The sequence below is a fragment of the Vigna angularis genome, chromosome 3, assembly GCF_016808095.1.
Source record: "Vigna angularis cultivar LongXiaoDou No.4 chromosome 3, ASM1680809v1, whole genome shotgun sequence".
NCBI lineage: Eukaryota > Viridiplantae > Streptophyta > Magnoliopsida > Fabales > Fabaceae > Vigna > Vigna angularis.
In genome coordinates this window covers 10,817,038-11,034,254 of record NC_068972.1, presented here as the reverse complement: position 1 = coordinate 11,034,254, position 217,217 = coordinate 10,817,038, and the positions used below count along the sequence as shown (strand labels likewise).

The following is a 217,217-nucleotide window of genomic DNA, read 5'->3' as shown; positions in this document are numbered from 1 at the left end:
TAGACTATATATAGAAGTATTTGTTTACGTGGCTAGGATTGAGACTGTAAGGCTGCTTGTGACATTTGTAAATTGTATAAGGTGGCCTATATTCTAATTAGATGTAAAGTTCGCATTTCTGAATGTTGCTTGAAGAGGAGGTCAATGTCACCCAACCCTCTAGATTTAAGATTAAAAGGTGTGAACAAGAGGTATAGGTTACGGAAGGCATTATATGGCATGAAGCACACACCAAAAGCCTGGAAGAAAGTGACAGACTCATTCATGCTAAGGTACAAGTTTCTGAAATGTCTAGTGAACTAAAACTAGATTTGCATCATCTTGGAGTTATATATATATATATATATATATATATATATATATAACTCCAAGATGATGCAAATCTAGTTTTAGTGTAAATTTACGTGGATGACTTATTGATAACAGGGAGCAATATCTCAATAATTGAGAAATTTAAAGACTTATTGATGCTTGAATTTGAAATGACTGATGGAAAGTTGAGATATTTTCTTGGACTTGAGTTCATTGAATCCAACAATGGAATTCTTCTCCACCAAAAGAAATATGCTACAAAGATCATAAAGAAGTTTAATATGAAAATCTACAATGCAACAAGAACTGTAGTAGAGACAAAAGTTACTGCTTCAGAATATAATGAAGACGTTGACATCATCCTATACAAACAAGGTTGGATCACTTAGGTACCTAAGTAACAACATGCTTGGCATTTGTTTTTCATGGAAGTACTTAGTAGATTTATGCATCAACCAAAGAAAATGCATCTACTAGAAACAAAAAGGATACTAAGATATGTTAAAGGAACATTAGATTGTGGGGTGTTGTTTCATACAGTCATCCAGATGTCGAACGAATTGGTTACTTGGTTAGATTTTGATGGTGTGGTAATGGTAGTGATAGAAGAAGCACTACTAGTTTCTAGTTCAAGTTAATGGGATCACTAATATGTTGGTGTAATAAAAAGTAACGTATCGTAGCATTATCTACACATGAAGCATAATATATAGTTGGTTCCTCTACTACGTGGCTCAATTCCATCTTGACAACAATGAAAGTTGAAATTAAAAGACTCATTCAACTACTTGTTAAATCAATAATAAGTTTGACTAATAACCTCGTGTCACATGGGAGGAGTAAACATATAGAAACCAAATTTCATTTTCTGAGGAAGCAAGTTAATAATAGAAAACTGAAACTAATTTAGTGCCTTACTCAACTACAATTGTTTGATGCTTTTACAAAGCCCTTAAAGCACAAATTTGGAAATTTAAGGGTTGAGTTAAGAATAATTATATTTAATAATTAAATTAAGGAAGAATGTTGTATTAATTCAAGTTTCTTGTTCTATTCTCAGTTATGTTGTTGACTCAATAGAGTTATTATCGATTTTGTCTTGTAAGTGTACATAATAATATTCAAAGACATTTTCACTTTGTGTGCTCTTATATTCTCTCTTCCTTACCCATAATTATTAATTAAATATTTTTTACAAAAGAGTAAAAGTCACAACAAAGAAAATATTATATTTGTTAGGCGATTTCGGCAGGCGTACCGAATCGTTCAAGTAATAAACCGTGGTAAGACCAGATATCGTTTTCCCAAGAGACTCGTAATACTAGAAAATTGTGCGATTAACAACTCATCTAGACTCAAGAACAACTCATCATTTAAGAATATGTGCAAAAAGATAAATTCACAAGTAATTACAAGGTTGGACTTTGGTATTGAAGGCACTTGAAAATGGAAAGGACTAGAAATGGTATGAAATGACATTGTTAAGGTTAGTTTTCACCAATGCACTCTTGTGTATAACCAATTTCATCTCCTATCTATCAATTTACTAAAGTCAATCCACTAAAACACTCTAGCCCTAATCCCTTAGGTGAAAGAGCCTAGGTTTTCCTTATCAAACTCCAATCCCTTGGACAATCTAACAAGCAAACCCGCATTAAAGAGCTAGGATCTTAAGACAACATGTGAATCATCTTCCATCCCTAGAATCAATGACCACAAGGACTCTTGTTTCAGTTCAAGGTTTCATCTTACGTCCCCATAACCCATGAAACCCCAAAATCAAGTCATAAACATCCCCATTACATGCAAGCTTTAAGATTGGAAACAAGAATACTAGCAATTGATAGAAAAGGCATATATATATATTCAAATCATTCAACAATTACACAAGATTCAAAGGCTACAACTAACCCCAACAAGATGGGTTTGGCTCTCCATTTCCATGGAGAGCCTTTAAGCTTACAAAATGGCCATGGAACAAGATGAAGAACCCAAGAGGAAGAATGGAGTGTTCCCACGAGCCCTAGCAGCCCTCCAAGCTCTCCTCTGAGTGAGATGCACCTCCAAAGAACCAAAGACCCCAAATGCTTCGAGACAACTTGAATAAGTAGGCAATTTTGACACATCAGCAGCGTCACCGCTCAGCTGCACCCTAGTTGCACCCCAGCGGCAGCATTCCAGAGAGTTGGCGCTCAGCTGCACAAAAACTGTGTCGCTCAGCTACAACAAGTTTGATCAGGTGGCGCTCAGCTGCACTCCAGCTGCACCCCAGCGACAACAAGTCGCGATCAGGTGGCGCTCAGCTGCACGCCAGCTGCATCCCAGCCACAACATTCCAAAATTCTCTCTTTTTGTTTTACTTGCTTTTGTGGCTGGTTAAGCTCTATACATTGGTGGAGGTTCTTCTAAGTATAATATTAGCTACAAAATAAGGGGATTAGTGATGATAATACATCAATGTAGCCTAAAACACATTTATTTAGAAAACAAGACAAAAGAAGAAGATTAAACGAGTTACAAGTTAGAAAGGAGTTGATTTTGCTACTAAAATGATGCTTAGATAATGGTAAGAATTAACATTATCAATATTATAAAGTATTCATTATCACGATGATATACATTTTTTTTTCAAATAAAAAGAAAGAAATTAAAATTATTTAAATATTAAATAAAAATATCAAATAATAATTAAATAAATGTAAATGTGTATCACATATATATAAACTAAAGATAAAAATATTAATATATATTACCTAAGAAATTTAAAAGTATTTTAATAATTTAAAACGGAAATAAATATAAAAATAAGTTTGAGTATTTGGACAGATATGAAACCAGACAAGATATATAAACTCATCTTTGTCGTGTACCTAATTTAAAAAATTGAATATTATTTGTATTTATATCTAATTAATGCAAAATTATCAATTAAAATCGAAACGGATTTGGATAATACATGAATTTTTTTTATCATTTTCAAATTAAAAAATATTTTATTTCACTGATTATTGTCTAAATTATTAAACTATAAAACATACTACACACACACACACACACACATATATATATATATATATATATATATATATATATATATATATATATATATATATATATATATATATATATAATATGTTATACCTGAGAACCCATCTCTCCCACCTCTGAATTTCTTTCACTTTCTTCCCCCTTCATTTTCACAAATCTCCCCTTCTCCAGGTACATGATCTTTCTCTCCCAATTCCCTTCTCATATGTTCTTCTTTTACTTTTCTCACTTTTGCTCAATTCACACACCTCTTGCACTCATGAGAGGCACGGGCATCAAGAATGTTATTTGAATTATAAGAAACATTACTTATTTTTCAAAAAAATATATTTTTTTAGGTAAACTCACAATCTATAGATTTAAAGGAATTATTTATGGAATGGAATACTAATATATAGGTAATGTGTCTAATATCGAAATTTAGGTATTTGAATTGTTTTTTATAGTTTACTTTAAACCCTAAGTCTTGCAAAATAGAGATATTTTGTCTAATTTCTTGTTTTTATTATTATTGATGTTTAGATTAACAAGAAAATAATGTGGGTTCTCCTTTGATGAAAGTTGAAAGGATTGATTTCATATATATTCGATTTCCAAAAATAATATTTTTGAATTGATTTCCTGAGGTTGTCTTAAATAGAGTTAAGCCAAACATGAAAGCATATAATTTTTTTTTCTATATATTTTATATATATCACTTTCGTGTATGGGTTGAGACAACTCCATATCTTTTTTAAATATATGCATTCTTGTTGATAAAAAAATGTTTTAGAAAATGTAATGAGTTTTATAAACAACTTGTTTTGGTACCATGAGAATGAAAAATACAAATAAATTTCTACATTTTTATTGAATTATTTTGTATTGGACTTGATTTTCATGGTTATTAATAATAACATGATTGATGTACATTTTGACCTTTAAACTTGAGCTCTATGATTTAAGAACAAAATTAGTTATAATATTGAAAAAATATAGCCTAAGGATATTTTCTTGTAATAACCTTTGGTAGCAATGAAGACATAATGCAAGTTGCTTTGTTTATTATATTCTTACTAATTCTATGTAACTTAACCATTTTTCTTCTTTCAGATTCAGGAGTGGTTTACTAGTAGCAGATTTTTTGAGATTGGCAGGTTTAACTAGGAGTTTGTTCAAACTTTTTGTAAGTTTTCATCATGAGAAACATTATTTTGCTTGACAGGCTCTATCATATTATAAATATCAGGTGTTTGATAGGGGCAATTGCCTGCTCCAACTTATTTGTTAGTTTAATATATTTAAGTTGTTTATTCTCACATGTAAAATGGTGTTGTTCCCCTACATTAATTTTGTACAAATGAGTGTAGAAAGTTATAAATGACAAAAACAAATCTTAAAAAAAAAATTAAATTATTTTTATCATTTTCTTCTTACCAGTAAAAAAAAATGAATAAGAAAGGTATAGGAAGTGCCTAAATTCATTTACATAATTTAGAATGAAACTTTGCACTAGTGCAGAAAGGGCATTTAACTCTGTTATTTTGGTCTTTTAACGTCAGTTTCAGAACCGACGTCTTTGTAGGTGACGTTAATCAAACGTCGAACTCAAACAGGTCCAACGTCTTTATAGACGTCAGTTACTCCATGACCCCGACGTCTAAGGAGTTCCATAGACGTCGGTTAATGCAATGTCTGATGTCTAAGGGGCTCCATAGACGTCAGACAATGCAATGTCTGACGTCTATGGATTGTCTGACGTCTATGGAGCCCCTTAGATGTCGGACATTGCATTAACCGACGTCTACTGCAGCCCGTGTCTTTGAGTAGCGTAGTAGCACCTTCTTTCTTTGTTAGTTTCGTCATAGAAAATGTTGCACCTTTTGGATCTCTTATGGCATTTCAACAAAAAACCGAATATGCGTCATTGCCTAGTTCCATTAAAACCGCCAATGAAAACGAACGGTGACAGTAGAACTACGCAAGGATCGAAGTTCGGTTTTGGGTTGAAATGCTATAAGACATCCAAAAGACGCAAGCTTTTCTTATGAGGAAACTAGCAAAGAGAGAATGTGGTACAACGCTACCCAAAGACACGAGAAAAACTGCACCAAAACACAACGAAAACTCATTTTAATCGGTTCAAGTGAAAGATAATCAAGCAAAAACTAATATAATCGGAATAAAAGTACGTTTAAACGGTTCAAAAGAGACAAAAACGCACCTCGAAAAGCAATGTCACAGAGAGAAAAGGCGAGAAGGAAGACGATGAAGTGGTGCTCGTAACAGTGGGTTTGATTTAACAGCAAACTAGACGTTGGCTCCCCAGGTGAACTGACGTCTATTCTAGCCTAGACGTTGAGACCCTCACTAATATGACGTCCAAAAATAACTTTTCATCTACCTGTCAAACATATACACGTCCGTTGGGAGGGGCACCGACGTCTATAATCGAATATAGACGTCGGGGTGGCGAGACTGGACGTCTCTAAGACTGAAAAAAATGACTTTTCACCTACCTGTCAGGCATATAGACGTTTGTTAAGGGGGGTCTAACGTCTATAATATTATAGACGTCAGGGCCCCGCCTAACAGACGTCTATATGTCCACTTATTTACGAAAATGTCACTGGTCAATAATTTACGTTGGTTATTTTGTGGTCCAACGTCTACGGGGTGACGTTAAAGCCCAATTTTACACTAGTGTTGAAAGGCAATACATGATATTGAAAATAAAACTGAAGCACAAAAATCTCTTATTCTTGCCTATAACCATAAAAGTTAAGTAAATAATTGTTGTATTAGTTTAATGTCTCTCATTTTTTATTTTATTTGATGTGAAATCTCCAACATTCATGTTGATAAATGAAGATATCAAATATGTGATTAAATATTTATGAGTGGTTTAATAAGAGTCTTGTAATGGAAATATAATAACCTTATAAAATTTGCTTAGGATAGACTTTAAATAATTTTGATATTATCTTAATATGTAAGTTTACACTTAATTTAATCTTACAAAACAAATTTGTAAGCTGAAGTTTGTATTTATTTACATATTATAAAAGGTTCTCTTAATATTTGTAGAAGAGATCTATGTCTATCTATGTAAATCAATTTCTAAATAATATTTGAGACATGAGAGAACATGTGAGGGATATTTCAACTTTGAGGGATCCAATGTAATATTTCTCCTCTTCAAGTTGTCTTTAGTTGATTGTTTGGTATGTATAAACCTAAAAAGAAAGAGAGAGATACATTTGAAATTTGAAGGTATCTTGATACTCTAGAATTTGCTAAAGAGGTTTTTGTCACTAGTTGTTGGTGTTGTTATGAATATGCATATCATATATTAATTAATATACTCTAGCTTTATCTCATGTTCAAGTCCAATTCTTTTTACTCATTCCTTTGATATTGTTTGTGATGTTTCTTGCATGAGTTGCTTAACTAATTGTTTCCTACCCATATATAGGGTTTGGTGTTGTTAGTGTAGTTCTGAATAAGCAAATGATACTAATTATACTCCAGATTAATCTCATTTTCAATTTGTTGCTTCCACTTTTGATAATATTGTTGATATCTCACACGAATTGTTTAACTAATTGTTTTTCTCATTTACATTAATCCCTTCTTTAGTGATTCTTTCACTCTCAGTCCTCATCCTATAGTTTCTTATATGTTACAGTGTCACTATTTGTTGCAATGCATTTGTTAGAATTCTTAGGAAAAATACTTCCAAACTTATTATTTCAGAGTTTTAGATTGAAAATAATATTTTGATCCCTTATACAGTTTATTATAACTTGTTAGTGTAGAATCGAAACATTCCTTCACATGAGTGTATATCCTATTTTATCTTAATATATTATTTTAGAGAAAATATGGAAAAAGAAAAAAAAGTGAGATTTTTTTAGTTTCTCTAGTACTTTTTTGTTTTTTTGTAATAAGATAAAATGTCTATTATTTCTCAATTCTATTTTATTTAAACTTGTATAATGTATTTTATAAAATTTTACAATTTTTTTTTATAAAATATCATAAATAATCTTTTGTCCATTTTGGAGATTAGATTTGCAAACTATATGATCCCGAGATGAATTATTTATAAATTTATTATCAAAGGTTTAAATATATGAGTCTAACACTAAGGTTGTCGAAGTTAATTTTTATGTAAAAATATATGTATTTACATGGATTTAGCGAGTAAATCAATATATGAATGGCCTTATTTAAAATATATAAGGAGATGATGAATAAAAAAAAAACTTGAATAAGTATTTTTACTAAATAAGATGAAGATCGTACGGTGATAATTTTTTTTTTCATTTCTTATATATGGATTTGAGTGATCTTATTACTTCTATTAAATATGTTTATTATTTTTTATAAAAATTAGATTTTGTTTTTCTTAAATTGTATTTATAGATTATATCATATTAGTTGAAAGTTTGAAGGTTAAAAATAAGTGTGACAGTAGGAATTTTTATCATTTTGGTATAATTTAACGACATTACAAAAATGGTGTAACTTTTAAAAAAATTTAATTTGAACAAATCATGTCTACTTGGTATAACTTCAAAAGGAAAAAAATCATGTAATGTTAAAGTGATTTTACTGAGAATGAACGTCGTATGATGACTTTTGTCACAAAAATTGAATTAAACTTGACAGGACTTGCTTAAACTCTGAATTTTTTTTTTAAAACTTACACTAATTTGTAATTTCATAATAAAATCAGACCATATTGGTAAAAAAGTCTTGATAGTAACGTTCCAATTAGGGGGACCTGCATCCTAGGTATTTTGACGTTTCACTTGGTTGGATTCTTCACCTTAGATAGGTTTTGATGATTTCTTGCACCATTTTCTGCGTAGGTTTGCTGCTTTCGATAATTTTCCATATTTCGAGTTTCGGATAAATGTTAGATCTTAATCAGACTCCTGCAGAAGAAATGCAAGGTGCAGCTTCTGAAAGGTAAGTTCCTGGAATTCCTGCAATTTTCCACCAACCTCAAAAGTGATGCAACATAAGAAATGCTGAAATCTGTTTACCCATGTAGATATTCAAGGAGCACAAATCAACCAGACGCTGAATATATCTGGACCAATTTATCAGAACAGCAGAAGCTTGTTGCATCAAACAGTTTCAATGTTTATTGCAGGCCTGTACAAATCTACAACAAAATCCAGTCTCGCGTACTCCTTCTACCATTGTTAATTATATTTATGTGATTATTTGGAACTTTTATTTCAGAAGTTTCTCATGCCTGATAGATTTTTTTATTTGAAGATAATATTATTGTGTGTTTTATTCTAATGATATACTTATCTGTTTATAGCCAAGATTCCTTCAGAGATGCTTGTACCACAACAGAAAGGCTAAGCACAAGAAGAGGTAAAATTATGTTTAATACATGCTATAAGATCATATGATATATGTGCTACAATAAAATAATGCAACAAACTCATATTGTTCATCTCATATCTTTTGATATTTCTCTTTTAAAATATTCAATCAATTACAAATGGTTTCTATTGAATATTGAGTCATCTCCATACAATGCAATTACAATAGTTCATAGTGTTTGACATACAAGGTACACTTATTCTTGTTTTTTATTAAGTCTATGTCAATCATCTTGTTTAACATAAATTTCTTCTTTCAATTCACTAATGAAAATAATTTGCATCTTTTTAATTTGTAAGGAAAATTAAAACTTTATGTTTGGATGAGATAATATAAAGAGGTAATTCATTTATCTTAAGAATTTATAATTTTTTATACTAAAATGACAGATAAAATAATTAGAAAAAAATTCATATTTAAGAAACTGTGAAAAGTATTTTAAATAAATAAATTAGAAAAAAATTTAAATATTAAAAAATTATAAAAAAATTATTTCCCTCCAACTTTATTCACGAAAGTTTAGTGGAATCAACCCAAGATAAAAGCTCTCTCAAAATTAATTCAAACTAAAGTTTATATTAAAGCCTCTACAAATTCACCAATAGAGTATTGTGAATACCCTTTACATCAAGTATTTCTTACTCTTTTAGATTCAATAATTTAAATTATCACTAGAGAATTCTTAAATAATGATCAAGATTTGAATTATTAAAAGAATTGATTTCTAAATTGGTAAGTATATTGACAACACTTTTCATTTTAAATGAAAAAGTTTGCTCTCCCATTTATCAAATCAAAGAAAATTTTGCTCCAAAAATTAACAAAGCTTAATTTTCATCTAGTTTTAACTATCCTAACTAACTATTATTTGAAAATATGTATATTATTTGATGCTAACAAAGTATGTGATTTGAAAATATAGGATTCTAATGACAGTTTTGCTGTCGTGGAAAGTAGAAGAAATTCAATCTCTTTTTCCTATGTGTATCTGTCTGGGAAGGCTGTTGGATCCAAAGGAGGAACCCACAGGGGTAGGAACAGTGCTTCTTATTAATCATTTTCTGTTTCTTACATTAAGAATTTCTTATAGTTCAATGACTTATTCTATTAACATTTATAATACTTTTTTGTTTTGATTTTCAAAGGAAGAAAGCTATCATGTTCGTCGGATATCCACATTTGAAGGTCCCACTGGAATAGATTGGGATGGAATTAATCATGTCCGAATAAGTTTTATGCTTCCTCATATCGAAAAGTTAGCTGTGGAAACTAATTGTGACAAATATTTTCTCTTCATTCTCACTTCTGGTATACATATCATTGCTTATATCATCAGTTTGCATATGATGGTAGCTCCATTTTTCACTAAACTCCCTTTTATAACTATTTTTTTTTTCAGCGGAAAACCCAATTTCATTGTCTACAGTCAATGCAAGAACGTTGACTTCGGAGGAGGTGGCTTCTAATGAATGTGAGATACATGCTTCAGTTGTTAACTTCTGCTTTTCCAAAATAAATCTCATCTTTTAAAACCCTAAACCCTCATTCACTACTTTTCTCATTCACCTTATGATGATTTTGTTATTGGAAATGTTCATATAATTTTCTTCTATGTTTAACAGCATCTGGTGGAGAGAAATGCGTTTATGGGAAAGTATCTCTGAAATTTCTTTATGAGATTTTGAATATATCTCCAGATTCTCCTTTGCAATATCGAACTGAGATTCAATTTAGCACCCAACTTCGTTCTTGTAATTTGAAGGTATTACATGTTGTATTTGCATCTGCTTGCTTGATGATGATGCTCGATATTGGTTTGATTCTTTCTTTTTTTTTGTTGTAGTTAAATATATGCTATTCATGAAAACTGTTTTTGTCCAATTTCAGGCTTTTCTTTTATCTCTTCTTCTTTAGTGTTCACAATTGTGATAGATGTAGTACTCAAACCTTTTTTCATGTTGTAGTATTGGTTGAAACATTATACTCGAACAACAAGCAGCACCATCTCCATTAGAGATTCCAATGATTCAGAGGTAGAGGTTTGTTGTAGTAAAATTTGGTGCAGATAAACTTCACAAAACTGAATTTCTTTAATGGAGAAGTTGAATTGATTGTTGTTGTTATGATTTGAAAAGGGTATATCAAAGAAACTTGAGATCTCAACTAGTTTTGAAGAATTTGGAGCAGCTTCTGGCAGGACACAGGAGAGGAAAGAAGAGCCATCTTCATCTTTATTGCCTCATTTCACTTGGTAAATTTCATTATACAAAATGTCTATAAAAGTATTAATTTTTTTTATAATATCAAATTCTTATTTATTTATTTTGGTGGTAGAGGTAGTGACTGAACTTTCTGTAATTTTCTAATAAATAAATATGGTATACATTTTAACATGAAATTGTTTACATGCTTCAGGTCACCAGGAATTGTCTCATTTTATTACAGGTACGAATTTTTGCTTCTTTGTCTCTGACAGGATATTCACTGAAATCTTATTAGACATTACTATCAATCACATTTCAAATTAAGAAGTCTTAAGAAGGTACACACCAAAGGAATTATATATAGAAAGCTTAATACATCAAAGAAAAATTACATTTTAATAATACTTTATATTTCTGGCAATCTATGTTAAGAATAATTGCATTTAAGTTAATATATAACACATTCTGAATTCCCAAAAACAAATTATGTATTTTTGTTTGTGAAGAAAGATCCCATTGTTGTGTGTTCCACAATTCCTCAGTTAACACCACCTACATTAACCTTAACTTATCCAAAGAAATTGAATAGCAAGAGTACTTTTTTTCCTAATATTAATATCAAATAATTAATCATGGTTATTACAATTGATTATGTTTGTATTTTTTTTCTTGAACATATTTGCACATTTTACAATTTATTATTACACGTATCTAATTTATTACAGAAGATACAGTCTATCTTTTTGTAATGATTATCATAGAATCAATCAAACATCAAAATATTTTTAAAAATTTAACATTAAACTAATAAAAATAACTTAGATCATTTTAAAATATTTAATTGAATTTTTTATAAAAGTTAAAAGACCAAAATAATATTTTAGTTTTTTTTTCACTAATAGGAGGAAGAGTAATTATTCTCCTATGTCTGTTTTAATAATTTTTTTTCTAAAAATCATTTCAGGTATTACCATAACATGTTGCACAGACTCGAAGGTAAGTTTAATATTATTCTTACTCTTTTCCTTGCTTATTTAGTAAGGATTTCTTCCAGATTAGTCGCAAAAAGAAGTTAAACTATGTTAGAATATTCTTAACGGATTAAAAAAAAAATAATGATTATATTCAAATATATATAAATTATGATATAACGATATGTTGATTTGATTAGAATAATTAATTACTAATTATTAAATTACATTACAGCAATTAGTTTTATATTAATTAACTTAAAAGTTTTGATTGCAGTTACTGAGAATTTCACCTGCGCAATCTGTTTGGTACAGTGTATAAACTATAAGGTTAAGACTTTTTGACTCAAAACCCTAAATTTATCAATTGATAATATTAATATGTTATTAATTTTTCTGCTGAATTATTATTTCAGAGTTTAAAATTCCACCTAAAGTGGTCGCACCAGATATTTAGGTTTGGATTTTCGGTAAGTAAGTCTGAAAACTCTGACTAGCTTTACGATGACGAAATTACAGTAAGCCTGAATAACTTTGCAGGAATCAGAAGAATTTCCATCTGTATCTGTATCTGTGAAGAACGAAAACTGGTTGCGAGAGGTTCGAACAGTTTCTCTTTAATTTTTATAATTCTGTATCATTATTGGCACACATCTATACTTTATATGAAGTTTTCTGAGAATTTAGGGTTTGGTCCTCAAATTGATTCTTTAATTTCCCTGCAAATTGATGCAGTTCATCGATCCAAAAGTTGATACTTTTATGTACTGGTAAGCTATTTTAATTTCACACTGGTCTGAAATTTCTGACCCCTCATATAGATCCGTGGTATGAAGTAAAATATTAACTAACAGTATGTTTATGAAGTGTCAAAAAACCAAAGAGCAGAAAGATGAAAACTTCTTCTCATGGAAGAAATGATACAGATCCGCTGTTAGACGTGGAACTACGTATTGGTATTGCGAATGCTCGGCTACAGGAAAACATGGGTACGTTGGATGCGGGACTTACAACTATTTGTATCAGTTACTTTACTTGGTGATGCAATTTATGTTCTACTAGTTGTAGAACACTCACATTAATATTGCATCACATACTCAAATGCAATTGTTTTATATGCTACTCCAGTGCAACAAGACCAGCCCGACGAGGTTACAACGTTAGAAGTTGAGCAGGAACAGGTTTCAAATGCAGTATCAGATCCGTCTCAGGGTTGTGTCTCATCAGTGTCTGATCATGATGAGACACGTGGAGTGCAGGAAGTTGATCATGAAGAGATTTCAAATGCAATTGTGGTGTATACTGGTGAAGATTGTGTCCCTGCAATTTCTGACATTGATAATGGGGCACTTACTGTGCTAGAAGAAGTTGTTTCAAATGCAACTATTTGGCATACTAATGAGGATAGTGTCTCTCCAGTTTCCGAGCATGATGCTGTGCCACAAGATGCTGTGCCACAAGATGCTGTGCAACAAGATGCTGTGCCACAAGATGCTGTGCCACAAGATGCTGAGCAACAAGATGCTGTGCAACAAGATGCTGTGCAACAAGATGCTGTGCAACAAGATGCTGTGCAACAAGATGCTGTGCAACAAGATGAGGTTTCCAATGCAATAATGTTACATCCTAGTCCGGATTTTGTTCCATTTGTACCCATGAATGAAGGTACAAGTTCAGTGACACAAGCTGAAGAGAAAGAGAAGTTACTAAGTGAACGCTGTGACCCAAATATGTAAGTGTGATTTTTTTTGAAATTTATATGGAAGTAATGATATATAGTGTAATTACTTGTTAAAATGTTATTAATTAAATCGAACATTACTATTATTATATTATAAAAGTCAGTTGTATATAAGAAAAATTGAACCATAGTTTTTACTTTAAGTAGTGCTTAAATAAAACATGTTCTACTATAATCTTGATATAAGGAACAAAGATCATAATGGATATAGGTTTTGACATCATTATTTTTCAAAACATTTCAGGCTTGCTCGGTGGAAGAAGCGAACCTTTTATCATTCTCACACATACCAGGTGATGAATAATGACATTTTTTTTATAGTTTGTGTTTTTTTTTATAGATTTATGCCTATTTTTACTGATTTATGGCTATATTTCGGGGGCACAAGGCTATGGATCTTGAAGAAGTGGTAAAGGATGAAGACAGTGAGGATGAAATTAATGAGGGTGCTAGAGTGATTGAAGATAGAAGAGTATAAGTCATTTTCTGTTTTCAATTTCTTTAACTCTAAACAACAAAATCAGTTATGTTTTGAGGAATCATTATTAACTGAGAAGATTGATATGCAGAAACTTGAGCTTCTTGGTCTTTCTGAGGATCAGAAGCGGCTCGTAACTATGTGGACCTCATTTGTTAAGAAACATCGGTAAGTTGTTCTTGTTTTGATTCAAGTCGTTTACTTCTTCTTGGATTTGAACTTGTTGCTTTTGGATTTGTATTTTCTTGTATCTGTAATTAATTTTGTTCTTGTGGCAGTGTGCTGGTAGATGGCCATATGAATTGGGCATACGAAGCTTTCACAAGATATCATTGTGCTGAGCTTGTCCATTCCACCCCATTAGCCTGGTAACTAACATCACTACTGTGTTTTCCATGTTCTAATTTTTTTGACCTAATTCTGCACTTTTCATCATTTTGTAAGCCTTTTTTATATATCTTGCTAAATAATCTCTATTTTTCTGGAAATAGAGATTCCTAAATAATTTTTGTCTGCATATTTTGATTTCCATATAATATATATTATTCCATTTTGGCAGTTTTTGTGGCTTTGCTTATAATTATGAAATGAATGATTTGGCAGGGCTTGGAGATTGTTTATGATAAAACTATATGATCTGGGTCTTCTAAAGCCAAAGACTGTGGCTGCATGCGCTGCTATTCTCCAACAATACAGGGAACAGAAATAAGATCCAAAAGCTAAGGCCTTTCCTAACCCTTTTTCAAAATAAAAGAAACAAATGACAGAGAAAAGAACTTCTCTTTGTTGTACTGTTACTACTTTCCAACTTTTAATTGCTATCTTTGTTGTACTATTACTACCTTCCAACTTTCAATTCCTCCTTTGTTGTGGAGCTGAAGAAATTTGCAAGCTACCACATATATTTTCTATTTATTTCTGTTACAGTGTGAAACATTAAAATTAGAGAGCAGAGGGATTCTCAGGCTCACATTTTCAATTCATGATTCAAATTTAGTAAATTTACAGTTTGTTTCGACTATATATGCTCACATTTTCAATTCATGATTCAAATTTAGTAAATTTACAGTATATATGCTCACATTTTCAATTCATGATTCAAATTCAGTAAATTTAAATTCAGTAAATTTACTGTTTGTTTGGGCTATATATGCTGTGAATACAACGTTTAATTTTGTGACTGAGATTCTGCAATTTTAGTTAGAAAAACAACTTGGAAAATTCAGTTCCTGCAAAATAATGTATCTTGATTTAGCCTATGATTATCCCGTCTCTTATCATTTCGTCACATATTGGATAACTATGTCATACGCCTCTTACATCATTTATGTGTATTTCTCGTTAAAAGCATTTCTATCTCCTTTTTATGACGTCTCTTACACCACAAACTATATTTCATTGAACCTATTCTCCCATTTTATGTACCAACAATCTCTTTAGTTATACATATTGTTTCACTTGGCTATTCCAACAATACAAGGATTTCCCAACAAACACTTAGAATTTGTATTTTTAAAAAAATAAAAATAAAGAAAAGGGGAGTTTTTTCTACACAACAGGTTTTCTTCCTGCATTATTTTGACATTAATCCCGACCCCGACCCCAATATAATATAAAGTATAATATAAAGATAGATAGTTTAATATAATATAAAGATATATACCCGCTCTAGATAATTTAATATAAGGATATATTTTCAAGCTATGCATTTTTATAATCTCATTAAAAAATTAGTCCCCATGATTCAAAATAGTTGTTTTAATTCTATCAAAATAAATCAAATTTGTTTTTCAAAATGGGTCATGAGAATGGTTAAAAACAATATTAAAGCTAAAGAAAGTGTATGTATATATATATATATATATATATATATATATATATATATATATATATAAGTTTAAGAAAAAATAAGAAAAGGAAAAGTAAATGTAAATTGCTCTTGATATATATAAAGAGTAGAGAAGAACAAGCAGCAAGCAGAATCATAAAAATGGATATTAACTTTAAAAAATGCAACAGACAAATAAATTTTCTTAATTCACTGAAAACACAATAACAAAAGTGATGATGAGAAAACTCAAATTAATCGATGAGTACATAGGAAAAAACTACATTTAACTTTGTTCATTCATTTATTAATAAGTCTGAGCTCCACCACTGATTTGTTCATTCATTCATTAATAAGTCTGAGCTCCACCACTGATTTGCTGGGTTAGTCCATAGTCCTTGATCTCTCGTGCTTTGTTCAAGAGCATGTGACGAGCACTGTCCAATTGATCAGCACCAGATGTGTGCTTCCCAGTCACATATCCATATATCCATGCCAACACAGTGATAGCCATCACACCAAACCCACCTGAGACCAAGAATCCAAGGTTCAGGAGGGCAACTGCGATGACTGCAGGAACCAAAACAGGACTGAAAATGACAAATAGTGGAGTAACAACTGTAAGAGAAATGACTGTGCCGGTCAAGATTAAGGCAGCAAGGACAAGGAGGGAGCCACCGGTGGTGACAGCTGTGGCTGCCTTAGCCACCTGGGTGCAAAGGGTTTGTTGGTGTGGATCATCACGGTAGCGAAAGCAAAAGGATGGTTGTGCAGATTGTGATTGTTGGTGGTAGGAAAAGCCAGCCATGGTGGTGAAAAGTGAGAGAAAAAAGGTTAGTGGCCAATGTGGTGGAGTTTGATGTGCAGGAAATGATTATATATGGAGGATAGAGTAAGTGGAGGGTTGGGTGGCAGGACCTAAAGGAATGGTGTGACACTTGAAGAGTTTTTCATGCATGGCTTGCATGTAAAACCTATGTGTTCCTTTTATGACACGTTAGGTCTTTGTATGTATTTTTGTTTCTGGCATAGTTTCGGATTTGATAAGAATCCAAGGTCTGTGCAACGGTGTTATACTATACTTAGGTGGCTTTTGTTTTTTTAACTCTAGTGAAAAGGAACGGTACTGAAATGACTTGTTATACCAAGATAAAAGGTTCTACTTTATGTAACAATTATATCTACACTGTTACTAAGTTATATAGTATATAGAGTAATTCCTCATATATAATTTTGAAGCTCATGTGCTTCATGCCCGCATCATGACCCCCTAATTCAGTAAAGATTCGATAGGGTATTTGAATCTAAACTCCATTGGCATATATTTGGGCGTTTTTTTCACGTATTTTCATAATTTTTTTTTTCTGCACCTCTGTATATTTAATTTTTTTCATTTTCAATATATAATTAAGAAATGTTTCTAAACTAGTATTTTATCTGCACAAGATTTTAAAAGTTGTCTATTTTATCATATTAGTTTGAGATTATAAAATATGGTTACAATTTAATATAAGAATTCTATTTTGTTTAAGATTGAGTTAATAAAAATTAAGAATCAGCACATAGATTATTAAATAGATAATATAAAACTAAAAAAATACACCACATAGAAAAATGTAAACAAAATATAAAAAGTTAGAGGATGAAAAAAATATATAAATAGTAAACGATCTAAAACTACAAAACATTGGACTTGTTTAATGAAATCATCATGTGTTAACACAATTTTATATTTCAAACTCTTATTTATAATGTTTTCCTTAAAATAAAATATTATAAATCGTATCAATAGTTTAATAATTGATTTTGTTTGAAAATACAATTAGGTTGAGTAAATTGAAAAATGATATATTTTTTAATATTTAATTTATGTTTAGTTTATTAATAATGTCTTCATTTATTTATTTAATTTTCTATATCATATTTTATTTATTACTATTATTATATTATTGAATATTATTACATATTATAATATAATTAAGAATGGTCAAATATTTTTAACTCTTCAACTTTCAATTCTTTTTCTCATTTTAAATACAAACTTTTTTAAATGTTAGAAATATGTAAAAATGGTTAAGAGGCATTAAAATAGTTTATTTAAAACGGATAATCAGTAGTTTTTTTTTTAAATTTTAAATTCAAATTTTGTTACTTATTTTTTATAAGTTTAAAGAATTTAAAACTTTATTACCATAAATCTTTAATTTTAAATTTGACACTATAAATCTTAATTTTTTTAAAAAAGAAGATTGAAAATGAAATGCTAATTATTTTTATATCTTTAAAATTTTGAAGAGTTGTCCAAGCTAGTCTCCAGCTAGTTGTGTCTCCGAACTAAACTAATTGGACAACCTCAAACTATATTAAGGTAGTCAGGCTCCATAAAGAGCTACTTGAACTTCCTAGTTAATGTTTTAGATTAGCTTGGTTTTCCAATTGGTTGATCGAGCTTCCTACCGAGCTCTTCAGTATTTATTGGTCGTTCAGGCCCTTCGTGAAATTTTACACCGAACTGTCAAAGTACTCTCGAAACTCTATTTACGATTTCTTTTCTTTCTCAAGACTATTCAGATGTCTGGTTGATCTATCAAACATGGTCACCTTGCTGAGTTTTAATCTCTACTCAACTGTTTATTCGAGTTGTATAATGTCGACCTTTCCTAAAAGTCCTGAAATCTCATTAGCACCTTCATCTATTTGCATTAATTATCGTAATTTGTCTTTTTAATAAGTTATAACAAAGTTTCATTTACTACTTTTTATTGGAAGTCCCGTATCGACTAAAGTTAAGGCAAAACTATAATATATAAATAAGATACAAACCTTATTTTACAAGCTCATTTTGTTGGGTTGAATTAGGTTTAAAGTCCGCTTCTAATATTTTTATCATCTCTTTGACTCTCTTTTCATTTGCTACTTTTTTTTCATTCGATATTCAGACCACAAAACTCTATACCACTTTATTAAAATAAAACACTACACACACTCCTCGACAGATACACTGTAATTTTGTGTACTACTTCATTGATCGTGAAAAGGCTATTAAATAGCCATTATAGACCTTGGCCGATTATATCAGTACAAAATAACAACCGAAACATAATAACACAGCCATTGACCATGCTATAACAATAACCACTGAACAAAAACAGAAAATACCAAACAGCCAATGGAACTGCTACAGTTAAAACCGAAAAATATAAAATGAAGCAAAAAATAAAAGCCATATGTAATACAACAAATCCGCAACACAGAAAATAAAAACATCACTCCAAATTACAATAGTACACTTTATAATTTAAGTTTATCTAACAAGTTATAAAAAGTGATGAAACAAAACCCTAGATCAATAAAAATCAAAATTTTAAGGTCTTAAACCTCAATGGTGAAAAACAACAATACAAAATCAATGACTTCCATGTGATGCAAAGAAAAAACCATAAAGACTTACCAAATTTTGGAAGATAAATGGAAGAAGAGAAGACGAAAATTATTTGTATTACGAAACCTAAAAACTTGTTTGAGTGAGTGAAGGAAGAAGAAAAAAATGACAGGATGAGGCGTCTGAAGGAGAAGATGAACAATGTGTGGGTTGAGAGAAACACGAAAGGGCCATGAAAGAGGAATGAAAGAGAAAAAGTAATGGAACATGCTTCTTTATCGGAACTGGCATGATTTCCGGAAACTGTAATCCGGAAGTGGAAAAGTGTGCATTCCGGATTAATGGAGCAATGATGTGTGTCTCTCTTTCTCCTTTTCACCATCAACATTTACAGAAGCAGCAAAACTCGAAAGGCTGCCAACTGCCAATGAGAAGGAACTTTTACTTTTCCGATTTTATCACGTGGAACAGCTTAATGAAGTGTATAATAAGAAAAACCAATACTTGTTATATATCTTATTAAGCCCGACATTCTAAGTAGCTATTTAATAGGAAAAAAAATACCATTGTTACCTCTCTTATTTAATATATTCAAAAATGGATGTACACCTCCAAGAAAAAAATTTACATGGTCCTTGTGTGTAAGTTAAATTTAGGCATATTAGTTATTAAGTAATAAATTTCAAATCATTAATTAAATTTATTATTTAAAAGGTTTTATTAGCAATTGATGAATATTTATTTAATGAATAATACTGTTGTTTGATTATGTTGATTATGTTATTGTACAATAACATGTCTTCGAACTTGAAAAAGTATACCAAGGAGATGTGTGATAATTACAAAATAATGAGATATTTATATAATTAAATATGTTGTAAAAGATTAATGATTTCTTTTTTTTTATTGTGTATGAATGTCTGATGGAAGGTAAATCCACTCCATCTTCAAACTTACAATTGATTTCTCTTAAAGTATTACTTTGCATTAAACTTATTTTGTAGTAAGATAATGAAATCCATATATCTATTATTCTTCCTAATAAAATTAACTTGATAAAATATGCATTTATTTTTATATTGATTTTACTTTTAATTAAATTCGAATTTTCTAAAAGAAAGTTTTTATTTTTAATTTTATATATCATAGTTTGAAACAGAAAAAAAAATGTTAGTTTTGTTATTTGTAATGTTCGTATTGTCAAGTGATTATAGTAAAGCTAATGAGCTCACCACACGTGTGGTCAACAATGGTGATAGGATAGCATGGAGCTCAGTTTTGAAAACTCGTGACCTCTTTTTCAGTCACTCATAAGTATAACAAAAGTGTAAAGTGCAACTCTCGTATAAAATAGAAAAGAGGAATGGTATAATAACTTACTTTTATTAAAAAAAAAGAATAAAAAGTAAATATAAAAAAAAGAAGAAAATAAAAAGTAAATATGATATCAAATGAATGTAAAAGTTTGGATGCGTTAAATAATCAATTTTTGTTGCAAAATACTTCTCTAAAAAATTAATACATTCACAACTAAAACAATTATTTAATAATTATATTATTATAATAATAATGAATTAAACTAATTTCTCATTTTTAAATAATTAAATTGTTAAGACAGTATTGTTATTCTTATTACAGCAATCCTCAAATATGTAGTTCTTGCATTCTTAATCTCAACTGGTAAGAAGAGAAAATGTTGAATTCCAGAGATAGAAAGGTCGGCAAGTGGAAAGGAAAGTGGTGGAATGGTGGTTGCGGATGAGGAATGATTGCAGAATTATTAGAATCAAATTAATGTTCAACTACCCACAGCGGTGGATCCTCCAACCCAACCATAGCAATGTCACCAGTCATGCATATATAAGTAACAACTACCACCTCATCAAACAACTCAGTATCAGTGAAAAACACACAATATATACAAACATGTCTACTCAATGTCACGACCACCTTCATGTTGTTATGTTCCCATTTCTTGCATTTGGTCACATTAACCCTTTTGTTCAGTTATCCAACAAGTTGTTCTCTCATGGTGTTCGTATCACCTTCTTGTCAGCTGAGTCCAACATTTCCAGAATCAGATCAACCCTTAATCTCAATCCAGCCATCAATATTATCTCACTGCAGTACCCAAATGGGGTAAGCAGTACTGCTGATTTGCCTCCTCACTTGGCTGCAAATCTTGTACATGCCATCGACCTTACTCAGCCTCGGGTTAAGTCTCTTCTGTTGGAACTCAAACCCCATTATGTTTTCTTCGACTTTGCACAACACTGGCTCCCAAAAATCGCTTCTGAACTCGGCATCAAATCCGTTCGTTTCTGTACCTTCTCTGCCATTTCTGATTCGTACATTACTGTGCCTTCCAGATTCTCCAATGTCGAGGGAAGAAACATAACTTTTGAGGATCTTAAAAGCCCGCCACCTGGGTATCCTCAAAACTCCGATGTTTCCCTCAAGGCCTTTGAGGCCATGGACTTCATGTTCCTCTTTAACAGGTTTGGTGAGAACCTCACTGGTTATGAGCGAGTCATGCAAGGCCTTGGTGAGTGTTCGTTCATAGTGTTTAAAACTTGCAAGGAGATAGAAGGACCTTATTTAGAGTATATAGAAAAGCAATTTAGAAAACCAGTTTTGCTATCTGGTCCACTTGTCCCTGAGCCATCAAGGGATGTGCTTGAGGAAAGGTGGTCCAAATGGTTAGACACTTTCCCCGCCAAATCTGTCATATTATGCTCATTTGGTAGTGAGGCTTTTCTGAATGATGATCAGATCAAAGAACTAGCCAGTGGATTGGAACTCAGCGGCTTACCTTTCATTTTGGTTCTAAATTTCCCATCTGATCTTTCTGCTGAATCTGAGTTGAAGAGAACACTGCCAAAAGGGTTCTTGGAAAGAGTGAAGAATAGGGGAGTGGTGCACACTGGTTGGTTTCAGCAGCAACTTGTTCTGAAACACTCTAGTGTTGGCTGCCATGTATGTCATGCAGGGTTTAGTTCTGTGATAGAAGCCATGGTGAATGAGTGTCAACTTGTGCTGTTGCCTTTCAAGGGTGATCAGTTTTTCAACTCCAAGCTTGTTGCGAAGGATTTGGAGGCAGGAGTAGAGGTAAATAGGAGGGAAGAAGATGGGTACTTTCACAAAGACGATGTACTAAAGGCATTGAAAACTATAATGTTGGAAGATGACAAAGAGCCGGGGAAACACATAAGAGAAAACCACATGAAATGGGGCAAGTTTTTATCTGATAAGGACGTTCAGTTCATCACAGATCTGGTTGCCCAATTGAAGTCTATGGCTTAATCAGGTCTCTTCCAAGGGAAAATAAAGACTACCAAGACTGAAAACGATCATTTGAAATCCTCAGATTTTCATGTATCCACTCAAATATCTCTATGTTATTGTTATGGTTTTGCTTTTCCTATGTAATACTAACGTACAAAAATCTTTTTACACTAGATAAAAAAGGAAAAAAAAAGTTAATTTGACAATGTTAAAAAAACATTCGTTTGACACTACTTTTAATAATATAATAATATATATTATGATTTTAAATTAAAAAATAATATAATTATAATTAAATTGGACAACCAACGAACAAACGTTATATGCTTTGAAAAATCTAGAAAATTGAGTGTGAAGGTGAAAAATTGAACCCTTTAGAAGTACAGATGTAGAAAACATATGTCTAAATTATTTAAAACATTGAATGATTCTACAAGTCGAAGTCATATGCTCTAGAAAAAATAAAAAACAAAGTGTAAGCCAAATTTTTCAATCACGCTTTCCCTTTCAAGTTAACTAATTGCTTCGTTCACGAGTATAAAGAAAAGTAAATGTGATTGGTTTTTATACATTGTAATGTGCTGATTGGTTAATAAAGAAGTGAATTTTAGTTCTGCTATTGTACATTGTGTCTTATATGTGTCAATGGTTAAGCTTGTCTTTCTTTATTATGAATTTTATGTTAGGCAAACTTTTTAGTGAGATTTTTGGACATTTTATTTTTATTCAATTTTTAAAATATTTCTAGTATGAAATGATAGTCGAGTAGTGAGTAAAACTTAGTTTTCATTTGAGATTTAATACATGATTAAAAACTTAATCATATGTGTTAAATCTCAAATTGTCTTATGAGACAGTTTGGAAAAATTATTTTTCATAATTTGTGTGTATTGAAATTTATGGATAAATTTGTTAAATTTTTGGTTAAGATCATTTTATGTTATTCTCCAAATGTATATTTGATTGTGATCATGAGTAATCACTTTCATTTTATGTATTTTGGACACCAATACAAAATGCTATTAAAAATTTATCATGTTAGACTTCTTTATATACATTAATTTAGCAAATTATGAATTTTTTTTAAATAGGTAGAGTCTAACATTGTGATGAGAGTTAACAATTTGATATTGATGAAGTTTCTTACGAATATAATATGGATTGAACCTGAATGAATGACTAACTGATATAGAAAAGCCTCTTCGATATCTTTAAAATATCCTTGCATCACTTTTCATATTCAGTTCTATGTCTAACCAATATAGAAAGTGTTATATTTTATTATCATTTTGTCACTGTCCAACTTTCTATAACGGTCTAGACTCTTTTTATATTGATCTAGTTTTAATTGATATAAAAAGTCTTATGATATTTATAGATATGCCACTGTGCTATTTTTTAGTATTGGATGAATTATAACTAGTATAAAAAAAGATAATAAAAAGTATTTTTTACACTATGGACAAAGAAATATTACTCTGTATCACCTTTTTTTAGGTGATAACAAGTACCTATAATAACGTAATAATTAAATATGTATTGAGTCTATGATTTTAGTATATTAATTTTTAAAGAAAAATTAAGAATGATAATGTATTAGACTGACTATGAATAATGTTTATGTGTTACTCATTCGTAATAGAAGATTTGACCTATTATAACCTTATCGTCATATATCAGTTTATAAAATATTTATAAGTATTTTAAAATTTGTAAGTATTTATAATCATTCATGTATATTTTTAGAAAATAATATATATTTTAAAAATAAAATCTAAAAATATTATAAAAATTTTAATTTTAATTTTTTATAAATAATAAATATCTACAAATATATATAATATGATACTTACATCTTACCTGTTTATAAAGGATATTCAATTCTTCAGTATCCATTACTCAAAAATGGTTGTTTAAAGTATGTAGTTATTATACCTAACGAATTTTATATGTAAATATCCATAATTGTGGATAGGTTTACTATCTAAAGAGAATGGTGTGTGGATAGAATGAAGGCCCCTCCATCTTAATAATTAAATAATAAATGACGTTCATGTGAGTAGGTTTCATCCTTTTGTTTTTGCAATCATTATTATAGAGTAGGTTGATGTACCTTGTGTTTTCCCCTTCTAATGTCTCTCACTCCTTATCACACCCAACCCAAAACCAAACTTTCAACAACCACCAACAAAACCAGTTCAAACTCTTAAAATATTGTTTGATGTTTTAACGTAGGGTGTTCTTCAATATCATGTTCTTCAATATCATGTTGTTAGGGCCCTTGGATTTTGACAAGAGAGTTGCTTCCTACGTACTGATTTCTTTATCTCCTTATTTTTCTTTTGTCTTTTAGTAATATTTAATTATTGAAGTTAATTTTCACCATCATTCATTCATTTTATTTATAAAATATTAATGATTTTATGTATGAATGCATCCCACACTTTACCACTTCCACATGAAACGTATTCCCACATCCGTGGAAGGATGTCTAGATTTTCCATATCTGTTCAGTTTTCTATGCTTTCTTTCCAACATTAACACAATATAAAAACACATCTGCATATACCAATTTTCTTTTTCCCACCTATGAGACCCCCTTTTACCTACTACTACAATTTATATACTAATAAGGCTTTTGCAGAGACATCATACATCCTAATAAAATAAAAAGGCAACCTTCTTAAACACACACACTCTTGCACCTCACTCACTCTCATCTTCTTTCTTCTCCCAATTAATGTTCACCTAACAATAATTCCCTCACCAACCACAACATAACATCATCCAATTATCGAACTTCCTTCTTTTCTTACTCTTCCCTTTGCATATGCTATACTGCATGACCAATAAACTCTCCCCCATCCTTCTTCTCTTCAACCATTCAAATTTATAAGCCTACTAAAATCTAACCTATGCATTTTATGAACCCTTCTTCCATTCTCTCGACGCACACTCATACATACCTACACAACCACACTTTCTTTTCTATAGTCGTGAACCCCAACTCCATCACCTGCAACTAATAAATGTACAAAAATTAACAAACTAAATATAATTAAATTAATAACTTAAAAAAAATAAGAAAAGGAATCGGATGTCGATTCCATTAATGAATATTTACATAAGTTGAGGCCTTCGCGTACCAAAAATCATAGAGCACATATCATACAATTCAAAACACAGGCAATACATATCATACAATCAATTACAAGAGAAGAGCAAAGAAGCATTAACCTCTTAGAGACCAAACGAGAATGAGAGAAAGGAAGAGTGGGGTGGGACTGCAGAGAAATAACGAAAGGGAGAGAAAGAAAGAAAATGAGAGGGGGGTTGCAGAGAAAGTGATAGAAACAAAGAAAGGGAAAAATGGGGGTAGGGGGTTGCAGAAAAAGAGAGAAAGAAAAGGAAAGTGGGGGTGGGGTTGCAGAGAAAAAGAGAAAGAAAGTGAGGGTATTAGTGTTGCAACGTGAAAGTGAAAATGAGAAATGGAGAAGGAATTAGAATCTTAACGTTAAAAGTTAAAAAGATAAATAGTAAATGTAAAAAAAAAGCGTAATTTTAGAATAAAAGAAAAATTGGGAAGGTGGAAAGAGTTATTTAGGGTGGTGAAGGAACAACTCTCTTTTGATAACTACAATTTTATCTACATTATCGTTACCTTTTATAGATATTAGTCATACTAAAAGCCCATATATTGTATTTTTGTATAAAACATTTACATATATCAATTATTTTTTCACATATTGAAGCTGTTTCTCAATATCCAAATCCATCTTTTTTTTTTACACCACATTGTTACTAACTACACTCTATATTAGCGGAAAAAGATTAAAATACTCATTGTACCACGTCAGTGTTGTAGCTGTGCCATCACTGTAGTACGTCCATTGTCCCTTGCTTCAATGTTAGAAATTTCTGACACCCTATCCAATGTTTTTTCATCCCAATCATTTCAGATTTTATTTTTTGGAATTAACTAAATTAATTTTGGAAACATATTTTCAGAAGACACTCATTCCTCCTATTTGGAAAAAGTGTTTCCTGAATTGATTTAATAATTTTTGTAAAATAAAATCCAAAACAATGAGATGCGAGACAAAATTTAATAGGATGTAAAAGAAAGTTCTTTTGAAAGGAAGAGCTCTTGCTAAAAAAGACCTCTTTTTTGTTCCAAAAAGGTCATTATCAAAAGTATTTAATGTGTTTTAGAATACTCATTTGATAAACCTTATAAATTTAAGCAATCTGAAAGTCACTGTACAAAAATTATAGGGGTGTATTTAGAAGTTATGGGGTGTGCAAGAACACAAAAGCTTATAATCCTTCTTCAAGTCTCTTGCAAAAGACAGAAAAAAGGCATTTCTTTCTCCATATCAATATTTTCTTCCGACACCGAAATTAGGAAAGACAACGAGTCAAAACATAAATAAATAGTGTTTATCCGTTATCTAATCTATAACAAAAACATTTATCAATTATATGTATAAATGCCTATTTAAAAAATATCTAAAAAATTCATCAATTATTTATTTAAATACCTATTTAAAAAATATCTACAGTTATTTTAAAATTCACAAATATCCAATGATACTCACAAGTATTTTAAAAAAATATATTTTAAAAAAATATATTTTATAAATTTTTAAAATAAAATTATTAAAAACATATATAATATAATATAAATTAAATTAAAATTATATTTAGTACAATAAAATATAAAATAATTTTAATTTTAATTAAATTTAATTTAATAAAATATAAATTAAATTTTAGTTTTAATTTTTTGTAAATAACAAATATCTATAAATACAAATAATATAATACTTATATCCGATTTATAATATAAACAAATATTAAAATATCTATTATCTCTTATCTATAATAAATATTTACAAATATCAATTATTTCATAAATTTTATCTATAAACATTTACATAAACATGTATATTTGTCGTGGTCAGAAGAAATATCAATTTGTCTTTATCTTATGTGCTTCGTAATTCTTCCTACACTAGTGCATCCCCTTTGCAAGTTCGTGAACCAGGTTCGATTTCTTGGGGTGATTTTCTCCTTTGCAAGTGTAATTCCTTTTATGAGAATTTTGTCAAAGTCAACAATTCAGAATACAACATTATATTTCATAATGTAAAATATATTGATATTTAACATTTCATAGTCTCCTAATTTGAAACATCTCCCAATTACAAAATTTGAAACTGAAACTGTAAATCCTAAATATCACACGGTAAAATTGGAATTTTGAGACTTACGGATGTGCATATTTAAATTATGGAAGTGCAGAATTAAAATATTTAACAGTCCAGGCCCAATTAAAATATGAACCAATAAATAAAGAGAGAAATTCAACAAATTAAATTTGCATTATTTTATTTTTCACATTTTTACCCTCTTTTACATTTTAAAAATCAATTTTTGAAATGAAAAAAAAATCAGAAATTAATTGTCAGAACAAAGAAGAACGTGAACGAAAAAAAGTGTAAAAAAACAATTCCTTTGAAATTTTCGGTAGTAGTAAATTTTCGCTTGGAGAATAATTTTATTTTAATTTTTTCTATTTTTGATTCATCTTTTAAGATAAATAGAAGTGAAAATAATATAAAAATAAATAAATATAAGATTTATTTTGAATAGTTTATCGTAAAATTAACTTGACATGAAATATATGTTTATAATTTTCAGAATAAAATCAAATTCAGAAATTTAGAAGAACTAAAAATGTTGTCCAATTGATCAACTTTCCAATGACGTATTCGTAAGTCCATGTCCAAACAAAGATATCCATCACACTAAATCTACCCGAGACCAAGAGTCCTAGGTTCAGAAAACCAACATGACTGTAAAGACTAAAACAGGATTGAAAATTGTTGACAACCAAACTAAGATGCAAGGAAAAGCTAAGATTTAAAGGAAAAGCTTACAAAATTTATTAACATAAGAAGACTTATATAAGTCTTTTACAAGTAAATCCAGAAACATAGATTACTTTAAACAAGCCTAGAAACATAAAAGATGTAAACAAGCCTTAAAACATAAAAGATGTAAACAATTTTTGCCTTAATTGGGCTTTACACTTATCTATTCAACTTTGTTTTAAACACTCATTTGACCTCAATCTTTCTCATTCCAACAAGTAGATTTGTTAGCTCTCATGTTTGATTTCTTTCTATTGCATCAGTCTTTGCCTCCATTTCACTCCTTCACTTGGAATGTCTTGTAACTTCATCAAAATCTACTAGAATTGCATTATTCATGAACATCGGCATATTTTGCATTTCATCTTGAGGTTCCGAAAGATCTTCAGAAAACCAAAAATTATGAAGTGATCAATTGTTGATTTAATGTCTCTCTACTTCTCCTTTAGTGTGACTCCTTTTGACAACAATAATAAGACTCATATTTAACACATAATTTGATTAGTAGGTTGTTTTTAGTTTTGTAAGGTTGATTTAGACTTAAAATTCATATCTTAACAGAATCCATCTTGAAGAAAGCTAATATTATTCCTAAATCGAGGAAAGATAGTCATCCAGACTCTAGTAATGACATAAGATGGAACGATGAAAAACATATGAGTTGTCTGAAAGAAACTTTTAACGTAATAATAGTTTTTTTCTTATAAATGGAAAATTAGGAAGAACGTGGTAAATTTTTTTCAATGGCATGATTTTAAAGATTTTTCAGATTGAGATCCTATTATGTAATTTGTAAACAAAATTGAATGAAAGTATCGTATTTTGTCTTTTTTTTCATGGCATATGTGCATATGGAATCTATTTTGTATTTCACATGTCATGTTTAAGTGTGATTTGAATGAGATTTTATCTTGCGAGTGAGATGAGTAATTAAAGTGGGTAGAAGGGTATGTCCTTTCGAAAGTAGTATTAAGATGTCCTTTTGAAAGTTTTCCCATTTGGATTCCCAAGTTGGCCAGCCAGTTAGTTTCAAGTAAAAGTCTTAGTTTTGTGATAGAAAGAAAAGTTTCATGTGTTATTCACCTCCTTTGTCAGGAGCAATTCAACTTCATGTGTTATTCATTTTAAATTGTATATTTAAAATTATACAATTTGAAATATATTTTTAAAAAGAAGAAAGTAAAGAATAGAGGGAGAAGAGTAAGATAAAGAAAAAGATGGTGAGTGGAGATGAGGGTAGTAAAGAAAGAAGAAACCGATAAGGAGAGGGAAGGATACAGTGAAAGAGAAAAAGAAAATATAAAAATAAATAAATTATTTTACAATGTAAAAATAAAAATATACGAAAATACAGAACGAATGTACCTTCTAAACAATTTCATTGCTTGAACTATGTGATATGAAGATCCACTTGAATAAAAAAAATTATCATTGAATATTATATATAAATAGAATAATTTTTTTTTATTATAAGTGTAGTAGTTGGTGAAAACATTTGATACATTTTAATGCAAGAAGATGGAGAAGAATAAGATGACGAGTAAAAACTGAAAAATTTTGACGGGTGTGCGTGAATTTGGTGGTTGCCATTATTAAATTGGGTATGAGACGCTTGGAACATAAGTTTATAACGTATAAACTTTAAACTTCTTTAAATACGGGAAAGATAAAGACGAATTTTATTTCGAAACTAATAGTAAGAAATTTGTATCTATTATTCTTTCTTACAAAATTAACATGATAAAATATGCATTCATTTTTATATTGATTTTATTTTAATTAATGTCAAATTTTCTTAAAGAAAGTTTATATTTTTAATTTTATCATATTTTGAAATAATAAAAAAAAGTGTTAGTTTTGTTATTTGTAATGTTGATGCTGTCAAATGATTATAGTAAGTCTAACGAGTTCAACACACAAACCACTGTTGTGGTCAACAGTGGTGATAGGATTGTTGAAAAAAAACAGAATGCTATGAAAATAAAAAAAACCACTGTACTTACTCTCTTTATGTATTACGTGAAAACTGATGAAGTAAATTTTGCCACGGTGATGACTTTAAATAGCCACACAAATGGGCCAAAGGATCACATGTTTATACAAAATAACACCTAACTATGAAATAATAACTCTCAGCAAATAATACTGACTCAAACAAATAAAAACAGTTACTAAATTATTATCAAAGACTAGAAAACGAAAAATAAAGAAAGCTGTGACAAACTTTAATGCACAGCAGTAATCAAATGCACCAGAAATCCCAATTAATCTCTTTAATTTTAAGTTTATCTAACAAGGATTGCATGGACCTCAGTTTTGGCATTAACAAATTGTAGATTTCATGTCCAATTATTTCTAATTTTTCTACCTTTTTATTTTAATTTGAAAGCATGATAATACATTGAATAGTATATTTTATATAAATTCTTATTCTCAACCGGTGAGAAGAGAAAAGGTAGAATTAGAAGTGAACTGACGGTTGCGGATGAGGATAGCCTAATAGTAAACGTTTGCAGAATTATTAGAACCACATGTTTCAACTACCCATGGGGTGGATCCTCAAACCAAACATAGCAGAGTCATCAATAAATATACCAAATCAAGCATGTAACAGCTATAACCTCATCAATTTACTCAGTACCAGTGAAAAACACAACACAAACATGTCTACTCAATTTGTGAACCACGACCACCTTCATGTTGTCATGTTCCCATTTCTTGCATTTGGTCACATAAGCCCTTTTGTTCAGTTATCCAACAAGTTATTCTCTCATGGTGTTCGTATCACTTTCTTGTCAGCTGAGTCCAACATTTCCAGAATCAGATCAACCCTTAATCTCGATCCAGCCATCAATATTATCTCACTGCAGTTTCCAAATGGGGTAAGCAGCACTGCTGATTTGCCTCCTCACTTGGCTGCAAATCTTGTACATGCCATCGACCTTACTCAGCCTCAGGTGAAGTCTCTTCTGTTGGAACTCAAACCCCACTACATTTTCTTCGACTTTGCACAACACTGGCTCCCAAAAATCGCTTCTGAACTCGGCATCAAATCCGTTCATTTCTCTGTCTACTCTGCCATTTCTGATTCTTACATTACTGTGCCTTCCAGATTCTCCAACATTGAGGGAAGAAACATCACTTTTGAGGATCTTAAAACCCCTCCACCTGGGTATCCTCAAAACTCCGATGTTTCCCTCGAGGCCTTTGAGGCCATGGACTTCATGTTCCTCTTTAACAGGTTTGGTGAGAACCTCACTGGTTATGAGCGAGTCTTGCAAAGCCTTGGTGAGTGTTCCTTCATAGTGTTTAAAACTTGCAAGGAATTTGAAGGTCCCTATTTAGAGTACATAGAAAAGCAATTTAGAAAACCAGTTTTGCTATGTGGTCCACTTGTCCCTGAGCCATCAAGGGATGTGCTTGAGGAAAGGTGGTCCAAATGGTTAGACACTTTCCCTGCCAAATCTGTCATATTATGCTCATTTGGTAGTGAGACTTTTCTGAATGATGATCAGATCAAAGAACTAGCCAGTGGATTGGAACTCAGCGGCTTACCTTTCATTTTGGTTCTAAATTTCCCATCTGATCTGTCTGCTGAATCTGAGTTGGAGAGAACACTGCCAAAAGGGTTCTTGGAAAGAGTGAAGGATAGGGGAGTGGTGCACACTGGTTGGTTTCAGCAGCAACTTGTGCTGAAACACTCTAGTGTTGGCTGCTATGTATGTCATGCAGGGTTCAGTTCTGTGATAGAAGCCATGGTGAATGAGTGTCAACTTGTGCTGTTGCCTTTCAAGGGTGATCAGTTTTTCAACTCCAAGCTTGTTGCGAAGGATTTGGAGGCAGGAGTAGAGGTAAATAGGAGGGAAGAAGATGGGTACTTTCACAAAGACGATGTACTAAAGGCATTGAAAACTATAATGTTGGAAGATGACAAAGAGCCGGGGAAACACATAAGAGAAAACCACATGAAATGGGGCAAGTTTTTATCTGATAAGGAAGTTCAGAACAAATTCATCACAGATCTGCTTGTTCAGTTGAAGTCTATGGCTTAATCTAAGACTGAAAACAATCATTTGAAATCCTCAGATTTTCATGTATCAGTATGTTATTCTTATGGTTTTTCTTTATGTAGGTTTGAATTTTTGTTTTCTTTGCCAACTTCAAATAAATATGATTTGAAAAATGGGTGACCAGTAACTGTTAGATACATTAAATTCTACTCTCTTTTTTAGGTGATAGTAATCATAGTTAATAAAGAAAAGTAATAACTTTATGATGTTACAAAGAAAAGTAATAAGTTTATGATGTTAGGATATTGATTTTTAAATGTAGAATGGTGTGAATAGAATGGAGCCCACTTCCATGTTAATAATTAAATAATAAATGAGATTCAGGTATCTCGTGTTTTCCTCTCTAATTTCTCCTCTGCTCCTCACCACACCGAACCCATACCCAAAGTTTCAACAACGACCAATAAAACCAGTTCAAACTCTGTTAGATGTTTTTCAATAGGGTGTTGTTAGAGCTCTTGGATTTTCGTAACTACAGTTTTATCTACAATATCATTACCTTTTATAGATCTTAGTTATGCTAAAAAACTAATTTATTGCATTTTCGTATTAAAACATTTACATATATCAATTATTATTTTCACATATTTACAGGCTATGTGTGGATATCCAAATCAATCTTTTCTTTCTACACCCCATTATTACCAACTACACTCCATATTAACGGAAAAAGATTAAAATAATCTTTCTCACTGTATCACATGAGTGTTGTAGCTGTGCCATCACTTTAGTATCTCCATTCTCCATACAATATTTGAAAGGAAGAAAGGGAGACCTCGTTCTAGAAAAAGAAGAAGCTCTCTTTGTTCCAAAACGATCATCTAAAAAGTATTTAATATGTTTTCGAAAATTCATTTCACAAATTTTGTTTTGAAAGATGTTCTGAATTGTATGGAAATATTCTAAATTACACCATTCATAATAATGCAAATTTATATTTTTATAGTACTATCCTTAATAAAAATTTGGAAGAAACTTCAAAATGAAAATTATATTTTGAATTTTACAATTTCTAATCTAAATTTACATTTTAAATTATACAGTTTGTAATGTAAATTTATATTTTGAATTGTATAATCTGTAATATAAAATTGAAAAACAATTATAAATGCAAATTAAATTTCAGATGATACAATTTTAATGTAAATTTATTCTAAATTATATAATCCGTGTAAATTTGGAAGACAAATAAATGCATATTACTTTACAAATTGAATAATCAATCATGTAAATTTACATTTTAGATTATACAATACATAATATAAATTTTAAAAAAAAATCTAAAATATAAATTATATTTTGAATTATACAATTAGTAAGATAAATTTACATTCTCAATTATAAAATTTATAATGTAAATTTATATTCAAATTCTACCATCTGTAATGTAAATTTAGAAATCAGCAGGATGCGGTGCAAGGTTTTCAACAAACATAACCAAGTCATTTCAATAAGACTACGAGGTTTAAGAAAAAAAAATGGGTGCAGGAAAACATTTCCCGTGAAAACTACTATTTAACAGTCCAAGCCCAATTGAATATGAACCAATAAAAAAACAGAAAAATTCAACAAATTAAATTTGTATAATGTTATTTTTCACATTTCTACCTTCTTCAAATTTTAAAAATCAGTTTGAAATGAAAAAGAAAATCACAAATTGATTTTCAGAACAAAGAAGAACGTGAACGAGAAAAGCCGTAAAATTAATTCGATACAAATTTTCCATAGTAGTCAATTTTCGTGTGTAGAATAATCTATTTTTCTTATTTTTTAAAGATTGTGAAGATAATATAAAGCAAAATAAATATAGAATTTATTTTGAGTTGTTTCTCATAAAACTAATTTCACATGAAGGATATGTTTATAATTTTCAGAAATACTAAAATCAAATTCAGAAATTTAGAAGAACTAAAAATATATTGTATCTTTAACATAATAGAACTATACCTCACCTTTTTAATACTGTCCTCAAAGTAAGGAACTAAATTATATCATTCACTTAATTTCTCAATTAAGACACCAAATTCATATAAAAAATCAAACTGTGAATATATATCACAAATATTTTGTAGTTGCTATCACATTTTAACTTTACAAATGTGTAAAAAAAATTATACTTTAATACAAATAAATTTCTTATATTCATTTATACTATTTTTTTATTTTTTATTTTTTTTTGAAAAAATACAAAAATTTATTTATTTTTATGATTATTTTATTTGTATATTATGTGTCAAATAAATATAAAAATGTATCGTTCATTACTCATGTGTAAAATTTAAGATTAAAAATATATTATAGGTTGACTTAGTTGGTAAGGGGGAAGGGAAGGTGGGAGAAAGTTGTACATTCAACTCTTTTCACTCACAGTTTAGAGAGATTTAAGATTGATTTAGTGGATTTGAAAGAGAATATGAGAATGTTGTTTTTAATTTCTTCACTCACAAATACTAACAACTAATATTGTCAATAAAAAATACAAGTTTATTTTATTTCTGGTTAGTAAAGCTTTCAATCGGTGGACTTTTTAAAGAATGATATATATGTTATTTCATTCATTAACTACTTTTATAGGAAATTATGGGTTTACTTCGTCAAAAAAAGGATTGACGTGTTGAAAATATTTGAAAAATAAAGTGATGATGGAACAAAATAGTGGCTATACAAAGTTATGAGAACTAATGACCAACGTTTCATAGAATTTCGAAACCTTTGAGAAAGATAAGGAACTGAGCATTAAGTTACTCTTCCACGTGTATATACCAACATAATGAAATTACACTAAGAACTTAATTATATGTGGAATGATAAAAGACAAGGAATGATCTTAGTATTTGTGGAATGAAGCTGTGTCAATCGCTAACTATATTCTGAATAAATGTGACACTACTTTCATTCTGTATAAATAACATGCAATAGGATGTATATAAATATATTTTTTGTATTTTTCATGTAAAAGTTACTCTGTTTAAGTCTTTATCATAACTTAGTAAAGAAAACACATTTTTTTTTCTTGATGCTTCATTTTGGCGAATGATTAGTCCTATTTTAATGTTGCTCTCGTTGCATTCCTTGCTATATATATATATATATGATATAGAAAGCCTAGATGAAACCAAAAATGAAATCGAAAGTGCATTTTGTTTGGATCAGATAAGGATGAATGCGCTTTGAACAGCAATCCATGCGTCCACAAGAAAAGCTGCAAAAACGCCCCTGGAGAAGGTTTGAAGTGCTCATGTCCAAAGGGCCACGAAGGAGATGGATTGAGAAATGGCCAAGGCTGCAGACCCAAAAGAGACAAAAACACAGGGAATCTTATTCTTATAATTGGATTGAGTAAGTAAAAAACATGTACATTCATTCACACACAATGTTTCTTACTTTCTAGTTTATATTGTTGGAAGTCAAATTACGTAGCTGAAAACAAAGGATGTAATGTAACTGTTGTTTACAGGTTTGAGCTTAAGTCTATTGGCAGTGGTTGTGGGATGCCTGAACATATACCCTCAATTCCGTGAAAGAAAGCTCATGAAAATCAGAGAGAATTATTTTAAGAAAAATGGTGGCATGTTATTGCAAAGGCAGATTGATCTGGTCAATGGCTCAACCGAGAGAGCCACAATTTTCACTGCTGAGGAGCTCAAGAAAGCCACCGACAACTACGATGATGATAGAATCATAGGCAAAGGAGGACATGGAACGGTGTACAAAGGTATATTATCAAATGGCAGTGTTGTTGCCATCAAGAAGGCCATGGTTTGCAACCAAACCGAGATTGGCCAATTCATCAACGAAGTGGTCGTGCTTTCCCAAATCAACCATAGGAATGTTGTCAAACTACTAGGTTGCTGTCTGGAGACTGAGTTTCCTTTGCTTGTTTATGAGTTCATCACCAACGGTACCCTCTGTGAGCATCTACATTTTGAAGGTGAGGCATGTGGTGATAAACACAAACTTTCATGGACAACACGTTTGAGAATTGCAGCAGAGACAGCAGAATCTCTTGCATACTTGCATTCTTCTGTTTCCACACCCATCACACATAGAGATGTTAAAACAGCAAATATTCTTCTAGATGACAACCTCACAGCCAAAGTTTCTGACTTTGGTGCTTCAAAGCTTGTTCCTCTTGATCAAACTCAGTTAACAACGTTGGTGCAAGGAACCATGGGTTACCTTGACCCTGAGTACTTCCAAACAAGCCAACTAACCGAGAAGAGTGATGTTTACAGCTTTGGTGTTGTTCTTGCAGAACTATTGACAAGTAAGAAGGCACTTTCGTTCTTTAGGCCTCAGAGTCATAGGAATTTGTCCATGTATTTTGTTTCTGCAATGAATGAGGGTCGGTTGGATCAAATATTGGACAAGGAAATCGTGAGTGATGCAAGTGTTGAGTATGTGATAGAAGTTGCTAATCTAGCCAAAAGGTGTCTTAGGTTGCATGGAGAAGAAAGACCAAGCATGAAAGAAGTTGCTATGGAGTTGGAGGGAATAAGGATCATTGAAAAACATTCACTGGGAGGAGCAAAAGATGTTGCATCTCAGGAAGAAACAGAGAGCTTTCTCAAACCACGTTCTCATTTTAGTATTGATCACGGTGATGGTACTGGTAGCAGTACAATTTCTAGGTTCTATGATTTGCATAACCAGATTTTGGAACCACTTGAAGATGGACGATGAACAACAAACGCAGATCGGGATAAGTTGTAAGATTTCAGATTCACTTAGTTGTAACCATACGCAGTTAAACATATATAATATATTAGAAATTTTAATATTTAGAACAACAAAATTTATTTAAGTTAGAGTTTGATTAAATATATGTTAGTTTTCCTTTATACAAAGTGGGTTTTGTTGGACATTTCACAAAGTATCTTTTAGGACTTACTCATCATCTCTTCGATAATTCATGAATTGAATTGGTGTGGTTGATTCCAACCTAATGGGCTTTAGAGAAACACGTTCAGCCCATTAGGAAGGATAACTCAGCCGCAGCTTATTTTAGCATCTTTTGTATTTTAGATTTGTATAATTTAAAATGTAATTTTTTGTATTTTAAAATATATAATTTAAAATAAAATTTTATGTTTTATTTTACATTATATAATCTAAAATATAATTATATTTTAAATTATTTAGTTCAAAACAATTTTTTTTTATATTTGAGAATGCATAACCTGAAATATAAAAATTTATATCATAGTACAATCTAAAATATAAAATTTTATAAGGATGTGGATCAACATCCTAACATTTTCTTCCTATATATTCTGGAATTTGGTTTTTGGAACACACAATAAACAATTCTGGAAAAAAAATTCATAAATCATTCGTCTCCTTCTTTTACGAATAAATATTTTTCGGAAGCTTTTGATGGGTGAGTGGTGAAATTTGAGTGGGTGCAGGAAGCTTTAACCGAAAAGTAATTTCCCAGTAGGTGGGCTCTAGTGGTTTACAGGCCCAAAAATAAAAGTGTAGCCATACAAGGCTGGATCTGATGAAAACACTGCCACACTTCCAAACCCTACATTTCTCAATCCTACAAAACATTCTCACACAACTTTTACTTCATGCAAGCTTACCAAAATTTCAATAGTGTACCTAGATGTTTATGTATCAATAATTCATATATATATATATATATATATATATATATATATATATTTAACTATCATCCTTTAAACTCTATTTTCTTTGTTATTGTTCGACATATCTGCTGGAATTTTCCATTGTTTGTTGCTTAAGCCTATGAACTTGCCTTTCTGTACAATCTATTTTTACAAAGAAACCACCCTTTCGGTGAAGTTAGAGAAAATATTTGCACGAGCATTCATCTTTCTCTAATAGTGTGAAAGAGTAGAGATATTCCTTGTCCCATTCTTAAAATTTTCACCTTTTAGTTGAACTTATGTGATCATGCTTTATGGATTATCGTTTAACATCACATCAGGTAATGTAGTTTTTTTCAAAATCTCTGTTGAGATTGTAAAATCTTATATTACTTTCATATAAATAAAGATTCTCTAAAATATATATTCTAATTGATTCTATGATTAGACAATTAGAAAAGACTAAATTATTGTGATTGGAAAGGAAAATATTTTGTTCAATTACAGTAATTGAAAAACTAACTATTAGAATCGGAAGTAAATCACTTTCAATATGGTCAGTGATTCTGAAATATATAAATCAAACTGAGGTGAGTGGTATAACACATTTTAGTTTTAGAGCCTTGTATGAACAAATATAACTAGGTTTCTTTGAGAAGTGTTGAATTCAACTTCACCCCATATGCTTCACTTAGCCATAACTGAAGGTTTTAGATAGAAACCTTTGCATTAACTTATTTAACTGACAAAAAAAACATGGTACTGAGTGCTACACTGAGTTATTTTTCATGACATACATGAGTTGAAGTTGTGACAGTTGCAGTGCAGTCTCTTCTTCTCTTCCTGCCAGAAGTGTTGGGTTCTGGATGAGACCTTCCAGCCTCCAAGGGGAAATTCAATACAGCCTTTTGACCTCTCATTCTGAAGGCAGCACAATCATAAGCCTTAGCAGCATCAATTTCACAGTCATACGTACCTAGCCACACCCTGCTTCCTTTCCTTTTGGGGTCACGGATTTCTGCAGCAAACTTCCCCCATGGTCTTCTCCTCACTCCTCTGTAACGTCTGGCCTCATAACAACACGTTACTTCCTTTTTCACTGGCACAATTGGATCTGCCAAATCAGAATTCTTGAGTGGACTTGTAGCAATGGAGTTTTGGATATTATGATGAGAAGTGAGATCTGTCGGTTTTTTGTCTGCTTCAAAATCAAAGTATTCTAGAAACCTGCAGAAGTTGCTTTGTTCTGAAGAGTTTGAATCCAAATCAAGTTCTGGTGAGGAGTCTTCAACTTTTACAGGGATGAGGTTGGTGAGAAACGGGTCTGAAATATCTCCCAAGAGATATTGGCGCATCAGTTTCAGAGTTGAAATTTCTTCTTCTGTGGCCATCTTTAAAGAAACAAGAACTGTTGAACAGGGTTGGTTTATTTGGGATGTATAAAAAGATAGAAAATATATATATATATATATATATATATCTATATATATAGATATATATATATATATATCTATATATATAGATATATATCTATATATATATATATATATCTATATCTATATATATATATATATCTATATCTATATATATATATATATATAGAGAGAGAGAGAGAGAGAGAAATCTGTCACTGAAAAAAGGGTCCCTATGGATACATCAGAATTGATTATCTAGTTAATGCGAGTGGAGACTTACACGGTTTTCACTCTGGAAGTACATAATCTTATCCAAATTAATGATCTTTCTATTTGGGTACCCCACATTGAAGCAACAAAATTATTATTGGTTAGATGATCAACTTGGTCTTTGGCAGTTAGCAATACAGCTGGTTTGTACAAAGAGCAAATAAATCAAGTAAACCAATAGGAAGAAGAAACTTGACAACTTGTATGCAAAGAGTCAACAACTTGTTTTTGGTTTGTTTCTTACTGATTTGTATACACTGGATTGCAAGCTAGAAAAAAGGCTGCTGTTTTAAATATATGATTCAACTTGTAACAAGACGATTAAGGACATTAATTTTGATATTTTAGACAAATCACATCAAAACGTTGAAGTATTGTCTTCGACGTATACTTTATACACTTGCGCTGTGGTTTAGCTAAAACCACCATAGCAGAAGATAGCTTATAGATATTATATTTAAATCTACAGATATAATTTAGTTTTGTGCAAGTGTCCTGCAACTGTACCACAGTACCATAGACAAAAGTCAACAGCGTTTCCCAAAATCATTTTTTTCTGATTAAAAGAAAAGAAGTAAAGCAGGAATTTCACTTTTTGAACACAAGACTGACACTCTTCAACCATATCATCAATCTGATGTATGTTAAAGTGTAAAAGTATACTTACCTTGATTAACACAAGCACGCTCGTAAATCACTTGCATTCACAAGGATAATTACTGAATGATGTTATTGTTTTTCTTACGAATAGTAAAATGTGCAGACACGTGACTGAATTTGATTATTTAGCATAACTGGACTCTTGTAAGATGAGTACGCCTACTGAAGGGAATGATGCATCTATCTCTGTCTCTTCTAAAATAATTGGAGTTATGAAGCACTTCCATTCAAATTAGCTTCCTATTTTATGTTAGCAACTTTGTAAGCTATTCTTATTTTTTATTTTGCAAAAATGATTCAATATTTACTTTCTATGTATCTGGATGGGAGTTTCCCATCTTTCTCACTCTCTTAGTTGCTTCTTTCTAGTTTTAGAGTTTATTTTAATCAATCATTGAAAATAAACATGACCTTTTAATTTTAACTTAATTTTAAATTATAAAACTAAAATAAAAACTACTGATTATTTAATATAAATTAATATTATTCCTCACTTATTGTGTGTTCGGATGAAAGGAATTTCTTGTTTACGCGAATTAGGGAAGATGGATTTACGAAAAAATCGTGTTTGCTTGTGCTGATATGCAAGCGATGATTTACACAAATTTCACTCTTCAGACCATCTTTCCATTTTGAAAGGATTTGCACTTATTTATGAGTAAATGACTTATATGTCCTGTATCATTATTAAAAATTCCAAGACAATGTACAGTCCTACATAATATAAAAAGACGATAATATACCCTTCGTAATCGGTTACCCTTCACCATAATCGATTATCTGGTGCAGAATTGATAGGATGCACTGGAATTTAATATAAAGTTACGGGGCACACACGACATTTTACATAAAATCACTGCAAATCTTCTCACTTCCGCGGGTGATGAATATTGGATGTATCCCGCAAATCGGTCCGCGCTTTTCTTCGCCAATCCTCTCAAATGAACACCACCTCACTTTCAATTCATCGCCCTGTAATTCGCATGAACAGTAAATTCTGTTCATGCGAACACAGCCTAAGGGATAAGGGTTTTGTGAAATCTTCTAATATGTTAATCGGTTCGTTATCTGATTTTAGAGATTAGGGTTTGCTGAAATTGGAAAATTTAATTAGGGATTCTCTGGTGTAATTGAAATTGCAAGAATTGGGATCTTGATTTCCGTTTTTGTTTTTGAGCTTCAAATTGATTTCTCAATTGCTGGTTGCACTTAATTTTTTTTTTTGCACTTAATTTCTTTTTTCTTTCCCACTTTGCCGTTTAAGTAAATCTAATTTCCCATGTCATGTGATTTTCCCTGTTTGTAATCTTTTTTAATACAAAATACAATTCAAACACGTTTATAATGTCACATCTAATTAAACAATATATTGTCTATGCCATGTAATTTAATATTAAACGGCCATTTTTTTAATTTAACGGTAAGTCTGTAATTGATTCAATTCTATAAAAATAAAGATCCAATTAAGACGTCAAAAAAGAAAAGGTCCTATTTGAGATTTTGAACAAAAATAGAGATTTATTAAGATATTAAACCTAATTTTTATTTTATTTTTCGTTACCTTTATTTTTTTTCTCTGTTTTTTCTTCTATTAGGTCCATTCAGAGACTTAAAATATTGCCATGGTTTAAAAAATCCCAGATCCATAGCATATCACTCCATAGTTATAGCATTTTAAAGATAAATAAAACAAAAGGCTAACATGAGACTTTCTTTTTTTTTTTTAATTTGTAAACACATTCTAGGCACGTAAAGTATTCGTGATTTGAGCAGAGGAGGTGTAGCGGAACTTGTGTGGTGGCCTGTATAAATTTTAAACATGTTGATTCTGATTTTCAACATGTTCACTTCCCAATTAACAAATGAATATGTAGTATCATCCCCCGTATGCTAAATGAATGTTAATGCATCATCTGACAAATCAATTCTCAGAAATGAATCAATATCGATAAACCTGGATAGAGGTAATAATTATATAGTATTAGTTCATGACCTCTTTGTCAAATTTTTCTTGATCAGAGGAAACGAAACCTGGTTGATTCGTTGATAAAAGAAGTCTAGCCCACATCCTATCACTCAGCCTGACCGTTTTCTGCCTCTCAGTCACACGCTGCAACAAGATGTTCGGTGATCAGCTGGTGGTATATTATACAATGCAAGGAAAAACAAGCAAAATCATAATATGAGAAACGATGTAGAACAAAATCTCCCACAAAGTTAGAGACCTAACAGAAAGGACTAGTTGTATGGAGAAATTGTCAAATAATCACTGTTTTTTCACTGAAGATATCCAATTATAAAAAGCAAACAAAAATGCAGCATGTTGTAAGGGCTTCAGTTTTCTTTTTGTGGTCAGATCGCGCAGGTAATTTCCGTGGAAAATTTATTTCCAGGGTTCAAATTTAAGAAATTTCATCAACGTCCTGGAACTTTCATAAAAAAAAAAAACTGGATATATTTGTGCCTGGCTGGCTGGAAGGCAAGCTTTCTTTTCTTCATCTCATCTTTTCTAATAGTTAGTCCTAGTTATACCAGTTCAATTTTTTTGCCCAAGAAAAAAGTCTCTATAAAGACTAATGTATGATCTTTTCCTTAATGCATGTAAGAATGAATCACTATTTTTATGTTTATTTTTTTGTAGAAGATTGCTAAAGGGAAAGAAACACGGCTTGTCGTTAGGGCAGAATCCAGGTGGACGTTAGGAAAGCTCATTCAATAATAAGAATAACTAATTGATTATTACGTGGGTACAAGGTTTCATCCATTAGGAATTGTTGGTCTTTTGGATGATGAGTATGAATGCCGAGTCTGGACGGCATGTTCAATGTCTCAATTTAATAGCTATTCCAATATATTACTCTACTCCACAACCCTTGACATTTTAGTTTAGAAAGGTTTTCTTTTGAATTGTAGTATGTAAAGACTGATAACCTAGTGAATAAAACCACACAAGATATTTGAGTAGAACATCTATTGGTAATTAATAGAATATATAATTGTAACAGAAAATAACAAAGCAAACAAAGATACTAAAAGATTAAGCGTAGCACAATGTTTTGCAATGAGAGTAATTTACTTGAATTGAATATACACGAGTTAAGGAAATGAACCACTCACAGCAATTGGGATATAAGCATGTCTACCGTTCACAGGCCCAACTGTGAAGCCAGTGAATCCAGCCATAGCTCCATGGACAGCACCATGAGCAAGGAGGGTGCAGTAAATGTTGTCTGAGGCATTACTTGGAATAGCTCGAATCATGTACGTTGGATCTATGAAAGTAACAAACGAGTTTTATAAGGAAAATAACAAATTTCAAGATTTCAAGTAGAGCAAGCTGCTCCAAGATTAAATGATTTTAAATAAATTAGCGAATAATTACTACATCTCTAGAAGAAAAAGGTTAAAAAATGAAATAATTTTTTTTATACACTTAAATTAACTTATTCACGAGTTAAAAACAAGAATTTAGAGAAACCATAAGTAGGACTTCTACAAATTAGCTTATAAGTTACTTAATTTCTTTTCTTCTTATTTTTCTGTTCTATAAATAATAACGGAATTTTGTGTAAACAAAGTCTATAATGCTCTTAAAATTATTCTTGAATCCCTCTTTATACATACATACACACACATCTCTCTCTCTCTCTCTCTCTCTCTCTCTCTCTATATATATATATATATATATATATATATATATATATATATATATATATAACATTAATCTTATAGCTTGCTGAATGAAATGAATAAATTAAAATTTTTGTCATGATCTGCTGCATATAAATGTAATGTATATCCGTTAGATGAGTCAAATTGCCCAACTGAAGCAGATTCCAGATCTTTTTCACTAATGAAAGTTTACAGGAGCCAGGCTGAAGGATACACTAAAACAGACCCTCAATCACTCTGGAGTAAAAACACAACTTTCGACACCCTTTCTTTGTTTAGTCTTTTAGAACCAACTAAGTTGTACGGTCACATTTCCTTTTCATATGATACAATACAGTAGCATATAAAATAGGAAAATGGTTAGATCTACTGGATAACGCATTTGAAGGACATTTCTTCCAAAGATTAACTCATCAAGCTATTTGTTAGAGGCAGGCAACCTTCATTAAAATAAATAAAAAATATTCTTGAGAAACTAAAGAAAATACCTATATATTTCATATTCACTGCCATCTTTCGAAACATTGTGAAATGATTCTGCAATAAAAAATGTCAATAAAGAGATGGTGAATAACTTAAAAGATGATAAATCCCAGTTTCTGCACTCTACAGCGCTCAGCTCAGCCTTTTTTGACAGTCGCTCCAAAGGTAGTCCTTTCCGGTCTAAAGATGAGCATAATAAGGTGGCTTTCAAACAAAGAATAAAGAATAATCAGAAAACTATAGTGCTGAACAAAATTATGAAGTTAGGATGGGATAGTTGTAAAGTCCACATCAACGAATTTCCAATCTCAGCAATCTCTCTGTGTTATGATTAAGAGGAGAGGAAACATAACGTCAAAACAAAACAAGAAAGTTACAGATGACTGTAATTGATATTTAACATCCGTCTTTTAGCAAGTTAACTGGTCCTATCGGCATAAATCAGATTCTGAAAAGAAATGCAGGACTTTCTATTGAGTGGATGTTTTTCTATGGTCATAAGTTCTAAACTCAACTCAACTATCGAAAAGATATCCAATTTTATGCAGTCTCAAATCCAGTCAATTTAAAGGTGTACATGATACAACTTATACACATCTTCGAATATTATACATCTACAACAGAGACATAAATACAAAGAAAGAAAAGATAATGCAACATACTTTGATCTTATCAGATAACCATGGACCAACATCAAGAAGTAGCTTGTTCCCCGATGCATCAGTTTTACCTGCATCATGCCCTTCTACAGCAACATATTCCTGACCTGCTCCTTCGGCTACCACAATAACTAAATGTCCATTTTCTTTTAGCCTCTCTTCAATAAACTCAAAAAGCCCACCTCTTCCTTCCAAATAAAAGGGAGACTCTGGAATCAAGCAGCAATCCTGTAATGACTCCAGCTATTATAGGCATTTCATTTCCCCTCTTAATAATGTTCAAATAAAAATCTATCAAGTCAAATAAGAGTTTCATGATGGGGTGAAGTGTCATCTACCAAGAAAATGAATTTTTAAAACATAAATATCTATTGAAATAAAAAGCACTTCACAGTCAACATGAAAAGTCTTGGAATCTAGGTTTGGACATAAGATAACTATACAAAATCAACTTATAACGTGAAAACAAGCTCAGTTTAAGTTAGATCTCTAGGGAATGTGAGATTAAATCACTCTTCTTGATGTTGAAATTCAAGCAACCCCCCAAAATGGCCGCCACTAAGGCAGACCAGGTGGTAACCACAATTAAGGCAGCATTCCAATGGAGAATAGGTGCTATCTAAACAGCTTATTGTCCAGTCCAGACCAATGGGCTGATGTTCTGACAAAACTTTTTTCTCTTATTCAGGTCCAAGGTCACAGTGGTTGATCTAACTCAAGAATACCAAGCACATAGAATACTAACGGAAGAATTTATACTAACTCACACTTTAAGACTTTGGAGGGTGATGATTGATAGCGTTCTATGTGTTTAAGTGGCCAGTTGGAAGAAACTGTGAGTCATTCTTCAGGGTTGCAAGTAGAGTATGGAGTATTTCTGATAAATGGATTGGAGTAAGTTTTGTAAATCATAATTTACCAGAACAATACAACTTAACCGCAACGTCCAATTAGATCAATTTAGATGGCTTTGAGGCATATAAAGATTTCTTGAGCAGATATGTCTTTCTTTTATATCCACCCGAAACAAAACCAAACGTTCATCAAGCCACATTAAAAAAATTTATTGCAACTTCACTTTATATGTTTCTTTGATCCTTCCTTTCTCTTTTAAGGCTCATGGAAACTCCAGCTTCAGGGTGGGGAAAAATCAAAAGACGTTTGATTTGTCTTAAGTACAAAGCAGAAGCTCCACTATGTACACAAAATAGAATAGTTATATCTAAAGATATTCTAATATTATAATTACAGCAAGACAATATATTATTAAACTATGTACTATATTCCAACATTCTTGTAGTCCTCCTCCTATCATTTTCCATGGATTTGGGTCTTCTTCAATTGACGTTTTGTTTAATAAATTTTAACCATTTATTATTTAATATGTATGGTTGAAATAAAAACTAACCCATTATACCAGTAAAATAGGTATACTTGTTAGTCATTCTAGTTGTAGTTGATTTTTATTTTAACGGTTAGATTTAGTAATAAATATAATAAATAGTTAAGATCTACTAAACAGAAGAGTCTAAATGCCTCGCCAATGCTTTTTTTTTGTCAGCAGTGTGCAGATAGTGTTTGTCCTCTGTAACTATCTTTCACAGCATTGTACTGCTATCCAAATTTACTGAATATAAATACAATGATCACACCCACATAGGGTACACTTAAAAAATATCCCTTTATTTAGTCTTAAAGTTTATGTATCACACTAATTTGTAGCATGACAAAAAGAAACAATAATGAAATAGAAATTTTACACTACCAAAATAATCAGTTCAAATGTGACCATCACTGATAAGTGCTGACATTAGATAAATGTCTTACCACATCTCGACTTGCTTGTGTTGCATACATTGCAATGAAACCTGCATATGGAACCTTGTAAAGTTCTAATAACAACATTTCACTCATAGATAAAAGCTCCCATTTTCTGTCATTTCATTGAATAAAATTATTTAGAAAATTTGAATTGCAATACAAAAAGGAGAGGCAAAATCAGAATATAACATTTCTGTAATACTACTATTTACCACTGTATCTTCCCATCAGCTTCACAATTCCAACTCCGTTCTCGACACTTTCAACCTCCACGTGAGCAGCATCAATGGCTCTCTGGGCTTCTTCCACAGCAGTTTCAAATCCAAAAGATTTGTCTATCACCTAGATCCAAAAACACAAACAAGAAGAATAACATAACAAATGCTTCCTCTAAGTATATTTATTTTAATAAATATTGTAATATGTGGACAAAAAGTTGACGAACAAATATAATATCTCCAAGTCAAGACACATGGTTGCACACACACACCGACAGAAACCTGAACAGACAGAACAGATGCCATTAAAAGTAGAGTTTCATATATAAACAACTAGATACAATCACTGGTTTCCTGAAAAAATTGTCTTTTTCTATGATCTTGGTAGATGGTTGGAAGACTTGCCCGGTTGGAAAGCCTTTCTATGATGTCTTTGCCAGGAGTTTTGGGTTGTAACATGTTCAAATTATTATTCTATAAATCAAACTACAAGAATATTTCACTAATGGCCTAAAAGTCTCCATGTATGTATAAATTCAGAATATATCATGGGCTAAGAACTTACAGCAATATCATTATCAATTGTTTTCGGAATCCCAGCCACAGCCACTTGAAGACCACGCCTTATAACTTCCTTCATAAAAAAGATGATTATATTACATTATTCCATAAAGATAACTACATGAATGAGGGAATGGATTCAGTGCAGTGACAGTACCACAGCAGAGGATCTTAGCCTTTTATTAATATAACAATTTTATTATAAAAAAATAAAATAGTAAGTAGGAAGATAAGACCTGACAGTCTCATTTTTTTTCACTGCACGAAATCCAATAATTGTTTTCGTGAAAGTAACGAATTACCTCATAGATAAGTGAAGCTCCTTTCTGCGTACCATCACCTCCAATAATGTATACCTAACATAGAAAGATCAAATCATCTTTGGTTCAGACATCATGTCCAAATTTGATAGAAAATTTAAAATATTTTTAACAAGTATACACCTGATTTATTCCCCTATCCTCAATGTTGTCTACTATCTTGTGGGTATCATGTCCTCCACGAGATGTTCGGAGAAAGGTGCCACCACGTTTATGGATATCGTTAACCACTTTAGGAGTCAACATCAATGTATTTTTTGAATAGAACCCTTTATATCCTCCCTAAATCAGTTTCAAAATTAAAGTGGTGACCAATAAGAACTCAATGAAAGATCATAAAAGAAAAATGCTAAGTTGCTAACAATGCCCAAAGGGCATGGGTTAATGAAACAAAAAATAGTAAGTATTTACTATTTATTACTCCCTTTCCTTCTTGTAAGAATCAAACTAGATTTTTTTCATGATATTTTTATAAGAATCAATCTAGAATGTTCCTACATTAACCTCTTAACAAAATATCCCTAATTATGAGTCAATTCTCATACATAGTAGTAGACAGAAAACATTAGTCTTAGGCTTTTCTGAGGCCAAGGAATCAAACTTCACTTCTTCATATGCACAACATTTTGGGAACTTTATTTGCCTCTTCACATGCATAGCCAATAAAACTTAAAGCAATAAACATATTACTAACCAGAGACATTGGAAGAATTACAGCCAGTATATTATAGGAAAAACAAATAAAAGTATGTCTCATTGATGTTAGGCAAAATTTTAGAAAAAAAAATGCCTTTGTGGTAAATTTGAATCTAGTAACTTGGTTAATTACTTTATTCTTATGAAGTAGTTAGTTTATTAGGAATTATAAAAATGAGTGGATGGAGCATATTGAAAATATAAATTCAATTCAAAATAGTTGACATTAAGTAATTAGAATCATTTAAGAAGGAGGAATCAATGCTTTAGGACATTGATTAGCTAGACCACCCTTAAAGAATTGCAAAGCTAAGCTAAGAGTGGTAATAATATTTTCAATCTCAAATAATAAGACTGTTGAAATTACAATTACAATACCAATCTTAAAAGTTGAAAAAATATAAATTATTTCCCATCTCATTCAATTTAAACATATTATTTTCTTGTAATACTAGAATTCAGGAAAGAAAAAAAAAACAGGCGGAGTAGAAATTCCCTAGGCTAGTTATCGAAAAGACACATTTCCACAATGCTAAGTAGAGAATTTATTGCTTAACCGTCTGGAACTAACTTTCATTATCCCAGCTAAGTACACATAAAATAACTTATTTCTCCGGCTTCCTTAACCTTTATCATGATGGTAAAATTACTTCCATATTGTCGTAACCAGTACTCTTCTTAAAGCTCAAACAGATTACTCCAAAGTTTCCAAGCTATACCTAACTTATGACATAAATGGTTTAAGGAAACCGTTAGGCAGATACTTCACTTAAATAATGGTGTATTTGATGAATTTTTATTGTGGTCATTCAGTTTAGAAAATTACCTCAGATCAAATTAAAGGCTTTTGGTGTATTTATTTGAAGCAGAATGCATGCATGCGTTCATCTTGAAGGACACCTCCTAGCCACTAGATTGCTAACGGGAACAATATTCAACTTCATTTATGTTATGGTTTTCTCTTTGGTTAACACCCTAATTAAATTTTTTAGGTAAGAATACTTTTTGTTGAACTTGGTTTTGGTTCCTATATTAAATTCATGAATTAGCTATCCAACTTTTGAAAATATGTTTCAATTTAGTCATTCTTGATACTTAAGAACTTAACATCTAGTGGCAGTTATTTTATCGCCGTAAAAATTAAAGGACTGACTAAATTTACATGTTTTAGAATTTGAGGACTAATCAGTAATTTTAAAAGTACACGGATTAAAAACATATTTTCTCAGCTCATATTATTTTTATATAACTGGTTTTTAAGTTTTTTGTTTTGGAGGATGTTTATTATAACCTGATTGTATTCTCAATCTTTTTCTAGATATTAGAGTTTACATAGAACAGAAAGAAGGAGAGAGGGAGTTTAATCAAGATATTTTTTTTTTATATTTCATTACATTTTGAATATGCTACAACAAAGATTATAAAGCTCCAAAAGTAGCGTGCTCTATAAGAAACAGAAACAGTAGCAGACTGTTACAGTCTGTTGTCACACATCAGCTGGAAGTACAATATTCACGCTATATATCATTATTAAATTTTAAAGAGAATATAATTAGTTTAACCAAATAGTCATTAAAGTCTTTAATTAACAAAAGCATGTTATATTTTTAAACTATACTCAGAATATTATAATTTCACAAAACTAACCTCAATCCCAAGTATATCATGAACACCATACATGATGTTCAAGCCGCAAACAATTTCCCTAATCACTGTATTAATTCCTGGGCATAATCCTCCACAAGTCACTATGCAAGCACGTACTTCTTCTGGCTCGAAATAAATCTAATATGAGAAGAGAAGGCATCATCAGTTTTTAAAGATTACGAATGGATAGACATTTCCAAGCTTTATACCTTTTCTCGAGGTCCCGCACGCCGAAAATGAACTCCTCTCGGACTTCCTTTTTGAATAGCAACCTGGACATTAAACGTTATAAGAAATTTAGACAAATGCTAAAAGACGGAGATCGATCAATCATTTATAAAGAATATAATTCCACGAACAAGCAGGGAGAGGATTGTGTCACTTACATTTTGAGCAACCACGTCTTCTGGGCTCACAAAATTTTTCCTTCAAGTACAAAACAATTTTTATAAAAGAATCATATTAAAATAATTAAAAGAAACAAAAAGTTTGGGAACTTGAAAATATAATCTTTGAAGTTACAATGAAAAATCACAAACATTATTTAAAGCAAATTGCTAAAAGCGGACTTACTTGACAATTGAGTAAGCTTGGCTCTTCCTCAATGGATTTGGATAGGACTACAAAAGAGGAAGAAATGCATTAAATATTAGAAATCACCGTAAAGCTAGAAAAGAAGAAAGAAATAAAAAGAAAATAGAAAAAAAACATATAGAAAAGAAAAAATTATCATTATTTTTTTGAAAAAGAAAATGATTTACTTAACAAAGAAAAAGAAGGAAAAAACCCACCACTCCTCAAATATACCGAATAGCTGATATCAAAGTTGGTGATATCAAACAATGTAAATTCACGGGACCATATAGAAAAGAAGAAAGAAATAAAAAGAAAATAGAAAGAAAACATATAGAAAAGAAAAAATTATCATTATTTTTTTGAAAAAGAAAATGATTTACTTAACAAGGAGAAAAAGAAAGAAAAAACCCACCACTCCTCAAATATACTGAATAGCTGATATAAAAGCTGCTGATATCAAATAATGTAAATTCACGGGACCATATGATTTCCCCTTCATGAGTAGATCTGTCAATTTGGCCCTCCTTACATGGTTTGGCCCTAACCCACGTGGGTTGGGGCTAGAAAAATTCATAGAGCCAAAAAGCTCCTCGTAGAAAAAGCCCACGGGGCCAAAATATCTTCAAAAGCCCTGTGGGCCAGGGCTAGCCCATGGGCCTTTTTTTTAGAAAAAATGTTCATTTTGAATATAAGAAAAAATATAATTAACTCCTAATTTGTTACAAAAATAGTTACTATAGAAAATAAATTAAAATTTTTATAAGAGGAGAGTTCTAAAATCAAGAAGCAAAAGCAAAATGACAATATTTATTGAGTTAGATTCTTTAAGTATATAATTAAAGGATCATTTTATAAATTTGAAATTTAAATATTTAATTTCACTTTTTTTTTAAGTTATAAGTAAGAAATTAACTTTTTATCTAAAATTATTCTAATTGAAATTTAAGAGAAGATTTTCTCTAATTGAAACTCTTAAATTAAAAAAAATGAGGCTTCTTTATTTTCTTAGAAAGTTATTGAAAAAGAAATTAAATATAAATGATTTTCTTTTTCATTTTATACTCAACAAATCATGTTCATAACAAAAATAATAAATAAAAAGAAAACACTCATAAACCTTGTGGAGACTAAAGTTGTATTCGCCCATAGAATTCAATCTCGTCGTACTACTCACTCAAAATGTTTACATTTTAAATGTCAAAAACATAAATATAAACATAAACATAAACATACATTTATGTTATGTGTTCTAATTGAAAGTTAAAAATAAATTATTTAATGTGTTAGTTAAAGAATTGAAACACTATAACATTTGTCACTCTTTAGTACTTTAGGTCTATTTAAAATTTTCATTTTTTATAAATTTTTAAGAAATTAACTTTCTTTTTATAATATATCTTATGATGATTTTGAGAGAAGATTATCAGAGAGAAAAAAATAAAATAAAACATAAGTTTAATTTACACATAAAATATTAATACTATTTTTGATCCAAAAATTTTAGATAATAAATTTTTGAATTATTTTTAATTTTAAATAATTAAAAACAGATTGAGTGATATTTTAGAAGTCGAGGAAACAAATCAATGATTCTTTTTAAGAATTATAAAAGCAGTGCAAATATTAAATCAAATTAATATATTATTATCTCTCTTTGTGGTTATTTTGATATTACTAATTATATATAATTTTCTAATAATTGGTGTCTGCAATATAAGACATAATTTTATTAAAATTGACAACAAAATAAAGCATTTTTATAATATTTCAGTAAAATAAATTTGTAATACTATTTAGTTGTATAAAATTAAGTGTGTGGTTTGCAATTGTTTTTAATTATTTAAAAAAGTGGTTATTTTGAGTATTAAATATTCTATTATACTATAATTAATTAGTTTTATTTAATAATTTGAAATAAGAAATCAATTACATGAATATAAAATTTAGTACTTTTAATAGTTACTATTAAGAATGTTGAAGTTTAGTTTCCAAAAACATTTTAGTGGGCTAAACCCACCTTAACCCTGACCCTAACCCCCTTGAGAGGGGGCTTTGGGGGTTGGGGCTTTTTTTTGACCCCCATTTGAGGGGCTTCTTAAGAGGGGGCTTTTTCAAGAGTGGGTTAGGACTAACCCCAGGGTCATGGATCAAATTGACATCTCTACTCATGAGAATCCCTTCTAACTTTTTTTAACCATGGTGGTAACACACACCTAACTTGTTTATTCTGTAATCAAATAACATCATCAAAATTCGATCCCTAAATTACTAAGTTAAGAGACAGAAATAGCTATTGTTTGCCCCAATGTTCTTTTCTATTTCTCTTCAATAAAGATTGATAGTTTATATTTTATTCCACTCCTATTTTAAATTATCTTTTAATGTCATTCACATTGTTTCTCCCGACTCTGCCAAACAAGGCCTAAAGCTAACTAAAATATGGAAAACTGTGATTGCATAATAGTATCTTTTCATCAACAAAAATAAAAGAATAGTATAAAAACATGTGGCGTTTGTGCACTAGAATCTCACAATCAAGGACATCATCGTAACAAACTGAAAACAAGAATTGCGAAAAGTTTTGGTGAAAAGCAAGGGAGAAACAAGTGGTACCGGCAAATCGGGAAGGAAGTTTGTGAAATGTGGAACGTCTTCAAGGACAAAACCGTCATTCTCAGATTGAGTAACCTGAATAGCAGTGACGACGGCGACCTTGTTTTGGCGGGAAATCGACGACGGCTTCCGGAGAAAGGATGCCGACTTTCTGCAGAATCGCAACCGTTTCGGAATGTTTGGACGGAGGGAGAACGAGAATGGAGGAAGAAGAGTTTTAGCGAGGGAAGACGAAGAAACTGAGAGATCCGTCATTGTTTCCTTCTGAGTTTAACTGAATAAGTCTTGTTTTGGATTTGGATGATTATTATATATATATATATATATTATTATATATATATATATATATATATATATATATATATATATATATATATATATATATATATATATATATATATATATATATATATATATATATATATATATATATATATATCGTTATATTATTATATTATGATTTCAGTTAGTTGACAGGACGAGTACAAAACGACCTTTCTGCTTTGCTTTTAATATAAAAAAAATGATACTTTTATCCATACAATTTTTTTATTTATTTGATATTATCTTTTTTTTTTATTTGTTTTCCTTCTTAAAATACAAAAATTTATTATTTTATAATTATTTTACTATTATAATATAAATTAAAAAAATATAAATACGCGTCATTTTACCGTTACTCATAAATAAATCTAACGTCATTATTTTCTAAATTTAATGCAAATCAGGATTTAATTTAAAATTATGAGGTAGTCCAGAAGATTAGGGACAAATATAGTCAATTATTTATGTATCTAAAAATAGTATTCTGATGCATGTCTATTTCATTTATATAACTAAATATACATTTATTTAATTCGATGATTTAATTTAAAATACTAAATTCGTTGAATCGGGGTTGAAGAAACGGGATATTTTTAGGATTGTGAAAAATAATTAAAATTAAGGTTAAACTTTTAATACATATTTTCAAGAGACAAGCCCTTGTTAAGTTCTAAAAAGAATCTAGCAATGGAAACATTTTTAAACATGGTATGTTGAGTTGCAAAGAGTTTAGTAAATGAACTTTGACACAAGGTTGTTGAAAGTAAAAGAGGATTTATCAATGGTTAAAAATTGTTTCTTGCCTATGCCATATAAAATAGGCATACAAGATGTGATCATTTCATGACTGGGATAGATACTAACTAGTTTAATTTCCTAAGAACGCTAGTTAAAGACTATTGGCTTTCAATGCTACTGAAAATGGTGACCAAGTTGTAGTTGAGGGTGACGAAGAAGCAACACCAGATGAAGTCACAACGGCCAAAGGACTTGAAAGCAAATTCTTCGAGTGATGGAAGGCGAAGGAGAAGCACATGGGGCCTGTGGCAAAGTTAGAGGATTGTATGATGTGTCCGGAGAAGGAGGTAGACAAGCAGAAAATCGATTACGGCAAAGAAAGATATAGGAGAATCGATTATGGGAAAAAATAGAAAGGAGCATTGATTCTTCAAAGAGGAGAATCAATTCTCAAAGAGAGGAGAATCGATTCTGGTCCAAAATAAGAGAAAGGGTGAAAGACAGAGTGAAAAATAGAGGGCCAAATGTGTAGTTTACTACAAAGTGAGTTGATTTTCTTCCTCTCTTCACTCCAAGGGAACTCCTTTTTTTCCCCGCAAATTCGAGCTCTCATTTCGGTTTAAATTAGTTGAACCAAACAAAACCAGCACTCGCTCTTCCATCATCATTCGAACCAAACACAAGCCTAGTGTCATAACAACAATAATGATTAGACAAAGATATTATGGAGTATCCTCATAAACTTTTGTTATACTATTTTAGATGGCATTTCAATCAACACATCAGCATTACACCCTAAAAATCAAACAGGAAACAGATTGCTGGTTAATATTTGAATTTATCTAAGCTCCTAAAACAAGGGCCGAGATGGCCATTGAATTTTCTCAAATGCTCCGACATAGATATGCTCCATTGCCTCCTCTCCTCAAACATGCTTCATCGGCATACCTCCTTCCTCAAACCAAGCCTTTATCTCTTACAGCTGCATGAATTTTTGTATGATCTTAAACCTTGGACTCTTATCTACCAGATGCAAAGAGATAATGGCCATTCACTTTTTTCACTCTTGCTTCACTTCCTTATCATTATTCATCTGAACTGTATTCACTAGATTCAGGTAATAAGGGAACAGCAGCACAGCAGAATGACTCCTTGTCCTTAAGAAGTAGACAACTACCATTCGAATTCCATTTCAGGTCAGTTATGGTAAATTGTGGTAGAGGAACATGAACACAATAGGCACCAGACGGAGTCCACATATACAAGTGAGTACTTCCAGTGCAAACAACGAGGCGTGTGCATGTTGGGTCCCAAGTTGCCGCCCTTATAGCATCTTTCTGGACTAAGATTGCAGCAAGCTCCAGGTGTCGAATATCCCATATCCAAAGTATTGTAGGCATACTATCATTTCGAGTGCATATGTACTGGCTATCGTTGCTCCATGACAAAATGCCTACAACAAAATTATTCAATCTCTTCAGTAAAGTAATACTGAAAGCATCATCAATGAGGAATATGAATAATGCAAAGATAGCAGTAATCATGAAAGGTTGCACATGTACAGTCACTTGATTAGTTTACAGCCTGATCTCAACTAGTTCCAAAAATATCAGAAAATCACATCCACATCATGAAGTTTCATTACTTCCTGTTTATTACAAAAAATGGAATGAAGAACCATAGCTTTGCTTCTATGAATTATTGAATTATTAAAAAGAATTATCATAATTTATGGCATCTGAAAATAAAAGATGAGTAGCTCACCAATTCCTTGTTTAGGGTTAGGTTTCTCAGCAGGAGGCTTTTGGAATGGTAAATTGATAGGAACTTCCATGACCTCATACCTGACTCTAAAGGGTTCTTCAGGAGAATCTGCTTCGAGAAAGAAAAATAAAAAAGTAACAAAACAAAAGAATGTCAGTGTCATGAACCAACACACTAAAAGCCCAAGCTGTTACGTAAATGTAGATAAATGGTTTCAACACTTTAATTCTTTGGTCTCTTGATTAACTTATTAGACACAACCCCTTTTATGTTCATGAAGATATGTTAAGCTTTACTGAAAGTTTTAAACTAAACTAATCTAAAGTTAATTGTCAGCCAATTCCGATAAGTTAACACAAGAAATGGCTAAAGAAATAACTGCTTCCAGGCAAATTACAAACCAATAGTGGCAAAAGTAGCTAACTGCCAAAATAAAAATAAAAAGAGACATAATGCAAAGTGATTGTGCTTACCGTCATTTCCTTGGGAAAAATCATCACTCAAACAAAGTTCAGACATATCAAGTTGTAGGGGCTCATCTACTTCCTGCAATTTGATGAACAAGGTAAATAATTTTCTCAAACTGTGATACCATTAACGAGGGGAAGTGTCTTAAAGGAGTACTTTGAAAACAGCAGCATAACAAGGTCCACGGACTGAATACGGGTGCATTAGCTCTGCAAATGTCTTCCAAGTTAGGTGATTCAGGACTCGCAACATCTGATCATAACTGCCCACTGCCAGAAACTGACCACAAGGAGACCAGGACACACTTTTAACTCCCAATCCACTTTCATATGCCTGATACTTGAAGAGGCACCTTCCGTCTGGAGAATATATTAGAACCTATATCAAAGGAAAGTGTCTAAGTTTTAGAAAATTGTAAATTGCAGCATAAATTTCTAACAATAATTTATAGCATAACCAGTGGGTTATACAAAAGCAACAGAGTATAATTAACACTAAATTGTGATAGATTGTATATTGCGGTATATGACATGCATGAAACTTTGATAATCAAATGCATGTACTTTAATGATGATAATAGTGGAAATCTTTAATCGCACTAATTACTCTAGCATCACCCTCTCAAACTTAAGTGCAGTGGGACTAATAACCAGCTTGAGTTTGGAAACTAGAGTTTGAAACTGACTGACTGCATCAATATTACTCTAGGCAATGTACCACAGACACTCATGAGTGTTACCTGGGATGACCAGTTGACCTTTAGGGACAAAAGCAAAATTTCAACTTTTTGAGGAAGAAAACCAAAGAAATTTTTTTGAAGGGTCTAAAATTAAAAATCACTAATTTTACCTGGATTAAAAATATATTTAAGCCTATGTTAAATCATAATATTTCACATGTTAAGAGGGATAGGAAAGAAAAATAGAACAAATAATGGTTACCTTGTACTCAAGTGACGAATCCCATATCACTATAGCACTGTCATCAGGAGACCATTCAATATCAGCCAAATCTAGAGTGTCAACAGCAAAATTGCCCATTATTTCCCATGTGTGACAAGATAACAGATTTATATAGTCCTTGCAATCACGCCTTGTACATATTGCTGCAAATTTTCCATCTCGTGTGAAAGAAACTCCTTTGGAAGCATGCTTTGGCCACTGTAAATGCACACAAGCTGTATTTAACAATGACCAAACAGTCAAACGCAACTGGAAATCAGAAGTGGTGAGTATGTGGCGGCTATCTGGACTCCACCTCGCATATGCAATACCAGCAGGTCCTTCATCTATCTTGCATGTCCATTCTGGTTGGGTTAGTGACCAAGCCTGAATCATTGGCTTTTTGTAAAGACCACAAAGAATATATTCTGAATCAAGGGCCCATTCAATATAGCTAATTTTGTCCAAGCATGAAAACAACTGCACAACCTGCATGCACCGAAAAGAATGATTGTAAACCATGAACTGGAGGCTGATAGCTAGAATAAAACATCATAATCAGTGAGTTACGAGGAAATGCACTTAACACCAAAGTGCATAACTAGAATAGATCACATCAAAACCAAGAGAATAGTCCCAAAGAAACTCTTTGAGTGTCTCTGTACCCATGCTTTTTAGTATACATCATTGATAAACAATCCGCATATATTTCTTTTTTCAAGAATAAGCTTGTACTTTAATGCATTAAGTAGTTCTTAGAATGTAGGTTTAAATCTAGTTTAATTTTACAAGCCTATTGCACCTACTTATATATTGTATTTTAGTTATATATGTACATAATGTGGAATCTCTTACACAACCCCATCTGAACAAGATATCTGTGAGTGGTCGATAATGAGTGACACAATATGTTTAACAAACTTATTTTGGATAAACTCCAAACCATCTTAAAAAATGAGTTTAAGTTTAATTCAACATTACAAAAACAACTCATATATGGTGATCTTGTACTCGGTTTAATACTCAATTTTAACTATATCTCTAGACAGTATGAAAGGCGTATCATTAATCAAGTCGGGAAACAACAACATATGCACTCACATCACAATTACAATTTAGAATAGAAAGAGCATATGGTAAGCCCGGGTGAAGTACAGTTAGACATAACAACAATCAAGGTGAATAATTTGATTACGAGCTGACTGATTTATGGTTTTGGAAGACTGAAAATTTTATTCCTCATAAACTACTAGGAAATATGGCATACTACTATATGTGTTCCCAAGTTACATTTAAACTTATACTATGCCTTAATTCAGACGCACGGTTCATTCAGTCCATCTTGGAATTTGGATCCAAAGAGCAGGAACCATCGCAATGAAGTGTTAAAAAGCTCTGGAATTTAAAGTCCACCTACCTCCATACAATCATTTTACGGTCAAATTTAGTGCTTCTCTTCCTAAGCCTGAATTTTTCAAAGACACTATTAAACTGCCTCATGTGTCTGTAAAAATTCTGATACCGGTATGAAAATCTAAAACATCAATTTTCACGATAGCTAGTGTGTAGTTGAGTTCAAGTAAAAACAACAACTTCTTTATACAGAAATCACCTCGCTCCACTGGACATCACCCCCTTTTATTTTCCTACAAATCTAAGTACCGAAGAAAGAACCGTCACGTTTTGCCTCTAAAAGAAACCCATTACCAAAACTCCACTCATCAGAAATATGCACATGCAAAACTATAAAAAAAATGTTTTTTTTTTCATACTCGTGCATGAAACAGAATAACCAACAAACCATAAAAACAAAAGAAAACCCCCAGATCCCGTTCCTTGCCACGAGTCCCAAGTTCCCAAAAGTTGAAATTCATAAACTGGGTCTCCGATAAGTGTCCCAAAAACCTAAGTTCCAGAAATTCAAAACTCCAAAGACTGCAGCCACAGAATAAAGATTGAAAATTGAAGCAGTGTTGTTAAAGGGGTAACAAAAAACAAAACCTTGAAGGAAATGGTCTCCCGAATGACGAGGCGGTAATCAACGGCGACGGCGATAAAGCGAGCATTGGGAGAGAAACAACAGGGACCCGTTTGCTTGTAAGATTCAGTGAACTCCATTGATCGATTATCACCAAATGGGAAATGGGGGGTTGGTTTCGCTTAAAGTTTCAACTTGGCACAGTGAAGTAGAAGAAGAAGAGAGAGGAGGAAGGTGCATAATAAGTTATGTTGCGGTGAGGGGTGAGTAGAGTTAAACCATCAAATGGTGAGTGACAGAACAGAATAACATGGTAAGTAGATCTGGGAAAGGGAGAGAAACTGTCTTGTTGTCTTGTACCATCCGTTTGAAAGTGAGACAGACAAGATTTTAAATCCTTTTATGCAACCAACGTACCGTTAAATCATGAATCCATCTGGTGTGATGCTTTTTGTTCTTTTCCCTTGCCCTCGTGTTTGAACGGATAATTATATTCAGTCAAGTAAGCTTATTTAAAAGGGTGAAGAAGTATCTGCATTTATTTACTTTACATTTATTTAACACTAACCAAGATTATATTTTTAAATAAAAATTAATTTAAGAACAATTAAAAAAATTAAAAAACATTAGCTTTTAATAGATGTTGGATAGGTATAGAAAAAGTAAAAGGTGTACATATACAATTTTCTTTTCTAAAAATAGCCTAAATTATAGCTTTAGCCTTTTTTATTTTTAATATGTGATTTCATTTTTCAGCTATTTCAATATATATATACATATATATATATATATATATATATATATATATATATATATATATATCTTTAACCAATTAAACTTTAGAAATATATTTACCTGAATAATTATTAAAAATAGTTAGTCAATCAAAATATAAATATAAAAAAATAAATTAATACAAAATTCGGTATTAAACTCTTTTTTTTCAAAATACAAATTGAAAAAGTACAAATAGGTTTAAATTACACAGTATTAAGAAAAAAGAAACAAAATTATAATTTAACTTTAACATATATCAAAAGTACATTAACTCACAAAAAGAAAAATATTTATTAATAAGAGTTGATGAAAATTTTTATGACGGAAATTAGTTTGAAATATAACTTTTCTGGTTTATTATAGGTGAGCTAATATTGTAAAGTAGGAAGCTAGGGTAAAGTCATGATATTAGAAACCAAAATCTATTAATCCTTATAACAAGTGTAAAATCTTTAAAGTTTGAATTAATATACGAAAAGTCATCCAAAGATAATAGCTATAGTTTGTAAATATAATTGTATATCTTTAAATGAAATAGTTATATATAGTTGCTTGTACTAATCATTTGATTCATTTATATGTCTCTTTATGTGTTTGGTCGTGGTTTATCTAATGTTATACATAAAGATTGTACAGGTAGGAGGGTCGTGAAATAGAGATATTGTTTGATAGTTAGAGCAAGACAAGTTGATACATATGTATATAATTTTATATTGTATTGATTGTTGGAAAACTTTATATATTTTTGAAAAATGTATCATTAAGATGCATGAAGTGTTTATGTAATGGTCTATTGCTTAATACCTAGAGTGTAATAGTTAGTTAGTAGTGTAAATTTATTAAATTAGGATATTAATATGAAATTGTTTTATTTAAGGATGAAAATAACTTCGACTAAATAGAAGATAAAGTTGTTTGATTGAAGAAAGTGAATCGAAAAATAATTTTTAAAAATAACGAATCATATTGTATTATATTTTATTTTTCTTCTATCAAATACTTTTCATTTTTTATATATTTGTTTTAAACATGTTGTAAAATAATTGATTCATATACATATTTGTTTTTTTTGTAGGAAAGGGCATAGTTGAAAAAAGATTATTCCTATTAGTAAATTTTAAAACACGAGGCATTGGACGTATAAATATTACCAAGGAGATATCTTGAGTTCAAGAAAGTTGAAACATGTTTACATACATTAATTATAGATTGTGTAGTCTGATTTGATATGCTGATATGCATTTTTTTTTATTTAAGAAAAATGACAGTATATATATATATATATATATATATATATATATATATATATATATATAATTTATAATAAGAAAAAGACATTTTCAACCGTTCTTCTAAAATGCCATTGCCATTATTGTAATTGAACATGTTTTGTTTGTATTGTTTAATTCGTTGCACAAAAATAGCTTCTCATGTGAAAGTTACAAAGAATTTGGAAATAGATTTTAAACGTAAAATAAATAAACTTGTTTCTTAAAAGGTTATTATAGTGTATGTTGAATAGAATTCTGATAGAAAACATGGAAAACTTACCTGTCATAAATTATGTTAAAACTACTCTTTTATCTTAAAAAAATTGCATTAAGAGTTAATACTTTATCTTTTCTTAGAAAGGTTTTGGGTGAAAATAAATTAAACTATTCATCAAGGGGTGTAAGTTAGTTTGTTGAAAAATGTTGCAGGTGAGTTTAAACATATCAGTTTAAAGTGTAGTTGTATACAGTAACAAGCCTGTAATGTAATAGAAGGCCCAGAAATTAAGTATAGCTATAATTCAAAGACAAAAATCCAACCCAAAATCTTATTATTTATTATTTACAAAGGAATTAAAACCAAAGAGACGAGGAGTTATTGAGTTTTAACTACCAGGAAAGACAGATCAAGCTATACACCTATCCCCCTAAGTAATGATGAAGCTACAAATTGACAAAGATTGAATCTACACTTCTGTCATCACTTCATAAAACTGTAAGTGTCACTGCCATAAGGTGTTATATACTGACTGATTCATAGATTGATTAGTTGTAGATTTTTACAGGCTTCTCAATTGCGTGACGGTTCTGGATATTTGAGAAATGATCGTTGTAGACAGCTGGAACCTGCACATAAAATTATTTTCAGTGACTTGTATGCAGCCGGTGTTGCATTTGGATATCCAGTGCAAATGCGATAATTTCTTTTCTTTCCAATTGTATTATCAAAAGTTGTAGATATAAATGTAAAATAAAATTCATCTATGAATGTTTTAGTGAGAGAAAAGATATATCATGGAGCTATAGGAACTAAAGACTCGTCTCTGTATTAAAGATTAACATTATCTTATATTGTTTATTTTAGAAGATGTGTAATTCTGTCTTTCAGTATTGAGTACTATCATGACACACGTAACAACGATAAAATGATTATAAAATAGTGAATTTTTATAATTCTTCAAAAATAAAGAAAATAAAAAATAAAAAAAGTAATATCAAATAAATATAAAAAATTTATGTGTATCAAACTATCATTTCTTTTAAGTATTCTTCACAGAACACCTAAAGATACCGCCATAATAACAAGTTTGCAATGGCAACTAAAAGTTTCAATCATTGGCATATGTGTCAAGTCACAATATTTGTTTAACTTCTCCTCATGTTCATAATGAACTATTTATTACACAATTTCATTCACTCACCTTGCATCTTGTTTAACATTCTTATTAATATCCCCGTCACTTTGCAAACGGATCCAAGATAACTAAACCATGGAACATGTGATTTAATGTGATCCTTAGTTTCACCTTGCTCGATCTTACATTGCATATACCTTGGGTACATCTATATTGGTGAAACCGTATGATTCTAAACTTCCTATCTACTTAATTTGAGAATTAGCTCCTCTAACCTGATCAACTAGCACTAATTCAGAGACAAAAGATGAGCTTGAGGTATGTCTCTCCAATTTGCCCAGCAAGTATGTCCAATACTAAAGTGTAAAAGTTATATAGTCATGTTAGAGTTTAAGGGTGAGACTGAAAAAATAATTTTAGAACATATAGCTTGCCTTCTTCCGTGCGCTTTTCTCTATTATATTTTCTAGATTGCTCTCACAGTTTAACTAACTGAACTATTCTCAAATAAGTCTATTTCTATGTTGTATATTTTCTTGAGGATAGAGGTAACAGAATATACTCAAGTAACCATGCATAGAAGTAATAACTTTTTCTTTTTATATATAAATTGTATATATTTTATTGTTTTAACTACCCTAAATTTTGAATGACTGCATGCTAGATCCACATTTTGGTTTCTTTTTAAGACTTAGTGCATATACCATCCACACAGCTACATTGGGGAATCTCCCAAAAGACAGAAAGAAGCCACTCCCCAACATTTACCTGGTTAACTGCGTAAGACCTTTTTGGAGCATTGACAGTGTGTTCCAGTCCAAGATATTGCTCCCAAGAACCAAAAATATCCCTTCTCTAAACAAACAAACAATTCAAATTTGTATTAACTTAATCATGTAGAAATCAAACAATATGCCTGAACAAATTCCATTGACAGCCTCAAACTCGTACATTCACAACCAAAATGAAAAATCACATAAGAGAATATTGACAGACCTGAAACCGAGCACAGACAATATCAGAATCTTGTAGGTATTCAGGACGACCATGTAACACAAATGCAAACTTCCACTGGAAAGACAAACAACATGGGAACAAATACATCAATCATGAAATAAAACCTTGTTAACTCTACATGCAGAGAAGTAATGGAAGCAGGACGGTAGTTTAACTACAAGCAGAAAAACAAATCGAACTTTGTACATATTCGTTAATGTCCCAAAAAAGTTGACCAAGCTTTAAAATGCCAAAAGTAAAATAACACATTCATACATACGCTTGAAAACTCCGCATCTGGAACTTGAAGCTTTTTCTGTATCCGCAATTTGACATCAGCTAATGTCTCACCCCCACGGATAACAAATAGAAAAGGATCCCCAAAATTCTGAATTTTCTGCAAATTCTACATGTTTCAATCCACCCACACAGAATCGAGAAAAAAGTGTTTGTAAAAAAAATGTATCAAAGCAGAAATATGATTCAATTACAGGAAAAAATTATATTTGGACGGAAAAAGCAGTGAGAAATTATAATAATACCAGATATTTGATCTTACCAAATACTTATGAGAAGTGTCTTCAAAGAAATGATAAACATGAATCAACAGATCAAGAGGACCAAGAATTCTCTCTTCTTCAGGAATCTTCAATATTACAAAAGAATATTATATTCGTAACAAGAAACCAAAATGAAGAGGAATCATGCACTAAAAAATTCACAGCATGCTACAATAACAAAAGGACATAATTACAACTTTACAGTCAATCCTGCATAGTTGTGCAGTGTGGCTGATAACAAACTAACAAGGCAGGATTGTGACAGTGGCACGACTACTATACTTTGTGGACTATTACAAAATGAAAACTGAACTCTGTGGAGTTTTGAAAATAGAATTAATGGAACTGCAAAAGCTTAAACATCAATGAAATCTAAAGTAAGGATAAAATTTTTTAATTTCTTAAAACGCTCGTAAGGTAAATCTATCTTGACACAAGTCACAGCTAATTTTTTTTATAATGTAAAATAAGAAATTCAAAATGATGAAGAAAAGATAACTCTTAAAATTTCTGAGATAAATATTAGAAAGGCTGTTGCATTTCTGTTTCAAAACCACCACCGGTGTTATTATCTGGGCAAAGAGACGCCAGTCTTGGTCCAAGAACTTAGTCCAAAATGGACTCTGATAGTTAGAACAATGAAATCCTTTTAGACTGATTTTTTGTTATCTTATGATGAAATACCTATTATGAAACATAAAAGGTCTGGCTCAACCTAGAGCAAAGAGGATAGTTAATAATCTGTCTTCTTCATAAACCAGATTTTCATCTTGTGGCTGAACCTCTTATAAAGATTCATATCACTCTTCAGTTTTGGGAATCCTTACATCTTAAGTTCTTTGTACAAAACAAAAAGATCTTCCATCTCATGGGTGTTACAGTGGTAAAGATATTAATTCAGCCGTCCTTAGTTCTTCTACACAACGAGTTTCTCTTTCTTTTAAGCATGTCTTATAGGATATTTGTGTGTCAGCTATTTAGCTAGAAGAGATTTGTGGCAAGTTCTCTCTAATCTCTCAGATTTCAGCTCCATGGTCCTTTATAGGTGATTTTACTGTTGTGCTTGGCTGTCATCAATATAGAGGTAAATTTTATCCATCTCCCTTGGGTTGTAGGGAATTCCAGGATCGCTCTGATCAGAATTCTTTCAATTACTTGCCTTCACCTGGCAGTCAGTTTAATTGGACCGACAAATGATCACACTGAGGATTTTTGGACTAAATAAGAAGGATACGTGCCCATGCTTCTATTTTTCTATTTTCTTTAATTTATTTCGAGCTTTAACAACTGCCGTATATTGTATTTCATGATTAAATTAGAAAACTAAATTACAGTGGTTAAAAACCACCACAAATTGCAAATTCAAAAACTACCATATATCATGTCTCTAACAATGTCTCCAAAGAGGGGCTAAAAGACAAATTCTGAACTGCAGGGACTAAAGAGACAATTTTTAATTTGAGGGACAAAATGACCCAAATTTGAGAGACTAAAATCGTTTTTAAACTTTATTATTTCAATATTAAAGAGATATGGCCAGGAGGGTTTTTCATGGGAAAATCCAAAAGGCCGTAGATATTCAAGGAAAAGGACCATGACTTACTCAAACATGACAATCATGCGACATCCCAATCTTTTTGTTTACATCCCAATCTTTTTGTTTACAAATACATGTCACATGTCTATTGTCTACACATTTTTCAATATCAACACATTCTCTTCAAACAAGTGAAGGATGACAAGAACTAAAACAATGTCTATCGCATCCAAAATAGTATCTCCCCAATCGAGATGTTGTATTTGAATACTAATTATAAAAATAAATATAACAAAGGTAACAAATCTTTACCTCCTCTGTTCTTAACTTCCAATATTCATCACTAATATTCTCAATTGTCTCACTCGGCGAGAAAATCTGCAAAAGGTTTATTAGTTTTACAGCTATCCAGTTTGAAACTTCTTCATAAATAAAGCAGCACTTAACAAATGTCAAACAAAATTATTAGTTTTTACACCCAAAAAACAAAACAAATTATATGCCAATAAATTTTCCTTATCCTGCATATAAATTGCTTCGAAATGGATATTTCAGTCAAACTTCATTCACATAAATATTGAGAAATATCAGTAATGTGAAATCTAATTTCAAAACAAAATGAGTGACAAGCCAGTAATTAATAGGATAATAGTATTATAAAAATTTTGATAACAACTGTCAACAATAAGGCTATATTGCATTAGTGCAAACGAGTGATACAGATCAATTGATTTTTCCCCTCATCGCATTGAACGCCAATAAAATTAGTCAACTTAAGGAAATCATGCTTGTAAGACTAGCATCTGAACAAAGAAAACAAAAGTGTATGATTCAGCACCTTGTATATCTTGTGATAGAAAACTTCAAGCAATCTTAGTTGTGCATCAGGATGAGATAAATCCACCTATTTGTCAACATAATATTAATTCCATTACATTTCATGTAGCATAAAATACAAGAGGTCGACAAATACTTCAAAGGAATGCTTCAAATAGACAAGAGGATAGTTAAATCCAGTCAATAACAACAATATGAACTAATCTAAAGGACAATGACAGCATTTTATTAGATAAAGGAAACACCCTTCTCGCACTATCAAACAGTCTCTCATCACAAGGACAATAAGGCTATCTTAGTTCAGTAAACAAGGTGTATCAAGTATACAAGGTGTATCAAAGATATTGTCTAACTTAGGAATTCAGTAAATTATTTTCAAATTAGATTCTGAGAATTTGAATGTTCTTATTTTCCATCAGAACCATACCTATTATACATAGACCAGAATTGTCCTCAATCTCAAGAGTCAAATTCTTTCTCAAACGATAAGTTCATTCCTCCCCAACAAGAATTATATTTGATAAACTGATTATTGCGGTTGTGGGTTGACAATCTTGCATGAAACCCAAACCTCCATGGTTGCTGGGTGTTCCTTCCATCTTGATTCCACCACTTCACCATACACAGGGATGACTTCCTCTTAGTCTTCAAGCCAATTTTCTAAGGTTGAGTTAGATTAATCCCACTTTGAAAGATGGTATTAGAGTCTATCATAGATCCCTTAAAAGGGTCACTTACCATGTTATCCATGTATCAAGCCAACTGGATGTGAGAGGTGTATTGGAAAGTCAAACATCACTAGAGATAATACCAAAATACAACATATAGGTGGGAACAATCATACATACCAGTTTTTTAGGGTTGATTAGGCTAAACCTACTGTGCATGATTACCCAAACGAAAATGTGTTTGCTCCTCTTCCCTGCAACCGAAAAGATTGTCTCCACCTCGAAATAAAGATCTTCTTCAAAAATTGGACAATCCATTGCATCAGTACATCTCCGTCTCAACCTTTTCTCCTAATCACTAGACCATCCCACTTTTGATTCTTGACCCCAAATGTCAACTTGTTGTTCCCTTAAGTATCCAACTTGTTACCAAGATTTTTGTCGCCTACATTGGAGATGTTCAGAAGTATGAACACCAAGAATTCAAATCGACCCAACCAATTTAAATACTTACAGTTGGGTAATTTGAGCATTTAGATCAAACTCAACATAAGTTAATCAAACTCAATGCTCATTAGGTTGAATACTGTTGTATTAAGAATAGTATGCTACACATATGTCAGTAATAGAATTTTTAATATTTTTTAAATTAAGTAAACTCTTATGAGTTTACAACTTGAATCTACAAATTGAGTTTTAGTTAACTATTAAGTTTGACAACCTTCACACTCATTATGAAATCAAAATAGTTGAACGGGGCATAATATATCTTTAAGTCACAGTAAAAAAAAGCAGCTTACACGATAATATATCAACTTTAATTATATTGTTTACCTTTGACTTAATATCATTCAGTACATCTTCCACTGTACTCTGTTTTGGTAATCTAACAGTAGAAAGGACCACCTGAGAAATTATAACTCTCATTAGATGTATAAATCTTAATATAACACAGTATATTGAAAAAGGAGAATAAAACCCCTAAAAATACTCACTTCATCTTTCTTAGCAACATGGAAAGCAATTTTAAGAGTTTTTATGCATTGCAATTCTGGCAGAGGGATATCCAATATTTCATAGTACAGTATATCAGAAATCTACAAAAAAAACAAAAACAAGAAAATAATTCATGATACCAGGAGCACAAGTAAAATAGACAGCCATTTGGAAGTCTTGCAAATTGCAAGGATTTTAAATTATTTTTATCTAGAATGATTGGGACTTGCAATAATACCTGATTGAGGTGAATCAGCATGTCAGACAAATTTTCAACTCCTTGATACTTTATAGGCTGTGCTTTAGGTTGTTGGGAGTAGCAGTTGTGAGACGTAAGTCTGATTTTAGAAGAATCACTCAAGCCAAGATGTTGAGCAACCTTCATAACAACATCATCGTATGTGTGAAGCTTTGACCTAGATGATCACAGAATGTATACGTATCATCAAATATAATTTAATTGCAAGAAAGGTCCACCAACAAAACTTGATCAGGGAAAAAGGGCACAATCAAATCAAGGCTGCATGGTAATTCGTGCAAACAAATTTTTTTAACTAGGACATGAAACTCAACATATTAATTAATATACAAAATTACGTGTATGTACAAATGAAACTTACAGCTCAAGACTGAATTCATCCACTTTGGGTTTCTCCAAAAATCGGAAGCGGACAACCTGAAAAATCAATGAATATTGTGTATTGAAAAGGAATTGAAACAATACACCACAGAAAACTAGTATCCAAAACCCAATATTATTTTTGCAATATTATTCCTCCATTTTTTCAATATCTTTTTTAAGAAATCATATACACAAGTAACTTTCAAATTCACTTAAATATGCAGCAGAAATAATCTAACCATCTGCAACAAAAGATCACCCGGTCAATATCAAGATTACATAGGACAACAAAGTCAACCAATCTGTTCTGAACAATTATCAAAGATCCCCAAAATACGCCAATATATGATAGTGTATAATTCAAATACCACCATGTGGCAAAATTCTATAAAGAACTCAGTAACCAGAGTCTGTCAAAGAAAGTATTGAATTATGAGGAACGCAAGCTTTCAAAATTATACTTTCTAACATCAGTGGTGGATTTATCACCAGCCGCCATAACATGGTGCTAGCAATGCAGAATTTCCATGGCTTTCCATTGTGGCTGCTTTGGAGATTGCAGAAAGATGCTGTTGAGAAGTCCTGGGGAAAATCATGCCCCAGTCCCACATTGCAGGCCCGCGCCTCTTTAGAAAGGAAGAAGTATTGGTTGGAGCAATCTAACCTAGACCTGAGGCAAAATCCTCTTTTTGAAACTATTGTGGGACCTGTGACATGACCAACACAATAGATTTAAAAACGAAAACAAGTTGGGGGTATTTCTTCTGAGATCTCCATAGTTTTTTCTCCCACCCTCATACTACAAAAAAGGATTACTATACACTTGTAATAATATATCTGGACTATACTTCAGACTATGTCACTCTGGAACATTCAGATTACGTTCTGGATTAAGAATATGGTTTCAAATTTGGTAAACCGGAACCATATTCCAGGTTGTGTCAACCAAAATAGGATTATGTAATTCCAGATTACATGAATATATTTTGGATAATTATAGATTGCATAACCCAAAACTCAGATTACATATTCCAGAATATAGTTTTGAATTAATTATGAAGTGTTATGATAGGAACACATTGGCCTTTTGTTATATTATGAGGGTGAGACAAGTTATGACAATGTTAGGAAAAAAAACCCAAACCCAACCCAAAATTAAGAGAAAAAGGAACTAAGCTAACCTTCGTGAACCACCATAGACCAAAAGCAAACCAGTTCAGCTACAGTAGCCAGTGCAGTCAACCACCAGTGACACTGCTACTGAATGCAACCTATTCCTCTACCGTATGCAACTTATTCTGCTCCAGCCTACGGCCTTTTCCATCACCATCACCCACTGCCGGACCACCACCTATCCCCCTTCTCACAGCACAACCCCTGGCCCAAACTACAAGGTTCTTGCTGTTTTTTTCTTCTTTCTCGTTTCTTATCCTTTTCTTCTCAATACTCCTTCTCTATAAAACTGAAACCCCTCAACATCTATAAGAAAGGCTGTTCAACTACGTTGGATTTTTCTCTGAACTTATTGTTATTTAAATTTCTAAACTTGCTATTATTATTAATTGTTATCATTATTTTCCTTATTTTTGTATTGTAATTATAGTTCTGCATTTTCTATTCATCTGTTAGTATATATTGTATTTTTTTTGTTTGCTATGTTTTCCCCATAACCTGTAATGACTTAAATATATCTCGGAGAAGGATTAAATACAAGTCAAACTCAAAAAAAAACAAAAAACAGAGAAGTAAAGGGAAATTTTATTTCTTATGTATATATGTATCACAATACATCATGCCTATTTATAGTACTACTACAAAAGTTAACATCTCACTAACTATCTAACTAATATGCCACACTATTAAAATATCTACAATAGAATCAAGCTTCAATCATGAGTTAAATTTAACTTATGCATCATAAGCTAAAATCAACATTTTTAAAGAAGTTAAATGCGACAAATTTTTCAAGGTTTTATTTATGGGAAAAGTTCAATCATTTTACCTTCTAATTTCTTTTCCTACATGTGTTTGTTGAAAAGTTTATCCAAACAGTGCAAATGCATTCAGCCACATTCTAGTTTTCAAGGAAAAAAAAGTTTCCTATTTTTTGTTTCAAATTACTGGCAAATTTTCCCTTTTAAACAAAGTTACTAAAATAGTAATGGTACATACGCTTTGGCTAATACTAAATAATAATAATAATAATAGGGGGAGCTTGATTCCTGCATAGCATTTCACTAATTTAAGGGCTACAAACCTAAGAGGCTGCACATAACAAGCCCAAGAGAAAAAACCCCATTATTTCTGGTAACAGGTTTTGCGCCCAAATGGAACTAATAACTACAACAACACAGAGCTTTGAACCAGATATGCAAGGATGGAAGAGGAAGGGAAAAGTGGAAGATGGCAGACATGTATACCATAGATTTTTCCTTGCTTCCTCTATATCTTTTACCTCCTTGAATGTTGCTTAGTTTTACAAAATTGGCTTAAAATTTTTTATATGAAATAAACTTATGTCATCAAGGCAAGGATGCAGCCAGACTACAATACTTTTATTCTCAGAATCAAGTATGTTGAGTATTGGAGTAAATGCTGTCAGATGGCATTGTTTAGCCTAATCCTAACAGGTAGCTATGGTTAACTGACTGCCAGACTGGCAGTGCTGAGTTATATACTATTGTACCCTAACTAAGATGGAAATCTAATAAAAACTCAGTCCCAGCAAGTCTTCACCCACTTTCCATTCAATTTTAAGATTTTCTATTCAATTCTAAAATCAGAAGAAATATATGCGCTTAGTTTTATCAATACCCGGCCTTCAAATACCCGGCCAATGTTTCAATGTTGTGTTTATTACTTTTTAGATCAGCAGATTCAATACAAAAAACTTGACAAGAGGTGAATTTTCAAGCTATCTGTGCAAACTTGAAAAAGGGATGAAGGTCGCAGCATTATACTTATCAAGCATAATTTTTGCAGTTAGAAGACAATATTTAAATTGAGGATTCAAAATTTCAGAATTTATAAAAAAGTTATAATTTTTATTTAAAATTTCAAACCTGTCGGTTATGCACATATTCCAAGAATGAATAAACGTTGTTGGGACAGCAAAGCTGCTCACCACTTCCAGCTTTGGGGAATTTCTGGTAGCAAATAATATCACCATCCTCAAGCTGCCAAAAACAGATGGAAGCAGAAGTTGCAATAAAGTAGGTGCCCCAATACAATACAATTTAGGATGGAGATGATTGTTTGTAATAAACCACCAAGGCATATACTTAAAATTCACTCGAGTAAAAAATCTACAGTTAATCACATAATTTATACCTGATTGTCACGATAAGTCTTATTCCTATCAACATGTTCACACATGACACGAGGTTCAAATTTAATTTCCTGGATGAGGGCAAAAGAAAGAAAACATACTTACTCTTCCTTTAGATTGCAATCACGAGAAATAATGATACATGAGATGCAGATCAGCTAACCTCAAATAGTTCAATTTCTTCATCAACAGCAAATCCTGCCATTCCTTTTAGTGTAGACAATATATCCAATGGCTTCCCACTACCTTTGACATAAAGACTCCCAACATACCTGAGAAAACAAGAAAAGGCATTAGAGTAACTAAATGTAGCCTCACTCTAAAATGTAATAGCAAGAGCAAGTACCGCAGCTTTTCCTGAGAGGGATCATAAACTTTAAAGAATAGCAACAAATCTTCTTTTGTCTTCACGGGAGGAGGACAAAACCCAAAACCCTAATTCATTATGCAGAAAATAAATAACAAATCCATGTCAATTAAAAGTCACTACCAGACAATCGAGAACTAAGGTAAAATCTAAAAGAAACAACAGTACCGGATTTATTCCAAATTCCAAAAATAATGTCAGCTCTGCATTATTTCCATTAATGGAAACTTCTGTCAACTCTCCAACCTATAAATGATCAGAAAAGAAATCATATTCTCGAGTTAGCAGTTCAAACAATGAAACTTCACTCCTATTCTCCATCCCACCTATTTTAGTTTTATTTTAGGTTTGCGTGTAACAAAAAAGTAAGCAATCAATATTTGCCTAAAGCAGCAGTAGTATACATTTCTTAATTCAAATATTTTTTTTTTTGCAAATTGATATTGTCAAAATTCAAAGGGAGGACTACTAATCTGCCAGGCAGAGCAAATATGACACTGTAATTCAAAATCTGCCTCCATAAATATATACTTGGGAACATATGAAAATAAGGGAACATCCAGAATATTTTTCTCTTCGTTTTTGTGTTTATGAACAGTGGACTTGTAATGAGTGCCGGCAGGAAAACAGTATTATGATCAGACAGGGCAGCCTGTGATGTTCCGTGAATATTTAGTAGGATCAAGAAATAAAAAATTTAAAAATAAAAACACATGGTTAAGGTTAAGGTATAATGTAATATAACATAATATAGACAGACATAAGTATACATTTTAGGGACACGGCATTGGAATTTGGGTGAAGAACTCACCAACCCAGTTTCCTCACTAGACGTCAATGGTCTATTTAGCCGGTATGTATAATTTTGCCGCCTTGCCCATAGCCAAAATCGTTGAAATGGGACAGGTATATGAAACTCTCTAGCAACTTCTTCCTGATAAAGACTTCATTGTCAGAAATATAAGAAGAAATTCAAGAATTAAGTTCTGTTTCAGCAGATATCAAATGAATTACAGATCAGTAAATATAAGTACACAGCCTGTAAAACAAAAATGACTATTTAAGCAGTAATGAATTATTGAAAAACACCTAAGATAAGCTTTTCACTCATTCAGCTTCAAATGGAAATCCTATTGGACCTCATTTTCCCACCTAACTCCAACCTTAATTCAATCATCTTTGCCAGGGTGACATGGAGTAGTGGGTGGTTCGACTGAGTCCTTACTCATACTTAACTTCAACTGATGGTGGCTGGGTGACAGGATTCAATTGGAGCTGATTAGGTTTTGATCTGGGCGAGTGCTTTTTGGTTGTTTTCACTGCAGCTGTGTTTCAGTGCTTTTGTTGTATTTGGAAGGTTAAAGATGATTCAGAAATTTAATAAAGACACGACAAGGAAAGTAAACGGACAAGGATTAGGTATTTTATTAGAGTACAAAAACTCCAAAAAAAAAGCAGATGATGAAGGCAATAGGAAAGAATGCAAAGGGCCGCCAAATACCTATACAAGACAATACATAACAGAGAATGGCAATCACTTCATGGGAAAAACCCAAATGATAAACCAAAAACTAAATCTTATGTGCAAGCAAACATTGGGGGCACAAAAAACCCCATTTGTATACGGTCAACCAACTGCCACAATAGGTCTCTGGTAAGGTAGCCATCACCGAGACTAAAAGACACCAATGATCTAAAAGAAACACATCCTCAAAAAATAAATATACAACAGGCAAAAGAGAAACCCTACCGAAAAGCTCAGCAAGAAAAATGAAGAAAACGACATAAAAGGAAGAAGAAATTTCATACTTCCATAGCCAAACACTGAGAAACTTGAATGAAGAAATGATTTTCCACTTCAGTAGTTTATATCTTATAAATTTATTCATATAACTCATAATGGAAAGATGAAACATTTTCCAATTGAAAATAATTTGAAAGGAAAAAAATCTTGCAAAAATGAAATAGATGGAGCATTGAAGGCCAAACATGAATAATTTTTATGTGCAAATAAAATGACAAAATAATAGTTCATACCTTAACCAACATAAATGGCATTTGTTTTTTAATGCGAAAACTCCATACTTTATCATGATCAACTAGATCAAAGAATATGTCCTTTCCAATCTGTGCACACATATCTTCCTCACGTGCAATCTGGATCCAATAAATAGTATCATTGAACCAGTTCTTAGAACCCATGCATATCAGAGAAAGCATATAAAGATAAAACTAAACTTAGATGGGAGGGAAAGCTAGATTTGTAACCTTTATGACGGTGTACAAATGAGCCTCTGCCTTTTCCTTCCTCTTCTTCTCTTTTTCTTCTTGTTCTTTCTTTAATCTAGCCTAAAATATAATTTAAAAGTGAAAAAATTTTGCATCAGAGAAATATAACATAAGTAATATGACATCAATGAGTCAAACATCTTACTCTTAGGTGTTGGGCAATGTCCTTCTCATCCACGTTACAAATTATCTTATCCTTGTCACTGTCACGAATATAAACAAGCATATATGCATTTGAGTACTTTGTAAATTTGATGGGAGAGTTGTTGAACCCAGGGTTGATATGAGGTAACTATAGAAAAGAAGAAAAATAACAAAAAAAAAAATGTGACGACAATGTTAAAAGAAAAATGACAATCAGGATCCAAGAATAGATGATAAAGTGATCAAGGCAATAGTATTAAGTTTTACCTCTTCTTCACCACCATACTGTTCTTCTATTGCCCTCTTTGAATCTTCTTTTGTTACCCGTTCATCATCAAATTTAAACCTGAAACAAGCAAGTTATGTACGCTTTTAAATAAGAAATCAGTAAGAAATAATGAACAAAGAAGAAAGGGAATGACTACCATGCCTACAGGTATCACAACACAAACATATATATACCAACCATTTAGCTCAATGAAAACCAGCACAAAATGTTAAGCATGACAATATAAGGGCTTAAACTCTCATGCTAGTTATACCTAGTGTGATAGGAACTTTTCATTAAACATGGTACAAAGCAATACTAATATACAATGGACAAAGGAAAACTAAAAAAAGTTAGCAATTCTTAAGGACCCAACAAATCATCTTAAGGATCATCCATTAATAGCTCTAAAACACAAAAAGAAACTAGGAAAAAAGCCTCCTTTTGTTCGCACACAAATCCTGAAATACTGAATCGGTGAAGCTAGTGAAAAGGTAACACTTTTGTGCTTATTAGTTAAAACATAAAATATAAAAGTATATTGTCTCAAACCAAAAAGAACTCAATTACTCACCACTGATCTGATAGAGTTGGCCTAATATAAGCATAATAGTGTCCTCCATGAACCCCACCACTGTGAACCAAAACACTGAAAACAAAAATGATGATGCAGACAAGACCCATAAGTATATGATTAAATAAATGAAAAATCACAGTTAGTAAAGATATAGGGCAGTGCCATCAATCCAATTCTAAATCCATAATTAATTGTCCTATCGATTTTCATCATAAAAAAAATAACTCATTAAGATGAACAGAAAAAGTTGGAAAGAGCTGAGGACAAATAGTCATGCATAACAAAAAAGATGTATACATACAAAATGAAGAGAACAAAAAAAATTAAAAGAAGCTATAATCCGTGAGATAAATCTCCTTGTAAAGACCATGTATTTAGCACAAAGCAAATCACCATTGTACCACATGTTGACAAATATAATCCAATTTTTATCTTCAAAAGATAGACAAATGAATTTCAATTAGTCCATGACCATCTTACCGTGTATAGAGGTACACTCTGCTCTCACAATGAATTCCATTTTCTTACCATATTAATGAGTGAGTGCATCCATCACATATATAGCCAGCAGTTAACCTCAAAATACTATAAATAGATTCCAGAGGAAAATAACTAAATATTCTAAAATTTAAGGTGCATAAGATTGTAATAATACAATCTGTTAGTCTACAAGTAACTTGACTTAACATGGCCAGCCAAATGTATAACCATTAACAAGTCAAAATTGTAAACCTTATACAGCTTCTTACCTCAAAATTAAGACAGTTTCAGTTGGATCAAGCAGCATCAAAATATACTTAACCTTTTAACTCATTATGTTGTGGACCCAACAATCACCAACCAATTTATTTAATACAATTACAGGATCAAAGAAATACAGAAAAGCCATGCCAATTACAAATATATAACGATAACTGTACAGCTACAGTATATAATATTTTACTATATTAAAGACTTCTTGTGAACAGTGATAGGCTTACAATGGATTCTGAAAAAAACAGTAATTGAGAAAACCTCAGTCTACAGATGTAGCACAGTGTCCTTTAATTCAAATTTCCCATCTTCTCTAAGACTCTTAAAGTGGAATTGTTGCTAAATGCAGACTGTTAAGTATTTTCAACCATAAGTCACCACTGTGCTACATGGCTAATTCCTAATCACTTGATTTATTATGACCATATGGCAAATAAGGTCAGTGCAAAGATATGGGATTTAGGGTGTGTTTGAGTAAATGTCTTAATTAAGTGCTTACTGAATAAATTATTATCATAAAGCACTTGTAAAACTTGTTTTCATAATTGAGGAGAAAATGAAGTTAAAATGTTATTGTATAAAGTTTTTTGAACATCATCTACTATTTTCATAAGTTGCCCTGGACTTGCACAATTGTTATGTCATGAGAAAAGCCCTGTCAATAAGTTCTTTCAAATTCACCCATAGTGATTCTATTTTTCACTTTCACGGTATAGGAGTGACTAAAATTCAAACAGCGTTCAGTGTAAAAAAGTTGCACTTCACTTTGAAGCTTCCCACATTTTTACCATACCAATTAAATTGAAGTGATTTTTATTCCAAATTCTGCACCTTGCAGTTTTCCACCATTCAGACAAGTGTAGCCTTACTGCCTTAGTTTCCCAAAGGACCAAAACAGACATTAACCATAAAAAGAAATTTTTTTAAAAAAAAAAGCCAACACTGAAGTACATGGAATATGTCATTGAACAGAACTTCAGCCAATTAAAATTTGAAGATGTGGAAATACCAATACCTGTGAAGAGTATAAAGGTTGCGAATGCTTCTATTTGCTTTCAGAGATAGATACTTGCCATTGTCCCTATCAAGATCTAGTTGCAGGGGGAACTCATAGTAGTCATTGATCTGTTGGAGATCAAGTTGATGGTCACTCTTAAAGGTGCATTTGAATAAAAAGAAAACTTAGAAGTACAATAAAATCTTGGGGGTACGGGATCACCATACATGGTATACAAGGGAAAAAAATTTAACAATTTACAAATGAACATCAACATCCAAGACAACATCAATTACATATTTTCCTTCAAGTAGATGATACTTAATTGGTAATTACATCATCATAGTATGTACACAACAGAGGTAACCCAAAAGATTATTATTGACTAAGTGGGTAAGAAAAAACATTCTATCCTACTCTCACCTAACCCAGCTCTCCCACCAAACAGATCATTTATAAACTAATGGGAAGGATGGGATAAGGTGACTAACTTTTTAGCTCACCAAGCAATACTACATTGAAATAGGAAAGATAGTTTATTCACTTCTATCCCCTTCTCCTCACCACCAAAATCGTCATGATGCCAAAGAAAGGAGAATTTAATTTTAACCTTTTCCATAAAATGGGAAGAGGGGAATTAAAAAAAATATGATCAAGGAGAGGGAAAAAAACGATGGAGGAGAGGCTTCCTCCTTGGAGAGACGCTTTGAAGAAGAAATGGAGACTCATTGAACCGTGAAAACATAAAAGTCTCTAATGCCATAGGATTTACATATAGTTTTTCTACCTAAGCTAGGACATCATTGATGCTTGTTTTTGGATTAAAACTGAAATAGAGAAATAGTTGTTTGGATGGATAGAAATAAGGAAAAAAATGGAGAAAAAAATTAATTTCTTTATTTGGATGAGTCAAGAGAGAGTAAAATAATAAATAATGAAATATGTTCTTACTAATTAAAAAATTAAACGTAATCCCAAAACTTAAACGTTTTATTCCATTAATTTCTTTAAATGCAACCAATTAGTATTTTTATTTTTAAATTTCATAAATTTTGTTTTTTTTAAGAAAATAAAATGTACAATTGAAAAGGGAAAATTTCTAGTGGGGCGCTAAAAATAAATTTTACTCCTTCCTAATTATCCTCTGAAGCAAATGGTGGAAATTTAATATTTCCATCTCATCAAATAAACAAGGTGATAGATCCTTTAAGTGTTTTATGAATTCCAAAATTATAAAATTTGGGTTGACATTAACTCTACATTTATCTCTTGGATACCTATAAAATATGAGCCTGTTAGAAATAAAAAAAAAAAATCAGAGTCATCAATTTTATCACTTATTGGCATATAAAAAAATTATATTGGTCTTGTAAGGTGATAGGGACATTATTTTTAAGATATGGACTTTTTTCTATGCATGTGGATTGAACTTTTATGTTAATTTGGGAGATTGATGATATTATGTACAGAGACAATACATATCTGATACCGTAAAATGTTTATTCATTCAAAAAATAAATAGGATTCTTTAGATGTAAGATACATGAATATATATGTATAAAAATTATAACAACTACAACGAGAAAACTTTATCCTACTTAAGTGTGAACAAATATTAAACATAATAAAAATCCCAGCTAAGAACATACTCCTTAGGCATGATAGAAATAAAAAATATAAACCATTATCAACATAAATTAGTTCCTATTGTCTGGGAATTAAGTCTATCAAGACTTAATCAAGTTTTAACTATTTTGGAAATTTGGATATTTTTAATTGAGTCCCTGTTAAAAATTTATTTTCTATTGAGTGCTCAAAATATTTTTTATTTTCATCCAACAACCCTGCAGTTTGATTTTGCTGTCAACGAACGAGGATCACCTGGTAATTACTTCCATCTTCCTCTCCAACTCGCTCAACTTGCACCTTTTCTCTCCAATCTCCTCCAACTAGTCAATCAACTTGTTTATGAACAAAATTTTTTAATAGGGACTCAAATTAAAATACTCAAATTTATTTGGTACTTAAAACTTAATTAAGCTTAGTATCAAAATAATTTCTTTTATTGAGATCATGCATAAAGAGAACAATGTATTAAGGGGCAATGTCTCTATGTTTCTATATAACACATGATTTTAAATCTCCTTCGAAGCTATGACAGGTTAAAATTACATTGAAACATACAAATACATCAAAAAAATGAAAAGAATTCGTTCTAATTCTATTCAATGCAGACAAGTAAAAAATTACATTGAAACATACAAATATATAAAAAAAAACCGAAAGAATTCAATATGATTCTATTTATTGCTGACCTTTACCATGGAATCTCGCATAAAATCATATTCAAACCGTTTTAGTTGCAGCTGAAGAACAGGAGGAAAATCAACGAACAAAACACCCTTCCTAGCCTCCTGGATGATTGAACGTAACAATAATGAAGAAAAATACCAAACTTAACAATATAAAAGAAATAGCTTTACAACAAAGCACAGGAAAGAAAAAATAATTCCGCAGGTTCCTTCCATTATGCCATCATGAAAAGCTTAGATGTACAGAGTATCACCTCCGTAAAAGTCAAGCCAAACCGTACAAGTAAAAGTTGGAAAAGATTTCTATTGCTCTCCATATCTTCGCTAAGTGTATCTTTCACTCACAACACAAGTAGAATTTAAATGTATCCTTACGTGATGTTATCCACGGCCTTTTTTATTTATTTAATATATTAAAGAACCCCAGAAGTTTCTTTCAAAATAAATACTTTTCATTTGCATTTCCTTGTTAACAAAACAAATATATTTTATATTTCTGCAAAGCAAAACTTCAAGAAAATAAAGGAAAAAGTTAAACAAAAAAGTTGAGGCTCATACAAAAAATAAGAATCAACCAACGAGATCTAAACAAAAAACAAGGTAAGAAATTCAGTTTGACAACCAAAATAAAAAAGCACTTGTATTTAGATTTTACCTGTAAACCATGCCACTCAGCATGATACTTGTTATCACCTTCAAGCTGTTCTACTTCAACATATTTGTCAAAAGAATCATATACGTTCTGACATCCTTTGACATCAAGCTGAAGATCTGGGATAAAAAAAAAAGTTATAATTCCATAAGATATAAGAACATGGATTTATGCAATAAACAGCAAGCTCATAAATTGTATACCATAGAATGATTCTTCTCTCATTGATTTGTAGTCAACATTGATGCAATCAATATAGTTCATGTGGTGGCCTTCAAACAGCTTCTGTATGGTGCCTTCAACAACAGTTCCCTGAACCAGAAACAAATCTGAATACAATTCTCTCCTTAACAAGAGAAATACAAATTCAAATATTGCTGCAAGTAGTTGCCAAGAAAAAATAGATTACCTTCATTTTGTTTTCTAACTTTTCACAAAGAACTCTATTAAGTTCTTGGACATCATGCTGCAAGAATGAATCATGTGTATCCCATCCGAATGACTTGGTTAACTCTTTTGTAGATACACTAGTGTAATTATGCTGCAACTTGTAGAATAAGCTCTGCAATGCTAGAGGAATGCTCCTTGATGGCATGTCATGCTCAGTTGTAGGCATGTGGTACAAAGCCTGTTAATAATAATAATAATAGTTCATGTAAGATGCTTAGTTTTGTATGAATAAACATGATCAACTTTCGTATACAAGAGCTTCCACAGTTTACTGACTAACCTTTCTAAAGTAAGGAATGTGATACAGTGTCTGAAGAAGTGAATTCATGTAACAAGTAGCTCCTTGGTTTTTAAGTCCGACATAACCAGTTTCCTTTTTTGAGTCATGTGACCAGTAATCAAGAACCTTACGAATAGCAACATCAGCTTCAACTATGCATGTATCATTAACACAATAACCTCGACTAGGATCACATAATTCAGCAAGAGGCATGAAATTAGTGAAACCCCAGTCACTCTCACGGGCATTAAATAGATGCTGTGATTCTGCCATATGAAAAAAAAAAATCAATCCTTTCCTTCAATAAAAGAGAAATACATCACGGAGGAGATAAGGTATCACTCAAAATCAAAGATAAGAAAATAGCTTAAAAACAACCATTCAAACAGCCATCAGACAAGAAAACTACATTAAAGAAACAAGCAGAACATCAATGACTAAACATAAGCATGAGGAGAGACTATTGGGGAAAGACATTATAACTGCAAACAGATTGGAACCAATTCAACTTGGAAAACCTGCACAACAGAAGAAGAAAGCTGTAGTCTTTAAAGGGACCATTGAGGCAACATGTTAAGCCACTGTGAGATCTTAACACAGAATCCTCATAACTAGGACTAGACATCTCAGGGGTGAAGTTTGCAAGATTGCACATTTGTGCATGACCTGACATCAGTACTCTAGTTTTAAAATATATAATATAACAATTTGAAAAATATCAATTATTAATTGATATTATGACTAATAAACTTCAAAATGATTAATAACATGAGAACGGAACACTTGCAACACACGGGTATAAAATCTAGCTTGTAATAAACCATGGAATATCATTCAAATTCTCAACAGAAACAACCCCAATTTATATCCTATCAGAATTGAGGTCTCAACTATAACTTGATCTTGGAATATTTACATATACAGAAAAACAATAACAAAGAACTATTTTAAGTTTTAGCAGCATCTAGGAACCACCTTTGTTTCCTAAAGTATTGTTGTACAGACAAGAAACATAACTTGTATTCAGGAATTCTGTCTCCATTAAATTGAATAGATTGTGCACAAAAGAATATGCCAAAACTTCAGATTTGGGCATATGAAACACCAAATCTACACTCAAATGAGGCAAATTCAATTCCTCCATTTTTGAATCCACTTAATAAAGAGAATACATTTTTGTGAGACACCTGTCAGAGAAATTACCTTTTCTGAAAGAGTATTGAGTATTGAATTGATTAACAACAGTCAAGCAAAACTGGGCAAATCTGCTCCATCCAGGAGCCAACATCATTGAATCAGCAACATCTAGATACAGTGATAAATGATCAACACTATTCCCCTTTGGAAATAAGAGTATCTTCCTGCTCATTGCAAATAATGTCAGTCACTACCACCATTCACAACGTGCAAAGTTAACTACCATTAGTAACAAAAGAACACAGGCAAAAATTCCACTCACCATTTATGACCTCCAACATAGAAAACTTCAGAATATATTTTCTTAGTGAGCGTTGAAAAATTCTTAATAGTCCATGTGAACCTCCCTGATGACAGACTATCCATAGTTTGTGATTCAGCAGAACTCCAGCTTTCTGTTGGAACAATTAAAGAAAAACAACAAAATAAATCAAATCATTGATCAACTATGCCACCATTAAAATAATTAAATCCTTACTGATTTCTTTACATAAAATTCCCTGAATATCTGAAGGTCAGCAAGCAACAAAAATGAAAGAATATTGACGCTAATTGCTCACTTCACTAATCAAACATGTCAATACAATGCAGAGAACAAACATTTAGAATTAATTACCCACTCCCACAATCAAGCAGATCCACATATAAACAAAATGGTAGAAAGAATCAGGAAAGTTTAAAAAATTACTCACCTCCCAATCAATCAAGACAACAACCCCAATGACAAAAAATCTAGAGCTCCAATTGCACACTACCCCAATCAAACACTCCATGCAATGCAATGCAGAGGAGAGATTCTTAAAAGTAGGAACAAACTTCCAAAGTTATAGAGAACAAGTAGCACTAGAACTGGGTGGAGCTTCATTCCAAGCCCGATATAACAAAAACAATTCTTAAACTTCCTACCAACATGCAAGCCTCAACAAGAACGGAATCATTGTTTACACACAAGAAAACTCAGAATTATATACCAAATTGAAACATTGATTACAAATTCTTTTGCAATTAACATAAATATCTAAATATCATTTAAACACGACCCCTCTTCTTCTGGTACTACTAACTTTTCAACCCCCAAACTACAATTCACATTTGCAGAATTAAAAAAAATAAAATAGCAATAACAAGTTCCCCTGCATTCCACACTCCGCACACACCCGTGGTGGACACAACATCATCATCATCGTTATCAACAACAACATGATCATTAAAAACATCGTCATTTTTTATACCTTCCATCTCGGGAGCATCTGAAACTACACCTTCCACCTCAGGAACATCTGAAACTATACCTTCCATCTCGGGAGCATCTGAAATAGGATCGGTCATCACCTCGTCCTGCTGCAGCACCACGTCACCAAAGAACAACAGTGTCAGAAACATCAACCAAGAATAAAAAAAGAATCCAGCAACTAAGCAAAAGAACAATCCAAACAAAAAACAAATAGAGTTCAATTGAGAAGAAAAAACAATTCCTATCCGTGATTGTCATTCAATTCATATAGGCGATATAAAGAAAAGCAAGCAGAGTTTTGATTATCACGTCTAGTGGCAGAGGCGGCATTGGTGTGGGCTGGCGGTTACACTTGAATAAACAGAGAAAACAGAGTGCGACACTGAGAAATCAAAACCTCACTGAATAATAGGGAAGAGTGAGGCTAAACAGTTATAAATATAGAGAGAAAGGGTACGAAGAAGCAAATGACGTATATTGATTGATACAAGGGAGACTTGTTACTTGCGTTAGTCAAGTCTTTATCAGTACTATGATTATCATATCAGGGATAATTTGGGAATACCAATATATCAAACAGCCTATGTGTCTTCTTGTCATTTAAAATTTAATTTTTTTATGTTTTTAATTAAATATATGTTATTTAGTTCTTTATTGATGTTATTTTATTGGTCATTTTATTTATTTGATTTAATTAAGTTTTAAGGTTTTTTATAGACGTGAAAGCTTTTATTATTGAATTTTATAATATATTGAGCATATTATTGAATTTTATAATATATTGAGCATTTAAAAATTTATATTATTAAGTAATATTTAATTTCTCTGTTGATTGGTTTCTAAAGATGTTGTAGTTATTTTGTTCTAGTATCGTAATTTCATGATTTTATAATTTTATTGTTATACAATTTTATATTTTCTAATTTTGTAATTTTATTATTATTATTATATAAAATTATAATTATATTATTTTGTAATTTTATAAAGTTATAGAATTATAAAATTATCATTATTTTTTTTTTGTTAGTTTTTTTTTTACGTGGTGAGCATATGAGATTCCATCATAACAACTAATTTTGTGTATGTATAAATATATTATATAGTGCATGAAAAGTAATTTTTGTGTATGTATATTATATAGTGTGTAATCATAGTTTTTTTTTTAATTTTAATTATCTAACTTCTTATAAGAAACTTTACTTAAAAGAATGTAAGATATATAAGTTATAAGAGACTTTACTTAAAGGAATGTAATTACATCTTGGATATATAAATGTAAATCTCATCGAAGATAAAAGGGTTAAATATGTTTTTCGTGCCTTAAGTATCACACGATTTTGGGTTTAGTCCCTACTCGAAACTTTGATGGTTTTTAGTCCTCATAGTTTTGAAACTCTTACTATCAGTCCTTAAAATTGGACGGCGTTAACTTTTAGTAGATGTGGCAAACGGTGAGGCCACGTCTTATGCCATCTTGCCTCTTCACTCTCTGCCACGTTGCTTTTCTTTTTATCTGGCCAATAAGAATCTGACACGTGTCAGCCCCCTTCCACCCAAATTAGGGTTTGCCAGATTTGGGAAACTTGCCCCTGCACCTCCGCCACGATTTTGCTCTTCTATCTTACGTCGTCATGAGCCAAGAACGCGAGAAGGGAAGGGTTGCTCTCTTGCAGGTGGCGAATGGAGTTTCTGCTGTGTTTTCGGATTTGCAGGTCTGTTGCAGGTGATGGCGCCTCTGGATGACGGTGATGACGCGAGGGAGGATGTCGCAGCTTGCAAGGATTTTGCGCGTTGAAGGTGGTGTTGATGGAGGATGGCGTCGCTGTAGGGGAGCTTGCAAGATGAAGGCGCGATGGCGGAGAGGCTTAGGCGATTTAGGCTTCGTCGCATCACTCGCGATTTGGGATTTCGCTTGGTCGTGGTTCTCGATTGGTCGGAGCGAACTCGATGTGCGTCTTTCGGCACGATGCGATTTGCGATTGGGGTTGCTCGCGTTTTCTGGTTTTTTCTGAGTTTCAAGTGATTCTGGGAATGCCATGGATGCTCGCGTTTTCTGGAATGCCATGGAGCATGTGTTGACGGCGCGAAACAGTGGACGTTGGCGGCTGTCTGCTTCGCCGAAATGGGATGATAACCCCTGCTTTTGGGTCGCGCCGAATCAGAGGAAGGGGAGACCAGTCCTCACGACTCTGACCGGTTGTCGATGACGGCATCGGCGATGACCATCCTGGTTTGTGGCTCCCGGAGGCTGGGCTCTCTCAGGCGGCGATTGGCGGAGGAACGAGAGAGCTTCTCTCTCGCGCACGAAGAAAAGGCAAAGAGGGAGAAATCGACGTCGCGGCCGACAATGGCCCCGGTGGCGAATGGTGTCGCCGGCGACACCTTGGACTGAGCGGAAGGTCCGGCACGACGGCTGGTCCGATGGAGGCTAGGCTCTACCGGAGAAGATGAACAAAGTTCTCAAGCACAAGTAACGTGGCAAAGAGTAAAGAGGCAAGCTAGCATAAGACGTGGCATCGCCGTTTACCACATCTAAAGTTAACACCGTCCAATTTTAAGGACTAATAGTAAGAGTTTCAAAACTATGAGAACTAAAAACCATCAAAGTTTCGAGTAAGGACTAAACCCAAAATCGTGTGATACTTAAAGGACGAAAAACATGTTTAACCCAAAATAATAATAAGCACATGTCTCATTATTATATTATTATATCATAAGGTCTATTATTAATTTAAAATTCAATAACAATTTGTTATTTAAAGTTAGACAATATTAGGACTTTAAAAAAATCATTAATAATAAAAATTATATTATATATCGATATTTTTTTAATTTATAAAATAGCTATAAATTAGTCAATATAATGGTTGCTTTTTTTATGTATAAATTAGTTATTATTTAATTATTTTGTTCTTGTGCTTAAATTATAAAATGTTAAATATTGAAAAACAAAAGTGAAAAAGAGGTAAAATGTTTATTAACTTATTACCTCTGATCAAAAGTAAGTTGAACAAGTAAAAAATAAATTTCAAAACAATTAAAATTACAAAAAACAACATAAATCATAAGATTTTATTTAAAAATATAAAATCAATACAAATTATAATTATTAATTGACGGTATTTGTTTTTTGTTAGTTTTTTTTTTAATATCTATTTTGGTTCCTCAACTCGTAATGTATAATCAAATTCGTCTTACTTTTTTTAAAAATTTTAAAATTGTTTAATATTGTATAAAAGTGGTTTAAGTTGGTCTTTTTTGCTTATGATGTTAAAAATTGTCCCTGACCAAAATTGAATGAGTTGTCCACTTCTTCATTGCGCGTGGCACGATGTCAAATGAGGTGTCAATTTTAAAAATAAAACTTAATGACGTGAGGTCAAATGAGTTGACACTTCTTCATTGTGTTTCAGATCTTGCAAATTTTAGGAATTTCATATTAAGGTTTTGAATCAGAATTGATTTCGCGTTTTGGAGTTCTTTTCTTTGTTTGTGAATTGAGTTTCCTTTTCTTCGGTTAATCTCGCGTTTTGGGTTATGGTGTTCATTATTTTGCAATTTGGGATTTTCTGTTCTTAGCTTTCTCAATTTTCGAATTTGGGATTTGTAGTTTGTAGGTTGTTGAATTGGATTTTTGGGGTTCCTACTTTTGCGTTCTTGATTTTTCTGTGTTGGTTTGGTATTACAATTTGAGGCTAGGGAAGACGTTGATGGTGGTTGCCTAAGTTGCAGTAGGGAAGGCGCTGGTTGGGCGACCATGGGGTGTTGTGGTGACATTGAAAACTCTTTTTTTGATTGATATTTGCTGTATTGAGATTTTAGATGGAGATCTTCAACAAATTCTTTCTGCATTGGGGAAGGAAGAAATGATTGAAAAGGGAGAAGGAGGAGATAGGAGGAAGACCAATTTCTAACAGATTTTTCAATGTCAAATTTTCAAGTCATTAATTTTTATTTGTAAATTTTACACCTCAATTGACCTTAGTGTCACCCAATCGAAAGATGTACAGCTCATTCAGTTTTGGCCATAGGAACACTACACCATTTTGAGTTTTTAACACCGTCAACAAACAAAAAAGACTAATTTGAATCGTGCTTACACAATATGGAATAGTTTTAAATTTTTATAAAAGATAGGATTATTTTAAATCAATGTTACAATGAGAAATAAAAATAGGTATTAAGTTTCTTTTCTAAATCTAACTCAAAAATAGCCCTGTGGTATTGCCTTGTTTATGCCATTGAAGAATAAGTTGAAAGATACGGTACTTATTAACTAGTCATTTTCAATATAAAATTCTTATATTAATCCAATAAATAAACTTATGGAACAACAAAATAATATTTTTCAAAATGATTACTTTTTTACAAATTGTTAATATATAATCCGTATTGATATTTATTATACTTATTTGTTCAAAATGTATTGTTTATTTTTTATGCTATCATTTTCTTAAAAAAAAACATTTATGAATAGGGTGAGGGACCATCGACTGCCCCCACAGATCACCATCAGGCTTTCCAGTGTGCTTTGTCCCAGAATTACTCCAAGCTAAGCACGCTTAACCATGGAGTCCTTATGAGTCAGGCTACCGAAAAGCAAATGCATTTTAGTGATATGAGTAGTCAAATCAATTCCTTTAAGCTATCCTTCAACTGTATAGTCCCATACCTATACAGTCTCCAGATCCCTCTCATTCCGGTGTATGTTCGATTCATCCATGTACCCCTTCCACCCGAAGCTTCCAAGCTAAGCACGCTTAACCATGGAGTTCTTATGAGTCAAGCTACCGAAAAGCAAATGCATTTTGGTGATATGAGTAGTCAAATCAATTCCTTTAAGCTATCCTTCAACTGTATAGTCCCATACCTATACAGTCTCCAGATCCCTCTCATTCCGGTGTATGTTCGATTCATCCATGTACCCCTTCCACCCGAAGCTGCCAGGAGCCGCTCCTTGTCTGTGCCCCCTGCACCATGCTTCTTGCACCGGCGTCACTCCCCGCCCTCGTCTCCGTGCCCGGGTGTCACAAATATAAAAACGCCGAGAGTTCTTAAACATGTATCACAACCAGAATAATTAAATTTATCGAGTCTTGACAATATTTATTTTAAGACATAAAACTTAGGGTCAGTAATAAAAACATTTCACAAACACCAACTTTATGCATTTTAAAAAGTTTTTAACTACAAATCTTAGTCTTTTTTAAGTCTAATATGTTTATATAGATATTATAGATATAGGTTGTGAAAACCTAAGAAATGGTATAAGAATGGTGGTTATTTTTAAAATATGAAACTAGAGTATTGTAATAATAAAAAATTGAAACTATAAATAAATTTTCTGTAAATTAAAACCACTATCTTTTTATATTTTTTTACTAAACTTTTTTTTTATATTTTTGTTAGATTTCTAATCTCAATAATGTAATATTTTATTTAATAATGCAAAATTATTAAATAAAACATTATAAATGTGATAATCAACAAGTAAAATAGACTATCATATGACTACCATGTTACAGTCATTCATAAAAGATGTAATGAATATAGATAGTCACATATTTACAGTAAAAAAAAAAGTTTGTAAAAAAAATTATACAAAATCGAATTTTATCCTAAACTATGTTGTTGCATTATCTACACCCTACGCTGGGTTAACTAAGACGTCTTCATCTGGTTAGACCATTTAAGTGATCATGACAAACAAAAGAATAAACAAACAAATCCAAAAGAAAAGGTAAATTAATGTATCGAAAAAATCAATCATACAACATGTATAGAGATATTAACATATATAAACATTCCTATCAACAAATCTTAGCACATGCATTTATTCATACTAGACTCAACCATGCAGATACATGTATTGATATCAGACTCTAGTGAGTTATGCACTTGTGGTAGTCTCTCTCTAAATTTATTGTCAATAAGTTTCATCCTACCAAAGACAAGGTTCATCCCTTAACATCTTTAACCAAGGTAAAGCTATTAGACTAGGACATCTTACTCCTCTCCTCCACATACCTCATTATTCTCTACTTGAGATTAAATGGCTATTAAAGCTACAAGATAACTCTCAATACGAAATTCATATATCAATATATATACTACTAAAATCACCACAAGAAACTTTTCATTGAAATTTCTTTCACAACATTTATCATACATACTCACAATCATGTTATCAATCCATGAAACATCATAATACATACTAAACATACATAAAAACCATGGTAAATCCATCTCAAACAAATCAAAGCATAAAAAATTCTAACATACACCTTAACACTCAAAAGTGACGTCTAACGTTAAACCTTTCACAAAAGATGACGCTCAACAACAATCTTAATGCTCATCGATAAAACTTTTGCAAAAGGTAGTGCTCAACAACAATCCTAACACTCAACAACATTCTTCCGCATATTATCGTGCTCAACGACACTTGTCTTTTGCTTAGGGACGTGGAATTAAAATTGTTCCAACCATGCAATTAAAATGACACTCAGTGGTTCCCTCCACCGCTCAATACCAAAACATCCGCATTTTCTCATGCTCAACGTTTTGAAACTGAAATCTCCTAAACCTGCACAATGAACTTGTGCTCAACACTATGCCAAATATCAACAAAAGGAAATTCAATGATTTGTGAAAATGAAACATATTCAACTAATCAAATTGGTATTCCCTTAGTACTTGGATAAAAAACAATTTTTAATGTCAGAACACATACAAATTGGTTCAATTGATCAGATCTTCATTTTTCAAATTCAATTCAATTCAACTAACTCAACAAAATAACATTGAAAACAACCAACATCAACAAATCAACCAATTTCAAACATATAAAACATGCAAACTGAAATTCTAAAAACATATATAATTTTAAAATAAGGTAATTAGTTTTCCTTAACTAAAAGATAACCAACTACACAAGAATCCTCAACACATACAAGCTCTATTTGTCTCTTATGAATAACACAAACATGATCAAGACACTTATGACCACTTGATCACCAAAGACTCTTAAAGAAAGTTCAAACTCCACATGCGAACTAGGACAATACAAATGCATAGACTAAGATAAAAGGGCAAAAAATTAATTTACTCTAATGCAGAAACCAATCACATAGAAATGGATACCTCACTTCGAGGATCTCCCTAGCGATTTAATATTCAAATAAACAAACAAATGGTTAGAAACTTTAGTGAGGTGAGAGAAAACTATAGAGAAAAAGAGTTTAGAAAGATGATAGTGATTTAAAATAATGAATGTCGTTTATAAAAAATTTACTTACACTTTAAAACTTTTAATATTAAAATAATCAAATCTCATTATTTAAAACACACTATTAATTCTAAAACATCTCTTACAATTTTGTCATAAGATAATAATTTTTTTTTTTGGCAACATTGAGTTTAAAATAAGTGTAACATTGAATTTCTAATTTTAGTTTGAATTTGATATTACTTGTACTTACTTCCTCTGATAAAAAAACATTCAATCTTCAAAGCTAACCCATTTACACCCAACAAACAAAGGTTTAATTGCTTTGTTCCTGGTTTGGGTGTAGTGTGTCAAGTTCGTCTACCCTTTTAAAAAAGTTTCAATTTCGTTTAAAAGTTGTTTAAAAGTTTCAATTTCGTCCAAACGTGGTAAAGTTTGCCTCAATCAAGTCCCTTCCGTTAAATACAAACTAACGGAGTTAACTTTTTTTTTTCTCTCTCCTCTACTTTTCTGTGCAAAGCAGCTATTTATCAGTACTCTCTTCTGCATCTCTGGATAAAGTGATACGAAATGAGTAAAAAATTGTTAAAACTTGTGAAATCATAATTTTTAGTCATATGATTTATTTAAATCATATTTTTGATTTATTTAAACTTGCACTGCAGTAATCTTACTAATTATTTTATTATAGAGTAATTTAAAATTGAATTGAATTTATTAGATTATATTATAAATACGAAGGAAAATACACAATCTAACATATACGTGATTGTAAGACGAAAAAATAAAATAAACTGTAGTCACATATTTCTACAGATAAAACTCTTAACAAATAATCTTCATCAATGAATTTTATTTAAGTTTTTTTTTAAAGTTAAATAATCAAAATAAGATTATTAGTTAAAATAATATTAACGTATTTTATATATTTATATACCTTTATTTAGAATTAAAATTCCTTTTTAAGAAAAATATATTTTGTTATATTTTGTGATACAAATTTTTTAAACTGTTTTTTAAAAGATAAAATTCATTTCAACTTATGTTTTATCATACAATTTTTTTAATTATATTTGAAAAATAATTGATAAATAAAAACTTATATATTTTTATTTTATATTTTATATGATTTCATTTGTTATATAAAATAGTATCATCCTAAAGTTAAATTAGAATAAAAAATGTTTAATTATATAAAATCAATCATTTTAAATTAAAGTTTAATTATAATAGAATATCCATGATTACTTTTAATTTTAATTTTTTTAACAGGATGAATGATGATGAGAAAACCAAAGGGTTTGTTGGTTCACCCAGTGCTTCGAGCTTGAAGACGATGAATGAAGATTGGATTTGAAATGAAATAAAAAAATAATACAAAGTATTGTTCTTGATCGAAATCAGAAAAAAAAAGTGATGAAAATGAGTGTGAGATTTGTTAGAGTGAGAGAGAGAGACAAGTTTTGTAAGAGTGTGAGATTTAAGTCTTTTCATTTATTATATACTTAATTTTAAAATATCATTAAAAGTACAGGAAACATCTTTTACTTATTTTGTATCACTTTATCCAGAGGTACACAGGATAAAGTATTGATAAAGAACTGCTTTGCACAGAAAAGTAGAGGAAAGAAAAAAAAAGTCAATACCATTAGTCTGTATTTAACGGAAATGACTTGATTGATTGAAGCAAATTTTACCACGTTTTGACGAAATTGAAACTTTTAAACCACGTTTGAACGAAATTGAAATTTTTTTAAAAAGACGGATGAACTTGAGACACTACACCCAAACTAGGGAAAAAAAAACAATTAAACTCAAACAAATTTGGCAACCACTAGTGATGAAAAGCATTGCAGAAATGGATTTCACAGAAGAGGAATTCAATTGAATCTATTGAATTGAAATCATGTATTACTTTTAGAATAAACTTTCTTGAATGCATCAATACTTCTTAAGAAACAGTCATTGACTTTTATAAGAGTCTTATAATTGTTTGTTAGTGTATATGTTTTACGAAATTTACTTTTATCTATATAAATTATTTTGTTATTTTATGCTTTAAATTTTATAATTAATTTTTTAAAATTTAATTAACTACCTATAATAAAATTATGAAAAATATTTATTTTTTAAAATAATTATGATAAAAATTATTTTTTTTACCATTAATAAAAATTAATAAAAAGAAATAGTGGATACATATTCTCAATAGTCATCCATAAATCTAATAGCACCTGCAAAATTTTCCGGAAAACTCTCATCAAACATTTTAGAATAATTTTTAAACTCTTTTAAAATGCTTAATTCTATAATAATAAATCTTATTATGGATGGTTCACATTAAACAATCTATAGTATTTAAAAATTAATTTCAAACTATGAAAAACGGTTCCAAAATTCTTATTTTGGAATAAATTTTCTGAAATATTGGAGTGTTCAGAATTCAAAAGCTTTTAGATGCATCAGGGATCATATTTTCTGGAAAAAAAAAATAAAACCATAAGTATTCTTTTAAGGTACTTTTCTTCATCCTTGTAACAGAAAGGTGTGTAAAGCAAGTACAAGAATGCAAAAGGTAATTTTTTTTTTCAGATTATTAACAAATTATGGGCTAAATCCCACAAATATCTTTATCTTTATATAATAATAATAAAGCTTAAAAAGTGTTGCATCGAAATAAATTAATAATTTGCTGTGATCGAAAATTCCTCTAACAAAAAGTGTTCAAATCCAAATCAATCTAATGAAAAAATAGAGTTAAAATTCATAAAAGAAAGTAAAAAATCGAAACAAACAACTTTGATAGTTTTTAAAACAAATGTAATCTATTTTTATTAGAAAAGACTAGCAAGTACAAAATTTTCAATAGCCAAATTTTAGTTTTTAATTTTCTATTATTTTTATTCAAGTAATATATATATATATAATTTTTTTCATTGTACTTGCGTTCTTGCAAATAGAGAAATCCCACTAAAGAAAATATTAAAATTGGTAAATGAAAATAGCAGTAAGAATGAATTGTTAAAAATTGCAAAATGAGCCATTTCTTCCTATCACATCAGGCCATTTCTTCTTGCACCCCATATTTTCAATCAGCACCTTCATAAATTTTGGAATTAAATTCGGTATTTGTAGTTTTGGTGTTGGAGAGTTGGTATATATTTGTAAACGTTGTGTCGTGCTAGGTGGTCGTCGCTTGTGCATAGAAGATTTTTGCAAATCGTGTTCTTTAAATTAATTTTTTCATTTTTAGTTTTAGATCGTATAATATAGACACTCTATAAATTATACAATTCAAAATGTTAAATATAAATCAATTTAATATCCCTTTAACCTAAAACTAACCCAAATCATTATGCATCTCATTCTAGGATGTGTATGTACTTTTTATGTTCTAAAATATCCATTTCATCTGACACATTCTCAAATGATAATTCAAATGGAAACTATAAGAAATCCGCTAGATAAGAAAAAAGTTATCATTTTTTTAGCATAATAATTGAAACTCATGAAATCATAGTAATTTAGAAATAGCCAAGAAATGCACAAGAAAGGGAGAGTTAGAAATAGGTGGTATTTAGTTTGTATTAACATGTGACAGTGACTCCTCGAAAATGGCTTCTTCACTAACTAAAAGAAGAAAAGAGTGAAAAGTGGAAGAGTAATTTTGGCCATTTATGCGATGTTGCTGGTTTGATCCATTCTAAAGCTAAGAGAATTGTTTGTTTCACTACTTCAACCATGTCAAGTTAAAACCGAAAGGCCAAGGTGTGTCACAGTAATACGTGACTAATCACATTGTTAATAATTTAAGGATATAATATACCACATTATTATACACGAACCTTAACCTTTGAACAATATAATAATATTATGTTCCTTGGTCCAAATGCCGGCAGGCACAGCTACTTCAAACTTTGTACAACTTGTATATCGATCATGTACACACGCAAATAGTCTTCTCTGCTCGTTGGAACCTTTCTTCCTCTACATGGCTTGAACATGGCACATTCCTCGTGTCCATCTCACAGACGCTTCTTCTTTCATCAAAACTCAAGTCAAAGCCTATTGTCAAATACTTTCTGTTTCATCAGAATTTGAGTTGTTGTGCCACCACGAACGAACACGTGCTAGCTTCTCTCTGTGACCTACCATCACCTGCTAGAGCCTTGCCATAACCCCATATCTCACTTCCCAGCTGGAAAATTTTCAGTGTGGTTGAAGAAAAGAAGGGAAAGAGGAACTAAAGTCAAAGGTGTGATATATTTGGAAATTTTTTATCTGGGTTATCATGATCAGGGTTATTCATGCTTAGATTCTTGTTCCATTTTAGATGTTGACTTGATATGTTATTGTTTATTGAGTCTTATTCAAAGTGGTGGGTTAAGTCTGTTGGGCATATGTACTTTTCTGCAGTTTGCTTAGTTGGTCAACTTACATGCACAAATGTATATTTCTTGATGGGATATTCAGTAGTGTATGACAGAAGTACTTGATTCAAAAGAATTGTAGAAATGCTAAACGTTTTTTCTTCATCATTTTCCGTGAGGGATTCCTCATTCATGTCATGTACTCGTTACTTTTTGATTTAGAAATACCGGTTGAGGTTAAACTTTTAGATTTATTTTGCAAATCTAGTCAGTGGTTAACTAAATCCTAGTGTATCCAATGGATTGCTTATTCTGAATATTGACTTCTCCTTTATAGGCTCTTTGCTTTATATTCGTTGTTTTTCCTGAAATTGTTTTGTTGTAACATGAAATCTTATTTGACTATTCTTGTACTTTCTAACTGTCATCAAATTATGGATTTGGTTCCTTATGTTAATTTGTATTGCTTCTGATAAAATTCCATTTAAGCTTTCTCTGTTGTGACCGCACCTGACAGATGGCAGGGAACTTCAGATTCACAATGGATCAAAAGGACATTGTTAGATTATTGACTACAACTATAGATAGTTTCATTCAAGATAGGTTAATCAACAAAGAGCAAAGAGCCCAGCACAAAGAACAGTGTGCAGAGAGGTTAGCAGCTGAAGAAGGAAGTTGTGATAAGGACAGTGAGGTGGAATACTCTGATCAAGCAGTATTAGCAAATCTGGATTGGGGTATTGAAGCCCTTGAAGAAGCTATCAATACATATAACATGGAAACTAAGCTTGCTAGGCTAGATTATGCAGAGAAGATGTTGCAAGTGTGTGCAATGTTGAATCCTAAGCAAAAGACTGCTGGAGTGCCAAACTACTACCTCTCAGCTTGGGCACATCTAAATCTATCTTATTTATGGAAGTTGAGGAACAGCATTCAAAATTGTATTCTCCATGCTCTTGAGATGTTCATTGTTGACCCCTTTTTTTCACGGATTGATTTTGCTCCTGAACTCTGGACGAACCTGTTTCTTCCACACATGAGCTCAATTGTGGGTTGGTATTCTGAGGAGAGGCATAGGCTTATGATGGAAGTGATACCAGACTCAAGTGATTTGTCCTTTACAGCTGATTTTGATCGGTTTTTCAACGAGTCTTTGGTATTTTCTATGAGGCCACATCAGTTAGACAAATTGCAAAAGCTGGAGCAGCTTTATGCAGAATCATTGGATGAAAACACACGGCTATACGCAAAATATTATAAAGATTGCATGAATTCTGATTCCACTTCAGGCAAGAAGGCAGCTCCTATGTTGCCTATTGCTGAGCCACCAAGGACTCCTTTGCATGAGTTGAGTCGGTCTGTTCCTGATTTTGTAAAATTTGGCCCTATCTTGCCCAAGAGTGCGGGCTTCTCTTTGACAACAAGATCAAAAGATGGTGTAAATGAAACAATCAGGTTCGGTTTTAATTTCTTTGAATCTGTGTTCACGTGTCTGTTTGTTTTGCAAATTCAGTACCAAAAAGTTTGTTATCTTGGTCAACTATTTAGCTAAAGAGAATTTTTACAGTTTAGCCTCATAATATCTTTTCTTTCTGGATGCTAAATTTCAGCACAGAGAATTCAACTTCCAGCCAATCAAAGGTTGAGAAATCATCCATATGGGCTGCTAAGGTGATGCAAAGATATATATGTATATGCTAGCTGCTAATAATATAGTTCTTGTCTGTAGATTTAGATTTTAGAGTAAGATTGTGTATAGGCCTCATGATAAATTATCACATACAGGAAAGTATCATTGAGGAGAATGAGAATGAAGATGATTCAGATTCTGAGCTTGATGATGGTTCAGTGGATTCAGATAGAAGAAACAATATTTTATCACCAGGACTGAAGATGGCCAAGGATGAGGATATTGAACTAAAGGCGCCTCTATCAAACCATAAGAATAAGATTCATTCTCCTGATATCTTCTCTCCCTTGGATTCCCCAAAAGCAGGTTCAAATAATTCGTCAACAATTCCTGATACAAACAATAAGAGAGAACCCAAGTATCTTCGGTTACTGTCTACTCGTTTGAGGGACTCAACTATTTCTGACTCTTTATCATCATCATCTCTAGAAATGAGCACGGATCATATGTTGAACTCTGACACAGAAATAAGGGTATACACTAGAATAGTAAATTCCCCTTGTTATTTAGTACAATGTTTGTTCACATGTGTAACGGTTCTTTGGAATATAGGGCTTGAAGAATATGAAGAGGAAAAACAATAACCAAACACCAAGTATGAATCATGACAGTGGGAATAGCCTAGGACTAAATGACAGGTAATCACCATTTTTTGCATTTATGATAGATTTTATGATGTTCTTGTGCTAATGTTTGGGTTTGTGTCGAGTAAAAACATGATTTCACTCCCATTGTTGAAATGTCTTTGAGTTTGCAGTTCCCTTTGTGAAAGTGACGAGGAAAATCAAAGCTTAACTATGTTGCCTAAGTTAGAGAAGCTGACAATTGGACCAAAACCACCAAAAGATTTTGTTTGCCCAATCACAGGTCAGATATTTTGTGATCCTGTGACCCTTGAAACAGGCCAGACTTATGAAAGAAAAGCAATTCAAGAATGGCTCAGAACAGGTAACACGACATGCCCCATCACGCGACAGCCTCTGTCTGCAAATATATTGCCCAAAACAAACTATGTTTTGAAGAGATTGATAACGTCATGGAAAGAACAGAATCCAGAGCTGGCGCATGAACTCTCGAATTCTAACACTCCAAGGGGTTCTTCCTGTTCTCCATCTGCAAAAGACTTTCAAATGCTCTCCATTACACATAGAGCAACTGATTCACCAGGTCTGAAGAGCAAAGAAAATTATACTAGACAAAGAAGCAACAGATTTATGCGAGTTTCTGTTGCAACATCTCCAACTAGTGTGCTATCTCAAGCTGTAGTTGAAACAATTTTGAATTCCTTGAAACCTTACGTTTCAAGTCTTTCTACGTCAGAAAACTTGGAAGAATGTGAAGAAGCAGTGATGGAAATAGCAAGATTATGGAAAGATTCAAAGACAGATCCTCAGATTCATGGTTATTTATCAAAGCCAGAAATCATAAGTGGTTTGGTTGAAATTCTTTCAGCTTCTATGAGTAGAGTAGTTTTGAGAACATCAATTTGTATACTCTCTGAGTTGATATTTTTAGATGAAAGTGTTGGAGAAACACTTAACAGTGTTGATTCTGATTTTGATTGCTTGGCTGCTCTGCTTAAGAACGGTTTAGCTGAGGCTGTTCTTCTTATTTACCAACTAAGGCCAGTTTTTGCTCAGCTTTTGGCACATGAGCTTGTACCATCTCTTGTGCAAGTTATTCAGAACGAAAATGAGGCTTCAGATGATTTTCAGTTAGTAATAGACCCCAAAGATGCTGCCATAGCAATTCTTGAGCAGATTTTAATAGGAGGGGATGAATATAGCAGGTCCCTTAATGCTTTGAGTGTTATTTCTGAAAATGGAATTCCATCCTTAGCAAAGTATCTAGAGAGGATGGAGGGAAGGAGGTCTGTTGTTTCCATACTTTTGTGTTGTATGCAAGCTGAAAAGGGTTGCAAGAGTTTGATAGCCAACAGAATTGAATTGTCTCCTGTGCTTGAATTATTTCACGCTGGAAATGATAGTGTGCGAGGCATATGCGTGGAGTTTCTCTCCGAACTGGTTCAATTGAATAGGTAAGTGTTTATCACAAGCCAAGTCTTATTTTCTTTTCTGCTATTTACTCTCAAACGAAAATGCCATTGTTTTAATCATCTTCAATACTTTTTATGTACATAACTATTAACTATAGTTCAGTCCCTAAATCTATCCCTTAGAAAATAATAGAAACATGTTCTCGTGCTTTTAGAAGCATCACAACTATGTTTACACTAAACTGGGAAATTAAAGGAACATAATTGCATTTTTAACACAAGATGGTAAATCATCATAATAGTACGATGAAAATGACTATTTAACCAAATTATTTTTTACGGCATTACAGAAGGACAGTCTGCAACCAGATATTACAAGCAATCAAGGATGAAGGAGCATTTAGTACGATGCATACGTTTCTTGTATATCTTCAGATGGCTCCAATGGAGCATCAACTTGCTGTTGCTAGTCTTCTTCTTCAGATTGATCTTCTGGTTAGCCTTTCGAGATTAATTCTTGTTACTAAGATGTGATTCCCCTGTTTCCTTACTATATTTATTTTTCTGTCAAATCTTCAGGTTGAGCCACGGAAAATGAGCATTTACAGGGAAGAAGCGATAGAGATACTTATAGAAGCACTTTGGCAAAAGGATTTCTCAAATACTCAAATGAAGGCTCTAGATGCTTTACTGTTTCTTATTGGACAAGTAACCACCACTGGAAAGTCATACACTGAAGCTTGGTTGCTCAAGATTGCAGGATTTGATCAACCTTACAATGCTTTACTTAAGGCTGGGCAGTTGGGACAGTATGACAATGATTCAATGGAAACAATGGTTTGGGGCTACGTGGCATTGATTTATGTTTGGGTTTTATTGATAATTGGTTTCTCTCCATCCTAACAGATTTTTATTATGTAGGAGGATGAAAAAAATGCTATGAACTCTTGGCAGAAAAGGGTAGCTTTTGTGCTTTGCAACCATGAAAATGGTTCAATATTTCAAGCTTTGGAAGAATGCCTAAGGAGTAATTCTTTAAAGATGGCAAAATCTTGCCTTGTTCTTGTGGCATGGCTCACACACATGCTCTCTACTCTTCCTGATACCGGCATAAAGGATGTTGCTCGCAAATCTTTGCTTGATGAACTTATAAATATCCTGCAATCATCTAAGAACCTAGAGGAGATGATATTGGCTAGCCTAGCCCTGAAAACTTTCCTTAGTGATCCAAGTACGTTTATCTAGTATCAGTCGTAGACTTTATATATTAGTTCTATACAAAGGATTACTAAATGGAAATGGTCAATGTTTCAGTTACTCAAGAAGCACTTAGAGCTTATGCTAAGAGAATCTATAGAACCATGAGGAAGCTGAAGAAATATTCAACAGTAGCAGTTGATATTATGAAGGCCTTACTAAACTTAAACTCTGTTGATGTGGTGAGTAGAATGTAATCTGGAATATAGTTCAGTTCAGTTCGTTTAATATATCTGTTTAGAGAAATAACTATTTTTATTATCTATTTTATAGACAGAGTTGTGGAGTTGTAAGGAAGTTGTTGAGTTAGATTTGAGTTCAAATGGAGAGGTCCTTTCTTTGCATTACATGAATGGTCAGGTCTTGAGTGGACACTCTGATGGAACTATCAAGGTAGATTATCCTAACAACTAGAAACAGTGTGGTTGTGCTCCTATGTCTCGCTATTTGTCTTAACAGTGCCACTTGGTATCGTCTTACTAGGTATGGGATGCAAGAAAGAGAATACCAAGAGTGATTCAAGAAACCCGTGAGCACACAAAAGCTGTAACATCGCTATGTTCTTCAGATGATAGACTATTCAGCGGTTCCTTAGACAAAACCATTCGGGTAATCTATCTTATCATCGCAAGAAACATTGCTCTGATACTTGGTTAGCCAATATTTTATTTTGTTGCACCCACGAATTACTATTGTAGTTAAGATTTGAGGTGATGAGTTGCTCTTTGTTTGGCATGTTCACATCTTTCATCATTACTCGATTTCAAACTTGTTGATAAGCAGCTAAGATTAAATAAAGATACAGTTACAAACTGCACTATCATATGAGAATTGAAAAAAATAAAGCACCATTTCTCCTGGCAAGGGATAAACTGTCTATCCGAAACTAGATTGTGAGTGAAGTTTACTAGAATAAGTGAACATAAATGAATAAAAGCTCTGAATTTGCTAGTGTTGAAAACTGTAAAACAGAGATATCATTAACATCTTGCTTGAACAGATTTGGATGATTAACTACATAATGCATCTTTTTGTTGACCCTAGCTTAGTTATAGTATCGAATATGCACCACTGAATGATGCTGCTGATGTACAGGTTTGGACAATCAAACCAGATGAGATTAAATGTATAGATGTTCATGATGTAAAGGAGCCGGTGTATGAGCTGACAGCCAATGCCAAATTGGCATGCTATGTATCTCAAGGAAGTGGAGTTAAGGCAAGCCTAATAATATGTTTCTTGAACAGCTCAAATTGAAATGTAGTTCCCTCACAAGATAAAATTTTAAAAATTTGAGATGTTACAGGTTTTCAAGTGGTCAGAGGCTCCAAAGCTCATGAATTTCAACAAATATGTGAAATGCCTAGCTGTTGCTGGGGACAAACTGTATTGTGGCTGCTCTGGTTACAGCATCCAGGTAAGAACTTCTTACAGTACTTCATATTCTAGTGGTGTCTTTACCTGAAACAAACCAACCAACCAACAAAGAAAGCTTAAGCATTGACATCAATGTGCTGTTTTCTTCTACAAAGCAAACCACTTTTGCTACACATAAAAAAAACTTCTCTAGAATCTATTTCCCATCTTAAATATTGTGGGGCTGAATAATGGCAGGAGGTTGACTTATCCAAGAATACATCAAACTCATTCTTCTCTGGAACAAGAAAGTTGTTGGGAAAACAAACCATATACTCCCTTCGAGTTCATGATGATCTCCTCTTTGCTTGTGGTTCTTCAGTTGATGCAACTGCAGGAAAGGTAAATGCCAATTCTATAGTTTTGTGTCACCAAAGTTGTGTTGTGGCCATTCATTATAGACATGCACCCTTTCTTGCTGCACTTACTTTTCCATCAATTGATGTCAGATATTTTCACTTTCCTCCAAAATGGTGGTGGGGTCACTCTCAACTGGACTTGACATCCATCGCATAGCCATTAACAGTGACTTCATATTTGCTGGTACAAAATTTGGCACCATTGAGGTTTGGCTGAAAGATAAGCTCACCCGGGTTGCTTCAATCAAAATGGCTGGTGGTCACACAAAGATCACATCTTTAGTATCAGATGCAGATGGTATGATGCTTTTTGTTGGTTCTTCTGATGGCAAGATCCAGGTTAGGCCATGATCATTAGAACAATCATGAGATATAAAAATAAAGTTGCTTCTTTCCTGCTAACCCTTTCCCTTCATGGATTCTTGCTGCAGGTTTGGGCTTTGGATTAAGCACAGTTAATGAACAAGTATAATATTATCCCTTCTTCCTCATGTAAATCAATTGTTGATGAGTTTTTCCTATTTGGGATCCTAACTGATTCTATAGGTTGGCTAGTTAAAAAAGAGTTTTTGTTAGATTATACCATCCCAATAAGATATTTTACATTCATGTCCATGTATAAAAATTGAATTGAATTACAGTAAGTAAAACATCACCTTGCACAACACAAGCTTCTCTTTGTTAATACAACCATGAAACCAAAATGAGACATTTTTGAAGTAAGAGTATAATGGGATTGTAAATATAGGTTTAGGTTACTGCTTCGTTTTTTTGAGTGGTTTGTCATTATTTTGTTTTAGTTCTTTTATTTAATCTTTCATATTGTATTTGTTTGGATATTTATTTTTCTGATTTTCGTTTTTCTATTTTCTGACTTTTTAACTTATATAATTCGATAATATTTTAAACTGCACTCTTGACAACTCAAGATTTTTAAAGGAAAAGGAATAGTGACTTCAACTCTACCAAATTACATTTCATTCGAATAGATTTTTTTAGTAAGCAATAAAATTTTAGAAAGGTAAAATTATCCCATGACAACTTTATAAAAAAAAACTTTAACCATTGAGGTATCGATCGTTTTTATATTAAATATTACTAGTGAACACACTTTTTAGATAATACAAATTAATAAAATTATTATTATTGTTATATTATGATTTTAAAATTAAATATAAATAATTTTTAAACTAAGAAAATTTTAAAAAAGGTCAACTAGAAAATAGATAAATTTTAAAAAATAATCATTTAGACAAAATGTAATATGAATTTATATATAATTGTTTGTCACTAACCATATGTCGAAATTCTTTCTTTACTTCATTTTAACTTTCGTTAGATTGGAGGGTGTGACATCCCAAAATATCATATACACATATAATATAATAGGATTCAACTATTATAATATGTAAAAGCAGTTGAGAGATAGAGATAATAGTATTTAAATATGTATACAGTCATCCAAAAGATAGAGGGAATTAAAACAAAATCAAACTTGAGTACAAGTTTCCAAAGTTCTCCAAAATACAAGGCTATTGAAATTTTAAAGAGACCTAAAAAGTTTTCCAAAAGTGTCGAACTATATAAAATAAAAGCTATGAGTTTTTCAAAATAACAAGCTAATCAACTAAGAGCTAATAGAAGGCCTAAGTACTAGGGGCTGGGTTTTCTTCAACCTCCAAAGCTTGCTCCAATGGTACATCATCACCTACTGCTCACATCCAAAGGATTGGATGATCATCGCAAGGGGGAAGACAAACACATACAACACATACAATGCAAGGGTGAGCTAGGTCTCAAACAAACATACAGATAATTTCAATTCAACCTAGCATTTCCAAGAACGTCCATACACACATAAACATGTAAGTCATCATAAACATAAATATTTATTTCACAAAACTCATTAAAGCAAACATCCTATCATGTTAAGACTCCTAGACACGTCCGGACATAGAATGTATGTAGAGCTGGGGCGAGTTGTGCACTTGTGATGGCCCCTACTGCTTTGCAAAGCCCTTGCCGAGGGGTTCCACCCGACCATACACAAGGCTAGTCCGTTACCGCGGAATAAACCTTCAGTGATAGCGCCTACCCTAGGACCTCCCACTACTCCCACCACACGCGTCAATCCTCTCTAAGTGAGAAGGAAAGATCGTTGGAGTGTTAGGGATAACCCCCCATATGGAAGCCTCTCACATTCATTCAATACACTAACTAATCCCACCGAGAGATCTTAATTTCATATTCAATCCGACCACTTTAAATCACATGATATTCCTCTTGGATCAATAATGTACCTCATAAACCACTTTGATTCATCAAACATAAAATTTCATAGTCATTCAAGTGCATTCTTACTATATTGTCTCATACCAAACCCATACACCATCATACAACATCAACCATGTCATAAAAACAACTCATACATTACATACTTTCACAAAACCATCACTTATTAACACAAATTTCTTTAGGACTTTTAATTATCAATACTTAAGTAATTCAAACAGCTTGGAGACCCTCACCAATGGCTCCAGAAGGGTCAAAACCCCCCAGAACGACCTAAAGAACGTCCAAAAATGATATCCGAAACCCCGAAAACCACCCAAAACTGTCCTGGATGATTTTCCGACGATAATAATCGATTATCATATGTGATAATCGATTATTTGCGAGAGCTTTGAAGAGGATACAACTCTCTGACTAAAATAATCGATTATCAAGTGAGATAATCGATTATTCTTATCAGTTTTTGACAGCAACGTGATTTTTCTAGTTTTGGTGCATCTTAGACATATCCAAATGAATAAACTAAAATCTGTAACATTAATATTGATATGAAACATGTTTATAGATGAAAGTAAAGTATTGCATTGGTCATTTGGATAGGAATTAGATGTACTAAACCAACTCAATTTCTACTCCAAAACATCTAACTCAATAACTAGAGGACCCCAAACCCAATTCTAACACTTTGTACCTATTCTGACCAATTTGGTGACTCAAACAAGTCACAATCCACTTGCTAAGACTGCCCCAATAGCCCAATAACGCTGCAGACCTCATTTGCTCAAAATCACTACCTCACTTCCTCTAAAATGGCCTAAAATTGACACTAAAGACACTCGATTTCCTTTCTAACAGCACTACCACAAAATTTTCATGCCAAAACAGTTCCAACATACACAATTCCATCATTCTAAGTCATTCCAAACAGTTTATAGCCATCAATCACCAAATTCACATAACACACACTTCCATACATGCATTTCAAGTTTAACTAGAACCAAGTTCATGCTTCCACAACATACCACTACATATTTTATCATGCATTCACTCCACACAGTAACATCAAGAGTAGAACTAGCTCCCCTTACCTTGGTGGTTATAAGCACAACACTTTAGAAGAAGCCCCAAAACAGTAACCCTCGCACAGAAACAAGTTCAACAGGACCTACAAACCACCAAATTGGATAGAGTACAACTCTTAGAGCTAGAATGAACAAGGAACTAAAGGGAAAAGCTACCAGCTGCATGCAACCAGTAAAGTGACATGCCCTAGATTCAAAGACAATGGAATAGAAGGGGGAAAATGACGTACCAGTAGGAATGAAGAAAACGTTCGATTCAAAACGGAGCTCTCGACTCTGGGAACGCGGGGACGCCACCTAAATGACAATGCAATGGATGGTGCAGTGTGGAGATTAGAGAGAAGGTAGAGGAAGAAGAAGAAGCTTTCTAGAGAGAGGAATACTTTTAAGAAAATGAGTTCAGCTTCTTTTTCTAAAAGTTTAGTAGAAACTATAAAACTGTTTTCTTTTTAATAAAAAGTCCCTCCCTTTTTCTTAATAATGTTTTCACCCCATCCTCTTTTAATATATACATATATATTTTTAGGTTCTTCCAGAGAGTATTACCATCCCAAAGTAATGTTAAAGTTAGTAAAATTTTATAAATACTAATATGCGTATTAAATTAATTAAATTACAAAAATATTTTAAATCTATATTTATAAATTTTAGACGAAATTTTATATTAACATCGACTTAACATTAATTCTTATATAACTTGACCGTTCAACTGGTCAACGGGCTCTTTGAGGTCATATTAATAAAATCTTCCAGTACCGAAAGGTCACACTCTACATTAATCTATAACCTTTACAAATCAAGTTAATTATTAAAAAAAATACAATTCAATATCAACTAAACTTAAAACACTACATTCTACATTCTTATGAAAATAATTCTTCAACGAAACACAATAGAAAAATTAACTATGAAACTTCTTATTTATTCAATAATTTTCTTTTATAAATTAAGCTAAATTTTATAATTTCTAAAACATTCAAATAATTTGAATTAATTTCATTTTATACTAATTAAATTTTAAATGTTGATTTAAGTAATATAATCAATTTAAAATTTCTCATAGTTAAATATTTCTATTACTATCAAATAAAAAAATATTAAAAATTTGTTATAATTTAATAATATTAATATTAATATTTTGTTTAGTTAATATTAATCGCAGTTATTTTTCAATCAAAGTTTATTAATATTTTTTAATTAATAAAATATTGAAAATAAAAATTGGTTGACATCACACGAGATAGCTAGGAAAGTGTTTGTATTTTCCTTTTCAATCAAATCACGGACTAACATTTAATCTCTTAACCCACTGCCTTTTTTTCTCCATTTCACGCCTTTTCCAGATTTCATTTGTAATCATGTTTTCCCTCAACGTTTCTGATAATTCATAAGCTACTTTTGTCTTGTCTGCACTTAGTTTATATGCAATTCACAGTGCTTCGCTATCACTCTCTGTTATTTGGTTGACCACATGGAGTTGAATCCACATTTGAATTTATGCTATTTCAGGTGACAAGTTCCTCAAAGAAGTGGACATAACAGATCTTACAAAAAATTGTCAAAATATCCATTTTATATCAGACATCAGATTATATAATTTGGTCTGAATTTTTACAACACCGTTTAATCAAGACCAAAACACTCAACCTTCAATTTTGAAACTTTAGAAGACGAAATGAAATTTTGAATACCTCAATCACTGACTTTGAAAGTTCATGTAAAACCTTCATTTTATCTTGCAAAGTTTCAAAACTGATTGAGTATTAAAAAAATAACTCATAAGAAGCTCGTTCAGATCAAAATAGAAGCAGTATAACACATAGGTAGTATAATTTAGTCCTCTCTTAAAACAGAAGTTTGTAATTTATCCCAAAAAATTATATACCAAGCTAAATGTTGGAAAGATGGAGATCTGAGTGTTAGTACCCTGTAGGCTGTGACTAGTGAATTTATTATGTATGAATGAATGCCACTATAAATCAAAATACCATATTAGAAAGAAGAGAGACCTGCAAATTTTCTAAACTTCTCGTAGGTAACCCAGAACACAAATTGCCATGGGCCAAGCCTTGCCCAAGTGGGGAAAAATCCTTTCCACAATGCTCTTATTCCTTCAACTTTTACTGTCTTTACCAAGCAATCATAAGAGCTATTATATAAATATTTCCCTTCCTTTTTGGCTGCTTGATTCATCATTCTAGTCTTCACAACATCAGCTGGACAACTTAAAGAAGTTGCAGCTAAACCTGACACGATGGAAGCTAATGTGTGGGCATAAACATTATCGTCGGCTATCCTACTTCTAATTACAAATTGTTTAGCATGGTCATAACAGGCAAGTTCTCCCATGTTCACTAGGAAGGCTCTTTGGATATTAGGAAAAACACCCTTCCACAGTCCTCGAAATCCTTCAGCTCGAACAATTTTGTTCAGAGCATCAAATGGCCCCGAATACCGAGGTTGAAGACCTTGGTTCACCCTGTGCCCATCAGCTTGCATCCTCACCTTGACAAGATCGGCAGGGCTGGCTATAATCTATAACAATGAGAGCAGAAAACAGCAGAACATTGTAACTTTGAAACAAAAGTAGCATTAAAGGTAATCAGTTAATTAAACCATGTGGCTAAGACAAGTACTACTCTCAAAAACTTCCCCACGTTATTGTTGATGGATAATATCATTGTAACATTGTAGTTTATCACAATGCTAAGAAGATAATCTTCATTTTTATTTGACCTTTTTTATCCTTTATATCTAATGGTTACTAACCTATTTCATAAAACCATCCCATTTCTTCATTTCCGTCTCTCCTAAATGAGACAGGGTGGGTAATTCTGAACGCATCTCTCCATTAGTTCAATATATGAACCCTACACCTTTAAGTTCTCTGGTTCAGATTGGCTGTGTTATTTCTCTTACATTTGTGGATTTGGTACTATTGACAAGCTCTAAAGCTTAGTAAGCCTAAACTTGACTAAGCTTTAAGCTTGAAGAGAGTGCAAATATAAAGGTAAACCCAGAAACTCGGAAGCATAAATAATATCCGCTCTTCACTCTCAACAACAGAATTCAAAATCAAGAAGCTGTAACTTTTCTACTTTTCTCTCCACAATGAAACTTGTATATTTTATTCTTCATGCTCAAATGAAAAGATAAAACATTCCAATTACAAATGTTCACCGAGAGAAATACTATGATGAAATACACAACATATTTCAGACCAAATAGTTCTCACCTGAGCCATGACACCAGAGGTTCCACCGACTACAGCCTTGCCAACAATAGAGAATGAACCATTATCAGCAGAAACCACACTTCTCAGGTGCTCGTACCCAACAATTCGAATAGGCGTGTAGAACAGGTGTCTAATAATTGCTGGAGACAGGCCACTGTAAAGGCCAACAACACCTTGTTCACGAACAATGCCCAAACCTACTCGATATGCCCTGGTGGGACGACTCGATGAAAGTGATTCGCCATGCAGTTGGAGTCTTGTTTTGATCAAGTCTATGGGGAAAGTCGTGGTCTCAGCCACCATAGCTGAGAAAGATGTTAGTAAGATCTTTGTTTGAGCAGTATCAACTCCACCATGCTCATGGCCTGATTTCATTTGGGTACATTCAAGAAAGACCCAACTCACCACAAGGCTGTTCAAGGAAACCAGTGACTGTCACTAAAGATGAAATCTTTTCACTGCAATGTTTCTTCCAACACACCGACAAGTGCTATACCTATCAAAAACCCAATCACCAACATAAATTCACATGGCATTGTCACAACATATAATACAATTGTTTTTCTTTCCACCAGTATTCTCCTTTTGCAGAATCTTATTTAAATATGAACACCACTTTCGCAAGAATTCTAACCTTAGTTCAACACATCCAACCTAAACCCTAAACCAAAGAAAAAAAACTTACTGGAAATTCCGTTGATGGCCATAGTTAATTGGGGACTAGCAAGGACTATGAAGCCGTGAAATTGTTATCAATTCAGATCTATGAACTAAGAAAATGAACATTGCCGAGAAAGTTTGTGCATCCTCATCCAGTGCAGTGAGAGATACAGAAAGCTTTTGTGTTCTAATAAAGACTTTGGGTTTCATCCTTAAGAGGATACTACTAGAAATAACAATGCGATCAAGGTAAGGTTTTTAAATCAATGACCAAAACACAGAACAAACACATCTAAACTACCTATTCATCAGGCATCCACGGTTAGATTCTAATTTTCCTCAGCCATTCGGAGCAGTCGATGATGACACGGTTCTGTTCTATCAGCACCCAGAAAAACCCATAGGTAATTGAAAGAAAATTCACCTACATGTACTTCTACATCTATACGTATTTATACCCTTATACATTTAGACATGGTACCATACAAATAGTATTAGATTCTTAGCTTCTTAAACAACAATGAACATTAAGAGATTTAACATGCAGTTTTTTATTTCAGTCTTAATTTGTTGATAGAAAAACAATGCATACATATGGAAGTGGGATTTGGATCTTTATATGAATAAAAATATTTTAATAGTAATTAACATCCTTAAATAAAATTACATGAAGCTAGTGATTTTTTTTTTCTTCTTTCTCCCATGAACATGAATAAAAACACAAATAGACACACCTAGGGTGGTTTCAATGTTAAAAATTTGTCATGATTTTTTTATTGGATTATGCACAAGTAATTAGTTTTTATAGGAAAAAAATTCAAAATATATATGAATAAAAAAAAATCAAAATATTAGAATATATTTATGCAAATAAAAAGTTAATTAAATTCTTTGTTTCCTAAATTTAGTTATTATGTATTATATATATATATATATATTAGAATATTTATCTGTTTATCTATTTATTATATATAGTAATTATTAAATTATTTATTTTCTCTTTGGATTTACGAAGTATTTTTTTTTCTTAATGTGTATGTATACCTTTTCTTCTGTTTCTCTCTCTACACCTAAAACCCTACTTTGCACTCTGCACTCTGCACTCTGCACTCTTGCTCCTTCCCTCTCCATTGCCCCATCACTGCCATGGCGACCGAAGAGAAAGAGAAGGGATACGAAGGGGGAGCGGGAGCAGGAGGCAAGTTTCGCAAACGCCCCTTCCGCGGCAGGACCCAAACGACGCCGTACGATCGCCCCCCAACCTCACTCAGAAACCCTAACACGAACAGCAGCAACAACAATGGTTGGTTCTCCAAGCTTCTGGATCCCACTCAGAGGTTAATCACTCACAGCGCTCACTCTCTCTTCTCCTCCCTTTTCCGCAAGCGCCTTCCTCCTCCTCCTCCTCCAGGTTCCCTCCATTTATTTCTTTTTGGTTGTTAGGGTTTATTGGAAGCTTCACTTGTCGGCATTGTGCTAATTACATGTAAATTTTGTCGTTTTCGCTAGTGTTTCATATGTAGAGCGCAATGCTGGAGTTAAATTGTTTAACTAATATTATTGTTATTTAGATGGAATGTTCTGTGAGCCAATTGAGATTTTTTTGGTTCGTGTTAAGTGTTATTCCTTGCTTATTTGACAACAACTTACCATTGACATGCATGTTATGGATTTTGTTATGTGGGCGCAGAGACGGAACATGAAGTGAAGAACAGTAGTCAGGAAGAGGCCGTCTTTGTAAGTATACATATTTCCTGTATGTTATGGTGCCCTTTGCATTACTTGGGGATTTATATCTTGTTGGGGGTCATTTTTTATATTTTATGTCAACAAAAATGTTATGGGTTGATTGATTCATAGTTTGATTCAGATATAATTCCTAGATTCTTTTTGCAATAAAGCATTCAAATAGATGCTTACACCTTTATTTTTCCCCAGTCTTCGAGTGTGTTCAATTGTTGTGGGGTTAGGGCTTTTATTTTAAGGACCAGAATATGCCTCTTTTAGCTTGTTCATATTATGTTGTAATCCAGGATATGCATAGTTAGGAGGATGATTAACAAATTAGGGCCCCTGTTAATGATTCTTGTGTGATGTTCTCGAAGTTGTGGTTGTCAATGACATGTGGTATATGCCTTGGACACAAGGGCATATGATTGGTGGCATCACTTGTAGGCTAGAGCTTGCAAACCTTTTTTCCTGAAAAATAAATTTGTCCAGCTTAGACCATGGTAAACAATTGCCTATTTCATCAAGTTGCTTGCAGTGCTTGATAATCATTTTTCATTTCTATTGACTATAAAGCATTCGAGCTGCAATGCTCTGTTTTGGTTGGCAAAATAGTTTTAATTTTTGTTTCCATTTTGCTTTGTCATCATGTTACTTGTGAAACAGGTTGCAAGCAATTCCTCTGGCCTGCAAGAAATACCTGTTGGTGTAAGTGATACTCAAATTAATTGTTCTGATGAGGGTGGATTAACTGAACTTGAGAAACTATTAAAACAGAAGACTTTCAGCAGGTTTGTATTTCTTCATGTGTGTTAGAATAAATAGAAATAAGATACGTAGCACATTAATATCTGTAGCATTTGAGTGTGAGCCTTTGTTTGTATTCACTATTGTATATTATATAGTAATTAATATGCGGGTTTGTTGTTTCAAGACACAATTACCCAAGTCATAACATGTTGTGCCAGAATTGTCTAATAGATATTCCACTTCAAGGTATTTCGTGGAGAAGGAGTATAATATATTTGTTATATGCAGTGCAGAAGTTGAATGATTATCCCTGGCAGCTGCAAGATGTGAAATAAAATGGCTTAATAAATCACTTAAAACATTTAAAAGTAGGAGTTGTTTGGGGAGATAAAATTTATTTGTGACAACCAATCTGCTCTCACATTTCCTCTATTCCACTTTTTCATATATTTATTGTTGCTTTTGTGAAATTTTTACTAAATATGTTAATTCTTATGTTTTGTGAAGTTCATGTTGCAATCAATTTTGATTATACTTCTTCCTGTTGTCTGTAACCAATGCATACATTCTGAGTTACTTTGATAATAGTATACCTCTTGTGATTTTTCTTCTCTTTGATTAAGGTCTGATGTTGTCTGTTATTCCACAGATCTGAGATTGATCATTTGACAGCACTTATGCGTTCAAGAACTGTGGATGCACCTGTTAGGGAAGAAGAAAAGGGGACAGGCGTGGTTCCCTCAGAACCAGTGGTGCAAAGTGGACAAAAGGAGTGTCCCAAAACACTGGCAATAGAAAATGGGATTGAAAATACTGTTGTTGTAACCCCACGTGTTATTTCAAGTGTATGAGAACATGCCTTTACTTTACATATATGTTTGGTTGTACTCGTGGATTGGAAATTATTGTTCTCTTTGCGCTCTATCTCACACATTGTTTTGTTTTGTCTCTAGTTTCCTATTGAAGATGTTGCTTCACCTGCGGAGCTTGCAAAGTCTTACATGGGTAGCAGGCATTCCAAAGTATCCTCTTCAGTTTTAGGTGTTCAAACATCTGCACTCTGGGAGGATCCAACTCTTGTAAACAGGGAAAAGTTTTCTCTTAAATCCCCTATTATGACCATTGTGCCTAGGACTACTAAATATGCTGCAGTTCATGAAAATGGTTTTATGACCTCAAGATCTCGTGGAAGATCTGCAATATATAATATGGCTCGAACACCATATGCCAGAATTTATCCAACATCCAGACTAAAGGTTTGTTCTGTTCTGAATAACATTTTGGATAATAATGTTTCTAAAATCAATTTTATGATATGATTTCTGTTTTACAGGGTGGTGACCATGCTGTTGAAGATGAGCCATCATTTTCAAGTCAGTCTGCATTTAATCATGATGTGCTTTCTGGATCTAAAACAGGGGTATGAGTACTTATGAGTTATAGGTCTTGTCTTACAGTGTTATATTTTAAATAGGTTAATATATTTTTTTCCTGTGTTTTTGTTAATTTTGCAGGCAGTAAAACGTAGAAGTTCAGTTTTGGATAATGATATAGGATCTGTTGGTCCTGTTCGCAGAACTCGCCAGAAGTCTAATCTTCTATATTCAAAAGGCTCGAGCTCACTTATTTCTGGTAGCTCTTTGTCTGTGGATAGGAATCAAATGGTTGTGAATGCTTCACAGCAAGGGTCTTCCATGCAGAAGCCTATTCTGCTGGATGAAGTTAAGCATAGCCATATGAAATTATCCAAGGAAAATGTGGATGGCACTATACCTAGTTTGAGCTCTCCCCCTTTGCCCTCAAAATCAAGTGAAATGGCTTCAAAAATAATGCAGCAACTAGATAAGTTGGTTTCTCCAAAAGAGAAATCATCTGAATCAAGGCTAACAATTGTGAATGATAATCCACCAACAAAGTTGTCGCCTTCCATGCTACGTGGACAGGCTCTTCAAAGCATGGAAACGGTAGATTCATCAAAATTGCTGAACAATATGCATGGTAATAACTTAGATGGCCCATTTGGAAATTTGTCAGGTAGTGCTCAGAATCAGAAGTTAAATTCTCAAAGAGACAAGGTTGAAAATGGTCCATTGAAGCTTGTTGCTCCTACCGATGGATTACTTCCACTCATAACAACTGAAGATGCTACAAAAACAAGTAATAAAGTCTTGTCTACTGCAAAATCTGGGGATTCTTTTATGATAAAATCTGTTTCTGATCTGCCACGAAAGAAGAGGGCATTCCATATGAGTGCCCATGAGGTATGAGACTTTTTTTTATAGTTATCTATTTGGCTAGTTTCTGTAGTTGTCATGATTTTTAAAACATTATTTTTGTGAAGTTTAACATTAGCTTGGCAGGATTGTCCACACGACTTACCTTTTTGTAGGCATGTTGCTTATAGCAATCTGGTGCTTCCATTTACAGTAATTTCTATCCTAAGATAATATTTGATTTGTTTCTTGCTCTCAATATAAAAGGATTTTCTGGATCTGGACGATGATGATTATCCAAATGGAGCAGTCTCTTCCTTTTCTCTTCTTGAGAAAGAAATGACAAGCTCCACTGCTGTGACGGGGGAAACTAATTCTAGTCATGAAGCAACGGAACAGGAGAATCCATCAGCAATGTCTAAGACTTCTACAATAGATGGTAAGGCTCATATTGGAACTGCCTATAAATCTAAGGTTGGTGAAAAAGTTGATGTGTCTATCTTTAGCTCATCATCTAACCTTGATCCAACCTACAAGCCAGTTACGGCTACACCAAATGGATCAGTTGCTAAACCTCCCTTGTTTATATCTGAGAATAAAGTGGTTTCGTCAAGAGAGTTCACAGCTCCTAGTTCTCCACCGAAGGAGATAACCAAATCAGGTCCTACATTTGGGTTGGAAAAAGTTGTATCATCAAAGGATCGTGCTGCTGATGCTCCAATGGTGGAATTTGGCTCCAATAAAAATGTAAACAAGGTTCTTCCCGTGCCATTCACTGCTTCATCATCCATTGGTGCTGAACCATCTTTTCTGAAATTCAGTGCTTCTTTTTCAAACCTGGGAAGTTCAATCAGGTTAGTCTATTATAATTTATAGTGGTTTTGAATAAACCTCAATTCTTTGCACACCTACGATGTATTTTGGGTTTTTTTTTTATTGTTCTTCCTTTACATTTCTCATTATTTATCACCAAGGGTATCAACAACAGCTATAGATACCATTGCCTTTCGAGTTATAAATAATATTTAAATGGGTTTTTGCCTCTCAACTGTTTTTTGTGTTTTTGACTTTAATGTAATCTGTATCATGTGACTTTTGAATAGTGTCAACACCTTTTGTTTTGACTATGGGGATGACGTTTCTATTTGATGAGTAAATATTCTACTCTAAATTCTGGATTTCTTTGGTTTCCTTTGAAATATTATTCTGGTCAATATACAGAATAACAGAAAGGGAAAAGCTTTGTTTTAGCTTACAGCCATGTAGAAAACTTGTGCATGTTCCCCTCAGTTGAACTACGCCCCTTTACATTTGAATTGTTAGATTCTTATTCCTCTCCTTAACTCACATCATCTCATAATCCATTCCCCTTTACTTTACAGCCTTCAACCATTGAGAATACTCTTGGTTGATTTCTGGGATGTGTCATAATTGTTATTGCTTTTTTTCTTTTTTGCATTGGACATTTGAAACTGGAGAAATATTTGGAATCATATAGTGTTCAGTTAAGTATTAAGTTGATTCATGTGCTAAATGTGTTCCCTTCATTTGCAGCACAAATACTGTTGCTGGTACAACTGATTCGATGCCAAAAGTTCGTGAATCTGATAATGGTAATGCTGAGAGTACTAATGATACTGAATCTTCTGTTAAGGCATCAGAACTTGCTAGCTCATCTGCAGCATCAACATCATTTTTGACATCATCCAAGAGTATAGTCAATTTTGGGCACAATTCAAATCAAAATAATGGGTCTCTTGCAAGCCCTTCGTTCTCTTCTTTTCCACCCCCTGTATCTGGTAATTTTACCAGTCCGAATATATTCAGTAGTTTACCTGCTGTTCAAAGCAGTGCCATTAACATGGCAGATTCTAATGGCAGTAGCATGGCAAGTATGACGACTGGCAAAATGGCATCAAGTAATAGCAGTTCTTCTACCCCAGTGGTGGCATCTTCATATCCGACAACTTCTGTTTTCAAATTTGGATCCTCTCCTGTCCCATCAACAAGCTTACCTCTATCATCTTCTGGTTTAGAGCCGCTGGAAACTAAAAGAAGTCAGGATGCAGGAGCTGGTAGTCTTAGCTGCACTGCCTTTGGTAGCTCATCTGCAGGGATTGGTAATTTTGGCTTCATCTCTTCGGCAACTAAAACTGTAAATAGCCTCTCGAGATCTGTTGTTGGTGCTAGTAGTGGTTCTGTGCATAGTGCCCAGGCTTCTACCACCATTGGGTTAGAAGCCTGTACTCAGACCCAGTCAGTTCCATTTGGTTCATCTGCATCTTCCCCGTCATATGGGTTAACTGGGAACACAACTTTTTCTTTGAGTAGTTTTTCATCTCCTTCATCCAGCCCTTCTTTTTCTTCTGGGAGTTCGTTATTTTCCTCTAGTCCTGCCATAAATGTCATGAATTCTGGCACAACTTTTGGACTTAGCACCTCGGCTTCCTCTTCAGCAGTAAACTCCCTTAGCTCCAATACCAGTACAAGTTCTACTTTATTTGGGTCTAGTTGGCAGCCCAGCAAGTCTCCATTTGGTTCCACATTTAATTCGTCATCTTTGTCTTCATCTGGACTTTCCCTTGGAACATCCACCGCTTCTGTCAGTTCACCAACAATGTTTTTATCGACCTCCAGTGCATCAACTCCTCAATTTTCATTCACTTCAGCTGCAGCATCTATCTCAACACAACATGCTTTTGGAAGTCCTACTCCCGCCTTTGCATTTGGCTCAGCTCCTGTTAATAATCAGAAGATGAGTATGGAAGATGGTATGGCTGAGGATACAGTTCAAGCAACAACACCTGCCACTTCTGTATTTCGTCAGCAACCTGGCCCACTTCAATCAAATTTTGTATTTGGTGCATCAACTCCACCGGCAGCCAGTTCTTTCCAGTTTGGTAGTCAACAGAATATTGCTCTGCAGAACCCTTCTTTTCAGACTTCTGGCAGTGTAGGTGGGAGTTTCTCATTGGGCACAGGTGGTGGTGACAAATCTGGTCGAAGAATTGTGAAAGCTAAACACAAACAGCGAAAGAAGTAGGACCGTTGTTTATGAAAATGGTTGCCTTCTATCAGTACTCGGGGCTACACATGTTGTGCAAGAAGTAAATAAGTTCTCAGAGTAATTGCCGGTTATTGCTTCTCACTTGGCAGCCTGGGCAAGATTTGCTATTGCTAATCAGCAAATACAAGCTTGTCTGTGTTCTTTGCACTTCCATACTCAATTTTGTAATAGCATATGATATGAAGAAACATGTGCTGTGCTAGTTGTGATGATATTCACAGAGATCGCTGTCCTTGCTGCTTGTAATATAGCCAGAATTAAAGTCAATGTATAGCTTAGATGGTTGTAACTTCACAGTTCCAGGGAGGAATCTGTGAAATGATTATTACCGATAGGCATTCTGTTTCCTGTTTGCCATATATTTTAATAAAATGTTGATTAATTTTTTTGTTTAGAAACCGATAAAATTATAAGAAAGAGTAGGTGTATGTTTTGGCAGTAGTAAACAAGATAAAAATCCGTGCAATGAGCCATTCAGAAATGGATGCTGTCGTGTTGCGGAGTTACCGGTGTATCATACAATATACTATGTACCCATTTTCTGTTATTATTCTTTCGAAATTGTGTCATGCAATAGATTGAGTGCTATATTTTTAATCTCTATAATTAGGTCCTCCTTATTATATTGTGTTTGTCCTTTGAATTTAGTCCCCATTGCACGCAATTCTCACGATCTTAAAACAAGAATCCTCAGCGGGACAATGTTAAAATCAATTGCATGTACATGACTAGGTTAAAAGCCTTTTCATATAGGAACAAAAATGAAAATGAATGTCATTATGAATAAGCATGAATAATAATTTTTAACCTTTACTGTTACTGTAAACACGACCATTTTCCCTCATTGTCATGCTTATACTCTATCACCGTGGAACCTACTACCAATTACTTTCTCCATCAGAGTAATGGAGGACAGCCGTAGCATAGGCATTTCTCACATGCATATTAACCAAGAGGTTTCAATTACTTTTCCCTGCATGTACCCACTGGCATTGTTTTCCACTCACATTTTTCTTCATCTTCTGCTTCATTCTACCTTTGCATCTCTAGTGACCACACTCCATCTTCATCCTCACGCACGCCCTCAGATAACACACAGAAGTAAAAAAAAATCACAGAATACAATCAACTTTACAGAGCAATCCATCCATCCGTCACCCTCATCTCCGCGTGCTCCATCTTTAACCATCATAATCACCTTCCTCCATTATCACTGTAACTCCATTATTCTTCATCTTCCTGGAAAGGTCTAGGAGCTCGCGTTTTCTCTCGTAGACGGAAGCAACATCGGTCGTCAGTGGCACAGGCGGTGCACTCGGTGGCAGACGACGTGTGTTGGATTTCTCCCCTCGTCAGATTCTCCAAGAAGCACAGCCACCTCATTATCTAAATCATAGAGGTGATTGGAAGATTATGGGGCTCACTAGAGGTGCAGTAATTGAAAGTGGAAAGAAAACGAAAGAGACGGTGAATGGTTGTGTGGAAGGTGTTTGAGAGGATGGAAGTAGACGGATGATTGAGAAAAAAATAAGAGAGTATGCGTGGAAAGAGGTGAAAGAGGTGGAGAGATATTTTTATTTTTTATTATAATTATAATGAGGGTAATTTAGGGTTTATGAAAATATTGTGGAGTTGCAGGAAAAAGGATTACAATAGACAATATCAATAGTTTAATTTATATAAAAAATTGATATTTCTCTAATCTAAAATTTAGAATCTAAAATTTTAAGATAATAAATTTACGGCTGTTTTTTTTTATATTTTGTTCAAGTTTTTATTTTTAAGACTTAAGTTCGTATTTAAATTTCTAATTAGTATTTCATGCAAGTCCTTTGGGAAACTTGTTTGTTTAGTTGCTTGTAAAGCTCTTTGGAATGAATGAACTACTCAATTTTAAAATGGCTATTACATAACATAAATAAATGTGTATTCTAAATTAAAAAAAAATTGTGTGAATAATATTTTATTAAAATCCTATTGATATATTTTTTATTTTTTTCTTGAAACACAAGCAAAATCGGGTAAGCACCCACTACCTCTTCAACACTATATACTCAGTAACAGTGAAAAAAAAGTTTGAAAAAGTTAATCCACTCACCTTTCTAAATCTTCACTCATGTTCCTCCACTGGTTACTTTTACACATGGAAGTTTGGTAGAAAATAAAGTTTCATGTCAAAAGCAATTTTGCAATTAAAAATAAAATAGAATTTCGCACATGATATAACAGTTTCAAACTTCCATTAACCCCCCCTCTCAAATTTTATACTGTCAAAAATATGCACTATTTGTTTGTTATTTAAAAATTTAATTTCTTACTCAAGAAGGATGCCACACTATGAAAAGTAGTGTTTTCTTTTCTCCACGTGAGCTAAGATTAACAAGTTTTATTTATTTAATGGCAAAAAGAAGATTCAGTGACGGTTTAAGAATCTAGACAACGTTGGATGATACCTGCATAATAAAAAAGGTAGAGAAAGAGACAGAGCCAGAGACTGATCAGTAGTTTCAATGGGAATCTACCTCCTCGAAATGGAATTATTGGTGTAAAAACCATGATAGAGTACAGATTTTCCACATCAGTACTTTTGTCCCATGATGGTTTGAAAGGCCAAAAGTGTACTGAGATGGTGGTTAACGGTTCGTACATTTCTAAATATTCGATAAATCTAACAAATGTATGATCATATCAAATGGTTAATAATACGTGTTGTCGTGTCGTGTTAAGTGGGGATTTTGTTTGTATTAGGTAGAAAAAGAATAAAAAAAAGACTAAAGAGCTGCACTATTCTCGGTGTCACTGTTTGTGAATAGTGGTCTCTTTTACCTTTGTTGATATACATATATTCACCTTGCATTCTTCATTCCATTTTCATCAATGCATTATAAAACTGAATGCTAACTGGTTTCCATTCTGTAACCAGTTGAAAGAAAATCATGAGTTCATTCAACCAGTTCAAACAGGGCAGCAGATTTTTAGCAAGTAAGCAAAGGAATGAGGTTGATGCTAAAGAAGAAATCTTCAAAATTGATGGTAAGAACAATCATGAAGTTAATGTAGTTAGTTATAGTGTACAATAACTTTCTTATATTATTCTTTTGCTCGTTACCTGTTTCCCTTATTTGTAGGAGCACGTATAAAACCAACGGAAGTTAAGAATTCCGCAGGAAACACAACATTTGCGACAAACTATGGACGTTGGTTGGAAAAACACAAGAAACTTATTTGTGAGATACGGAGTGCTTTAAAAGATGAAGTTGTTGATGACAAACTAGTGTTTCTTATAGACATTGCCATGAAGCACTATTTGGAATTCTCAGAAATGGAAACAAGTGCTGCAAATTTTGATGTCAGCAATGTTGCCTGGTGCACAACAGCTGACCAAAGTCTGTGGTGGATTGGAGGATTTCGCCCTTCTCAACTGCTCCAGGTAATGCTTGTATGCTGTTGCATGGAATGAAAATGAGGAGAGAGAAAAATTTCCAAAATATTTATGCTTCATGGTGTCTGCTTTGGAAACAGGTTATTGTGCCTCAACTTCAACATTCGTGTTCTCAGCAGCAACTTTCTGATATTTGCAATTTTGTACAATCATGTGAACAAGTAGAATATGCTCTTGCACGAGGCATGGAGAAACTTCACCAAATCCTTCATAATATTGCAACAACAGAAGGTGATAGAGGATTAAAACTAACGTGTGCCCCACAACACATGAGATTTCTAAAACAGGTAACTAATGCATGCATGCATGCATTCATTGAATCCAATTTTTGTATATCATGTTAATTTTTTTTTTTCTTTATATTTTAAAAGGTGGTAATAACAATTTGTTTCAAAAAATTTAACATTTAACATGGTTTGTTGTTGAACAGGCAAATGATGTTCGAGAGGAATTTTTGCATCGACTGCGTGGTCTGCTCACAAATAGTCAGTATGCAGAATTCTTACTTGGTTTGTGGGAACGCCTCTATAATCCTTCCAGCTCACTTTGAACACTCCATCAAATATGAAAGTGGAAACGTTTATTCTTAAGTTTATTACAAATTATAAATAAATATTTTTGGGTATATTTTATTTGCAGAAAAGTTTCATTTCCTTGTTTACAAAGTTCTTATTCTCATATTTTAGATCTAAGTAGTTCGTAAGTTTAACTTATAATGCACTAATCTAGTGCATTGGACATTTTCTATTTGTAACTCAGCTTTAATACCATATCATACCACAAGCAAACAAGAGCTGGTAATCTTGTAACTCAATTAGATATTGTGTTAAAATAGTACTGAAGTCATTTTTTTACAAATTTTTATTAATTAAATTATTACGCTTTAAATTGATTTCTCAATACTATTTCAACATAATATTAAAAATAATAAATATAACTCAAGATAAAAGAATAAAAATATACTCTAATAATAAATTTACTAACTGAAAAAGATAGAAAAAAAAAACACATGCTATTTTGGAAGTGTCATGAAAAAATGAAAAATATACTTTTAAAACATGGGAAGGAAAAGAAAAAGAAAATAAAGAGAATATAATATAAGATTATTTGAATGGAAAGAAACGAGTGAAAATTAAAATCAATGAGTAAAAAGTCTGTTGATGATTTAATTGATGTGTTAAAATAAGAAAAAGTAAATTAAATTAGATAATATAGTAAATTATGAAAATAGCTTTATTAAAATTTAATAAGAAATATGAATTAAAATTAAAAAAGATAGCTAATTATGAAATAATCATTTTAAAAATTGGAATTAATATTATAAGTTAAAATATAATTTACTTAAACAATTAATTGTAAATTCACACATTATGCATCTGATTTATGTCATTCGTTTGACAATATTTATAAGTTATATTCTTCGGTGAAACAAAACATTGAAGGGTTGAGATTGTGAACAGTGTTCTTAAAACTTTACATAATACGAAGGAATCCTAATATAAAGCAAAAAAGAATGAGACTGGAAATAATCAAACACCACTTGAACAGATTTCAGACACCAATTTGATAACTCCCCACATGGCTGCATCATTCTGCAGGTAATAATTTCCAAGTTACAGTTTCTGTATCTTCACTTCAACTCAACATATATTAGCCAAATTTAAATATTCAAATAATATTCATCAATTTAATTTTTTAATATATATGTTCTTATAAAGTTAAAGTGACTAATTGTAAAATTTTAATTCCATCCTTTTTCGAGTGAATTTCAAATTTCATTGTTTTATTGAATTGAAATACCTTCTAAAAATTTCAAAATTATAAATTCCTGGTCCAAACAACTTATTTTACTCCAAGAAGTTTTAAATTCACCATATAAATAAACTACTCTTAAATTATCTCGTTCAAACATACTATAAAAATATTCCTACCATCAATCCAATCAACTTACCACAAAAACAACGTCAAAAGCTTCTCGATAGCAGCTGAGTGAGTTCTCAATGTTGTGGTTCCTACAACAATAATTTTATACAGTAGAGCATCTGTATTAACTAGAATTTTTTATACTGCCTCAAGAACCAGAGAAAGAAACATGTATGTTTTCAGATAACGCAAGAAGTTAAAAGCTCCAGATCATGGAAGGAGATGAGAGGGGCATAAAAATACAATTACCATAACTGGAAAACTGCTATGATAATTAATAAGCATCAGCAGTTGCAATTACAAATTTCCAATTCCCTTCTATTGTATAAGCATTTCTTTACTTAATGAAAAATTCACAAAATAATTAAAAAATAAACAAAACTTTGGAAAAAAGTAACATATGTGCCGGCAAAAAGTAACATACTCAAGTCAACTAATCCTCTTTTCTCACAAGTCCCTCTAGAAGAGAAAAATATGAAAAAAAAAATTAAAATGTTCTTAAAAACTAAAATTACCTTATGCAAAAGTTAATTTTTGGAAGATTTCTAATACAACTTCTCCAAATTTTGTTTTTAACTAGTATATATGCTACTAATAGCTTATGCACAAACTCATTTTCTTTTTTTGTTCTTTTTTTCTTCTAAAAGTGTTAATGGGGAAGTTTGTTCAAGCAGACCATTAATCACTTCATTGATATAAAATATCAAGTTATTAACTAATTTGTGTTCAAAATCAAACTTAGGAAAGGGCAGTTTGTTAAATTTTAACATTTTTCTTTTTACAATGCCATTTCATGACTTAACTCAACATCCATAATAAATCAATTCAAAATTGATGAAAGATGATAGACGACGACTTAATAGAAAACTGCGGAGTCAAAATGCATAGGAGAACAAGGTGTAAAGCTAACAGATTTACTAGCAATATCTAATGCTGAAAATTCACCAAGGAGAAACACTAAAGCTTTAAACTAAATAGCAGGTGGATGCAACAAGGAAGTAAGAGTGGCAGTTACTACTATAGAATCAGAAACAAAAGTGAATCAAATGAACTGAACTTGGCTACAAATGCAACAGTTTCTGGTTGACACTAGAAAAGTCCTGCTGTGAAACAAGCAGATACTCAATAGAATAAGCAAAGAGGCCAAAAACAGTGACCAAAATGCACAATGACACAGATTGCGACCAAAAATATACAACAAAAAAGGGGAGCAAAATTATAGAAACCACAAAAAACCCAAAAATACCTAGACAGAATCAAATGCATTGCAGTAATATAGCACGGACACTTTATTTATACTGAGAAAAAATAAGTTAAATACAATAAATAAAGAAGATATGAAACAATAACAAATAAAAAGGTTCCTAATAATAAATATATAGTCAAGATAATCTTGATTATACAAGATTTGTCCCTTATTTCTATAATTATAAATTATAACAGAGGAGAATTTAATTAGTAGGGATTCAGTTGCAAACAATGAAAATTTTCCAGCTAAATAGTAAACGGTAAGACACGCCTTCATTAAATGAAAACATACTTAATTATTGGTCAAGAAAATAACAGCATCAAAACCCTTAAATTTCACTGAATACCCTCAAATTTTCTAAACATATTAAACAACAATCCCCTTCAAAGATGAAGATTTACAAAGAAAAAAGTTATGGAATGCCATTTTTCTTCAGAGATGTTCCATTCAAGATACTTAATAAAGTTTCTATTCTATTATATGAATGATTTAGTAGTATAAACAGGAGTCTTTGTATCATATTATATTCAACTAGTGATCAAAATGGTAGATTCTCCTATATAATCTATGTATATATTTTGGTAAAAGAAATTTACTAGAAGATGGATTACAAGAGATAGAAGAGAGCACAATGAAAAACATTTTCCCAAAATAATCAATAGAGAATAGCTTTGCTTAGTATCAAACATCACTTAAGAAGGTAAAACATAAAAATGAAGAGTTCCTTCTATGATTGGTCCAAGTTTAGAAGTTTAGCATTCAAAAAACAAAAGCAATAGTAGTTTAGATAAGTATTTTGATAAAGATATTTGTTGAAAAAACTGTCAATCTGTCATGCTACCTAGATAACTGGACTCAAAGTTTCACAATAATATAGTAGAGATCAAGTCATAGTCGTAAGTACCTTTATAGAGATTAGCTGAGCTCAAATTTACACGTTACCAAGACAACTAGATGATAAGAAATTTGGCAAGGCAGATTCTAAACTTACAGGAATCCCATGGATATTCGGGTCTCATAATTCAAACCATCAGACATTCCCAAGTCTCCAAGGTGATCACCAAGAAGGAGAACATTGGTTCTCTTCTTCAATGAGGCATTGTCATCAGTAGGACCATCCATATCACCAAACCTCTCATGAACAGGAGCTGCCATATCAAGTGCGTGCTCATTTTTATTTAAGCTATGAATCAATTTTCCTGTAATAGAAATTTACAAGTACAATGTAAGAACTATATTTATATTAAGTCCACGAAAATTGTATTTCATCCATAATACTTCAATGTCATTCAACAAGCAGTGGAGGTTGAAAAAACATACTTTCAATAACTCAGCCATGAGCTGCAATGTTTCAAATAAACTTATAACAAAACATATTCTACATGAAAGCCAATATATACATTTGTTTTCAATAGTTTAAAGAAAAAATAGAATTTTCCAGGACTCTGGGAATAGAGAATTTATGTTTCTGCAGGTTTTTTCAGGTTGCCGTTGCTGAATTCCTTGTTACCTTCTGTGAGAGGTCTGCATTTGCATAAGATAGATTTATTTATCTTGTGGTTGTAACTTGCAAGAGCAGTACATTAATCAATTATAGAAAGTAAATATAGAACTTGCTTTTATGATAAGTGTCTATTCGACCAATATTTTGAGACACTTTCATAGACTTTTGGATCAGTTAGCATTAAGTGGTATCATTGGTTTTAAGATGAAAATAACCATACCATATAAGAACTAGAAAATTTAGAATGTAATTTATTGCCCTGAAAGCTACCAGTAAACATGTATCCAAATTAATCAACGGATTTCAACTAGGTTGAAGTGCATTTTGAAAACCTTTAGTTCACATTGGAATGTGCAGGGATCATATCTAGTTCACACTTATTATTTGAGCAACCAGCCATCCTACAAACTATAATGCATAAGCTCAGCCAATTTTTTCTGTAACAATATTAAAGTCTATCATACAGCACATATAAAGGTACCGACATCAAATAAATTTCTTTAGCTGTCTGTTCCCACAGGCAAGGAAACATTTATCAAAATATGATACAGTACATATTATACATTTTCTACTCTGTTTGCTAGGCAGTCATGGTAAGAGACGCAGTAGATGTAGCGATGTTATTTTACCCAACCCACTCATCAATGTGTAAACAGAAATAAATGAATGTATTTGCTTTACTCTATTGACAATGAAATCTAAAAGCGTTTAAGTAATGCCTCAGCCTCAATATATATTTGGACATGAAAACTGAGATGAAAAACCAACAAATATGCGTGTAAACAGAAATAAATGAATGTATTTGCTTTACTCTATTGACAATGAAACCTAAAAGCGTTTAAGTAATGCCTCAGCCTCAATATGTATTTGGACATGAAAACTGAGATGAAAAACCAACAAATATGTGGCTAATGAATGCAGGAAACATAAAATCACCTTTAAATGATACAAGGTTGCCATTGTCATTAAATACCATTCTGTTGGATACTATCCTCACATTCTTGAAGGATCTGTGAAGTTTCTGCCTTAGGACCTGTTATTATCAAGAAAAAACAATATATTGCAATTGAGAGGCGTGTACAACAATAGAGGAGAAAAGAAAGTGCATATTTTGCAACCTTGCCATCATAAAACTAAATTGATTTTTCAGACCTCTTCAATGATATCAGCGAGCCCTGCAGAGAATATTAACACAGGAATGTCTCTTTCCTGAAAATTACAAAATAGAATATGGGAACCAGTGTCAGAAATTGAATTTTCATATATTTACATTAACATTTCATAAATTCAACTGATAGAAAATAAACATATCAAGATGCAATGTAAGATCTTATATCTGCCAAAGAAGTATACCTCCAGAAACTCAAAAAGTTCAGAGACACCTTCCCTGAAAGCTATGTTAGCATTAGCAACAGATTGTCTTATTGATTCATATGTAAGTCCTCCCTCAACAAGCAGAGCATGTGTTTTTCCCCACCTGATACACCAAATTTAAAGTTTCAGCAAAATGTGATAATGCGAATGCTGAACATTCAACTTAGTGCCTATACGTCCACCATTAACAAACTCACACACCACTCTTCCATGAGCTTCGTTTTCTCTTCAAGTCCAATAGTCGGTGAAAACTCTAATGGATGGTAATATTCATATAATTGCTGCCTTTTGGCATCATATTCTGGATTACCCTGCTGCAAAAGGCCATGACTGGCTACAGAAGCACAAATGACTCTGTTAGATATGATCCATAGCAAAATTCTGAATGACATCCATTTCTTTTCTTACATCAAAGGGACCAAAACATACTTTGACCACGAGTTCCATTAACCGAAAACTTAGTTAACGTGGCATCAAAATCAGCAATCACCTGGTACCATGAATTTGTTAATACAATAATAAAAATAGAAACACATTGCGCTGGGAAAGTTTGAAGAACTAACAAACATTTTTGTAAGGGTACCCAATATTATGTCACCAAACTACTACAGTAAGTAAATTCAACTAGCACACCAAGAAAACATATAGAATACTCAATAAAACACTTAAATTAATTATGAACCAAATGCGTGCAGAAACCTGAAGCTTCTGGGGACCACCCGAACGAATTGCATCAATTTTCTTCTCCAACAACGCAGGGTCACCCACCAAGAAGTCCGAAGCAACCTTCACTTCCTCCATTTCTGAATTTCTCCCGCAACAAAAACTAGAAAATGATACCCTTTAACGAAAAAATGTCAGAATAGTTAAAAAATTAAAACGAAGGAAAAGAAAATACAAACTTTAAACATAGATGTGCAATAGCAGGTTAAAAGAAAATGAAGAAAAAAAAAGGGACAAAAAATGGGGTGGGAAGAAGAAGAAGAACCTCGAGGCAGTGTAACGGGAAGAAAAGGAGAAGTGGCGTTGGCGAAAAGAGGTGGCGATGATAGCTTGAACTTGAAGTTGGAAGCATTGATTCATTATAGTGAGTGACCGAATCAAAACTTTCAATTTTAATAATTTCTAAATTTTTAACACTCAAAAACAACTTTTTACTTTGATCAATTTTAATAATTTCTTTTCCCCTCAGCCTTTTCTCTCTTTATTTTCTTTTTTTGCATCAAGTAAATGTTTTTCTTCCATTAGACACAACTTAAAAATGAATGGCTCCAATTTGTTGTAGAAAGTGATTATAGATTGTGCTTTTCAAGAATTTGATTGAAACTACTGACTGGTGCAGATGCTTTTTGAAGATGAACTGTGCCCCCTGCAGATAAATATATATTATTTTCTTATGTCATTATCTTTCACCATCGATATTAGATGAAAATCAATCAAGACTAATATTTCTTATGTTTACAAGTCTCATCATAAAAAGAATATTTACAATTTTCTTTTACATTCAATGACAAGTCACAAAATATATACTTTTATTTTATTTTAAATTAATTTACTTAAAGAAAGATAGAGTGTAAATTAAAATAAATAAATAAATAATTTTAAAATAAAATTTTAGTAACATTATACATTAAAATATTAATATAAATAACTTTAATTTCTTTTCGAGATACACTAAAATATAAATTTTAAAAATATATTTTTCTAAACAATAATTTTATAAATTTTAGAAATAACAATAATTTTTTTTAGAGTAACACTAAAATATATATCCATTTAATATTTATATTATAAATTAGGTTTAAACCCTCGGTTGGTCCATGCTTTTTATAAAAATGAACCAATTTTATCCTTAAGTACTCTCAAAGGGCTTTAAATATAGCTGAGGTGTTTATGCTGTATTATTTAATTACGTAAAAAATTTATTTAAATTAAAGAATTATGATATGGCAAAATTGAAGGTGTCAAAAAAGCTTCCAAAGCCCTTCACACGAACACCAATCCTTTCACCTTCCTCTTTCCAACAGATTTCAGCACTGCCATTGACACGCTCATCGACCTCGAAGCCAAATTCCACGCCGTCTTCTCCTCCGACCCTAACCTCCGCAACCTCTCTCTCATCCTCTCCTCCCTCCCATCCCTAATCGATAAACTCCACAAACACAACGGTTACTTCCCACGATCCCTCCTCCAACACTTACCAAAAATATTGTTGTTACAATGACCTAGTATTATATCCCAAAATTATTGTTGTGGGACATCATTGGTTCAATTAGTAATAAATTTTGCCACCTCAAAAACTCTTAATTTTAAAAAAAAATTCACATAATAAAACAATTTTACATCAGCGTGCATAAGTCAGCAATTGCTAACATCGTCAGAGAGCACTTAACGGTAAGGGTAAAATTAGTTCATTTTTACAAATAATATGACCCAGTTGAAACAGTTGCAAAAATAAAAACCCAACTAAGATTCCCCAACAAAAATAAAGACTAACCAAGGGGTTTAAACCTATAAATTATACACTCATTCATAGCCATGCGAGTTTTATGCCATCCTTAATCCTGACATTGCAGTGATTTAGAAATTTGAACAGGGATAAATATTTTATAAAAAATAAATATATCTAAAACTATAGTATGAGAGCCAAATTTAAAAGTTGTTATGAAAAGAGAACATAAACCCTAAAAAGGTAAGAAAGCAATTATGCATATACTCTTCTAATTCTGGGTCCTCACAAATAATGAACGTTATCAACAAAATGCGCTCAAAATTATTATAATTATTAACATTTTTGGAACCACTTGAAAACAAAACAGTAAAAGAATATTATTATAATGGTTATATAACAATCATCATAATATTAAAAATTAAAACAAAGGCGGCAATAAAAAATTATTTTTTACATTAATTTTTAAAGTATTTTATTAGTATTTAATTTATTTATAAGAATATTAAAAAAGTATTGCATACATGGATTACATGTCAGGACTGGGAAGACATTTTTAAAATGATTGACAAAATTTATAGCCGTTGGAACTCAGGCACTTCACTCTCTTTCTTACTCTGTTTCGAGAATCCAAGAAGAAAAGCATCATCCATTCACAATCTCTGTTTCTACACATCATTATTCTTTAACCCAATTCTGACAACTACATCCATTCCAATTTTCTCTGGTTACAGATAATAATTCCGTTGCAAAAGCTCACGCAAAGAATGAAGGGTGTGAAAGGAAAATTTCTGAAGAAGCTCAAATCGATCAAGCCAATCGGGTATCTCAAGCAAGATCGAATTCTCCAACTGAAGGCCTCAGATGGGTACGTCGATTTCCTCCCAAAGATTCCGAGTTTCAATCTGCACGCCCCATTCGTTTTCCGGGAAAACAAGCCCGAGAAAACTGTTCAGAGCTGCGAGGAAGTGAAAATGCAGGAGGAACCTGAGGTCATAGACGTGGCAGAGCTGATGAAAGACCTTGAAGAAGAAGAAATGGATTTGGAAGATTACAATGACAACAAAGAGAACATAGGTCCATGTTCTGTGAAACCCCAGCAACTCAACAAGGGTGTTTTGCAGAGTGGGAACAGAGCAAAAACAGAGTCAAAACAGAGAGGGGTTTTGGAGGATAAAAAGTCTTCACCGGCAAGAGTTGATAGTAACAGCAACAGAAAAACCAAAACCCCTTTGTTAGATTCTGACATTCCATCGTTCCGGAGACCAGACTTGAACTCTGGCAGCCTATTTGATCCGAATCTTCTGGCGGCGTTCGAGCAAGCCGTGAAGGAACATGCTAGAATGACCGAAGAGCAGAGGAGAGTCCGAGTTGAAAAAGAATCTTCACAGAAAGTGGAAGATGACGACCCTGAAACTGACCCTAACCCTTTGATGCTCTTTGAAGAGAAGTGTCCACCGGGGGGAGATGGCACTGTGATTTTCTACACCACAACGCTTAGGGGAATCCGGAAGACATTCGAAGACTGCAATAAAGTTCGCTTTTTACTTCAGAGTTTTAAGGTTTTGTATTTTGAGAGGGACATATCAATGCACAAGGAGTTCAGGGATGAGTTGTGGTGCAGTTTAGATGGGAAGTTAGTGCCTCCAAGGCTTTTTGTCAAGGGGAGGTACATTGGTGGGGCAGAAGAAGTTCTTAGTTTGCATGAGCAAGGAAAGTTGAAGAAAATCTTAGAAGGGGTTCCAATGGATTACTCCAATGGCCCTTGTGAAGCGTGTGGAGGGATAAGGTTTGTGCTGTGCTTCAAGTGTAATGGCAGCCACAAGGTCTTGGAGGAAAATGGAGAGAGCAATCAATGCTCTCAGTGTAATGAGAACGGGTTGATTGTGTGCCCTTATTGCTGCTAGCTGAGGAAAACTATATCAGTTAACACTTCTGTGCTCTACCTATTGTGATAAGGTTCTATACTTAGTGTGTTCTATCCATTGTAATAGAGTTTTGTACGTAAATTTGTGAAACTGCATTATTTTTTCTTTCTTTTTGGTACTGATCATTCTTTCAATTTTTTTACTGGTGATAGGCACTTGGCATGGCCTGTTTGTGCTGGTTCTTGGACCGATCTTAAAGTCCTTAGAATCTCAGATTCAGTGTACCTTTTTTATGTATTTATTTTTATACCTTAATAAAAGGATTCTACCGCTTGAATTATCACTTCCTTCTCTTCTCTTTCTTATCATGTTGTCTTAGAGTAATTCATTGTGTTAACGCTTGGATAAAAGTTGAAATATGTTTGTAAAAGTACTTTTGTGTTTCTCTGATGTTAAAACATGCTCTTAATTGTTTGAAATACGTTGAAGAGTTAAACGTATGATACTGTGTCCACCAGTCCCAAGAATTGCATAAGTGTTAATTTAATTTGCTCAGTTTTATTTCATTATCTTATCTTTCTATTGTGCTGATTAGATGCAGAATCAATGTTCAAGAAAACTACCATAATATCATCATTAGTCAGCAGCGTAAGATCTTGAGAAAAAACATAACAATGCTGAGGACCTTTGATTTTTCTTAATTAGGCATTGAAAATGTAGAATCCCAGTTATCATATTAAAAACTGTAACAGAAAGTTTCAACACTCGTTACCTGGTTCATTATGTCTTCTATAGGTTTCATCTTTTGCTGTGTAGTAATCACAATAGTAAATTCATAGTTCGTTTTGAAATATTAAAAGACATTAATTCAACCAATACAGTTTAGCCAAATTTCCCATCAGTAACTTAAAATCATCAATATATACATATATATATATATATATATATATATTAATATTCCCGTCTAAAATTAAATGTGGGGTTACTCTCTGAATGGTTTAATCTGTATGCCAGACATTTTTAATCTTCTCTTCTTTCTCCTGTCCTCAATTTTCACACTTTGTTCAAAACCTCAAAATGATGCATCTTCAAACCCCCTTTTTTCTCTCATTCTCAGCATTGTTTATAGGCTTCTTCTGTCACTGTTCTGCAACAAAATTCACAGTGGGGGATTCAGCAGGCTGGATTATTCCACCATATCCAACATACTACAATAATTGGACACGTTCCCATTTCATAACAGTAGGCGATTCTATTGGTAAAATCCCAATAAGAAATGCTCTAATAAGATTGTGTCTTCTGCTCTTTTTGCTTTGAAATATCTCTGCTGGATAGAAACATAATAAGATCTACAATTTATTTCTCATGGCTATAAAATATCACTACCCTTTTGAATCTTTATATACTAACATGGCAGTTCTGATGACTTTTGAAATGTTAACACAGAATTCCAGTTCGATGACAAATTCTACAACCTAATTCAGGTATCACAACAAGAGTACGAGCATTGCACATCACTTGAGCCTCTAAGGATATTCAATAGTAGCCCAGTAATTCTTCCACTGAAGGAGAAAGGTGTGTTGTTCTTCACATGCAGCATCTCAAACTACTGTTGTCTAGGCCAGAAGATTGCAATTTCTGTTCATGAAAGTTCTTCACAAAAACCTCCATCACCATCACCTTCACCCTCTCAAGTGCCAATCATAATCTCTCCTCCACAACTGTCACCAAATGGGTCTGCTCCTCAACCTCATGGATCTAGTGGCATGATTAGCCCTCCACCTTCTACTGGAAACACTTCAGGAGGCAATGCTGGGAACCCACCTGTGCCATCTTCCACTCAAGATGATGCGAATAATGCAGTGGCCTTGGCAGGTGGGAGAAGTTTCACTCTGTCTCTGGGGCAAGTCTTGTCTATTCTTGGTGCTTTCTTTGGCTTTTGGGTGATGTAGTAGTGTATAGGGGGGTGCAACATGCATGCAGAGTACGTGCTTTTTATGCTAATTAGATTGGTTTTTACAGTGATTTGGTTTTCAATTTAGACTCTCATCGTATTGTAGTGTTTCTAAGAGGATATTTGAATTTTCTTGCTTTCTTTTTAATATCTTGAGTATGTATTCCTTCATTGGAAGCATAGCTAGCTTTTTTCTTAGATATGTATGCGGTTTCCATCAACACCAACGAAGATTCTGACAGTAATTTACATATTACACAGAAATGGTGCAACTTAAATGATAATATTAAGTAATTAAGCGAGATTACCATGCATAAAATGTTTCATACAATGAATGTGCCAGTTTGAGAAGGTAAAGTTTTCCATTGCAAGCTTGCCTGAGACAACACCATGGACAGGCATTGATCAAATTTAACATTGCAAGCAAATCACAACCATTATCTTGAAACATTACATCATTTCTAATCAAATAAACAAACCATCCTTCCAATTTACATGAAAAATCTTCTAGTTTTCTTTCCCTCCAATTAAATTCAACACTCAACATTGAAGCACCCTATATAGGGTCAATTAAATATAAAACACTAAAAAGTTTTGGTTACATCTGAGAGGGTTATTGGGGTCCTACAAACTGGACAGGTCATATTGATTCTCAACCAAGGATCAACACACTTGACATGGAAGAAGTGACCACAGGCAGGCAACACTCTCAAGGAATCACGGTCTTTGTAATCCATCAAGCATATGGAACAGCTTGAAGAGCTACTGCTAGTGCTACCACACAATTTGGTTTTGGAAAATTGGAGACTTGGAAAGTTGCAGACACTCTGATCTATGCATGGCTCAGGTGTCTCCACAGTGATTGTGGTGTGGTTGGAGTGTGTCACAGCTGCAGGAACTGAAGGAGTGGTACGTGGAATATCAGTAGAGCACAAGTAAGCAGCAAGTGTGACGATAAGAGTCAGAATAATAAAACTCACTAGCAATAACACAGACTCCTCTGAACTATTCATCATATATGTTCATCACAGATACTGGAAAATGAATTCTGATAGATGCATTGATGTATTTATGCATGATTTTGGAATTACTACCAGGGAGTGACCTTGAACTTTAGCTTTTAATTTTATCATGTTTTTAAGGGAAGTCTATTTTGGCATGTACCAAAGTTATCAGAAATGTAGTTTGTAGCAGCTGCGTACCGTTTATTCGTAGTTCAAAACTATCTTCGATGCTTCCTATAATTGATTGTGACATCGATCCAATTCATAGTCAATACCATTCTTTGTCAAAATTTGGATTTTCATTTATTTATTGTGAATGAGTTAGAAGAGCAATCATGGTGGGAAAAGGAATAGTATACTATGTATTTAATCTTCGTTTTATGTTTCTTGGGCATTTGCAACTATGTGTAATCTATGAGATATCATTACTTTTCCTTTTTCTGAATTGTAAAGATTATATTCAATTTAAATAAATTAAAAGAGTATGTTTACAAATTATTCTTCACTTCCATACTCATTCAGGATGAAGCTTTTGGTAAAATAAAATGGCAATACTTTTAGTTAAATAGTTTTTTTAATATGTACTCATGAATTATATGATTTTTTTATAAACCTTTTTATTAACCGATATAATAAAAAAAAACTTTATACAGCATAACAAACTACTTATTTAAAGAGAGGCAAATTAATATTGTTAAATTATTTTAAATGGTTAAAGAATAATGATGGCGACAATATCGAATAATTTGAGATGGTAACATAAATGGGAAAAAGAAAGGCAATAAAATAAAAAGAAATAACATTGAGTGGGAAAAAAAAAGGAGTTGAAGTTATGATGATTATTATTTTTGAATGTAGACGAAAGCAGGAGCAGTGGTGGATTGTGTTATGGTATGAGGAATTGAGAAGAAGTGGATGAGAGTGTATATATTGGAAAGTTGATGATGAATAGAATACAAGAGTGGAATATCAAATGGAGGGAGGATTATGTGAAGGTTGAAGAGATGATTTTCTACAAATGGGACAAGTTGAATGGAACCTAAGCCATGGATCAACGCAAGCAAGGTGGAAAATATGGTGACAGTGAGGAAGTAACCTCAACATGTCACCCTCTTTGTAGTCACCTAAGCAGATGGAACAGCTAGAAGAAGGGATGTTGGTTGAAGTTGAACCCTTCTCTGCTTGGGAGTATACAAGTTTCGGATAGCTTTCAAAGCTTGTGTCAATGTGATCAAGTCTAAGGCCAAGGCCTTGTTCAGCTGAGTCTGCATCTCTTGTGGGATGAGATGGTGGAATTCCAGCCAAAATATTGAGCATGTTGGGACCTCGAGCCATGCGAAGGCGCACACATGCAAAAGCCACCGTGAGAAGTAATACCAGCGACCCAATTACAAAAGCTACTCCATATCTGAACCCATCTGAGTTAAAACCATAGCCCTTGGTGGTTGTGCCGTTGTTCATCTTCAACTGAAAATAGGAATCGGATTTGTATGATGGAATTGCTTGTTATGCTCCTTTATTTGGTGATTGACGAGGTTTAACAAAAGTTTATGAGGTAGGCTTCATCGTAGTTTTGTGGGTCAACGTTTGCACATCCTTTTCATATTTCATGTTATTTCCTTTTAATTTATTGCTGTTCATCAGCAAGTTGGCTTATCGTTCAGCGAGAAGTTTCCACGTTGTGTAGCATGATAATGATTTCGTGCAAAGCTAAACTCTCTCTCTCTCTACATACACACGTATCTATAAATACCAGCATTGCGTGTACGGGATTGACGGTTACAACAAAATATATTCAAAATTGGTTTTTCAAATTCGGCAGTGTTTTAATTGAGCATTAGTTCTCATGGATTACTTTGTTGCTCTACAATTACAATAATATTTAAGTTTCATTTCACTGTAAAAAAATCACGTATATGAAAGGTTTAGCACAAGATCAATAAACTTAAATATTGTTATAATTATAGATAGATTATTAAAATCATCTTGCTGGAGACAGTACAGTTTGGATAAGGAAGGTGTGTATATAAATCAAGTATCAAGTATTTCCTTTTTCCAGTGATGAGTTTCATACAAATAACAAGGCCGATTTCACATGGTTTATTACAAGGAAAAATAAAAGATAAAAGTATATAATGGCAACATCTTTACAAGGGCTTGCTCGTGACTGCACTACGACAATAAAAAAATGAATCTTTAACCGCGTATGGATGCCCGAGGGACAGCAGGTAAACCCAATTCGTCTTCAGTCTGTCAGGGTCAAAGTAATCAATCAGGGTCAGGAATGCTATCATTTAAAATAAAAATGGCAGTAAATTAACTTATTCAGTTCAGATTCTTGTATTGAACAGTGTCAACAAACACTTATTCAGTTCAGATTGTTGTAATCAGTTAACCAGGCCAATAGATTTTCTGATCTGCCTAAGCTACACAAAGTTTGACACAAATAATGAACACAGGAAACTAAGCAGTGAGTGAGGCACATCCTTCGGATAAGTTATATATCATACATAAGAATGCGACCTAACATCTCTAAATTTACTATGGTATACAGTTGTCGCAAGAAAGGTTAACCAAATTACTTGGTACAAAAATAAAAAGGCAAGTTAATTCATTTTTATGTTACTTACCTATTTTAACCTTAATAATAAACATTTAAAGTGTGTGTGAATTAAAAGATTAAGTCTTATAATAATTGTATATTTTGCTAGGAGCAGTGCAATAGAGTCCTATAATTACTAAAAACATTTAATAAGGACAAATAAGTAAGAAATAAATAAACTTATTAATCAAAATACAAAAAGTGCCTTGTGAAAAGAAGCAAATAGGGTTTCCAGAAGCTGTCATAACAAAACAAGGACCCGAGGGAGTACTTGTATGGGCTTCCCATACTACCTATAGTGAAGAAACCAGGGGGGGAGGCGTTGAAAGTACCACACTACTTTCCACTTAATGATTCAATTCAACTATAGGCAGTTGCAACAACTGCAATATCTAGAAACTGTATTATGCTAATTTTCAACATTCTAATTCCGGCATTTTTATTTCAACCATCAAAATTAAAATCTAGAGAAATATAAGATTCAATTATCTTGACAGTTTTGGCCAATAATTAAATAGCCTAAGCTATCATCTTCTGATCTGCTTTATACCAAGACTTATACCAAGACTGTGCCACAATCAATTTTATATGAAGAAAATGTTGTGCAGTCTATACAGACATCCTACACGCATTGAATAACAAACATTTTTTTCAAACAATTTTCCACCATTATATAAAAAAATTACCCCACGATCTTTCCCCCAATTAATTAATCACTTCACAAGGGAAACAATGTCTGCAATCTACACATAGACAAAACATATGCCATGACCAACCTGCTGCCAAATAATATTAAATATTCTAACAAATGGAAAAAGTCACTTTTTTTAACACCAAGTACTTCACAATGACTACGTGATACATAAGGGGCAAAATAATATACCTGCGCATTGGATCTGCCAGGTGGCACTGCCGTTTGTCCTGTTGGAGCAGGAGGTAAGTTAAGCTCTGCCTCCAAATCAGGTTCTTTATCAGGTTGGAGGTAGGATGGGACCCCATCAGCTTCAGTCTCATTTCCCATGTCTAATTCCAATGCATCTAGTTCTGTTTCACCGAAAACCAAAAATAAAGAAAGTGATCATTAAGGCTGCTTCATGATAGAAGAAAATAAAATTGGGGAGAGGGGGTTTGATGCCCTGAAAATATGAAGTGTAACAACTATCTCAGGGGCCTAACCAAATTCTTCACTTACCACCCATAAGTTCATCCTCGTCAATGTCATCGGGCACGTTATAGCTTCTACCCAAAGTCTCTTGGATCTCATTACTTACATCCATGAGGTCCATCATCTCATCTTGCAAGTTCTATACATTGCATGGACCAACATATAAACCCCAAAATTTTCAATATTTACCAGATAGAAGAAACTATAAGAGAAAAGTAAAGAGAATACAAACATCAATATCTTGGATCTTCACAGTTTTCATCATTCCCTTCAGCTCCTTGTTAGCAGACTTCAGAGCTGACATCTGAAAAAGGGATGGGGTAGAAAAGAAAAAACAAATATAAACAATTGAATTTAAATTCTATATCAGCATAAAAAAATTGAGGTCATCTGACTTTTGAAAACCAAAATATAGTAGAGTTTGTTGCAACAAAAGTACAAGGCATAATGTAAAACATCTCTATGAAGAGACCCCTCCCAAATGACAGACGATTCATCCCCTACCTCATGACCTACCTCTCATGAGGTAGGCAGCAGGTTCCAAACAGGGTACAGACAAAGCTCCGCCTCGAACCATGCCCCTTAAAGCGCTACCAAGACAAACGAATGTTTTATAGTGAATATGGATACCCCAAACAACGACACTTTATATAGGATACAATTGGCATTGTCAAACTTTTAAATATTTACAGATGGTGACAAACATCTAGCTAACTTTAATTTAAATGTTAAGATACAATGAAGCATACAACAAAAGGGGGCCCAGTATTGCACAAGGCTACCGTTTTTGTAGGGACTACAGAAGTTCTAATTAAAAAAGAATTGCCTAACTACTAGAAAGACTGTTTTACTGCATAAAACATGTGACCAATATAGGTCACAAGGTAGTAGCACCTCTTCCAGAGATCACCCTCATCGTAAATTATAAAATCAGAACCATAAGCTTCCCCAAAAAGTAAGAATACTGATAATAAGCCTCAACGCCTAATAACCTTAGGCAAAGGTGCAATAGTGCAACCAATCATAGCATTGGCTTTTAAAGAGGGAAAGAAAAGATTTCATAAATTTATTTGATTTAATTTGTAGAATTTTGTTAATGCTATACATCTTCTATAATAAATTAAACCATCTACATATTCAGCACAGAACAAAGAAATATAATATGCAGATGGAAGTGGGATAAAGAATATAGGGATCACAAAGAGAACTATAAGTGCTTTAATACATACAGTTTGTTGGGCGTCTTTAATGCCCTCGGAAGCAAATTGAACTTGATCGAGATTGAACGTTTGATTGTAAAGCATGTCACGCTGGCCTTCATACCTGACCAAAGACATAGAACACAACTATATGAATACAGCTACATAATACTCATTCATGGGTATTGTTATACAAATAAAATGAAAAATTATAAATCATCCTTAGTCCAGGTTACAAATAGCCCTTTCAGTTAAGCAAAAACTATTACCATCGTGAATGTGTAAGAGGAAGTAAAACAAAACTTCTACAACATGATAAAGAAATCCTAAACATCCCACACTTATTACATAGCTATCAAAGTGACACGACCCATAGTAAGCATAACAAAATAACATGCAATGATAGTATGGCATAACGTAACGAAATACCACAACTTTCTATCTTGCAATGTTTAGTGACTGTAAAGGATAATGAAGCAAGAATTGACAATGAAAGATAACCTCAAACATCAGTCATCTTTGGTGAGTCAAGCCAATTGAACGTTAATATTGTGCCAATTTGTATGCGCCTTTTTTTTATTTTTATTGACATACAACTTTACTTTTTCTGCATACATAATATGTATGATCGTACTAAGAAGAAACTAGAAGGGAGCAGTCACGGATTTGAAACACACAGTACAAATATTGCTACAGGGTAGTTTGTATCACTGCAGGTCCAGCTTCCTTTTGTGGCAGAATCATAGAGGTCACATGCATAAGAAGACAAGATTTCAAGTTCTGGGTTAAACATTGTCGACAGCTCAGCCAATGAATGCACCTGTATTAATATTAAGTTTTCATTCTTTTATTCAAGAAAACATTCATTTTACAATTTGGGGAATTTTAATTTTTAAACCTTTTTGTTTTCACTCCTATTAACTCTTGTCAACGTCTTTTTCATTTTCCATTTAAGATTTTCAACAATTGCCCCTACTATGTTTCTGTTTTCCCCGTTATAAGTTTCCCACTAACATCAACATTCAGTAACATTTAATCCTTTGACCAATGTACTACTATTAGTCTTTTGTCTTCCTACTAGAACTTCCCCCTTTTAACATGAACATTCTGCACCTGCAAGTTCCCCTTTTAAAATCAACATTCAGTACATTTATGTTTCCCTACAATTGTCTTCTGTTTTCCCATTAGTTTCCTTGTTTAACATCAACATTCAGTAACATTTAATCCTTTCACCAATGTACTACTATTAGTCTTTTGTGTTCCTACTATAATTCCCCCTTTTAACATGAACATTACGCACTTTCGAGTTCCCCTTTTGAACTTCCCACTTCTCTCAGTTTTTAACTTTTCTCTTCAAAAAATCCCTCTGACCTCTTATTTCTTTACTCTTTAATTTTGTCTATTTTTCAGTATTTATGTGTATGATATAAAATAATATCCTGATTCATGTATGTTCTTTTCTAGACTTCACAATAGTGACCATGCAGCTATAGTGTTTTTGGTGGTGGTCCGGGATTGATATACTTCAACTTCCAATATTTGCACAAGATGCTATCCACTATATGATATAGCAGAATATCAGCTTTCCACCCTTTCCAACAAATTGATAAAACTTAGTTGAAATAGCAGTTTAGCTTTACCAAATATCTGATCAATGATCTTGAACTAACACAAAGCTCTCCTATTATTCACCTAGTTTTACATATTCAAACCTTTCATAAATTCCCATCTTTGATCCACAATTTCGGCTAAGCTAATTTGATTTTTAAAGAAGTCAAGTAAACGAATAAACACAGAAGGTGCAAACTCACATTCGTTTCTGTTTAAGAACTCTCATGGCTCTAGCTTTAATAGCTTCCTGGGCCGGACCAGGTCTAGTTTTCTTGATCTGCTCTTTATATCTACTTAGCTCGGCGTCAAGCTTCTTAATCTTGTCATCCACCGTGTCACCTCGTTTAGTAATCTGGAGTACGTACACAAGAATTAGCAACTCAAGGAACCAAGTCAACTGACTGAACAGGAATAAAACCATCGATATAAAAACAAATATCAAAGTAAAAACTTAAGAAACAAACAGAAAACATGGATTTTACTCAACAGAATTACGAAGAACAAAAAGCCGAATTCCAAGATCCTAATAAATGAAAGAGTTCAATTGATAGAATCCTAACTTGAAAAAAAAAACTATAATCTAAATTATCATCCGTTCCATTATAGGGTTTGGACCATAATGTCATTCATTAACTTAGCTTCAAAACACGGATTCCGGTGCGAAAAATTAACAGATCTGCGAATAAACGAAATTGATAATTGAGAGGGAGAGAGGAAAAACCCTATCAGAAGCATCCTGAATGGAAGGAGGAGGCTCCTTGTTCTTCTTGACACCAAATACTCTCTTCATCGTCCGCGATCTCACTCTATGCCTTTGAAATTGAATGTGGGAGAGAAGAGAGAGGAAAACACCGGAATGAGGGAAACAAGGTAAACGAAAAGACTTTGAATTTTGGGTTTTTGCTTAACGCTATAAACCACCGAATTGTGATGGGAACTTTCTCATCAATTTCTGAGAGCTGCAATAGAAGCTTCCGCCGAAATATTACTATTATATAGGACGAGATTCCGTTTACTGCATATTTGGGTAGCAAAAGAAAGTTACAGGCCCAAATCAAGTAAGCCCGAGCCCGAGCCCAAGCCCGAGCCAAATTTTGTTAGTGGATTAGTTTAGGCCATTCCTTTTTGCAACCCCTTAAAATTTCGTTTCAACAATTTTGTTATACATATGTTTGGATAGGATTCGTATTTCTCAAAAATAAATTGTAGAGATATGAAAGTTTTGCATATATTTCGAAAATAAATTTTTATAAAGTATGAAAAAATTATATTTTCAAATTTTATTTTTTGACATAATGAATCCAACTATAAAAGTTTTTAATAATTATATAAAAATTATGTTTTGAATGAGATAATTAAATCACAAACAACAAGACTTCTTCATAGTAAAACAATGATAACTAGAGAAATATAAATTGAAACTTTACCTAAAACAATAGATAATACTTTGTTTTGATAGGAAAAAGAAAAAGGAAGAAACTTAAAAAAAATAAAATTGTTTAAATAAAAGAAAAGGGTACAAATTAAACGAAGTTAAATATCTTTATTTGTGAAGAGCTAGAAAACGATATTTTATAATTGACAGTGGTTTGAAAATAGTAACATTCAATTATTTTATACTAAAAAGATTTATATAAATAGGAAATTGTATTAATGAGTTTCATTATTTTAAAACATAATTTTTTTATAAATAACTTATATAGAGTTCTCTGACTTTTTTCTAGAAATTCTCACCTCTGTTCGTTTGATTGAAGATCTGAAATTGTAGGAAAGATCGGTGAGTTCTTCAATTTGGACTAATCAAGTAAGTTTAAGTTCTGGTCATTACTATGATGTTCCTATGCGTACATAGAGCATTATGTAGAGTGAAAAGGTGTTTTAAATTGTTAGAGCTGTTAAAGGTTGTTTTCATAAGTGAGAAGCTAATTATACTTGTTTTAAGTTAAATTGTTAGAATTATTATATGTTTTAGAGTTGAAATATGATTTAATATGATATATGGTTTGGAGTTTTCTAATAAAGGCCAGTGAAAAGCAGTCGCAAGGATCTTAGTTAAAGGGTTTTTAGATGTGTTATGAAAGAGGTTCCCAAACAATCACCTAAAAGAAGTATGGAGTTCACTATTGACTTAGTGCTTTGAACATGATTGATGTTAATAGGTTTTTATAAGATGGTTCATGCTTAGTTGGAGGAGAAACTATTAGAGAAAAAGTGGTTTAGACTCAATATATCATCATGAGAAACTACACTTTGGTGAATCTTGAAGGAAAAGTGATTGTATGTCATTTTATCCAAGTATAAGTCTTCATTAAGGGAGGAATGACTATTAGAACATATGGTTCTAATGAGGGGGAGACAATGTTTAGGAAAATAAGTGTTAAGGTTATAAATGAAAAGGGGAGTTCCAAGGGTTTTTCGAAAGTGGTTTTTCAATAATGGTTGTTTTCTTGTCACAAATAACAAAAAAAGGATCATCCTTTTGAGTAAACAAAGAAGTGAGAATGTATATTGATCAGAGTGGCGTAGGGGAATGGTGATAAGTTATGTTTCTCAATAATGGAATATGTTTGAGGATAATTATCTTACTCATAATCTGGTGGTTCATGCACCAAGGACTTTTTATTTTTTTAAAATAAAATTGTTATATTTATAAAGATTTCAATGATAATCAGGAGCTAAAAGTGTGGACAAGAATAAGGAAAGAAGGTCAAAAGACAAAAAAGATGAATCAAGTTATGATTTCGAGTTGTGGTGTAACCGATAAAAGAAAAATCCTATAAAAATAAAGATTTTCAATTAAGTAAAAAAGCACAGATCCAAAAAGAGCATGAGACAATGGTTCTAATATAGGTGCATGCAGTCGGAGAAGAGGTCACATGCATTATCATGGGTGGCGAAAAACAACGACAAACACGATACTTGAAGCAGCGCGCCAAAGCCTCAATTAGGGTGATCTAGACACTCATGGATAGTTGATTAAGCGAGATGATTAGAATGGTATTATTTTCAATCAAAACGGTGGTTATGATAATGACACTGAAAATGACAATGACGATGAAAAAAGTTGGAAATTCATAAAAGAAAACTCTAATTTTATGTATCGTGTGAAAATAGTAAAAACTAAATATATAATTATTTTTCATTGTGTTAAGAATAATACTATAAAATATGAGCTAAGTTCAAATACATGTAATAAGTAATACAAGATATTACAACTAACAATATTTAATAAGAGAAAAAAAATATTTGTAAAAAATTATAATTTTTGTAAAAAGAAATTTAATTAACTAATATTTTATTTATAACTCAAGTTTTTAATAATAAAATAACCTAATTTCTCTTAAAATATATTACTATGGTATATTTCCTAGGTCCTTATATATTTAAACACAAAACATAATATATTAAGTTATAGAGGAGATTTAGATTAAAGATTATACAGATAATTTTTTTTTATAAAATAAAACTCATTTTAATAAAATTCTATTTACAATTTAACTTTTTTAATAATAAAACATTTGAATATTATTTATAAATCGTTTTCTACTCTTAATCAATTTTTTAAATCTTCACATTATTAGTTTGTCCTCTTTTATTATAAACTATTACAATTCGTGTTTCTGTACACTTAATACAAGTATTAAAATTCAAAGTATTAACGATATTAGAATTTTTTTTTTTTAAGTTTAAAAGAATTTTAGTTCTACAATAAATTATAGTGTAATAGATAAATTAAAAATATTGAAGAAGGTATTTTAATTTGAATAAAATATGAATGATTTGTATATAGGTTTAGTGGTTAAATCTTAATGTAAAAAGAATTTGGTTGTAAAAATAATGTTGAAGATATATAATTTAATCTTATTGACTGTTTTGCTGTTCTCAGGAAAGTGGCTACTATAAATAACATATAAATAAATATAACAAAGCGTGTCCCATAAAATTAAACTAATATAAATATAGAGTTGAAAGTTTGTATCAATAAAACTCTTTGAATTTCGGATTTCTTTTATTACTTTTACAGTATTTTTATTTTTGCAAATATAAATTTTTAAGATATCTAACATAATATTTTCAAATGAAAAGCAGTTATTTGTTCTGTATGCCTTTATACGCAAATGGACGTTTTTCTCAAAGTTGAAAAAAATATTCTATTCGAGTTTAATTAAATTTTATTTTTTTTATACATTTATTAGTATAATGTAAAGATTAAAGAAAAACTGTATAATGAAACAATCAGAAAAATTCAATTAACAGTACAATTAAATAAAAAGAGACTTAATAAAAGAAATATAAAAACTTTAAACTCTTAATTTTTTTGGATAAATAATCAAATATATATTAGCTATTTAAAATCTAATTAATTTTTATTTTTTATTTTTTATCTTCCTACTTATTACAAATATGTTAATTTTAGAAATTTTCAAATAATAAAATACTTGATTTTAATATTATTTTATAAACAAGTGTCAGACAGTTTTAAAAAGTCATAAATGGGAAGAGAAAGGACTTTCCACGCTACAAGAAAACTCAAGTCAACATTGTCGACTTAATTTAATGATTTGAAAATAAATATATTCATCATTTATATTTAAATCAAACACACCTATATGAATTTTAATTATTGCTTTCACATCTTGTTTAATGTATATTTTGAAAACATTGTACGATGTGAAATAAGAACTAAATAAACTTTTGATATTCTAAAAATATAGATGAAATACAATTGCTCAATTTAATATTTGTTGACCTTAAAAGTTAAAAAATGAGTTATAAGATTGTAGTAGAAAAGTTTGTGAATATAGATTTGAGTTTTGACTTACCTACTTCTTCAATGATTTTGAATAAAAAAAACATTGACTCTTTATATAAATATTTTTAAGGTCACATCACATAATGTGACAAATTAATAATAATAATGAAAAAAATTGGAAACATTTTATTTTATGGGTTGTTAAACCTTCAAAATATTTTTAATTAAACTGTTCTCTTTATCACACACGAAATGTCTCATCCTTCAAACAGTTCACATGCATAATCATAAATTATAGAGTTGTTAATTATTATTTTCAAATTCTTTGATAAAATTCCCAGTCCAAAGGTTGGAGCTTTGACCAAACTAGAATTAAGAATTTAATTTGTAAGACTTGACCTCCACATGCATAATTAAGACTAATAACTTAAATGTAAACATGATTATGAAAGAGATTATATAGTCAAAATGGTCACACAGATTTTTACAAGTAAAGGTTAAGTTATGAACTAAGTAAGAAAATTCCTCTATGAATAAGAATTTCAAAAGATTAATATTTACTTAAAACGATAACGTGTAAACACTTAAATAAAAAGTTAATTTGCTTTTCGAGGACATAATCTAATTTAATTTGTCAATATTGATATTATAATTTAGATAGAAAGTCTCAAGATTTTGAAGTATATTGATGTACGGGAGTGATAAAGCATTTCAAACGAACTAAATGTAAAAGTGGCCCTATGTGATTAAAAATTGGCAATATCAAACATTTGAATTATTATATGTATGAATGAATAGCTAAAGCCATTCCAGATTTGTTGTGAACCTAGTTGACATACCAAAACCGTCAACTATCGCCAGGCAGTGCTAGTCCCCTATTTTTCCTTTCAGATAGCTAAACTTCCAAAAAGGTAATAAAACAAAACAATCACATTAAAATGAAAAATTATACTTTCATATACATAAAATTTCTATACTATTTTATAATAAACTTTATTTAAAATTTTACTACATTATACTTTAATATTATTTTTTATTGAAATTTATATTTCAAATAATTGTATATTTTTAAAATGTGTAAAATTCAATAGTTTTTATATAAATGTTACCATTGGTTTAAAAATAATAATTTTATAAGTTTATATGTAGAATTTTATAACAATTTAAAATTTTGAAACAATTTAAAATAAATTTTAACATAGAATATAAATTTAATCTTCTTAAAAATATTTAAAAAAATATAAATTTTAATAAAAATATTAGTATAGTATTTATAAAAAAATTAAATTTATTCTGAATAAAACGGTGAAATTACTCAATTTTAAAATAAATAGAACCTAATTAAACCAAAATAACTAATTCAAAAGTTAAATTAAATTAAAACAATGATATTTGGTAAGATAATAACATGTCACACAACCACGTGTCATATGGTATAATATTAATTTAACACTTGATAAATTTTTATTTTAAAAAAAAACAACACATAACATATATAGAATTACGGAAAAATATAATTACATCAAATTTTCCAAAATAAATCGAAAGACATAAAAATAAATAGACTAATACACGTAAATTTAGATAAAGATGATTATCGATATGATACTTCAAATATGATTGCTAGAAAAATTGTGACCAACATGATCAAAACAACTATTACGTATTATTACGACTATTATGAGTAACACCCATTCTGATAACTTCTAACGTTAGAGATTCAATTAGTTGGACTAGTTCTAATAACCTGAGTGATTCTCATTACAGTATGATTTACACACAACCCATCAAGATTCAACTTTTAATACTTTTCAACACTTTCTCCTATTGTTCTTTCTCTTCCTTCAAATGTACGACAATAAGTAATTGGATTGGATCACCATGTCAAACTTAGGAATCACAAAGTCATAACACGAAAAGACGGCGCACACCAGTGGCAGTTCACACACACAAACACACTTGTATGTTACTTTAATTATTCGTATTACAATCACGTTTGTATCTCCACTTCCAACTAAACCAAGTATTTTACAAGTGGATAAAAAAAAATAATACCCATTGTTTTTATATCTGAATCAAGCCATAGATAGACAGACAAACACCACCATGCTCCAACTTGCATGGCACCAGATCCATTCCACTATTTATTTGTAAGAACAAAGGGCTTCCCCAGTTTCAGCTTCTACCTTTTCTCTTCCTTCCACAAACTCTCCTATCTCTCGTTTCTTCTTTACACACTCAATCAATTATTTCCAGCCAATTTCAGCTCCTCCTAACACAGCCTAAAGACCAAAACATCATCATTCTTTGCTCCTCTTGCACGCTGCAAGAAGGTAAGTGTTTATTCCCTCTTAAACCTTTGCCACCACTCTGTCATATTTGTCTTCGTTCTTGCTTCATTCAGTTCTTCCTATGGGGTGTCTCTTGCTTCTTCTATGTTTTTCTACCTTTTTATATGCTGTTTCTGCCTTAAACTCTGATGGGTTGGCTTTGTTGTCCCTCTCCCGGGACTGGATTGTTGGGTCTGGTGACATAAACTCCACATGGAAGTTGTCAGATTCCACTCCATGCTCGTGGGCGGGAGTGCATTGTGATCGTGCCGATAATGTGAATTCTCTAAACCTCAGTAGATATTCTATTTTTGGCCAATTAGGATCTGAAATTGGACGTTTGATTCACTTGCAGTCCATAGACTTATCATATAATGATATGTTTGGAAATATTCCCCCAGAATTAAACAACTGTACCATGCTTGAGTACATGGACCTTACTGTAAACAACTTTAGTGGAGGAATACCAGAAAGCTTTAGAAACTTGCAAGATTTGAAGTATTTGGATCTCTCGATTAATCTGCTGAGTGGTGAAATTCCTAAATTCTTGTGGGAATATCCTCTCCTGGAAGAAGTGTATCTCAGTCACAACAGTTTAACCGGTTCCATTCCCTCAAGTATTGGGAATATGACCAACCTTGTCACCCTGGATCTTTCTTATAATCCGCTTTCAGGGAGTATTCCCGTGTCCATTGGAAATTGTAGTAAATTAGAGAATCTGTATTTGTTAGGTAATGGATTGCAGGGAGTTATTCCGGAGAGTCTAAATGATCTCGAAAATCTTCTTGTGTTATTTCTAGATCGTAATAGTCTTGGAGGTACTATTCAACTGGGATCTAGAAATTGTAAAATGTTGTCTATTCTGTCTCTTTCTCACAATAACTTCAGTGGGGGTATACCATCAAGCTTGGGGAATTGTACTGGCCTAATAGAGTTTTATGCTACAGCCAGTAACTTAGTTGGCAGTATACCGTCAACCTTAGGACTCCTTACCAACCTTTCTGTTCTAGTGATTCCAGAGAACAGTTTGTCAGGGAAAATACCTCCACAGATTGGTAATTGCAAATCACTGGATATGTTGTATTTGAATTCCAATGAACTCGAAGGAGAAATTCCAAATGAATTAGGAAACTTGAGTATATTACGCGAACTTATGTTGTTTGACAACCATTTGACAGGAAAAATTCCACTTGGCATTTGGAAAATTCAAACACTTGAGCAGGTACACGTATACATTAACAACCTTTCAGGTGAGTTACCTCTTGAGATGGCAGAGCTTAAACATCTTAAGAATATCTCCTTCTTTGAAAATCAGTTCTCTGGAGTCATTCCTCAAAGCTTAGGGATCAATAGCAGTTTGGTTCTGTTAGACGTCACGGATAATAATTTCACCGGTCCCATCCCACCAAATGTTTGCTTTGGAAAGCAATTGGTCAGGTTGAATATGGCTAACAATAAATTTTATGGCAGCATACCACCTGATCTTGGAAGATGCACAACTCTTGAAAGGCTCAGACTTGAAGGAAACAATTTCTCTGGGGCACTTCCAGATTTTGGAACTAATCCAAATCTCCTTCATATGAACATCAACAACAACAATATCAGTGGGGAAATTCCATCAAGTTTTGGAAACTTCACAAATATCTCTCTTTTAGATTTATCCGTGAACAGCTTGACAGGTCTTGTACCCTCGGAGCTGGGAAACCTTGTGAATCTCCGGACTTTGGTTCTTTCTCACAATACTTTGAAAGGCCCTTTGCCACATCAACTGTCAAACTGTAACAAAATGATCAAGTTTGATGTTGGATTCAATTTCTTGAATGGTTCGTTTCCATCAAATTTTCGGAATTGGACTGAATTAAATACTTTAATTCTCTCGGAGAATAATTTTGATGGTGGTATTCCAGCATTCTTGTCAGAATTTCAAAGGCTCAATGATTTACAACTTGGAGGAAACATGTTTGGAGGGAGCATTCCTAGATCAATTGGAGAACTGGTGGATTTGATGTATGTTCTAAATCTAAGTGCTAATGGGCTGATAGGTGAGCTTCCTAGGGAGATCGAGAACCTGAAGAATCTGATAAAACTGGATCTATCTTGGAACAATTTGACAGGAAGTATACAAGTTCTCGATGAGCTCAGTTCATTATCTGAGTTCAACATTTCATATAATTCTTTTGAAGGTCGTGTTCCACTACGGCTAACAAATTTTATAAATTCCTCTCTATCGTTTTTCGGCAATCCTGGCCTATGTATCTCAAATTTCCCTGAAAACAGCTATTTGAGGCCATGTGATACAAATTCAGAAAAGTCAGAAAGGCTCAGTAAAGTTGCAGTTGCATTGATAGCACTTGGATCCTCAATATCTGTTATTCTGTTGCTGGTGTTGATTTATATATTCATTATCAGAAAAATTAAGCAGGAAGCCACAAACAATGAAGAAGATAGTTCTCCGACCCTTCTCAATATGGTTATGGAAGCTACAGAAAATCTAAATGATCAGTATATTATTGGCAGAGGAGCTCAAGGAGTTGTCTATAAAGCAGCACTTGGTCCAGAGAATATTTTGGCTATAAAGAAGTTTGTATTTGCCAGTGATGAAGCGAAAAGCTCAAGCATGACCAGAGAAATTCAAACCCTTGGAAATATTAGGCATCGAAATTTGGCCAAAATGGAGGGCTGCTGGTTGAGAGAAAACTATGGTCTAATTGCATACAAATACATGCCAAATGGAAGTCTGCACGATGCTTTGCATGAGAAGAAGGGATCACACTCCTTAGAGTGGAATATCCGGAATAAGATAGCTGTTGGAATTGCTCATGGATTGGCTTATCTCCATCATGACTGTGATCCCGTCATAGTGCACAGAGATATCAAAACAACTAACATACTTCTAGATTCCGAGATGGTGCCTCATATTGCAGATTTTGGTATTGCAAAGCTTTTGGATCAGCCTTCTACCTCCACACAGTCAATATATGTCACTGGTACACTTGGTTATATACCGCCAGGTAAATTTTCTACACTATTACATAATAACTGCACCTTTTTTTGTTGTTGTATTTCATCTCTTTTATTTCTTAATCCACAGTAAAATATTAAATGATTGTTTATGACAGAAAATGCTTATACAACAACAATGGGTAAAGAGTCCGATGTATACAGTTATGGTGTAGTATTGCTGGAGCTGATATCAAGAAAGAAGGCATTGGATCCATCATTTGTAGAAGGAACAGATATAGTTACTTGGGCTAGATCTGCCTGGGAGGAAGCAGGAGATGTGAATGAAATTGTTGATCGAGAGTTGGGTGGTGAAATTTCAAATTCTGAAGTGATGAAACAAGTTACAAAGGTGCTTTTAGTGGCTTTGAGATGTACATTAAAGGATCCACGCAGCAGACCAACGATGAGGGATGTTATCAAGCATTTGTATGCAGATGTTAAAAACTCCACATAGGAAAGATATTATAGTTTTCATAAGGCTTAGTTCACATTGTATAATCATGACAAGGTCTTATGTTTTTCCTATTGTGGTTTTGTTCTTTTATGTACAAAGTTTTGTTTTTATATTCAATCAGGCATTTATGCATACTCTATAGAACAAAGTTCAGTGTTTTTCTAAGACTTTTTATTTTCACTGATAAGGACAGGAGGACATTGAAATTCTTTAAAAGTAGAAAGAGTCATTGGATTATTCTTGAGCAGATTATAGACAAACCTTCAAACCTTGACATTGAAGAGTATTTCCGAGTTCCTACTGGGCATCCGATAAAATTGAAATCATGCAGAGAATATTAGCATGTCTCCTGCAGAAGATGACAAACAGAAATGAGAAAAATATTCCTCACTTGGTATTTTTATAATATTATTTCATCAAATAATTTCAAAACCTTCTTAATATTTCTACCTGTTGCTATATCAACCAACTTCTGATCCTTAATAGGGGACAGAAAAATATTATTATAACCAAAAGTTCCTAACGTTTTTACTGATAAAAAAATACATTTACATATCGCAAACCAACAAAAGATGAAAAGCCCTCTCTCTATTTGGTCCAAAATATTTTCATTCAAATCAACATCCACCAAGAATCTTTCAAAATTCACATATATTCAATTTTTCTTTTAGCTTTGTCCAAAGAAACCAGTGTAAAAATATCATTGTGACAGAAAACAAAATCTTTAAATCTTACCTATCTTAGTGTGAGAAACCTTGGGACTGAAATTAGGATATTAGAGTGAAATTCCAAGGAAAGATGATTTTGGGTTCAAAAAAACTGTCCAAAAGCCAAAATCTAACTTTTGAAAAAAAAATCTCATTGGCTGTTTATAATAATAATAATAATAATAATAATAATAATAATAATAATGTATTAGATGATATATATAATAAAAGAAGAAAGATAACTCAAATCAATAATTAAAATAAACAAATATATTAATTCAATCTAATTTTAGAATTTATAACAAAATATATAGTGGAATAGGTTTAAAGACTTATCAATTTATAAACGAAGGAAAATACATGATCAAATAAGAGTGAGAGAAGTGGTAGACAATTGTTTCCTAATGAAGAATGAATAAGTTTTTTTTTATTACTAATTGATAATCTACTTTGATTATTGGTAAGAACTTTAATAATAATTAAATATGTATTTTGATTATTGGTAAGAACTTTAATAATAATTAAATGAGAATTTACTTTGATTAATTAATTTTTGATTTGGTTAAGAGATCCTAGTTTGATTAATTGTAAGATGGTTTTTAGATTAATTAATAATGTACTTTAACTAATTTGAAACTCAACCAATAATCTATTAAATAATAATTGTGAATAACCGATGAATATATTTAAAAAAAAAACAGTAAAATTAGTCTATTTTATTATAATTATTTCTAAAGTTTTTATTTGAATCACAACTTATCAAACTTATGTACAAGTAAACATAATCTATGATAATAATATATGATCAAATTTGTCCTTTTGATATACATATTAATATTTTTGTTTCAATTTGTTTTAAATGATAAAAAAGAAAAAATATATCTTTAATAATATATAATATTCTTTATTTGGTACACACATTTTATATTTCTAATTTGCTCTTAATTATATTAAATATAAATATAAATTACTCGTACGCTAGTACAAGTCACCCAGTAATATTTTCATGTAATCACTATTATTTTTTTTAAACCTCTTTTATAGTAGTATATATGATTCTAATTGTTATAAGTAATAAAAAAATGGATATATAACACAAAATCAAGAATAAAATTATAGAATTAAAGTAAAGTGTAATAAAAAATATAAGTCAAATTGATATACACAGTTTTACACTAATGATTTAAATTTTAAAGATAATTATTATAAAAAATAATTTAAGCAATAATCTCTCGTTAAATAAAAGTTATTTTTGTTGACAATATATACTTAGTTAGTCTACAAGGTTTTTAAATTATATTTTTTTAAATTACATAACTCAAATTTTTGTATAGTTGACAAATTCAAATTCAATTTCACTCTAATTATTTTAGTTATTATATATTTACACAAGTCAATTAAAGTTTAAATTATTATTTTTAAACAAGTTTTACATGTCTTAGAGGTTTTAAGTGACTCATAAATTTTGTCTGAAAGAATCATCCTACTATATCTCATGTGAATGGTTTTTGCAACCTTCCAAACTACTTATCACTATTGCATCACTTTCCAAACAATTATTATTAATGTATTTGTATTAAAATATAAGATTATCAAAATTAGACTCATCATTATATTAAAGATATTAATAAAATGATTGAGATTAAAAAAAGTTAATTTAAAAAAATGGTTAAAATTGTTACAAAATGTTTACTCATAGAGTAAAATTGATAAAATAATTATTTGAATTCAATTTTTTTTTATTCAAATGGTAAAATATGAAAAAAAAAACTTTTTTTATATGTAAGTATAGATGAGTCTAATATTCTAAGGCATAAAAGATTCAATTATATCTTTTATGGAATGAAAAAACTTCCATAAAATGTTTATTATTTTATATATAATAATGTTATTAAAGTATTTGAATTATATAAAGTGTAGAAATTGAGAAAGATTATAACATATGACACAATATATTTAAAGACTATAATGAACATTTTGATTTTGATATTATATTAAGATAATAAGTTTAAATTGAACTAAATTTTACCAAACCAACTCAACTAAATGATGTTTATCCTCATCTATTTTATCTCTCCAAGAAACAAAATAACATTAATAAAAATACACATAAAATTATAATATTAAAATTTTAATTTCACTCAAAAAAATGGATATGAATAGAAAATAAAAGTACGAGATAAAATTTTTAGTATCTTAAACTTAGATCATTAATTTTATTTAGTTTTGATATTTTATTTATTTAAATTAATATTTACTAAACGAAATCAAATATTAAAAAAAATAAGTTAATTATAAAAAAATTAAAATGAATAAATACTAACTTAAATAAAATATAAATATTAAAAATAAATAAAATTAATATTTACCGGTAATCTTGTTTATTTTAATTAACATATATTAAAATGACAATAACACAAATATTTATTTAATAAAACAATTTAAAACGATTTTATATATTTTTAATTTTTATAAATTAACTTTTTACATGGTATTAAAGTAGATTAAGGTGATAGTAATACTTCGTAATTTGGCTAATACTAATATTTAGACACTAAATTTATATTTTTTGTAGTAAAGAGGGGAATTCAGAATATTGTTTTTATCTTCAGAAAAGCGTCACAAAAAATTATACTCAAACATCGCTAAAGTGTGTACATGATTAAAAAATTAGAAATTCACATATGTTACTATATTCAATGATAGTTTAATTACTCAAATACCAATAATAAAATAAATGAAAACTTTAATAAATATGATAATTAATTATAGTTACGAGAGAAAGACATCTCAAACTATGTTTAAATTAAATTAAAATATAAATTTGTAGTTAAACATTTCATGAGACGAAATTCCTAAATTCAATATATCCCCTATTGTGCTTCTTAACCTCGCAAGGATTTACTGTTTTAAGTTTAATTATATAACATTTCACAACATCCATATTAACGCGAAATTTGCAAAATAAAAAATAGAAATACTTGAATTGAAGTAGGTTTAAAAAATTAAAATAAAATAAAATAAATTGTGGAGCCCAATTAGACATTGAAAGTATGTGTTCAAATTAAGTTCATACAAAAGTGATTTTTTAGACAAAAACATGTCAGAAAACAAACTTCCTTTTCGAATCTGAGGATTTATCATTCTCGTTTTCTCTCTATGGTTATAGTGTGATTTCCATAAGTCATATATGTTGTCATGAATACCTCTGAATCAGACAACCAACATGTTCTTCCCAATCCAGAATCACATTCACACACATCAAAATGCAGAAAATTTACATTTCACTCACTCTCTCTGTTGGTTCTCCTTACGTCAATCTATTGGGGATTCACAAGAACAAACTATTACACAGTTCACCACTTGAAATACTCCCTCACATCACCATCAATTATACATGCAATTGAGTCTTTCTTTTTACCCTCAAAACCAGTTTCTGTGCCCTCCAATCATTGTGTTCTATGGATGGCCCCCTTTCTTTCAGGTGGTGGGTATAGCTCGGAAGGTTGGTCCTATATTTTGGCCCTTCATGGGCACAGAAAAATGCAATCTTTAAGGTTGGCGATTGACCACCATGGTGATCTAGAATCTCTGGCGTTTTGGGAGGGTTTGCCAGTTCATATGAAGAACTTGGCTCGTGAGTTGTACCAAGCTCGGTGTAGAATGAACGAGACAGTTGTTATTTGCCATAGTGAACCTGGTGCCTGGTTCCCTCCACTGTTTGAAACCACCCCATGCCCACCATCTTTTTACCATAATTTCAAGTCTGTCGTTGGCAGGACCATGTTTGAGACTGATAGAGTGAATGATCAACATGTGCAGCGCTGTAATACAATGAACTATGTCTGGGTTCCTACAGAGTTCCATATGTCTACATTTGTGCAAAGTGGGGTTGATCCTTCCAAGGTGGTGAAGATTGTTCAACCTGTTGATGTGAAGTTCTTTGATCCGGTAAGGTACAAGCCATTTCGTCTTGCTTCTAGTTCTAGAGCAAAACTTGTCTTAGGTTCCCGTGTGAAGAAGAGCTTTGTGTTTTTAAGTATCTTCAAATGGGAGTATAGGAAAGGGTGGGATGTGTTGTTAAAATCATACTTGAAGGAATTCTCAAAGGATGATGGGGTTGCTTTGTACTTGTTAACAAATCCTTATCATACTGACCAGAATTTTGGTAACAAGATATTGGATTTTGTGGACAGTTCGGGTATGGTAAAACCAGTAAGTGGTTGGGCTCCAGTCTATGTTATTGATTCTCACATACCATTGAGTGATTTGCCTAGAGTTTACAAGGCAGCTGATGCTTTTGTTCTTCCTTCCCGAGGGGAAGGATGGGGAAGACCAATGGTGGAAGCCATGTCAATGGCATTGCCTGTGATTGCGACAAATTGGTCTGGACCAACTGAGTATTTAACAGACGATAATAGCTATCCACTGCCTGTGGATAGATTGAGTGAAGTAACAGAAGGTCCATTCAAGGGACACCTTTGGGCTGAACCTTCTGAGAATAAACTTCAGGTTCTTATGAGGCAGGTGATGAATAATCTCACTGAGGCTACAGCCATAGGCAGGAAGGCCAGGGAGGACATGATAGCACGGTTCTCGCCTGAGATTGTGGCCGACATCGTTGCAGATAACATACTAAACATTCTACGGCAATAAGGACTATGAAGCTTCTGGTTCTGTTTCTCCACAGCTGCTATGCTTCAAATCTGTCTTGTATTATGATTCATTCTAAAGGAGACTGAGATTGTTAGCGCACATAATGTTGACTTGTAGGGAATTGATTAAGGCTCAGCAAACTAAGCAGTGTAAGGTAATGTCTTCAATAATTTTTTTTTTTCCTTTTGTGAATTTTTGGTCAAGGGATATGCATTTGTGGAAGAACACAAGACTGATTCTCTGGGAAAATGTCCATCATTTTGGAACAATATCTGGCTGTTTAGAAGGGGTTTTGACCAGATAAACAGCATCATTTATGCTTTCTCTTTTGATTGACTTGAAAGAAAAATGTAATTCCTTGTTTGTGCAAATTATGACTTAGGGAATAGTAATGCTAGTGATATATAAAACTAGGATTGAGTGAGAGAGATTTTCTAGAGTGTGTCGATGGCACATAATTACCACAAAACCTTATATCACTAGAAGATGTTGGTTACATGGATCATATGGCACTATTCAGGTCAGTTAAATAACAGATGTCTCTCTTGACAACTTCTTCCAGTGGCCTTCTCGATCTCCTTGTCATTTTCATAGCAGTAAAAAGTATACAATCTACTTCTCTCATTGGTGCATTTTGAAGCTTTCCTTCCACTAGTTCAAACTCCAAACCACCATAATCAATTTTCTATTTTTGTTTCATCAATTCGTGTTACACAACCTCCCCATGTCATTTCAATAAGTCTCACACTTTTCTCTTGTTATCCCTTTAAAGCCTAACACATTCACTACCCTAAATTATAGTCAGATGTACAGCAGTATGATAGAGTTTGCGTTTGAGTTTGGTAGATTTTTTGAAGTCACAAATAACTCATGATCTATTTCTCCATTTTAGCCTTCTTGCTTGTTGCCTATGTGTGACATCATCATTAATTTCCTCATCATTTTGTAGTATTGGTCTTGAATAGTTAAATTAAGAAACCTGTTGCTTTGTATGTACCAGGTAAGCACCTTCATCACAACACGTGATAGGAAGTAAAAAGTAGAAAAATTGACTTCGAAAACAAAGTATTTATTTTATTAAGGAACGAAAATCATTCAATACTTTCTTCTTTAAGAAATTTACAGCATCAAATAAGTGTCTCACTCTTTATGGTCTCACATCTCTTCATCTATCATGTAAACTTCCTAATTAATAACACCGTGAAATGTTTTGGGTAAATATGACTTTTTTTTTTCCTGAAAAATGGTGTGCAAAAGCATCACTATACAAGGTCAGCACCTCACTCTAGTTTGCACTAGTTCCTCTTTTGTCAGTCTAAACGTAGGAACACTTCTTTGGGATTAGATATGCTTCAATTTCAACTAATTTTGCAGCTGTGACTTTTGCCTATTAATCACTTTATTTCAATCAACCAATTGTGAAATATCTCTGCTGATATTGATTAAATTGAAAACTTGAAACAGTAGCCTCCGAGGTTTTATTTGGGTCCTTATTATTTTACTTCGGTTGTTCCATGTTGCCGTTGTTGCACAGTGACTAAGATTATTGTATCCAACCGGCTGATTGTCTGGTACAGGAGGACATTAAGGAGCATTATTGAGCTGTGGTTTCTAGTTAAGATTGAAGCTCTGAATATCTTGTATGCTCTTATTGTGCTTGTTTTAAACTTCCAAAATTTTGATTGAACCATTATGTCTGGTGCCAGTATATATGGAAAGGTGTACGAAAACACCTAGAATTCTCACTTCTCCCAAACAATTGTGTTCTAGTACTTTTTTATTCTGTCAGCTGATTTCCTTGTAATTCACTCTCAAAGAACGCCTGCGACATCATAAGTCAAAATATGTGCCTGTAAAGTTTGAAATGTTTTTAGCCAAGAAAGAATGAAGTTATCTTATGAAATTTTTCATCCGGGACTAGATTACATAGGTTCAATCTTATCTATACCAGGAGTGTTAATTGCAGGAGTAAATCAAGGACTGAATTACAACTATTTCCACAATCATAAATCATAACTAATTATATAGTTTACTAAGGTTCCAACATGTGTTAATTAGATTAAAGGTTAAATATTAATTTGGTTCTTGTTTTCCTTGAGTTTTTCCAATGTGATCATAATTATTTTTGTTCAATTATGTCTAAATTTTCATTAATTTTGTTCAATTTAATAATTAATATTACTTAAATAGTTAACATGGAGTAATAGTATCTTTATGTGTTAGAATTAACGTCACATGTTAATATTAGTACATGTTAATATTAGTGTTATATATTGTTATTTTTTGTTTAATTCCGCTTTAATTTTGTTTAAAATTGAGTAATTTTTTTTTTCAAATTGAAACTAAATTTAATATTCATGTTATACTGATTTTTTTTATTAAAATTTACATTTTTATTAAATATTTTTAAACCAACTTTAATTATATTATTAAATCTTAAAAAAATTGAAACTAAATTAAACAATTAATAAAATTTAAGATTGAATGAAATATATTTATTATTCATTTATATATATTTTCAAAATATTTGCTTTTGCGCCAAATTTCATAAATTTCATATTTGGTAGTCAATGATTTTAGTCTTGAAATTAAAGACCCTGTATGTGTTGTTTCGAGAAGAATTTTTCTGTAAAAGCTAGATTCAATTCACGTCACTAATCTTTCGACGACATTAATCAGTTTTCGTGGAGCCACGCAAAGGTGAGATGTCAATAGTAGCCAAATTCCAGAACTAGCTTTGATTGATCAGAGGTGACATCAATCTAGATGTGTGTCTGCCTTCAATTGAAAACGCATGAAAATTGTTCACCGACGCTCAAATAAATTTCTTCCAAGACATCTGTAACTTTGTACAAAACCATGAATTTAACTTTCGACAGAAATCTTATTACTATTACTGCGTTCACAAAAGGACAGGATTTGTATGTTAGTAATCACAAAACTCATTTCATACGGTAAAATACGTGCCATGTTTCATCATGAAAAAAAGGAAGTGGAAAGATGCAATTCCTGACATGCCAATTTCTACCATAATATATATTTCACTCGGACATACATAAATAGCTCTCTTCGCGTGTCTAGGTAGTTTATTTGGAATACATTCTTCTTAAAAACAACCTCTGAATCACCAAAAGCACTGTCATTGGAAAGCCATAACAATTTCTGGCAGAGATAAGACTATTGGAAATATGGAGCAAACTCTGCTAGGACTTCCTTGTAGACAGGCTTTTTGAAATCTACTGCCTGCACAGAAAAGATAAACCAAGTCATATGTTGTCTACAGTACCGCGTCTTAATTGTCGTTGGACAAGTACGAAAAAAGTTGTGACCATCACGTATACTTACAAGATCAATTATTTGTTCAGGTGATATCCATGACCATTCCCCAAATTCAGCTTTCTCAGTGCCATCACCCAGAAGATTGATTTCTTGATCTTGCCCAGTGAACTTTAAAAGAAACCTGTGTAAAGCAAAAAGTGCTAAAAACATTATTTACCAAAGCAAACAAAACATCCCTCTACAATGCCTTCCAATTCGGAAGTCCTTTCCCTGCACTCACCCATAGTTACATACACAACTACAAATGCATATAGGCATAACCCTATAACCTCATCATAATAAGAAGGTAAAGAAAACTTGTCAAAAACGTTATATAATTTGGTTGTGTACTTTTCTTATGGGTTTTACTCTATCCAGACTGAGCATATCCAAATGTTTACCATTTCTGTGCCTGACCCTTCCAATCAGATCCCCACTGAATATTTAATTTGTCCCTCACTTTCGGTGGGAAATCATAAGTTAACCAATATGGTACCTACAACATAAAGCCACCAGGATGAACATTTATCATCACAGCAAGGAAAAAGAAAAGTTGCTTTTTTTGGATTTCGTGCTAGATGAAAACCAATATTAGTGAGTGGATTAACTGACATTCACAGATCATATTACTATGATTAGATGTAACATTGTAACTCTAGCACAATCAGAAGCATTGAAAGGGGGCTGATTTTGTTGTTCAACACAGCTCAAAGGCCTGATGAGTATAGACAGTAACAATTTAACAAAAGATCGTGCACAAAGATTTTATAATTTTATTAAAACATTTTTTACTAGCTGCAGGCACCTTTCTTTGGAAGAATTTTTTATGGTAATCGGAAATATAAATCATTCATAGGCCTCCACCAACAATGAAGATTTTGGAATATTATATATCTTGGTCCACCAAAAGATGTATGAAACATCACATTTGCAGATACATCAAATCAGTACTCCAAAGATACACATGACATCAAATTCTGCAGTTAAATTGATCATGGAGAACATAACTGATGGTATTAATCTCCACCAAATGACCAATTTGATGGTTTCATAAGCAGATAAACAGTATGATATATCTAGAAGTTCGGGTATGATCCTTGTCGTTTTGTGCTTCTAACTGATCAGTATTTCTGCAGAAGAACTAAACGGGTTGTCACATGAAGGAGCATGTTAGAGATATAAACCATTCAGAGGCCTAATTTAAGCTGTAACATTGAGTTGGCCTATGTTATAACTGATCATCAGTATTTCTGCAGAAGAACTAAGCGGGTTGTCATATGAAGGAGCATGTTAGAGATATAAACCATTCAGAGGCCTAATTTAAGCTGTAACATTGAGTTGGCCTATGTTATAACTGATCATCAGTATTTCTGCAGAAGAACTAAGCGGGTTGTCATATGAAGGAGCATGTTAGATATATAAACCATTCACAGGCCTAATTTAAGCTGTAACATTGAGTTGGCCTGTGTTCTGTCAAAATTATTTCCTAGATTTCATAATGAAAGACTAAATCTACGTAAGAAAAGGTTTGAGGAAATGTCTCCCATTTTTCTTGTTTTTACTTTTCCTATTTACAAAAGTTTATATAAGAATGAGAGGTGACAACCATTTCTTACTTTCTGTTTTTATTGTTTCCTTATAACATATGAAAAGGGAAAAGAAGTGAAAAAAAATCGCTTTCTGAAACCAAATGGACCCTTAGATATCTTGGTATCTGTGAACTCAAGATTGAAGAAAAATTTAAGATAAACTAGTTTTTAATTGTGATTATTAGGCTAGACTGAAGCAGGTAAGCTGTTTTCTCTACCATATCTTTTGTACACTGTTCATGCTTAACAGTTTTTTCCCACCCGCAGCCTCAAGAATACAATCATCTTTCTATCAAAATTCCTTTCCTTCCAAGAGCAACCAACTTCTAACTGTCTAAACTTTAGGGTTTGTTTGGATGAACTTCTCCATAAGCATTTTTAGGAAAGAAAAATAAGAAGAAAATGAATTGACTTCTGCATAAACTAAAATTACCATGTGTAAGTTAAAATAAAAATTTAGAAAAACTATACTGGAGGGCTTCTACAAATAAACCTGTGCATAAGATAATTTCAATTTTTCTTCTCACTTTTTCTTCCTAAAAGTGCTTATGGAGAAATTCATCCAACTAAGCGCTAATAAAACAATATAAATAAACCAAAATACTGTGATTCAAAGATTGAATCATTGAATCTAATAAAATCAAACAAAGTTTAACACATACAATAACACATCTTCAGAAGGCCTTGCCCACTTCACTCATTCTATAACAATGTTTTAACACATGCAGTCATCGTATAATGCGTTCACATCCCTGTACAAGGATATAAGCTGGTATGAGTATCCTAAAAGGGAGGAGAAATGCAATTACGTAACCAAGTTATTATGATGGTGAAAAATGATTTGGCACTTGTAAATTAAGCACAGCCAAGCATGTAATTTGTAGGGCGTTAGCAACTAAAGAAATGTATAATTTGCACCTCTGCGATCACTTCGGCCGAATTAACTCCCGTCTCTTCTCTTAATTCCCTGATAGCTGCATTTCTTGGATCCTCACCTTCATCAATACCACCCTAAAAGATGCCACCATTAAGAACATTACAAATTTACATTCATTATTCCTTTCAGCAAAAAACACGCTGAAATACAAGTAAAATCACGAACTCTTCGGATTTCTTTATTTGTTTATTAATTAGTTACCATCAATAATTTTTTCCCAATTCCCACGCCTGTGCAACACTTTGGTATTGCTAAACTCTGTTTTAGGACTTTTGCTTTCTTTCGAGTTCTCAGAAATATGATGATAAATTTTTATAGTAATTGATGTTATCATTCCATTAAATCCTAAACTATTTGAGAATTTTTAAATTAGGATTTTAACAAAAATAAATAAAGTCCTTGAACTAAAAAAAAGGTCCCTGCTATTTAGTTTGTGGCAGCTTAATCCGACAAAAAACAACAACAATTTAAATAGTTTTCAAAATTCTCGAGAGTTAATTAAAAAACTTACATCCAACAAAAGAATAATAATTAGGAAGCAACTAAAAAATTACCGAGTAGTTCAGGACCAACATGTAATTTAATCATAATTTTACTTTTAGTTTTAAACTCAATTCATAGAGATAGATAACTACAAAGAAGAATCAAAAGATAGACACCTGCGGCATTTGCCAAGCATTGGGAATGTCGAGCCTCGAAGCCGCGAAAATCTGCAAAAACACGAATTATTAAGCTTTGATGAATAAAAAGCGGAAACCAAAAGCAGAGGGATTTCGAGAGAACGAAGGAACGAACCTTCTTGTGAGCGTTCATGAGACAGATACCAACGTTCCTGCGGTAACCTTCTGGAGGAGCTTCCATCGTTGCGAATGAGAACGGCAGCAAAGAGAATTTAACGTGTTTTGAAGGGTATTTCGGGAAACGAATGAATTTGGGAGCAGATGAAGCAGGGGAACAATAAGCGAATCGGCACAAAGCCATTAGGAGAGAAGAAAAGGAGAAACAACAGTACCAAAATAATAGCTTTATAATGGGCCATTTAAGCCCACTTAATAAAGTGGCTTGTTATTCTCACTTCCCTTTTTACTTAGTTCACTCCTTCCTTTCCTTTACAGGGGTGAGTTTGTTGGTGAGATGGAAAACAATATTTTCCAACCAATAGTCGTGTTGTCTACTACTAAATGGGTGTTGCAAAAGTAATAAAGGAGGGAATTTGGATGAAGGATTCCATTGTTAATATGGATTTCCACAAAAGAATGTGATTATCTTTCTTCAATTATTTATATGGGAAAAGGATAGTACAGTACTAATATGTAAACACTATTTTATAATTTGACAAGATGACTTAAATTGATGTGAATAATTGTTGAATTTGGCATTAACTTTTATTTTTGTCATTTGATGATTATTTGCACTGATAAGATTTGTAATAGCGATAGTTTGGTGGGCATTGTCTATAATATATGTATTTTCATAATTGTATCATAATTTAATTTATTTTGTGTCGATTTTACCCTCTGACATAACTTTTAAAACCTTTTTGTAACTTTTATTTCAATGCAAGAGTTTTATAAAATTCCCACTCTCGTTAATATTTTTTATTTGGTTGTTAGAAAAACCATATTTTAAAAATAAAATCATTTTTTGTATTTTACTTTTTTAATGCTATGTTAAAATATTTTAATAAAAAGATATTTAAAACCCATGTCTTAATCTCATTATTCGTGTATAATTAGAGATGATAAAACGAAATGTCATACTATTTTAATATTAGTTCACTAAAATTAGAACGAGAGAGTAGGTTAAATATCCCATCTGTCTCGATAAAGGGTGAATATATCATACCCATCAAACTATTTTTATTTGTTTTTAATTTTATATTTTTAAAATTATATATAGTAAAATTACACTATAAATATTTTTTAAATTTTAATTGATTAATTAATTCTTTGGAATAAGTTAAAATAATATCATTTTATTATAGTAAAGTATCCCACTAAAACAATAAAACGTGAAAGACGAGTTATTTTAAAATAATTCTAAAATCTCAATAAAAATATTTTCTTATACTCTCATGTCAATAACAATTAAATTGTGCGAGTAATAAAAAATTTCTTACTATCTTAAGATGAGATTTTTCATTCAAGTAAAAGTAACAATTAAATTGTGATAATAATAGCAATTTACTTACTATTAAGATGACATCTACCATTAAAGTAAAAACCCACAAAAAATTAATATAAAATCTTAAAATTACCCTTCACATTAAAGATGTTCTAATTGTTTAACTTATTCTTTTTACAAATGCACAAAGCATTTGAAATTGTTATGTAATAATTCTTTCCAGTTTTATAAAATGGTGCGATTTCAATTGTATTTATTGCACTTATCTAACAGTGTTATCCCGTGAGCTAACCCGGAACACCAGGGTTTAAGTCGGGTTGGGTTGAAAAAAAATATAATTTTTTTATACGGGTTAATTTTAAATCGGCTTACTTAAAATTCGGTTCACCCGAGTTAAATCCATGGTGAGTCGGGTTAGCTCACTAATCCACATAATTTAATTATTTATTATTTTATATTTCAATATTATTAGTTAACATTTTTTTATTATATTGCAGATGAGATAAAAAAATATGTTTGAAGAGAGAAAAATATTATAGATCTATGTATTGAAAAGTCTAATATTATATATGGATAAGTGATACAAAAATTATTAATATTAAAAACTTATTTGTTTGTTTCTTGTGCTTGTTTTTTTATTACCCTTGGATTGTATGATATTTTTTATTTTGATTTGTCTTTGGAGTTTAACATCATTTTAGAGTGAAATTTATTTGAATTAAAAAAATTATAATTTTTTTATTTTAAAAGAAACTTATAATTAAGTTAGTCACTGAGCCAACCTCTTTAACCTACCAAATCACTAATGGATGATTTAAATTTTTTCAGCTTGCTAATAAATAAGTTGGGTTGAGTTGACTCACTAAATGACCAACTTGTGGATCGGACTAAGTCAAGCCAAGTTACCTAACAACTCAATCTAATAGTTAACCAACTTGGAACATGTCAGCGGATAATTCAGAACAAAATTATATGCATAAAATAAATTCACTATAATAATTGTTTTTACAATTTATAATCGAACCAAATTTAATCTCGTATAATCATATTGTACAATTCAAAGTATTTTTTATTTACATGCTTGGATTTTATTTATAATTAATGTAAAGTTTGTTTGTCTGTACATTAACTTCGTACAAAGTCATCCTAGTTCTTGAATCTCATTCAACCTTGACGAGTATGGCTAAATTTAGTTCAGTTTTAAAAGATTTGAATTGAATTTGATTTTTTAATAAAATTTAAAAGTTCTTAAAGATAATCTTCTATTGTCACCTATTAGAAATGTTCAATGTATATCTTTTGGGTTACTTTGTAATTTAGTTTACACAAGTTACATATTATATATATTATTATTATTATTATCTTAGAATGATAATCTAAATACATATTCTACAACAACCAAGTAATAAATAGAATCCTTTTTCAAACTATTTTTTATTCTAAATAAGATGGAAAATTATTTTGAAAATAGGAATAAAAATTGAGATATTCTGTTAAAGAGTTGAATGTTCAAACAACCAAGTCCCAACGTACGAAACTTACAAATACAGCAAAATTGGTTGTTTTATTTTAATGGTTAGTTGATTTTTCATGGAAAAATAATCCGAGAGAACAGTGAAAAGACCAGAAAAGTGCCACCAAACACCAGTACAGGCAAATGTGGGACCATCCTTTAACATCGTCTTCGCAGCTTCTTCAACTGATTGAAATACTCTACCAACAATAGTCTCTGATTTCTTCTTCAACTTTCTCTCGGTTATGGTTTTCTGAGACTGAACTTAAACAAGAAGAAGGGGGAAGAAGGAAGAAGGAGATGAAGATGGGAATTGCAGTGGCAGGTGTTGATGTGTTGAGTGAAAAAGCAGCGATGATGAGAGAGTCTCTGCAGAAGAGTCAAACCATCGCGGACAACGTCGTCACCATTCTAGGCTCCTTCGACCACCGTCTCTCGGCACTTGAAACTGCCATGCGTCCAACTCAGGTACCCTTTTTCATGTTCTCCATTAAATGGGGGAGATTTTGGGAACGGTTTGCTTTGTTTGACTTCAAAATGGGGTTTTGGGAAATGGTTTTTGGTTGGGCAGACTTTTCTTTGACATGAGTGCAATGGGGGTTCGTTTTGGGGGGTTCTTTATTTTTCAAAATGGGATCTGGAGGGTGGTTGAAAGTTGGATCTTTTCATCTGGGTTTGCAGATTAGAACTCATTCCATTAGGAAGGCTCATGAGAATATTGATAGGACTTTGAAGGCTGCGGAGGTTATATTGGCTCACTTTGATCAATATCGTCAGGTTGGTTTTCTGGTGCTATTTGATTCAACCTCTGTGATCTGTTTTTCGTAATGTAGTCTTTTTTAATTAAGTTACTCTGTTGAATTGATGAATTGGAATCACAAAATGAAATTCTCTGTCATCTAGCTGAAGGCATGCTTGTATGTTGCCTGTGTTGCTTCGGTCAATTGTAAGGTCTGACCTTTGCTCATTTGGTCAACTTAACTGATTTTTGCATTATGAAGTTATTGTAAATGTTGTTTTTATTGACTTGAAAAAAAACTTATGATTGAGTGCCCAGAAAACAGAGTTGGCAGACTGGAAAATAAAGAAAGGAGTTCACATGACTTCTGTCCATGTTACAAAACATTTATTATGGGGTAACTGCTTGTGTAAGAACTCCAATTTAGACGTGCTTTAGTACACACAAAAATTTATCCCTAGTTGCCTGTTTTTTTAGCAGATGTAGATTTGATTGAGGAACTAGGGTATAAGTTAACTTTAAACTAGATTTGTGAGACAAACTTTGGAATCAAAGGATCTTCTCTTAAGTAGAGTAACATAGAGCGTACACATTGCAATTTTATCAAGAGACAGGAGGAATATGACTTGGATTATATGTGTAAAATAATAAGTTCTACGTAAATAAAAATAAAATACATAAAAGTTGTTGTTATATCAACTGAAAAGTTCAATTGGATGAAGACATGTCAGAGATGCCAAGAGGACGCAAGACATATGTCACCACAACTTCAACAATGATAATGTCCGCAATAGGGGACATATATGGAATCACAGATTTGAGAAATTCCTGCATGCGATTGTTGCAATAGTGGCTATTTAACTTCACTGCACCTTGCTATATATATTGTGCTGCTTAATGTTGGGCTTTAAATGGACAATAGGAGAAAAGGTGCGAGTAATATAAATGAGAATGTCAAGATAGATGTATGGCCACACAAGGAAGCACATGATACAAGATGTGTGTACTCTGAAAATTTGGTCTTTAACTGAGCTGAATGACTTCATGTGATCTATGTAGCTGACCTTATCTAATAGAATAAGACTTTTATTGTTGTAGTTGTTGCTTTCTTTTCTCCTCCAAGTCATGTCTTCATTTCCTATCTTTATTTATAGTTGTGAAGGGCTACACTATACTTTATTTTAAGCTGAACCTTAATACTTTAGCAAGCTTGGAAGAGGATGGGTAGAACAAATTTCACATCCTCAAACTTAAAACTTTATTTACAGGATGCAACTTCTGGACTTTTCTCCTCCTGTTTTTTAGAAGATGTGTGGTATGCTATTTACATTTTTTTATGGTCACATTGATCTATTGTACAGGCTGAGGCAAAAATACTTAAAGGGCCACATGAAGACTTGGAAAACTATCTTCAAGCAATTGAAAACTTGAGAAGCAATATTCAGTTTTTTGGCAGTAAGAAGGGTTTTAAGAGCACTGATGGCATTGTTGTTCATGCTAATAATTTGTTAGCTAAGGCTATTTCAAAGCTAGAAGATGAGTTTAGGCAGTTATTATTATCTTACAGGTATTTATGTTTGTGCTTAACGTTCATCTTTTGCCAGGTTTGGTGTAAAAATTATTTGCCTACATGTACTTAATAATCATTGATGGTTTTGGCAGACTGTCAAGAGAATGATGTTTCATTAGATAAACCAATCTTTAATTATAAACAAGAACACTTACCTGTTTAATAGTTGCTTCCTCCAACTATTTGCTGCTAATATAAAAAATTACTAGATGTTTCTCATTTTTTTTTGCTTTGTTTGCATACGACGTTGAATAAAACCGAACTTTGACGAGTCCGATGCATTTTGAAGTGTGTTGATGCTGTAGGTGGTTGGTAATTGTTAGTTACATGATGGTTTCCTTGATGGTTTTTATTATTAAAATATCATCAAATTATTTAATAGTATGATTTTTCTCATAGACGGCCATTTTTTCCTTGAGTCATCTGTGGCAATTTGCTTATGAAGTTTGATTATTTAATAAATGTGTGATTCTTTTCTTCACCTGCTTGGAGAAAATTTTACTTATATTTGTGTTATTATAGCAAACCTGTGGAACCTGAGCGTCTCTTTGACTGCCTTCCAAACTCAATGCGACCTTCATCAGGATCACCTCACCATGAGGGTGATCCCAGTGGCAAGATACCTTCTAATCACCATTCTGAGTCTCACAACAATAATGCCGATGCTGTTGTATATACCCCTCCCGCTCTTATACCACCAAGATTTTTGCCACTGCTACACGATTTAGCTCAGCAAATGGTTGAAGCTGGTCACCAACAACAGTTACTCAAAATATACAGGTAGTGATCTCTGTTTACTTGTTTATGACTTACAGAAGGAAAAGTTGGAATTGCCTTGTTATAGAGCTCTATATTTGAAAAGTTGTAATGAGCATGAAAGCTAAAATTTCACCATTTAAAATTAAAAGTATAGGGTGGAAACTATTTAGCGAATGTCTTATGAATTAGGGAAGTGTCTTGGCCTCGTAGAGAATTCAATTGTTCATAGGCCTACCAGTGTTTTAGATTTTGGGAGAGTTGTCTTGTAGATGTTAATGGGGGAGCCATTGGTTTGAGCCACACAGTTGATTACCCTATTCTTTAGTATGCACTGATGTTGGCCAGATGCAATTTGTTTAGTAACATTTTATATGTCTCCATCTTCTTCCTTCTGTAACTCTCTTTTCAATCCTTACTTTTACTCTCGAGAACTTGAATTTTTGCTATAGCATTGAACCGGTACTATCTGTACCTTGATACAAAATTCAGCCACATTAGAGGACAATAAAGGGAAAGAAAATGTGAAACAAGATTAAATCCAGAACATTTGAGAATTGTAGAAGGTTAAATATCCTTACTCTGTGGTCTTCTTAGGTTTCTAGCTTGTAACTTGATGGATCAATAATTAGAGCTTGTTATTCAAGAATTCTCTATATCTTTATCATTTTCAGCATTCTGTTGTCATTGTTCTGGTGAGTTTACTGGCAATCATTACTAATAATCTCTGGGATTCTCTGTTTTTAAAACTTAACCTTGGTTGGTTTGTTTTACCCATCATTTGACTGTCAGGGGTTCTAAAGTAAATTTTTTAGGCATGTTTTTTTTTTCTTTTCTTTTCTAGTGGTGCTGGTATGTCTCGGACACATGGGCTGTCCTTTATTTCTAGCTCTAGTTTTGTAGGATTCTTTTTAGGAAGAAGGATATGGAAGTTATCTCAACATAAAACTGAACTTTTATCTAAGAAAAGCCCTGTGCATGGGTATCCCAACATGTATTTGCATATGCTACTATGCTTATATCTTAGGAAATGCTTGATAACATGAGGGCCTCAATCTGTTAGTAATAGATTACGGCTATTAATTTGAGGTTGTTTGTTATTGGATTGATCCATTATCCGTTTATTAATCTATGTGGGGCACTGTGGGTGAGGTCTTCTTGACACTGTCACTGATCCCTGGAAAAAATGACGACTTATCTTATGCTTGGATTCTAGAATCTTGTACAGACTAGAAATTACAGTCACGTGGCAGTAAGGACATCATTCCTAGGTCCTGAGCAGGTTGTTAGATTGCTACCTCTAACCTGTTCTAACCCAGTCTAATTCATGCTGGGAGCACGGGAGGCTTGAAAATAAATTGAACTGCGAAACATAATTTATAATTTTGTGGGCTTTATGGCGTTGGCTAAGCAGCATGATTTTTACACCTCTACGTGTAGTTCATAAATGTACTTATCATACTCAATTCCAACACTGATTAATATTGCTACTACAACTTAGTTATGGTTGTCATCATTATTATTATGTAGGGATGCCCGTTCTAATGTGTTGGAAGAGAGCCTTCAAAAACTTGGAGTTGAAAAACTCAACAAAGATGATGTTCAAAAGCTGCAATGGGAGATCTTGGAAGCTAAAATTGGAAACTGGATTCATTTCATGCGTATAGCAGTAAGATGATAGTAGGATTGATGGTATTTTTCTTCTCTTCATTATTTTTTTAGGTTCTTTCAAAAATGTAATTATACATGAACAGGTGAAATTGTTGTTTGCTGGTGAGAGGAAAGTTTGTGATCAGATATTTGAAGGCTTTGATTCACTCAGTGAACAGTGCTTTGCTGAGGTGACGAAAAACAGTGTTTCTATGCTACTCAGTTTTGGAGAAGCAATTGCCAAAAGCAAGAGATCCCCAGAAAAGTTATTTGTACTTCTGGACATGTATGAAATAATGCAAGAGCTTCATTCTGAGGTATGACTTTTGGCATGCAAAATCATGAATCTTGTTACTATCTCTTTGGCGTATTGGTTTCATAAAACTTATGAGATCAACTTTGTAATGATTTATTTTATATTCACTGCTTTTAGCATGAACGAGAAAAAAACTGTAGTAAATATAAAAAAAGTCTCAGACAGCTGCTCCAGCTCATGTCTAGAATCTGATTTATGTCAATTAAAGTATTTTAATTCTCTCCTTAGTGTGGGTCCATGTTAGTGTCATCTGCCACAGTTTTTTATTTTCAACCTCTAACTGATAAAAGATTAGGTTAATCGCTACCGTAGATATGATACATTTCAGCATTTATCATGCAGAGTCGGTTTGGGCATTGTTTTGTACATAAAATTAGTATTAGGTATATTGTAGGGGTGTTATAATCTTGTGATAAACTATTTTACCTGACAAATTTGCAGATTGAAACTCTTTTTAAAGGCGAAGCTTGCTTTGGAATAAGAGAAGCTGCAACTAGTTTGACAAAACGTCTTGCACAAACAGCCCAAGAAACCTTCGGAGATTTTGAAGAGGCAGTTGAGAAAGATGCTACCAAGACTGCTGTAACAGATGGAACTGTCCATCCTCTGACAAGCTATGTTATTAACTATGTGAAGTTTTTATTTGAGTAAGTTCGTCAATGTCAATTTTTTAAAACCTTATCTATTTATTTTTGTATATATTAAGGCTTTATAATTTAAGAAATTTAAAGTGATATATCCAAACATGACATTTAAAATGAAAGAAATTTAAATCAAAACAATTAAAAGAATTTAAGCATTTCAGAGAACTTAGCAATCTCATGCTTCTATTTCAACTTTTTATATTTAAGAGAAATTATTTCTTAAAATTCAGTTTTCCTGTCGTATTTAAGAAGGTGATGCTTAAGCTTGTCCTGTGCTCCAATGTGTGGGATTTTGTGTACATTTCTTCAGGATCTTCACATATTTGATCTGATCAGAGTTCTTTAAACGTTGCAGCTACCAATCCACCTTGAAGCAACTTTTTCAGGAATTTGAAGGGGGTAATGATTCTTCACAGCTAGCATCTGTAACAGTGCGAATAATGCAAGCTTTGCAAACTAATTTAGATGGGAAATCAAAGCAGTATAAAGACCTTGGATTGACACATCTTTTTCTCATGAACAATATTCATTACATTGTCAGATCGGTTCGAAGGCATGTCTTCTACATGATCTGGTTATTAATTTCACTGAATCATATTTGTATCATATTCTGATGGTTCAAAGTTGTTTTTTCTCCTGATCCTCTTCTATTTTAGATCTGAAGCCAAGGATTTACTGGGAGATGATTGGGTACAACGACACAGGAGGATTGTGCAGCAGCACGCTAATCAATACAAGAGAAATGCCTGGGCAAAGGTGTTGTTCTAGTGCCTTGCTGACTGTTAAATGCATCGTGGCTTTCTTAGTGCATGTTTGGTTAAGTGTTGATAAAACTGATTTTGAAGTGACTTGATTTGTGTTTGAATGCTTTTATTATAAAGGCAAATTAGTAATAAAATTCAGTGTAATGTCCGAGAACTATGGTATTTCTTCTTTTTCAATCAATTTTCTATGCAAGTAATGTCTTCTTCGTACTGTAGAATTATTTGCAATCATTTGGCTAAAGCCTCGTATGCCATCTACTTGATTTGTGATTATTTCTGCAGGCACTGTGCCTTCCCTAAATTACAATTCTTTTCCTTGGCAGATTCTTCAGTGCCTTTCTATTCAGGGCCTTACCTCCTCAGGTGGTGGAAGTGGTACTGCTGGTGGTGATGGTGCAACTGGAAGCAGCAGCGGTGCTTCAAGAGCAATTGTTAAAGACCGGTAGCTTTTCGGTTGCTTATTGTGGACCTTCTTTTGGGAGAGTAATTTCTTTACTACTTTTGACATGTCTATGTATAATACTGTGGTCAGGTTTAAGGCATTCAATATTATGTTTGAGGAACTTCATCAGAAGCAATCTCAATGGACAGTTCCGGACACTGAGTTGCGAGAGTCTCTCAGGCTTGCAGTTGCTGAAGTCTTGTTGCCTGCCTATAGATCCTTTGTCAAACGATTTGGGTTTGTTCTCCTTCAGATTCACTTCAAACGTTATTCTGTCATTTCTATTTATGTAGGGAATTAGTATTCATGGAGGTCAAAGTTGGCTTTGTCCCCTTGAGACAAAAATGCATGAATAATGATATCAAATCCTATTGAAAGAAAAAAAATATTATAATAATTTGAGATTAAAGGTATTTTTCCTATCCTTAAAACATGGGGTAAATTGTTCTTTATTCTCTTCTATGTTTTGTGCAAATCAACTTGGTTTTCCAGTGTCAACAGTTCCAGTGTTTTGTATTGTAATCTTTGTGCACTGAAAGTGTTTAGGATGTAACTTTTTGGTAGGTCAACTGAAATTTATCCTGAATATATCTCAGTTGTTATATGTGAATCCTCCAGTTTTCCCTCAACTTCCTCACAGTTTTATCCAGTTACTGATAACTATTTAACCATTCATCTTTGATATCTTTGCATTTGATGGCTTATGGCTTTTGTAAGAGCATTCATTTTGCAATTATGCATGATTGGGAACATTTTGTACTACAGGCCACTAGTGGAGAGTGGAAAGAATCCTCAGAAGTACATCAAATACACTGCAGAAGATTTAGACCGCATGCTGGGTGAATTTTTTGAAGGAAAAAACATGAGTGAAACTAAACGATAAAATAATTGCTAATAAGGTAGATGTTGTTTAATTTATCATGATGGTATTTACTATTATATGCATTGTTTTTCTCACTTGTTATAACTCAGCAGGTTGCATTTGTTGGCCGAAAAGGAATTTGCCATTTTCGTGTTTTGGATATTGCAACGAGTGTGATAAGATGGTGATTTTTCTGCTTCCGTACATTCTCTGTATAGGTTCATTTGATTTGTTCCATGAGGTGTTAGTCTTCAAAGCAAATATGTTTGATTATAGAATCTTGGTTTACTTGAGCATTGATTTGTATCTTTTGGGTGTACAAGTGAATGGAAATTTTTGCAGTTTTCATTTTGGGACTTCTTGTGATACTCTTCCATCAATTTTGAAAGATGATTTTGTACTTCTTGTTACTTACATTATATGAATGAACTTTTGGCAGTCTTCATTTTTAAACGTTTCACTTTTAGTTTTTGTCGTTTAAATACGTTAAAACATGCCACATTTGCAAAAAATGAAAGACAACTATAAATTATGTTAATTGTCAGAGTAACTAAAATTAAAGAAAATTGTAAGGGTTACAAATTAAAGAAGCAACACGACTTGAAAAGAACTTACAATCAAATTATTGCGGCCAGAATTTATAATTTTAATTTAAAGTAAATATAAAATAAAAAATTTAAATGACAAGAGCAATCATCCAGCAATATAATTTATCACTTAATTATAATTTTTTGTTGACCCAAACACTTTATGTATTAATCCAAGTTTTAGGACTTTTTTAATAACTCATCTCACCCATATCACCAATCAAAATTACATGAAAAAAATTAAAATTTATGCATTTTTTTAACATGTGACGAAGCTATAGCTTGACTACAGAAAGACCTGTTTTTTTCTTTTATTATTAAAAATATTATAATTAAATTTATAATAAAGTTTTTAAAGTAAAAAAAAAAACTCATTCTTCTTCCTTTTAACCATAAAACCTAATAGGTTTGATATTAGGGAAAATAAACTCCACCTATAAAAGAAATTTTATATTATTAATAAAATTATATCGTATTAACTCATTCTTCTTCCTATATCGTATTAATAAAATTTTATATTATTAATAAAATTATATTCTTCTTCCTTTTAACTCATTCTTCTTCCTTTTAATCTAGTTTGACCGGTTTAAACTATATCGTATAATAATAATAATATTATTAATAATAATAGAAAGAGTTTTTTAGTTTTATATTCCTGCATAATTGATGATAACTAAGGATTCTAAGTAAAGTCGATCCAAAAAAAAAAAACTAGTTAAGTGGATATATTATTATTCATGTTTCTTTTTGTTATTTAATATTTTTGTTACGTAAATGGATGAATTTTTATCTATATTGATGAATTAATTAATTTGTATCATTATATTATTAGTTTTAATAATGCAATTAGACTTGATTTAAGACGTATATAAGGAGTGTGAGAGGGAAGCATGGCCACGTTGATGGCTACAGTGCCACGAATGGTATATAGCGCGCATCAGCGCTTCGTCAACAATCGGGTTTCCCTTCCGAGAAATTTTGCAATGGCTACTGACTCTGCTGGTAATATCATACAATAACCATCCTTGAATGCTTTGTAAGCTATCGATTCATTTCGCTTTGTTTTCTTGAATTTGAAGGCAGGGAGAGGGCTTTCAAAGAGACTTTCGATTACGATGCAACCAAGTACGCCGATGGCTTAATGCCTCACATTCTGCATCTGTACTGTAACCTTTTTCACTGCTTCCATCTCTGCTCTATCTGTTTTCCCAGCCAGCCTTCTCTTCGTATTCATTCATTTTAATTTGAAGCCGTGTTTTCATTTCAGATATGGATCATGCGCAACGCGTCACGACTTTGACATCTATGCTGCTAATGCCTCCTTCGAAGATCCGCTTATGTGTGCTCGCGGGTGAGCATGCGTGTTTTGTTATTATTTTTTTCGTTTTTACCTCAGATACTCACTACACGCTGAATTTTAATTCACACTTACTGCAGGGTGAAACAGATCAAATCAGCATTCTATTCTCTTCCCAAGGTTTTCATTTCTTCCTTTTTTCTTATATTGCTTTGGATGTTCTAAATAGAGTCCTCGTCTTTCCGAATGAATAATTGCCTCAAAATATTTGTGTGTTACAGAACATCAGGCTAAATTTCTCGCTAAGTACTTATCGGAAAAGATAGATGAATTAAAATCAACTTATGCATTTTATTTTTTGTAGAAGCTCTGTCATTTAATTTTTCTGAAAGCTAGGAGGATAAGTTGATTTTCACTTATAAGCAAAAATTTAGTTCTCGTGATAGTTGTCAAAAGATATACAAACTTCTGTTCAAGATATAACAGTTTCTGTATAGTTGGTTGTATGAATGTGCCACTTACCAGTAATAAATTAGACTCCATTCAAGCTTCTATTTGATACATTTTGTACTGACTGAAAGGATGATACAAAGAGAGTATTATGTGTAAATTAAATTGTTGAACAATGAAATACTTCCTGCTTGCAATTTGTTGTGACCCTGTTATCTCTCTGTTGACATTGTATCACCAAGATATGAGTAATATTGATAAGCCTTGGGCTTTTATCATGTTATTGTCTTCAAGCACGTGATAAAAGTAATTTAACAGTAGGAAATGTCTTTCCTTTTTGTTCCTTAGAGTGGAAGAAGTTTTTTTTTTTTTAATATTAGAAGCAATTAGCTATTCCTATAATGACTTGTTTAATGGTAATATTTGATCAAATTTATCTTGTTTCAGGTATTTCTCTTTTCTTTTTCTGTTTAATGTTGAGCTAATTTCCAAATTCTTTTTGTCTGCATATACCCCAGTTATTTAAGGAGTCAAAGATTGTGGAATACAGTGTCAAAGAATATATGGTCTCACCAGGAAATGGAGAGGTTAGTAAATCTGGTGTCATTTAATTTATGTAGTGTATGTTGTACTTCAATTTATTGTTTTGTTTAAAAGTTCAAGTGCGTTCTTGATTTCTTACTGGATGATCCAAAATGATGGATGTTGCTTACAGATATTAATTGACAATAAACAATACTATAACTTCTTGGGGAGGAATATAAACATGGTATCGCTAATCAAATTGTATCTCGAAGAGGGTAAAATCGTTCGCCATGAGGACTGGTATGTATTAATCTACTGAGCACACTTTTCCTTAAAAAAAAACTCAATATGACATTTAAGGATTATACAGGACTCCTTACTTTTAATTTAATAGTACCAGAAATATTTGCAACTTATCCTATAGTGTCTAAGTCATATTTTTGTCACTGAATAGAACATATGGAGTGAATGTTGAATAGAACATTCACTAGTAATTTAATCTTGCGCATCTATTTAGTTAGTCATAACAAAACATTCATGCCATGCTACCACTATGTGCTCGTATGTGTATACTTGCATCTGCAATTCTGCATGTGCATGAAGAGAGGGAGCATGTTTTTTCATACAAACTGATAAATGGTGGTTTCAAGTAACTGTAGAAATGATTATATTTTAGTGCTTGTCCCAAAGATATAAACCAATCGTGGTCCCTGACGAAGTAAACATTTTTAGGTCAGGTTATTCTTCAATATCTTTTTGGGTTAAGGTTCTTAATAGTATACTTCGATATTTAACATGAAGACGATGAGTTTAGAGCTGAGTAATTGAGTGCAGTTAAAATTTAGAAGAGAATTAGTTCCTCTGACTTAGAAGGCATGATTAAAAATGTCTGATAGGGCTGAACACAGAAAAATTTACAGAAGACTAAAATTCTTTATCACTTTCTTTTTATAACCAGGGGCTATACTGAAGACTGAAATTAGTTTGATTTAAAAATCAAATCGACTCAAAACCTAACGCACTTCATTTGAACATATTTTTTATTATTTGATTGAAATTATTAAATTTCGCAAGGATTCTCATTTAACGGATCCTTACGTAAAATTGTAACTTTTAATAAATTTTTAAATAATAAATAGAAAGCAAGAGTATATTGATAGCAAACTCTAATGGTTATTATATATGCATACTTTTACAGTTTAATTTTATAATTATAAGGATGGAAAAGTAATTTAATCCTCTCTTATCCTTGTGAATCAAACAAAATAAATTATTGTCTTTTCTTAACTCCATTAAAATCCATATTTTCCTTAATTTTTCCGTCAAAGATAATGTATAATTGAAATTTCTTCCTTCCTTTCCTTTCTTCTCTCCTCTACTAAATTTTTTTCTTTTCCCTCCCGATAATCAAATATGATGTCTAATAAAAAAAATATTTCTCAATTTTTTTGCATTAATTATTTTTACTAGCATAATATGTTTTTTTGAATGAAAAAAATTAATGAATAAAAAAAAATGAGAATTGAAACCAAGTCCATGCACAAAAGATATATAGCAAATTTCTTTTCAAAAAGAACCTAAACAACTGTAAATATAGAAACTTTATATTTATTATGAAAAAAAATCAAGAGCAATCTTAGATGACATATATAATATCATAAAATTTATAATGAATTTTATTTTCTAATCCTATGGAAACTAACTTATTTTTAGAATGATTTTCCTTCCTAGAAGTAATAGAGTACTTAAACTCCGTTATTTTACATATATTCAAACATTTTTTTTATTTTTTTTTAAGAGACCAAAGAACAATTGGGTAAAGTCTTACGTAACTATAAAATCACTTTCTAGCCAAACATATCTAAACAAGTCTCAAAATGCCCAATAGAAAGAATAACTCTCGTAATTTTAACATATAAAGAATTATACACGAAAAAATGTAGAGAAACTACCAATGCTAACACAAGTTGCAAGACTAAGACTTCCACAAGTTACACTCTTAATATTTGACTTAATCCAACCAATACCAAGAACTGTAAAAGGACTACTTGTATACGAGAAGAATTTCATCTTAATCCAACCAATGTCCAAGAATTGTAAAAGGACTACTTGTATACGAGAAGAACTTCTCCTCAGTGGTTATATCAAAATATTTTTTAATTAAAAAATTATGCATAACATTTTTCATATATTTCATAAAAGAATTTTCCATCAATTTTATATATCCTCAACTAGAGTGCACGACAATTTACAATGAAACATTTTGGTGAAATTTATTATAATTTATCATTCTCCAAATCATTCAAATAATAAAAATTACAATAATTACTTAGATAAGTTTCAATAAAGTATTCTACAATTTAATAAAAATAATTAAATGAGTCATAAAAAATCACTGCAAATTCACATAAATATCTCGCAGTTAGGACCAAATATATTTTGACATTTAAAGAAAAGATAATAAATGGACTAGTTTTTATCCTAGAAAACATATGCACCTTAAATTCAGCCCTCTATATATACCTATCAACTAGAAGTCCATTAAATAGAAATTTACATAAAACACGTGTTTTTGAGGGAGAAATAAAAGCATATTAGATTAGTCTCTCCTAACCCTTTGGAGCAGTAGCAAAATAGAAAAAAAAATCTACCTAGTATCTGTAATTACTTTATATTTTTAGTCAATATACAACCATTGTTGTAATTTAATAACATAATTCCTCTCATATGATGGGAAAAGATGATTAGCAACAAGTCTTCGAGATAAGTTGTATAATCACAGTTTTCTCTCCTCGCATTAATTAATAAATTAATTAAGAAAAAAATAATTACGGAGAAGAGTGAGATGAGAGTGTCACTAATCATAGTACTTATGTAAATAGTTTACCATAGTCAAAAAGAGTTTTATGTACAGGGAAGGTAGGATTTATTAGTTAAATTAATGTTTAAGGTTTTTTCAAGTTTGAAAACTTAGCCCGTATTTTATATTTTAGTTTATCTATTATTTACTTTTTCCATATATTATCTATACGTCTATAACTATATATAAAGAGATACACCTTTTTTTGTTTTTTTTTTCAATTTTTCTCTCATAATTACTATTTTTTAAATTTTATAATAAAAAAATATTTTTCAATTTTATTATTTTAGTAACTATTTTTTTGAATTCAAATAATTATTCATTATGAAGTAATTATTTATTCTTTTATCAACCACTCTTTTAAATTTAAACAATTGCTCATAATAAAAATATTATTTACACAATATTATTTATAATATTTTTTATTTCAATGACTAAAATTTATTTTATTTATAGTTATATTTATAACTATATATATCTTTAATTATTACTTTTAAAATTTAAATAATTTATAGTTATTTAAAAATGCACACGCATTGTAAATACCTTTGCTATACAGGGAAAAAAGCATTTCAACTAAGTAAGCTTTTACATAGTCGTGATCAATTGAAATTCGGTGTTTAGACACTTGAGCCAGAGCAAATTGGTTATTAGAACTTGCAAAGGACGGGCAAATTTGCAAAAGGGCTTTGCTTGTTTTTCAGGAGTGCAAGATATTTTTGTATCTATTATTTGGTTCATTTTAACTTCCTGGCTTCACAAATGCACCCAGTTTCCTGTGATGGAAATTATTTGAATAAACTATAAATTATACATCATTTTGGGCAGTAGAAACTTGTCAATATATTGTTTTTTCTATACCTACGAAAACTAACTGAAGGCTCGGGTAAATATATATTTCTATGTTCCAAAAACAAAAATGTAAATATATTTCTTCAATGTTTTAGTGTAAGCAATAATAACTAAACCTATGTGACTAAATTTTATGTTTACACACCCAATAGGTGGGACAGAAAACCAATTACGAATAGAGAAACGGCGAAGGTGCCATTTCTAGGTCGAATAGCAGAAATGACTCGCAGAGGGTCAATGCTTGCAACACATGTGCTTATGAGGTTTGGGAAGGACCCAAGTGTGTGAATAACAAAAATCCTTGCAAAATACTATAAACTTTATCATATGGGCCTGTATATGCGACTTCATGTTCGTACCTCACGATATTTGTAAAGCATATATATGTATTATCATGTTTATTTGTTGTGGCCCGTATTCGCAATTACTGCACCCCTAATGTATTATTTTGCTGATAAAAGAATGTTTATTTCTTGTGGCTATGATGAATACTAGAATATATTTTGATGAAACATAATTTGTCGAAGTGGTGACATCGATCCAAGATAAATATCTATTTATCTCCTATTTGTATTAATAACTCGAATAAGCATATTAATGTATGTGCAGTGTGTTTTTCTGTTAGGGGTAAAATATTTTTATCATATGACGTGGTACTGTACTTTTAGGTAAAATATACTTAATGCTCCATATTACACATTTTCTTGAACTTATTATACTTATACATGCTAAAACTGAAATGTTAAATTACATGTAGCTTGGTACATTTAGCATGATGAGAAATAAGAAATAAATATGATGAAAGAGAAAGGAAAATGGACTTCTTGTTACATGCTGTGTTTTCCCAAAGCCCTTACCTGAAGCCCAAAATAAGGAAGGACCTCAAAAACTTTGTAAGCAGTGTTTCTTGCAATCTTTTAACTTTTCTGTAGTCATCCTCGTTAACTTGAACGGCAACCTCCCTTTTTGACTGGTCATCTTAGCCTTTAGAACAAAGGTCATTCCTACACAACATTCCTCCCACTAATGACCTTATGGATCCATCTTTGTTTGTCCCCAGCTAGTTGAAGGATCCAAGGTCACTGCACAGATGATGCTGTGAATGTGTCTGAGAGAAATGTCCACAATTATACACTGATTATTGGGAGTTCAAGATCCGAGAAATCCCTTACTTTCATGCAAACATTCACTTGTAATAATAGAAAGAAGAGAGAACTAAAAAGAGGGTGGCCTTCTAAGCATAAAGGGAACACAGCCATTCAAACTTTATTGTTTTCCCTCTTTCTTTCCTAAAGACTGCAAAAGCTCAAGGTGTGGAAACTTTGTCTCCATGCCAATCTCATATGCCACTATCTCTACCTTGCCTCAATAGTATAAAAAGTTTTTTAATTTAGATCCTACTAAGTCAGAAATCTCACTTTACGAGAGAACTCAAACAAATTTACATGGCTTCTAGAGAACAGTTTAATTCTACCAAAAACTTCTGATAATATTGGATTATACTCTGAAAACAGAAAATTCAATAAAAGATATTTGGTATATGTTCAATATTCATGAAATGGCTGCAACAGACTGATAATAATATAAATATGAAATATTCACTGATTTTCTCGTTCTAACTATATTTTCTTTAATGAATAATACTTAAATTGAAAACTTTACTTAAAATGTTTAAATCCAATTTCATTCGCAACTAGTAATGTTGGTGTCCACTGGTCGCTTCTATCCATTGTCAATTATTTGAACTCTTGGTACATATATTATCATTTTATTTAACTTTATTTTATCGTCATAAACTTCCAACCTATGATCATTGCACAACGCATCCCAACGGCCAAAAGGTTCTTTAGATACCAAGATATTGCACCAGTCGTTTTGGATACTTTAAATCTTACAAATATGATCTATAAATCATTACAAGGGAAGAAAAAGTAAAGATAAAGAGAATTTGAAAAGCATGACCCCACTAATTGTATTCTTTTTAGGGGTCATTAATGCTTTAAAGCATTCAAAATGTTCATACTTTTCAAAGGCAGTGCAACTTTTGTTCTTTGCTTTGAATATTGCAGTTCTTTGTCACCCCAAACAACCCATAACACCCCAAACTTTTGTTAAAAAATCATTACTGATAAGATTTTAAAAATAAATATCATAAAATTTAATAAATTTATTATAAAGATAATTTATGGTTGAACCACGTTATAATTTCTTTTACACATAACCTATATTCTCTTGAAGATATTAATTTTTTTTCGAAACATAATAGATGTTTGGAAAACAAAGTCCTAAACAAAAAAATAAAGCTAATGCGGTTTAACATAAGTGATTGAGGATTATAAACTCTTTTCTTTTTCGTAGGTGTGGGGTTTTAATATCTAAACACTTTCACTTGAGTATGGACTCAAATCTTAGGACATCATTTTTCCTACTTAGACAATACCTTTTAAGAAGATTCTCGAATGTTTAAGGATTAGTTAAATAGCTGCAGCAGGATGAAATTAGGTTTTCTACACTAATTATATGGATGAATTTTTTGTTACAAAAGTTTCTACATGCCATTTCACACTTTGCCTTATAGTATGCAGGAGTTATTTTGTTCTATCAATTTATCATTCAACAAAAGAATAAAAAATGATAAAAAAATTTAGAGTGAAATTGTGTTAAAGATTCATGTAGAGTAGAAATAAAATAAAATTTTAGTATATAAGTGAATATAAATCACACCTTATAAGTTAGTTTTATAAGATAGATTAAGTTAAACTTAAAATTTACCTATATTATTGTAGTCTCAAAGTCATCTTTAATATATAAGAAATATAAATGAATATAAGTCATAATTTATAAATCAATTTTGTAAGATTGAATTAGTTTTAAAATTTACAGTAACAAAATCATATATATGAAATACATCTTAAAAAGATTTATCATTTAGTAAGCCTATATTAAATCATTATTATTACTTAGTCTATTATTTAAAATGTATATGTTTTCATGTAAAAAAATATATATTATAGATTTCTCATATGAACTAAAGTAAATACAAACTTTATTTTATATATTTTATAAAATTAAGTTAAGTTTAAAGTTTATACTAATATATATTAAAATAATTTGACTCCTTCTTCACTAACTTCACAAATCATAAAAAAATTTGTACAACCTATATGAACTAATTGCATCCCTTGTATTAGCCAATAATTAAGACTTAACTGAGTAATTATAATTAAGATTTAACTGAGTAATTATAAACAGAACCAATTAGCATCCTATTCGTTTTCCATTCCAAAAATTTCTCAGTTGAAGCACGTTCTTGATTATTTGTATAATATTTTATGAAATATCAGCAGCAGCAGTCTATTATGGACTGTTTCTTCATAAAATAACACCTTATACACATTCTCAATTTTCTCTTGTTTGATCCTATAAAGATTTAGTCTACAAAAGTCTCTTTTTCCTGTCAGATTGTGTATAATTATTCATGGGGATTGGTTCAATCCTCTGTCCCTCTTCAACAAAGCAACCTAAATTAATATATATTATTGATAGAAGAACAAATTACTCTCACAAGTAGAAAATCTCGAAAGACTTTATTTAATATTTAAATTTATTAGTACTCCTACCCAACATCAAGTCAGATATGGACAGATTAAGAAGTATGAACATGATTTATTGGTATTAAAAAACAATAATCATAATTAACCACTACTTTTTGACAAAAAGGAACTTGTGTTATATCACACCCCATCTTGTTCTAATGGGTACGGTGCTCAAGAACTTGGTTTGCCTCCCTTTACTTTTACATAAAGTAATACATAGTAAGATAGTGGATAACATGCGTATCAATGTTGAAAATGGTATATTAGACTTCAACTCAACAAAATAATAATAAAAAAATATTTGTAGTGGATAGAGTTTTCATTCTGTTCAAATTTTAATTAATATTTAGTTATGAGAGTTTGTAAGTACAAATCCCTATATGCATGGATATATAAGTTTGAGGGTAGTGTTTGTTTTTTTCTACTACTTGAATTTCACAAATTAATACTCTAACATTACCTTTAAAGACTATTCCTATTGCCGACCTCGTAGCCAACAATTGCCTTTTTCCTCAGCAGAAAATTCTCATAACAGATTCTTTTGAATATTTTCAGCTGGAAAATATAACACCAACAATAAAACCCTTTTTACTTATGTTATTTTGAATTTTTTTTATGTTTGATAAAAGCCTAACATTAGACTTAAATTTACATCGAACCCTTGATGTAAATTTATGCTAGTTTCTTAGGAGGATCGAAATAAAAAGTTATCCAATAAAAAAAATTACAATAAAATAAATACTTTCTTAATTTTACAGTTTTGTATGTTTTTATTAAACAAAGGATTTTGATTAAGTTAAAGAAAAAAGAGTTAAAAGAAAAATCAAACTTAAGACAAATATTAGACCATTCCATAATAAGATTGAATTGTACAAATTCAAGAACATTGAAAAACAAAAGTTCATCATTCACTTAATGTAACATCCCAAATTCTCACATTAACGTAACATTCCAAATTTTCACATTAATGTAACATCCCAAATTTTCACACTTGATAATTAACATTACATTTACAGTAACATCCCGTAATCTCACCATTTAAAATTTCCTAGTTGATATAAGTCTATACATGTAAAAAAGGTTCTAATTATAGTTCTTCTACTCCTCCCTTTCCTTGGCACTGTGTGAGGCGACATTCCTTCATATGCTCCTGTATAACGAATTATACGATCATCGCACATACCCAAACACAAAAACACAAACAAGTAGGGTGAGCTAACATGCAACCAATCATTTATAAAACATGCATGCAAACCTCATATAATAATTATGTCAGACATACTCATACCATCATACAACAATCACAACATACATATTCATCTATTACTTTGATACACATGATAAAATGACATCACAAGACTTGTTACTTTATACCTCGACTCGTCCGGACTAGAATGATTACCAAGCTATGGCGGGTCTTGCACTCGTGGTGGCTTTATGAAACTTGGGCACTACCGCCTTATAAAACTTGGGCATTACCGCCTGGCACTACTGCCTTATGAAACTTGGGCACTACCGCCTTATGAAACTTGGGCACTACCGCCTTATGAACTTGGGTACTACCGCCTTAAGAAACTTGGGCACTACCGTCCGGCCACAGTCATGAGGTTAATCCGTCATCACTCACCTTGGATCATATGGAAGCACCCAAGACTAGGACCTCTTGCTACTCCTCACCACATGGTTCAATCCTCTCTACATGAGAAGAAAGACCATTGGAGTTTCAGGATGTCCCCCAAAACTGAGCTACCATGCAATCATTCTATACACCCCCAAATCACCACCATGTATCCTCTCCTTGAGGATCATGGAATTACGTATATGAACCATACTATCACTTTGAAACTTAACCCAAGACATGAATAACCAGATACTATCATATTATCACAGTGAATCCAACATATCTCATGCATTTACATACTTCGCACATAAATCACATCATTATAGTTCACAACCATGTTCAGATGCATAATTCAAATGCAATAAAATCCAATCATTTTAGAAATTATACAAACTGAATATATCACAAAATAAATTAACAGTACATAATCTGTTCAATAGGATTTAAGTTAAAAAATTGTCGAGTAGACTTCCAGGAAAGAGAGGTGCGTCACAATGGACAACTTAAGTACCAAGTCTTTCCTTAGCCAAAGTGTTTCTCAACTAGTTTTTAACAAATTTCTTATTTACAGATTCAAAACAACAACATATAATATTAACACCGAATTTCAATATAAATAGACATACAGTAAGCATTAACAGTATTCACACAGAATTTCAAGATATGAATAGTAATAAAACAATACTAAATCATAATATAAAAGCATAGAAATACTAAATCATAGTATAAAAGCATAGAAAGGTTAGCTCCCCTACCTCTTCTCCAGAATTATTTTCCTACTAGAAGCTGTTCTCCGAAAACTCTTCAGAACCTCTACTCTTCTTTCAACTAAAAATTTCTCCCTAACTCTTTCTTCTCTATTTCTCAAGCTCTCACTTGATTCCTCTTTTCTTGGTGTAGAATACTCTTCCTTCTCATGACTATTTATAGGTAAAAAAATTTACTATTCATTAATTTTTTTAATATTATTTTAATATTATTTTAATACTATTTTATTATATTAATTTCTTAATCACTACTTTACTTAATGGATTCATAATGGATTCCTTAATAATGTCTTCAAATCTGATCTTAATTTCTTCCATGCTAAGAAATTCTTATCTTTTTTTTTTTACTATTCACTATTCACTTTTTACTATTCAATTTTCTTAAAAAATTTTCTAAATAAGTTATCAAAATTTGAACCTCTCCTTCTAAATTACTATAATTTTATATCCAAAATTTTCATTTTTCTATCCATTAAAATTATTATTACTAATAAAATGCTAAAATTTACTATTATAAATATTTTTCATGAGTCTTACAAATGAAACTACCAAAATTTCTTATTAATTTTTCCACATTTTATAAACTTATTATATTTTCCATTCACAAAGAAATTTATTACTACTAGTAATGAAATTATTACTATAAAGGTAAATATTTTTCATGGGTCTTACACTTAACTTCTAACCTGTACATTCTAACTTATACAACTCAATCTTATCCTGAGTGTCTCAACTTCTGTCCTAAATTTGATTTCACTAATCAATAACTCTTCTCCAACTTAATAAAAAATCATTCACTTGATGCAAAAGAATAAACTGAAACACTGTTCAAAAAATCCTTTCATGTAGTTTTTTATTGGTAAAAAGATGAATTGGATGAGAATCAATGTTTGATTTTGATAAACATAGAATATAAGAAAAAAGATATTCATGTAAAATCATGACTGAGTTCTAAAAAAAAACAGTCATGATCATAAACAAAAATAAAAACTTTAATAAAAAAACATAAATGACGAAACCCATAAGACAAAAATACTTTCCATGAGATACTCATTACTAAAGACAAGGAGTTGTTCAAAGTATCACCAAACCACTACCATTTAGTCACTAGAGATGGATACTCTAAGTTGAAAGAACATTTTGACATTTTTTTGCAGTGAGAATGAGTGAATGGAATTATAAGAAATTTATGTGAATGTAATTATAAGAAATTTATGTTAAATCGCTTATGAGTTGGTGTAAATTTACATTAGTTACACTCTGAATGCGTGTAAATTTTGAAATTTACTTATGTTGAGACTGCATAAAACTATTGGAAATTTAAATGTAAAATTTTACATTAAATAAAAATAACAAATTTGAATACTATGTAAAAAATATGATAAATTTATTATTTTAAAATTTTTAGTTACGTAATATTATGTTTAATTGATGCTTTATCTATTTAGCAAATGTTATTTAAGAGACACATCCAAATTAAATATAAAAAAATAAATAATATTATTTTATATGATGTTTATGGTTCAATTTACATATTTGTTTATTAAAATCATGAGTGTGTTGAGGATAGTTTCCATTATACGGTAGATCGTAAAGAAAAGTGACACAATCTTTTGGAAAAGGAGCCGTAGGTTTCTTGTAAGTAAGGGAAGGCACATATTAATTGAGGGAAAATTTTCTGTTAAAAGAAAGGTGAATTTAATTTTTGTCTTCTTTGCATCTTTTAGTGCATTAAGAATATCTTTAAAACCCTTTCACACTTCGCTACCAATATATACTTTGGGTCACTTCAGTTTGGTTTTCTAACTTTTCTTTTCATACTTTATTTTTAATGAAAAGAAAGAAGAAAAAAATTATTTATTTTTATGCTTACGTAGTTGTAGCTTAAAGGGTAGGGTTTAATGTTGAAAAATGTTGAAAAAAGGGTTAAGTTTTATTCTGCCTGGCAAGTTGAAAACATTAGGTTTAATTACACATATCAATTTTTAACCATCTAATTTCTATAATTTTTCTATCTAAGCTTTATCTTTTTTTAAAATTTCATAAATGTTATCGATTATTAAATTTGGGTTTAATTAAGTTTTAAATACATAATAAATATTAGTATTTTTAATTTATTATATGTCAACTTTTTATTGTGTATTCTAAATTTTTATAATTTATAATTGAATATTTATAATTTTTATGTTTTTATTAATTGAATGGTGTGATTGTTATCTTGTACATTGTCTTGTTTATTTTATTTATTAAAAAAAATGTGAGATTTTCTTATTATTAATATAAAAATTATTTTAAGTTAATATAAGGTAACATGTGACTTTTAGTTTTCATAAAAAATGTTACACTTGATGATATAAAATCTTGTTATTCAACATGTTTTGAATGAAAGTGATATTAAAAGTCACTTTCTAATTCTAATATCATGTTATATTAATTATAAAATATCGTTTTTTTTACGTAGAGATAATAAATAAACAAGATTACAAGTAAGGTAACAATCTCATCGTTTAAAAAAAATGAGAAAAAATCAATTAAAAATATAAAAAGTTTAAATACTCAATTTTAAAAAAAATCAATTAAAAATAACTAAATTGATTATACAATTAAAATTTAATTAAGTCCTAAATTTATTAAAAATCGGTGAGATGTTAGGAAAAGAAACTAAAACAGGGTCAAAGAGATATCATTAAAAAAAATAATGAGAACCTTGATTCTTGGATTGATATTTCCAGTTAAAGAGTTTTTTGAAAAAAAAAGTTGTAACAATATACGAAAAAAGTTATAGAGATGGAATAATTGATTATTGTGAAGTAGAAAAGCTATGTCATCTTTAAACAAGTGCCATATTTGATAGTTAAAATCTGTTCCCTCCATTTCTGAGTTTTTAGTCTGAGAATTCAAAGGAACATTGGAATTTGTATGTACTCATTAATTCCATCTATGGCATAATTCCGCAACTTCATTTCCTTTGCACAATGCTTTACGCTATCAATTATTCTTTCTTTTTAAATTAAGGAGTATTGATTCCTTCATACTTTTTATTTAATAAGTAGAAAAATGAAGTATGAAATATTCAAAATTTTAATTATATTGTTAGAATTGTAAGTGTAAGTCTAAGTTTTACATTAGATATAAATAAAAAAGTAGAATAATATATAAAGGTAGATAAAAAGTATTGTCAATACTTACGTGGTTAGACTCAGATTTTATTTGTATTGTATTTTTCAGTAAACCTCCGTAGATCCAATATATATATATATATATATATATATATATATATATATATATATATATATATATATATATATATATTATAAATATTTATTCAAAAAACATGTTCATACTTAGTTTATTATATTATATATTAGTTGTTATGACTTTACCACTTTTACGCTAAAGAGAATATGAAAAAGAGGTTCCCAACATCATTGAAATGTCATTTAACTTTCAACAATTATATGCATTTTGCATAACTCCAATGCATCCAATGCATGCAACAAAAATATCCGTTTGCCCCCACTTCACTACAAATTCTCCTCTAAATAATTAAATAGAATGCAAAAGTTATTGTAAAATCTCTATGCTTATGTAAAGATAATATATAATATTTCTTATGGATCACATACTACATTAAAAACTCTAGACGAGTCTTTTTAAGGAGACTGTTAACACTAATAAAATATAAGTCCAATTTATATAAAGAATTTTAACCCAAAATTTAAGTTATATTGCTCAAATTCTTTTTTATTTAATGTGAGACATAAAGTTATATTTAAAATTTTTAAATAAGTATTTTTGAGATTTATTTTGGTAGAATAAGAAATGAATCAACTTGTCTGTGTCTTTGATTTGCACCTTTTCCATCTGTCTTTCTTAAAGTAAAATTGTATAACTAGATTTTTTTAACTAAAACTTAGTGTTTTTTTTCCTCTCTTTTTTTCCTGTTGATAAAAAATATTGTATCTACGTTGAACCTAATATTACTTCATTAATTACTAAGATTTGTTTATTTCTTTTTAGTAGAATAAGGATTTTATATTATTAAAAAATTTTACACATTGTATTAAAAATATATATTATTGATTCAATTTATTGTTTGTAAATATTGAATCATAAAACAGTATATATTTACTAGTTTAATGACTTATGTAAATAATGAATAGTTTTTACATATTGATGATAGTTTCCATTGCATATGAATTTAGAGTTAGCTTTAAGATGCGACACATTAAAGACGTTTTTTAAAAGAAAAGAAAGTTTACACAATCTTTTGGAAAGGAAGCCGTAGGTTTCTTGTAAGTTGAGGAAGGCACATAATATTTAGATTAATTCACTAATTTTATTTTTATTATAATTGTAAAGAAAAGGTGCATTTAATTCTTGTCCCCTTCTTTGCTTCTTTTGGAGCATTAAGGATAAACTTATGTCTGTCTTTAAAAGCCCCAATTCGACACTTTGCTAAAAATTCTTATTTCAGTTTTTTTCTTTTTTTAACTTTTCTTTTTCTCACTTTCTTTTTAGGAAACTCATAATAAAAAATTATTTATTTTTATGATAATTTATAAAAAGATTGAGTAATAGTGATATGTAAAAACCAGTTTTAAAGGGTATGCTTTATTTTACGAATCTAACACCAGCAGCTGGCAATATATGGGCAAAAGACTCTAACTTTTAAATATTGAGTGCTTTTTGGTATTTAAAGGCTATTTTGTATGAAGGCAACCCTTTTTTCTGGGAGCAATTATACAAAACACATTTCGGAAAAAGAAAATATATTGTTAATAAATAAATTGTGTTTAATAAGTCATTTCAAGTAAATTATAAGTTATTTCATTAATTAAATTATAATTTTGTTTGATTGAAATAGATGTGTTTTATAGTCAAGTTAATCACTTTTTTAAGCTAGAATGCATTTAAATTTATAATTTAATGTTTTTTTTTTCTCACTTGTACCTAAAAATAAAATATTGATATTCTTCTTTAATCAAGAAATACATCGTGTTTATGTTAATTAATCTTTTATATGTCATTATCATGGGTTACCTCTAATTGTCCTCATGGGTTTGGTTGAAGAGTTTCTCTTCTCATTACACTTATTTTCGAGTGCTTGAGTTACGAGTAGATGCTTTTTAAGTTTTATTGATTAATTGAGATCTCTAATAAAATAAATTAAAAAGTTATTATTTTATATGTCAAATTAATTCATCATAATTAATAATTAAAATTTAATTTATAATTATGAATTATAATATTATGGTATATCTAATTTTTAAATAATATAATAAAAAAATTATATTAATTTTTAATATTAAAAAAGGTCAACCCATCTCAGAATTACTCCAGGCTAAGCACGTTTAACCATGGAGTTCTTATGAGTTAGGCTACCGAAAAACAAATGCATTTGGTAATATGAGTAGTCAAATCAATTCTTTTTAAGCTATCCTTCAACTGTATAGTCCCATACCTACACAGTCTTCAGATCCCTCTTATTCCGGTGTATGTTCGATTCATCCATGTGTTCCTTCCACTCGAAGCCTGCTAGGAGCTGCTCCTTGTCTGTACCCCTGCACCATGCCTCTTGCACCGATGTTACTCCCCGCCCTCGTCTCAATGCCCGGGTGTCACAGAGAGCATCCAAATTTGTTTTTATTTAAGAAATTGTAAAATCATGTTCATTTGAACATATTGTGAGTTGTGTATGTGATGTGATATTTATGTTTAAATTCATTATATAATATGATTTTGAAGCTTTTTACAAAGAAAAAAGAATTACCTTGCAGAATGCTTACGAAATGAATTAATTCTTCCATAAACCTTTTCAAGACCTTTAACTTTTCTTTCCCATCAACATCTTTATTTAAACAGTATTTTGTTGATTCACGAGAAATTATACTATTTTCTTAGATTATCAGATTAAAAAAATAACTATTGATCAGGTCAAATACAATTTAAAAAAAAAAAACTCAAACTAAACTATATTCTGATTAGTTGATTAATTGTATCCACATAAAAGCATTGTATAACTAAAGTTCTTCATTGGAAAAAATATCTTACCTATTATCTTATATATGTCATATATCATTATTTAGTTTTTTACACTTGAATTTTTACATATTTATTAATTTTGTTTCTCCAAATTATTATGAAAAACAAATAAAACATACTTAATTGTTAACAAATGAATAAAAAGAATTTTAGACACAGGTAAATCACGGGCTTAAACAAAAGTAATTTAAAAGATATCTTACTGCATGATAACACTGTTAATAAAATTTAGAATTTTCCTAAATAATATCGTTTTTATGAAATCTCATGTTTCATATAACTCGTTTTCTATATATTAAATTACGGATAATTTGACAATATTTTAATATCTTCTATGGGTTAATTTGTTATTAGTTTAAAATTATTTTATAATCAATAATAATAATAATCATAAATATCAACTTGAACGAATAAATAACATCTAAATAATATTAAAATGTTGTAAAAAATAGGTTGTGAGATGTCTTTATCTTAAATTAAAGGTTTAATCATTCACGAAGTCCCTATTTTCGCGTGAAATATCAAATTAGTCCCTTAGTTTCTGGACTTCTCAATTGGGTCCCAAATTTATGAAAATTGCAACAATTGGATCCTTTCCGTTAAATTGTGTCCAACGGCGTTAGTGTGTGTCTGACGTGGCACACTGTAGTCAGTTTCTTAACTGACGTGGCTGACTAAAGCAGGGCAGTGAAGCACGTGGATAATAACAATTTTTTAATTAAAAAGAAAATAAATGTTTTAAACCAAAATGGGGATTCAGATTTTGGATTGATCGAATTAGTGATTGTGATTGTTCTGAGTACTTCTAGGGTTCGGTTCGTCCAAAGTTCATTCCATTTCACAAATTGGGGTATCAATTTGGGTATTTAGGGTTTAATCGAAGTTATCTGAGTTGCCCGGCTCCTGCGCCATTGCCAACGTCCGCTACTCCACCGCTGGCCACTCCAAGCTCGTGAGCATCCAACCCTTCGTTGCCGGCTACCGTTTCGGCTCCGTCGCCGTCGCGCACAATGGAAACTTTGTGAACTACCACTCCAAACTGGAAGACAATGGGTCCATCTTCAACACTACCTCCGACACCGAGGTCGTGCTCCACCTGATTGCCACCTCCAAGCAGAGACCTTTCCTACTTAGAGTCGTGGATGCCTGCGAGAAGCTAGGGTTCCCTTTCAGCAGGGGTTGATAAGGTCGCACTATGTGGGGAGGACTTAAAAAATTGTTATTATCCACATGCTTCACTGCCCCTCTTCAGTCAGCCACGTCAGTTAAGAAACTGACTACAGCGTGCCACGTCAGACACACACTAACGCCGTTGGACACAATTTAACGGAAAGGATCCAATTGTTGTAATTTTCATAAATTTGGGACCTAATTGAGAAGTTCAGAAATTAAGGGACTAAATTGAGATTTCACGCAAAAATAAGAACTTCGTGAATGATTAAACATAAATTAAATGGTAGAAAGTGGTGCATAGCATGTAAGAATATATAATGTAAGAAAAGTGTATCACATGTAAGAATAAAGCGGAGGCAATAGTACTGTTCTGACAAAGGAATTGTATGAATGGAAGGATATCTATAGCTGCAAAAGTCCTGTTTCAGAAACAGAAGGCCTGTGATAATTTTCTACTTGTTTTTCTGAAAGAAAACACAAAAAAATGTTATATCGCAAAAGTGATCTAAAATATATGCATGTGCTTTTCTCTTTTTGGCTTCATTTTTTTTCCTTTTTATTAATGTCAGAATATATTATTATAGTTTTTTATTTGTCACAAGTTTGAGTTTTTTCAGTGTTGAAAATTTAAGTTTTTCACTTGAAATTTTCATAACAATTGCTAGAAAAGAAATGAAAGAATGATCACAGAAGGGAACATGCACACCAGGAAACATTAGAAAGCAATTACTAAAATATATTTAGTTAGAAACAGGAATCAAATTACATGCAAAAGATTTGAGCACATTAATTAACATATACATAGACTCGTTCTCTTCCTGAATATACCACCATCTGCATTCAAGCTTAAGACATGCAGATTAAGAACCTATATTATATCTCTATCTAATAAACTTTTTCTTTTCCCACTGACCCCACTAAGTGTAACTCAAAAACAATACAATTAAAATAAAATAAAAAAACCAAATTTAGCATAACATCATTTTTTTCCTCCCTATCACAATTCTTGTATGTCGAAATAAATTTGCTTGTCAACTAAGTCTAGGATAGCAGTGTCTCCAGCCAATGCCACATTTCCACTATGATCTTCAATGGCAATGTTGAGATCCAAAGAGAGGGTAGAACTGTCGTTATTGGTGTTCTCTTTGGTTTTGTTTTGAGATGGTGATTTTCTGACTGGAGATCTTGACTTTGGCGAAGAGAAGCTTTCACAACTGAAAACGACAATGGCATCCTTGAGAGGAACAGATTCACCGCCAGGAAGTGTTATCCTTCCACTTTGAATTGCTTGCTTTACACCCTTTTGAGAAAAGTAATCAACTTGATCCAAGTCTTCCAAGAAGAAGACCCTATGAGGGTTCTCATTCACTGCTTCCCCGAATCTTTGAACGTAAGTGCTTTTCAACTCTTCTCTTGGCCTCTTCCTTTTGGACTTTTCGTCAGTGGAATCATCCTCTGGGGAAGAGAAATTGCTCATGCCAATTGTGACAAAGTTACTGTAAGACCCAAAAACAACTTTAGCTAACTCCCTTGAGATGCTCTCTTTCGCTTCAGAATTCACACCAAGAAACAACATCCATGTTTCTTGATTGTCTTCTATCTTCATCAAGACCTTCTCTCTTTTTCTCATTCCTGATCTACAGTGAAGGACCGTACTTGCAATCTCTGGAATAACTTCTTTATGCTGTGGAGCCTTTTTCTCCAAGGCATCACAAAGAATCTTATGATTCTCATCATTAGGTTCCTTGAACATTTCAGTGCTTTCCAAACCATCCACTGCTTCACTTGAAGAAGCTGAGTTCGGGCTTGAGTTAGGATTTGACAGAAGATCTGGTTTAGGAACATCTCTATCTGGCATGAACATTATGAAACTGCTGTCATAACCATCATCGCCGGTTTCACTGTATAACTCACATTCTTTTGGAGACTTTTCTGATTCAGAAATCATAGGCCAATTTAGGTGGCTGTGATGGAAGCTAGACTTTCTTTCAAGTGAAGAAACAGAACTGGGAGATGAAGGAGATGACGAAACAAACAAAAATGGTTTCTCAAAAACGGAAGGGTGTCTGTGTATTGAGTTGCACAACGAATTCCATTTCTTGCACAGATCTTTAAGCTTTGCATGTTCCTGTTTCAGAAAGAAGAAGAATAAATCAGTATGTTATAAAAAAAATTGATATACATATGAGATAATTAATGTGTGGTTATACAAACCTGAACTTCCAATGTGTCACTTTTCTCTTCCTTGCAGTTTTGAAGCCAAGTTGGCAAGTTACTGGTAGTGCAAACTTTCTTGCTTACACTGTTAACTATGCTTTGAGCTTCTTTTTCAAAATTTATTGAGCAATCCCTACAACAAGTTAGATTGTTTTGTACTCTTTCTGCTACATCTTCAAAAGGAGCATCCTTAAAAAATGTCTTGCTTCTTTCTTTAACTTGAAAACCACTAAAAAAAAGACACAGGAGAGAAGTTACTCCAACAGAACAAGAGAACAAGAAAAGAGACAAATTTATAAAAAAATTCTAAGCCAGAGAGAATAAAAAATTACCTGTCGAAATTCAAACTTAGGCTCAGGCTTCCAACAGGAATTGTCAAGGGATGAAGCTCCCAAATAGTTTCTAGGGATGGGTGACATATTTTACACTTCATGTATGTCTTAAAAGTTGCAATCCCCATGAGCCACAGTCTACTAGACTCCCCACCACTTACCAATTTTTTAATCTCCATCACCATGTGCTCCACAGAACAGTAGTAGTTTGTTTTCTGCTCACAATAATTTGTCCAGAACTCAAACAACCACTTTAGATCACCCAAATAAAGAATAACCCCTCTTCCCACATAGCTCTTCACCAGGTTTCTAACCTCCATAACCTTCTGTTCAACTTCCTCCTTGCTAATGTTTCTGAAGCACATAAGAGGAAGGCTCACAAATTGCACATACCTCAAGTCTCCAGGAACATTTCCTACCTCAAACCTCTCCATTACTCCCCTAGCTACTCCCTCAGCATTGCTCACACTCTCCCCCACAATAACTGTGTTTCTTCTTTTCCTCACCAACTCACTCAACGCACTAGTTACATCGTCATTGTTAACATGGTCTAGAGGCTTCATGAATTGTCCCCCAACTTGACCAAAAGGTCTAGATGGAGACACATTACCACCACCAAGAATAGCTTGAGGCTTAGTGCTTTCTGTGGCCTGGCTCCTATCAGGAGCCTTTTGTGAACAAACTTCCATTGAAACAGCTTGTTCAACCCTGCTTTTCACAAGGGTGCTGGAGAAACCAGCTTCTCTCATGACCCTACTAACACTCGGGTCGTCAAGAATGGAAATCATGAGCTGTTCCACCTCAATCTTCAAGGCCAAAATATGCTGCTGCTGGTTCTCAATAGATCCACGACGCTGGTGAGCCTGCGCACGTTTGAAGGCTGCAACCAAGGCATTGGAAAGTGAAGGGGTGGAATATTGAGGAGCCAAAAGAGGGCTTGAAGTGGAAGCTGGCAAACGGTTAAGTGCAACATTGAAACAAAGCTCAAGAGCCTTGCACTGAAGAGGATGAGAGTGACACTGAAGACAAGCCTTGCGGAGAAGACCTGTGGAAGTTGCAAGCATGGCACTGGCAACATGAAGAGGAGTCACCTGTGCATGACCTCTTCTTGTGGCAAGATTAACAGCTTGCTTAACAACAGTTGCAGCCTCAGGTGTAAGAGCCTGAAGCTGTATACTACAAATACCCCCCCTCATGATCTTCTCAACTATAGTAAAAACAACTCACACTCACAAGGGTGTGTGTGTGTATATATATATAGTACAAGGGCTAGGCTTAGATACGAGTTAATGGAGTTTTTGATGAAGAGGGTTGATTTGGTTTGAAAGATGTGGTATATAGTAATAGAAACTAGAAAGAAAAGGGTTGTGTATATGCTGCTGGGTCAGGAGCTTGGATATGCAGATATGTATCTCTATATGGTGGTTTATACTTTGTTTGGTACACTTATAGCAACGTCTGCAAGATAGATATTGTGTGAGTTTTGTGCCTTTCTTGTCAGTGAGGGAAATTTTGGCTTTTTATATGAAAGTGAATTGGGTGAGTGATATGAAACTCTCTCTCTCTCTCTTTGTTTGTTGTAGATTGTAAAGGTAAGTAGATTATGAAAAGCTTGTGGTGATTAATACTGTGGGAAGTGCAAAATAAGTGGCAAAGTGAGAAGAAGGTTTAAAGATAATGAATGGAATAATTTGGTTTTGTTAAGAATAAGGTGGTGGAGAGAGAAAAAGGGAAAAGAGGATAAAAAGAAGAAGAGGAGAAGGAGGAGGAGATGAGGAAAAAGAGAGAGAGAGGACTGTCTGTCTGGTTGAATGGACAGAGGGAACAGTGGTGGTGGGCTTTACCTTTTATCTTTTCTCGAGGAGAAGAGGGAATAATGCCTTGAATGATTGATGGAATAATCGCAAACCTACAAATAAAACAGATTGCATGAAAACCAATGTTGCTGTTAAAATAATACTCCTAACTCTCACACTTTCTCTCTCTTCTAATTCCTTCCTCAAAACTTGGCTTTTCTCACTCACTCTCTTCTCTCTTCTCCTCTCCATCCATGGTTTTCTGTTGCCTGACACTTTTTCAGATACAACATAACATCCTCTTCTCAACCACATACAACGTTATCTTATGCTTCTCTGCATCTTCTGTTCCATCTTCCTAATTCTACTTATTCAAACTTTGAACAACATTCATCAATGGATTTTCTGTTGTTAATCTTCCCCAGTTTCTCACAATAAAGTTATCAAAGATATTCAGATGAAAGTTATTTAATACGAATGTGAATAGATTAGAAAGTAAGTGTCATGTAATCATTTAACATTTTAAGAATCTCTACTAGCTTTCTTTTAATCTCGATTGTTTATTTTTTTATTATTTTCACTCTCAATATACTTTCAATACAATAATATAACAGTAAATTACTAACAATATTTTATAGATGGATAATGATATTCGAAAACATTTTTTTACAATATTATAACTTGTCATTACGTGATTGGTATAAAATTACTCCACAATTAATAATAATAATTATAAACACCAACATGAACTAATCACAGAATGATATATAGATAGTGTTAAAATGTTGTCAAAAAAATATTATCAAATTATCATTATCCTTTATACATATCATGATCAGTGTCACTGAAAAATATATTTTAACGTATAAACTTTTAAGTAACATGAAAAACGCATTTAAAATTAAATATTAATAAATGATCAATAAAAAATATTATAAGTATAATAAATAATAAATTTTATTAAAATAGACTATTGATATCATTTTAAAAAATAAATTTAGTCTAACTCCAATCTATAAAATTGATTTGTAACACAAAATTTACATTTAGAATAAATTTTCCTGTTTTTAGTAGGTATAATAAGATCTCTAACATAAAAAAGTAAAAACCTATAATTAAATGTTGCAAGAAATAAAAATGAAAAACAATAACTAGAGCGAGAAGTATTCTTCATTTAGAATTATTAAAGTAGTTATTTTTAGAGAAAAAAAATTAAATTAATTAAAAAATGAAACTCTATAATTACAAAGTTACTTATATATTTGTATTTGATTTTTTAAATTAACACTATAATTAATATATATGGCTGGGTTCGAATGGAAAGATTTAAGTACATGTTTGCGCTGATTAAGAGAAATACATGATTAAATTAATTTATTTAAATAGATAACTATTTGCCAAAGTATTTTTTAACAAGGAGTGAATTTATTCAAATAATTAACATCTCACTAAAGAACCAGAAAAAAAGAAAACTTCATAAAACCCCGTTTTGCGCTAATAGGCAAAGTTAGAGTGGCTCCGGTCCAAAACAAAACACTTTCTCCTTCTCAGGCCTATAATCAATTATTGGGCTTTGGCTTCTTCTTCCATTTCAGTGTGTTGGATAAGCTGAAAATACAAATAAAAAATAAATAAAATATAAATTGTTTGGCTAAAAATATTGAAATTACTTCTTTTTTATCAAAAAGAAAAAATTCACTCTCTTTCTATTTTATTTCTATATACTAATGAACTAAATTATGCATCATTATGTGTAAAAGTAACAGAACAGTGGCATCCTTAGTGAACCAACTTTAATAGTTTTACCCTAACCCTAAACTATTTTATCATAAACACTTCATAAAATAACTGATCTCTACAATACTAAATTTGTAAATTTGAATTCATAATTCGGAGTGAAGCAGAAGCAACGGATATAAAGGTATGGAAATTCCTCTGACACGTAAAAGACGCAACAAACATATACAAAAAGAACATAACATCAACTAAGAAAACATAGCCATTTAAAAGAAAAAAGGCAAATAAACTTTTCTTTTATGAGTATTTCGAGATAGGATCCCAAAGAGAAGTTGCCCATCAATGAAATATGAATTAAAATCACATAAAAAAAATTCATACCATTTTTAACTTTAAGACCTTAAAATAATCGTTTTATAATGTTATTAAAAATTACAAATTAACGAGACATCTAGTAGTCAACATTTAAAAGATGAATATATTATTTTGAATTCAAAATCTTAAGTCTTATTTTATATTATGTTCAACTTTATTATTTTTCAAGTGAGACTTAGATTTATTAGATTTCTAATAATATTTTTTTCAAGTGTGAGTCTCTTTATATTAGTATTTTTTTCTCCAACTAATCATAATTTTATCCTTTTGTTATTCAACTCAACCATGTTTGTTTAACCTTTTATCACGAAAACTTGTTATATAAGAACTTATTTCAATTGGTCACAAACACTAACCTTCAATTTTGATATCAACTTTTGAGAGGATTCATTGAAAAATATAACATTAATGAAACATAACTTTCGATAATTAATCTGATCATAAGATAAACATTCAACTTTGATACCACTTAGAAATCTTTCAAAAAAAATTTATCAAAGAGACATAATATCTATGAGATATGATCTTAATCTAAATAAAAGATTAACATTACTTCCCGTACAAATATTCTTATATGTTTAACTTTCTTATATTTAAGATAAATGAAGTGGTAGTTGTTTTATAATGACAAAACCCTTGTAAGAAATTACACCCTTTGCTCTTAATGTGTGGTTTGAATGTTTTTTTTTTTCATTTGATATTTCTTTGATCTCAAGAAAAGCAACGAAGTTGTTAGGGTTTGAATGGTGAAAATTGGTTTGCATGATTTATAGTATAAGGAGAGAGTGCATTATTGTGTGAAGGCAGTGGTCATGTCATGGAGGCTATGGTATATAGGCAGAGAGGTATGATCTATTAATATTCCTTTCAAAAGACATGAATGAAAGAATGAATACGAAGGATGGAATTTAGACTTTGACTTGACTTGACTATATCGTGAAGAGAATAATGTATAGAATGGACAACACATCCATTTCAATATCAAAAATCATTTTTACAACACATCTTATAAACTTTTTCCTTCTTAAATAACAACAAAACAAAACCAGGGTTATCTGTCATGCTACTGCAATAACCTTCCATTTTCAAAACTTTAAGGGCTGCTTTTGCTTATAAATACACACAGAAACACTCATGCCTGAGTTTTGAAAGAATCAGACAATTGGTACCGTGACTGTTGCAGTCAAAATTATTACAATATTTTTAGAAATTCAGGATTACTGATACTGACCCTTCTTTTTGTTTCCATCCTTCTATATCGACCTTCAGATGCTGCTTTCAATACCACGTCACTGTAACTTTTTCACACTCTTACTAATACTCCTTCAATTTGTAGGATGATATTGTAATAATGATCTCCAAAATTTAAAATAAATATTCAATAAATTTTTAAAATTGATATTACTGCTCTTTTTTTTCAATCTTCAGTTTATTATTATTGTATACTCTCTAATTAGTTATCACAATTAATACTTATTTTATTTAACAAGTAATCCAATCATTGATTTATATTAAAAAGCATTGGACAAAAAAAAAACAGAATAATAATTACATAAAGGAAATTATTTTAGAAAATAAATATACAAAATAAATACATACTAGTTTACATTACGTATAAAAAACAAAAGCCTATAAAAATGTTTCAATCAATGTTTTACGTTATGAAACCAACTTGATTTGACTTAAATATAAATAATACCCTATTCAACTCATTTAACATATATTAAGACTTATTAAACCCAACATGCATGGAACTAATTCAACATAATTTCAACTATTTTAATTTTTTTAAATAAAGTGAGTCCCTTTATTTAATTTAATTCAATTATTTCTGAAGTAACTTCAGTTTGAATTTATTTGACTTGATATAGGTTGAGACAAATCAACTTAAAATGATTTTAGTCTAATTTAACTTGACTTGAATTTAACATAGTAAATTCATGAAATTCTAATCTAACTTATTTAAACTTAAACTTGACTCAAATTTTGATGGACTTAACCTAACCTAAATTAGATATGATTTTGCTTAACCTAACTTTGATTTGGCATAATTTACCTTGACTTTTGAGGTGACTTGCTTTATATTCAATCAAACTAAACTTACATTATCACTACAAAAAAAGAACAAAACATTATTACCTACGATCAAATATATGTAAATCTAACCTAATTTCATCTTGCATAATTGGGATCCAACCCACCTTAATCATATCTTATCTAATTTTAATTTAGTCTAACATTTCATATTTTGAAAAGCTCATACTCACATTAGTTTTTTATTTTCCTAATTAAAAAATTCTTTAATTTAAATATAAATAAATAAATTAAACTTATAATAAATGTATAGTAAGAGTCTGACTGGAACATTAGAAATTGGTCAGGGTCAGTACCAATTTCTAAAATCTGATTCCAATCCAACTGAATCCTTGTATTGACAATAGCTAAGAAGCTTGTGTTTCTGACGAATCACTTTGTAAGCTGATTGATCAATAGAATTATCGAATGTATAACTTGTGGTTAATAACATAAAAGAATATTAGCACAAATCAATCTTGTAATTTTGATTAACGAGTCATACTTAGGTCGATGGTAAGTAAGAACCCATTATAGTTTGTATAAATAGAGGGTTCGAGAAAGGTAATTAGTTACATTGATTGCTGTATTTAATATCTGAACACTCGAATCCTTTCCGACTTAAGCATCAAACTACCTTTTACACATTTCATCCAAACCATATTGGAGGAACGAAATACTTTAATTATCGAATAAATTAAAAAAAAAATAACAACATGCAAATAAAAGAGAAAAAGAAGGTAAAGTTAGTACTACTCAAATGATCTTACATAAACAATAAAGAAAAATATAAATTTGGATTTAAGATAAATCCAATAAAATAGAAGTAACCTAAAATTAAATGACAACAAATTGAATATCATTTTTTTTTCTCTTTTGATAAAACCTTATGATGTCTTAAAGAAAAAACTTAGATCAATATTTAAAGTAATTTTGAACTTCAAAAAACGAATAAAAACTATTCTTTTAACTTGTGGGATCATAGTTTTAATCCATGCACTTCATACGCGAACGTGGTCTAAGTCAAATGACAATTGAGAAATATAGACTTTAGACCATGTAAAAAGAATTGAAGAAATAAATATCATAAAAGATCATATTTCATATAATTTCCCTTAAAATTATTTCAATTTCAAATTAAATAGTCAAATTTCTTTTTTCATCATTTTAGTCTTAATATGCACAATGCATTGTAATAATTTAAACAGTCATATTCATACTTGTTCGCATTAAAAAGGTATATGTAATGATTTTTTAAAAAACAATTTATAATTAAAATATTTCAAAATTTAAATTCTGAAACATGAGATTTGAACATAAAGATGACAAAATGAACCATTTTAATCCAGATCGTTTTTGACCTACTAAAAATAAGTCGAGTCGAGTTCTAAGCTGGGTAGTAAAAAGAGAAACAAACATGTTTATAGTTTGAAGTTTACGTTACGATCGCTTTTAGTCATATTTTTAAGACAAACCAAATTAAATTAGTTTCTGTAAGCTAAATTTAGTTTATATAAATTATTTGTGAAAGGTAGTGTGATTTATTGGTGATAAGTATTGTGGGCATTTGTTTCCGACTATGTCCAGCCCATGTAAGTCACATTCCTAATTCTCCAAAGGGAATTTCTTTCTGCACCCGATCGTTTCTTCCTGCACCCTTGTATATAAATAATGAAATGGTCATTTTAAAAGTTACAAAAAAGTGTAATAAAAATGATGGAGATAGAGGAAGAAAAAGCCATTTTTCAAAGCACTTCCAAGGAAAACATCAATAGTTATTCGTAATAACATATTCAATGTAGTTAATCAATTCTTCTTAATATCATGGAATTAAACTTAAAAACATTTATCAAAAATTAAAATAGGACATCAATTCATAGTACTTTCTTTAAATATATTTTTCCAATGAAAATAAAAAAGCGCATTTATATTTTGCTGCAATGGAAAGGAATTAAAACAAAAAAAAAAGCATGCAAAATCAAGAAGTATATAGATCAAAATTAAATTAAGTTACGAAATTTAAAATTATGGTACCCATACCAGGATATCATATAAATAGAGATTCGCATGTATTTAATTTTTGACAGAATTTAAAATTAAATTATTTTGCAGTCATCTACCGTGTTTTTTTTATGGATGCATTTTAAAAAAATGGGAGTAAAAAAAAAACAATAGAGACCGTTGGGAGATAGAAGATTCAAAATGGAGGTTTGGAATTAGGTTTGGAAAGCCGTTTGTCTCTAGTTTCTTGAGTCGTGACGATTCCGATTCGGATTTTTCCTCCAATCTTCAATCTACACAGTAACTAGGGCGGAAGCAGAGAAAGGGAGTTATGGAAACGGAAGATGGTGGCACTGTCGTCCTCAACTCCAATTCCGACGCCGTTGGAGGTGCTCATTCTTCCCATCTCTCAAATCGCGTCTCTCTGCCTTAGGGTTTTTTCATTTCCTTCTTTTACTCTTTTAATGACTTCATTCATCTTGCACCGCCATATTTTGACTTCGATTAGGGTTTTGTCGCTCCAATTGAGTTATTGTGTCGGGTATAGTTAACATTTTAAGATCTGATTTGTGGATATATATAGCTCTTAGGTTTTTTCCATCCACAAGATTTGTCGAAGCTCCCAAGTCCAAACGAAATTCTGCATGCAAAAATGGGAATTTTTAATCTGAAATCTCACTTCACGAGTTGCAGGTGTAAAAGCAAAGAGAGTGAAAGTGGTGAAAGGAGATTCTGTTTATGTGGGTGTCGGGGTTGGAGTTGGAGCTTCCCAAAACAAAATTCTTGCTGATGTAACCAACTTGCACCAACAACCAAAGCAGCAAGTCTCTGCTGAAAACCTTCTCAAGGTATATTATATACTACAAATACAAATGTACTTCTCGTGTTTTGTTTTTGTTTGTTTCTCATTAGCTTCACACTTTACTGATGTATGTTTTGAATTTGTTTGCCAGGAAAAGGAAATGTTAGTGAAGGTTCTTGCTAGTAAAGAGTAATTTATTCATTCTCTCTGGATTTGGTCTACTTTTCTTTTTTTTGTATCTGGTCTGTTTTATTTTGGTGGTGATAGTTTTCATTGACTGGGATTATCTCAACTTGTGTGGACAGTGTGTTCATACAATCTTGTAAAGCTGAGCTACAGAAGTGTCAAAGCAATTTTCAGAAACTAAAGATGCAAAATGCGGAACTTGCCCTCACAAATAGTCATATGATGGCGGTATGGACCAAATGTTTTTAGCAGTAAAGTTTTTTGCTCTTGTTGAAATTCTAATCTACAATTGCTGTTGTGTGCATGACTATGCAATACAGGAGGTTAATTCAAGTAGACAGAAGGTGAGTCAATGAAAACTGTTGGTGCTTGTTATGCCACTTATTGCTCTCAATTTTCTTATGATGAGTTGAATGATATTGAATTTGTTGTCATTCAGCTCAGGGAACTTCAGCTTGAACTAGGAATTAAAAATGGGATACTCAATGCTATGAAATTAGAATTGACGGTCAGTTTAATGCATCTCTAAGAGGATAAATTGCAAATGAGCAAGTGATAATGACTTGATTTTTGTTTTTGACTTTTGCAATTTTCTTTCTCTAGATAAAAGAGCACACAGTTAATTTGAAGCATGAAACTAATGTTAATGAGGTACTGTATAAATTTTCCATTATTTGTTCCTTCATCTAGTGGGTCTTCATTCCCTTCTTAGCGGCACACAACAATTCACCTTTTTTCTTAACAACTATTAGGTGAGAGCTTGCCCAAATAAGCAGTCAGATCAGTCAGATAACCGGGGGAATGCTAAAAGGAGGAGAGTGTTCAAACCTCGATGTACGGTAGTGGACCCACTTCGTGTGTGTGTGTGTGTGCACGCATTTTAATGTAAATGTCTAAAGAGGTCTTTCTCTCATGCAGCCTCAGCACCTGCCGTAAGTAAACAAGTCAAATCCTTGGAAAAGGTCGACAACCAAAGGTATGAGTTTGAGTTTGTTTACTACGTTGCACTAATTTCTGAACTCCGAAATTTGACTTTGTACACTACATACGATGAACTACCAGGAACAAGGTAGCTCATATAACTCCCTTGAATATACAATACAGGTATAGTTTGAGAAGGCAATCCGCTGGGTTGAAAGATGAAAAACCAGAATCAACAGAAGATTTCGTGGAGGTTGTTGAAGTACAAGATGATATTTCAAAGGCCAATGAAAGTGGGTCCACATCATTGGGGTCCAAGGTTCATGACGAAGCCAGGGAAACTACAGAATGTAACTTTACACAACTTGTCCATTTTCTTACTTTCGTGCAGCCTTGCTATAGCTATATCGAGCCTTATGTACATTCTTTGCATGCAGCTTCAATTCCTACTAACACCGAACCAGTTCACGCCAAAAAGAACATTGAAAACAAGAGGTAAGCTTATACTCCTACGTTCTGATTGAATTTTAATAGCTCTCACTTGTGACTAATTTAGACAATAAAAAACCTGCTTACCTATCTTTGAGAGTTATCTACAGGAAAAGTACGAGAAGACAAACTAACAGGTTCAAGCCAGAGAATCCAGAGCCAACAGAGGACTTATTTGTGTTAGATGATGCAAAATTTAATGTCTCCCAGATATCTGATGGCATGTCAGAAAAATGTTGTCCAACGTCAACAATAATAACTTCTGGACAAGAGAACAATTCCTGTTCATTTAAGTCTGGGGAAACTCGCAGATCATCTGTTGGGCGGCCATTGCGTCGGACAGTTGAGAAGGTTGTGTCCTACAAGGAAGTTCCACTGAATGTGAAGATGCGTAGAGATAAATCAGGTAATTTCATTGTGAACAACTCTGCATGAGAATGAAGTGGAAACTGCTCATGCTGGACATCCAGTTACATAGTACAGTGGTGGTAGGGGTCTGATGATTTTTTGAATTGTAGCTTCTTGTGTTAGGGCCTTGCATAATTGAAAACTGATGTGCGTTATTATGATAAAAGGAAGGAGTGAATCATGTGGGTAGAGAATCATTATATTTTTGCGAACTGCATTTTGTCGATAATCTAGTTTACAAAGTATTTATATTAAGATAAATTTATCAAAAAATCAATTCTGATAAAATATTCAGATTCGTAGGCAGGAAAGCTTGAATATTAGTTTATAATTACATAACATAGCTTTATTTATTTATAAAAGTATCATATAGATTAGCATACATTATGAATATTGGAACGTGAAACGTGAGTTTGCATGCTGCCAAATGTGTTAAATTGGAGAGAAAATGAAAGTTTAACCTGTATCCTTTATTTTATTTTCCGAAACTTACAATATTAATAAAAACTTAGATAATGAATGTAGGGCTGATAATTGGATGAAATTTGACTGAACAATAGATATCAAGATTCAAGACGTCTGTTTGTTTTTGCATCTAAATTTCAATTCCCCTCACCTTGTTCTGTTTTAATATAAAATTTATTGTTGAGATTAATTCAAGTAATTTATCTAGACTAATTTTACCTAATTTTAGAACAAGTATGTAAATTGCTTTATCCCACCCTTATGGATCAAATTTGGTATCCAAAAGAAAGTTTCATTTATTCTTTTCCCTTTTGCAGCTCTGTATTTTCCTCTTACACCCACCTATACTATCAACCAAATAAAATATTTACATTAAATCTTCGTAAAATTTTATCATGGATTTCATACACCTTAAGGAAACTCTCTTTGCCAACCATTTTTATCAAAGCCTTGTTGCCAATACCATCATAATGGTGTCAAATATTAGCTCTCAATAATCACGCCAATCATTATATTTTACTATGATAACATTTATTTACGCATATAAAACAGACTTACTAAAAGAAACCATGTTTAACATCTTATAAACCGTCATAGCAACAAAACAATAGAAAATATCTTAATAAATGGCACATAATATTTTGAGAGTATTCAAAAGTTAAAGCATTTCTTCATTGAGTAAATATATCTATCTCACCAGTGGTGCAAATTAAACTTTATAGACGATGGCATGAAGAACTCCAGATAAAAGGAGGAAGAAAGGGAAAGAAAAAGAAGTTATAATATTTTGGGTGTCTAAATTGGTTAATGAAGAAAGGTTTTGTACAAAAATAAAGGTGTCATTTTGACAGAAAAGGCAACAACTAGGGTAAAGTAGAGAATACTTTAGTTACTAAACATAAATTGTGGTTAACTTTATTTTATGAGTACATATTATTTGTGTTTTAAGAATTGAAAACGTATTTTTGTGGTATATTACTAGTTATGGAGTTATACATATAAGGCTTAAATGTTTGTTTCGTCCTCATGTTAAGAGGTAAATTTCTGTTTAGTACCCGATTTTAAAATGAAGACATTGGGTCCCTATGTTATGAAAAATATATGAATAAGGTCTACAAAGAAAGAACAAGTTCAACAAATAATCAAAGAAAAAGTTGAACAAGAGATAGAAAAAATTGGACAGTAGAAGAGAGAAGAGAAAAAGTACGGTAACATCAACATGGACTTAACGTTGTTGCTGTCAACTTAACGGACAAGACCTTATTCATACACTTTTCATAACATAGGGACCCAATGTCTTCATTTTTAAAACCGGATACTAAACAGAAATTCATCTCTTAACGTGAGGACGAAGTAAACATTTAAACCTACATATAAATATAAAAATGATAACATTTGATCTTGGAAATAAATTTATAATTTCGTGAGTTGCATGTTTATTTTTCTAACGGAGTTTTCATATTGTTTAATAAGAGATGTATCTATCATTTTCTAAATAATTGAGACAAAAATATTAATATCATTTCTATTATGAATGGATGACAACAAATTGTAAAGATCACAGAGAAACTGTGCATATGAAAGTATAAAACAAGTTATACTAAAAAACTAGCCTACATCTAAATCAAAGGAATTAAACATATATAAAAATAACCAAATAACTTCAACTTTGTATAGTCCTTTTAGTCGCATAATGCATATATTAAAGAATCGATTTTAACTTCCATTAATTTAAATAGGCCTTGATAAACAAATTGAAAAAAAAAAATCATAATTACTTTTATCAGGGGTCCTGGTAGATTATACAGTTTTGTATATAAAAAAGTAAATAAAGTCATGTGATTATACATATAGTCTTTGCATTTTAATCAATTCTGTCTCAGAATATATCAGTTGCTTTCTTATAACAGTAGTGGTGTTGAAACTCTTTTTTTTTGTGTTTTCCACCTTATGCCTTCATATTCTCCATGCATTATGATTATTCATCATGAAAACTTTAGAATCAGAGAAATTGCATGAGGGATACTACAGTGTAAAAAGTGTTTCTTTAGGAAACCCTCGTACCAAAATTTGAAAGAATGTGAAAATTTAATAGACAGAAAAAGCAAAAAAGTATTGTGGTTTTATTGAATTTTTATTTGGATTAACAGAAATGTAAAGATAAATATTAAATTTGTTTGTTTTTTAGGTTAATTAGCCAAAACGTACATAATTAGATTTGAAAGAGTTGGGTTAGTTGCGTGGGCCTTCCATCTATAGCTTCCTCACATGCAAACGGAGACAAAAAGTATCTCATTTCCCCAACATTCTAAAGCTCAAAACCGCGTCAATGCACGAATCAATAACTAATTAACATTAATTAATTAATTAACACAATTTAATTATTATCAGATGCGTGTTCGTAGAGTTTTGGCTCTTTCTTTTCACAAGCAAACTGTTTCGGTTCAATTTGCAATAAATTGGATATTTTTTCCTCCAAGAAAAGACCGAAGAAAGTTATTTTGGTTCAATAAATACTAAACAATTTGAATTTAGAATTTAAAATGTGAGCATGATGATATATTTGAAGAAGAATATTGTACTACATCAATCAATTTACTTTAAGTGGTTCCATGTGATTATGTACTTGCATTATAAAAAAATATATATATATATATATATATACTAATTCCATTTTCTTGAGCAACGGTTATATGCCATTCATTTCTCATCAATTAACTATTCCTTCACGGAGGAAAATAACCCACCACCTAGATTACATCAAATAATTAATTATTATATAAAATAATGTTTAAGAATCTTATCCTATCAGGTACAAAGATAAAGATAATCCTTGCCAATTATTGCAATGTTTCATGCACGCTTAGCGCCACCATTATCACTTTTCTTTACCCTAGTTCATCAATGCTTCATAAGCTACCAAATCACTTCTGCAGATTCCTTTTCTGAGAATTTCTTTTTCCCTTTTTTTACCTAAACAAGAAACAGAATTGTATATATAGATATATAGATATATAGTCTCTCCCATCAAAGTGCTAATTGTTGATTATGTTTTGAGAATTTTCAAACAAATGGTGTCAGAAATTGTGGCTTTTAAATAAAAATTGTTAACTGGTTCCCATAAAGTTTTCTTGGATATTGATTTTGTTTGATAGCAGAAAATGCTATCCAATGTATTGGTAGACAAACGTCAAGGGTTTATTTGTTTTTTGTTGAAGGAAAGTATGTAAAATTTTGTCTGTATGCGTAGCATTCTTCATTCTGCAACTTTGGTGCATGGATATTAGGAAACCAAGTGTGAAGAGGGTGTATGAGGAGGACCCACACGGTTGCAATGAGATCCATGGCAACATTTTCTTACCAAAACAGTAAGTTAGGTGCTGCATAAGCCGTTATTCTTTTCCCCTCTTTTGATCTAAAAGGATTCAACTTTACTGTGAAAAAGAGCTACAAAAATGGACCCACCATTATCTCAGTTGCCCCCTTAGGATTTTGGTGAAAAAAATTTCCTTCTCAGCTCCCTTCTTTGACTGGCAGATACGCAATGTGGCGGATCATGAAATGTACATATATGATCTCTTAAATGTTCTTACTAATCCTTGTCAGGAGAATGTGTTTGATATTTTATAATTGTGAAGTGATGAGCACGTTTGATATCTTACCTTAGGACGGTAATCTCTGAGATGATCTAAATATCATTTTCAGATGGCAGAAAACCAGATTGTGTAATGATATTTAGATAACTTTATGAGGGGGTGAGTAGTGGTTAACCTTGAAATTGGCTAGAGAATATAGGTTAAAATGAAAAGTTGATGTGTCGTTTTCATTAGGGAAGAGTTATACGACACTGCATTATAAGCATTTGAGTGAGAACAGGAAAATGATGGAGGGAGTGAGGACTGAGGAGGGAAAAAGTAACGACAATACATGCTTTAGTATATGGTATGGGAGGGCGTGATAATAACTAATAAAGCCATGGCAAAATCCTCTTTTTAGTCAAAATATAAAATCAAAGCATATACACACAAAAGGAAAAGGGTATAAGATCTTATGCCTTTAATCATTCCTCTAACTAGACTTTTATTTTTGTTTTAGTCTGACCAAATAGAACACAAACAAAAAGCAGTGGTTAACATTAATCTCAGATTGGTAAAGTCTCTCTCCATGCAGCAGGGCTCCCTGTTACATGTCTAAATGTTTTTTCAAGTTCAGATGATTTGCATCACATCTCCTCTTCCAATGCAAAATTTATATGAAGATCACAAGTTTTTCCATTCTGACAAAGTACTGGATGATTGAGAACATCACAAAATGCAGAAGAATAAGAACACCCTCTAATATTGTTAATGGTACTTGTTTACACTTTTCATGGACAGTTTTTCATTTACCTAGGTAGTTAAAACTAGGTAACTATTTGCTATGAGTCTGAAACTGAATAAACGAAGGGGAACTACCTAATTACTTTTTGATTGAGATGCTAAAATTATTTACATAAAGTTTTACATATGTACACACGTGCCATCCGCCGCTACCTAAAAGGCTCGATATGAAGAGGATTAGGTTCGAAGTTGGACCACTGAAATGAAATCACATTCCCTCTCACTACCCCCACCGAATTTTAGTCCTTGTGAACATACTGCCTATTTGTTACAAAGCCAAATGCACTTACCATTTGCCCTTTGTGCTTTAAAATTTTGGCGCTTTCTGTCCCTTTTTCAACTCCATGTCCCATGAAGTAAAGTTCAGGCAAGAATAAAAGGAAAGTAGACACCAGGATAGTACTACTACAATATTCCTCATTTGAAGATCCAAGACAGATATTCTCCCTCTCTTCCTCCTCTCACTCTCACTCTCACTGCACCAAATGGAATATGAATGTACTCCTCTTGCCTGGGAATTCTACTACCAAGAAGAGGTGTCACACTTCTACTTTTCTTTCCCATCTTTTCTTTTCATTTTTTTTGTTCCTATTTGCTCAGTGTTGTGTCATTAGCAGGGGTTAGAAGACTTGAAACATTCTCTTCTGTACACAACCTTGGAGCTAGAAGCAACAATTGCATCAGCTAAGGAGGAGATTACCAGAAGAGAATGTGATTTGATCCATGTCAATGACCTTTTGAGCAGGGTCACCAAGGAGAGAGACGAAGCTCAAGCAAAATGCCAGAAGCTAATGCTGGAAAAACTTGAGCTCCAACAAGAACTTCAGCAGAAGCAGCAGGTGGAACATCATCAGCACCAGAACCAGAAGCAGCAACAACAACTTGGTCAGACAAATCAAAGAGACACCTCATCACAGAGTGAAGAGGAGCTGCAAGAAGGGTTCTCTGAAAAGCATTGTATGGCAGCTGCTTCTTCTGACTGTGAAGAAAACAGCATGCCTTCTTCTGGTGGAAGTTCAACCCCACATCCAACACCACTGCAAGTAGTCCTTGAATTGGCAGAAAAGAAAGCATTGCCTGAAAAAGGAAAACTCTTAAAGGCAGTGGTGGAAGCTGGACCACTGCTTCAGACCCTTCTCTTGGCTGGACCACTCCCACAGTGGCAGCACCCTCCTCCACAGCTCAACTCCATTGAGATCCCTCCTGTGGCCATTTCACCACAAGACTCTTCCAAAACCACTTTCCCTTTCAACAAGAAGAGGGACCTTCTCCTCTCTCCACCCTCTGATTGTCCACTTTCAAAGAGTAGAAAGGTCATCACTCAGCACTTGCCAACACCTACCACTGCTTCACATCATTCCCTATCACACCCATCATTTTCATAATGCTTTCATCTGCATACCAAATCACACTCAAACAGGTGTCCAACTGCATCACCTCACCTTTGTCCTCTTATCAGCAAACTCTGACCTACTTTTCTATGCTGGGAAAAAAAATATCTTGATTTTAGTGTTTAAAATTTTCTTTTCTCTAATCTTATCTTGTTATGTATATATGAGAGCTGAGTTCTCACAAAATTGATGGGAATTAAGTAGCCTCCTTCATGTTATGACACAGTTTTGTACTTTGGTAGATAGATATTAGAGGGTGATGTAATGTAACCAGGCTTCAAATGGCTTAATTTTTAATTTAAGGCTGTTGTTGTACTAGTGTTATTTCTCTTAATCTGTTGCTTTCTCTCCTTAATACAATAATGATACTTAGCAATCATACATTTTCTAAGAATTTTTCTTTTCCATGAAGCACACTTCATTCAATGTTAGTGTCTGCCATTAAAAGAGCACCTAATTTGGCTCCCCATCATGAAGAATGGATGTTGGTCAGACCAGGCTAAATGACTATAATAAACTATTTTATGTAATTGATTTTTGGTTGTTTATTTTATGAACAAAAATAAAAAGGACATTTTGGAATCACTTCAAGTTATAGTCAAATAGTGTTCATTTCACATGGAGCGCCCATGAATCACGATCATGGGTGTGTCTCAACCACTGAACGCAATCCGTCAATCGGAATAATTAATAGTAATTAACATGAGGCAAATGCTAATAACAAGTATTTTATAACAAAATGAAAAAAAATACATAAAATTTTTAATTTTTAAAACATTTAGAAGATTTATCAAATATATATATATATATATATATATATATATAATGTGATTAAGACATTTGATTAAGGGGAGAGTTATAAATATGATTGAGTGCACATGCAATGAGAAGAAGATCCACTTAATCTGCAGAACATGGCATTGATATGGAATTCCACGTAGACTTGTACGGTGGCATATTATTGCTGACTTGGAGTACCACATCACCCTATATGTACCTACCTACTAACTTGTGTTTCATATGTTATTTATTATATATAAATATGAATCTAGAACATTCTATCTTTTAATTTTCTTCTTTTTACTGGTTAAGTAGTATAAACTATAGTTAATATGTATAAAAATCTCTTTATATAATTGACACCGTATTAAGAGATTTTCATACATATTTTAATTTATTTTTACCCATTAACAATTTTAACTTAATTATAAACCATCTAGTAATTAATAGCTCATGAACTTTTGACTTATAAGTTGTGAGTAGATAATTTAATTTATTGAATATGAAATAATTAGTATAATTGATTGATAAATTTGTTGATAAATATAAAATAAAATAAAAATATATGATTATATAAATTTTATTATATAGATTAAAAAAATATTTTTTATACCATACATATTGCGTAATGATATATTTAGATTTGTAATAAATAAATAAATTATTAATATTTTAGTGTTTTTATTTGTTTTAGAAGTTTGATAGTTTTGCTTCAACAGGTAATTTTATTAAAGTATTGAGAGCACCAATATGAAGATTTTTAAAATTGAAAATGAGTAATAATAAGTACAAAAAAATTTAAAGATGATAAGAAAATATATTGAAATGTAAGAAATAATAAAAAATAAATAAAGAAGTTTGGGGAGAGTGACTGGATGAATTTGAGGATGAATTAATTGTTGTTTATTTGAATGGATTTGGAGTGAGTGAGGATGAATTTAAAAGTAAAGTTTGTAAAAATTAGTGTAGAATTTAATTGTTGTGATAGATAAATAAAAGGCTTAATAGCCTCTTTTGTCCCCAGTTTTGCTCGATTGTGTCAATTTGGTTCCTGGTTTTAAAAAAGTGTCAACTTGGTCCTCACTTATTAAATTTTGCATCAAAATTGTCCCTTCCATTAAATAGAAACAAACGACGTTAAAGATTGATGATCTGGCACAGTAGTGATAACGTGTCAATTTGAAGTTGTATGCGTGGTGACGTGTCAGTGAATTAGAGGCTGACGTAATTTTTCATCCAAAAACCCATCTTCCTTATCCTCTTCCAATTTCTTCCTCTCAATCCTCCTCTTTACCATCACCAACAATGTCACCGCCACCACCCCCAAAACCACAATCGACCCAATAACAACCCCACTCAAAACCTTCCAATCAAACACCTTCCTCCCAGATCCCCCGCTCGGAACCCTAACATGCAAAACCCCACTCTCATCATCGACAGTTAAATTCTGAATCGACAGTTAAATTCTGAAAATTCGAAAGCGAACAACGAAATTTCTTGCATAACCCACTATGCTTTTCGAAACTCAACCCAACACACTCACAATCACCTAAGCACTCGCGCTCGCAAAAGCTTCTAGATTTCCCCTTAACCAGACTCACATTCCCGAATCCAAACCTCACAACTTCAAGATCTTTAAACCCATCATCCCCATCACACCCGGCGTCCACACGGTGACAACCTTGACAGTAATCATCAGAACCCCACCCATGACCATCAAAGGCTCAAACCCACTCACACACTCATAGATGGATGCTTCCCCAATGCAAACCCCGAACCCCCGTAGAGTCCTCGAACCTGGCATAGAGTCTCCAACTTGAACCAAAACATCTGCCAAGACCCCGATTGGTTGTTCCACGATTACTGTTTGACCTGCCTGAAGGGCTCGAGGCGGAACATCGTCGGCGGTCAGAAGCTCGTCTCGATGGCCCGTTCGGAGAAACCAAAGGCCGCAACAGGGGAGAACGGTGCAGCGAAGTGAAAGGCGTAGAGGTAGGAGAGCCACGTGTCCGAGGGGGAATCAAAGGTTTGCCATGAAACGACGTCGTTGAAAGTGAGGAGGACGAGGTTTCCAGAATCTAGAAGCTTGAGGGTGAGGTTGGTGGTGGCGACAGCGACGAATGTCCAGAGAGTGGTGTTGAAGTGGGTTAACTGACTGGTTGGGGTGAGTTCAAGGGATGAAGCGGCTTGGGAGGGGGAGGGATGGAGGCGGTTGACGACCCAGATGGTGTTGGGGCTGGGCAAAGAGGTGCGGCGGATGACGAGGTAGAATTTCGACGGCCTGGGCTTGGGAAGAAATTGAAGAAGCCAAGTTGGAAAGTGTTGTTGAGGTTTTGCAGAGTAGCGTTGTCTTAGAGAATGATGATGGCGGAGATGAGGAAGTGTGGAGAATGAGAATGAAGAGAAGAAAAAAGAGGAACATTGGATGAAGTTTTAATTGACACCTAATCTTATGTCAGCCTCTAATTCACTGACACGTCACCACACATACAACTTCAAATTGACACGTTATCACTGCACTATGCCAGATAATCAATCTCTTAACTCCGTTTGGTTCTATTTAATGGAAGGGACTTTGTTGACGCAAAATTTACTAAGTAAAGACCAATTTGACACACTTTTAGAAGGAAGGACCTAATTGAAAAAAATAAGCAAATATGGGGACGAAAAAGGCTATTAAGCCTAAAAAAAATTATTTAATTGATAAAAATAAAAGATTACCAAAAAGCCCA

General features: G+C 32.0%; 26 protein-coding genes, 1 long non-coding RNA gene and 1 other non-coding gene across 48 annotated transcripts; 16 read left to right on the top strand and 12 right to left on the bottom strand.

The window, feature by feature from the left end:
• The first annotated feature begins 3,460 nt into the window (after positions 1-3,460).
• On the top strand, positions 3,461-15,119 carry LOC108342442 (polycomb group protein EMBRYONIC FLOWER 2-like). 2 transcript variants are annotated; one of them, XM_017580219.2, is made up of 25 exons: positions 3,461-3,531; positions 4,453-4,525; positions 8,217-8,316; positions 8,402-8,537; positions 8,681-8,736; positions 9,671-9,779; positions 9,894-10,056; positions 10,148-10,219; positions 10,371-10,510; positions 10,713-10,781; positions 10,884-10,999; positions 11,164-11,193; positions 11,917-11,948; positions 12,201-12,253; positions 12,340-12,393; positions 12,464-12,523; positions 12,659-12,693; positions 12,791-12,912; positions 13,052-13,228; positions 13,343-13,655; positions 13,909-13,957; positions 14,053-14,136; positions 14,234-14,310; positions 14,421-14,510; positions 14,746-15,119. In XM_017580219.2, the coding sequence occupies exons 3-25, from the start codon at positions 8,261-8,263 to the stop codon at positions 14,849-14,851; spliced, it is 2,199 nt and encodes a 732-aa protein (XP_017435708.2). In that variant the 5' UTR covers positions 3,461-3,531; positions 4,453-4,525; positions 8,217-8,260; the 3' UTR covers positions 14,852-15,119. The 2 variants fall into 2 exon arrangements, with proteins under 2 accessions (XP_017435708.2, XP_017435707.2); XM_017580218.2 differs by having other exon boundaries at positions 13,052-13,655.
• Positions 15,120-16,256: 1,137 nt separating this feature from the next.
• LOC108341452 (oleosin Ara h 11.0101) lies at positions 16,257-16,778 on the bottom strand. Its single transcript, XM_017579130.2, has one exon. It carries the CDS (start codon positions 16,776-16,778, stop codon positions 16,320-16,322), a length of 459 nt encoding a protein of 152 aa, XP_017434619.1. The 3' UTR covers positions 16,257-16,319.
• Positions 16,779-21,253: 4,475 nt separating this feature from the next.
• LOC128193350 (UDP-glycosyltransferase 79A6-like) lies at positions 21,254-22,805 on the top strand. Its single transcript, XM_052874716.1, has one exon. The coding sequence runs from the start codon at positions 21,279-21,281 to the stop codon at positions 22,653-22,655; it is 1,377 nt and encodes a 458-aa protein (XP_052730676.1). The 5' UTR covers positions 21,254-21,278; the 3' UTR covers positions 22,656-22,805.
• An 8,265-nt stretch (positions 22,806-31,070) lies between these two features.
• LOC108340918 (UDP-glycosyltransferase 79A6) lies at positions 31,071-32,794 on the top strand. The gene has a single exon (XM_017578484.2). The coding sequence runs from the start codon at positions 31,105-31,107 to the stop codon at positions 32,623-32,625; it is 1,521 nt and encodes a 506-aa protein (XP_017433973.2). The 5' UTR covers positions 31,071-31,104; the 3' UTR covers positions 32,626-32,794.
• A 2,976-nt stretch (positions 32,795-35,770) lies between these two features.
• On the top strand, positions 35,771-37,547 carry LOC108341450 (wall-associated receptor kinase 5). The gene is made up of 2 exons (XM_017579129.2): positions 35,771-35,982; positions 36,101-37,547. The coding sequence occupies exon 2, from the start codon at positions 36,175-36,177 to the stop codon at positions 37,324-37,326; it is 1,152 nt and encodes a 383-aa protein (XP_017434618.2). The 5' UTR covers positions 35,771-35,982; positions 36,101-36,174; the 3' UTR covers positions 37,327-37,547.
• A 1,416-nt stretch (positions 37,548-38,963) lies between these two features.
• Positions 38,964-39,717, bottom strand: LOC108341449 (ethylene-responsive transcription factor ERF107). The gene has a single exon (XM_017579128.2). The coding sequence runs from the start codon at positions 39,644-39,646 to the stop codon at positions 39,035-39,037; it is 612 nt and encodes a 203-aa protein (XP_017434617.2). The 5' UTR covers positions 39,647-39,717; the 3' UTR covers positions 38,964-39,034.
• A 2,512-nt stretch (positions 39,718-42,229) lies between these two features.
• LOC108343555 (ATP-dependent 6-phosphofructokinase 4, chloroplastic) lies at positions 42,230-54,161 on the bottom strand. Of its 3 annotated transcripts, none has more exons than XM_052875493.1 (14): positions 53,867-54,161; positions 51,251-51,297; positions 51,064-51,103; positions 50,887-50,949; positions 50,678-50,815; positions 48,458-48,616; positions 48,317-48,370; positions 48,019-48,087; positions 47,448-47,577; positions 47,242-47,282; positions 45,418-45,657; positions 44,761-44,809; positions 43,718-43,872; positions 42,230-42,710 (listed from the first exon to the last, which is right to left on the bottom strand). In XM_052875493.1, the coding sequence occupies exons 1-14, from the start codon at positions 54,119-54,121 to the stop codon at positions 42,582-42,584; spliced, it is 1,569 nt and encodes a 522-aa protein (XP_052731453.1). In that variant the 5' UTR covers positions 54,122-54,161; the 3' UTR covers positions 42,230-42,581. The 3 variants fall into 3 exon arrangements, 2 of the variants coding, with proteins under 2 accessions (XP_052731453.1, XP_017437397.1); XM_017581908.2 differs by having other exon boundaries at positions 42,232-42,710; positions 45,418-45,642; XR_008248086.1 differs by lacking the exon at positions 42,230-42,710 and having other exon boundaries at positions 43,773-43,872; positions 44,761-44,959.
• A 1,473-nt stretch (positions 54,162-55,634) lies between these two features.
• On the bottom strand, positions 55,635-60,544 carry LOC108341048 (uncharacterized). 2 transcript variants are annotated; one of them, XM_052875513.1, is made up of 6 exons: positions 60,103-60,544; positions 58,102-58,590; positions 57,317-57,538; positions 57,166-57,238; positions 56,693-56,803; positions 55,635-56,381 (listed from the first exon to the last, which is right to left on the bottom strand). In XM_052875513.1, the coding sequence occupies exons 1-6, from the start codon at positions 60,217-60,219 to the stop codon at positions 56,014-56,016; spliced, it is 1,380 nt and encodes a 459-aa protein (XP_052731473.1). In that variant the 5' UTR covers positions 60,220-60,544; the 3' UTR covers positions 55,635-56,013. The 2 variants fall into 2 exon arrangements, with proteins under 2 accessions (XP_052731473.1, XP_017434143.1); XM_017578654.2 differs by having other exon boundaries at positions 56,693-56,800; positions 60,103-60,543.
• A 2,083-nt stretch (positions 60,545-62,627) lies between these two features.
• Positions 62,628-85,027, bottom strand: LOC108343131 (ubiquitin C-terminal hydrolase 12). Of its 6 annotated transcripts, none has more exons than XM_017581209.2 (32): positions 84,856-85,027; positions 84,545-84,653; positions 83,575-83,707; positions 83,319-83,476; positions 82,116-82,381; positions 81,795-82,013; positions 81,589-81,697; positions 81,389-81,504; positions 80,737-80,835; positions 78,440-78,549; positions 76,669-76,743; positions 76,094-76,172; positions 75,828-75,974; positions 75,662-75,742; positions 75,431-75,550; positions 74,205-74,327; positions 73,562-73,639; positions 73,373-73,461; positions 73,190-73,298; positions 73,029-73,097; positions 72,761-72,874; positions 69,697-69,752; positions 69,315-69,492; positions 69,076-69,177; positions 68,915-68,986; positions 67,414-67,479; positions 66,888-66,953; positions 65,038-65,124; positions 64,759-64,884; positions 64,479-64,553; positions 64,251-64,337; positions 62,628-62,973 (listed from the first exon to the last, which is right to left on the bottom strand). In XM_017581209.2, exons 1-32 carry the CDS (start codon positions 84,874-84,876, stop codon positions 62,893-62,895), a joined length of 3,420 nt encoding a protein of 1,139 aa, XP_017436698.1. In that variant the 5' UTR covers positions 84,877-85,027; the 3' UTR covers positions 62,628-62,892. The 6 variants fall into 6 exon arrangements, 3 of the variants coding, with proteins under 3 accessions (XP_017436698.1, XP_017436700.1, XP_017436699.1); XM_017581211.2 differs by having other exon boundaries at positions 64,759-64,875; XM_017581210.2 differs by having other exon boundaries at positions 80,743-80,835.
• A 10,887-nt stretch (positions 85,028-95,914) lies between these two features.
• On the top strand, positions 95,915-103,661 carry LOC108342139 (putative E3 ubiquitin-protein ligase LIN-1). The gene is made up of 17 exons (XM_017579854.2): positions 95,915-96,029; positions 96,662-97,599; positions 97,755-97,815; positions 97,930-98,307; positions 98,387-98,472; positions 98,592-99,872; positions 100,181-100,325; positions 100,410-100,667; positions 100,752-101,061; positions 101,145-101,269; positions 101,361-101,480; positions 101,571-101,696; positions 102,183-102,305; positions 102,394-102,504; positions 102,702-102,845; positions 102,953-103,201; positions 103,294-103,661. The coding sequence occupies exons 2-17, from the start codon at positions 96,662-96,664 to the stop codon at positions 103,309-103,311; spliced, it is 4,473 nt and encodes a 1,490-aa protein (XP_017435343.1). The 5' UTR covers positions 95,915-96,029; the 3' UTR covers positions 103,312-103,661.
• Positions 103,662-104,308: 647 nt separating this feature from the next.
• LOC108342736 (uncharacterized) lies at positions 104,309-106,624 on the bottom strand. Its single transcript, XR_001833422.2, has 3 exons — positions 106,467-106,624; positions 106,243-106,319; positions 104,309-104,573 (listed from the first exon to the last, which is right to left on the bottom strand). It is a non-coding gene; the product is annotated as an uncharacterized LOC108342736 (long non-coding RNA).
• Positions 106,625-108,040: 1,416 nt separating this feature from the next.
• LOC108342085 (mitochondrial uncoupling protein 3) lies at positions 108,041-110,694 on the bottom strand. 3 transcript variants are annotated; one of them, XM_052875607.1, is made up of 3 exons: positions 110,433-110,694; positions 109,472-109,883; positions 108,041-108,771 (listed from the first exon to the last, which is right to left on the bottom strand). In XM_052875607.1, the coding sequence occupies exons 1-3, from the start codon at positions 110,438-110,440 to the stop codon at positions 108,229-108,231; spliced, it is 963 nt and encodes a 320-aa protein (XP_052731567.1). In that variant the 5' UTR covers positions 110,441-110,694; the 3' UTR covers positions 108,041-108,228. The 3 variants fall into 3 exon arrangements, with proteins under 3 accessions (XP_052731567.1, XP_017435280.1, XP_017435281.1); XM_017579791.2 differs by having other exon boundaries at positions 109,472-109,967; positions 110,433-110,690; XM_017579792.2 differs by lacking the exon at positions 110,433-110,694 and adding an exon at positions 110,157-110,425 and having other exon boundaries at positions 109,472-109,967.
• Positions 110,695-111,164: 470 nt separating this feature from the next.
• Positions 111,165-118,287, top strand: LOC108342995 (nuclear pore complex protein NUP1). 4 transcript variants are annotated; one of them, XM_052874274.1, is made up of 10 exons: positions 111,165-111,542; positions 111,822-111,868; positions 112,526-112,650; positions 113,259-113,454; positions 113,563-113,865; positions 113,943-114,029; positions 114,124-114,870; positions 115,090-115,261; positions 115,364-115,676; positions 116,377-118,287. In XM_052874274.1, the coding sequence occupies exons 1-10, from the start codon at positions 111,278-111,280 to the stop codon at positions 117,863-117,865; spliced, it is 3,744 nt and encodes a 1,247-aa protein (XP_052730234.1). In that variant the 5' UTR covers positions 111,165-111,277; the 3' UTR covers positions 117,866-118,287. The 4 variants fall into 4 exon arrangements, with proteins under 4 accessions (XP_052730234.1, XP_017436469.1, XP_052730235.1 ...); XM_017580980.2 differs by having other exon boundaries at positions 115,090-115,676; XM_052874276.1 differs by having other exon boundaries at positions 111,528-111,542; positions 112,526-112,567; positions 115,090-115,676.
• A 2,492-nt stretch (positions 118,288-120,779) lies between these two features.
• On the top strand, positions 120,780-122,163 carry LOC108342635 (transcription factor TGA4). The gene is made up of 4 exons (XM_017580431.2): positions 120,780-120,922; positions 121,018-121,319; positions 121,412-121,618; positions 121,762-122,163. The coding sequence occupies exons 1-4, from the start codon at positions 120,826-120,828 to the stop codon at positions 121,879-121,881; spliced, it is 726 nt and encodes a 241-aa protein (XP_017435920.1). The 5' UTR covers positions 120,780-120,825; the 3' UTR covers positions 121,882-122,163.
• A 545-nt stretch (positions 122,164-122,708) lies between these two features.
• LOC108341218 (uncharacterized) lies at positions 122,709-128,596 on the bottom strand. Its single transcript, XM_017578899.2, has 10 exons — positions 128,370-128,596; positions 128,081-128,222; positions 127,811-127,871; positions 127,583-127,715; positions 127,361-127,484; positions 127,160-127,216; positions 126,944-127,040; positions 125,495-125,702; positions 123,283-123,343; positions 122,709-122,923 (listed from the first exon to the last, which is right to left on the bottom strand). The coding sequence occupies exons 1-10, from the start codon at positions 128,462-128,464 to the stop codon at positions 122,861-122,863; spliced, it is 1,041 nt and encodes a 346-aa protein (XP_017434388.1). The 5' UTR covers positions 128,465-128,596; the 3' UTR covers positions 122,709-122,860.
• A 1,791-nt stretch (positions 128,597-130,387) lies between these two features.
• Positions 130,388-132,225, top strand: LOC108342271 (uncharacterized protein At3g28850). The gene is made up of 2 exons (XM_017580021.2): positions 130,388-131,789; positions 131,911-132,225. Exon 1 carries the CDS (start codon positions 130,598-130,600, stop codon positions 131,735-131,737), a length of 1,140 nt encoding a protein of 379 aa, XP_017435510.1. The 5' UTR covers positions 130,388-130,597; the 3' UTR covers positions 131,738-131,789; positions 131,911-132,225.
• A 550-nt stretch (positions 132,226-132,775) lies between these two features.
• LOC108341448 (blue copper protein) lies at positions 132,776-134,756 on the top strand. The gene is made up of 5 exons (XM_017579127.1): positions 132,776-132,956; positions 133,145-133,641; positions 133,996-134,050; positions 134,500-134,587; positions 134,684-134,756. The coding sequence occupies exons 1-5, from the start codon at positions 132,776-132,778 to the stop codon at positions 134,754-134,756; spliced, it is 894 nt and encodes a 297-aa protein (XP_017434616.1).
• An 801-nt stretch (positions 134,757-135,557) lies between these two features.
• On the bottom strand, positions 135,558-136,592 carry LOC108343169 (RING-H2 finger protein ATL70). Its single transcript, XM_017581274.2, has one exon. The coding sequence runs from the start codon at positions 136,115-136,117 to the stop codon at positions 135,626-135,628; it is 492 nt and encodes a 163-aa protein (XP_017436763.1). The 5' UTR covers positions 136,118-136,592; the 3' UTR covers positions 135,558-135,625.
• A 68-nt stretch (positions 136,593-136,660) lies between these two features.
• Positions 136,661-142,206, bottom strand: LOC108343168 (vacuolar protein sorting-associated protein 60.2). Its single transcript, XM_017581273.2, has 7 exons — positions 141,955-142,206; positions 141,434-141,585; positions 139,653-139,746; positions 138,656-138,727; positions 138,451-138,562; positions 138,142-138,302; positions 136,661-136,906 (listed from the first exon to the last, which is right to left on the bottom strand). Exons 1-7 carry the CDS (start codon positions 142,021-142,023, stop codon positions 136,853-136,855), a joined length of 714 nt encoding a protein of 237 aa, XP_017436762.1. The 5' UTR covers positions 142,024-142,206; the 3' UTR covers positions 136,661-136,852.
• Positions 142,207-148,087: 5,881 nt separating this feature from the next.
• LOC108341242 (receptor-like protein kinase) lies at positions 148,088-151,888 on the top strand. Of its 2 annotated transcripts, XM_052875209.1 has the most exons (3): positions 148,096-150,139; positions 150,224-151,327; positions 151,436-151,888. In XM_052875209.1, exons 1-3 carry the CDS (start codon positions 148,399-148,401, stop codon positions 151,771-151,773), a joined length of 3,183 nt encoding a protein of 1,060 aa, XP_052731169.1. In that variant the 5' UTR covers positions 148,096-148,398; the 3' UTR covers positions 151,774-151,888. The 2 variants fall into 2 exon arrangements, with proteins under 2 accessions (XP_017434425.1, XP_052731169.1); XM_017578936.2 differs by having other exon boundaries at positions 148,088-151,327.
• Positions 151,889-152,066: 178 nt separating this feature from the next.
• LOC128196051 (U6 spliceosomal RNA) lies at positions 152,067-152,166 on the top strand. Its single transcript, XR_008248151.1, has one exon. It is a non-coding gene; the product is annotated as a U6 spliceosomal RNA (small nuclear RNA).
• Positions 152,167-155,590: 3,424 nt separating this feature from the next.
• LOC108341949 (uncharacterized) lies at positions 155,591-159,000 on the top strand. 3 transcript variants are annotated; one of them, XR_008248130.1, is made up of 2 exons: positions 155,591-157,290; positions 158,671-159,000. XR_008248130.1 is itself a non-coding variant. In XM_052875597.1 (1 exon), the coding sequence occupies exon 1, from the start codon at positions 155,679-155,681 to the stop codon at positions 157,134-157,136; it is 1,458 nt and encodes a 485-aa protein (XP_052731557.1). In that variant the 5' UTR covers positions 155,591-155,678; the 3' UTR covers positions 157,137-157,466. The 3 variants fall into 3 exon arrangements, 1 of the variants encoding a protein (XP_052731557.1); XR_008248129.1 differs by having other exon boundaries at positions 158,714-158,999; XM_052875597.1 differs by lacking the exon at positions 158,671-159,000 and having other exon boundaries at positions 155,591-157,466.
• A 1,137-nt stretch (positions 159,001-160,137) lies between these two features.
• Positions 160,138-163,981, bottom strand: LOC108341823 (nudix hydrolase 26, chloroplastic). Its single transcript, XM_017579475.2, has 6 exons — positions 163,776-163,981; positions 163,640-163,690; positions 162,962-163,054; positions 160,856-160,950; positions 160,482-160,596; positions 160,138-160,379 (listed from the first exon to the last, which is right to left on the bottom strand). Exons 1-6 carry the CDS (start codon positions 163,959-163,961, stop codon positions 160,314-160,316), a joined length of 606 nt encoding a protein of 201 aa, XP_017434964.1. The 5' UTR covers positions 163,962-163,981; the 3' UTR covers positions 160,138-160,313.
• A 2,700-nt stretch (positions 163,982-166,681) lies between these two features.
• LOC108343333 (exocyst complex component EXO70A1) lies at positions 166,682-174,798 on the top strand. Of its 2 annotated transcripts, none has more exons than XM_017581550.2 (13): positions 166,682-167,085; positions 167,299-167,394; positions 168,718-168,923; positions 169,449-169,706; positions 171,213-171,351; positions 171,437-171,649; positions 172,090-172,295; positions 172,648-172,845; positions 172,949-173,048; positions 173,380-173,498; positions 173,589-173,735; positions 174,264-174,397; positions 174,474-174,798. In XM_017581550.2, exons 1-12 carry the CDS (start codon positions 166,918-166,920, stop codon positions 174,379-174,381), a joined length of 1,968 nt encoding a protein of 655 aa, XP_017437039.1. In that variant the 5' UTR covers positions 166,682-166,917; the 3' UTR covers positions 174,382-174,397; positions 174,474-174,798. The 2 variants fall into 2 exon arrangements, with proteins under 2 accessions (XP_017437039.1, XP_017437040.1); XM_017581551.2 differs by having other exon boundaries at positions 174,471-174,798.
• A 1,019-nt stretch (positions 174,799-175,817) lies between these two features.
• LOC108342543 (uncharacterized) lies at positions 175,818-181,464 on the top strand. Its single transcript, XM_052875545.1, has 7 exons — positions 175,818-175,949; positions 176,027-176,108; positions 176,215-176,298; positions 176,385-176,424; positions 177,213-177,281; positions 177,410-177,519; positions 181,084-181,464. The coding sequence occupies exons 1-7, from the start codon at positions 175,838-175,840 to the stop codon at positions 181,217-181,219; spliced, it is 633 nt and encodes a 210-aa protein (XP_052731505.1). The 5' UTR covers positions 175,818-175,837; the 3' UTR covers positions 181,220-181,464.
• Positions 181,465-195,055: 13,591 nt separating this feature from the next.
• Positions 195,056-198,469, bottom strand: LOC108340979 (protein SMAX1-LIKE 3). The gene is made up of 3 exons (XM_017578568.2): positions 196,683-198,469; positions 196,348-196,579; positions 195,056-196,261 (listed from the first exon to the last, which is right to left on the bottom strand). Exons 1-3 carry the CDS (start codon positions 197,876-197,878, stop codon positions 195,131-195,133), a joined length of 2,559 nt encoding a protein of 852 aa, XP_017434057.2. The 5' UTR covers positions 197,879-198,469; the 3' UTR covers positions 195,056-195,130.
• A 6,356-nt stretch (positions 198,470-204,825) lies between these two features.
• Positions 204,826-207,665, top strand: LOC108342245 (SHUGOSHIN 2). 3 transcript variants are annotated; one of them, XM_017579989.2, is made up of 12 exons: positions 204,826-205,053; positions 205,358-205,512; positions 205,618-205,655; positions 205,772-205,880; positions 205,973-205,996; positions 206,092-206,160; positions 206,256-206,303; positions 206,405-206,486; positions 206,571-206,628; positions 206,715-206,923; positions 207,011-207,068; positions 207,173-207,665. In XM_017579989.2, exons 1-12 carry the CDS (start codon positions 204,996-204,998, stop codon positions 207,495-207,497), a joined length of 1,233 nt encoding a protein of 410 aa, XP_017435478.1. In that variant the 5' UTR covers positions 204,826-204,995; the 3' UTR covers positions 207,498-207,665. The 3 variants fall into 3 exon arrangements, with proteins under 3 accessions (XP_017435478.1, XP_052731536.1, XP_017435479.1); XM_017579990.2 differs by having other exon boundaries at positions 204,827-205,053; positions 206,757-206,923; XM_052875576.1 differs by lacking the exon at positions 206,092-206,160.
• A 5,010-nt stretch (positions 207,666-212,675) lies between these two features.
• LOC108342454 (uncharacterized) lies at positions 212,676-214,023 on the top strand. Its single transcript, XM_017580235.2, has 2 exons — positions 212,676-212,850; positions 212,932-214,023. The coding sequence occupies exons 1-2, from the start codon at positions 212,800-212,802 to the stop codon at positions 213,697-213,699; spliced, it is 819 nt and encodes a 272-aa protein (XP_017435724.1). The 5' UTR covers positions 212,676-212,799; the 3' UTR covers positions 213,700-214,023.
• The last annotated feature ends 3,194 nt before the right edge of the window (positions 214,024-217,217 follow it).

Bases quoted from the DNA above. Each gene is read 5' to 3' on its own strand.
- LOC108342442 (XM_017580218.2), top strand. From the start codon at position 8,261: ATGTTAGATCTTAATCAGACTCCTGCAGAAGAAATGCAAGGTGCAGCT. The intron at 11,000-11,163 runs GTAAATTTCATT...TACATGCTTCAG, and splicing joins TTATTGCCTCATTTCACTTG to GTCACCAGGAATTGTCTCAT. The intron at 11,949-12,200 runs GTAAGTTTAATA...TTTTGATTGCAG, and splicing joins CATGTTGCACAGACTCGAAG to TTACTGAGAATTTCACCTGC.
- LOC108341452 (XM_017579130.2), bottom strand. From the start codon at position 16,778: ATGGCTGGCTTTTCCTACCACCAACAATCACAATCTGCACAACCATCC.
- LOC128193350 (XM_052874716.1), top strand. From the start codon at position 21,279: ATGTCTACTCAATGTCACGACCACCTTCATGTTGTTATGTTCCCATTT.
- LOC108340918 (XM_017578484.2), top strand. From the start codon at position 31,105: ATGTTTCAACTACCCATGGGGTGGATCCTCAAACCAAACATAGCAGAG.
- LOC108341450 (XM_017579129.2), top strand. From the start codon at position 36,175: ATGAAAATCAGAGAGAATTATTTTAAGAAAAATGGTGGCATGTTATTG.
- LOC108341449 (XM_017579128.2), bottom strand. From the start codon at position 39,646: ATGGCCACAGAAGAAGAAATTTCAACTCTGAAACTGATGCGCCAATAT.
- LOC108343555 (XM_052875493.1), bottom strand. From the start codon at position 54,121: ATGACGGATCTCTCAGTTTCTTCGTCTTCCCTCGCTAAAACTCTTCTT. The intron at 51,104-51,250 runs GTAAGTCCGCTT...TTGTACTTGAAG, and splicing joins CAAGCTTACTCAATTGTCAA to GAAAAATTTTGTGAGCCCAG. The intron at 48,371-48,457 runs GTGTATACTTGT...TTTCTATGTTAG, and splicing joins AGGATAGGGGAATAAATCAG to GTATACATTATTGGAGGTGA.
- LOC108341048 (XM_052875513.1), bottom strand. From the start codon at position 60,219: ATGGAGTTCACTGAATCTTACAAGCAAACGGGTCCCTGTTGTTTCTCT. The intron at 57,539-58,101 runs GTAACCATTATT...CCTTTGATATAG, and splicing joins ATTCGTCACTTGAGTACAAG to GTTCTAATATATTCTCCAGA. The intron at 57,239-57,316 runs GTACTCCTTTAA...ATCAAATTGCAG, and splicing joins GTTATGCTGCTGTTTTCAAA to GAAGTAGATGAGCCCCTACA.
- LOC108343131 (XM_017581209.2), bottom strand. From the start codon at position 84,876: ATGCCGCCTCTGCCACTAGAC. The intron at 84,654-84,855 runs GTGATAATCAAA...GTGGTGCTGCAG, and splicing joins TGCCGCCTCTGCCACTAGAC to CAGGACGAGGTGATGACCGA. The intron at 73,299-73,372 runs GTACTTGCTCTT...TTGTTTTCTCAG, and splicing joins CCCTCTCAGGAAAAGCTGCG to GTATGTTGGGAGTCTTTATG.
- LOC108342139 (XM_017579854.2), top strand. From the start codon at position 96,662: ATGGCAGGGAACTTCAGATTCACAATGGATCAAAAGGACATTGTTAGA. The intron at 97,600-97,754 runs GTTCGGTTTTAA...GCTAAATTTCAG, and splicing joins GGTGTAAATGAAACAATCAG to CACAGAGAATTCAACTTCCA. The intron at 99,873-100,180 runs GTAAGTGTTTAT...ACGGCATTACAG, and splicing joins GAACTGGTTCAATTGAATAG to AAGGACAGTCTGCAACCAGA.
- LOC108342085 (XM_052875607.1), bottom strand. The intron at 108,772-109,471 runs GTGAGAACTATT...TCATTGTTATAG, and splicing joins CCTCTGGTGTCATGGCTCAG to ATTATAGCCAGCCCTGCCGA.
- LOC108342995 (XM_017580980.2), top strand. From the start codon at position 111,278: ATGGCGACCGAAGAGAAAGAGAAGGGATACGAAGGGGGAGCGGGAGCA. The intron at 112,651-113,258 runs GTTTGTATTTCT...GTTATTCCACAG, and splicing joins AAACAGAAGACTTTCAGCAG to ATCTGAGATTGATCATTTGA. The intron at 113,455-113,562 runs GTATGAGAACAT...TTTTGTCTCTAG, and splicing joins CCCCACGTGTTATTTCAAGT to TTTCCTATTGAAGATGTTGC.
- LOC108342635 (XM_017580431.2), top strand. From the start codon at position 120,826: ATGAGTTCATTCAACCAGTTCAAACAGGGCAGCAGATTTTTAGCAAGT. The intron at 121,320-121,411 runs GTAATGCTTGTA...CTTTGGAAACAG, and splicing joins GCCCTTCTCAACTGCTCCAG to GTTATTGTGCCTCAACTTCA. The intron at 121,619-121,761 runs GTAACTAATGCA...GTTGTTGAACAG, and splicing joins ACATGAGATTTCTAAAACAG to GCAAATGATGTTCGAGAGGA.
- LOC108341218 (XM_017578899.2), bottom strand. From the start codon at position 128,464: ATGAATCAATGCTTCCAACTTCAAGTTCAAGCTATCATCGCCACCTCT. The intron at 127,716-127,810 runs GTATGTTTTGGT...GTGCTTCTGTAG, and splicing joins TAATGGAACTCGTGGTCAAA to CCAGTCATGGCCTTTTGCAG. The intron at 122,924-123,282 runs GTAAGTTGATTG...TATTACCTGCAG, and splicing joins CTTTTGACGTTGTTTTTGTG to AATGATGCAGCCATGTGGGG.
- LOC108342271 (XM_017580021.2), top strand. From the start codon at position 130,598: ATGAAGGGTGTGAAAGGAAAATTTCTGAAGAAGCTCAAATCGATCAAG.
- LOC108341448 (XM_017579127.1), top strand. From the start codon at position 132,776: ATGATGCATCTTCAAACCCCCTTTTTTCTCTCATTCTCAGCATTGTTT. The intron at 132,957-133,144 runs GTAAAATCCCAA...ATGTTAACACAG, and splicing joins AACAGTAGGCGATTCTATTG to AATTCCAGTTCGATGACAAA. The intron at 133,642-133,995 runs GTGATGTAGTAG...TGAATGTGCCAG, and splicing joins GTGCTTTCTTTGGCTTTTGG to TTTGAGAAGGTAAAGTTTTC.
- LOC108343169 (XM_017581274.2), bottom strand. From the start codon at position 136,117: ATGAACAACGGCACAACCACCAAGGGCTATGGTTTTAACTCAGATGGG.
- LOC108343168 (XM_017581273.2), bottom strand. From the start codon at position 142,023: ATGAAGAGAGTATTTGGTGTCAAGAAGAACAAGGAGCCTCCTCCTTCC. The intron at 138,563-138,655 runs GTTTGTATTCTC...TGCAATGTATAG, and splicing joins TGAAGATCCAAGATATTGAT to AACTTGCAAGATGAGATGAT. The intron at 136,907-138,141 runs GTATATTATTTT...TGACCCTGACAG, and splicing joins CTGGCAGATCCAATGCGCAG to ACTGAAGACGAATTGGGTTT.
- LOC108341242 (XM_017578936.2), top strand. From the start codon at position 148,399: ATGGGGTGTCTCTTGCTTCTTCTATGTTTTTCTACCTTTTTATATGCT. The intron at 151,328-151,435 runs GTAAATTTTCTA...TGTTTATGACAG, and splicing joins ACTTGGTTATATACCGCCAG to AAAATGCTTATACAACAACA.
- LOC108341949 (XM_052875597.1), top strand. From the start codon at position 155,679: ATGAATACCTCTGAATCAGACAACCAACATGTTCTTCCCAATCCAGAA.
- LOC108341823 (XM_017579475.2), bottom strand. From the start codon at position 163,961: ATGGCTTTGTGCCGATTCGCTTATTGTTCCCCTGCTTCATCTGCTCCC. The intron at 163,691-163,775 runs GTTCGTTCCTTC...GTGTTTTTGCAG, and splicing joins TCATGAACGCTCACAAGAAG to ATTTTCGCGGCTTCGAGGCT. The intron at 160,597-160,855 runs GTAAACATTTGG...TGCTTTACACAG, and splicing joins AAGGGTCAGGCACAGAAATG to GTTTCTTTTAAAGTTCACTG.
- LOC108343333 (XM_017581550.2), top strand. From the start codon at position 166,918: ATGAAGATGGGAATTGCAGTGGCAGGTGTTGATGTGTTGAGTGAAAAA. The intron at 172,296-172,647 runs GTAAGTTCGTCA...TAAACGTTGCAG, and splicing joins TATGTGAAGTTTTTATTTGA to CTACCAATCCACCTTGAAGC. The intron at 173,049-173,379 runs GTGTTGTTCTAG...TTTCCTTGGCAG, and splicing joins AGAGAAATGCCTGGGCAAAG to ATTCTTCAGTGCCTTTCTAT.
- LOC108342543 (XM_052875545.1), top strand. From the start codon at position 175,838: ATGGCCACGTTGATGGCTACAGTGCCACGAATGGTATATAGCGCGCAT. The intron at 177,282-177,409 runs GTTAGTAAATCT...TGTTGCTTACAG, and splicing joins TCTCACCAGGAAATGGAGAG to ATATTAATTGACAATAAACA. The intron at 177,520-181,083 runs GTATGTATTAAT...CACACCCAATAG, and splicing joins ATCGTTCGCCATGAGGACTG to GTGGGACAGAAAACCAATTA.
- LOC108340979 (XM_017578568.2), bottom strand. From the start codon at position 197,878: ATGAGGGGGGGTATTTGTAGTATACAGCTTCAGGCTCTTACACCTGAG. The intron at 196,580-196,682 runs GTAATTTTTTAT...TCTTTTTTTTAG, and splicing joins CTAAGTTTGAATTTCGACAG to TGGTTTTCAAGTTAAAGAAA. The intron at 196,262-196,347 runs GTTTGTATAACC...TTTCTGAAACAG, and splicing joins GTGACACATTGGAAGTTCAG to GAACATGCAAAGCTTAAAGA.
- LOC108342245 (XM_017579989.2), top strand. From the start codon at position 204,996: ATGGAAACGGAAGATGGTGGCACTGTCGTCCTCAACTCCAATTCCGAC. The intron at 205,513-205,617 runs GTATATTATATA...TTTGTTTGCCAG, and splicing joins CTGCTGAAAACCTTCTCAAG to GAAAAGGAAATGTTAGTGAA. The intron at 206,304-206,404 runs GTACTGTATAAA...AACAACTATTAG, and splicing joins ATGAAACTAATGTTAATGAG to GTGAGAGCTTGCCCAAATAA.
- LOC108342454 (XM_017580235.2), top strand. From the start codon at position 212,800: ATGGAATATGAATGTACTCCTCTTGCCTGGGAATTCTACTACCAAGAA. The intron at 212,851-212,931 runs GTGTCACACTTC...TGTCATTAGCAG, and splicing joins AATTCTACTACCAAGAAGAG to GGGTTAGAAGACTTGAAACA.